Source organism: Podarcis melisellensis, assembly GCF_964234715.1.
Source record: "Podarcis melisellensis genome assembly, chromosome: 2".
NCBI classification, from domain to species: domain Eukaryota; kingdom Metazoa; phylum Chordata; class Lepidosauria; order Squamata; family Lacertidae; genus Podarcis; species Podarcis melisellensis.
This window is the reverse complement of record NC_138529.1, coordinates 118951130-119221814: the sequence shown is the minus strand read 5'-3', so window position 1 is coordinate 119221814 and position 270685 is coordinate 118951130. Positions and strand designations below refer to the sequence as shown.

General features: G+C 46.0%; 10 protein-coding genes and 4 long non-coding RNA genes across 38 annotated transcripts; 10 read left to right on the top strand and 4 right to left on the bottom strand.

Moving 5' to 3' along the window:
• The first annotated feature begins 2650 nt into the window (after window positions 1-2650).
• LOC309364409 (uncharacterized protein) lies at window positions 2651-13234 on the top strand. 3 transcript variants are annotated; one of them, XM_081901629.1, is made up of 5 exons: window positions 2651-2757; window positions 4972-5481; window positions 5683-5809; window positions 5966-6048; window positions 9419-13234. In XM_081901629.1, the coding sequence occupies exons 2-5, from the start codon at window positions 5065-5067 to the stop codon at window positions 11447-11449; spliced, it is 2658 nt and encodes an 885-aa protein (XP_081757755.1). In that variant the 5' UTR covers window positions 2651-2757; window positions 4972-5064; the 3' UTR covers window positions 11450-13234. The 3 variants fall into 3 exon arrangements, with proteins under 3 accessions (XP_081757755.1, XP_081757757.1, XP_081757756.1); XM_081901631.1 differs by having other exon boundaries at window positions 2661-2817; XM_081901630.1 differs by lacking the exon at window positions 2651-2757 and adding an exon at window positions 3065-3086.
• A 2860-nt stretch (window positions 13235-16094) lies between these two features.
• On the top strand, window positions 16095-27715 carry LOC309364942 (uncharacterized protein). 3 transcript variants are annotated; one of them, XM_081902980.1, is made up of 3 exons: window positions 16095-16245; window positions 18216-18342; window positions 25345-27715. In XM_081902980.1, exons 1-3 carry the CDS (start codon window positions 16243-16245, stop codon window positions 26400-26402), a joined length of 1188 nt encoding a protein of 395 aa, XP_081759106.1. In that variant the 5' UTR covers window positions 16095-16242; the 3' UTR covers window positions 26403-27715. The 3 variants fall into 3 exon arrangements, with proteins under 3 accessions (XP_081759106.1, XP_081759105.1, XP_081759107.1); XM_081902979.1 differs by lacking the exon at window positions 16095-16245 and adding an exon at window positions 17270-17453; XM_081902981.1 differs by lacking the exon at window positions 16095-16245 and adding an exon at window positions 17275-17403.
• Window positions 27716-32698: 4983 nt separating this feature from the next.
• LOC309364410 (uncharacterized protein) lies at window positions 32699-58158 on the top strand. 3 transcript variants are annotated; one of them, XM_081901632.1, is made up of 7 exons: window positions 32699-32873; window positions 33426-33552; window positions 34075-34200; window positions 47578-48093; window positions 51514-51596; window positions 53103-53229; window positions 54556-58158. In XM_081901632.1, the coding sequence occupies exons 1-7, from the start codon at window positions 32832-32834 to the stop codon at window positions 56163-56165; spliced, it is 2631 nt and encodes an 876-aa protein (XP_081757758.1). In that variant the 5' UTR covers window positions 32699-32831; the 3' UTR covers window positions 56166-58158. The 3 variants fall into 3 exon arrangements, with proteins under 3 accessions (XP_081757758.1, XP_081757760.1, XP_081757759.1); XM_081901633.1 differs by lacking the exons at window positions 32699-32873; window positions 33426-33552; window positions 34075-34200 and adding exons at window positions 40810-41042; window positions 44314-44431; window positions 45388-45549; XM_081901634.1 differs by lacking the exons at window positions 32699-32873; window positions 33426-33552 and adding an exon at window positions 33574-33814.
• A 2445-nt stretch (window positions 58159-60603) lies between these two features.
• Window positions 60604-78482, top strand: LOC309364909 (uncharacterized protein). 3 transcript variants are annotated; one of them, XM_081902914.1, is made up of 4 exons: window positions 60604-61640; window positions 62227-62309; window positions 65309-65435; window positions 75020-78470. In XM_081902914.1, exons 2-4 carry the CDS (start codon window positions 62235-62237, stop codon window positions 76105-76107), a joined length of 1290 nt encoding a protein of 429 aa, XP_081759040.1. In that variant the 5' UTR covers window positions 60604-61640; window positions 62227-62234; the 3' UTR covers window positions 76108-78470. The 3 variants fall into 3 exon arrangements, with proteins under 3 accessions (XP_081759040.1, XP_081759041.1, XP_081759039.1); XM_081902915.1 differs by lacking the exons at window positions 60604-61640; window positions 62227-62309; window positions 65309-65435 and adding exons at window positions 71740-71878; window positions 73345-73426; window positions 74676-74802 and having other exon boundaries at window positions 75020-78482; XM_081902913.1 differs by lacking the exons at window positions 60604-61640; window positions 62227-62309; window positions 65309-65435 and adding exons at window positions 71903-73426; window positions 74676-74802 and having other exon boundaries at window positions 75020-78482.
• Window positions 78483-82164: 3682 nt separating this feature from the next.
• LOC309364744 (uncharacterized protein) lies at window positions 82165-90619 on the bottom strand. 11 transcript variants are annotated; one of them, XM_081902581.1, is made up of 4 exons: window positions 90449-90508; window positions 87638-87715; window positions 85050-85166; window positions 82165-84489 (listed from the first exon to the last, which is right to left on the bottom strand). In XM_081902581.1, the coding sequence occupies exons 3-4, from the start codon at window positions 85078-85080 to the stop codon at window positions 83012-83014; spliced, it is 1509 nt and encodes a 502-aa protein (XP_081758707.1). In that variant the 5' UTR covers window positions 85081-85166; window positions 87638-87715; window positions 90449-90508; the 3' UTR covers window positions 82165-83011. The 11 variants fall into 11 exon arrangements, with proteins under 11 accessions (XP_081758707.1, XP_081758702.1, XP_081758705.1 ...); XM_081902576.1 differs by having other exon boundaries at window positions 85054-85166; XM_081902579.1 differs by having other exon boundaries at window positions 85050-85163; window positions 90449-90507.
• Window positions 90620-93661: 3042 nt separating this feature from the next.
• Window positions 93662-102899, bottom strand: LOC309365276. The gene is made up of 4 exons (XR_014165944.1): window positions 102742-102899; window positions 102175-102262; window positions 95482-95598; window positions 93662-93801 (listed from the first exon to the last, which is right to left on the bottom strand). It is a non-coding gene; the product is annotated as an uncharacterized lncRNA (long non-coding RNA).
• An 8930-nt stretch (window positions 102900-111829) lies between these two features.
• Window positions 111830-129327, top strand: LOC309364954 (major histocompatibility complex class I-related gene protein-like). The gene is made up of 7 exons (XM_081903002.1): window positions 111830-112004; window positions 115827-116102; window positions 123060-123335; window positions 125297-125584; window positions 127080-127160; window positions 127873-127911; window positions 128595-129327. The coding sequence occupies exons 1-7, from the start codon at window positions 111926-111928 to the stop codon at window positions 128744-128746; spliced, it is 1191 nt and encodes a 396-aa protein (XP_081759128.1). The 5' UTR covers window positions 111830-111925; the 3' UTR covers window positions 128747-129327.
• Window positions 129328-129344: 17 nt separating this feature from the next.
• Window positions 129345-218477, bottom strand: LOC309365273. The gene is made up of 5 exons (XR_014165941.1): window positions 217747-218477; window positions 216253-216314; window positions 172362-172423; window positions 170017-170577; window positions 129345-130623 (listed from the first exon to the last, which is right to left on the bottom strand). It is a non-coding gene; the product is annotated as an uncharacterized lncRNA (long non-coding RNA).
• Window positions 140773-168963, top strand: LOC309364993 (major histocompatibility complex class I-related gene protein-like). Of its 2 annotated transcripts, none has more exons than XR_014165908.1 (8): window positions 140773-140933; window positions 144241-144516; window positions 145947-146222; window positions 146970-147257; window positions 166175-166261; window positions 167521-167608; window positions 168150-168182; window positions 168689-168963. XR_014165908.1 is itself a non-coding variant. In XM_081903067.1 (8 exons), the coding sequence occupies exons 1-8, from the start codon at window positions 140855-140857 to the stop codon at window positions 168709-168711; spliced, it is 1089 nt and encodes a 362-aa protein (XP_081759193.1). In that variant the 5' UTR covers window positions 140773-140854; the 3' UTR covers window positions 168712-168963. The 2 variants fall into 2 exon arrangements, 1 of the variants encoding a protein (XP_081759193.1); XM_081903067.1 differs by having other exon boundaries at window positions 167521-167547.
• Window positions 174498-265564, top strand: LOC309364986 (major histocompatibility complex class I-related gene protein-like). Of its 4 annotated transcripts, none has more exons than XR_014165907.1 (8): window positions 174498-174659; window positions 177672-177947; window positions 193365-193643; window positions 202061-202348; window positions 203642-203725; window positions 204630-204717; window positions 205311-205343; window positions 205872-207447. XR_014165907.1 is itself a non-coding variant. In XM_081903057.1 (8 exons), exons 1-8 carry the CDS (start codon window positions 174578-174580, stop codon window positions 205892-205894), a joined length of 1092 nt encoding a protein of 363 aa, XP_081759183.1. In that variant the 5' UTR covers window positions 174498-174577; the 3' UTR covers window positions 205895-207447. The 4 variants fall into 4 exon arrangements, 3 of the variants coding, with proteins under 3 accessions (XP_081759183.1, XP_081759184.1, XP_081759182.1); XM_081903057.1 differs by having other exon boundaries at window positions 204630-204656; XM_081903058.1 differs by lacking the exons at window positions 203642-203725; window positions 204630-204717; window positions 205311-205343; window positions 205872-207447 and adding an exon at window positions 265432-265564 and having other exon boundaries at window positions 202061-202382.
• On the top strand, window positions 194095-197742 carry LOC309365431. Its single transcript, XR_014166140.1, has 3 exons — window positions 194095-194109; window positions 194437-195078; window positions 197644-197742. It is a non-coding gene; the product is annotated as an uncharacterized lncRNA (long non-coding RNA).
• On the top strand, window positions 224716-236319 carry LOC309364963 (major histocompatibility complex class I-related gene protein-like). The gene is made up of 8 exons (XM_081903017.1): window positions 224716-224790; window positions 225894-226169; window positions 228030-228305; window positions 230249-230533; window positions 231202-231315; window positions 232442-232480; window positions 234001-234042; window positions 234577-236319. Exons 1-8 carry the CDS (start codon window positions 224727-224729, stop codon window positions 234657-234659), a joined length of 1179 nt encoding a protein of 392 aa, XP_081759143.1. The 5' UTR covers window positions 224716-224726; the 3' UTR covers window positions 234660-236319.
• On the bottom strand, window positions 235320-238127 carry LOC309365502. Its single transcript, XR_014166209.1, has 2 exons — window positions 237648-238127; window positions 235320-236466 (listed from the first exon to the last, which is right to left on the bottom strand). It is a non-coding gene; the product is annotated as an uncharacterized lncRNA (long non-coding RNA).
• On the top strand, window positions 236469-269836 carry LOC309364897 (major histocompatibility complex class I-related gene protein-like). 3 transcript variants are annotated; one of them, XM_081902890.1, is made up of 9 exons: window positions 236469-236504; window positions 241337-241631; window positions 255292-255567; window positions 262946-263221; window positions 265126-265413; window positions 266742-266828; window positions 267545-267583; window positions 268209-268241; window positions 268788-269836. In XM_081902890.1, exons 1-9 carry the CDS (start codon window positions 236484-236486, stop codon window positions 268808-268810), a joined length of 1338 nt encoding a protein of 445 aa, XP_081759016.1. In that variant the 5' UTR covers window positions 236469-236483; the 3' UTR covers window positions 268811-269836. The 3 variants fall into 3 exon arrangements, with proteins under 3 accessions (XP_081759016.1, XP_081759014.1, XP_081759015.1); XM_081902888.1 differs by lacking the exon at window positions 236469-236504 and adding an exon at window positions 238985-239050; XM_081902889.1 differs by lacking the exon at window positions 236469-236504 and adding an exon at window positions 238985-239050 and having other exon boundaries at window positions 268209-268245; window positions 268804-269836.
• The last annotated feature ends 849 nt before the right edge of the window (window positions 269837-270685 follow it).

Genomic DNA, 270685 nt, shown 5'->3' with positions numbered 1-270685 from the left:
CCCCTAAATCAAGTAAATAAATAAAAATGCTAACTAGAAGTAGAAATTGTGGAAATATTTTGAGAGTTTTTTTTCTGAGCACTTGCGGGTCACAAGAAAATAATTTAAAACAACTGATGGCCATCTGTCAGGGATGCTTTAATTGAGATTCCTGCATTGCGGGGGGTTGGACTAGATGACCCTGGGGTCCCTTACAACTCCACAATTCTATGAACTGTGGTTAAGACATTTCTGAGAGCCAGTGTGGTGTAGTGGTTAAGAGCGGTAGTCTCGTAATCTGGGGAACCGGGTTCGCGTCTCTGCTCCTCCACATGCAGCTGCTGGGTGACCTTGGGCCAGTCACACTTCTCTGAAGTCTCTCAGCCCCACTCACCTCACAGAGTGTTTGTTGTGGGGGAGGAAGGGAAAGGAGAAAGTTAGCCGCTTTTAGACTCCTTCGGGTAGTGATAAAGCGGGATATCAAATCCAAACTCTTCTCTTCTTCTTTTCTTCTTTCTGAATCTGCTAGACCTAGGAAGATTAACAGGTGGGCTTCCTGCTCTCACCCCCAACATAAATCCTGGCTACGCCCACGTTAGTTTGCACCATTTATAAATGGTGGTTTCAAAGATCACCAGTGTTGAAGCAATGATTCTTCAACATCAACTTTGTTGGACTGATCATGATGTGTAGATCCTGATTATCATCTTCCAAAGCAACTACTGTATTCTGAACTTAAAAATTGAAAGCGTAATGCTGGTGGTCAACGAGAGGTTTAAAGACTGTCTCAAGGCAAATCTTAAAAAAATGTAGTTATAAACACTGACAACAGGGAAACACTGGCCTGCAAGCTTCTTCCAGTACACTGATAGTAGTTCACCTGTCCTCCCAAGTGATGTGTAAGGTTTTTCAGAGACACTGCTGATGGAATCTTTCGAGAAGTTGGAGATGGTGTTTGTAAGTGGTCCATGGTTCACAAGCATACAGTAAGGTTGGTAGTACAATGGCTTTGTAAACAAGCATTTTGGTTTCCCTGCGAATGTCCCGGTCCTCAAACGCTCTGCACTTCATTTGGGAGAAAACCGCACATTTATGTAAACACATTTATGAAACAGGCAAACCTGTTTAGGGAAGTTTTTAATGTCTGATGTTCTGTTGTGCTGTTGGGAGCTGCCCAGGGTGGCTGGGGAAACCTGGCCAGATGGGCAGGGTATAAGCAGTAAAGTAGTAGTAGTAGTAGTAGCAGTAGTAGTAGTAGTATCTGAGACAGACTAATACCTGAGACCTCCAGGTATAGGGCAGTATATACTGTAAATTCAATAAATAATATTGACAGACTGACTCTTGCGGCGGACAGCAGCCTAAGCCAACATACCTGCTGCTCTTAAGTGAAAAAATCTGGAGGGGGGGAAACTGCCTCCGGCACATGGCATCCCAGGATCCTACTCAGTGGATTTGTAACTGCCTGACTGACCGAACCCAAAGGGTGCTCATCAATGGTTCCTCTTCATCCTGGAGAAGAGTGACTAGTGGGGTGCCACAGGGTTCTGTCTTGGGCCCGGTCTTATTCAACATCTTTATCAACGACTTGGATGATGGACTCAAGGGCATCCTGATCAAATTTGCAGATGACACCAAACTGGGAGGGGTGGCTAACACCCCAGAGGACAGGATCACACTTCAAAACGACCTTGACAGATTAGAGAACTGGGCCAAAACAAACAAGATGAATTTTAACAGGGAGAATGTAAAGTATTGCACTTGGGCAAAAAAAAATGAGAGGCACAAATACAATATGGGTGACACCTGGCTTGAGAGCAGTACATGTGAAAAGGATCTAGGAGTCTTGGTTGACCACAAACTTGACATGAGCCAACAGTGTGATGCGGCAGCTAAAAAAGCCAATGCAATTCTGGGCTGCTTCAATAGGAGTATAGCATCTAGATCAAGGGAAGTAATAGTGCCACTGTATTCTGCTCTGGTCAGACCTCACCTGGAGTACTGTGTCCAGTTCTGGGCACCACAGTTCAAGAAGGACACTGACAAACTGGAACATGTCCAGAGGAGGGCAACCAGAATGGTCAAAGGCCTGGAAACGATGCCCTATGAGGAAGGGCTAAGGGAGCTGGGCATGTTTAGCCTGAAGAAGAGGAGCTTAAGGGGTGATATGATAGCCATGTTCAAATATATAAAAGGATGTCACATAGAGGAGGGAGAAAGGTTGTTTTCTGCTGCTCCAGAGAAGCGGACACGGAGCAATGGATCCAAACTACAAGCAAGAAGATTCGACCTAAACATTAGGAAGAACTTCCTGACAGTAAGAGCTGTTGGACAGTGGAATTTGCTGCCAAGGAGTGTGGTGGAGTCTCCTTCTTTGGAGGTCTTGAAGCAGAGGCTTGACAACCATATGTCAGGAGTGCTCTGATGGTGTTTCCTGCTTGGCAGGGGGTTGGACTCGATGGCCCTTGTGGTCTCTTCCAACTCTAGGATTCTATGATCCTATTCTGCAGCATTAAGCCTTTGCATAGTGTTTTGGACGCACCATTCTCACAGAGAGCAGGCTCCCTGTCTAATAGAAATTCCTTGGAGGAGGGTGCCTGGCAGGGAGATTCCTAGAGAGGACGCGAGGAGGAAGAAGGCGGGGTTCGAGTGTCTCCAGAGCAGCTTGCGAAGCCTCGCAGCCGCTTCCTGCCCCGCCTTCTCGAGCGGGGGGGGGGTGGGCTCTGGCAGGGGCTGCCCTGGGTGTTTTCCTCCTGGTCGGGTCGGGAGAGCTTTGGGGTGATTCCTGGCAAAGGGAGGGAGAGATCCGGCCAGCAACTGGAAGAAAGGAGGGTTTGGGTGTGCTTGGGAAGGTGGAAAGCCTCTCGCCTGTCCTCTGGGGCATTTCTGCACATTTCTGCATTTTAACCTGTATTTTAAATACCCCCATTATGTTTTTACTGTAATTTTACTGTTGTTAGAAGCCCTGAGCCCGGCTCTGCCCGGGGTATAAAAATTATTATTATTATTATTATTATTATTATTATTATTATTATTATTATTATTATTACTATTATTACTGAGCCCTGTCCAGAGGGAAGAGATTCCCGAGGATCGTCTGGTCCAAGGTAGGAATATGCAGCTGTCCCAAAGGGAGATCGAACATGCAGCCTTGGCATTACGTCTTAGCACCATGCTCTAACCGACGGAGCTGTCCAGGCTGACTTCTTAGAGAGTCGGTGCGAAACTTTGAATCGTAGCGTGGGGGGTGCAGGGGGGCCCGGCAGCACCGAGCGCAACATCTGGGGGTTTAGGGTTAGGGGGTGCAAATTCACGGGTTAGGGGGTGCAAATTACTTGCCTTGCCCCTGGTGCTGACAAGCCACGCTACGCCACTGCTTTGAATGGGATGAGGTGGGAGAAGAAAGCAGGAGGGGGGAAATATATCTCTGCCCAGAGGAGTGGAGCCTCCATGTGTTGAGAATATATACCAGATAGCAGGCACTGCAGAGAAATGTTCTGTCTTTGCATGGAACATATATAACAACAACAACAATTAATTTTATTGTTAATATCTCAACCATCTGGCTGGGTTTCCCCAGCCACTCTGGGCGGCTTACAGTATATATAAAAACATAATAAAAACATCAAGCGTTAAAAACTTCCCTTTTACTGTTGTTAGCCACTCTGAGCCCGGCTTCGGCTGGGGAGAGCGGGACATAAATAAATTATTATTATTATTATTATTATTATTATTATTATTATTATATTATATTATATTATATTATATTATATTATATTATATTATATTATTATTATATAATATAATATAATTATTATTATATTATATTATTATTATTATAATACAGGATTGCCCCCAGATGTCTTCTAAAAGTTGTATAATTCTAGAAATGTACATTTATTGCACAAGTGAGATTGAAAGTTAATCAGCTGCCATTTCATTAGTTAAGTGGCTGCTTTTCTTTTTTAAATATTTTTTAAAAGATTTCTTAATTTACAAAAAAAAGATGTATTGTCTCTTTTTTCAAGTTGTGTTTTCTACAGATCAGTTTCATTTGCTGTGAGGCATTAGTGTTGTGTACAATGTTAGGGTAGGAAGAAAGGGGGAAGAGGGGGAGGGGCATGGTGAGTGGGTTGGGTGATCGGGTGACAATGCTTCAGTTCTTGTGTGGGGTTTTGTGTCGGCGTCGTGGCTGCTTTTCTTTAAACTAAGCTTCATGACAGTTGACGGTTGACGGTTGACAGTTGACCAAGGTTGCCAGTTTGATCCCTGTACAGGATAGCTGCATATTCCTGCATTGCAGGGGGTTGGACGAGATAATCCTCAGAGTCCCTTCCAACTCTGCAATTCTATGATTGTAGAAAGCTGTATCACCTCCAGCGCCAGGGGCTGGATGCCTCTGCATACCGGTTGCTTTTGTGCTCATGTGCTTCTTGCAGGCTTCCCATTGGAGAGAGGCAGTGTGGTGTAGTGGTTAAGAGCGATAGACTTGTAATCTGGGGAACTGGGTTCGCTCCTCCGCTCCTCCACCTGCAGCTGCTGGGTGACCTTGGGCTAGTCACACTTCTCTGAAGTCTCTCAGCCCCACTCACCTCACAGAGTGTTTGTTGTGGGGGAGGAAGGGAAAGGAGAATGTTAGCCACTTTGAGACTCCTTCGGGTAGTGACAAAGCGGGATATCAAATCCAAACTCTTCATCTTCACTGTAAGAACAAGAGGCTGCACAAAATGGAACTTTGTCTTGACCCAGCAGCCAGGCTCTTCTTAGCTGTAGAGGACAGACCACTGGGAGGGATCTTCTGAGTCTCAACCAGAACAAATACTTCAAGGAAACTCGCCAACAAGTCTCATTTTTCTCTGGGTCTTAGCATTTAACTGCTTTTACTTCTGGGGGATGTCCTGGTTGATAGTCAGACTCATCTACATTTCCAGGGGAAATCTTCCTCTCCAGGAAGGTATAATTCACTCACCAAACCATTTGTTCATTTTGCAGGACTTGGTAGAACCTCCATTTTGGACAGCCTCTAACAGAACAAGGATAGGTCTTTCGGCTTAGTCAGAGACTTCCTTAGAGTAGAGATCAAGGATGGAAAAGGAAGATTCAGCTGCCCACGAAGCAGGAAGAAGTCCTTGTACAAACCAGGCTGGCAGCCCCAGGGAATTCTGGGAAAGAACAGTGCAGAAGGTCCTGGGGAAGGAGGACACGCTCGGCTCAGATGTGCAGCGCCAGCGTTTCAGACAGTTCTGCCACCAAGAGGCCAAAGGACCCCGAGAGGTTTGTAGCCAACTCCACCATCTCTGCTGTCAGTGGCTGAAACCAGAGCGACACACAAAGAATCAGATCCTGGACCTGGTGATTCTGGAGCAGTTCCTGACCATCCTCCCAGAAGAAATTGAGAGCTGGGTCAGGGAATGTGGAGCAGAGACCTGTTGCCAGGCAGTGGCCCTGGCCGAAGGTTTCCTCCTGAGCCAGGCCGACAACAAGAAGCAGGCAGAGCATCAGGTAAAATATAGTTTTGTCCTGGTACTTCCAAGGGGCTCAGGATCTGAGGGACAGTGGGCTAACACTCTCTGTAATTGTCAAACCTTTTCTGGGATTCATCCACGTAGGAATGTCCCAACTACCAAGACCTTTTATTTCTAGTGTGCCTTTACTAATCCTTCTCCCCGTTTTCTGTCTTTGATCCCTTTATTGTTATTTCAGGTAAAGGGTCCATTTGCAGAAGTGTCTGAAGATTTCTCTGCACCGGAGAAGGTTCTGTCAGAGACCAAACGCAATCTCTTGCAAAGGGATAATGTTCAGGAGATAGACAGACATGCCACCTCACTGGGTAAAGACTAACTTCATCTCCTTCTATTGATTATGCTATGTAGTCTTGGGATGTGTTTTTGTTCCTTGGAAACTTGGTTCAAAAGTGAATTGGCATCCAATATTTGAGAACTTAAACCAGTGCTACTGGCTTCACACTTATGGTTGTCATTCACAGGTGATGAAATGAGGCTGGCAAGACCTCCTTGGGCTTCTACTTTTTGCGATGGTCAGGAAGCAGCTGCTGTGGAACCGGATCAGGTAGGTGGATCGATCATTGTTGAAAGAGGCTTAGAACCACCTAGGGACCTTATTCTTCTGCTCACCCCTAAACAGATTTCTCTCCTCTTTTCTTCTTTCAAAGCAGCCTGCCTAGGAGGCTGTGAATACCATTAAAGAATGTTTAAGTTCCTCAGGATAATAATAATATTTCTTTGGAGAATGTTATGGGTTTTGGTAGTCCTTTAAGGGAACAAAAGAGAAGGCAGGTTGCACAAGAGTACTGGCCCTGGCACGGGGGCAAGAAGTGAAGGACGCTGAGTGGGGTGTTCGTAAACAATGACAGAGGTTTGAGTAAAGCAGTGATGGAGTACTACTGTGAGGAAAATTGTGGTTTTTAACAATAGTAGAGGTTTGAGTACAGAACTCTGGGATATTTGAAGTCTCCACATCATTTATCTCTTGTCTCTCACACGAGGCAGCTGAAGAATGGGAGAGGGAGAAGTTTGAGTACAGCAAAAGGGAAGAGACACTGAAAGGGGCGGGGAAAACAAGGACAGATGTTTGAGTAAAGCTGGGGGTGGAGGGACAGAGAGGAGAATGATGGTTTTAAACAACAGAGCTTTCAGTAAAGTGGAAGTGGAGGACACGTGGGAAAATGGCAGTTTTAAACAGCAGAGTGAGAAGAAAGTAACACTGAGGGCAGTGGAAGTGGCACTTTAAAGAATAATTCAAATACAGAGAGAAGGAAGTTGGGAACAGCTTTTTTGGTGTCAGCATCTGTGTTGTCCCCATCATTGATATTTTTCCTTCTTAAAACTGGTCTGCTTTTTTTTTTAAAGGACCAATTGCTCTTTGTCTTTCCATCAGTGCTTTACTCAAACCTCTGTCTGTTTAAACCCTCCCCCCCTTTTTTTGTCTGTCCCTCGACACCCACTTTACTCAAACTTCTACTGTTGTTTTGAGTACGGTGAGCAGGGGGAGACCCTGAATGAAAAAAGCTGGCTGATTCTACAGCTGCCTCATGTGAAAGAGATAAAAGATGTGAAGCCCTCAAATATTCCATAGTACCTTCAAACAATGTATTTCACTCCTGGTACCATGCATTCCGTGGGATGTGGGTGGTGCTGTGGGTTAAACCACAGAGCCTAGGGCTTGCCAATCAAAAGGTCGGCGGTTCGAATCCCCATGACAGGGTGAGCTCCCGTTGTTCAGTCCCTGCTCCTGCCAACCTAGCAGTTCGGAAGCACGTCAAAGTGCAAGTAAATAAATAGGGGGAAGGTAAACGGCGTTTCCGTGCGCTGCTCTGGTTCGCCAGAAGCGGCTTAGTCATGCTGGCCACATGACCCGGAAGCTGTACGCCGGCTCCCTTGGCCTATAGAGCGAGATGAGCACTGCAACCCCAGAGTCGGTCACGACTGAACCTAATGGTCAGGGGTCTCTTTACTTTTACCATTACCATGCATTCCAGATTCAGTGTAGCTATTTAGAAGAATTTTTTTTTTAAAAAAAGCCACCCATATATGTTCAACATCCGTCAACTTAACTAAACTTTTCTAACTGAACAAGCTAACTGACTGGCTTGCTCTTAAGATTCTATCCATCTTAAAGATGCAGTAACACATTTTAGCATGGGGGGTGTGCGCAAAGGGGGCTGCACAATAGAAGAGGGGATAAGGCATGGACATGGGAGTGTGTAAGAGAGAGTTGAGAAACATAGGAAGGAGGGTGGAGGGGGGGAAAGTGAAGTTGAAGACAGGGGTGCAAAGGGAGTTGCAATAAATGAGGGAGTGGAAAGGGAATTGATGGTGAAATAAAGGGCATGAAAGGATCTGAAGAACAGGAAGTGATGGTGGCTTCATAATTGGGCAGAAGCTGGAAAGGGTGCTTAACAGTTGCAAGATGTGGGATGAGGAAGGTACAGGAGATTACCATGAGGGTGTTTTTTGTCTTCTTTTGGGAATAAGAGCAGTGAGTCTGTAAGTGATTGTGGAGGCCAATTCTGGATCCACAATTCCTTCCACAGTGGGGACATAGGTTTCTGGGCGGGAGTTGATCACAGTGAGAGTTTGCCAAGCGTGCCTTCCTCTTAGCATTCCCCCCCCCCTTTTGTTCTGAGTTTGAATGTCTTCAAAGTCCATGACACCTTTGGTAAAGGCTGTTCTCCAACTGGAACTCTCACAGGCCAATGTTTCCCAGTTGTCGTCATTTATACTACATTTCTTAAGATTTGCCTTGAGAGAGTCTTTAAACCTCTTTTGTTGACCTCCAGCATTGCGCTTTCCATTTTTAAGTTCGGAATAGAGTAGTTGCTTTGGAAGACGATCTTCAGGTGGTTTTTGTGCAACAGTAGTTGCACACTATAGCTAGCTTAGTAGTTGCTTGGGGTTAGAAGGAGAAGCTCTAGGGATTTAGTGGGGCGAATGGGAAAGGAATTCATGACTGGAATGAGCATGGACACTGCTCCTAGCCATAATAATAATAATAATAATTTTTATTTATACCCCACCCTCTCCAGCCAAGGCCGGGCTCAGGGTGGCTAACAAGCAATAATAAAAACAAATTGAATGAATACAACTTAAAAACAAGATTAAAATACAACATTAAATTTTTGAAACATTAAAATATTAAAATGCGGCCTCATCACAGGAGGAGAAGGAAAAAGAAAGAGGGAGAGGGAATCAAATTGGCTCCAAGCCAAAGGCCAGGCGGAACAACTCTGTCTTACAGGCCCTGCAGAAAGAAATCAGATCCCGCAGAGCCCTGGTCTCATGAGACAGAGCATTCCACCAGGCCGGAGCCAGTGTTGAAAGGCCCTGGCTCTGGTTGAAGCTAATCTAACTTCTTTAGGGCCTGGGCCCTCTAAGGTGTTGCTATTTATGGACCTTAAGGTCCTCCGTGGGGCATACCGGGAGAGGCGGTCCTGTAGGTACGAGGGTCCTAGGCCATGAAGGGCTTTAAAGGTCAAAACCAGCACCTTAAATCTGACCCTGTACTCCACTGGGAGCCAGTGCAGCTTGAAAAGCACTGGGTGAATATGCTCCCATGGCAGAGACCCCGTGAGGAGCCTCACTGCAGCATTCTGCACCCGTTGGGAGTTTCTGGGACAGCTTCAAGGGCAGCCCCAAGTAGAGCGAATTACAGTAGTCAAGCCTGGAGGTGACCATCGCATGGATCACTGTGGCCAGGTCAGGGCGGGAAAGGTAAGGGACCAACTGCTTGATGCGGTGAAGGTGGAAAAATGTCGCCTTGGCTGTTGCTGTAACATGCGCCTCCATGTTTGGGTGTCAAGGATTACACCCAAACTCTTAACGGAAGGTAATAGCACTAATTGGGCCCCCGCAAGAGAAGGGAGTTGGTCCCTCATCCCCATAGTTATCTATAAAGTAGCAACTATTTTCCTTTCTTTCAGGGTCTAGGGTTGTTTGAGGAGTTTTCTGTGTATTTTACCGAGGAGGAGTGGGATCTGCTGAATCCTGACCAGAAAGCTCTGTATAAAGAAGTCATGGAGGAGAACTGTTACAGAACCCATTATAAAATCCACACAGGAAAGAAACCATACAAATGTTTAGAGTGTGGAAAGAGCTTTTGTCAAAGTTTGGACCTCATTACCCATAAAAGGATACATGTAGGGGTGAAACCATTTAAATGCTTGAGATGTGGAAAGGGCTTCTGTCAGAAGACACTTCTCGCTACCCATCAAAGAGTTCACACGCAGGAGAAACCGCATAAATGCTTGGATTGTGGAAAGGACTTTCGTTACAGTTCTGCCCTTATTACTCATCAAAGGATCCACACAGGCAAAAAACCGTATAAGTGCTTGGAATGCGGAAAGAGCTTCTGTCAGAAGATAAGTCTCATTTCTCATCAAAGAATTCACACAAGGGAAAAACCACATAAATGCTTGAAATGTGGAAAGTGCTTTCGTCACAGTTCGGCCCTAACTACCCATCAAAGGATCCATACAGGGGAGAAACCATATAAATGCTTGGAATGTGGAAAGACCTTTCGACACAGTTCTGCCCTAACTACCCATCAAAGGACACACACAGGGAAGAAACCATATAAATGCTTGGAATGTGGAAAGGACTTTTGTCAGAAGATAAATCTCACTAGTCATCAAAGAATTCACACAGGAGAAAAGCCATTTAAATGTTTGGAGTGTGGAAAGAGCTTCGGTCAGAGGGCTTACCTTACTTTCCATCAGAGAATCCACAAGGGGGAGAAACCACATAAATGCTTGGAGTGCGGAAAAAGCTTCATGCAGAAGAGAAGGCTCACTTCCCATCAGAGAATTCATACGGGGGAGAAACCACATAAATGCCCAGAATGTGGAAAGAGCTTCTGTCAGAAAGCAGATCTCACTATTCACCAAAGAATTCACACGGGGGAGAAACTACACAAATGCCTGGAATGTGGAAAGAGCTTCTTACGAAAGACACATCTCACTACTCATCAGAGAATTCACACTGGGGAAAAACCGCACACATGCTTGGAGTGTGGAAAGGGCTTCAGTCAGAAGGCGCATCTCACTACTCACCGAAGAAGTCACACGGGGGAGAAGCCACACAAATGCTTGGAGTGTGGAAAGTGCTTCACAGAGAAAAGAGCTCTTACTTCTCATCAAAAAATCCACACGGGGGAAAAGCCACATAAAACTTTCAAGCACGGAAAGGTCTTTCCTCACAGTTGCGACCCTAGGCCTACCCAAGGCAGAACGGCTGGCAGTAGCAACAGCTGCAGCAACACAGTCCAGACTGATTTGCCCCCAGTCTTATTAGTCCATCTTCCTCCTAGTACTGCTTGTGGTGGGCAACATCAGCCACCTCTCCCGATTCCTAACTTTCCTGTATCTTCTGGTTGTGGGGACAAGCCTTCTCCTACTGCCGGGGTGTTGTTTGAGGAGGCAGGAGGCCCTGGCAGCAGCAGTCTTGCAGAGTCATCCACTTTAGTGAGCGAAGGGAGAGAGCTCAGCCCACTGGTGGACATCAGCTTATCTGAGGAAGTGTCTGTATTAGATGCCCTCAGCTTGATTGAAGGTGAAGATCTCTTCCACTCCTCTTCCCTAGACAGAAGTGCTTTGTGGAGCTCTGTGGAGCAGGAGCAGCAGGAACACACCCCACCAGTGCCGCGAGGGGGTACCTCCCACGGTTCCCCCACTGCTCCTGGGGTGGCGCTGACCCCCCAGACCGAAGGCAGCCCGCCTGATTCACCACAGAAGCGGCAGAGCATCGTGTGGGACCACTTTGAGGTGGGAGTGGATCCCAGCACCGCCGTCTGCAGCCATTGCAGGCGGGTCATGAGCAGGGGCAGAGACGCAGCACATTATAGTACCAGCAGCCTGCGCTTGCACCTGCAGAGGCAGCACCCATCCATCGTGCTAGGAGCACAGGAAGCCAAGTCCCAGCCGTTGGGGAGCAAGGGCAAATGGGTCGCAACCTAATGCCAGGAGTAAGGGCAAAGTCCTTTGCCAAATCTCTGTCTCCCCTCGAGCCAAGAAGCTTAGGCCGGCAACAGTGGGGAGGAGGTGGAACAAGGGAGGTGGGCCACGAGGTGGAGGTTTTGAATACCAGACCCAATCGCAAAATGCATGGAAGACGGTTGTGATGAAATGGATTGGCATCAGAACTAAAACCATATGCACATAACCAAGTGTTTGGTAAGAGCGATTTAAAGTAGTTCATAGGTAACAATAAATAATAAACATGGAATTAATAAATAAACCTAATAAAACAATTTAGCCAAATATATGCAACGTATCAAAACGCTACTTGGCGTCAAATGCTTTTTGACCTTTAGGTCTTCAGTGGTCTTCATTACATATCTGTATGTACAGCCACTTTTTGGCTTGAATATCTGATGCTGGGAAACAGTTTACAAATAATGGCAAATATATGTATCTAATAGCGTTTATTATATCGAATAATATTGATTCTATCTTTGCAGGTGTTGCACTGCATGGGTGTTGTTTGTTAAAATTATTTGCTACGTTAAATTATTCTTATCAGATAATTGGTTATGTGTATATGATTTTAGGTGTTATCCCTAACTGTTGTTTCAGAACAACCTGATGGCTCTTGTGGTCTTATTTTATGCACTATTGTGTCACACTACCTTAAGTGGGAGAATGGTGCCCTCGCAGTGCTGGCATACAGAGAGAAAGTGTGTTCCCTTGTAGGCAGGGTTGCCTTTCTCATATAAGCCCATGGGACTGCTTCGGTCTTCAGAATGGGCGCTGTTACCAGTGCCACATAATCCTCAGTTGTGAAAAATCAATATTTCAGTGCAGCAGCATCTACACATTGGAACTCCCTGCCTATTGACACCAGACAGATGCCTTTGCTGTACTCTGTTTCGCTCCTGCTTAAAACAATTTTATTTAGGCAAGCCTATCCAGACACGTAGATGTTGATGTCGTTGAATCCTTTTCACTCTAAATTTCAGTGATCTGTTAATGTTTTCCGTTGTTTTGAACCGTTTTCATTGATACTATTGATATTTCTTGAAACCGACCAAGAGGTTTTACTACAGTTATACGATTTTTGTTAAATAAAATAAAAACCAGCCGGGGACCACATGCCACATGGCCGGAGACGAAAGTGATGTGAGTTTTGTATTCCAGTCACAAAACAAGCCAGAGAATTCTACTCCCACTTGCGTCCATCTTGGCATACAAGGGGCACCAACACAATTTAGTGACCTATTCCAGCCAGGCAAAAGCACTTGAGGGGTATGTGTGTGGGAATGTTGTGCATAGTAGGAGAGGATCTATTGATTATATATTATTCTTCCACACTCACGCTAGTGGGTTACATATAGCAGAGCTCATTCCCCATTTACACAGCAAGAAGCTAGTTTGTAGATTCATATGAATCTCTAAGCTATCCAATTTGGCATGCCCAGATTGGAGTATATTCCTGGTAAGACCCCTTTGATTCCCGCCTAAAAGAATAAAGACACAAGAGTCTTCCTTATAAGTAATGAATAGTTTACTTACATTCAGTTCACAGTATGCTCTCTGAAGACATGCTTTAGCTTGTAGTTACAAAAGAAGACGTGGATTTATCCCATATGGGGATTTATCCCATGTGCTGCTAGCCGAGATCCCATTTTAATTTTTGGGCTGTGTGTCCGAGACAGTCAACCCTTGGGCTTGAAGCTTTGGGGGGCTTTGGATCATAAACACAATGTTAATAGATAATAATAATAATAAACAACTTGAATCAGATCCTGTTTTTGTAGCATGCATGCACAAACACATATATAATTATATATATATATATGAATGTGTATATAATTTTATTGTTTAATATTCTTGCTTATTCCCAGGTGGGGTGCCTACTTCCCCATTTTCATTTTCCAGTTTTTCCTACACATCTTTGTTCTTCCGCATCCGTCCCATAGGATATGAAATTCATCTCTCCGGTCTTTCCAGAAGCTACAAAACACAGAAACGTTCCCTATGGTTGCTATGCTGCAGATTGTTTTCCTGAGGAGAGTTAGATTTACAAATGCATAGTTTATTTCCTTTGGCACATAAAACATTCCTTGCAATTAGCATTCCGTATTTTGCACTTACGCATCAGTGTAATAATTTTAAGGGGTTTTCCCTAAGGAAACTGGAGATTTTAAGGGCCTAAGCTGATTTTATTTGAATTTTATCGTTCCTACGCTGTTCATTGTAGATATTAGTCAAACCAAACCCTGTGGAAAACCCTCCCACCAAATGTCAAGGAGATAAAGAACTACACAACTTTTAGAAGACATCTCAATAAATAATAATAATAAATAATAAACCATTAAAAAGCTCCTGTGTCAGGAGGTTTTTAATGTTTGATGTTTTATTATGATTTTATATGTGTTGCAATTTAAAATAATGCATCCGATAGAAAAAGTGGTCAGAAAAGTGTTTCTGTCCCCCAGTCATTAACTCCAGAACTTGAGGAGATAAGATATTGCTTCTTCATACAGAACATGAACTACAGAATCTGCTCCCACAGGAAACATGGTGGCTTTAAAAGAGGGTGAGGTCCATTCACAGAGTATGAGGCTGGTCCTAGACCTCCTGCCCTAGAGAAGCCATATTGGCTGCCAGCAGGTGAAGACCTCCATATGCTCCCACAAGCTTCTGGGAACTGGCTGTTTTTGAGGAAAGGACTGGTGTTGCTGTCGATTTATTACAGTGGTGCCTCGCAAGACGAAATTAATTCGTTCCGCGAGTTTTGTCGTCTTGCGATTTTTTTCGTCTTGCGAAGCACGGTGTCGGGAAAGTTTTGGAAAAGCTTCAAAAATCACCAAAGTCTTTAAAAACCTCAAAAAAGGCTACCACACCGTGTTCTATGAGTTGCTCCTCGAAGTCAAGTCGCAACTGTATTAACGGTGTTAAGAAAAAGGAAACAAACTTGCAAGACGTTTCCGTCTTGCGAAGCAAGCCCATAGGGAAAATCGTCTTGCGAAGCAGCTCAAAAAACAAAAACCCCTTTCGTCTAGCGAGTTTTTTGTCTTGCGAGGCATTCGTCTTGTGAGGTACCACTGTACTGTTGATATCAATACTTTTAATAATTCTTTATATCCATATATATATTAACTCTCTTGGAGTTTAATCACTTCTTTTTCTATTTTATCGGTAAGCTGCATTGACTTCCAGTCCTGGAAAAAACACAGGCCATAAACATAATATTAATATAAATGGTGTGGCAGCCATATCCTGTTGAGCAGTCAGACACATAGGCAGCAAACCCATGGTTACCAGATTTTTTTCAATGAATCCGGGGACACTTTTTTGTTGTAAGCTGAGTAGCAACAGGGAGTCAGCAGTGGGGATGGTGAGGCAAAAGACCCTGGGCCCAAGCACACATGCATATTGTATAAAGGTGCAAAGCCCTTCTTTCGCACCCTGTGAAACATCAATGCGCAGAGTTTTTTTAAAAAACTGGGCAACGGCCAACCACCCGCAACTCCTGAGCCTCCCCTATCAGTCAAAACATAGGGGGAAGGGGACAGGAGATCTGTACTGCTGGACATCCCTGGTTCCCCTTCGGCAGTGGCAGCAGCAGCGGCAGTCAGCAGCCCAGAGTCAGCCTGGAAGCGCAGTTGGCTGCCATGGCGCCCACCATTTTTCCTCGCTGTATGTTCCAGCAAGGAAAAATGGCGGGCGCCATGGCAGCGGACAGTGAGCAGCTCCCGAAGCCAGCCAGAGCCAACTGCGCTACCAGGCTGGCTCCCGGCTGCTGAGCCTGCCGCTGCCACGTTTCCCGAGGACAGATTTGCACATCTGGGGACATTCTGGGGACGGAATTTGTCCAGGGACAGATTTGCAAATCTGGGCTAAGCAAACCCACCTCATTGCTTAAGCTTACATTGCAATACAGTGGTACCTCGCAAGACGAATGCCTCGCAAGACAGAAAACTCGCAAGACGAAAGGGTTTTTAGTTTTTTGAGTTGCTTCGCAAGACGATTTTCCCTATGGGCTTGCTTCGCAAGACGGAAACGTCTTGCAAGTTTGTTTCCTTTTTCTTAAAACCGTTAATACAGTTGCGACTTGACTTTGAGGAGCAACTCATAGCACGCGGTGTGGTAGCCTTTTTTGAGGTTTTTGAAGACTTTGGTGATTTTTGAAGCTTTTCCAAAACTTTTCCGAAACCGTGCTTCGCAAGACGAAAAAATCGCAAGACGAAAAAACTCGCGGAACGAATTAATTTCGTCTTGCGAGGCACCACTGTATCCCCGAAACGCTGAAAGCAAGAAAAGGAGAAGAAGCCTTGTATGAAAATTGCAGAGTGCCTAACAGTTTCTGTGCAATGCTGAGCTCTTTGCAATAACAGGAAGTAAGCTTAAACAAAATTAAAAAAAATTCCTTCCAGTAGCACCTTAGAGACCAACTAAGTTTGTTATTAGTTGGTCTCTACGGTGCTACTGGAAGGAAATTGTTTTTATTTTGTTTCAACTACGGCAGACCAACACAACTACCTAACTGTAACAGGAAGTAAGCTTATAAGGAATAAAGGAAGGGTGCTGTCCCAAATGATTGGTTAAATTTTGCTGCAGTATATGAATATTCAATGCTAGATGCAGAAAGGCCAAAGGGTATAAAAGCCCCTGGAACCTGTTGCTCGAGGCTGAGACTTTCGAACTCAATATTCTGAACCACTTTGCTGCCGGTTACAAATAAAGGAACTCTTTATTTTCTCTATTGCTGCATGTGAGTTTTCAATCAGCCGAGCAGTTTTGCAACAATGGTAAGGAGAATGTCCATGGGTTCTGGCCAAGCTGGCTCTGCTTCAAATGTGTCCTTTTTTGGGGAGGGTTCTAGATGTCACTTGCTGGAAATCAACCGTCTTAAAGTCCAGAGTGCATCTCTGACTCCGCTCAGCATGAACCCCAGGAGGACAGGGTCACTTTCTACCGGGAAATGGTCACTTCCTCACAAAGATCCCAGTACAGTGGTACCTCGGGTTAAGTACTTAATTCGTTCCGGAGGTCTATTCTTAACCTGAAACTGTCCTTAACCTGAAGCACCACTTTAGCTAATGGGGCCTCCTGCTGCTGCCTCGCCGCCGGAGCACAATTTCTGTTCGCATCCTGAAGCAAAGTTCTTAACCCGAGGTACTATTTCTGGGTTAGCGGAGTGTGTAATCTGAAGCGTCTGTAACCTGAAGCGTATGTAACCTGAGGTACCACTGTACTTGAGTTGTTTTTTTTGGGGATGAGTTATTGGGTAGTTTTTGTTTTGATAGTGTATCTTCTGTTTTCATATTGTGACTTTATTTTATGAACTGCCCTGAGACCTGCGGGTATAGGGCAGTATACAAATTTAATAATAATAATTCAGTATCTCTCTGTAGGTTTGGACCAGGTCCAAGAGAGATGACGCCCTTGTTACTTCTTTCTATGATTATTAGCTATTTTTAATAGTTTTTTCTATGTATATATCTTTATTAGAGTAGAATTACCTTTTAAGGATTATGTTAGTTTTCCTGTTTTATCTGAAAGCCACCTTGACTCCCAGTCCTGGGGAAAAGGAGGCATATGCTATGGCTCTCAATGGTCACTGCATCCTGCATGGGGCGCCTGCTGGAGGAGAGGATCCTGTACTCGGGGCCTGATCCTGCAGGGCTTCTACTCCTCTCCTCGCTATTCGCCCGGAGCAGCCAAGAGGTTCCTCCCGCTCGGCTCCAAAAGGGTTAATCCGAAACTACAGAGCCAAGATTCCTAGAGCGGAAGGGGGGGTTCCTGCGCGAGAGGAGGAGGTTCCGCTTCCTGTTCCTCTCCTTCCTTCCTTCCTGTGGGACGCAGCTGCCTGACGTGGAGGGGCCTCTCGCTTCCTCTTCTTCCTTGCGGAGGAGCTTCTCCCATTCTTTGTCCTCCGGGGAGGCCGCCTCTCCTGCCGCCTCCAAGTAAGATGCGGGGAAGGAGAGACGGAGGAAATAGGAGGAGGAGGAGGAATGTATGTATGATGTTTTGGGGGCTGGTCTTGGCCAAGGGGGGGTGTGCAATTTCAAAAGTCCTTATAGGGGCTTCGGGGTTCTCCTCCCTCCTGCGTGTGGTGAGCCGAGACCATGTTGCAACACTTTATTTCCTTTAATTGTTGGGTTGAAATAAACGACAGACGAATGACAAGTGCCATATGGGAGGCATCTCTCGAGCATGTCTCGGGGAGTCCCTTTTATTGAATATTACAGCATTGCCACATATGTGCTTGTTGCTGATTGGTTAACACAAATACAATGCAAAGGTTGCATATAAGCATTAATCATCAATAGATTAAAGGTTGGGAAAGGGAACACAGAATTGGACAGGCATGAAAACCTCCTTATTAAACTATTACTAGTGATTGATATAGCAAGACTTAAAAGAACATAACTATCTCATTCCGTAGATGTGGTCAACCATGCATTAAGAACAGGTCAGGGTACGATGTTTCATGAACTCCATGTGAACTAAACATTCTAGGGTGGGTGAGGAAGGAACGCTTCAGCTTAGAGCGGTTTGCCAGAGTCATGTGCAGAAGCAAAACTTCCCATCATCAAGATCAGGCTTACCAGCCGCTTTACTATCAATATATTCTGCTTGGGCTCTGCTTCCTCTCCGACCGTATAAGAGATCTCTTATACGGGCTCTAGATACCCCAGAAGGGTATTAGAAGTATTATATGACAACGCCTTGCCTAGGAGTGCTTACAAAGAAGGGAGTGGTTTTCTTCTTCCAGGGCTTGGTGAGCTTCGATGAGGTGTCTGTGCATTTCACCAACGAGGAATGGGCCTTGCTGGATCCGGGCCAGAGAGCTCTGTACGAGGAAGTCATGGAGGAGATTCGTGAGATGATGACATCTGTGGGTACGGATCCTTTTCTCCTTAATCCATATCTAGCGAAGGTGTGAATTATTGTTGCTGTACCATCAATGAGATCACTAGAAAGCACTTTGTAATTTCTCCTAGACAAAGGAACATTCGAAGACCCCTGTTGGTTCAAAGCAAAGGCCCACGTAGTCCAGGATTCTGTTCTCACGCTTGCCAACCAGATGCCCATAGGAAGCCATCAAAGAATGGACCCATTGGCTATGAGTTACCTGCCTTGATTTCCCTTTTTTCTGGCCAGGGAGGTCTCCTGTTGGGTTGGGTGAGGGGTGAACAACTGCTTGTCATGGAAACAGAAGGCTGAAGAGGTGTGCTGTGTGCTGGTTGAGATTTATTGCATTGGGGGAGAGTCCTAGTCTGCTTAAATGCATTGCTTGCAAAGCAGTGTACAGGACAGAATGGATAGAGTGGCATGGATCTGAACCTCTTCTCTGTCCCCAACGACTCACAGGGAGAATCGGAGGACCCAGCTGATTTGGGAACTGAGCTTACACAGGAGGGTTGTGCACGAGAGGGGGAGGTCCTCAGGCCTGTTGGGGAAATGACACCCAACACCCAGCTTACTGTTCTGGCTCCCAAACATGTTCTAAGGCCCTTGCCCAGTAAATGTTCACCTGTTATCCTGCAGCACAATTATTTCTGGATTCTGCTTGTGGAAGGGAGAGGAAAGAGTTGTGATGGGTATCTTATTCTGCCACCTGAGTAGAATGCTCACAAGGACCTTTTTCCCCCCATAAGACAGGTGTAGGGATGCCTGGCTCCCTCCCAGAAGTTGCTGAATCCGAACATCCTTTCTGTTGACTGTCCATGTTTGCTGGAGCTGATGGGACTTTTTTCAGCAGCATTTGGAGAGCCAAAGGTTCCCAATTCCTCCCTTAAGGACTTTCAACTTTAAAAAAACCAACACTCTTTATCCTGTTTCTCTACATCAGTGTTTCCCAACAGGGGCCCCAGGATTTTCCAACGGGATCCCAGGTGAAAATTATATAAATTGGGGGGCTGTACAGCATGAGGCTAGGGAGCAACAGAGGGAAGTGAGAAGAAAATAGAAAAAACCATTAATCATTCTGTTTTGGTTTCAAAATCCTGATTGGCTGGCTATCCTCTCAGCCAATCACAAGCAGGTAAGGGGGTGGCCCACCAGGGCAGCGTAGCACTGCTGCTTCTGTTTTCCTTTGTGCATTTTCTTAGAGCAGTCCTGTTTTGTTTCATGCTGGAGATGGCCATCTCTGAGGCTCTTGTTTTGACCACTGCTTGTAGCTGCCTCCAGTGCTGGGCCAGGTGGCGGCCTGGGCCTGATTCTGAAAGACGCGGGGTGCAATCGACACCAGCGCCTAGGAGATCGGGGCACAGGGCCTGTCGGCAGTGTCGGCCTAGCCGAGTGGATTCGTCTGGTGCTGCTGACTTGCATCTAGAAAATTGCTAAGTGTCTACTTTGAACGAAGCAGTACTGAGTTCAGTGGGCCTTATCCCCAGGTAAGGGTGTGTGGGGCTATAGTGGTTTTTCTAGGCAGCCAGGGCTCCTCTGGATGACTAGATCTTTTGCACCAGGTCAGTGAGGACCACTTGCTTTTAAAATTCTCCCAGATATACAGAACTCCCTGTGCTCTTTTTGCAGACTCTCCAAGTGTCCCTATTTTCCAAGGACAGTCCTGGATTTACAGAAGCCATCCCAGTTTCTCATTTGATTCCGGAATGTCCTGCTTTTCCTTAGGATGTCCGTATTTTCGCCAGAGAAATGTTGGAGGGTATGGAGTTATCCGACCTCTGAGCCATCTGAAGGCAGCCCTGTGTAGAGAAGGTTTTTAAAATGTCTTATTAAGTTTCTATATATGTTGGAAGCTGCCCAGAATGGCTGGGGCAACCTGTCAGATGGGCAGGGTATTAATAGTAAAATGATTATTATGGAATAGGACGTACCTATTTTCATCGGAGATAATTTGGAATGTATGCTTTTGGACTGTTGTTTGTAGGTTTCCCCCTCTGTGTCAAATAAAGGTAGAGAAAAGGTAAAGTACACCTTGACGGTTAAGTCCAGTCAAAGGCTACTTTGGGGTTGCAGCGCTCATCTCGCTTTCAGGCCGAGGGAGCCAGGGTTTGTCCACAGACAGCTTTCTGGGTCATGTGGCCAGAAGGACTAAACCGCTTACAATCATTTTCCCCCCTTTAAAAATCCTGATTGACTGAATATCTGCTCAGTGACACACAGGCAAGTCAGGGGGCAGCCTAGCACTACTTTTATTTATTTTTCCCTTTTTGAATTTCTTGGAGCAGTCCTGGTTTGTTTTCAGCTGGAGAGGGCAATCCTTGAGGTTCCTGTTTTGACCACTGCTTGTTGCTCTGCCAGTGCCAGGCCAAGTGGCAGCTGGGTCTGACTCCGCAAGAGGTCAGTGCCTAGCAGATCAGGCTGCAGGGTCCGTCGGCAGTGTTGGTCTGGTTCTGCAAGACGCGGCACGAAATCCACCACAGCGCCTTGCCAAGTGAATTCGACTGGTGCTGCTGACTTGCATCTAGTAAATAACTTGGTGTCTACTCAGAACGAAGCAGCACAGTGTTAAGTGGGCCTTACTCCCAGGTAAGGGTGTGGGGCTGTGGTGTTTTTTCTAGGCAGCCACTGCTCCTCCAGATGACTAGATCTTTTTGCACTAGGTCAGTGAGGACCACTTGCTTTTTAAAATTCTCCCATATATACAGAACTCCCTGTAGTCACAATCACAATAGATTTTATTGCATTAGCCGTGTGGCCATAGCATAATATACATAGAAATAACAACATAAAATGGGGGTGGGGAAGTAAAAGTAGATATCGTCCTGGGCGAATACTAAAAAAATAAAAATAAAATAAAAATAATGGGGATAACAAAAGTAACAAGGGATTTAAAACATCGAGTGACAGAGAGTACAAAAACAAAAAGACAAAAAACTGCTGAGCCTGGAGGAGGATCGTTAAGGGGTCCTTCATCTCCTCAGATTTGTCTTAGCTCCTTGTCCTTGTACAATAAGGCTACTTGGAACTTCGTTCGATTGTGCGGCGTATCGACTACAGCTGTGGTATTAAAGAAGAAGTTGGTGCCGCTTTCCTCTTCATCACACTAAGCAGGAAGTTAGCTGTCATCTCGGTAATCCAACAATCAGAATCCTGCAGAAGAAGGGACACTATCCAAGGCTGGATTGGGAGATGAAGCTTGTTCACGAGAGGAGTTAGAAACCGAGATCTTTCATCTGTCCAGTTGGGACAGAAGAGCATTACATGTTCCATAGTCTCCAGAGCCGTGTCATTACAGGTGCATGTTCTATTTGCGATGGGAACTCTGGAATAACGACCCGACAGAACTGCTGTAGGAAAACAGTTGAGACGGGCACAGGTAAAGGCCCTTCACTTAGCCTCCGAAGAAATTGTGAGGCAGTATAGAGGGATCCCTTCAGGGGGTGGAATAGCTAGGGCTAGGCCTGAGCACGGCCCTCTTGCATGGGAAGCTGTGTTAGAGAAGTCAAGTTGCTGTAGCTTCTTTTTAATTGGAGGTAGGGCCGCCGGGCTAATACACTCTAAGTTAAGAACAGTTTTACAGTTCAGATTGAGAAGAGAGCGGAATTTGAGGTTAATTGTAGTTTTCCAGGGAGAATTATGAATATCTCTTAGGATCAGATTGGAGAAACCACCTCTAATTTGAGCATCCGATGCTAATAGGTGGGAGCTATAGGAAATGGCTCGACTCCATGCTCGTTTTACAATTGAGGGCTGGGCGAACTCAAGTCGTAGGGCTGCACCTGAGACACATCTCGGGACGCCGGAAAGAGATCTCAGAAACGTGAAGTGGGCGATCCAAGTTACCTGATATTGCTGTAGTCCATACTTCACAGCCATATAATAATTTAGGGACAACTTTGGCATTAAATATTTGAATTGCTGCTGGAAGGTGTTTGCCGCCCTTCTGGTGGTAAAATCGGACAATGGCATTAGAGGTCGTGGTTGCAGCGAGGAAGGCATATTGTAGATGGGTGGTCCAGGAGAGATTAAAAGTGAATATTAAGCCTAGATATTTAAAGGCTTTTACCTTTTCTAAGTAGCCACCTGTGATCTTGAGCGGCTCCAGCTTGAATTTGCGGGAACGAGTGAAGTGGAGGACTTTCGATTTTTTATAATTAATATTAAGAGCTTCCGCCTTGCAATAGGCGATAAATGCATTAACTGCATTTGCTAGGTCCGCAGCTGTTCTGGATAAGATGACGGCTTCATCTGCATAGAAAAGGGAAGCAACGGGGTGGCCTGCTAAGTGAGGAGGATACTTAGTTGCTAGCTTCAGAGGGGAAATTGCATCATGAAGATAGAGATTAAACAGTAAAGGGGCCAAGAGACAACCTTGTCGGACGCCCTTGGCCGTTGGGAATGGAGTGGTAAGGGAGCCGTTGGGACCACTTCGGACGTGAGCTGTGGTGTTTGAATAAAGGGAAATAATTAGGGAGAGGAGGTGCGGATCAATTCCCAGATGGGCAAGTTTGGACCATAATCTCTGCCTAGGAATGGAATCAAAGGCGGCCTCCAGGTCCATGAAAGCGGCAAATAGGTGGCCTTGCCTTGGTGCAGTGTATTTACTGGCAAGGTGATAGAGAGTTAGACAGTGGTCCATGGTTGATGCTGACTTTCGGAAGCCAATCTGTTCTAGCGGTAGAATGTTCCTCTCATGGACCCTGTACTCCTTTCTGCAGACTCTCCAAGTGTTCCTATTTTCCAGAAACAGTCCTAGATTTACAGAAGTCATCCCAGGTTCTGATTTGATCCTGGAATGTCCTGCTTTTCCTTAGGACGTCCCAGAGAAATGTTGGAGGGTATGGAGTTATGCAACCTCCAAGCCATCTGAAGGCAGCCCTCTATAGGGAAGAGTTTAAGTTTAATGTTTTATTATGTCTTTATATATGTTGGAAGCCGCCAAGTGGCTGGGGCAATCCAATCTGATGGGCGGGGTGTTGTTGTTGTTGTTGTATAGTTGTGTCCGACTCTTTGTGACCCCATGGACCAGAGCACGCCAGGCGCTCATGTCTTCCACTGCCTCCCTCAGTTTGGACACACTCAGGTTCGTAGCTTCGAGAACACTGTCCAACAAGCTCGCCCTCTGTCGTCCCCTTCTCCTTGTGCCCTCCATCGTTCCCAACATCAGGGTCTTTTCCAGGGAGTCTTCTCTTCTCGTAAGGTGGCCCAAAGTATTGGAGCCTCAGCTTCACGATCTGTCCTTCCAGTGAGCACTCAGGGCTGATTTCCCTAAGAATGGATAGGTTTGATCTTCTTGCAGTCCATGGGACTCTCAAGAGTCTCCTCCAGCACCATAATTCAAAAGCATTCATTCTTCGGCGAGCAGCCTTCTTTATGGTCCAGCTCTCACTTCCATACATCACTACTGGGAAAACCATAGCTTTAACGATACGGACCTTTGTCGGCAAAGTAATGTCTCTGTTTTTTAAGATGCTGTCTAGGTTTGTCATTGCTTTTCTCCCAAGAAGCAGGCATCATTTAATTTTGCGACTGTTGTCACCATCTGCAGTGATCATGGAGCCCAAGAAGGTAAAATCTCTTACTGTCTCCATTTCTTCCCCTTCTATTTGCCAGGAGGTGATGGACCCAGTGACCATGATTTTAGTTTTTTAGATGTTGAGCTTCAGACCATATTTTGCGCTCTCCTCTTTCACTCTCATGAATAGTTTCTTTAATTCCTCCTCACTTTCTGCCATCAAGGTTGTGTCATCTGCATATCAGAGGTTGTTGATATTTCTTCCGGCAATCTTAATTCTCGCTTGGGATTCAGCCAGCCCAGCCTTTCCCATGATGCATATAAGTTAAATAAGCAAGGGGACAATATACAGCCTTGAGGTACGCCTTTCCCAATTTTGAACTAACTGTAGCTTCTTGTCCCACATGGGTGGGGTATTAATAGTAAAATTATTATTATTATTCTGGAATAGAACGTATCTATTTTCATCGGAGAAATGTTGAACGGTATGTTTTTGGACTGTTATCTGTAGGTTTCCTGCTCTGTGTCAAATAACTGGGATCAAATAAGTGTTGTTTACTTTTTATAATACAGTACAAGGAAGATCTCCCTCTGGAGCTTCTGGACTCTCCTTCCCTGGAGGTTTCTAAGCAGAGGTTGGATGGGCATCTGTCATGGATGCTTGAGCTGAGATTCCTACGTTTGTATGGGTTGCACTAGAAAGATGACTCTTGGGGACCCTTCCAGCTCTATGATTCTTATGTTTATCTGCTTCAACAACATTTCATTATGCTCCTATTATTTTATGTAGCTGTATTTTGTATAAATCATAAAAATAGTATAATAAATAAATTATAAAAAAGGTTCTGTTTACAAACAAAACATTTCAATAGCTACCTTTCTACCGGTAGGAAGGGGTTGGGGGCCACAGGAAGGAAATGAGGTTGGAAATAGGCCACGGTTGGGAAAAGATGGGGGAACTCTGCTCTGCATCATGTTTCTAAATTTAAGAAAGGGAAGGCTGCCATTTAGATGAGGAGGATTTTCTGTGGATGACGCAAAATGCAAAATAGAGATGCAAGCAGCCTCAAATCAGCATTAAAAGTCCTGTGTGAATGAGGCCTTAAACCAGGGGTCGGCAAACTTACTGAGCCTGGGCCGGTTCACTCCTGTGGAGATCTCAGCATGGGCCAGATTGGGCGAGCGCACACCCACAAACACTATTTCTGGTGTGGAGAAGGCGTCTGCAGCTTCCTATTGGTTGCAGGAGTTTCCTGCATCCAATAGGAAGCCCCGCCAGCACTGCAGAAGTGAGTCGCTGCGAAGCGCTGGATTAGCGCAGTGTGCGGAGACTTGCAGCGTGGGCAGCAGGGTTCAGGGTGGCTCGGGGGCCGGTTAAACGACCCCCTTGGCCAGATGTGGCCCAGGAGCTGTAGATTGCCGGCCCCTACCTTATACAGACACATCATTTTACCACTTTTCCTTTTTAATCCATTAGGAGATGTTTCGGAGTTCCTGACTGAAGGAGAACAATCAGAACTGTCACGTGAAGGAGCTGAGGAGCAGAAGGAGCAACGGAAACTGTGGATTCAAGTTGGAACCTACAGAAATGAGGGGACCCAAATGCAGAAGGTGGGGAGGGAATCCACTGCTTCTCAGGTTAATGAAAATCAGATTTGCAGAGAGAAGCATGAATGTACTGTGTGTGGAAAAATATTTCCTTATCGCTCAACGCTTACTTCACATCAAAGAGTGCACTCGGGTGAAAAACCATATAAATGCTGGGAGTGTGGAAAGAGTTTTAGGCAGAGTAGTAACCTTACTTCACATCAAAGAACTCATACAGGGGGAAAACCTCACAAATGCTGGGAGTGTGGAAAGAGTTTTAGTAATAGTGGCTCCCTTACTTCGCATCAAATGACTCATACAGGAGAGAAACCTCATAAATGCTTTGAGTGTGGAAAGAGCTTCAGTCAGAGTAGCTCCCTTAGTAGGCATCACACAATCCACACAGGGGACAAACCGTATGAATGCTTGAAGTGTGGAAAGTGTTTCCGTCAGAGGAGCAGCCTCACTAGACATGGAAGAACTTATACAGGGGACAAATTGTGTGAATGCTTGATGTATGGAAAGAGCTTCCATCACCGGAGCATTCTCACTAGACATAAAAGAACTCAGGCAGGTGAAAAACCTCACAAATGTTTGGACTGTGGGGAGAGTTTCAGGCACAAAGGCACCCTCACAAAGCATCAAAGAATTCATACAGGGGACAAACCTTATGAGTGCTTGGAATGTGGAAAGAGCTTCACTCGCAAAGACTCCCTTACTTTGCATCAGAGAAGTCACACAGGAGAAAAGCCTTATAAATGCTGGGAGTGTGACAAGAGCTTCCGTGAGAGTGGCGCCCTTACTCGGCATCAAAGAACTCACACAGGGGAAAAGCCTTATACCTGTTTTGAATGTGGAAAGAGCTTCAGTCAGAGTTGTCACCTTATTGATCATCAAAGAACTCATACGAGGAGAAACCTCATTAATGCTTTGGAAGAGCTTCAGTAACAGTAGCTCCCTTAATATGCATCATACAACCCACACAGGGGACAAGCCATATTACAAATGTTTGGACTGTGGGGAGAGCTTCCGATATAGTGACTCCCTCATGAAGCATCAAAGAATTCATACAGGGGACTCTATGCAGTGTTGAAAGAGTTTCAGTTGCAAAGACTCCCTTAGGTAAAGATAAAGGGACCCCTTACTGTTAAGTCCAGTTGCGAACGTCTCTGGGGTTGCAGCGCTCATCTTGCTTTACAGGCCGAGGGAGCTGGCGTTTGTCCACAGACAGCTTTCTGGGTCATGTGACCAGCATGACTAAACTGCTCCTGGCGCACAGGACCGTGACGAGTGCCAGAGCGCATGGAAACGCCGTTTTCCTTCCCGCTGGAGTGGTACCTATTTATCTACTTGCGCTGACGTGCTTTCAAACTGTTAGGTTGGCAGGAGCTGGGACCGAGCAACGGGAGCCCACCCCGTTGCAGGGATTTGAACCGCCAACCTTCAGATCAGCAAGTCCAAGAGGCTCAGTGGTTTAGACCACAGCGCTACCTGCGTCCCTCAAAAAGACACCCTTACTTTGCATCAAATAACTCACACAGGAGAAAAACCTCATAAATGTTTGGAATGTGGAAAGAGATTCATTCAGAGTTGTCACCTCACTAGCCATAAGATAATTCATACAATGGATAGCCCTTACAAATGTTTGTAGTGTGACAAGAGCTTCACTTGGCAGCGGGAGGCCCCATTAGCGAAAGCGCACCTCAGGTTAAGAACGGTTTCAAGTTAAGAACGGACCTCCGGAACGAATTAAGTTTGTAACCTGAGGTGTCACTGTAATTACTCCCTTCCCACACCTCCCTGTTCTTCACACCACTCTCTTGCCTGCTGTGAAAAGTGCTGGGGAGATTTTGTGGCTGGAATCCACCACCCTGAGATTTAAGAGTTCCATTCTTTGCTGACTGAGCTGTCCATGAGATCCATTCAGTGGATGTGTATTTAGATTAGCTGGGTATATCGGTAAGCTATATGAGAGAGCTGGTGGAGCCAGTGTGGAATTCAGCAACAGTTAAGTTGGATATGATTTTGACTTGCCCTATTCTTTTTTCTGAGTAGACAAACATAAGTTTAAAAGTTAAGCTTTATATTAATATTTTGTGTTTCCACATGCATCATTTGCATATTCTGTTGCTTATTTTTCCACATTTAGTGTGTAATGTGCTGCTGATTTCTGCTTGATACCCTTTCACTCATATCTTTCATAGGTTAAAAGGCATTTCCTGGCCTTCTGTTGATTTATTTAAAATAAATCTCTCCAAACATGTTTTAGCCTCTCAGGTCCTGTTTGTTCACCACACTATTGCCCACTTCTTTTTCAATGTTTTCATGAATTCTTGACCACCATGCATCCAGGTAAGGTAGGGGAAAGGTAATCAGAGAGAGATGTTGGGGACCTCTGGAATTGGTCCTTCCTAGTAACAGAGGGACCTGAATCTGCAGCCTCTGAGGAAGGGGGTTTTGCTCATGAAACCTTGAACATGACCTAAGAAGAGCCTAGTTGGTGGATCAGGCCCTTAACCCACCTAGTCCAGCACACTATTCTCCCAGTGACCAAGCAGATGCCTCTGGGAACTTTGCAACCAGGACCGAGTACAACATGCCTCTTTAGGTGATTCCCAGGAACTGGCAATGAGGAATATATTGCCCAAAACAAGTGGAGGCAGCGCACAGTCATCATGGCCGGTAGTCTGTTGTAAAAGCACGTGAACGTAATAGGCCACATGGTAACAAATGCAAGTTATTTACTAGAAACTACTTATCAAAAATTAGATGCCTCTTCTCATAATGTCAAAATCAACACTGTGACATAATATAATAAAACGTAACTTTTCAGTTGACCACCAAAGTCCAGTACGTACAAAATACAAGTCCTATATTGTCAGTGCCGTAGTGCATTCTTTTTTAATTTCTTCATCTCTCATATTTTTCTGTCTGACGTATTCCTTAGAAGAGTGGCATGAAATAGTCTTCTAAGTGTCCAATAAAGATGATTGGGTTGGCAGACAAAAGAAACTGGCACTGATGGCTATGAATTTGCCTAATTCTCTTAATTGGTGGCTATTACTGCATTTTGCATTAGTGAATTGCAGAGTTTAACAGTGAAGAAGTGCTTCCTTTTGTTTGTCCTTAATCTGTGCACAATTAGCTTCATTGGATGGCCTGGAAAGGCAGTATTCTAGAGGGAGAACCACCTCCCTCTTATTTCTAAACACCATGCATACCTTTTTACATCTCTATCATATTTCCCCATAAGCCCCTTTGTTTCAGATGAGTAATTCCTCATATTTTTCCAACCCATTAATTATTTTGTTCGTTCTTTTCTCAACGTTTTCTGAATCTGCAATATTATTTTTGAGGTCATGCAACTGGATCCGTACAGTTTTATAAGGGCAGCTGCACCACAGATTTGTATATCAGCACTATGATATTGGCAGCTTAGTTTTGAATCTTTCCCTAAAACGGCATTGACCCATTTCACTACTTTCACACCCTGTGCCAATATATTTACTGAGCTATCAGCTATGATCCCAAATGTCACTTTCCTTCTCAGTCATCACCAATTCAGATCTCATTTGCAGATGTGCTATGTTAGGATTTTTTTTTTGCTTGAAGGTGCACTATATAAATTTGCTTACATACATTTGGTTATGTCATTGTCTTTAATAATGTTTTCCACCAGTTTCCCCAAAAGAAACATGAAACTAACTAATGTGCAGTTTCCTGGAAACTAAATCCCTTACATTGGCTTCCCTGTTGGAGGAAAAGAAACTGGGCAGTCTCACAGACAAGTTACCATACATATTTTTTTATGTTAGAATACTTGACTTAGAATTCTTTAATGGGTAAATTCCATTGGCTTTGGGTGATTTCTGAACACTTAAGATCTCCAGTTTCCCATTGCAGAGGAGAGGTTTCCATACCTTACTCTGGATGAACTACGGTTAAGGGAATTGCTTTCGTTTTCCAGGGATCAATGAACTTTGAATGGGTGTCCTTGCATTTCACCGATGACGAATGCTCCCTGCTGGATTCAGGTCAGAGAGTGCTGTACAAGGAAGTCATGATGGATATTTATGAAATGGTGGCTTCTGTGGATACGGATCCTTTCCCCCTTGATCAATAGCTAGCGAAGGTGTGAACCCCTGTTGGTGTAATATCAATTTGAGAGGGTGTTCTTAATTTCCCCATGACAAAGAATGTATGAAGAGCTCTGTTGGGTGGAAACAAAATCCTATGTAGTCCAGCATTCAGATGCACACAGACACACGTGTGAAATGTGATTTTACAGACACAGTCAAAGATTAGACACATTGGTTAAGAGTGACTTATCTTGATTCTCATTTTTCTGGCCAATGAGGTTTCTGGTTCTGATTGGGTGGGGGGTGAACTTGCTTTTTGGATAGGATTGTTCTTACAACTGCAAGGCGTGGAAACAAAGGCTGAAGGGGTCTCACTTGTGCTGGTTGCAATTTACTGCTTTTAGGTTAGTCATAGACTGCTTAATCACATAGTTTGCCTAGCAGTATACATGACAGAATGATGGCGTGGCAGATATTATGAAGAAGAAGAGTTTGGATTTGGTATCCCGCCTTTCACTCCCCTTCAGGAGTCTCAAAGCGGCTAACATTCTCCTTTCCCTTCTTCCCCCACAACAAACACTCTGTGAGGTGAGTGGGGCTGAGAGACTTCAAAGAAGTGTGACTAGCCGAAGGTCACCCAGCAGCTGCATGTGGAGAAGCGGAGACACGAACCCGGTTCCCCAGATTACGAGACTACCGCTCTTAACCACTACACCACACATTTAGTTGCTTTTTCAAGGAAGGTCATCTCAAGGCAAGTTACTGTAGGTTGCAAAGATTAAGGCCACAATAATTCTTTAAATTCAAAAGCCTGGCTTAAAAGAAATGGGAAAAGTGTATTTCTGAGGTTTGATGGCTCATAATACCACTTTCTCTAGGAGTAATACCATAAAATTATATATTAATGGAGGTTTCAAGTTTTATCCTTCTGAAATGTCCAGACTAGGGGAGGGTTCTTGGTGGGATATATTTGTGCTGCCTGTGGTTCACCCACCTCCTTTGCCCTAACCTCCAGCCCAAGGAATCTTCAGAAGGGAGTTGCTGCCCAGGACATTGTTTGCTTTTTAATGAACTGAATAGAATGAAAGAACCTGAAGCACAAATATAAGATGAGGGACACCTGGCTTACTAGCAGTGCATGTGAAAAGGATCCAGGAGCCTTAGTAGAACACCAGCCTAATATGAGTCAACCATGTGATGCAGCAGGAGCAAAAAAAGAAAATTATATTCTGGGCTGCATCAACCGAATTAGTGTCAAGGGAAGTAATAGTAGCACTCTATTCTGCCTTGGTCAGACCACACCTGAAATACTGTGTCCAATTCTGGGCACCACAATTTAAGGATTTTGACAAGCTCGAAAGCCTTAGGAAGAGCACTTGAAGGAGCTGGGCATGTTTAGCCTTAGGAGGAGACTGAGAGGAGATATGATAGCCATCTTCAAATATTTTAAAAGGCTATCACATGGAAGAGGATACAAGCTTGTTTTCTCCTGCTCAGAAGGGTAGGACTTTAACCAATGGCTTCAAGTTACAAGAAAGGGGATACCGACTAAATGTGAGGAAGAACTTTCTGACAGTAAGAGCTGTTGGACGTTGGAACGGTCTCCTTTAACGGAGATTCCTGCATTGCAGGGGGTTGGACTAGATGATACTCTGGGTCTGCTCCAACTCTGCAGTTCTATAATTCTGATTCTAATATTCATTCCTTTCTACTTGCTTGTTTTATTATATATTTTAAGTAAGGATGTTTTAAGGATGTTGAGATCAAATTTTTATTGTGCATTTTAACGTATATGTGTGCATTTTATATAGGTGCAAGCCTCTTAAACACGACGCTATTGATTTACTTTGAGACATTGTAACTTGCTCATCAGCAAAATAGGCTCCCAGAATGAGGGAAAAGCCAAGTTACCTGTTCAAAACTGGTTCTTCTTACAGTGACAAGCTGTCACAGATCAGTGGAGGGAGGTGAAGACCTGGTTACATCTTTTATGATTACAGTATTTGGTTTATTTTAAAATAGTTATTCATATACATATATTTTCACCATATGAGAGTTTAATGCCTCTTTAATCTGTTCACTGGTAAAGATTATCTTTTCTACGATCTCCTACTCTCAATTTGGAGAAAAGGTGGGGCATTAATGATGATGATGATATGAAGGCTGCCCATTATTAATACAATAATAATCATAGAATCATAGAATCATAGAGAGTTGGAAGAGACCACAAGGGCCATCGAGTCCAACCCCCTGCCAAGCAGGAAACACCATCAGAGCACTCCTGACATATGGTTGTCAAGCCTCTGCTTAAAGACCTCCAAAGAAGGAGACTCCACTGCACTCCTTGGCAGCAAATTCCACTGTCGAACAGCTCTTACTGTCAGGAAGTTCTTCCTAATGTGGAATCTTTTTTCTTGTAGTTTGGAACCATTGCTCCATGTCTGCTTCTCTGGAGCAGCAGAAAACAACCTTTCTCCCTCCTCTATGGGACATCCTTTTATATATTTGAACATGGCTATCATATCACCCCTTAGCCTCCTCTTCTCCAGGCTAAACATGCCCAGCTCCCTTAGCCGTTCCTCATAAGGCATCGTTTCCAGGCCTTTGACCATTTTGGTTGCCCTCCTCTGGACACGTTCCAGTTTGTCAGTGTCCTTCTTGAACTGTGGTGCCCAGAACTGGACACAGTACTCCAGGTGAGGTCTGAGCAGAGCAGAATACAGTGGCACTATGACTTCCCTTGATCTAGATGCTATACTCCTATTGATGCAGCCCAGAATTGCATTGGCTTTTTTAGCTGCCGCGTCACACTGTTGGCTCATGTCAAGTTTGTGGTCAACCAAGACTCCTAGATCCTTTTCACATGTACTGCTCTCAAGCCAGGTGTCACCCATCTTAATAATAATAATGATACTCCGGCTCTCAGTGGTCACTGGATCCTGCATGGGGCACCTGCTGGAGGAGAGGATACTGCCCTCGGGGCCTGATCCTGCAGGGCTTTCTAGAAAAAATCGGGACTCCTCTGCTCGCTCTCCGCCAGGAGCAGCCAAGAGGTTCCTGCCGCTCGGCTCTGCAAGGGTTAAGACGAAGCCACAGAGCCAAGATTCCTAGAGCGGAAGGGGAGTCATTCGCAAGAGGAGGAGGAGGGGCTTCCGCTTCCTGTTCCGGGCCAGTCCTTCCTGTGGCACGCAGCTGCTTTGCCTGGAGGCGCCTCTTTCCTCCTCTTCTTTCTTGCGGAGGAGCTTCTCCCATTCTTTGTCCTCCGGGGAGGCCGCCTCTCCTGCCGCCTCCGGGTCAGATGCGGGGAAGGAGAGACGGAGGAAGGAGGAGGAGGAGGAATGTATGTTATGATGTTTTGGGGGCTGGTCTTGGGCAAGGGGGGGCGATTTCATAAGTCTTTATAGGGGCTTCGGGGTTCTCTTCCTTCCTGCGTGTGGTGAGCGGAGACCATGTTGCAACACTTTATTTCCCTTAATAAAGATCGGGCTTTCCAGCCGCTTTACTATCAATATACAGTGGTACCTCGGGTTAAGAACTGAATTCGTTCTGGAGGTCCGTTCTTAACCTGAAACTGTTCTTAAACTGAAGCACCACTTTAGCTAATGGGGCCTCCCGCTGCCGCCGCCACACGATTTCTGTTCTCATCCTGAAGCAAAGTTCTTAACCTGAGGTACTATTTCTGGGTTAGCAGAGTCTGTAACCTGAAGCATATGTAACCCAAGGTACCACTGTACTCTGCTTGGGCTCTGCTTCCTCTGACCGATAGAGATGGCCTGAGAGAGATCTCTTGTACGGCCTCTAGATACCCCAGAAGGGTATTAGAAGTATTATACTTAAGACAACGCCTTGCCTTGGAGTGCTTACAAAGAAGGGAATGGTTTTCTTCTTCCAGGGCTTGGTGAGCTTCGATGAGGTGTCTGTGCATTTCACCAACGAGGAATGGGCCTTGCTGGATCCGGGCCAGAGAGCTCTGTACGAGGAAGTCATGGAGGAGATTCGTGAGATGATGACATCTGTGGGTACGGATCCTTTTCTCCTTAATCCATAGCTAGCGAAGGTGAGAATTATTGTTGGTGTACCATCAATGAGATCACTAGAAAGCACTTTGTAATTTCCCCTGGACAAAGGAACATTCGAAGACCCCTATTGGTTCAAAGCAAAGGCCCACGTAGTCCAGGATTCTGTTCTTACAGTTGCCAATGTGGGGAAGAGGACTAACGTGTTTCTGAGTGTCAGAAGAGGAAGAATATGCACAGCAGTCCTTTGCAGAGTTACTCCTAAGTAAGCTCCACTGAGTTCAATGGGTTGTACCTTCTGGTCAATAATGTGTGAACCATGCCAGCCTTAAGAAAGGATAGAGGAAGCAGACAGAACAGAAAAACATGTTTAAAAACTGTTGGGGAGTGTTGCAGAGGGGATGTCCCATTTGAGCTTCTCCAGGGGCAGGAAACTATCTAGGGCAGAGGAATCTCTGGAGGCTCCCTTTCCTTTTTTTCCCATCCCAGGAAAATGCTGCTTGTTTTGCCTTCAGAGCTCCTCAGGAAGGATGAAAGTGTCTGATCCTGCAAACCTAGCGAGGATGGAAGGAGGAAGATGGACAGTTGACCTGGTCAGGCTGTCTCCCACCACCTTTGAATGTTCCCACCCAGGACCTCCAGAGGGATCTGGTGAGTTGCAGAGAATGGAGAGGGGGATCTGGGGAGATGTTTGGAGTGAGGAAACTCCCCTGGCAAGAAAACGAGGAAGGCTGCAGGGCAAGACTACTGGGCTGTGAGAGATAAAAGGTAGAAAAGGAAAGGAATGTTTTTCAGTGGTGGCATGGGTGCGGGATTTTTGGTGGGTGGGCAGGACTTTTGTTAGGGAGGCAGAACCGGCGTGATTGGTCAGTTAGTTATGTGTTTCTAATGTTTTACTTGATCTGGGGGGCTGCCCCCCACCCCTCCTTGGCTATGCCCATGAATGGTGGTGTGAAGAAAATTCTTTTTCAGAGTATAATATTGTGTTGGGTCCTGAATCTTCTGACACTTGCTGGTAGCTACAGCAATTGCCAGATCAGGGACTGAATGGGCTGAGTATTCAGACAGATTTTGTTGGTTTGCAGCAGCCAAGCTGCCAGGTCAGCAGTGAGAGACTTGTGGGTCATGGTGGCAGTCCCTCTCTAGCCCACGAAGCCATTTTCCTGAAACTGTGTCCTGCTGCCCTACATATGTGGCTTCAGGGTTGGGACGTGCAGGGACCAGGATGTGACTGCAAAGGATATGTATCAGGAGCCTGAAAATGCACCGTTGATTGTTCCTTGGCACCTGAGACAAGATAAGGACCACTTGCTTTTTAAAATACTCCCATATATACAGAACTCCTGGTGTGCCTTTTGCAGACTCTCCCAAGTGTCCTTATTTTCCAGGGACAGTCCCAGATTTACAAAAGTCATCCCAGTTTTCAGATTCGATCCTGGAATGTCCCACTTTTTCTTAAAAGGTAAAGGTACCCCTGACCGTTAGGTCCTGTCACAGAGAACTCTGGGGTTGCGCGCTCATCTTGCTCTATAGGCCAAGGGAGACGGCGTTTGTCCGCAGATAGCTTCTGGGCCATGTGGCCAGCATGACTAAGCCGCTTCTTGTGAAACCAGAGCAGTGCACAGAAATGCCGTTCTATTTACAATCAAAACATTTGAATAGCTACCTTTCTACCGTAGGATTGGATGGGAGGCCACAGGAACGAAACAAGGGCAGAAGGGGGCCAAGGCCAGGAAAAGGTTGCGTTTCTGAATCTAAGAGAGGTTAGGGCAAGCTGCCAGTTAGATTAGGAGGATTTTCTGGGGATGATGCAAAATGAAAAATAGAGATGCATCAGCTTAAATTCAGCATTAAAAGTCCTCTGTGGATGAGGCCTGATAGAGACACAGCATTTACCAGTTTTCATTTTTAATCCATTAGGACATGTTTGGGGGATCCTGACTGAAAGAGAAACATCCGAAGTGCCTCGTGAAAGAGCGGAGGAGCATAATGCGCAACGGAAACTGCGGGTACAAGTTGGAACCTACAGAAATGAGGGGACCCAAGTGCAGAAGGTGGGGAGGGAATCCACCGCTTCTCAGGTTAATGAAAATCAGATTTGCAGAGAGAAGCATGAATGTACTGTGTGTGGAAAGAGATTTCCTTATCATTCAACGCTTACTTCACATCAAAGAGTGCACGCGGGTGAAAAACCATATAAATGCTGGGAGTGTGGAAAGAGTTTTAGTCAGAGTGGTAACCTTACTTCGCATCAAAGGACTCATACAGGGGAGAAACCTCATCAGTGCTTTGAGTGCGGAAAGAGCTTCAGTAACAGCGGCTCCCTTAATAGGCATCATACAACCCACACAGGGTACAAACCAAATTACAAATGTTTGGACTGCGGGGAGAACTTCAGGCACAGTGACTCCCTCAAGAAGCATCAAAGAATTCATGCAGGTGAAAAACCATACAAATGTTTGGACTGTGGGCAGGGCTTCAGGTCCCGTGACTCCATTACGAAGCATCAAAGAATTCATGCAGGTGAAAAACCATATAAATGTTTGGACTGTGGGCAGGGCTTCAGGTCCCGTGACTCCATTACGAAGCATCAAAGAATTCATGCAGGTGAAAAACCATACAAATGTTTGGACTGTGGAGAGGGCTTCAGGCACAGTGACTCCCTCACGAAGCATCAAAGAATTCATACAGGGGACAAACCTTATGAGTGTTTGGAGTGTGGAAAGAGCTTCAGTCGCAAAGACTCCCTTACTTTGCATGAAAGAAGTCACACAGGAGAAAAACCTTATAAATGTTTGGAATGTGGCAAGAGCTTCATTCGTAGTAGCCACCTCTCAAGACATAAAAGAACTCATACAGGGGATAAACCTTATAAATGCTGGGAGTGTGGAAAGAGTTTTAGTCAGAGTGGTGGTCTTACTTTGCATCAAAGAACTCATACAGGTGAGAAACCTCATCAGTGCTTTCAGTGCGGAAAGAGCTTCAGTCAGAGTAGCTCCCTTAATAAGCATCATACAACCCACACAGGGCACAAACCATATTACAAATGTTTGTACTGTGGGCAGGGCTTCAGGCACAGTGACTCCCTCACGAAGCACCACAGAATTCATACAGGGGAGAAACCTTATGAGTGTTCGGAGTGTGGAAAGAGCTTCAGTCGCAAAGGCTCCCTCACGAAGCATTACAGAACTCACACAGGAGAAAAACCTTATAAATGTTTGGAATGTGACAAGAGCTTCGTTAGTAGTAGCCACCTCTCAGGACATAAAAGAACTCATACAGGGGATAAACCTTATAGATGCTGCGAGTGCGGAAAGAGCTTTAGTGACAGTATCCGCCTCACAAGACATAAAAAACCTTCCAAATGTTTAGAATGCGGAAAGAGCTTTGGTTGCCGCAGCCACCTTACTAAACATCAAAGAATTCATACAGGGGATGAATCTTACGACTGTTTGCAGTGTGGGAAGAGCTTTTCTTACAGTAGCTCCCTTACTCGGCATCAAAGAACTCATAGGAAAACATCTTAGAAGGTTTTGGAGTGGGGAAAGATCTTCAGTCACATCAAGATCTCCTACGGGAAGCAAACAAAGGATTGTGCTCGGTGTTAGAAATTGCTTCTTTATCTTTGTTTGGTTTTAATCTTGCTTACCTCCCTCTGTTTATTCATAGGCTTTTGCTTGTTCTGAGGCCTTTTGAGCCTAGTCTGCCTCCTAATGTCCCCAGTTGAGTAGCAGGGTTTTGTATTAGATTTTCTTGGTTTATTGGCTTCTCCTTGCATCATGGCAGTTTGAACTTGGCAAGGCTTGCATTAGACAAGGAAAAAGATACTGTGTAGATGAGGCAAAATAAAATATAGAGACACAAGCAGTTTCAAGTCTACCTTAAAGTCCAGTATGGATGAGGTCTTTACACAGTCTTTTACCAGCTTTTTTAATTCACCACCACAGCAATGATTTGTACCCCGCCCATCTAACAGGGTTGCCCCAGCCACTCTGGGCAGCTCCCAACATATATAAAAACATCTCCCATTAAAAGGTTTCCTTCTATAGGGCTGCCTTCAGATGTCTTCAAGGTTACTCATCTTTTTGACATCTGATGGGAGGCCCTCTGCCTGGTTCCCTATAGCTTCTCACATTGAGGGAACTATCAGAAGGCCCTTGGTGCTGGACCTGTGGTCCTGCTGTGGCTCCAAAACTTGTTGATGTAACGGAGTGCTTTCCTAATAAAGAACAAAACTACCAATTGCTTCCAGTAGCACCTTAGAGAACAACTAAGTTTGTTATTGGTATGAGCTTTCATGGACATGCTCACTTCTTCAGATACAAAGTGTGCATGCACACGAAAGCTCATACCAATAACAAACTTAGTTGGTCTCTAAGGTGCTATTGGAAGGATTTTTTTTATTTCGTTTCGGCTACGGCAGACCAAACACGGCTACCTACCTGCAGCTACACATTGCTTGTCCTGTTTGGGCTGTGTGTCCGAGACAGTCAACCCCTTGGGCTTGAAGCTTTGGGGGGGCTTTGGATCATAAACACAATGTTAATAAATAATAATAATAAACAACTTGAATCAGATCCTGCTTTTGTAGCATGCTTGCACAAACACATATAATATTTACATATTTATATATGTAAGTGTATATAATTTTATTGTTTAATATTCTTGCTTATTCCCAGGTGGGGTGCCTACTTCCCCATTTTCATTTTCCAGTTTTTCCTACACATCTTTGTTCTTCTGCATCCTTCCCATAGGATCTGACATTCATCTCTCAGGTCTATCCAGAAGCTGCAAAACACAGAAACGTTCCTTATGGTTGCTATGCTGCAGATTGATTTCCGGAGGAGAGTTACATTTACAAATACAGAGTATTTCCTTTGGCACATAAAACATTCCTTGTTTTTAACGTTCCGTATTTTGCACTTACGCATCTTTATAAGGGATTCATCCTAAGGAAACTGGAGATTTTAAGGGCCTAAGCTGATTTTAGTTGTATTTTATCGTTCCTACACTGGTCATGTAGGTGTTGGTCAAAACAAACCCTGTGGAACTCCCTCCCATCAGTTGTCATTGAGATAAATTGCTACACAACATTTAGAAGACATTTTAAGGCAGCCCTGGGTCGGGAAGTTTTTAATGTTTGATGTTTCATGATGCTTTTATATGTGTTAAAATTTTAAATAATGCATGGGTTAGAAAAAGCGGTTAGAAAAGCATTTCTGTCCATTAGCTGTTAACTCCAGAACCTGAGGAGTTAAGATTCTTCCTACAGCACATGAACTACAGAATCTCTTCCCCCAGGAAGCATAGTGGCTTGGAATGAGGATGAGGCCCATTCATGGAGGATTAGGCTAGTCCCAGACTTTGCAACTCCTGCCCTAGAGAAGTCAGATGGGCTGCCGGCAGGTGAAGACCTTATGCCAAATAAGCTTCTGGGAACTGGCTGGTTTTGAGGAAAGGGCTGGTGTTGCTGTCCTTTTATTATTGTTAATATCAATACTTTAAATAGTCCTTTATAGCCATATATATTTTAACTCTCTTGAAGTTTAATCACTTCTTTTCCAATTTAACGGTAACCTGCCTTGACTTCCCGTCCTGGAAAAAGACAGGCCAAAAACATAACATTAATACAAATGGTAATGATGATGTCCATGGGTTCTGACCAAGCTGGCTCTGCTTTAAACATGTGTCCTTTTTCTTGGGGGGAGGGCGTGTTCCTAGATGTTGCTTTCTGGATATCAGCCTTCTTAAAGTCCAGAGTGCGTCACTGACTCCACTCAGCTTTCCCTTGCCTTTGCCTCATGAAACCCAGGAAGACAGGAGACCCTATCTGCCTGCAGACTGTCTCGCCAGAGTGGTACATGCTCTGGTTATCTCCCGCTTGGACTACTGCAATGCGCTCTACGTGGGGCTACCTTTGAAGGTGACCCGGAAACTACAACTAATCCAGAATGCGGCAGCTAGACTGGTGACTGGGAGCGGCTGCCGAGACCATATAACACCGGTCTTGAAAGACCTACATTGGCTCCCAGTACGTTTCCGAGCACAATTCAAAGTGTTGGTGCTGACCTTTAAAGCCCTAAATGGCCTCGGTCCAGTATATCTGAAGGAGCGTCTCCTCCCCCATCGTTCTGCCCGGACACTGAGGTCCAGCTCCGAGGGCCTCCTGGCAGTTCCCTCACTGCGAGAGGCCAAGTTACAGGGAACCAGGCAGAGGGCCTTCTCGGTAGTGGCGCCCGCCCTGTGGAATGCCCTCCCATCAGATGTCAAAGCGATAAACAACTACCTGACATTCAGAAGACATCTGAAGGCAGCCCTGTTTAGGGAAGTTTTTAATATGTGACATTTTAGTGTATTGTTCATCTCTGTTGGAAGCCGCCCAGAGTGGCTGGGGAAACCCAGCCAGATGGGCGGGGTACAAATAATAAATTATTATTATTATTATTATTATTATTATTACTAGGAAATGGTCACTTCCTCACAAAGATCCCAGTAGTTGGGGTTTTTTTTGGGGGGGGGAGTTATTGGGATGTTTTTGTTTATGTATTTTGTTTTTATATTCTGATTTTATATTGTGAGCTGCCTTGAGATCTGCACATATAGGGTGGTATGAAAATGTAATAAATATATTAATAATAATAATAATAATAATAATAATAATAATAATAACAACAACAACAACAACAACAACAACTTCGTGGGTCAGTTCCTCCCTATAGGTGAGGACCAGGTCCAAGAGAGATGACCCCCTTGTTGCTTCTTTTTATGTTTATTAGCTATATCTTCAATAGCTGTATCTATCTATCCTTATTAGAGTAGAATTCCTTTTTAAGGATTATATACTGTATGTCTTCCTGCTTTATCTGAAAGCCACCTTGACTCCCAGACTTGGGGAAAAGGAGGCATATACTGTACATTTAATAAAAAATAATAATGAGACTATGGCTCTCAGGGGTCACTGGATCCTGCATGGGGAACCAGCTGGGGGAGAGGATCCTGCTGCCCTCGGGGCCTGATCCTGCAGGGCTTTCCAGACGGAATCCGGGCGCCTCTCCTCGCTCTCCGCCCCAGCAGCCAAAAGGTTCCTGTCACTCGGCTCCGTAAGGGTTAACAGGAGCCACAGGGCCGAGATTCCTAGAGGGGAAGGGGAGTCCGTAGCCGGAGGAGGAAGAGCTTCCGCTTCCTGTCCTGGGCCAATCACAAGCAGGGCAGGGGGCGTGGCCTATCGCTCCTCCCCTTGTGCATTTTCTCGGAGCAGTCCCGGTTTGTTTCCACTTGGGGAGGGCGATCCCTGAGGCTCCGGTTTTGATTACTGCTTGTAACTGCCCCGGTGCATCAGTCTGGCTCTGCAAGGCACGGAGTGGGGGGGGGGGATCCACCCCAGCGCCTAGCCGAGTGGATCCGTCTGGTGCTGCTGCTGCCTTGCATCTAGTAAGTAGCTAAGTGTCTACTCAGAAGAAAACACCACTGAGTTCAGTGGGCCTTACTCCCAGGTAAGGGGGGGGCTATAGTGTTTTATCTATTGTCCTGCTGTGAGTCCTGAAGGCCATTCCCTGTGTGATAGGAATTTTATGGTTTTAAATATATGGCCATGTTCATAAGTGTGCCAACCAAGCACATACATAGATCAGCACAGGAAGGCCAACCTGGAACCATTTTGATTCCCAAACTGACCAGATGTTTTCTCTGCAAGGAAAATGGAAAAGCCTCCCCATTGTCTTTTCCTTCACAAATCCTGTCTTAAGGGTATGCCTGTGTTTGAATAGGGTGTGAGCCTGTGATCTGGCCCAGGAACTAAGTATTTATCATTACAAAAGACTGGCCAGGCTCCCCAGGGTTTCCAATCAAGTAAATAAAACGAAAACAGGAGAAAAAACAATATTAAAATTTATGTTTTAGACCGCCTTTTCTGTGATGTAGGTGTGATGTATCTGAGGGGTGGTCTTAGGTTACACCCCTTCTGTGATGTATGTATGATGTTTCTGTGATGTATGTATGATGTTTCTGGGGGTGGTCTTGATCTACAGGGTGGCAATTTCAAAAGTCTTTATAAGGCCTTGCACACCATTTTTCTGGGTCCTTCCTCTCTCCTGCAGGTGAGGGGAGCACCCTGTTGGAACAGATCAATAAAGGCCAAGCCTACAGGCTGCTGTTTTGCTCCAAGTAATCCTGGTTGGTGTCTTTGTTTTTTGTCCAAGGGAGCCCTCAGATTTTTCCGTTAACACCTGCAGGGCCTTTTCCCACCTCACCTTGGGAGCAGGGACCATAAGCGACTCCTGGGAGGCTGGAGGCCATTGCCCTGCTATGAGTCCTGATGAACCCAGACTCATTGGAACAAACTCTGGAGTTTTTTAATAGTTTTTAATCTGTGGAGTTTTACGTTTATTTTATTTTATTTTGTTTTTGCTCTCTTGGGTGTAGGATAAACATTTAGTTAGCGCTGGGGACTAGTTTAATTTCAGAATAATTGTGAATAGTTGTTTTTAGTTAGTTTCTCCTGTTTTATTGATTTATTGTATAGTTTGTGTTCTGTTTTGAAGGGGAGAGAGTCAGGGCTTCCTGGCAGTGGACCCCAGCCAACAGAATGGCTAGGGCACGTTGGGGGGGGTGCACTGGCACACCTGATATCTGTGAGGAGGAGATACACTAAGACCAGACCATCTGATGACCGAGGAGGCAGGTTTAGTCGTTGTTTAAAGACTATCCCTGCCTCCGGGTCTGGTCTTGACTGGGAGGATACTGGAATCGGCAAGGGAGACCAACATGACCTAAAGGTGCTGCTGTGCAATGCCAGGTCAATGATTCACAACACCGCTGTCACCCACGACTTGATCATGGATGGAGGACTTGAGCTGGCATGTGTAACAGAGACTTGGTTGCATGAAGCAGATGAACCTGTTCTTGCCGCTGCTTGTCCACCAGGTTTCTCTTACGCACAGCAGCCCAGGTTATATGGGTGGAGAGGGGGGTTGCAGTGATTTTTAGGACATCATTAGCTTACACCAGGCGTCTTACTGGGAAGACCCAGTTTTCTGAGTGCATGTTCTGGAAGTTGGGCAATAGGGACAGTACAGGATTCCTTTTGGTGCACCAACCTCTCTGCTGCACCAAGGATTCCCTGTCCGAGCTGCTTCAGGTAATGGTGGATGTTCTCCAGGAGACACCTAGTTTGGTTGTCCTAGGGGATTTTAACATCCATGCCGACACGACCTTACAAGGGGCTGCTCTGGACTTCGTGGAAAGCATGGCTTCCGTGGGGCTGTCCCTGAATAGGTTTGGCCCAACTCATAGTCGTGGACATGCCTTAGACCTGGTGTTCACCTCTATGGATGTGGGTGATCTGACACTAAGTAAAAGCGAAACAAAAGAAGTGCCATGGTTGGATCACTTCATGGTGCAACTGGACTTCTCTGCGACCCATCCCCTCTGCAGGGAGGTGGGACCGATTCGAATGGTCCTCCCCTGCCACTTAATGGATCCAAATGGTTTCCAGAGAGAGTGGTAGGGGATGTTTTATCCCATGTTGATGGCCTTTCAGCTGATTCCCTGTAGCCTGCTGGAATGCGGAGTTAACTAGGACTATTGACTGTCTGGCTCTAAAGGTAAAGGTAAAGGTACCCCTGCCCGTACGGGCCAGTCTTGACAGACTCTGGGGTTGTGCGCCCATCTCACTTAAGAGGCCAGGGGCCAGCGCTGTCCGGAGACACTTCCAGGTCACGTGGCCAGCGTGACATCGCTGCTCTGGCGAGCCAGAGCCGCACACGGAAACGCCGTTTACCTTCCCGCTAGTAAGCGGTCCCTATTTATCTACTTGCACCCGGAGGTGCTTTCGAACTGCTAGGTTGGCAGGCGCTGGGACCGAGCAGCGGGAGCGCACCCCGCCGCAGGGATTCGAGCCGCCGACCTTTCGATCGACAAGTCCTAGGCGCTGAGGCTTTAACCCACAGCGCCACCTGCGTCCTCTCCAATTGCATGGAGCCCTGACAGCCCCATGGTTTTCCCCAGAGCTGAGAGTCATGAAATGTTCTCTGAGACAGCTAGAGCACCAGCGGTGGAAAACTCATTCTGAATTGGACCGGACACAGGTTAGAGCTCAACGTTGAGCCTACCAAGTGGCGATAGCAATGGCGAAGAGGACTTTCTTCACCTCCTCTATTGCATCTGCAGTAAACAGTAGCAGGAGACCCTTTCAGGTAGTTTGCAATCTAACAGAACAACCTTCACCATTAGGGCCTGGTAAAGAACCCAAGATCTCCTGCAAAGTATTTTACAAATAAAGTGGATCGGATTCGGAAAGACGTAGACTCTACCATGGGAACAGGGCCTGGGTGGGAACGTGCTAGAGTCCTGTCTAGTCAAGTTGCATCAGTTGCAATGTTACCTCTGAGGATGTGGACAAGCTGCTTGGACAAGTGAACCAACCACCAGTTTCCTTGATCCTTGCCCATCCTGGCTTATAAAAGCGAGCTGGGAAGGGCTGGGTGATGAGCTCTGCGGTATGGTGAATGGTTTCTGCTGTGAGGGAGCCTTCCCAGACCCATTGAAAGAGGTGATTATTAAACCGCTTTTTAAAAATATATATTTGGACCCGGCCAATAAGGCCAACTATTGCCCAGTCTCAAATCTTCCATTCTTGGGCAAGGTGATTGGGCAGGTGGTTGAAGAAGAAGAAGAAGAAGAAGAAGAAGAAGAAGAAGAAGAAGAAGAAGAAGAAGAAGAAGAGGAGTTTATTTATACCCCATCCATCTGGCTGGACAACTCCAGGCATGCCTGGAGGATGCAGACCATTTGGATCTCTTCTAATCGGGATTCAGGCCTCATCATAAGGCTGAAACTAACTTGGTCGCTCTGGTCGATGATCTCCAGCGGGCTAGGGATAAAGGTGAAAGTTGTTTCCTAGTTCTGCTGGATTTCTCAGTGGCCTTTGATACCATCAACCAAGACATGCTTCTGAACTGTCTTAAAGGATTTGGGAGCACTGTTATACAGTGGTTCTGCTCCTTCCTCCTGGGCCGTGTCCAGAAAGTGGTGGTGGGGGATGAGTGTTCAGACCCCTGGGCTCTCACTTGTGGGGTGCCTCAGGGTTCTGTCCTCTCCCCCATGCTTTTAAACATCTACATGAAGCCGCTGGGAGAGATCATAAGGGGGTTTGGGCTGGGTGTTCATCAGTATGTAGTTGAGCTCTACCTCTCTTTTAAATCAGAAGCAGAGGGATGGAGAGTGGAAACAAGGAAACGGTGGCAAGAAAAATCCCTTCAGGCTCCATTTACTTCTGCCTTCTGCATTTACTTCTGCCTTCCCAGGAACCTGCAGCTTGTTTAAACTTCTGAGTTCTGTAAAATAGTTTCAAAGATCTGTGATCCTAGAAATAACCTGAGCTGGGGCTCCCCACCTCCAGTACCCGTTAAGGCTGGGATAGGTCAGCTGAGTTCCAGGGGGTTTGGGGGGGAGGGAATGAGAAGAAATGGATGGACCCTCCTCCAAGTGAGCAGAAAAGACGGGGGCGGGGAGGCAAGAAGGTCTTGACTGGAGGAAGGGAGGTGAAGAGGACTGATGTGTTTTTGGGTGTCAGAAGAGGAAGAATATGCACAGCAGTCCTTTGCAGATTTACTCCTATGTAAGCTCCACTGAGTTCAATAATGTGTGAACCATGCCAGCCTTAAGAAAGGATAGAGGAAGCAGACAGATTAATTTGGAATCACAAAAACATGTTTAAAAACTGTTGGGGACCGTTGCTGAGGGGATGCCCCATTTGAGCTCCAGGGGCAGGAGAATAGCTAGGGCAGAGGAATCCCTGCAGCTTCTCTGAGGCTCCCTTTGCTTCTTTTTCCATCCCAGGAAAATGCTGCTTGTTTTGCCTTCTGAGCTCCTCAAGAGGGATGAAAGTGTCTGATCCTGCAGACCTAGCGAGGTTGGAAGGGGGAAGATGGACGGTTGACCTGGTGAGGCTGTCTCCCACCACCTTTGAATGTTCCCTCCCAGGACCTCCAGAGGGATGTGGTGAGTTGCAGGGAATGGAGATGGGGACCTGGGGAGATGTTGGGTGTGAGGAAGCCCCCCTGGCAATAAAACGAGGAAGGCTGCAGGGCCAGAGCTCTGGGTTGGCAGAGATAAAAGGTAGACAGAAAAGGAAAGGTTTTTTATGGTGGGGTGAAAAAATTCATTTTCAGGCAGCACTCCTCCTTTCTTCTCTGGTGGGGGTCAGGAGGAAGACACCCCACTTTTACCATGGAAACTGTGACTGGGAGCTCCACGCATAATGAGGCTTCCACAGCCTCCTTAGGACCTGCTTTCAGGTCACTACCATGCCTACCATTCCCTGAGGGCTGGAAGGGAGACCTGCTCCCTGCTGCAAGGCCCATTTCCACCTGGCCTAGGCGGCGGAGCCCAGACTCACCTTGAAAAGCCTAAAGAGGCTCCTGGGAGGCCACCGGGACATTGCTGGAACAATTCTTGGGCTGGGGGCAAATGGCAAAAAATGTTTTATAATGTTTTAAACAGTTCTAGTTTTGGTTCCCATATTTTGTTTTTGTCGAGTTGGTGTTAGTTAAATGTTTAGGGACGCTGTGGTCTAAACCACTGAGCCTCTTTGGCTCGCCAATCAGAATGTTGGCGGTTTGAATCCCTGTGACGGGGTGAGGTCCCGTTGCTCTGTCCCAGCTCCTGCCAACCTAGCAGTTCAAAAGCACGCCAGTGCAAGTAGATAAATAGGTACCACTGCGGCAGGAAGGTAAATGACATTTCTGTGTGCAATGTTTTCCATCACAGTGTCCCGTTGCTGTTTAGTCATGCTGGCCACATGACCCAGAAAGCTGTCTGTGGACAAACGCTGGCTCCCTCAGCCTGAAAGTGAGATGAGTGCCACTACCCCATAGTCGCCTTTGACTGGACTCAACCATCCAGGGGTCCTTTACCTTTACTTTAAATGTTTAGTTGGGGTTGGTGGTTATTTTAGTTTGGGTGTAACTGTAAAAACTGTTCCCTCCCAGGACCCCCAGAGGGATCTGGTGAGTTACAGAGAATGGAGAAGGGGAGATGTTGGGAGTGAGGAAACTCCCCTGGCAAGAAAACCGGGAAGGTTGCAGGGCAAGAGTTCTGGGCTGTGAGAGATAAAAAGTAGAAAAGGAAAGGAATGTTTTTGTGTTTTTTTTAAATCCTTTTTATTGAGTTATAACAGACAAAAACAACATACATTCCAACAGACATACAAAATACACAACCAAGGAAAAAAAAGAGAAAAGAAAAAGAAAACATAAAAATACATAAAACATAAACAAGTCAACTTACATTAACTCACATAACACTAATTGACTTCCCTTCATCTCGATTTCGGAAAGTATTATATTATTTTTCTATCTGCAGTTTCTTTTCCTTAAAAAACTTTTTGCGTCACAAGCGTTGTCTCGTACCTACTGTGATTTTTACATATTTTTTATTATTGTTGTTATTATTGTTGTTTTTCCTTTGTCTCTGTTTCCATGTATACCCTGAATTTATCCCAATCATTATTAAATTTTATGCTATTTTGGTTTCTTATTTTCTGTGTCATTTTCGCCAATTCTAGATAATCAAATAATTTAGATTGTCACTCATAAATGAGGAAAGGAATGTTTTTCAATGGTGGCATGGGTGCGGGATTTTTGGTGGGTGGGCAGGACTTTTGTTAGGGAGGCAGAACCAGCGTGATTGGTCAGTTAGTTATGTATTTCTAATGTTTTACTTGATCTGGGGAGCTGCCCCCCCCACCCCTCCTTGGCTACGCCCATGAATGGTGGTGTGAAGAAAATTCTTTTTCAATCAGTTCCATAGCATAATGTTAGGTTGCGTCCTGAATCTTCTGACACTCGCTGGTAGCTGCAGCAATTGCCAGATGAGGGACTGAATGGACCTATTATGTTTTATTGTAATTTTACTGGTGTTAGCTGCCCTGAGCCCAGCTCTGGCCAGGGAGGGTGGGGAATAATAATCATCATCATCATCATCCTCCCAGACACCACATTTTACCAGTGTTCCTTTTTAATAATTTAGGAAATATTTGGGGGATCCTGACTGAAGGAGAACCATCAGAAGTGGCATCTGAAAGACCTGAGGAACAGAAGAAACAATGGAAACTGCGGCTTCATGTTGGAACCTACAGAAAGGAGGGGACCCAAATGCAGAGGGTGGGGAGGGAATCCACCTCTTCTCAGGTTAATGAAAATCAAATTCATATAGAGAAGTATGAATGTACTGTGTGTGGAAAGAGATTTCCTTCTCACTCAACTTTTATTTCACATCGAAGAGTGCACTCGGGTGAAAAACCATATAAATGCTGGGAGTGTGGAAAAATCTTCCGTCGGCGTGACTACCTTAATCAGCATCAAAGAACACATACTGGAGAAAAGCCTTATAAATGCTGGGAGTGTGGAAAAAGCTTCCGTCAGAGTAGTCACCTTACTTCGCATGAAGGAATTCATACAGGGGACAAACCTCATAAATGCTGGGAGTGTGGAAAGAGCTTCCGTCACAGTGGTGGTCTTACTTTGCATCAAAGAACTCATACAGGTGAGAAACCTCATAAATGCTTTGAGTGCGGAAAGAGCTTCAGAAATAGTAGCTCCCTTAATATGCATCATACAACCCATACAGGGGACAAACCGTATGAATGCTTGAAGCATGGAAAGAGCTTCCCTCAGAGGAGCATTCTCACTAAACATAAAATGACGCATGCAGGTGAAAAAACATACAAATGTTTGGACTGTGGGGAGGGCTTCAGGTACAGTGACTCCCTCACGAAGCATCAAAGAATTCATACAGGGGAGAAACCTTATGAGTGTTTGGAGTGTGGAAAGAGCTTCAGTCGCAAAGACTCCCTTACTTTGCATGAAAGAAGTCACACAGGAGAAAAACCTTATAAATGTTTGGAATGTGACAAGAGCTTCATTCGTAGTAGCCACCTCTCAAGACATAAAAGAACTCATACAGGGGACAAACCTTATAGATGCTGGGAGTGTGGAAAGAGCTTTAGTGACAATGGCACCCTTACTAAACATCACAGAACTCACACAGGGGAAAAACCTTATAAGTGTTTGGAATGCGGAAAGAGCTTCTATCAGTGTCGGCAGCTCACTAGCCATCAAAGAACCCATTCAGGGGATAAACCTTATAGATGCTGGGAGTGCGGAAAGAGCTTTAATGAAAGTGGCCACCTCACAAGACATAAAAGAACTCATACAGGAGATAAACCTTATAGATGCTTTGAGTGTGGAATGAGCTTTAGTCACAGTGAAACCCTTACTAAACATCACAGAACTCACACGGGAAAAACCTTATAAGTGTTTAGAATGTGGAAAGAGCTTCTATTGCAGCAGCCACCTTACTAAACACCAAATAATTCATACAGGGGACGAATCTTACGAATGTTTGCAGTGTGGGAAGAGCTTTTCTTACAGTAGCTCCCTTACTCGGCATCAAAGAACTCATAGGAAAACATCTTAGAAGGTTTTTGAGTGGGGAAAGATCTTCAGTCACATCAAGATCTCCTACAGGAAGCAAACCAAAGATTGTGCTCAGTGTTAGAATTTCTTTCTTTAGCTTTTTTTTTATTTTAATCTTGCCTACCTCCCTCTATTTAATCATAGGCTTTTTCTTGCTCTGAGGCCTTTTGAGTCCAGACTGCCTCCTAATGTCCACAGTTGCGTAGCAGCGATTTATGTTAGATTTTCTTGGTTTATTGGCTTCTGCTTTCATCATGGCAGTTTGAAAATAGGAAGGCGAAGAGTGGGCTTGCATTAGACAAGGAAAGGGATATTGTGTAGAAGAGGCAAAATAAAATATAGAGACACAAGCAGTTTCAAGTCCACCTTAAAGTCCAATATGCACATCAATCTCTGACTTTTGTCTTCTGGGTTTCTGGGGGTTTTTCTGTTGTTGTTCTGCCTCTCACAGCTACAATAAACCTACAGTTAAAATTATGGACTGGTCATTTCTTCATTAGAGGGCAAACGGGCAAATTTAGCAGGGGATCAAATACTCCCCCCCTCACTGTATATAAAAACATCTCCCATTAAAAGGTTTCCTTCTATAGGGCTGCCTTCAGATGTCTTCCAAAGGTTATCAAGGTTACTCATCTCTTTGACATCTGATGATCGGGCATTCTACAGCGTGGGAGGGCCCTCTGCCTGGTTCCCTGTAGCTTCTCACATTGCGGGGACCACCCTTGGTTGTGGACCTCAGTGTCTGGGTTGAATAATGGGAATGGAGATGTTCCTTCAGGTCTACAGACCATGGCCATTTAGGGCTTTAAAAGGTCAGTATTGACAAGTTTGAATTTTGCTTGGAAACTTACTAGGTCTTTCAGGAGATATTTGGAGGAAAGAAGCGTGGAGCAGGAGGAGTAACATTAATAAGAAGTGTGCACGCACACGAAAGCTCATACCTAGAACTAACTTAGTTGGTCTTTAAGGTGCTACTGGAAGGAATTTTTTGTTTTGACTATGGCAGACCAACACGGCTACCTATCTGTAATTAATAAGGGGTTCACAATGTAGCCAACAGACAGGAGGGGAGAGAAACATAAAGCGGGGAATGAATGGTGCTTTTCTGTTTGAAGAAAATGAAATTCGCAGAGAGGATACAAAGTATGACTGTTGAAGGTGTGGAAAGAGATTTCCATATCATTCAATGCTTATTTCACATCAGAGTGCACTTGGGTTAAAAACCATATAAATGCAGGGTGTGTTATATATATATATGATACACCGGCTCTCAATGGTCACTGGATCCTGCATGGGGCACCTCAGAGGAGAGCATCCTATACTCGGGGCCTGATCCTGCAAAGCTTTCCAGGCAAAATCGGCTTGCCACTGCTCCCTCTCTGCCCGTAGCAGCCTCTCGGCTACGCAAGGGTTAACTAGAGCCATAGAGCCCAAATTCCTAGAGCGGAAGGGAAGTCCAGAGGAGGAGCTTCCGTTTCCTGTCCCGACCAGCCTTTCTTTTTTTTCCTTCCTTCTTGTCGGGGGCGCTGGGTTTATCTCTGCCCTCCTCGTCCTCCCGGGGGATCTTCTCCGGTTGTTTCTCCGCCGGGAAGGCTGCCTCTCCTCCTGCCGCCTCCGGGTCAGATGTGGGAAGGGAAGGAAAGGGGGAGGGAAGAGCTGGGACTCCCCTAGGGCAGAAGAGGAGCCTCCTCGGAGGACGAAGGCCAGGCGGACCCCGCGCAGCTGGACCCCTGAGGGAGAGGGAGGGAGAGGGGTTTTTTAGTAGAAAACGAAGGCCCTGCTCCCCTGCACTGAAAATATTTCATTTTAAAATAAATTGCTGGTCCTTAATAATGTGTCCTGGACAGTAGCAGCTGTAGTTATTAAATGTTTTCAAGATATCTAAGCTCTTCCTCAGAAAAGGGTCCCTCTGCACTGAAAATATTTCCTAGAAAAATGTCGGTTCCCTCAGAATGTATCTTGTAATTATTTTAACTCATATTCAGAATATCTAAACCCTTTATCAGAAAAGTATGCAAGTGGCACACAGATGAAAATAAAGACAGAACACAGCTAAAATTCACAGAACCATGCAGAAACTAATATACATAAAGGCATCGGTTTAAAATAATAAATACTGTCTGTCTCTCCCTTCACTCCTCTCTCTTGCCTGCTGTGAAAGGTGCTGGGCAGGTTTGCACATTACTTTGTGGCTCGAATCCACAACCTGAGATTAAGAGTTTAATGCTCTACTGACTGAGTTATCTCAGCTGTCCATGAGATCCATTCCGTCCTTGCCTGTTGTTTTTCTGTGTAGACAAACACGATTAAAAGTTAATTTTTATATTACTATTTTATATTACTATTTCCATATGCATCATTTGCATATTCACATTACCTCAGCGTGTAATGTGCTGCTGATTTCTGTTTTATAATCTTCCGCTTGGGCAAATCAGGAACTTCATTTTCAATGTTTTCATGAATTCTTTGGCGACCTTCCCTTTCGTAGACACTGCAATGGCATCAGACCAACATTGTGGATTCTCCCTACATTACTCTGGAGAAGAAGTGGCCACCATGCATCCAGCTAAGGTAGGGGAAAGATAATCAGGGAGAGATGGGTCTGTACTTGTTACAGAGAGGGTTCTTGCAGGGGCCCGAATCTTGCACCTGTGCTTCTGAGGCTTCTGCCTCTGAGGAAGTGGGTTACTCGACTGAGTTTTGCTCATGAAACCTTGAACATGACCTGAGAAGAGCCTAGCTGGTGGATCAGGCCATTAACCCACCTAGTCCAGTACCCTATTCCCCCGTGACCAAGCAGATGCCTCTGGGAAATTTGTAACCAGGAGCTGAGTACAACAGCACTCTTCAGGTGATTCCCAGGAACTGGCAATGAAGAATATACTGCCCAAGAAAAGTGGAGGCAGCGCACAGTCATCATGGCTGACAGTCAGTTGTAACCTTATCTGCTATGAATTTGCCTAATTCTCTCTTAATTGGTGGCTATTACTGCATTTTGCATTAGTGAATTGCAGAGTTTAACAGTGAAGAAGTGCTTCCTTTAGTTTCTGTCTGACGTATTCCTTAGAAGAGTGGCATGAAATAGTCTTCTAAGTGTCCAATAAAGATGATTGGGTTGGCAGACAAAAGAAACTGGCACTGATGGCTATGAATTTGCCTCTCTCTTAATTGGTGGCTATTACTGCATTTTGCATTAGTGAATTGCAGAGTTTAACAGTGAAGAAGTGCTTCATTTTGTTTGTCCTTAATCTGTGCACAATTAGCTTCATTGGACAGCCTTGGACTGCAGTATCATCCTAGAGGAAGAAACATCTCCCTCTCTCCTATTTCTAAACACCATGAATACCTTTTTACATCTCTATCATATTTCCCCATAAGCCCCTTTGTTTCAGATTAGTAATTCCTCATATTTTTCCAACCCATTAATTATTTTGTTTGTTCTTTTCCCAACGTTTTCTGAATCTGCAATATTATTTTTGAGGACATGCAACCGGATCCATACAGTTTTATAAGGGCAGCTGCACCACAGATTTGTATATCAGCACTATGATATTGGCAGCTTAGTTTTGAATCTTTACCAGTGTTCCCTAATACGGCATCAACCCATTTCACTACTTTCACACCCTGTGCCAATATCTTTACTGAGCTATCAGCTATGACCCCAAATGTCACTTTCCTTCTCAGACATCACCAATTCAGATCCCATATGCAGATGTGTTGTCAGGATTTGTTTTGCTTAAAGGTGCACTATATAAATTTGCTTACATACATTTGGTTATGTCATTGTCTTTAATAATGTTTTCCACCAGTTTCCCCAAAACAAACATGAAACTAACTAACTTGCAGTTTCCTGGAAACTAAATCCCTGTTGGAGGAAAGGAAACTGGGCAATCTCACAGACTCGTTACATGTTTTTGTTAGAATACTTGACTTAGAATTCTTAAACTAATGGGTAAATTCCATCGGCTTTGGGTGATTTCTAAACACTTAAGATATCCACTTGCCCATTGCAGGGGAGAGGTTTCCATACCTTACTCTGGATGAACTACAAATAAGGGAATTGCTTTTGTTTTCCAGGGATCAATGAGCTTTGAGGGGGTGTCCTTGCATTTCACTGATGAGGAATGGTTCCTGCTGGATCCAGGCCAAAGAGCGCTGTACAAGGAAGTCATGATGGAGATTTATGAGATGGTGGCTTCTGTGGGTAAGGATCCTTTCCCCCTGGATCAATAGCTAGTGAAGGTGTGAACTCCTGTTGGTCACTAAAGGGAACGTTCTTCATTTCCCCTGTAGAAAAGAACATATGAAGAACCCTGTTGGGTCAAAGCAAAATTCTACATAGTCCAGCATTCAGATGCACACAGTCACACTCCTGGTATATGATTTTATAGACATCAAAGAAAAGACATATCGGTTAAGAGTTACTTGCCTTGATTCTCTTTTATTCTGGCCATTGAGGTCTCTAGTTCTGATTTGGTGGGGTGTGAACTTGCTTTTTGGATAGGATTGTGCTTACAACTGCATGGCATGGAAACAAAGGCAGAAGGGGTCTTGTGCGTGCTGGTTGCAACTTACTGCTTTTGGGTCCGTCATAGACTGCTTAATCACATAGCTTGCTTAGCAGTATACACGACAGAATGATGGTGTGGCAGATATTATGCATTATTATTCATTGCATTTAGTTGCTTTTTCATGAAAGGTCAATTCAAAAGCAAGTTACCATAGGATGCAAAAATTAAGGCCACTATAATTCTTTAAGGTAAAGGCCCAAAGCCTGGCTGAAAAGAAATATTAATGCCTCCCTCCTAAAAGTAGCCAGTGATTGGCTCCTGGGGAGCCTCCCTGGGCAGAGCATTGCCTAGGCGGAAGCCACCACTCCAAGCCCCATGCTTGTGTTGGCACACTTGGCACCTTGCTAGAAGAAGGGCACAGTGAGAAGGACCTCAGATGATGAAGGTAGGGTGTGGGCTGATTCCTGAAGGAAAAGGGAACCGAAGATGAAAACTGACTGGTACTCAGTGTAATCCCTGTGGGAGTAGCAAGAAGCTTCAGCCTTCCTTATACCACTGAGCCACAACTTAGCTGTTGCCCATGTTGGCTGGGGCTGATAGGAGCTGTAGTTCGGCAGCATCTGGAGGGACAAAGATTCCCTGTTCCTCTCATAAGAACTGGGTACTTTTAAAAACCTTTTTAAAAATTATTATTATAGAAAACCCTCTTTATCCACCCAAACTTGAGAAAGGGAAAGGTGAGGTATCTGTTGGATAATAATAATAATAATAATAATAATTTATTATTTGTACCCCGCCCATCTGGCTGGGTTTCCCCAGCCACTCTGGGCGGCTTCCATAAAAACCAAAAATACACTAAAATATCACAGATTAAAAATTTCCCTGAACAGGGCTGCCTTAAGATGTTATGTGGATGATGTAAAATAAAAATAAGTACAGACACAAGCAGATTCAAGGCCACATTAAAGGCGGGTGTGCATTTTGCAGCATCTTACCAGCTTTTCTTTTTAAACCACCAGGAGATGTTTGGAGGATCCTGGCTGAGGGGGACCCATCTGAAGGGCCACCTGAAAGAGCTGAGGAGCAACAGAAGTTACAGATTCAAGATGGAACCAACAGACAAGAGGGCAGACGAACGCAGAAGGCGGGGAGGGAACCCACTGCTTCTCAGGTTAACGCAAATCAGATACCACACACAGGGGACAAACCTAAAGAATGTTTGGAGGGTGGAAAGAACTTCAGTGACAGAGCCTACCTTATTTTTCATAAAAGAGGTCATACAGCAGAAAAACCATATAAATGCTGGGAGTGTGGAAAAAGCTTCAGTCGGAAAGAACACCTTACTCTGCATCAAAGAATTCATACAGGCGAGAAACCTCATAAATGCAGGGAGTGTGGAAAGAGCTTCAGGCACAGAGACTCCCTCACTAGGCATCAAAGAATTCATACTGGGGAGAAACCTTATAAATGTTTGGAATGTGGAAAGAGCTTTATTCAGTGTAGCGTGCTCACAAGACATAAAAGAACTCATACAGGGGATAAACCTTATAGATGCTGGGAGTGTGGAAAGAGCTTTAGTGACAATGGCACCCTTACTCGCCATCAAAGAACTCACGCAGGGGACAAACCTTATAGATGTTTGGAGTGCGGAAAGAACTTCAGTTGCATAAAGTCCCTTACTTTTCATAAAAGAAGGCATGCAGGGAGAAAACCATATGAATGCTCGGAATGTGGAAAGAGCTTTAGTGTACGTAGCCAGCTCAAAAGACACATGAGAATTCATACAGGGGAGAAGCCTTATAAATGTTTGGAGTGTGGAAAGAGTTTCAGCCGGAGTGGCCACCTTTTGCAACATCAAGGAACTCATACAGGGGAAAAACCTTATAAATGCTTGGCGTGTGACAAGTGTTTTAGTCAGAGTGTTCACCTTACTCAGCATCTAAAAACTCATACAGGAGAAAAACCTTATAAGTGTTCAGAGTGTGAAAAGAGTTTCAGTCAGAATAGTCACCTCACCATACATAAAAGAACACATACAGGGGAGAAACCTTATAGATGTTTGGAGTGCGGGAAGAGCTTCACAGTCAGTTCGTCCCTTTCTAAACATCAAAGAATTCATACAGGGTACAAACCTTATGAATGTTTGGTGTGTGGAAAGAACTTCAGTCGCCTAGATTCCCTTACTTTTCACAAAAAAAGGCATTCAGGGGAGAAACCTTATAAATGCTGGGAGTGTGGAAAGAACTTCAGTGGCTCCCTTACTCAACATCTAAGAACTCATACAGGGGAAAAACCTTATAAATGTTCAGAGTGTGACAAGAGTTTTAGTCAGAGTGGTCACCTTACCCAACACCTAAGAACTCATACTGGGGAGAAACCTTATAAGTGCTCGGTGTGTGAAAAGAGCTTCAGTGGCTCCCTTACTCAGCATCTAAGAACTCATACAGGGGAAAAACCTTATAAATGTTTGAAGTGTGAGAAGAGTTTTAGTCAGAATGGTCACCTTACTCAACATCTGAGAACTCATACCGGTGAGAAACCTTACAATTGCTTGGAGTGTGGCAAGAACTTCACCTACAGATATTCCCTTAACTCACATCAAATAATCCATAGAAGTGAAATATCTTAAGCTTGGAAGGTAGAAAAATATACAGTGATCTCAAGAGCTCCTAAGAGAGCAAACCAAAGATTCTGCTCAGTTTTGGAATCCTCTTCCTTATCTCCAGTTTTTACAATAAACTACAGTAGACCTTTGGAGCCCAGTATGCCTTCCATTTTAGAGGAGAAAAGGCTTTTGCTTTCAACCTGTTTTTTCAGTATGGAAGCAGTTTGTGGGCATTCTTCTGTAAGCCAGCGTGAGGAACGGGCAGGAGTTTGAGTGGTGGGTAGGATGGGTAGTGGAAGATTTATAGTGAGGTTCAGTGCCACCCATGAGGCAAGAGGTGGTCGTAGAGGAAGAAGAAGAGTTTGGATATCCCGCTTTATCACTACCCTAAGGAGTCTTAATCTCCTTTCCCTTCCTCCCCCACAACAAACACTCTGTGAGGTGAGTGAGGCTGAGAGATTTCAGAGAAGTGTGACTAGCCCAAGGTCACCCAGCAGCTGCACATGGAGGACTGGGGAAGTGAACCCTGTCCACCAGATTACAAGTCCACCACTCTTAATCACACTGGCTGAAGGCAGGGAAGGGGTTGCAGTCTCTGAAGTGGAAGAGGTCCCAGAAAGAGTCCTGCCATTGGACTCTCCTCCATCCCCTCACCAACTGTCTCCACTTACAATGAGGGGCATTAAGCAATAGCAACAAGGACCGTCTCTTTCCATATGAAGATACCTGGACACTGAGGTCATCTTCTGAGACCCTTCTTAAAGTGCTGCCTCCATTGAGAGACCTGGAGTGTGGCAACATGAGAACGGGCCTTTTCTGCAGTGGCTCCCTGTCTCTGGCATATTTTCCTCAGGGAGGTTCACCTGGCGCCTAGGCACTAGGCAAAAGCCTTTCTCCTTAACCAGGTTTCTGGCTGATTGACATCTAATGCCCTTTTAGAATGTGGGGTGTGTTTTTTTTGGGAGGAGGTGTTTTTGTTATGATTATATATTTCACATTTTTAGGTTGTGATTTTATCCTGAGTTCCTCCCATGGCTGGAAAGGGGTTCATTTAACCTTCCATTTGCTAGTAAAACTGAATTACTTTGTCGCGAAATGACACATGTCTAGAAATCGTTTCACCAACATGAAAAGTTTGGAAAACTCTGTGTTAGTAGAAGAACATGAAGTCTCTTGTGAGCCTGTGCATTGGTATATGGTGGACCCTGTTAGTCCACCATATTTTTTCTTTTAACATTAGCAGAAGTGTTAATTTATCCCTTGCTGATGTAACCTAGTTCTTTGCCAATAGAGAATTGAATTTCCTATTGTTTGTCCACATTGGGCTGGGGCTCTGGGTTATGAACAAAAATTTAGTTAATTAATTAACACCTTGGAAGAGACCTTGCTTTTGAATCTTGTATGTATAAAATTTTATTGTTCCATATTTTTGCTTAGTTCCAGGTGGGGTTGCCTACTTCCCCATTTCAGTTTCCCAGCCTTTTTTATCTGCATCTTACCTATAGGCTCTGATATTTATCTCTCATCTCTTCTGAAATTACAAAATAATAATAAAATAGATTGATTCCTTGTAGCGGCTATGCTGCAGATTGTTCTTCTGAGTAAAATTTACATATCCATGTTCTAATTTATTTTGTGCACGTAATCATTTGTTACATATACTGTTCCGTATTTCACCCTTCCCCAAGATTTATTCATGTGCTGTGAATTTCCCTTTGACGGCACCAGGCTGATATGCTTCATAGATGGAAATGCTTTACCTGGTAATCTGCTGACATACATTATATCTTTCCAAAGAGCGTAGCCTCTCAGATCACCCTCTTCATGGACGAAAGGTCTCCCTCAGCCCCTGTCAAGAAGGCCAGAAATATTCTGGATATTTGATAGCTCCTCTAATTGTTTCATTGCCAAAGACATTGCTATTTGTTTCTGTTTCCAGTTGTCGTGAAGTCTGGGTTGATTCTGTTTTTACTGCGTTTAACCCCTTACGAATAAATGCTCATTAAAAACTGCCGTACCTTGGTTCTTGAATGGAATCCATTCCAGAAGTCTATTCGACTTCCAAAAATGTTCAAAAAGCAATATATGGCTTCCAATTGGCTGCAGGAGCTTCCTGCACTCAATAAGAAGCTGTGTCAGACGTTCAGGTTCCAAAGAACGTTCGCAAACTGGAACACTCACTTCTGGGTTTGGGAGCCAAAGCTTTCGATAACTAAGCTGTTCAAAAACCAAGCTACGAGTGTATAATAAACCTCAGGACTTTGTCAAGAAACCACAACAGGGTAGAAGGTTCATTAATTTTCCAGACTTTTTTACATGTTAGTTAATGGGACACAGTTTCAGACTGCATGCTTCTTCAGCTTCATGAGGGTTTCAAGTTTTATGCTTCTGAAATGTTCAGACTAGGGGAGGGTTCTTGGTGGGATATATTTGTGCTGCCTGTGGTTCACCCACCTCCTTTGCCCTAATCTCCAGCCCAAGGAATCTTCAGAAGGGAGTTGCTGCTGAGGACATTGTGTGCTTTTTAATGAACTGAATAGAATGAAAGAACCTGAAGCACAAATATAAGATAGGGGACATCTGACTTTCTAGTAGTGCATGTGAAAAGGATTAAGGAGCCTTAGTAGAACATAAGCTTAACAGGAGTCAACCCTGTGATGCAGCAGGAGCAAAACAGAAATTCATGCTATTCTAGGCTGCATCCACAGAATTAGTGTCAAGGGAAGTAATAGTACTACTCTATTCTGCCTTGGTCAGACCACACCTGGAATACTGTGTCCAATTCTAGGCACCACAATTTAAGAATTTTGACAAGCTGGAAAGCCTTAGGAGGAGAACTTGGAGCTGGGTATGTTTAGCCTGAAGAGGAGACTGAGAGGAGATATGATCTTCAAATATTTTAAAAGGTTATCACATGGAAGAGAGAGCAATCCTGTTTTCTCCTGCTCTGAAGGGTAGGACTTGAACCAAAGGAGATACCAACTAAACACGAAGGACTTTATGACAGTAAGAGCTGTTGGACAGTGGAACGGTCTCCTGGTCTCCTTTGAGAAGTTGTGGACTCTCCTTCCTTGGCGTATTTTAATTAGTGTTTGGCTGGCCACCTGTCATGGATGCTTTACTGAGATTCCTGCATTGCAGGGGGTTGGACTAGATGACCCCTGGGTCCAATCCAACCCTGAAGTTGTATTATCCTGATTCTAATGCTCATTCCTTTCAATTTGCTTGTTTTATTATATATTTTAAGTAAGGATGTTGAGATCAAATTATTGCGCATTTTAACATACAGTAGTACTTTGGGTTAAGTACTTAATTTGTTCTGGAGGTCCGTTCTTAACCTGAAACCGTTCTTAACCTGAAGCACCACTTTAGCTAATGGGACCTCCTGCTGCCGCCGCCGGAGCATGATTTCTGTTCTTATCCTGAAGGAAAGTTCTTAACCCAAGATACTATTTCTGGGTTAGCGGAGTCTGTAACCTGAAGCATATGTAACTTGAAGCATATGTAACCCGAGGTACCACTGTATATATATGTATTTTATATAGGTGTAAGCCTCCCAAACGTGACACTATTTGAGACATTGTAACTTGCTCATCAGCAAAATAGGCTCCCACAGTGAGGGGAAAGGGGAAAGGGGAAAACCAAGGTACCTGTTAAGAACTGGTTCTCCTTACTGGTAAAGTTCAGGGAAAGGAGGTGAAGACCTGGTTACATTTTTTAGGATTATTTGCTGTATTTTAAAATAGTTATTCATATCCATATATTTTCACCATATGGAAGTTTAATGCCTCTTTAATCTCTTTAATGGTAAAGATTATCTTTTCTACGATCTCAAATTCTTAATAATAATAATAATAATTGTATGGTACTAAGGCTGCCCATGGTCACTGGATCCTACATGGGGCACCTGCTGAAGGAGAGGATCGTGCACTCGGGGCCTGATCCTGCAGGGCTTTCCAGACAAAATCGCGGCGCCTCTCCTCGCTCTCCGCCCGGAGCAGCCAACAGGTTACTGCTGATCGGCTCCGCGAGGGTTAAAGGGAGGCGCAGCGCTGAGATTCCTAGAGCGGAAGGGGAGTCCTGCGCGAGAGGTGAAGGAGCTTCCGCTTCCTGTTCCGGGTCTGTCCTTCCTGTGGGAGGTGGCAGAGGGAGGTGGCTGCTTTCCCTGGAGGGGCTTCTGTCCGGATCCCGGAGGATCTTCTCCCGTCCTTTCTCCGCAGGGAAGGCGGCCTCTCCTCCCGCCTCCGGGTCAGATGCGAAGAAGGAGAGACCGAGGAGGAGGAGGGAAGAGCTGGGACTCCCAGAGGGCAGGAGAGGAGCCTCCTCGGAGGAGGAGAAGGGAGGCAAGGCGGACCCCGCGCAGCTCAACCCGAGAAAGGTTTTAAAATAGAGAATCAGACGTGTTCCTCTGCACTGAGAATATTTCATAGAAAAATGTCGGTCCCTCAGAATGTATCTACTAATTATTTCATTATTTTATTTTCAAAATATCTAAACCCTTTATCAGAAGAGTATGCAAGCGGCACACAGGTCAAAATAAAGATAGAGCACAGCTAAAATTCACAAACCCATCCAGAAACTATTATGCACAAAGGCCTCATTCTTAATAACAAAGAAAGCTAAATAAGAAGTCCTGTTATCCTTACAGTTAGTTCGTCGCTTCTTACCTACCTTTCTGCGTCCCTTTTGCCTGCTGTGAAAGGTGCTGGGCAAGTTTGCTCTTGACACACAAAATTTGGGGTTGCAGGGAGAGATCGTGGGGAAGGATTTCCAAAAATCCATTAGGTGTGGGTAGTTTCTTTAAATTACAGTTTTCTCTGTGCGTCTCCTTTCCCCCAGTATTAAATTTAGTCACCCAGACATTGACATGAAAAGAAAGGACCTCTTGCAAATTTGCCGGCATTTTAGTGCAGATTTCTACTAATGAGCACATAGTTTCCCTAATATTTATATTTGCCCTTATATAATGCATTTCTGTATATAATTTTTCCTAAAATAATGCTTTTCTATGTGCTCTTTCCCTTTATAACCTGGCAGGGCAAATCCATATCTTTCTCCCTCTTTCCCTGCCACACTGTCTACTACAAGACCTTGTGTTTCCTTGTACCCTAACAGATCGGGGTGGTGGTGTCAAGGCACACCCTAAAACAATGGAAAATGCAGCTGTTCCTCATGTAACGGGAGAATTTTACGTGGCTTGATGATATGTTTGGAATTTTCAGGATCCTATATCCTAGATACAAGATTTATCTCTAATACCACTTATCTAAGGCCTGCAATTTCACTCTGGATTGGTAGCTGAGTTTTTTTCGTCCGTTCAGTGGCTGTGTATTTTGGTGGAGTTCAGGCAGGCCTATGGAGAATTCAGCAACGGTTAAATTGTAGATAATTTTAACCTTGCCTATTCTTTTTCTTCGGGACATGGGTGGTGCTGGGGTTAAACCACAGAGCCTAGGACTTGTCGATCAGAAGGTTGGCGGTTCGAGTCCCCGTGATGGGGTGAGCTCCCGTTGCTCGGTCCCTGCTCCTGCCAACCTAGCAGTTCGAAAGCACGTCAAAGTGCAAGTAGAGAAATAGGTACCGCTCCGGCGGGAAGGTAAACAGTGTTCCTGTGTTTGCCAGAAGTGGCTTAGTCATGCTGGCCACATGACCCGGAAGCTGTACACCGGCTCCCTCGGCCAATTAAGTGAGATGAGCGCTGCAACCCCAGAGTCGGGCACGACTGGACCTAATGGTCAGGGGTCCCTTTACCTTTTTATTCTTTTTCTGAGTAGACATAAGTTTTAAAGTTAAGTTGTATATTTATAAATTTACAACTCCAGAACCATCATTTGCATATGCTGTTGCTTATTTCTCCCTCCTTTATACGTTTCCTCATTGTGTGATGTGCTGCTGATTTCTGTTTGGTAATCTTTTGCTCATACCTTTCATAAGTTCAAAGGCTTTTACTGGTCTTCTTTTGAGGTATTTAAAATAAATCTCCCCAAAAACTCTAGCTTCTCAGGTCCTATTTGATTGCCACTCTCTTGTGCATTGGGGCAAATTTGGAATGTCATCTTCAGTGACCACCAGTTCCCTTTCACAGGCTGTGCAATGGCATTGGAGCAACACTGTGGATCCTCCCTGCTTTACCCTGGAGAGGAAGTCACCACCATGCATCCAGTTGAGGTAGGAGAAAGGTCATCAGGTAGAGATGTTGGGGATAGCTGGAGTGTGCCCTTCCTTGTAACAGAAGGCCTGACTCTTATCCCTGTGTTTCTGAGGGTGCTGCCTGAGGAAGTGGGTTGGCTTGACTGAGATAGATAATTTATTATGGTCAGAGACCAGCTTATAAAACACACTTGGGGATATGATCCCGGAAGGAAAACAAACATTTAAAACAATGTACAACAATAAATTTAAAATTTATAAATGCAACAAGCAATAAATTTATAAATGCAATAAGTGTATAGACACTTAAAACTTTAAGATAAGCTGCCACAGAGAGATGACCCAGAATCACCCATGGAAGCGAGTTTGGGGATTTTCTTAATGAACTAGTTTGAGTTGGGGGATGGTCTGCGCCTACAGATCTGTACACAGAATCTGGCAACCATCTGGGTTGTCTTGCCTAACAGGAAAAGTTCAAATTTTTGCTTTTCTGGGAGGTCAGTGAGCCTCGCCAGCAGGGGATCAATGGTCTCACTACGTGCCTCTTCGTAAAAGGGACATCTAAAGAACAAGTGCTCTGGGCTTCCTATATCCCCCAATGAACAGGCGCAAAGTCTCTGAGCATATGGGACATTTTTAAAGGCTCCTTCCAGGACCGGTGAGAGCAGAGCCGAGCTTCTGGCGAGTATAAAAGCCCTTCTTGCATTTTTGGATACGAGAAAGAAGAGATATGCTGCCAGTGTGGCTATATATCTCTCAATTTCTCCAATTTTATAGTCGGAGCACCTTGAGCAGTCCTGTTGTGTCTCTGTGTCTAAGATTCTTGGCCTGACCGTAGCTTTTGCCTGGCCCAACCCCAGGCTTAGAAGGGCTTGAGGGGCAAAACCCACTGGTTGCAGAGGATCAATGGGGCTATTCCTTGGGGGAGCAGATTCAGGGCTTGACTGAGTTTTGCTCATGAAACCTTGAGCATGACCTAAGAAGAACCTAGCTGGTGGATCAGGTCATTAACCCACCTAGTCCAGCATCCTGTTCCCCCAGTGACCAAACAGATGACTCTGGGAAATTTGCAACCAGGAGCTCAGTACAACAGCACTCTTCAAGTGATTCCCAGTAACTGGCAGTGAGGAGTATACTGCTCATAGCAAGTGCAGGTAGCACACAGTCATCACAGCTGGTAGTCAATCATAACCTTATCTGCTATGAATTTGCCTAATTCTCTTTTAATTTGGTGGCTATTACTGCATGATGCATTAGTGAATTGCAGAGTTTAACATTGTGAAGAAGTGCTTCCTTTAGTTTGCCCTTAATCTGTGCACAATTAGCTTTATTGGATGGCCTGGGACTACAGTATCATCCTAGAAGGAGAAACACCTCCCTCTCTCCCATTTTCCCATCCTTTGCATACCTCTGTACATCTCTTATCCTGTTCCTTCTTAAGCACTTTTTGTTCCAAATTAGAAACTCCTCATATATCTCCAACCCCTTGCTTATTTTTTTTGTCCCCCCCCCCCCACATTTTCTGGCTCTACAAATTATTTTTGAGGTCAGGAAACCGAAACCATATTCAAATTTCTAAGGACATCCGCACCATCTGCATGATGTATATCTGCATGATGATATTGGCAGCTTCATTTCAAATCACATTACCAATGGTCTCTAAATCAGAATTGATCCATTTCACAACTTCCACACACTGGGCCAATTTCTTTACTGAGCTATCTGTCTCTCCTGCTCATTCATCACCAACTCAGATCCTGTGAGTATAGTTAAAGTAGAATTATTTCTATTGAATGTGCATTACTTAAACTTGCTTACAAGTTTGAATTACAGTTGTACCTTGGTTGCTGAACGCCTGGGAACTCATATGTTTCGACTACCGAACGATTGAAAATTGGGAGTGTTCCGGTTTTTGAACACTTTTTGGAAACTGAATGCCTGGTGCTGCTTCCACAGCTTCTAACTGAGTGCAGGAAGCTCCTGCAGCCCTTTGGAAGCCGCGCCTTGGTTTTTGAATGGTTATGGGAGTTGAACGGACTCCTAGAATGGATTCTGTTCGAGAACCAAGGTACAACTCTACTTGCTTAAACACCTTGAATTATGTTTCCTGTTCAGTGTTCAGTTTAATTTGAAGACATCCTGTTGGAGCTCTCTGCAATACTCTGTTGTGAACAGCTAGGTTGGCTACCTGGCTGCTCAGCACTGACTCCAGGTCACATATAAGCTATTTAAAAAGCACTTATCCCAATACTGATCCTTAGGGGCCTTCACTTCTAGCATTCCTTCCTTTGAGAGTTTGCCATTTCTTCCCATTCTCTTCTTTCTGTTCTTTAAGCCGTTGCTGATCCATAAGGCAGGCTCTCTTCTTATTCCATGACTCACCAATATGTTGGTGAGAGACTGTACTAAAAGAATTTGGGTGCACTTTCAGTTGCATACCGTCTAGACACACTAAAAAAATTCAAATGGCTCGTGAGTCACTCTTGCAGAAGCCATGCTGATTCGGCTTTAGCAAGGCTTGTTCTGCTATACATTTGGTTATCCTGTCGACTTTAATAATGTTCCCCATCAGTTTTCCTGAAAGAGACCTTAAACTAACTAAGCTGGTTTCTGTAAACCTTTTTTTTTTAATGTCGCTACCTTTGCTTCCCTCTTGAAAGACAGGAAGATGGGAAATTTCACATGCAAGTTACACGTTCTTGTTAGAAGATTTGACTTCTTTAAGAACTAATGTGGTGTTTCTCAAATTTGGGTCTTCACCTGTTGTTGGACTACAATTCCCATCATGCCCAGCTAGTATTACCAGTGCTCAGGGATGATAGGATCTGTAGTCCAACAAAAGCTGCAGACCCAAAATTGAAAAACACTGAGCTAATGGGTAGATGAAATCTGCATTTCCTGATCTCTGACCACTAAAGGTAGAATCCATCTCCCATTGCAGTGGGAGTGGAGGAGAGATGCTGCCCACACCTTGCCTTGAAGTATCTCCAAGGAAGGGGATTTTTTTCTTCTTCCAGGAATCAGTGAGCTTCGAGGAGCTGTTCTTTACTTTCACCAACGAGGAATGGGCCTTGCTGGATCCAGACCAGAGAGCTCTGTATGAGGAGGTCATGCTGGAGATTCACGAGATGGTGGCCTCTCTAGGTAAATATCCCTTTCCCCCTTGAATCAATAACTATGGAAGGTATAAATTCCTGTTGGTGGTACTATCAATTAGCTCACTAGAAAGAGTGTTGGGATTTTCCTCTGGGCAAAAGAACATTTGAAGAACCATGCTGGATCAAAGCAAAGGCCTATGTAGTCCACAATTCTGTTCTCACAGTAGCCCAACCAGATGCCCAGAGCAAGCCCAAAAGCAGGACATGCATCTGATATAGGCATCAGAGAATGGACACATTGGCTATGAGTTACTTACCTTTCTCGCCCTGATCTAGCCACAGTGATCCATGCGACGGTCACCTCCAGGCTTGATTATTGTAACTCTCTCTACGCGGGGCTGCCCTTGAAGCTGATTCAGAAACTCCAGCGGGTGCAGAATGCCGTGGCGAGGCTCCTTACAGGGTCCTTGCCGCGAGATCACATTCACCCAGTGCTTTACCAACTGCACTGGCTCCCAGTGGAGTACAGGGACAGGTTTAAGGTGCTGGTTTTGACCTTTAAAGCCCTATGCGGTCTAGGACCCTTGTACCTACGGGACCGTCTCTCCTGGTATGCCCCACGGAGGACCTTAAGGTCCACAAATGACAACACCTTGGAGGTCCCAAGTAGCAAGGTGGTTAGATTGGTCTCAACTAGGGCCAGGGCCTTTTCAGTGCTGGCCCCAACTTGGTGGAACACTCTGTCCCAAGAGACTAGGGCACGGCGAGACTTGACATCTTTCCGCAGGGCCTGCAAGACAGAGCTGTTCCGCCTGGCCTTTGGTTTGGTCTCAGTCTGACACTTATGTTTCCCTCCCTTTATGGTTTTGATCTGTGGGCTACTATTAAAATGAGGCTACATTTTAAATTATATTTTAACCTGTATTTTAAATTGGTTTGTGTTTTTTTAATTGTAATTTTACTGGTGTTAGCCGCCCTGAGCCCGGCTCTGGCCGGGTATAAATAAAAGATGATGAAGTTGATGATGATGCAAACCCCTGCAAATCTTATTTTGCCCCTGAGCAGGGTTGCTGCCAAGGGCCTCCTTGTGCCCATAAGACAGGTGTGCAGACCCCCTTCTCCCCCGCCAATACAATGCTGAATCACTGTTCTGAATCACCCTGTCTGTCCCTGGACTTGCTTGCTGAGGCTGAAGGGCGCTGCAGTTTAACAGCATCCTGAGGCATGCAAAGGTTCTTCACTCCTGCCACAGGGAGCAGACAATTTGTGTGCATGTTTTTTGAAGTCTCTAGCCCCTGTGGCAAGAGCAGGAAAGACTGGCAGCTTAAAAAACCACTCTATTTTGTTTCTCCACACTATGTTTCTGAATTTAAGAGAAGGAAGGATGGGCTACTGCTTGGATGAGGAGGATGTTCTGGGGATAATGTAAAATAAAATAAAAATACAGACACAAGCCGATCATAATAATAATTTATTATTTATAGCTCACCCATCTGGCTGGGCTTCCCCAGCCACTCTGGGCAGCTTCCAACAGAACACTAAAATACAATAACCTATTAAACATTAAAAGCTTTCCTAAACAGGGCTGCCTTCAGGTGTCTTCTAAAAGTTTGGTAGTTATTTTTCTCTTTGACATCTGGTGGGAGGGCGTTCCACAGGGCGGGTGCCACGACCGAGAAGGCCCTCGATTCAAGGCCACATTAAAGTCCAGTATGGGCAGATGTGCATTTTACCAAGTTTTCTTTTTAATCCATCAGGAGATGTTTGGGGGATCTGGATTGAGGGAGAACCGTCAGAAGTGGCATGTGAAATTGCTGAGGAGCAGGAGGAGCAACAGAAGCTGTGGGTTCAAGATGTTACCAACAGACAAGAGGGGACAGAAATGCAGAATGCTGGGAGGGAATCCACTGATTTTGAGATTAATGAAAATCAGATAATTCACACAGGGGAGGAACCTTATGAATGTTTGGAGCTTGGAAGGAACATCAGTTGCATAGACTACCTTACGTTTCAGGAAATATGTCATACCGCCGAGAAACCATATAATTGCTTGTTGTGTGGAAAGAGCTTCCGTCAGAGTGGTCACCTTAGTTTGCATCAAAGAACTCATACGGGCGAGAGACCTTATCACTGCAGGGAGTGTGGAGAGAGCTTTAGGCACAGTGACTCCCTCATAAAGCATCAAAGAATTCATACAGGGGACAAACCTTATAAATGTCTGGAGTGTGGAAAGAGCTTCAGGCAGAATATCCACCTCACTAGACACAGAAGAATTCATACAGGGGAGAAACCTTATAAATGTTTGGAATGCGGAAAGAGCTTTATTCAGTGTAGCGTGCTCACACGACATAAAAGAACTCATACTGGGGAGAAACCTTATAGATGCTGGGAGTGTGGAAAGACCTTCAGTGCTAATTGGTCCCTTTCTAAACATAGAAGGACTCACACAGGGGAGAAACCTTATAAATGTTTGGAGTGTGACAAGAGCTTCAGTTGGAATGGTCACCTTATACAGCATCTAAGAACTCATACAGGGGGGAAACCTTATAAATGTTTGGAGTGTGGCTCGAGTTTTAGTCAGAGTGGTCAGCTTACTCAACATCTGAGAACTCATACAGGGGAGAAACCTTATGATTGCTTGGAGGGTGGAGACAGCTTCAGTCATGGAGATTCCCTTAACTTACATCTAACGAGTCATAAAAGGGAAACCTGTTACACTTGGAAGGTGGAAGGAGATTCAGTGATCTCAAGAGTTCCTGCAGAGAGCAAATGAAAGATTCTTCTCAATCTTAGAATTCCCTTATCTCCAGCTCTTACATTAGACTTGTTCTGAGGCCTTTGGAGCCCAGTATACCTTCCATTTTAGAGGAGAAAGGGTTTTTGCTTTCAAGCTGCTTTTTCAGTAGGAAACAGTTTGTGGCCTTTTTTTCTGGAAGGAGTTCAAGTGGTGGGTTGGATGGATAGCGGAAGGTCTCCTCCATCCCCTCACCCACTGTCTCCACTGACAACGAGGGGCATAAAGCAACATCAACAAGGGCCGCCTCTTTCCATAAGCACTTACCTGGACCCTGAGGTCATCTTCTGAGGCCCTTCATGTGCCTCTTCCGTGAGAGGCCTAGAGTGTGGCAACATGAGAACGGGCCTTTTCTACGGTGGCTCCTCGTTTGTGGAATACTTCCCTCACGGAGGTTCAAACACTAGGTAAAAGCTCTTTAACTAGGCCTCAGGCTGATTGACATCCAATCCCCTTTTTAAAAAAATGGGGGCGGGGTTTTTGGTTAGATTACTGTATTTTTTGCTCTATAAGACTCACTTTTCCCCTCCTAAAAAGTAAGGGGAAAGTTCATCTTATGGATTCATACAGGGGGAAAGCCCTATCAGTGCTTGGAGTGTGGAAAGAGCTTCCACAGAAGCACAGATTTCCGCCACCATCAAAGAATTCACAGCGGGGAGAAACCCTACCAGTGCTTGGAATGTGGGTAGAGCTTCAGCTGGAAGGAAAGTCTCACTTCCCATCAGAGAATCCATACAGGGGAGAAACAATATCAATGCTTGTAAATGGGGAAAGAATTTTATTAAATGTACCGTATTTTTTGCTCTATAAGACTCACTTTTTCCCTCCTAAAAAGTAAGGGGAAATGTGTGTGCGTCTTATGGAGCGAATGCAGGCTGTGCAGCTATCCCAGAAGCCAGAACAGCAAGAGGGATTGCTGCTTTCACTGCACAGCGATCCCTCTTGCTGTTCTGGCTTCTGAGATTCAGAATATTTTTTTTCTTGTTTTCCTCCTCCAAAAACTAGGTGCGTCTTGTGGTCTGGTGCGTCTTATAGAGCGAAAAATACGGTATATATTTTGTGTTTATATATTGTGATTTTATCCTGTGAACTGCCCTGAGACCTGCATGTATAGGGCTGTATACAAATTTAATAAAATGATGAGTGTAATAATAAATAATAATAGCTGGAGCTGTCGTACAAGAGAAATTGCCGGGTGTCTGCCTGCACAAATGCGCACACTAGATCAGGTGTGTTTGTGTAATTTTATAAATGAGTGCTGCTGTTTCCCCCACGTCCGGATGTTGAGAGATAGAGTGCCAGGCACACTGCGTAACCTTGCAACAGTCAAAGGCCGGGTGTCTGCCTGCTGACTCATCCATCCTTTATCTCAGGAATGTGTGTACGTGCAGAGACATGTATAAAAGTCATTGCTGCATTGCATTCAGGTGGGGAGAAGCTATGAGGGTCTGTGAGCGGCTGTATCAAAGTAAAATCCAAAAAATCATGTATACATAGAAAGCACACCTGAGCCCCTTAAAGAGGACAAGGATATCTAAAATTCTGCAAGTTAAATGCCAAAAGCATTGTTGAAAATAAATATTGTTGCCTCCTCAAAGTAGCCTCCTGGGGTGATGGGAGCCACCACTAAACGTCCCGTGCTTGCCACCTCTGCACCTCACTTGGAGGAATGCAGAGTGGAAAGGCCTCAGATGATGAAAGCAGGTTGTGGGCTGGTTCCTGAAGGAAGGTTTTATATGCTCAGAGCATCATGCAGCAGTTGGGAATCTGGCCGCCACTTTCTGAGTCTTCTTCACAAAGAGCCTCTCATATAATGTATTGCAGAAATCTAGTCAAGAGGTAGGTAGAATAACCTGAGGTATATCGGCACACCTATTAGCACACCTTTCTTTATTTTTTAACACTAGCAGAAGTGTTCCATATATCCCTTGCTGATGTAACCGAATGCTTTGCCAATAAAGAGCTGAACTTCCTATTGTTTGTGCACATTGGCCTGGGCTCTGGATTATGAACACAACATTATTTAATTAATAAAACTTTTAAGAGATTTATTAAGCTGGAATGTTTGCAGAGGAAGGCAACTGGGATGATGAAGGGTCTGGGAAACAAGCCTTATGAGGAGCGCTTGAAGGAGTTGGGTATGTTTAGCTGGGAAAAGAGAATGATATAAGATAGCCATCTTTAAATATTGCAATGCCTGCCACATAGAACAGGGAAGAAGCTTGTTTTCTCCTGCTCTGAAGGGTAGGACTCGAACCAATAGCTTCAAGTTACAAGAAGGGATATCAACTAAATGGTATCAACTAACAGAATGGGGAAAATTTATTGATTATTTGAGAACACATTGTAAACAAAACATCAGTGGGATTGATAAAAACACGTGCAGTAAGAGATAATTAAGGGGAGGATAAGGGGGAAATTATAAATTTATTTGAACTGGATTTGCAGTAACAAAAAGATACGAAATAAATAACTGCAGAAGGGAGGGGAAGGAAGTCAAAAGTTAAAAATAAAATTTATTTTTTAAAAAAAGAGTCCAGAAATTGGGCAGGGGCACAGGGTGAAAATGCAGGGGAACGGGCCATCAATTGGTGGTCTCTGCCACCCTTGAGGCAGGAGATGGGTGGTGGTGGTGGGGGAGAAGTCTGGGGAATCAGAGGTGGAGAGGAATTTCAAGGAGGCTCAGAGGCGGAAGACAAAAGTCCCAGATAGAGTCCAGTCCCCTCCATCCCCTCCCACGTTGTCTCCACGGTCAAGGAGCGGCTTAAAGCAAGAGGAACAGCTGGAGTTGTCGTGCAGGAGAAGCCGCTGGTCCATGGGGTCACGAAGAGTCGGACACCACTAAACAACCACCAGACCTAAAAATTCTTATCACAGTATTTTATTGTTCTACACCGGTCGTGCAGCTATTTCAACAAATGGTAGTTTAATTATAGTCCCACAGGCAACAGTATCACTTAACCTCCAGATTCTAGCATCGTCTTATATTGGTATTCCATCTTTGTTATGAAAATGTCGCAGGACCTGCATTTTTCACTAGTACCACCCACTGCGGAAAGGATGTATAGATTTGTCACAAAAAAACAATTTTAAAGGGGGAAAAAATAAAAGCATCCCCCTGAAAGTCTGACATTTCGTTTTAGAAGGGGAATTTTTTATTTGGGGAATTTTTTTTTATCTGATTCAATAGCCCTGCCTTTCAACTTGCTTTCCTTTTTGTATATTTGAACCAAGGAAGTCTTAATGTTGAGATGAGATGGTTATTGTGTATTTTTAACATGGAAGGTATGTATTTTATATAGTTGTAAACCACCTAAACGACATATTCTTTATTAACTTTGAGCCTTTGCAACCGGCTCCTCAGCCAAAAAGGCTCCCAGAGTGAAAAAAGAAAAGAATGGAGGAGGGGAGAGGAGGTTCCTGCTGCTCGGCTCCGCAAGGGTTAAGAGGAGCCACGGAGCTGAGCTTCCTAGAGCGGGAGTCGGCGCCAGAGGAGGAGCTTCCGCTTCCTGTCTCTGGTATTACTTCCGGTGTTAGGCGCTGGGTTGGCGGAGGATCTTATAGACTCCTCCCAGAAGATCTTCTCTCCTCCTTTCTCCGCAGGGAAGGACCGAGGAGGAAAGACAGAGGAAGGAGGAGGAAAGAGCTGGGATTCCCATAGGGCAGAAGAGGAGCTCAATCAGAGAGAAAAAAGGTTTTGCAATAGAGAACAAAAGTGCTCCTCTGCACTGAAAATATTTCATTTTAAAATAAATGGCTGGTCCTTAAGAACGTATCCTGGACAGCTGCAGCTGTAGTTATTTTATATTATTTTCAATATTTCTAAACCGATTTTTTTAAAATAAAAAAAAATCTCACAAGTGGAACGCAGATAAAATTAAAAGAGAGGAACTGGTCTGTGACCATAATAATAAATTCATTCATTAAAAGAGAGAACGCAGCTAAAATTCACAGGCCCATGTGGAAACCAATATGCCTAAAGTCATCATTTCAAAAAACAAAAATAGCTAAGTAATAAATACATTTGCTCCCACTGTTCTTTGCTTCTTTCCTCCCTCTCAGTTTCTCTTTTTGGCTGGGAGAAAGTATGTGAAAGGGTTTTAAAAAAATCCTATAGGCATGGACAAACCTTTCAATTTTAGTTTTATCTCTATGTTTCATTTCCCCCAGTTAAATTTAAGTTGCTTTTAGTTGCCCACGTTTTGACATATGAAACAAAAGGACCTCTTGAAAATTTAGTTAGCATTTTAGTTCCAATTTTCCTCTTATATTTGCCCTAATGTAATGCATTTCTGTATATAATTTCCCCTAAAATCATGCATTGCTGTGCGCTCTTTGCCTTTGAACAGGTGTAGAAAATATTTTATCACCCAGCAGGGCAGATCCAGATCTTCTTTTCTCCCCACTCAACTGTAGATCAACTTTGGTGGGTGGGTGACCTTCATGGGGTCAAAGAATGCAGCCTAAGAATGGAAACCTTAACTTACAATATTTTTCTTCTGGCCTGTTTTTCTGTTTGAAATTTTCTGGATCCTATATCCAGGATCCAGGTATATCCAGGATACCAGATTAGAGTCTAGTACCACTTATCTAAGGCCAGCAGTTTCACTCTGGACTGGTAGCTGTGTTTTTCATGTCAGTTAAGTGGCCGTGACTTTAGGTCAGCTGGTGGAGTTAGGACAGGCCAGCACTGATTAAGTTGTAGAAAATCATGACCTTGTATATTCTTTTACTGAGTAGACATAAGTTGTATATTCATATTTTGAATTTCCAGAACCATTGTTTGCATATGCTGTTGGTTATTTTCCCCTCATTTCTCCACATTTTCTAGTGTATAATGTGCCATTGGTTTCTCTTTCGTAATATTGCAGTTGGAAATTTGTAATGCATTTACTGGTCTTGACATATTCAAAATAAATCTCTTCAAACACATGTTACGCCAGGCATAGGCAAACTCCAGCTCTCCAGATGTTTGGGACTACAGTTCCCATCATCCCTGGCTAACAGGACCAGGGAGGATGGGAATTGTAGTCCCAAACATCTGGAAGGCCGGAGTTTGCCTATGCCTGTGTTACGCTTTCAGGGCCTGTTTGCTAATTTGGGCAAATTAGGAAATTTTATCCTCAATGTTTTCATTCAGCCACCGCTTCCCTTTCACAAGCTGTACAATTGCATCTGAGCTACAGTGTGGATCCTCCCTACTTTACCCTGGAGAGGAAGTGACCACCATGTGCCCTGCTCAGGTAGGGGAAAGATCATTGGGGGGAGGTGTTGGGGATAGCTGGAGTGCGTCCTTCCTTATTACAGAGGGACTCATTGCAGGGGCCTCTTACACCTGGGCTTCTGAGGAAGTGGGTGGCAGCTTTGTTTTTCTGTATTTCTTATTGCCAGCAGGGAAACCTATAGTTTTATCAATGTTTTTTAATGGTCTTCTCGGTGGTGGCGCCCTCCCTGTGGAATGCCTGCCCATCAGATGTCAAGGAAATAAACAACTACTTGACTTTTAGAAGACATCTGAAGGCAGCCCCGTTTATGGAAGTCTTTTATGCTTGCTGTTTTATTGTGTTTTTAATATTCTGTTGGGAGCCACCCACATTTAGTCTCTTTGGGTGGCCCTGGATTACAATATTATCACAGAGGATTGATAATATCTCTCCCTTTTCTTTGCACTGTGCATAACTCTGTACGTCTAAATTAGAAGATCTTTTTATTTCTTTTCCCAGCGTTTTCTGGGTCAACAAATCTGTTTTTGAGGTCGGGCAACCAGAACCATACAGTATTGTATTGCAAAGGCAGATGCACCATAATCTGTATACAGTGGTGCCTCGCAAGACGAAAAGAATCCGCTCCGCGAGTCTCTTCGTCTTGCGGTTTTTTCGTCTTGCGAAGCAAGCCCATTAGTGGCTTAGTGGATTAGCGCTATTAGCAGCTTAGCGGATCAGCTGATAAGCGGCTTAACGGATCAGCTGATAAGCAGTTTAGTGGCTTAGCGGATCAGCTGTTTAGCGGCTTAGCGGATCAGCTGTAAGCGGCTTAGCGGATCAGCTGTTAAGCGAACTAGTGGATCAGCTGATAAGCGGCTTAGCGGCTTCGGAAAAAGGGGGGGGGAGGAAAAAACCCCCGCAGGAACTCGCAATACATTTTCGTCTTGCGAAGCAAGCCCATAGGAAATTCGTTTTGCGAAGCACCTCCAAAACGGAAAACCCTTTCGTCTAGCGGGTTTTCCGTCTTGCGAGGCATTCGTCTTGCGGGGCACCACTGTACCTGCACAACAATATTGGCAGCTTTGCTTTGAATCCTGTCCCTAACACGGAATGGACACATTTCACAGTTTCCACAAATTGTGTCTTTGCTGAGCTATCTGCAGTGGTGATTTCTGAGCGCTGCAGCTAAAATCCCCACTTGCCCCATTGGAGTGTGAGTGGAGGGTGGATGCTTTCCACACCTTGCCTTGGAGTGTCTACAAGGAAGGGAATTGTTTTCTTCTTCCAGGGATTGGTGAGCTTCAAGGAGGTTGCCGTGAATTTCACTGACGAAGAATGGGCCCTGCTTGATCCAGGTCAGAGAGCTCTGTATGATGAGGTCATGCTAGAGATCCATGAGATGGTGGCCTCTCTGGGTAAGGATCCTTTTTTCCTTAATCAGTAGCTATGGAAGGTATGGATTCCTCTTGGTGGCACTATCAACTAGCTCACTAGGAGTGTTGTTAATTTCTCCTGGAGGAAAGAACATTTGGTTCAGAGCAAAGTCTTACTTAATCCAGGATTCAGTTCTCACAGTGGCCAGCCAAATGCCCATAGGAAGCATTTTACCAGTTTTTCCTTTTAATCCACCAGGAGACGTTTGGGGGATCCTGGCTGAGGGGGACCCATCAGAAGTGCTGCCTGAAACAGCTGAGGAGCAAAAGAAGCTGGGGGTTCAAGATGGAACCAACACACAAGAGGGGAGACAAATGCAGAAGGCAGGGAGTGAATCTGCTGCCTCTCAGGTTAACGGAAATCAAATCACCAGAGAGGAGAGGAAGTATGAATGTAAAATGTGTGGAAAGATGTTTGCATCTCGCTCAAGGCTTACTTCACCTCAGAGACTGCGCTTAGGTGAAAAACCACACGAATGCTGGGAGTGTAGGAAAAGCTTCAGTCAGAGTAGCTCCCTTGAGCTCCATCAAAGAACTCATACAGGCGAGAAACCTTATAACTGTTTGGAGTGCGGAAAGAGCTTCGGTGACCGTAGCAGCCTCACTAAACATAAAAGAATGCACACAGGGGAAAAGCCTTACGAATGTTTGGAGTGTGGAAAGAGCTTCAGGGAAGGTTACTCCCTTACTCAGCATCAAAGAACTCATACAGGGGAGAAACCCTATAAATGCTTGGAGTGTGGCAAGAACTTTGGTCGCCTAGGCTCCCTTACGTTGCATCAAAGAAGCCATACAGGAGTGGAAACTTATGTATGTTTGGAATGTGGAAAGAGCTTCTATCAGAGTAGGCACCTCGCAAGACATAAGAGAACCCACACAGGGGAGAAACCTTTTGGATGCTGGGAGTGTGGGAAGAGCTTCAGTGATAGTGGCTCCCTCACTAGACATAAAAGAACTCACACAGGGGACAAGCCGCACGAATGTTTGGAGTGTGGGAAGAATTTCAGTCGCAGCTGCAACCTTACTTTGCATCAAAGAAGTCACACAGGGGAAAAGCCTTATGAATGTTTGGAATGTGGAAAGAGCTTCGTTCGGAGTAGTCACCTCACTAGACATAAAAGAACTCATACAGGAGACAAATGTTCGTATGAGTGTCTGGAGTGTGGAAAGAGCTTTAGTCGCAGTAGCTATCTTACTCACATCTTAGGCTTGGAGTGTGAAAAGACCATGATTACTCCTACCAAGAGCTCTTACGAAGACCAGGGCAAATACTGTGCTCAGTGTTAGAATTCACTACTGTATCTTTGGTTAATTTTGTACTGTATTTGCTTAACTCTAGTTTTTTTACAATAGACATTTGCTTGGTCTGAGCCCCATTTGCCTTCTATTGTGGGGGAGAGAAGGGTTTTTGCTCTGAACCTTCCTGTTCAGCCAGTGTCCGTAAGGGGCAGGAGTCCGAGCAGTGGGCAGGGAGGCAGGTATTGATAGAGGCGAGCGAAGAGGGAGAATAATTATATAAAAAAGAACAATGATAACAACAGATGAAAAAGGTGAAAAACAAAAGCATACAATAGGCATGTAGAATGAGTAGTGGCACACGTGTTAAAATAGCAAAGACCAAGTAAAGACTATCACTTTTATCAGATCATCATGTACACTTCCAGCTTTGCCAGGCATGTGATGAGGGTTTCCTTGAAAATGAAATGCTAAATCATATTTTTAAATGTCTGGACGTTCAAAATTATGAGGAACTTTCTCCATTTTAGCTATATTCCAGAGTGAGTTGAGTGCAAGCTTTTGTGTTGTTTTCCCTTGTGTTTTAATTACTTTGTGCTGCCCAGATCCTATATGAGGCCAATTATTTTGACATTGGTATCATCAAAAATATTCTGTAACGTTTTGGACAACGAACAATAGCTTCTCCATTAATAGTTATCATTTCTGTCAAAATTGAATTCCAAAAATCTTGCACTAACTGACATTCCCACTATAAGTGATAATACGTACCAAGTTTATTTCAAACCCTCCAAACAATTTCGTTACGCAGAATAAAACATTTTTGACATTTGCAAATAAGTCCTGTACCATCTGTGTAAAAATAAGGCATTTCCCCTAAGAAAACTGGAAACCAGTTTTAAGGGTCCAATCTGATTTTACAAGTATTTTATCATTCCCACACTGATCATGTAGATACGTTAACTAATGATATTTTTAATCAAAGTTGAACACACGTCCAAGTATCACCTAACCTCCAAATTGCAGCCTAGTCTTATTCTGGTATTCCATTTTTCAGTTATGAAAATGGAAGTGTCATAGTGGCAGAAAGGATGTGAGGGGAGACAGTCTTTGTGCTGACTACCTCCATCGCAAGGAACATCATGTGCAGGTGTATTTTGATGCTTTAAATAGAATGAAAGTTTATGAGTCATAGAGGAGGGGAGAGCACATGTACAAATTCAACACTTTGTTCTGTTGAATTTTGGTTAATGTTGTTAATACTGTTTTACAGATATGGATGCTGTCGTACTCTGTGAATCCTATAATATGATTCTTGGTGTAACTGTGATGTTTAGCTTATTTTTTAGTTGTTTTGTTAATAGTGTTATATAGATGGTAATTGTTTTATTTAAGATTTGTGATTGTTTTACTGATGATTTGTAAAGTATTCTATACGATTTATGCTGTGATGTTCCATTATGTTATTTTTATCTTTCGTTTATAAACCGCTTTGGGATTTATTTGAATAAAAAGCGGCATAAAAATAGAATAAGTCAATCAATTTGTAGGACATTATCCTGATCTTCTGACTTTTTGTTATACGTGGGATTTTTTTCTTGTTATGTTCAGCTTGTTTTATTGGCCATGCCTTTCAGCTTCCTTGTTTTATTTAGGGTTGCCATATGACTATCTTCCTGTCTCCCACAGAGGCCATCCTCTAGAATGGGTGCTCCCAGATGACAGCTGAGGCAGAGCTTACATTTTAGCATGTAAGGGGGATATGAATGGTGCTGATGATCTAATTTAACATTATGAGAGCGCTCCAATTGGAGAACAAGCTTTGCCAAAGGTGTCATGGACTTTGAAGACGCTGGAACTTGGGACGAAAGGGAGAAACATGCTAAGAGGGAGGCACGTTTGGTAAACCCTCACCGTGATCAACTCCCGCCCGGAAACCTAGGTCCCCACTGTGGAAGGATGTGTGGATCCAGAATTGGCCTCCACATTCACTTATGGACCCACTGTTAAGATCGTATTCATGGAAGACAATCTTACCTAGCTGCGTATGATTGTCAGAGAAGAAACATCATCATCATCAAAATTGGTCTATTGCCCTTCATTTGTAGATCTCAGGGCGGTTCACAAGATAAAACCACAATGTTGGTTGCTGGAAATCAGCGTTCTTAAAGTCCAGATTGCATGTCTGACTCCACTTGGGTTTCCCTTGGCTTTGCATCATGAAACCCAGGAGAACAGGATCACTTTCTCCCAAGGGTCCCAGTGCTTCCACTTTGTGACTCAGTTCCTCCATCGGTGAGGACCAGGTCCAAGTGGAAGGATCCCCTTGTTGCTTATTCTAATGATGATTCATGGGCATAGCCGGGGGGGCAGTTGCCCCCCAAATCCATAAAAATCCATAAAAATAGTTAACTAATTGAGTTCCTGTCCCCCCTAAAATAAAACCTGTCCCCCTCAACAAGAATCCTGGCTAAGCCCATGTGAGCATTAGCTATATTTTAAAAGAGTTCTTTATATATTTTCACTCTATTGGGATTTAAGGGCTTTGTAATCATCATGTTTTATACGATCTCAGCTTTTTCAGTAAGCCGCCTTGACTCCCAATATGGGGGGAAAGGCGGGGCACGCATAAATAAATAAAAAAAATAAAATAAAATGTTAATAATATAGATGTTGATTCTGTGATACGAAGGCTGCCCACGGTCACTGGGACAACCAGTCCTTGGGGGCTAGGGTTTTGCAACAGAAATACAATCGTACCTTGGTTTTCGAATGGAATCCATTCGGGAAGCCCGTTCGACTTCCGAAAACATTCGCAAACTAAGGGGCAGCTTCCGATTGGCTGCAGGAGCTTTCTGCGCTCACTCGGAAGCTACAGAAGCCCCTTCGGACATTTGGGTTCCAAAGAATGTTTGCAAACCGGAACACTCACTTCCGGGGTTGCAGCATTTGGGAGCCAAAAAGTTTGAGTCACAAGGCATTCAACAACCAAGATACGACTGTATAATAAATAAAAAACCAACTTATAGACACATACACAGTGGTACCTCGGGTTAAGTACTTAATTCGTTCCGGAGGTCCGTTCTTAACCAGAAATTGTTCTTAACCTGAAGCACCACTTTAGCTAATGGGGCCTCCCACTGCCGCTGTGCCGCTATGCAATTTCTGTTCTCATCCTGAAGCAAAGTTCTTAACCTCAGGTACTATTTCTGGGTTAGCGGAGTCTGTAACCTGAAGCGTCTGTAACCTGAAGCGTATGTAATCCGAGGTACCACTGTATCTCAAATGTTCTTGTTTAATATTTTTGCTTATTCCCAGGCGGGGTTTCTACTTCCCCATTTTAATTGTTCAGTCTTTCCCCATCACCTCTGTTCTTTTACATCCTACCCATAGGATCTAACATTCATGGAGACACCTTGAGGTGCTTGGATTCTCTTAGAAATAAATGCTGCTTAAAAAAATGTGTAATAAACCTCAGGACTTAATCAAGAAGGTAACTGCAACAGGGCAGAAGGTGCATCAATTTTCGAGACGGTTTCCATTTTTGTGTGTTGATGGGCCCCTGGTTCACTGTAGGTTTCGTCATCTTGATCCTCGCACAACGGCTTTCAATTTTTGTGATTCCGAAATGTCCAGACCAGGGATTGGTGCTTGTGGGATATATTGGTGCTATGTGAGGTTCCCCCAAACCTTCCCTCTATTGTTATTTCATATGTAACCTGAGGTACCACTGTACATAACATTATCTATCTATCTATCTATCTATCTATCTATCTATCTATCTATCTACACATGAGAAGCACTCGGAGCCCACAGGACATAAACAGACACCAACAAATGTTGTAATAGACAAATATTGCCATTTAGCACTACCTGGTAAATGGGATCTGAACCACAAATATAGGAACTATACAAATTATCCATCTGTGATCTACCAGTGATCTAATGTATCAATCCCACAGTCTACGCATTTTGTCCACAAAAGTGTTGCCTCTTTTTAAAATCTAGGTTACCTCTTTTAGGTAACTTAGCATGAGCATATGGATCAATTTGTAACTAACAAGACAATACAGATAACTGAAATTGGCACAGGATCGTTCTTTTTTCTTTTTTCACATACCTAGACTCATCCAAAAAGGGGTGTTAAGTACGACACCTCTGTGTCTAGTGTGCTGGGATACTCGGGGAGAAAGAACCAATTGTTTGTGTGTTCTGGTAAATATGCCTCACTGGTACAGACTGATGTCTTAGCCTGGAGAAGAGGAGGTTAAGGGGTGATATGATAGCCATGTTCAAATATATAAAAGGATGTCACATAGAGGAGGGAGGACTCTGCTGCTCCAGAGAAGTGGACACGGAGCAATGGATCCAAACTACAAGAAAGAAGATTCCACCTAAACATTAGGAAGAACTTCCTGATAGTAAGAGCTGTTTGACAGTGGAATTTGCTGCCAAGGAGTGTGGTGGAGTCTCCTTCTTTGGAGGTCTTTAAGCAGAGGCTTGACAACCATATGTCAGGAGTGCTCTGATGGTGTTTCCTGTTTGGCAGGGGGTTGGACTCGATGGCCCTTGTGGTCTCTTCCAACTCTATGATTCTATGATTCTATGTCTTGAAAAATTGAATACTCCTTCCAGTATAGGCGACAACATTTTTTTTAAGTGTTAAAGAATGTGGAGAAGTACCCCAAATAAAAGTCTGAAATAATGCATTGATCCTTTTAAAATATGCTTGGGGAATGTTTGGAAACGAACACGCCACCATGGGCTCCTGTTTAATAAATATTGTGTGCCGGATTCAGCTAAGTAGTTGCACTAGGAGGATCCAGCAAAAGTCCTGCTAGTACAAAGGGCCTTCCCCCTTTCATTCCCACCCCTTTAAAAAAAAATGGCTCTGGGGAGATCAGGGGAAACCCCAGAACAGTGTGCAAGGGAAGGGGGGTGTCATTTCACATGAGAAGCAGAAATGTTGTGTTTCAGAACACAACACTGAATTCCATCCATTATTTGGGGTGGGGGGTATTTGGGGAGGGATGGTGCCTCTGGTGGGGGACATGTCTCACTCCTTATGGGGTAGTTTGTCCACCTTTGGTCCCCAAACTTCACCCAGCTCTCACCTGTGGCTCCTACAAGCTGTCAGCATGCGACAGCAGCCACCCCTGGGGAAATGGCTTCACCTGGCCAGCTAAACCAGGTGAGAGGAGCCGATGGGTCTCAAATTCTTGGTGAGTTAGGGGCTTCCCCTGCATTTGAAGACAGGCTCTGGAAGATGGAGCGTTGAGACCAAGAGGGGAGCCAACAGTCAAGGTTTCTGCACATGTTGCAGGGGGAAGTGAGAGAAGAAGAGGAGTTTGGATTTGATATCCCGCTTTATCACTACCTGAAGGAGTCTCAAAGCGGCTAACATTCTCCTTTCCCTTCCTCCCCCACAACAAACACTCTGTGAGGCGAGTGGGGCTGAGAGACTTCAGAGAAGAGTGACTAGCCCAAGGTCACCCAGCAGCTGCATGTGGAGGAGTGGAGACGCGAACCCAGTTCCCCAGATTACGAGTCCACCGCTCTTAACCACTACACAACACAGGTGGGGCTTGTCCATCTGGGAAGGGAGACCATTGAGGAGAAGGAAAACACTCATCCCAAACCTCCGCTGCCTTGTGGGATACCTTCAGGAGAAGAAAAGGTATTGGGAGCAAACCCTACATGAGTCCAGAGTGGAGTCCCGAAGACGGTTGCATGGCGCCTTGTACTCCTTCGGGCAACGTCTTACTCTGCTTTCCTTTGGACCCCATCAGCGAGACCAAGACGGGGGTCTTGTCATCTGGGCAGCTCAGGACCTCCAGACACACTGCCCAGGCTAGTGCAGCAGTTTGACTTCACCACAGAGATGCACTCCACTGTCTCTTGAGACAGCTCGTGTTTTTCTATTCCGCCACCAGAATTAACTAACTGAGCAAATCTAGGATGCTTGTGTTATGACTTGGGTACAGTCACTATTTTCCCTTGAAGCTTCACTTAATTGTCACAGGATTTTCTGCATTTCCTTTCCAACGAACCTCAATATTTCGATTTTTCTTTGTAGACCCACATGTGTATACAGGCAACTCCCCATTTGATACAATACGATAATCTTTACTGTCATTGTCCCATACAGAACAACAAAATTGAAAAAAAATCTACATAAGACATTCAAAACCAACAAGCCTGCTATCCCAGCTATCCCAACCTGGTTAGCCCCCTAAAAACTCTTGATACCCCATTTGTAAAATACAATATACTCCCATAGAGACTCCTTACACTGCATTTAAAACCAAAATCGCATTTGGATAGAAACTGTTTCTCAGGCGGCTAGTCCTAGTCTTTATAACCCTGTACCTCCTTCCAGAAGGCAGAAGCTGAAAGAGATCATTTCCGGTGTGTACACTATCCTGCGCTATCTCTGCAGCTTTCTTATAGCACCTGGAAGCGTAGATTTGTTCCAAGGTGGGAAGAGTGCACCCAATTATTCTCTCTGCAGTCTTTACAACCCTGGACAGCGTTGTTTTTCCCCTGACCGTGCAGCTCCCAAACCACGTGTTCAAAGCAGGTGTATACCATTTTTGGCCCTGGAAGTGGGTGCAACAGGGTGTGGCGGGCTTACCTGTGCACTGTTAACATGCCCGATGACCTGGAATGAAACCCCCACAAAAATTGAGGGGTGTATGTGCACAAATTGGGGGAGTGCCTCCTGACTGAGATAAAACCATGTCACTGATGATGTGAACTTTAGGCCATAAAAGCTTATGCCTCAATAAATTGGTTTCAGTCTTTCAGGTGCCAGAAAAGTCTTGCCCCTCACGGCTACCCTAATTCTTGAAACTAACAAATGCACATCAATACAGACATTTATACCAGATACAGCTAACCATCTTCACTGATCCACTGATACGAGGTAAGGCTGCCACTCGCACCAAAGCTTTTCTCACATTCCACACGTGTGGGTTGTCTGATGTGTATTGAGATTCCCTCGACGACTGAAGCTTTTCCCACATTCCGGGCATTCGAAAGGTTTCTCCCCTGTGTGGGTCGTCTGATGTCTGTGAAGGCTTCCACCCGTGCTGAAACTTTTCCCGCACTCCGCACATTTGTAGGGCTTCTCGCCCGTGTGCGTTCTTTCATGTTTCGTAAGGTGTGTCCTCTGGCTGAAATTCTTCCTGCACTCAGCACATTGAAAGGGCTTCTCCCCTGTGTGAGTCGTTTGGTGTCTGTTAAGGCTTCCGCTCGTGCTGAAGGTCTTCCCGCACTCCGCGCATTTATAGGGCTTCTCTCCTGTGTGAGTTCTTTGATGTAAAGTAAGCTGCTGGCTCTCAATGAAGCTCTTTCCACACTCCATGCACTTATAGGGCTTCTCTCCTGTGTGGGTTCTCTGATGGGAAAGAAGGCTCCCACTACGACTGAAGCTTTTCCCACACGCCATGCATTTGTAAGGTTTCGCCCCGGTGTGAGTTTTCTGATGTGACGTAAGATTATAGCTTTGGCGGAAGCTTTTCCCGCACTCCAGGCACTTATATGGCTTCCCCCCCATGTGAGTTATTTCATGCGCAGTCAGACTTTTGCCGTCAATGAAGCTTTTCCCACACACAACACACTCGTATGGTTTCTCCCCTGCGTGGATTCTTTGCAGAGAATTAAGGCTTCCGCTACTGATGAACCTCTTTCTACACGCCATACATTTATGAGGTTTCTCCTCTGTGTGGGTTTTGGGATGTGTGTTAAAGTGGCTGCCGGAAGCAAAACACTTCCCACAGTCCACACATGCGTACATTTTCTCCCTTGTGTGGATTCTCTGATGCGCATGAAGGCTTCCACTGTGGATGAAGTTCTTTCCACATTCCAGGCACTTATACGGTTTTTCGCCCGTGTGAGTCCTTCTATGTGTATGAAGACTTCCGCTGTTGCTGAAGCTCTTTCCGCAGTCTGTACACTTGTATGGTTTCTCCCCTGTATGAATTCTTTCATGGGTAGTGAGGCTTCCGCTATCGCTGAAGGCTTTTCCGCACTGTGTGCATTTATAGGGTTTCTCCCCAGTGTGAGTTCTCTGATGAACGGTAAGATGGTGACTGTGACCAAAGCTCTTTCCACATTCCAGGCACTCGTATGGTTTCTCCCCTGTGTGGGTTCTACAATGCCTGTTCAGGTTTGATTTATCTTTGAATGTTTTCCCACATGCTGGGCATTTTTCTTTTCTATTTCCTTTCTGATCTTCCTGTGGGATTAGGAGTTTGTGGACACTGGAACCCTGAGAAGCTGAGAATCTCTTCCTCCCTGCCTTTGGTTGGTTTCCCATGTGCTTTTTCCATCCCCTTTGAATGCCAAGCTCCTTCCCCACTGAATGCTTGGCCGTTTCTGATGACACCTCAGATGGCTCTGCAGAATTCTCATTGTCCTTCTGTCTGAGGCCTGCGTGCAGAAAAGAAAAACTTCATGTTAGGAGTTCAAGGCAGAAATCTCATCAGGGGACTGAGTCAAATTAGCCATTTCTCTAATGACAACAGTTTCAACATTTTCCCCATTCTTCTCTGTGCACGCTACTGAAATCTAGCTTACAACAGGCACTCAGCTGTATTCCTCTCAGCTCTAAAGATTGCTGACTGCAACATTTTGCATGATTATTTCCAAAAGCTTTATTCCAAAGTTCACTACAATGCCCAAGCCCTGGTGCTTACCAGGTGCACTATTCGAAAGCAAAATAATAATAACAAAAGAATAAAACCCGTTTATTTATTGGTAAAAATATTTTATAGAATCATGGAAGGGATCCCAAGGGTCATCTAGCCCAGCCCCTGCGATGCATTAATACTGTTCATAGCCATCCCTCCCAGGACTCGAACCACCAACCTTCTGGTTAACAGCCAGATGCACTGACTATGTTCCATGCTGGGACCCCTCCATTGTGGTGGCAAATACTCAGAACAGGAGTTCCCCCTTCTCCAACCTCAATCAGCCAAAGAGATCTTTACCCACAGAGTCCAGATCCCCACAACTCTCCATCGTGGCTTCCTTGTACAAAGCTCTGTGGCCTGGATCCGGGAGATTTTACTCCCCCTTGGCGAAATATGCAGTCACCTTCTTCTCTGCTGAAAGAAAGGAGGATTCTTCATTTGAAGGTAGTTTCCCCCACGTGTACCACTCTTTGAACACTGTATTTTAATACTTTGTTGGAAGCCGCCCAGGGTGGCTGGGGAGACCCAGCCAGATGGGCGGGGTATAAATAATAAATTATTATTATATTATTATTATTTGAAGAGTGGCCAATGAATAAGCTAGACAGACACATAAGCCAAGCAGGGGGAAACTCACAAAGCTGCTGAGAGAGTACTGTATTGTATTGTATTGTATTGTATTGTATTTTTACCAATAGTGTGGAGGCTTATGAAAAATGCAGCAATGGGATTCTTACAACCAGATTCAACTAAATAGTTGTGCTGGCAAGAGCCAGTGCTGTGAGTCCTGTTACTGTAAAGGTACCCCTGATTATTAGGTCCAGTCGCGGACGGCTCTGGGGTTGTGCGCTCATCTTGCTCTATAGGCCGAGGGAGCCGGCGTTTGTCCGCAAACAGCTTCTGGGTCATGTGGCCAGCATAACTAAGCCGCTTCTGGCAAACCAGAGCAGCGCACGGAAATGCCGTTTACCTTCCCACTGGAGCGGTACCTATTTATCTACTTGCACTTTGACATGCTTTCAAACTGCTAGACGGGCAGAAGCTGGGATCGAGCAACGGGAGCTCACCCTGTCGTGGGGATTCGAACTGCTGACCTTCTGATCGGCAAGCCCTAGGCTCTGTGGTTTAGACTACAGCGCCACCCGCGTCCCTTGTTACTGCAAAAGTGCTTTCTTTTTATGTATGCATATAATTTTTATTAAATTTTCTGTTTTACAATTTAGAATACTCATTTAAACAACCTTAAAATATCCATGGCTTTCTTTCTTCTCTTTCCATGGTTCATTTTGCATATCAAAAATCCCTGCATATTTTAGGTAAACTAAACCATACAGGTATGGGACGCGGGTGGCGCTGTGGGTAAAAGCCTCGGCGCCTAGGGCTTGCCGATCGAAAGGTCGGCGGTTCGAATCCCCGCGGTGGGGTGCGCTCCCGTTGCTCGGTCCCAGCACCTGCCAACCCAGCAGTTCGAAAGCACCTCCGGGTGCAAGTAGATAAATGGGGACCGCTTACTGGCGGGAAGGTAAACGGCGTTCCGTGTGCTGCGCTGGCTCGCCAGACGCAGCTTTGTCACGCTGGCCACGTGACCCTGAAGTGTCTCCGGACAGCACTGGCCCCCGGCCTCTTAAGTGAGATGAGCGCACAACCCTAGAGTCTGTCAAGACTGGCCCGTATGGGCAGGGGTACCTTTACCTTTTTAAACCATACAGTATTCCATTATTACATCCATCAAAGCTTATTTACACTGTTGAATTTATCTTAATGCTGCCAACGTTTTCAAGTGTACACAATTCCCCCCCCCCCATATATTCAACAAACATTTCCAGTCTTCTCAGTGCAACAGTGCTTTCCCCCTCCTCCCACCTCTGTGCCCCCCCCCAAAAAAAATCAGATGGGGGGGCAGTAGAACCACTGCTGGCAGCACTGTTCATGGGGGGAGGCAAGAGAAGGGTGTTTCATTTTTAACTCTTTTTGTTTAACAAACTTTTTATAAAAGAATTGAAATTGTCTATTGAACATTTTACAAATAAATTGTAAACAGATAAGAACATTGGCAGGATTACTGTAATAACCTTCAGTTTCATAAGAGTATATATTTAAAGAAGATGAATAAATGAGCAAATTAAGTTAATTTGGATATGCAGAAGATATTAAAAATAAATTTAAGGAACCGCAGAAAGGGGGGGAGGAAGCCAAGGTTTGAAATGTCAAAACGATTGTAAAATCAGTGAAATGTATAAACCTGAAAAGTATTTTAAAATATATATGAAATTGACAGCAGCTATTAGAGGACATTCAAAACAAAGTTTGATAAAGAACTGGGAATGTGTGATGGAATATACAATGAAACGTTGTTCCGGTACAGAAATCATGATATGTACATGACAAAGTTTGTAAAGGGGAAAAGGAATAAAATAAATAAAAATAAAAAATATCTACAAAACAAAACACAACAACACAGCAATAAAGATAAGAGTGTAAAATAAGGTCAAGCATCAATGGAAGGAACTCATATTTTAGTTTAAAATTTGTTATAAGTATAAGTCAAGGAGGTGGGTGGGAAAGGGGGGGAATGTTTGGTTTGGTCGGTGATTATTTTTAAATATTTCTGTATGTCTATTTCTTTCTTTTTTTACTTTTTGATTCTTCTGATTTTTTTTTTGTATTGTTTTGGTTTTTGGAAAATTAATTTTAAAAAAATTAAAAAATGAAATGGTCAAGGCTGATCCTGCAGATGGGAATAACATCTTGCAGCGCCAAATGTGAACAGAAAGAGGAATATTCTGTCAGTTCCTGAACCCCTCCCTGCATACAAACACATCGTGACCCAGAAGGAAGGCCCCCAGCTGCCTCCTCCATCTCTCCCCACGAGTCCCTTCCCTTACCTGAGGCGTCTGCTGGATTTTGCGCTCCAGCCCAAAGAAGAGACGATCTAGGTGGGGCCTCCGATGGCATCGCAGTGGCTGTGGGGGAGACGGAGGAAGCATGAATCCTATGCCAGTTTCCCTGCCAGGTGTGGCTGGGCTACAGCTCCCACCGCCTTTCACCATTTGTGATGATGGCTGGGGCTGATGGGAGTTGTAGTCCAGCCACAATCTGGAGAGCACCAGTTTGGTGAAGGCAAGGGGGCACTCCCAGCTGCAACGAAAAGCAAGCCACAGGCATAAAAGCTGAGCAGGTTTACTCCTGCTCTGGAGGGCAGGATTTAAGTTACACGATTACCAATGGATTTAAGTTACAGATAGGTAGCCGTGTTGGTCTGCCATAGTCAAAACAAAATAAAAAAATTCCTTCCAGTAGCACCTTAAAGACCAACTAAGTCAGTTCTTGGTATGAGCTTTCGTGTGCATGCACACTTCTTCAGATACACTGAAACAGAAGTCACCAGACCCTTCTATATAGTGAGAAGGTGGGGAGGGGTATTACTCAGAAGGGTGGTGGGAATGGGTGACTGGCAGATAGCTGTGATGAGCCTGTTGACGACTCTTAACGACTGCAATAGGTCTTACAGGAAAAAGCAAGGGGTGAGAAGGTGAAAAATGGCTTTGTCATGTATAATGAGATAAGAATCCAAAGGCTCATCACAGCTATCAAAGGCTCTCACCCAAACAAAGGCTCATCACAGCTATCTGCCAATCACCCATCTCCCAGCCCCCTTCTGAGTAATACCCCTCCCCACCTTCTCACTATATAGAAGGGTCTGGTGACTTCTATTTCAGTGTATCTGAAGAAGTGTGCATGCACACAAAAGCTCATACCTAGAACTAACTTAGTTGGTCTTTAAGGTGCTACTGGAAGGAATTTTTTTATTTTGTTTTGACAATGGATTTAAGTTACACGAAAGGAGATTCTGACTCAACATCAGGAAGAACTTTCTGACATTAAGAGCTGTTTGGCAGTGGAACGGTCTCCCTCAGGAACTGGTGGACTCTCCTTCCTTGGAGGTTTTTAAGCAGAGGTTCATAGAATGGTAGAATTGGAAGGGACCCGAGGGTCATCTAGTCCAACCCCCTGCAATGCAGGAATATTTCACCCAATGTGGGGCTCAAACCCACAACCCTGAGATTAAGAGTCCCATGCACTACCGACTGAGCTAGCCCAGCTCATTTGTCACGGATGCTTCAGCTGAGATTCCTGCATTGCAGGGGGTTGGACTAGATGACCCCTGGGGTTGCCTTCCAACTCTACCATCTCTACCTGGTCTGCCCCGCAGAGGACCTTAAGGTCCATGAATAATAATAGTTTAGAGGTTCCGGGCCCTAAGGAAGTCAGATTATCCTCCATCAGGGCCAGGGCCTTCTCAGTGATGGCTCCGACCTGGTGGAATGCTCTGTCCCATGAGACCAGGGCCCTGCAGGATTTAACTTCCTTCCACAGGGCCTGTAAGACAGAACTATTCCGCCTGGCTTTCAATCTGAACCTGGTCTGATCTTTTATTCCCCTTCCTTCCCTCCACCTTCCCTTTTTATGAAGATTACCCGCTCTGGGATCCCACAGCTAATTCTCCCCTGGTCTCCTCGCTGGCCCAAATAGGGCTAATTTAGCCAGCTAGCCCTGGTGATCATCTAATGTTTATTGGATGGATTTCCCCCCTAAATTGATTTTTGAATTCTGAATTGTTATTCACGTTTTATACTGTATTTTATGCTGGTTTTTTTGTTGCATCAATTAAGTGTTTTAAATTTGTTGTTAGCCACCCTGAGCCCAGTTTTCTGAACCAGAAAGGGCGGGATATAAATAAATTTATTATTATTATTATTATTATTATTATTATTATTATTATTATTATTACCATTCTATGATTCTAGGTGCAAAGCGCACCAGATCCGAACTCTCTTTCCTAGCGGGTCTGAGCCACCCTATCCCTGGGAGAGGGAAAGCAAGTATTTCATCAAGTTTCCGGCAGGGATTCTTGCATTGCAGCAGGGTTGGACTAGATGCCCTTCGGGGGTCCCTTCCAACTCTACAAATGGCATGATTCTGCAGTCCTCCCATCTTCTGGCCCGGGGTTAGTGGAGGGAGATCTGAATGCGAAGGGAGGGCAGGAAGACAATGCAATGCAAAGCGAGAGTTGGGGCTTGGGGGGCAGACCCCCTTCGCAGCTGGAGGAGCTCGGAGTCTTTTTTTTGGGGGGGGAGTCTTTTTCACCTCCCTCTCTCCCCCCACCCCGCAAGCAGGGCTGATTCCCAGGCATCATCTTCTTTTCCCCAACCCACACATTCCCCATGCGAATGAATGATGGGATGGGCGGGGAGGCGGGGCTGCTGCTTCAAAAGGGATCGTGCAATGGGAACGTGGCAGATATTTGGATCCCTTTTCGGATTTCATAGATCACGACCCCCCCTCCCGCCACCTGCGAGTCTAAGAGAGGAGTTAGACTTTCCATTTTTCTCCCAAAAGGGAAAATTCTCCCCGTTCCCACCTGTCGCCTCTCCCAATCCATCACACCAGTGTCGCCCAGTCCTTCCAATTTATTCATATTTTTTTGGGGGGGGGTCTTGTCTTTTTCTGCACAAACACATCCCTCCCTCCCTCCCTCCCTCCCTCCCTCCCTCCTTCCTTCCTTCCTTCCTTCCTTCCTTCCTTCCTTCCTTCCTTCCTTCCTTCCTTCCTTCCTTCCTCCCTCCCTCCCTCCCTCCCTCCCTCCCTCCCTCCCTCCCTCCCTCCCTCCCTCTCTCCCTCCTGCTGAATCTCACCTGGCCTGTCTTCCTTTCCCTGGGATGCGAAGGGAGGCGAAGGTACCATTGTCTTGCAATTCCACCCTCACTCCCACACATGGGGAAAACTTCCTGCCTCTCTAGGAACCACAGCTCAGTTCCTAGCTTCTTTGGAGGACTGAGTTGGCAGGAGCTGCCTTTAAGACACCCCCCCCCAAAGAAATCACAGCTGCTTCAATTATTCTTTCTATGTGTGTCTCTTTTTCTCTCTCACACACACAAGCAGAGCAGACCCTCCAAGTGTCCCTGTTTTCCAGGGACAGCCCCAGATTTCCAGGTTTCTTAGGATGTCCCTATTTTTGTCGGAGAAGTGTTGGAGGGTATGGAGTTATACCACCTGCAAGCCAAGGAGATAAATAATTAGAAGACATCTGAAAGCAGGCCTTTATGGGGAAGTGCTTTTTTTAATGTTTAATGTTATCTTGAGGGGATGGAGTGGTTTGATACTGAATCCAATGATTTATAGGGACATTGGGCTTCCCCTCCTTGGAGGTCTTAAAGCACAGACCAGAGAGCTGTAGAACCATAGAACCGTTGTTATAAGAATTTTAAGGTTTTATACACACACACACAGTGGTACCTCTGGATGCGAGCAGGATCTGTTCCGGAGCCCCGTTCGCATCCTGAAGCGAACACAACCCACGTCTGCGCGTGCACGGGTCGCAATTTGATGCTTCCGCGCATGCGCGTGACATCATTTTTGAGCGTCTGCGCATGCGTGAGTGGCAAAGCCCGGAAGTAACGCACTCCGTTACTTCCGGGTTGCTGCGGAGCGCAACCTGAAAACGCTCAACCCGAAGCTACTTCAACCCGAGGTATGACTGTTTATGATAAATGTTCATAACTGTATATATAAACCACATGTCTGAAACCCCACAGAAAAAGTCCTGAAACCATTTTGTGCCTCCCAAACTGACCTCAAATATTTCTCTGCAAGGTCGAAGGAAAATGGAAAAACGTCCCCATTGTCTCTGTCCTCACAAATCCTGCCTTAAGGGTATGTCTGTGTATGAACAGGGTGAGCCTGTGACCTGGCTCAGGAACTAAGTATTTATCATTACAAAAGACTGGCCAGGCTCCCCAGGTAATCCAGTCAAGTGACCATTAACAGGTAACCTGCCAGGCAGGAGATAATCAAGGCACTCAGATTTCTGTTGTAGACCGCCTTTTCTCTGATGTAGGTATGATGTATCTGGGGGGTGGTCTTGGGCTACACCCCTTCTGTGATGTGGGTATGATGTTTCTGGGGGTGGTCTTGGACTCCAGGGCGGGCAATTTAAAATGTCTATATAAGGGCAGGCACACTTAGGTTCTGGGTCCTCCTGCTTGTGAGGGGAGGACTCTGTTGCAACAACTTTAATAAAGATCAGGCTTACTAGCTGCTTTGCTTCTCAATATTCTCTGGTTGGCCTCTGTTATTTTCTCCTACCAATAGGGAACCCACATAAGGACTCTATACTGGATACCCCATAAGGGAAAAAGGGCAGATTTTGTTTACAACACCATAGAGCTGGAAAGGGACCCCAGGGTCATCTAGTCCAACCCCCTGCATTGCAGGAATCTCAACTGAAGCATCTGTGACAGATGGCCACCCAACCTCTGCTTAAAAATCCCCAAGGAAGGAGAGCCCACCACTTCCTGAGGGAGACCGTTCGAAGAGCTCTTACTGTCAGAACGTTTTTTTCTGATGTTTAGTCGTAATCTTATTTCTTGTAGCTTGAAGCCATGGGTTCGAGTCCTACCCTCCGGAGCGCGAGTGAACAAGCGTGCTTTGTATGTCCTGCATCGAGCAGGGGGCTGGAAGAGATGCCTTCTGGGAGACCTTCAATGCTGTGTCTCCGAATTGTAGCTGAAAATCTTCCCAGAGCTTCAGAAGAGAACTTTTAGAAGACATCTGAAGGCAGCCCTGTATTGGGAAGCTTTTAATGTTTGACATTTTATGATGTTTTTATATGTGCTGGAAGCTGCCCAGAGTGGCTGGGGAAACCTAGCCAGATGGGTGGGGAATAATAATAATAATAAGTGCTGGACTTCCGTCTCCTGGCCTCATCAAATGCCTCTTTCTCCCCCTTCCCTATTATTTTACCAGCTGGCTTGAGATGAAGCTTCTTATCTGAGTTTGCTTTCGTGTCACATCTGCCTTTGAGCTCTCCCCACCCAGCACCAATCTGATCTTATGCTGCAGCTTTAAAAACAGCCACCACAACCCTGTGTTTGGGTTGGAGCTCAGACAGCCCTGTGCTGCAGCTTTTTTTTTTAGAAAGCGGTTTAACTACTCCAAATGTTGTAAGAATTTATTTTCTGTAAAACTGGCTAGCTATTTGGGGAGTCCCTTGTGGCTGGAAGCAGGCCCTGCAATGCTGCCAGCAATTAAACAAAGTTATTGGCTGCTGGTTCAGGAGGCAGCTGGCCGGCCTTTTCAGGGATTTCCCTTCCGAGGATAACGCTCTCTGCCTTTTCTGGGAAATCAGGTGAGAGCGAAGAAGTTGCCCTTTCCCTTTTGGACAGCAGAGGGCACTGCTGCACCATCAAAAGCCTCTTTTGCAAAGAGGCGGCAGGGCTGCTGAATGTTGACAGTGAATAAAATCCATGCAAAGGAATCAGGACTGGCCCAAGGCATTTTGGTACTTGAGCTGAACCACAAAATTGTGCCTCCTTAAAGATGCTACCGTGTTTGAGAGTCTCTCTTCCTTTGACAGCTGGAAGTAGGAACCCCGTTGCAGCAAAAGACCAAATAAACGAACAGATTCAGCAGCTTTGCTTTTACCTAACCCTAGCTGAAGTCTCCCATTTTTTGCGCTGAGCATACATAACTCTTCTGTCTGTGGGAGACAAACATCTTCAGCCTTAACTGGACTCCTTCCTTGCCTCTGTAATGTCACCAGCAGAGAAGAAACCAAACTTTAAGTGTGGTTTATATGCAGTTTATTTATTGCGCTATAATCAAAGCAGTCATATAAATGGGCTCTTCGGTTGTGGGACTAAGGTCAGCCAGGAAGCCCCCCCCCCCAATGCAAGAAGGCTGGTGTGACAAATTTTGAAATGAATCAAGGGACACGTATCGTCATCGGGGAAAAAGACATGGGGGCTGTTCAGATCATTAAATCCCGAGCCTGGTATTGCCCAAGTGTGTCACTGGATTGCGACTGATTGGTTGCATAAGCAAAATAAGCGAGCCACACAGAATACATCCAACCGAATGATTGATTGATTTGTGCTTAGATTTCTTGCGCAAAGACACACCCGGGGCAACTTGGCAGCAGGAAACAGCGCAACGTGACGAGGAGCAACTCGCTCGGGTTCAGCTTGGTTCTTTCATGCTCATGCATTATCTGCAAAGAAACAAGGAGAGATCAAGTCCTGGTTTTAGAAGAGGAAGCTGGTTTTAGGAGAGGAAGTCCCCACGGAACTTCTTCAGGACCCACAAATCCATGGGAACAAACTTTTTCTCAGAATAAAGGAGGGGACTGGGGAAATGAAAATGGGCACGGATGGAGTCCTTGCTATTGTTTTCCTGGGTAGTAAAGGTAGAAGGTAAAGGACCCCTGGATGGTTAAGTCCAGTCTCCTTTGACTATGGGGTTGTGGCGCTCATCATCATTTTCAGGTCAAGGGAGCCGGTTTTTGCCCACAGACAGCTTTCCGGGTCACGTGGCCAGCAGGACTAAACCACTTCTGGCACAGCAGAACACTGAGATGGAAGCCAGAGTGCACAAAAATGTCATTTACCTTCCCACCACAGTGGTACCTATTTATCTACTTGCACCGGCATGCTTTCGAACTGCTAGGTTGACAGGAGCAGGGACACAGCAACGAGAGCTCACCCCGTCACGGGGATTCGAACCACTGACCTTCTGATCCCACGTCCCTCTAAAAGGTAAAAGACCCCTGGACAGTTAAAGAAAAAAAGGGATGTTGTGGTGACATAAACTCACAGGAGCTTGCTGGGTCAGGACAATGGCCCATCAAGTCCAGGTTCCTGTTCTCCAAGTGGCCAACCAGGTGCCTCTTCTGGGAAACCAGTGAGCAGGAACTGGGCACAAGAGCATTCTCCCCTCCTGTGGTTTTTCAGGAACTGGTTTCACCTGTCACCAGGGTCTCTTGCCCTCTAGCTTACATAAACTATACCAAATTTTAGCTGGTTTTAATTTGCACTGATAGCTGGAGCTTTCAGCAGAGTCTTTTCTCACCTGCAGCAGCAGCCTAACTTTGATAACCTAGGAAGCAAAGCTGGGTGGTATTCTAGAATATTATTATTATTATTATTATTATTATTATTATTATTATTATTATTACCGGTAGTAATAATAATAATATTATTACCCGTCCCTCCCCAGCCAAGGCCAGGCTTAGGGCGGCTAACAAGCAATAATAAAAACAAGTTGAATTAATACAACTTAAAAACAAGATTAAAATACAACATTAAAATATTAAAATGCAGCCTCATCACAGGAGGAGAAAGGAAAAAGAAAGAGGGGGAGGAAATCAAATTGGCTCCAAGCCAAAGGCCAGGCGGAACAACTCTGTCTTACAGGCCCTGCGGAAAGAAATCAGATCCTGCAGGGTCCTGGTCTCATGAGGCAGAGCGTTCCACCAGGCCGGAGCCAGTGTTGAGAAGGCCCTGGCTCTGGTTGAAGCCAATCTAACTTCCTTAGGGACCACTAGGGTGTTGCTATTTATGGACGTTAAGGTCCTCTGTGGGGCATACTGGGAGAAGGTAAAGCCCTGTCCTTCTCACCCAGTGTCAGCTCTGGCATGTGTAAACGAGACCAAGTCTTTTCCCCGGCACGACACGCATGCACCAATCACTGTGTTGTCAGTTGCCCCTTGCGTCTGGGGTTGCAGAGTCCGGGGCTCAGGCCTAAAAGTGCCACTGTTAACTTTGGTGTCAAGAGGCAGGATGAAAACGTACGCAGAAGTCACTTTTGCCAGGCCTGTCCCATCCCTAAAAAACACCACCGACAGGATCTTTGTGATAGACTGGGCTGATGAAAACATGGGTGCTTGGCTTACTGCGTTTATTGATGACCCTTTCAGCGACACAGGCAATAGTGATCATCACAACGGCACCGCACACATACGGAACAACAGCTACCGGTACTGCGACGCTGAGGCCCTTTACTGCAGCACCTGCAAGGAGAAAGCGCAGGTCACTCAGCACTGCAACTAAATATACCCCTGACCCATCAGGCCCATTAACAAGCTGAAGGTGTGGCGACTGAGGGGCATGTGAGATAACTCCCCTGAAGCTGATGGCATCCAGTAGGTTTCTGTGGTCTCAAAAAGCAGACGGTACTTTCAGAGACAGGGATACTGCTAGGTGTTTGTCCTAGCATACAAAGCCCTAAACGGTTTAGAAACCAAGTACTAAAAGCAGAAGGGCCTAGGGCTTGCCAATCAGAAGGTCGGCGGTTCGAATCCCCGCGACGGGGTCCCTGCTCCTGCCAACCTAGCAGTTCGAAAGCACGTCAAAGTGCAAGTAGATAAATAGGTACTATTCCAGCGGGCAGGTAAACAGCGTTTCCGTGCGCTGCTCTGGTTCACCAGAAGTGGCTCAGTCATGCTGGCCACATGACCCGGAAGCTGTCTGCAAACGCTGGCTCCCTTGGCCAGTAAAGCAAAATGAGCGCTGCAACCCAGTTGTCCGCAACTGGACTTAATACTTAAAGGTTAGGGGTCCCTTTACCTTTTACTAAAAGCAGGCTTCCCCACACCTTGGGGTTTTCTCTGGGGTGGTAGGACTGGAACTCATAGCTTCGAGTTACAAGAAAGGAGATTCCAGCTAGCCATATGGAAAAGCTTTCTGACAGTAATAGCTGTTTGACAGCAGAATGGTCTCCCTTGGGAGGCTGTGGTATTTAAGCAGAGATCGGGAGGCCATCTGTCATGGATGATTTAGTTGAGATTCCTTTCCTTCCTATTGGATCCTTTGCTTTTGCTAATGATTTTTACCCCCACGGAAATTCCCTGCAAGTGGATTAGTCTTTTCACACTCCTAGCCATTATGAGGCTTTGGGCTTCCTAAACTCTTATGCCCCTCAAGACTGTCACCTCGCAAGGAAATGAGTCTACAGTGGTGCCTCGCAAGACGAAATTAATTCGTTCTGCAAGTTTTTTCTTCTTGCGAGTTTTTCGTCTTGCGAAGCACGGTTTCCCATAGGAATGCATTGAAAATCAATCAATGCGTTCCTATGGAAACCGCCTTCAGACCAGGTCCGGGGACAGTCTGTCCCCCGACCTCTTCTGAAGGCTGGGGGGGGGGGACAAGGGCTTTTTCCCCCACTGCCAGCCTTCAGAAAGCTGTTCTGAAGGCTGGCGGTGGGAAGAGAAGCCCTTCTCCCCACCTCCCGCCCCGCAAGCTCCGGGGACAGGAGGGCTTTGCTACCGACCGCCAGCATTTTTAAAAGCCCCCGGGACAGCGGATTTTAAAATGCTGGCGGGCGGCAGCGAAGCCTCCGCTGTCCCGGGGTGTCCCGCCAGCATTTTAAGATCGCCCGGGACAGCGGAGAAGTCTCCGCTGTCATGGGAAGGCAGGCGGGGGGGAGCAAAGACTTTCGCCCCCCACCGGCCTTCAGAAGAGGTCCAGGACCTCTTCTGAAGGCTGGCGGTGGGCGAAAGTCTTTGCTCCTGACGGCCAGCATTTTAAAAGCGGTCCGGGATAGCGGGAAAGCGCAGCGCAATTCCCTGCTATCCCGGACCGCTTTTAAAATGCTGGCGGTGGGGAGCAAAGCCTTTCGGCCCCCGCCGGCTTTCCTGGACCTCTTCTGAAGTCCGGAGGGGGGCGAAAGGCTTTGCTCCCCACCGCCAGCATTTAAAAGAGGTCCCCGGAGATTTCCCTATGGGCTTTCTTCTTGCGAAGCAAGCCCATAGGGAAATTCGTCTTGCGGAACGACTCAAAAACGGAAAACTCTTTCGTCTTGCGAGTTTTTCGTTTTGCGAGGCGTTCGTCTTGCGGGGCACCACAGTATTTGTGGATTCCCTAAGATTACAACCCTAAGTCACAACCCAGGAAGTGTATATAACTTAATTAGTTCTTACACCTGCATAGGCATTGGGTGCCCTTTTAAATGTGTTGGGCGGGGGGAGTTATTGGATTGTCTTTGTTCTTTTTATTGCGTGTTTTGTGGTGCTTTTTTAATATATTGTGAACCGCCCTGAGATCTACTGGTATAGGGTAGGTGTTATGTACTGAGTTGAATAGGATCCAAACTGCAGCAGTCTGATTGGTCCTAGAACAATAGGCTCAAAAAGGCAGCAGTCTGATTGGTCCTAGAACAATAGGATTCAGAATGCAGCAGTCTGATTGGTCCTAGAACAATGCAGCAGTATGATTGGTTAGCAGGAACCACCCAATCATGCTCCAGATAGCAGTGAATCCACAACCTGATTGGCTTACAGTAGAATTCCAAAATTAGCCAATCATGTGCAGCCTATTGTGTAAATAATGTATATAAAGCAGATACTTTGAGGGGACTTTCATTTATTCCTCCTCACCACTATGAGCTGAATAAAGAGCATGAAATCACTTTGCGTACACTGGGTCCTGGGCCTCGAAGGTCCGGGGGTTCCTGCCTTCCCCCACCCCTACCTCATCCTGAGCTCCATCCTGAGCGGTCCAATCTGATTGCAAGGCGCCGACCCATTAGTAGTTCAGCGGGGCTCCAGTCAGTCGTTGAGCTGGGGGTGCTGTGCTGTGCTAGAAGGAATGTGGCAAGGCGGTGCTCCCAATCCCCTTGCGTCATGCGGCGAAGGGTGTCCTTGGTGGTCCGCACCATGCGTTCTGCTTGGCCATTGGTGGCCGGGTGGAATGGCGCCGAACGGATGTGGCGGATGGCGTTCTGCGCTGTGAAGGTTTGAAATTCTCCTGACGTAAATGCAGTCCCGTTGTCTGAGACGAGAGTGTCAGGGAGCCCGTGGGTTGCAAACAGCCTGCGTAGTACCCGGATGGCTGCGGACGTAGAAGTGGACGGTACCAGTGCGACTTCCAGCCATTTGGTGTAGGAGTCCACCACTATGAAGAATGTTTTCCCCTGAAAAGGGCCAGCGAAGTCCACATGCAGGCGTGACCATGGTGCTCGGGCGGACTCCCAGGACCGGACTGGGGCCCTTGGGGGATCTGGGCGGGATTCTTGGCAGGCCTGGCAGTGTTTGACCCAGGCCTCTATCTCTCCGTCGATCCCCGGCCACCACACATAACTCCTGGCAAGGGCCTTCATTCTTACTACCCCTGGGTGTGTCTCGTGTAGGGCTGTGAGGACCCTTTTGTGGAGGGGCTGGGGAACAACGACCCTGCTTCCCCATAACAGGCACCCCTTGTGGGCTGACAGTTCATGTTTGTGGGTTGTGTAGCCAGCGAATTCTGGCCCGGGGCTGCTGCTGGGCCATCCCCTCCACACCCAGTCCAGGACCCGGGAGATGACCCTATCTTTCTTGGAATGGTGTGCAACTTCTTGTGCCTGAATGGGGCGGTCAGGAAGCAGCTCCAGGCTCATAACCTCTTGTGCAGGTGCTGGGTCGGGGCCTGTTTCCAGTAGTGGTAGCCTGCTGAGGGCGTCCGCATGGCCCATCGCCTTTCCAGGGCAGTGAATCAGTGCATACTGGTAGCTGGCAAGGAAAATTGACCACCTGAGGACGCGAGGAGACAGCACTTGGGGGGTCTGCTTTTCGGGGGCAAACAAGCCAAGCAACGGCTTGTGGTCAGTCACCACGGTGAAGGGCCGTTCATACAAGAAATCATGGAATTTTTTTACTCCCTTCACGATTGCCAGACCCTCCTTGTCGATTCGCAAGTAGTTCCGCTCGGTTGCGTTGAGTGTCTGGGAAAAATATGCCACCGGTACCTCTCTTCCATCCGGGAGTTGGTGTCCCAGGACAGCGCCGATGCCATAGGGCGAGGCGTCGCATGCTAGCACCACCGGCAGCGTCTCGTCGAAGTGTGCCAAGACCGAGTTTGAGACAAGCAAGTCCTTGACTGCCTGGAATGCGGCCTCCTGGCGCTGGCCCCACACCCAAGGAGCCCGCTTGTCCAGGAGTCTGTGTAGGGGCTCCGCTACCGCCGCCTTGTGGGGAAGGAAGGAATGGTAAAAGTTCAATAGTCCCAAGAAGGCCTGAAGTTCAGTCTTGTTCTTGGGCGCTGGGGCATCACAAATGGCCCGTACCTTGTCCCCAGTCGGGTGGACCCCTTCTGCGTCCACCATAAATCCCAGAAAGTCCACCTGAGGCACTCCTAGGAGACATTTTTCCCGCTTCACCTTGAGACCCGCCATCTGGAAACGGTGCAGAACGGTGCGGAGGCAGTCCTCCTCTCATGACTTTCTCCACAGCTTGCGCAGTTCCCTCCTTCTTGTCGAGGCAGCTGTGGTATGTGGGCTGCTTGAGTGTGCTGCTGTACTCGGTGCACCTCCTCCCTGTTGGATCCTGAGTCGTCGGTGAGGTCTTCGTGGTGGACCCTCGGTTGGGACGGTTGGCTCGGCCGTGCCTCTTGCGTCGACCTCTCGGCAGCTTCCGTTGCCAGGGCCTCCTCCAGAGCGACCTGGAACGTTAGGTTCTTCTTAGCGTAGAGGCGTCGTTGCAGCTTCTCATCCTTCAGGCCACCGACGAGGCGGTCCCGAAGCATGTTCTCCAGCTCTGAGAAGTTGCAGAACCGGGCAGCTTGGCGGAGAGAGGTCACAAACCCAGTTATGGTTTCCCCAGGGGCTTGCCGCTTTGCGTAGAAGGCATTTCGACAAGCCACCACTGAGGGCTGTGGCGAAAAGTGCCCCTTCAGCTGTTCCATTATTGTTTTGTATGGAACAGTAGCGACGTCTTCAGGTGCAAGGAGAGCCCGGGCGATTTCAAACGTCTCCTCTCCGCAGAGGCTGAAGAATATTGCCCTCTTCTTAGCGTCTTCTTCATCGGTGATCCCTTTGGCTTCTAGGAGGAAGGTGAAACGGGAGGCGTATGCTTCCCAGTCTCCAGATGCTGGGTTGAACGGCGAGAAGCTGCTGTCGGTTGCCATTCTGAGTTCCTTGGGTCCCGGAGCTGAAGCCTGGATACACGGTGCGAGGCAGCGGTGCGGCAGGTGGCGGTGCTGCGGTGCTGTGTGTGGCAGTCAGCTCAGCGGGATCCCACCTTCGTCGCCAGTGAAATATACTCAGAGTCGCAAAGTGATTTCATGCTCTTTATTCAGCTCATAGTGGTGAGGAGGAATGAATGAATGTCAACTCAAAGTATCTGCTTTATATACATTATTTACACAATGGGCTGCACGTGATTGGCTAATTTTGGAATTCTACTGTAAGCCAATCAGTTTGTGGATTCACTTCTATCTGGAGCATGATTGGGTGGTTCCTGCCAACCAATCATATTGCTGCATTGTGCTAGGACCAATCAGACTGCTGCATTCTGAATCCTATTGTTCTAGGACCAATCAGACTGCTGCCTTTTGGATCCTATTGTTCTAGGACCAATCAGACTGTTGCAGTTTGGATCCTATTCCATTCAGTACATAACACTAATGTAGGGGCCCTTGACCACAAGCAAGTCCAGTTGCCGCGTCCGCCCTCTGTATTGCACCCTGAAGGTCCCCACCCCCATTGTGGGGACCTTACGTTTCTGGAAGTCCCGGAGGGTGAATGGAGCCGGCCTGAGTTTGGGACCCCCAGTAGGACAGTTTCCTTAAGGTCCTTGCCGAGATTATGGATAGAGTTGAACCCGTGTCAAGCTCCATTCGGCATGGGGCCCCCTCTATCTGTACCTCTACATAAATTTTCTCTACGTTGGGGTGGGGCAACTGGTATACCTGGAAGTCCGTGAGCTCCGTCGAGTTGCCTTGGTGCGTTGGGCCCTGGGACCTGGGGCTCTTTGATTGGTCATCTGATGCCTGGCGTCGGGTGGGCCGAGCCCGACACACCCGGGCGATGTGTCCCAATTTTCTGCACTGCCTGCACTCTGCGTTGCGGAAACGGCAGGTCCTCCTCTCGTGACTTTCTCCACAGCTTGCGCAGTTCCCTCCTTCTCGTTGAGGCAGCTGTGGTATGTGGGCTGCTTGAGTGCGCTGCTGTACTCGGTGCACCTCCTCCCTGTTGGATCCTGAGTCGTCGGTGAGGTCTTCGTGGTGGACCCTCGGTTGGGACGGTTGGCTCGGCCGTGCCTCTTGCGTCGACCTCTCGGCAGCTTCCGTTGCCAGGGCCTCCTCCAGAGCGACCTGGAACGTTAGGTTCTTCTTAGCGTAGAGGCATCATTGCAGCTTCTCATCCTTCAGGCCACCGACGAGGCGGTTACGAAGCATGTTCTCCAGCACTGAGAAGTTGCAGAACCGGACAGCTTGGCGGAGAGAGGTCACTGTAAGCCAATCAGTTTGTGGATTCACTGCTATCTGGAGCATGATTGGGTGGTTCCTGCTAACCAATCATACTGCTGCATTGTTCTAGGACCAATCAGACTGCTGCATTCTGAATCCTATTGTTCTAGGACCAATCAGACTGCTGCCTTTTTGAGCCTATTGTTCTAGGACCAATCAGACTGCTGCAGTTTGGATCCTATTCAACTCAGTACATAACAGTAGTATACAAATTTAAATAAATAATACAATACCTATTTCCTTTCCCCTGACACACAGGTTTTAATTAAACACATCAAACCCATTACAATAGAAATGTTTTGAAGATAACAAAATAAAACAGAAGCTGCCTGAATTGTCCACGCAGCATCTTCTGAGGGACTCACCTAAAAAGGAAAGGGAATGTAACGCAATTTCCACTTTGTCAGCCATTTCATCAGCCACTGAAAAATTTAGTAACCTCCTCGCTGCTCCCTGGAGAGAACATTGCAGGTTAGTGCATGACAAATGGAGCATGCAGAGTGGTACCTTGGTACTCAAATGCCAAAAACCCGGAAGTAAGTGTTCGGTTTTTGAACGTTTTTCAGAGGCCAAACGTCCGATGCAGCTGTCGGCTATTGTTTGCGGGGCACCTGCACCAATCATCTACAATACTGTCTTATTTATTTTTTACCTTTCCATCTTTCCCTGTTTTTGTCCTATAATTTATCTTGATATAATCTAACTTTACTTTCCCTCCTTTCACCAATTAACAGTCTATTTTTACTTAATCCTTTATAACATTTCTGCTAAAACCACATAGCTTCATCCCAACATCCTTCTAACATTCATTAATTTTACAATGTTTCTGTAAATAATCTTTAAATTTCTTCCAATCTTCTTCCACTGACTCTTCTCCCTGGTCTTGTATTCTGCCAGCCACCCTCCAGTTTTCAAAGCTGTTCAATTCTTACCTTATCTAAGCACTGCAGAATAAGGGTGAGCTTGCTAAGAAAGCAGCTACCTGCAGCGGCTTCGCTCTCCTTTCTCTGTTGATTTTTCTATTGCTGGGTTTTGGAGCACGAGAGGGAGGAGACGGGAACAGAGATAACATTCTTCCCACCCCTTTTTTTTTAAAAGCTAATTCCAGGAAATCATGCAAGAACAAATAAACGATTCATGAGCCTCTCCCCTTTGAACACCAGGGGGCGTTCTACGTCCCCCCCCCCCAAACTATACCGTATGTTTAACATACATATTATTACAGATTTATTGGTTTGCAAAAGTATGTGCTGTTGAATAGTGGGTAGACATAGCAGACGACACAGCGATTTCTCCAAAGCAGCTCTTTATTTGTAAGCTGGACAGAACTGAACCGCAAGCAGCTCAGCCGGCCTGCTTTTATAGGCAGCTGGCTGTCAACATTGTAGCAACAACAACCCAGGGTTTCCCCGCCTAAAATAACTGAAGCAGACCTGAGTGAAAACTACATACACAATACTGCTGGTGGCCAGGGTGAGAACTTCAATACATAACATGTGCAATGTCTCTTTTTTCAAGTTACATTTTCTACAGATCAGTTTTGACAAATGCATTACGACACAAGCATTCGTGGACTGGTGACCCCTTAAGTGATCACGGGTCATGGAGCAAGATCTCTTACCGAAGAATCTGGTTAGCAGCTGCCGCAGCAGCAACACACTCCAGCCTTTGCCAACCTTGTGCCCTCCGTAAGAAGTCTTGGACCCCAACTCCTCATCCGTCCCAGCGAATGTGGGCTAGGCCAGGGGGTGGGGAAACCTGTGGATGTCCTCCAGGTGTTGATGGCTGAAACATCTGGAGAGGCTAGGTGGCCCAAACACCATGTAAAGCTGTGTCCTATGGAAATCGGGAATCAGTTGCCTCCACCTCTCAGCGAAGTCTGCCTTACAGGGCCGCTGTGTGGCTAAACATGGGGGTTCCTTTGGCACTTCCACAATGGGTGCCTCTGCCAACCCCCCAGTTACAAGCTGACAACCACAGGGTATTTTATTCTGGGAGGAGCAGAGCTGCTCTGTTCCCCCAAGAGGGCGAGGACCCCACAGAGGACTTCGTATACATTGGAACTGCCTCCCAGATTGCTTGTGTGTGAGATCCCATTTTTCCCCCTTCAGATCGTCCACCAAAATTCGCCTTTCCCTCCAGAAAGGTCTTGTAAGAAGCCCCTCGCCTCTTCACGTTCTGCTGCTTTAATCAAATCAAATCAAATTTATTGTGTGGTGGAAATAACTGGCACCTCCCAGATCTCCCCTGACCAGGCTGAAGTTGCTTCCTGGTTTCTTTGTTTTGAAATGCAATACCAAGCTTGCTCCAGAACAAGGAGCTGATGTTCACACGCCCACAGGTGTCTCCAATTCAACCCTTACTTAGAATAAGGAAACTGATATTTATACACACATCTGCAGCTCAGCAGTTTCGTCAAATATGAAACCGGGCGCTCGATAAATTCCCCAGACGGTTATTGATTGACAACTGTTATACAAGAGAGGGCTTTCTCCTTCAACCTTAAAACCAGGGGGTGGTGGCAGCATGCCATTCTGAGGGGGTTTTGTGTGTGTGTGGAGGTCTAGGCATAGAAGCTGTAGAGGAGCTTCTGACAGCTTCACTGATCCCACCACACCCCATAAAATAATCTGGGGAGTGTGGGGCACTGTTGAAAAGATGGAGCCAGACTGCTCAACCTGTCTGTGGATTTTCCTCAGGGCTACAGGAAAGGAGGAAAGTGTTAAATTTTTCTCTCCACGCTTGCTGTAGTCCTGGTAAATCCAGAATGGTTTAACAATGAATCCCTCTTCCTAGGGAACTTTGGGAATTGTAACGCTGTATAACGCAGCTTCCTATCGATGACTCCAACCTCACCGGCTTTTAAGCAGATCCTGAAAAATTTTGTTTGCACCTCAAGCAACTTTTTAACATCTGGTTCTCTGTATTGCCAAAGTTGTGACGTTTACATACGTTCTGTGTTTTTAGCGTGCGGTTTTATGGGAAATTGATGTGTTGTTTATTTTATTTATATATTTAGAAATATGTGTAAATCACGTATTCAAAAAGTGTGCATTATAAGATATAGATAACAAAAAACAATTACCACACAGATAAAAGCAATAAAACCTCTTAAAATGAATGTGTGAAACTCAGTTCTAAAGTCTGCTTGTAATTTGTGTTGCAGTGAGACAGTTTTTGCATGCTGAAAATCAGTGTACAGATCTGCTGACATAGGCTGCCACCTTTTAATTTTCCTGACGAGGTTGCTATGAGATATTCAACAGGTGTAGTTCCCCGCTACAGTGCCTGATCCAGATTTAGGAAAAGCTGAAGCACCCGCCTACCGGCCAGGGGCCTGAACTGGCAGCTCTGTTGTTGTTATGGAAACCTCTGAGCAACAGCTGAAGGGCTCTTAATCATCTCTGACTGACTGGCATTTTCAGGGCAGGACCAGGGAGTCAGCTGGCGGGTCTCAGCCTTTTCTGGGAAATCAGCTGAGAATGAAGAAGTGTTGACTTCTCTGCCCACCAGAGGGCACTGCTACATCATGAAAGAAAAATCTGCCCAGAAGGAAAAAAGAAACGACTAGCAGAATTCAGTGGGTGAAAAATCAAGATAGAAAAAGGAAGGTCAAATGGAATTTAAAGTACTGGTAGTTCTGGTCACTCTTGATTTAGATGAATCAGAGAATTGTAGAGTTGGAAAGGGACCACACGGTTCATCTAGTCCGACCCCCGGCAATGCAGGAATCTTTTGCCCAATGTGGGGTGGCTCGAACTCACAACCCTAAGTTTATCCCTCATGAGTGTGCATTGCTATTGATTTTGTATTTATTCTGATCCTCACTCCCTTTACTACTGATTTACTTTCTGGACAGCTCGTGACTCGTCTTTAGATAGAGCAAGTCCTTGAGAGTGAGAGGAGAGTTATTAGGATAGAGTCTGTGCTTCCTAGGTAAGAATTATTTTATCAGTGACAGAGTTACAGAAGAGTTATAGCATTAGAGGAGTCATTTTATTAGCTGGAGGGCTCACCCACACTTTCGTTTGTGCCCTAATTTGTGGGCAAAAGTCTGTGCTTTTCAGGTACGTATCTGAGCAGTTTTTCTCCTTTTTTTGTCCTGCCACTTTTCCTGGGAAACCCCACTGTTGACAGCTGAATTCAATGAGTTTTCCTGAGGAAAGTGGTGGGGCAAAGAACCCCAAACCTGTTCAGACTTGTTTCTGGAAATCATGTACCTGGCAGGGCCTTGCAGAGCCAGGCAGAGGTCCAGGCCAGTTAGATAATGTGCCCCCCTCCCTTTTTTTTACCCTGGGATAACTGAAGTCTTATAAATAAGTAAGTATATAAATAATTTTCACAAAAGTTATGCTGACAAATCATTTTATTTCAAGGCTTGAACCGTATCTGCATATAAAGACAAAATGGAATATATAGATATACAATAGTGCTTTTTAAATATACACAGGGAAAAGGATTATTTTAAGTATTTACATTTAAAAATGCTTTCCTAGCTTTCTTTCCTGCAAATTCTTGACTTATGCAGGAAAAATCAAGCAACTTCACCTTATCGTGGTTTATGTTGATCATTGCTAAACCATTTAGGCGTTCTTGAGCCGTTGATCGAAAGAAAGACTTAATTTGTTTTAATATATTGAAACTTCTCTCATTGGAGGCCACTGTAGCTGGTAATGATAAGAAAATGCATGATGCAATTAGAAGATTTGGACAAATGTTTTCCAAATTCAAGTTAGTATTTGGTCGGCAATTTCTTTCGGTGACGGAGAATTAAGCTTTTCTCGCGCGCTGCCAGCCATGGTCCCAGGGAATGCGCCCACCGCCACCTTTGCGCCTCCAATGCATCCCCTGCGATTGTGAATATGCTGACTGGGCCCCCTTTGGAATTGGAGGCCCGGGCCAAGTGGCCCATATGGCTGCCCCTCTGTCTGGGCCTGTGGAGGGGGTGGCGCTGGCAGTGAACAGAGGACTCAGCACCAGGCTGGATGGATGAATCTGATTTAGGAGGAGGCAGGGATTATTCAGGGTGGCCCACATACTAACTTAGGGTTGCCGTGTCTTGAAGAACAAAAGAGGGCAGCCCTAGCTGGATGTAGGGCAACCCTGGCTAACTCCTTCCTTAGCCCACGACACCACCCAAAAGACGTCCAGAGGCCCCATAAGGAGAGATGTCCCCGTGGGCTTTTGGTTTCTCTCACCTGGTGCCACGGAAAAGGCACCAGCTTCTGCTTGTCTCACGCTTGGCTTGTGATTCAGGCAGGGGTGTTCCTGCTTGTGGGATCTGGGCCAAAACCTCTGCTGGACTTTGTTCTGGACAAAGTGAGAGTCGGAGCTTGCTGACGCTGCAGACTGCCTCTCCACCACCTCAAACAAAGGTTTTGCAGGTTTAGGGGACCCCCAATATTGCTGTCGGGGGCCCAGATGGGGCTATTCCACTAGTCCGTTTTGCCCCCTCAGGTGTAATAAATTACTCCACACAACAACAAAAAATTATTAGGGAATTGGTGGCAGTGGGAAAAGTCACACTGTAGATCTCTGAGTTATTGTGGCAGGGAGTTCCATAGACCTCAACATATAAAAATTAAAAGATGCACAGAACTATCCCCCCCCCCTTGTATTTTATCCTGTGAACTGCCCTGAGATCTTGTGATGAAGGATGATATAGAAATCAAATGAAAGAATGAATGAATGAAATGAAAAAGCCAGAAGTATGGGCAAATATATAAACTTTGTACTTCTCTCATATCCCGAGATCTGTGGAACTCCCTGCCATGGGATGCCCCCATTACCTCCCTCAGGTATCAAGTGAAGGAGACCAAATGAGCTTTGCATTCTGCAGGTCTTTTTTTAGAGAGTTGTTATTATTATTATTATTATTATTATTATTATTATTATTATTACTGTATTATTATTATTCCACCATCCATATACATTGCACTTTACTAAGTATGTCCATTGCAGATCCTGCCCCAGGTTATCTGATAATGCCTGATCTGATTGCCTTTTCTGGTAGTCTGGCCATTCCATTGAGATGCTGATTACCCAATTCCTGAGACAATGGGAAGGTTCCCTCACCCCCTCCCTCCTTGCCGAGAAAACATTTCATCAGCTTGGGAGTCAAAATGGCTTCATGGCTGTTTTCCTGTGCTGCTTCAGACATGTGGTTTATATATTTATGTATGTATTTGCTTGATATATTTATGAACATTTATTTTATATATATATATATATATATATATAATAAATGTTCATAAATATATCAAGCAAATACATACATAAATATATATATATATATATAACACCTTTTTTGTTATTATTACAGAAGGAAGCGGGGAGGCTGAGGCAGCTCCACCCAGCCTGCTTGTCGGGGACGGAAGCCATTTTGTGGAGGGCTGGCAGTGAAGCAGAAAGGGGGGGGGGAAATGGCTGCTTCCTCCTTCCCGAAGGGGCTGCCTCAAGCAGCTGCTTTCGTTACAGTGGTGCCCCGCAAGACGAACGCCTCGCAAGACGGAAAACCCGCTAGACGAAAGGGTTTTCCGTTTTGGAGGCGCTTCGCAAGACGAATTTCCCTATGGGCTTGCTTCGCAAGACGAAAATGTCTTGCGAGTCCCTGCGGGTTTCCCCCCCCCTTTCCCCCTTTTCTTAGCCGCTAAGCCGCTTATCAGCTGATCCGCTAAGCTGATAAGCCGCTAAAAGCCGCTAAACCGCTAATAGCGCTAATCCGCTAAGCTGTCAATGGGCTTGCTTCGCAAGACGAAAAAACCGCTATACGAAGAGAATCGTGGAACGGATTAATTTCGTCTTGCGAGGCACCACTGTATTTGTTTATCTTCATGCTGAAGGAAGGTGAGGACAGGTGACCCCACCTAGGCCCGAAGTCACCCCCCACCAAAGCAGGCTCAAAGCTTCTCAGAGCTTTTCAAAATCATTTTTCTCAGCAGATCAAAGGCATTAGCTAAGCATCAGAAACATTCCGCTTGCTGTAACTAAAAAAAGATTGCAACAAAGGTAGGGAACACAGTCCATTGTTTCCCAGGCCTTTCTGATGCCTTCTGGCCTTGCTAAAGAACCAGATTGCAACTTACTTTCTGTCCGGGAACCAGGCCAGAACAAGAGATTGAAACATATCTGAACACTCTGAAACCCCTTTCCTGGGAAGGGCGCCAAGAGTCCCAAGACAGCTTTCTGTTCATGCTCAGAGGACTCCTGAGGGAGGAGAAAGGAGGAGGGAACTGGAAAGGGGTATATATGCTTGTGCACATGACTGTGAATTTCGTGCATGCTTTTTGTGACTTATCACACTTGCTCCTTCTACCAGTTCATGGATGGTAGAAATAAAAGCCTTTTCTCCAAAACTATTCCTTGAGTGTCTGTTCACTCCCACTTCCCTTTCCCAGGTGCAATATTTTTCCCACCCGAGGGCAAAGCCTCATAAGGCTACAATGCCACTATCTCCCTAAATTGTTTCAAGGGTGGTTTAAAACCACATAAACAAAGCTATCCAGCAATGTCTAAAGTTCTGAAAAATTCTTTAAAGGCTGTGAAGAACAAAATATTTTCCTCCTGGCTTTTAGTTGTTGTCGCCCACTCCACCTCCAGGAAGAAGGGAAAGGAGAGGGAGAAAAGTCTCCACAGAGGAGACCAGGGGAGACCAGGGGAGGAGAAGGAGCCTCAAGCCGCCAAGGACTTTCTAAAACAAGACCTTTAAATTGAATTCAGAACCAGACAAACAGGCAGAGGGTCTTTTGGCCCTGGTGAGATTTGGTCAAATGAGCTGTGGCAGTGAAAATCCTGTCAGGTTTATCTTGTAGCAGCTGAAGCATCCCTACTGTATTGGGTGGGTGTGGGGGACAAAACATGTTACAATAATCCTGTCAGGAGGTGAGCAGAATATGGATCTTTGTGGGCAGACTATCCCTGTCCAGGAAAAACTAGATGGAGCAGGTGAAAAGTGAAGCATAAGACGTCTCTGAGGTGACTGAGCCCATTGAGTCCCCAAAGTGGGTCCTGGAGAGCCCCCCCCTCAAAACAGCCAGCCTCCTTCTTCACAGGGGCTCATCTTGCAACCACAAATTGTTGCTGTGAATAATGGCCAAGAAGAGAACGGACTCTGAAAGAGTCACTTTTACAGGGGAAACAAGAAGAAGAGCCTGGGTGCTGGATCCGGCCAAAGGCCCCTCGAGTCCAGCCTCCCATCCTCACAATGGCCGACTGGATGATGCCTCCTCTTCTGGGGGGCCCCCAAACAGGCCCTGAGCGCCAGAGCCACACTCTGCCCTCCTCCTGGGGCTTCCAGAAACAGGGATCCAGAAGCATGGCTGCCTCCAAAGGGGGAGCAAGAGCGGAGCCATCTTGGCTGGGGGGCATCCATAGCCCTCTCCTCCTCCTCCATGAATTAGACTCAACCTCTTTTAAAGCCATCCAAGAGATATTCTGCAGTAACAAAACGAAATGTGAACTGTCACGTTTGTCAATGTTTAGGACGGGGTGAATGGCATCTCCCTGAGCAGCATTTGCGCCTTGTTTGGGGAGGGAGGTTCAGTTTCTTGACCCTCATCCAGCCCATCGCGGACTCTAGATGCTGGTCCACCTGTCCTTCTGTCTCCCCCTTTCTGCAAATGATTATGGGGGCCGTTTTCTTCATAGATGCTTTGAATATACTGTCACACAACACACCAGTCTCCGAGAGGGGCAAGATTCCAGGGGATCCAGGCATTTAGAGAGTTTGATTTCTTTAGAAGGAGGGACAGAAGAGACAGTGATGTCTTTAGGGTGTGGGGTTTAATACCATCTATAGACCACCTGAGCCTTCGATGGAGGGGCTCACAGCATTAAATCAAAAGCTTCCTTGTAGCTGGGCAAGGAGCGGCCACTACTTGTCTCTCTCCTGATTTCTTGGAAAAGGCAGCAATTTCTGCGTGTGTCCCATGCTTAGCTCAGGTTTCAAGCGTTCAGGCTTCTGGCAGTGGGATGTGGGCCAAGCACTCTCTGGGCCAAGCACCCAGCCTTGGCTCAGGGCCTTCCAGAAGAGGCTGGGCAGCCCCTGGGTCTTGCTGGCTGTGCAAAGGGGGCCTCCCTGACCCCCAACTCCCCTGGCCCTGCAGACTTAAGAGGGTCCCAGGCAGGGGGAGAGAAACCCATGTTGGGCCCAGTATGACGAGAGAAGGAAGCAGAGATATGTGGAGATATAAAATGCCCTTTTAAAAAGCACATGGAGAAAGGAAATTGTGGCAAACTGGTGGGCTCTCGCCTGACCCTGTGCTGATAGCAAACCTGTTTTCAGTCTCCCCGCACCTGCTGTGCTTCTCTGTGCGGTCATACTCTCTCTCTCTCTCTCTCTCTTGACATCAATCCTGAGGTTCAGTCCTGGTTGCAACACTGAGCATTTATTACAAGGCACACAGTTAACCGCTGGAACCCCCTGCCACTAGATAGAGGGACACAGAAGAGCCGAGCTGCTGGATCACCCCAAAGGGGCCCATCAAGTCCAGCATGTCGGTCTCCCAGTGGCCACCCAGATGTCCCAGGAAGGAAGCATGCAAGGAGGACGGGAGGAACACGCAGCGAGTGGGATGCGAATGTATTTACTGCCTCTGGCAGCGGAAGAAGAAGGGAGCCATCTTTGAAGCCATGCAAGGGCTTTTTAGAAAGAGGAGCCAGGAGGCTGCCTTGCACGGACTTGGGCCACGAGTCCACCTCGCTCCGGATCCCACAGCCCCTCCCCCCAGTTTCAGAGAGGGGGGCATTCCCAGGCCCCCCTGGAGATGCGGGGACTGAACCTGGGTCCTCCCCTGCCCCCCCCGCCCCCCGCCCTCCCTGCAGGGCAGGACAGGAAGAGCTGCCGGGGGGCAGGGAGGGAGGGAGGGGGGAGGCGGCGATTCCTAGCGAGGAGCTGCAATCACTTTCTCTTTCGCTTTCCAGCCTCGCTCCCAAACATGCGCCTCGAGTTCTGCCCGGCGACCGATGTCGCCATCTGTGCGAAGATTTCCGATTGGCGAAATATTTTCCCCTCGCCCAATCCCGGCTCGGGCGGGGCGGAGAGCGGGTTTCGGAGTCGGAGGGACAAGGACGTCGCTGGAGTAAGAGGAGGAAAAGGGAGCCTCGTTTTGGGGGCAGATGGGGGTCCTCCTCCTCCGCTGGCCCCCCCTGATCCTGGGGGCGGCTGCCCCCTTGCTGCTGCTCCTGGACTGCGCAGGTGAGGACTGGGCTCTGGGGCGGGCGGAGAAAATAATCCCTTCCCACACATCTGTTTCCCAGACTTGGCTTGTTTTGTATGCTGCCCGGGGCAGGGGCCGCTTCACTCCTGGGCTCGTGGCTCAAGCAAAGAACAAAACAAAGCTTGAAGGGGTTGGCAGGATTCATGGGGGGGAAAGGGACTCGCCTGTCCCGCCCCCCGCAGCTTCGGGTTGACTCTGGTTTGTGTGTTTATGAGTGTGTGAGAGAGACAGACAGACAGACAGACAGACAGGCAGACAGAGTACAGGTCTTCCCTCTTCTATTTTTTACCTTCCCTTTTCTAACCCTCAGCCGCTCTGAAAACTCAGCTAAAAACTCTGGAGACCAGCCTGGGGGTGGGAGCTGGACGCGTGTAGAGCTGACTTCATTGTGGGGTCTGAATAAGAGGTCTCCACCCGCAATTCCCAATGTTGTTTGTTCAGGACTTCCCTTTCACAGGCACATTCATAATCAGGTTCTCCTGCTTTACAGTTCTGACTCCCCCCCCCCCAAAAAAAACCCCTTTCTGTTGCCTGTCAAAAATGTAGATTTTGTAAATTATGCAGGGGGCTCCTCTGTTCCGTTTCTGTACAGCCCCTTTCACTACATTTTGTACACTGTGTATCTGAAGAAGTGTGCATGCACACGAAAGCTTATACCCAGAACAAACTTAGTTGGTGTCTAAGGCGCTACTGGACAGTTTTTTAATTTTTTTATTTCGACTGCGTCAGAACAACACAGCTACCTAGTTGAATCTTTATTGTAAATCGTTTTTGTGGTTCTCTAATGGAAAATGGTATGTATATAATACTATATTTAGTTTAAAAGTTGCTTTTTGCATAAAAATTCTCAAAGTAACTTAAAAGCTGTAAGAACTAAAGAGTAAGACCTGTTATTTCTCTCTTGAACCCTCTCCATATGGGGGGCTGCCCCCTCACTGTGTCTGCTACAGGGCTGGGCAAAGGGTGGTAGAAATCACTGGTTCCTTCAGATTCCTCCTCACTTTGGGGTCTCACGTGTGACTCATTTTGTGGCTCTGTGTCTCCCGACCACGGAGCAGAACTGCCTGTGCTGTTTAGCCAGATGCCACAACCAGAGGCAGCCTTGCTCTGAGCTCTTGTGGTTTGAACTGGGGGGAGCCCCTGCCCTGGGAGGGGAGGGTCTTAGAAGTGGGTCCCATCTGATATGGCCTGAAAGGAAACCAAACCAGAGGTGGTAGCAGAGTCCACACACCATCAAGGCGTATGTAATTCAGGCAAACTCATCTTACAGGTTTACGCTTCCTTGAACTTTGTTTTCCACAGTGGATTTCTCTCAGCAGGTGGAAGATTCTACTTCCTTGGAGATTTGTTAGCAGAGGTTGTATGGCCATCTGCCATGGATGCTGCAGTCGAGATGCCAGCATCGCAGGGGGTTAGCTGGACCCTCAGAGTCCTGTCTATGGTTTTTATTTTAGTTTCCTAGTTGTTTTGAGATGAGTCACTGGCCAAAATAAAGCGGGCTTCTTCCTCCTTGAGGGTAAAGTTGACCAAAGTGCCTTCAACACAATTCTCACAGGGTATGATGGGTCCTCAAGGACCACCTCTTTCTATATGAACCTACCTGGACCCTGAGATCATCTTCTGAGGCCATTCCTCTGCCTCCTCTCTAGAGCAATGCGAGAACAAGGCCTTCTCTGCAGTGGCTCCCTGTCTGGAAGGTTCTCCCCTGGGAAGTTTGCCTGGCACATTCATTATACACCTTTTGACTAAGTCAGGCACAGGCGTTTGGTTGATTTGACTGACATCCTTTTAAAAGTGTGGGGTTTGGGGGAGGGGGCGTGTTGGCTTTTTTATTATTGAATATTTTGTGGTTTTGTATTTTGATTTTGTTCTGTGAACCGCCCTGAGATCTCCGGATATAGGGCAGTATATAAATTAAATATATAATAATAATTATACGTCCCATTTCTGCTACCTGAGGCAAAACCGGAATAGCCTGCTCTCCCCCTTTTAGCTCTCTGCCCCTCTACCTTTCCCCACAGTAATGCCCCATCTCTCGCTGAACTTGACTCACCTTTTCCGTCAGAAGGGGGTGTTCAGGTGGAGGCAGAAGCCCCAGGTATGATGCTGAAAGCCTATGATCAGCTCCCTCCCTCCCCAAGTCTTTGTGAGCTGTTTCTGTGGGTCTCGGATAATCTCTAGGCAGAAAATGGGACAGGTGTTGGAAGGAAGGCCTCATCCTTATGCCCAAATCTGTGAGGCTTTTCTTGGTACTGATAGAGTCATCTTTTAAAATTGAGTTTATATCCCCACCTTCCTCCCAAAGGAGCCCAGGGTGGGAATTAAGGGGCTGCAGCTTTCTTGGGGGGCCCTCTCTGTGGGGCTCATCCTGTACCCTAGAGAAGATTACGAGGACCATGGAGCCTTGGCTCTTTCCTCCTGCGCAAAGGAGGCACAAAGCCCCCTTGGTACACATTCAGTGTGACTTGGGAAGAGGGTGAAGGAGTGTGGGGAGTGAGCAGAAACAGCAAAATCTGCTGATGGACATCCACAAAATTGCTTCTGATGGGGATCTGCTGTGGAGACTCATTAGGCCCCCTGGTGGCCAGAGCTCTGCCCCCCTTCCTGTGTTCGATCTTGTGAAGGGGCAAGTGTGGGGAAAGGGGATGTGGGGCCACATGTTGAGACCTGACCCCAAAGTTGCATTTGCCCTCCTGCCCCTGCTATCCCTGTGGGGCCTTCTTTCTCAAGTGGGGAACCCACTCTGTGGGTGGCAGCTCAGACCACTGAAAGATTGCAACATTGAACCATTTAAGTACCGATTCTCAAAAGGGGATCCAGGAAGGATCTTGGAAATTGCAGGCCAATTAACTTTACATCTCCCTGGAAAACTGGTGGAAAGTGCAGGAAACCAGCAACTGGGATGCATTTAACTTGAAGGATTTCAGCTGTATGCTGGAACCATACCAATTATATATGCAGAAGGCAGAGAGCTCTTTTTGTGCAAGGTTGTCTCAGTACCGAAAGAGCCTTGAAGCTCTCTGCCTTGCATAAGAGACTCTGGCAGGTTCTCACAGGATCTTGTGGGGCTCTCCTGAATTCCCAGGAGATCTTTTCAAAGCCTCCCAGAGCCCAGGAAGCAAGACCCAGGTCAGACCTGTTCAGTGCATGGCTCCAGAAGGTCAGATGGTGGGGCGGCTCCAAGGGAGTGGCTGAACTAGGCCCGTTTCTGCAGATATGAGCCATCCCAGTCAGGGCAGACAACTCTGAGCTACCTGGACCAGTGGTCTGACCCAGGAGGAGGCAGCTTCCTGTTCTCCCAGTATATGGATTTTGCCTCGTCTGGTCTCCCCTCCATCCACTTCCCAGACCTGAGCCTGCTTAGCTTCCATTCGGTGCCTACATCCTGAGCCTTCAGACCATGTTGTGGGAGCTCTCATCAGCTTGGCGCTTGCAAGTGGGGGGCAATTCCTGCCCCCTTGGCAAAAAGGAAGGGGCTGGCCTCTCTCTCCCTCACGCAGAGTCTCAGCAGAGACATGCAGAGATTTACTGCTGCCTGGTAGAGCTTTTTCTCGCCCTCTGCTCCATGGGCTACTGTTGTTGTTACTTGTATTTATATCCTCTCCCCTTTTCAACTCTCTGATTCTTAGGCTCCCTCTGCTCTGCCTCCTCTATGTTTAAGGGCAGGTTTACAAACCCCCCCAAACCCTGCTGAACTTTGGATCTCCTTTAGGGCTGCTGCCTGCGATACAGCAGGATTAGGCTGCTGCCTTCATCTGCAGGACCCCTAACTCTCTGCCCCCTTTTCTCTTCCTTTCCAGGCTCCACTTCTCATTCCCTGCGCTACTTCGTCACAGCCGTGTCTGAGCCTGGCCAGGGGCTGCCCCAGTTCATTGATGTGGGGTACGTGGATGACCAGCAAATTATTCAGTATGACAGTGACACTGAGGAGTGTCTGCCTCGCGTCCCCTGGATAAGGAAGGTGGAAAAGGAGGATCCTCAGTACTGGAACAGGAACACTCAGACACTTCAGGGCACTGAGCTGGTGTTCAGGGGGAACCTGGAAATTGCTAGGAATCGCTACAACCAGAGCGGAGGTGAGTGGAAGGCAGGAGAGGTACAGAGTAACACCTCTCCCCCCCCCAATCCAAGGGCCAGAATTGCAGGGAGGGGGCTGCTGGGAGGAAAGGAAATGGAGGGTGGGGGTCTCCACCAGGGCAGAGGCATCTCCCCTTCCCTTAATGAAGGTCTTAATGGGGGCTGGGATGGTGTGGGGTGGGGGGGGGACAGAGAATGAGACTTGAAGAGCACAGACCCCCCCCCCCCCCAGTGTGACCCTCTCTGGACCTGCACATCCTACCCAGGAAATGTCTCCATTGCCTGCGCTTCCTTCCATGCTAGGCTTGGCTTAGGCCTTGTTAGGTGGAAATCTGTCTAGTTCATTTTCCTCAGGGAGGGGAAGAGAAGGGTGGGGATCCTGAGGCTGAGTGGCAAATACATGGTTAAAACCATAAGCACAGTGGGCAACTGAAGGGGGGCAGACAAGAGCCCCCAAGGTCTTCCTGCAGCCTGAGGCAGGGAGTCCCCAGAAGATCAACACTGGCAATTATTAGCCTTGGGCTGCCATGTTTTACTGTCCTGTGTCCAAAAGGAGCATTAGGCCAGTTCATTTTCCTCTGGGAGGGGAAGAGAAGGGTGGGGATCCTGAGGCTGAGACAAGCAAGCCTTGAGTTCTGGTCCTGCTTGTTGGGTTGAAATAAACGACAGACGAATGACAAGTGCCATATGGGAGGCATCTCTCGAGCATGTCTCGGGGAGTCCCTTTTATTGAATATTACAGCATTGCCACATATGTGCTTGTTGCTGATTGGTTAACACAAATACAATGCAAGGGTTGCATATAGGCATTAATCATCAATAGATTAAAGGTTGGGAAAGGGAACACAGAATTAGACAGGTATGAAAAGCTCATTATTAAACTATTACTAATGATTGATATAACAAGACTTAAAAGAACATGACTATCGCATTCCGTAGATGTGGTTAACCATGCATTGAGAACAGGTCAGGGCACGATGTTTCATGAACTCCATGTGAACTAAACATTCTAGGGTGGGTGAGGAAGGAATGCTTCAGCTTAGAGCGGTTTGCCAGAGTCATGTGCAGAAGCAAAACTTCCCATCATCTCCCCCTTTCCTTTTTTTTTTTTTTTGTAATTTCAGGGTGAATGGGACAAAAATACTTCGGGATACGTGGTTTGCCAGCGCATGCCCGAAGTAAGTCTGCCCACACCTCCCCTATTATTTACTGTTGGTGCTGCCACTTCGCAAAGTAGGCAGCAATGATTTTATTAGCTGGCTGAGGAGGAGAAAAAAACTGAGACCAAAGAGGCATGAGACCAGGAATGCATTGGATGAAGCAGCATAGCAAAATTAATATGCATATTATGACAATAACATATTGAAAAAGATTACGAAGCCAATTCAGATTTGGCAACCAGCCAGTGAGCCACTGGGCAAACGAAACCCAGAGGCCAGAAAATCCAACGTCCTGTTTAATGTGGTGTTTAAGATTTTGCAAATGAGAGATTTGCTTTTGAATAGCTTTGGAATTATCAGTAATATTGAAACAACACATGTCATTCACTTGTTCACAGCCATAATAATGAAGCATGAGCAAATAGTCAATGGCAGCACAATTTTGTAGAAGTCCATGATGAAGTTCACTTTGTTCTTTATTCAAAAGGTGAAGAGCTTGTGAAGTAAAATTCAGAGCTTTTGCTGCGGAGCAAGCTAAAGAGTTAACATCTATACTGTTCCGTACAGACAATCCAGGGACTCCTAAGAGAAACAGCTAAGGAGATATATTCAGATCTACTGGGAAGAGAGACAAAATTGTCACAATCATTAGTCAATTCTACAGAGCGGCGATATCGAGAGCGGGACAAATGATGCTTTTTGGGTAAAATGATGGACAAACGGCTTAAGCAGCAGGGTGTGCCATGGCTGATGTTTGCTGGAATATAATTGAATGTATAGCCTGGGCACGACCAGAACCAGCCTTCAGGCAGCTCTGTATATTTATATACATAGGAAATATTTACATAATTAGAGCAGTTAAAATTATCCTTGCCCATTTTCATACAGTTGGTTTTTGTGCAATTGACCATACGGGCGCAAGTGACATTAAAGGAAGCCGCGTATGGGGTCAACAAATCAATGGTCAGAGGTGGGCATTGGCGCACCTGGGTACCCCAGTTATGGTAACCGGAATAACCAAGGGTGCGGAGAGAATTATTTTGGGGTAGGGATGAGTAAAACCAGGTATCATTTTGCATATCAAAAGGGTCATGGCAAACAGGGATAAGGCAAGAGCCAAGGATTTCACCTATTGATACCTGCTGGGTTAGGCAAAAGGAAGAAACATTGAGGGGTTTTGCAAAAGATTCCCACACATTTGGTGTGGAACCACCGCTATTAGGAGCGGAAGCAGAGTGTCAGGGAAGAGTTAGAAGTTTTCAGTTTATCAGGGAGAAAGCATTTCCCAAGGGGGGAAGGAGAGCAGTGAATCTAATAGAAGGGAGCAAGAGGAACAACAGGGAGGGACCGGCTTTTCACAGGAAAGGCAAGGGTTCAGTTCTAGCTCAGATTCGGAGGAGGGGAGATACAAGCCAGCTCTAGCCAGGAGGTTAGAAAAAGCGGGAAAGGGAAGGGAAGGGCGCGTTCGACATTTTAGAGTGGCTGGTCACAGAGAAGCAGAGCTCGGAAGGTATCTGAAATAAGTGACTCTGAGGAATAATAGTTAAGAACTGTTTATAAGATTATTTTGTTAATACACAATAAAAAGTTATAAAAGAACAAGAAGCGTTTGTGTGGTGATCTGAAGAGGACAACGACCAGGCCTGACACAGAGAGGGGCAAAAACAAAACGCTGAAAATGAGCACTATCATGGAATTTATATTAAGGTAGGAAATGAGACACAGAAGCAAATTATCAGGGGTTGCTTCTAACTGCTTTTCCTTTCTAAGTTGTTCAGCTTGAAATGAGAGTGATTTTATTTGGCCCCACATCACTGGTCCATTACGATGTCCCCGCTTGCAAGTCCTGGGGGGGCTGGGCGCCGCATCCTGGGCGATCTGGAGTTGACAGTTGAAGTACGGTATCGGATTTGGCAGGGCCTGTTGCCATGCCATGGTAGAGGCGGACGCAGCGTGCGGGAACCCAGCGAGCACCCTGTGGAGTAGAAACTGCAGCATAACCCTTTCCCCAGGTAATCAGTTTTACTGGTTCGCTCCATTCGTTGGAGGGTAATATTTTATAACGGACCAGTGGGGCTGGAAGTATCTCTTTTTGCTGGAAATGTTTTTGGAGGCGAGTATAGGGTTGATGATCCTGTATGGAGACATTCAAATGATTGAGAGTAAAGAGAACACTAGCCAACCAGCCTTCCTTTTCTGAAAGTGAGGCTGGGACTCCGGCCTTTTTCCCCTGTCGAATTAAGGCAGTTTTTAGGGTGCAGTTGGCACGTTCAACAATAGCTTGGCCTTGAGAATTGTAAGAGATGCCAAATAAATGGTGAATATTCCAAGTTTCACAAAACTGAGCAAAGGTTTTTGTACAATACACTGGGGCATTGTCAGTTTTTAAGGAATGAGGTTTGCCCATGACTGACATGGTAGGAACAAGATGATTACAAACATGTTTAACCTGTTCTCCCCTTTGAGGGGTGGACCAAATAAAGCCAGAAAACATATCAATGCAGACATGTATGAACTTCCAAGGTGAGAAAGGGGAGAAGTGAGTCACATCCATTTGCCACAACTGGTTGGCCTCCAGCCCACGGGGATTGACACCAGGGCTGGGGTGGCCAATCTGATTAGAACATTGAGGGCATTGTTAATTGCACGAGCCGCTTCCAACGGAATTTGGAATTGGCGGCAAAGAGCTTTTGCATTCTGATGATGGAAAGCATGACTTTCAATGGGGGAGACAGGCAAAGCCCTAAGCAAAGAGTCTGCTTTTGCATTACCATCAGTGAGAAAACCTGGGAAGGGTTGGTGAGAGCGAATGTGCACCACAAATAGTGGGTGGGAGCGATTGGAGAGAAGCAATTGTAAGGACAGGAAAAGGCTGAATAGATTATCATCCAATAAGGGACTTACATAGCTGCCCTGTAAACGAGTTATAACATTGGCAAAATAAAGGCTGTCCACTACCAAATTAATTGGCTGTGAAGAGAAATGATGCAGAGCTTTAACGGCAGCTGCCAACTCAGAACGCTGAGCTGATTTTTGTGGGAGAGTATAGAGGCTGTGCCATTCCTCATTTTGTTGCAATACAACCACCCCCTGGAGGGGGCTCCATCAGTAAAAACAGTAGGGGCATCCAAAGGGACAGGAGACAATATGGAAGAGAAAGATAGGGAAAATTGTCTACCCATTTGCAAGCGAGGGTCGGCGGGGACATGGCAGTCCACCAAGCCGACAAAATCGGCTAAAGCGCACTGCAAATCCATGCTAGTGGAAAGAACAGTCTCCCATTGCTCCAGGGGCATGGGCACAATAATTTGGCGGCAATTGATACCAAAGAGACTTTTGCATTGACGGCGACCCTTGCTGATGAGCTGAGCAAGGAGATCCACTAAAGGAGTCACCGTGTTTTTTGGTGTATGATGTAAATACAACCATTCAATAATATGAACTTTTGATGGGCCTGACTGAATAAGGGCTGCAAAAGGTTGGACAGAATCTGTCATTATGACATCTGGCAAAACATTAAGAATTGCTCGGTCAACGCAGTGGAGATGCATAATTTCCTTTAACTGGGCAACGGTTCTTTGTTGAGAGGAGGTCAGGGCCTGCAAGACAGAGCTGTTCCACCAGGCCTTTGGTCAGGGCGCAGCCTGACTCCCTCCTCTGGCAATCTGTACAGAATTTTTGTTTAATGGTTGCCATCTATTTGATTTTAATTAATTCTTATAATGAAATGTTTTTAGAATGTTGGATTATTTGATTGTTGTTAGCTGCCCTGAGCCTGGCTTTGGCTGGGGAGGGCGGGATATAAATAAAATTTATTATATTATTATTATTCTACAACTGAATTTTCTTCAGGTGAAAAAGGACACGATTTATGGTAACTAATACCACGCTTTTTCAACCATATCTGGAGGGCTTCAGACATGAGCTCGCCTTCACGGTCACTCTGAAATTGGGTAACTTTGTAGGGAAACTGCCCTTCTATATAGTTGACCCAATTTTTAATCAGTTGACCAGTATCACTTTTGTGTTTTAACAAGTATACCCAAGTATACCGGCTATATTCATCCACAAGAACCAGAAAAAAACTTTGCTCCTCCTTCAGATTCTGCAAGTGGCCCACAAAGGTCTGAGTGTACTAAAGCAAATGGCTTCTTGCTAATTCTATTACTTTCAGGATAAGATCCCCGCTTACTTTTAGACTCATTGCAGGTATTGCAGTCCAGAAAAACGGAACATTTTTTCATTTTAATTCCCTTACTTAATTCTGGCATTTTTGCAATACTGCGGAAATTGGCATGCCCCAAAAGACGATGCCACAGATGCTGGCACTCATCATGCAAGGCTGCATTACAGGCTTTAACACATGCCCCAGACTCACTTATTAGCTGGTCTTTTAAAACAAACCATTTTTTAGTGATGCTGTAACCACTTTCCCAGCTTTCTCTACTTTACAGCCTGAAGCAGAGAAGGTGACCTTAAACCCCTGCTTAACAAGACTTGTAACTGAAGAGCGGTAGTCACGTAATCTGGTGAACCGGGTTTGCGTCTCTGCTCCTCCACATGCAGCTGCTGGGTGACCTTGGGCCAGTCACACTTCTCTGAAGTCTCTCAGCCTCACTCACCTCACAGAGTTTTTGTTGTGGGGGAGGAAGGGAAAGGAGAATGTGAGCCGCTTTGAGACTCCTTAGGGTAGTGATAAAGCGGGATATCAAATCCAAACTCTTCTTCTTTTTCTCCAGTTGCGTATTTTTGGGATATGAACGCGGCAAACCCGGAAGTATACTTCCAGGTTTTCGCTGCTTGAGCATGCGTAGAAACGCTCCGCGCACCGCATGTGTGCGTAGAAGCGCTCTTATTTCGTCGCATGCGTGAGCAGAAGCAGCGCCTCTGCTTGCAGATGGACCCCCGGAACAAATTAAGTTCATATCTGGAGGGTCCACTGTAATATGTAACGGGAGAATCAAAATGATCTGTCCAATTTAAGAATTATGGTACTTCAAAATGATTGTTTAAATGTTGTTGTTTTGAAGATTTGGCGGTAGCCCCCTGGGGTGGGCAGGAGGATGCAGAGTCCCGCCATCTTTGACAAGGGCAGCCTGGCTTCTGCTGAGAAGGGGGGGCCATTTTGAAGTGGGGCAAACCCCCCTTGCGGCTTCCCTTTCCCTCCCAGGCTATGAGGAAACTTCTTTTTCCAAAGCCCCTTCCATGACTTCCCTCCTTTTAGGGAAAAGGTCCTTGATACTGAGAAGCTGGGGGGAGAGAGATGGAGGGGAAGAGGAGACCCTCTCTCTTGAAAGGGCCCCCCATGTGTGGGTGTCCCCCTTCTATGTTGCCCCTTTCCTCTTTCTAGGGAGGGATGGGGGACAGCTGATGCGTCTCTCCAAAAGGGGCAAGATCCGGAGGAGCAGAGCTGGGGGGAAAGACGGACAGACTGTGACTTCCGACCTGCAAGGGATGCTCCTCTTGGGCAGGAAGGGAAACCCCACCCCTCCCCCGCCTCCAGGGAGTTTATGAGAATCCACTAGGAATGGGGGGAGAAAGTGTGAGGCGATGAGAGAGAGGGGGGCAATTAAAGGGGGCCTTCATAGGCTCAGGATTGTAGTGTTTCCCTCAGTGAACGTGTTATGCGGATGAGCCTTCAGAAAGATACAATGCTGGTTGATTCTTCTCCCCCCTGACTGACACCTCTTCCCTGAGTCTCAGGCAAATAAATCCTTTTTCCTGGGCTCTTTTGCTGATGGGGGAGGGGCTTTTCTGACCCCCCTTGACCTCCTGGGCCTCTTCTGGTCCTTCCAGGGATCCACACCTATCAGCTGATGTACGGCTGTGAGCTGAGGTCAGACGGGCGCAAAGGAGGATATGTTCAATACAGCTACGACGGGAGGGACTTCATCGCCTTCGACAAGGAGACCCTCACCTGGACAGCAGCCGAGATGGAGGCCCAAGCGACCAAGAGGAAGTGGGATGCTTACTTGGCCGGGAACCAGCACAAGAAGCACTACCTGGAGGAGGAATGCATTGCGTGGCTGCAGAGATACCTGGACTATGGGAATGAAACTCTGCTGAGGACAGGTGAGGAGGGGCAGTGGGGAGGGGAGGGGGGCTCAGTGGGGCAGTTTCCCTACATGCTCCCCTCTCCCCCCTTAATAGTCTTGCTTTTTGGACCAAACAGCAAACACTTTTCTTGGTGGGGGAGGCAGAAAGAAGTTTGGGACTCTGGGAGGAGAAAGGGGGTCATTCTAGACTATGATAGGGGGAGGAGATGCTTAAAAACAGCCCCCCATGCCCCTTTGGCTAGAATAAGGGATGGTAAAAGACAAACAGGAGGGGAGGGGGGAAACAGCAGGGAAGTAAAGCAAAATGCATTTTAAATTAAGTAAGTAAAAAAAGAAAGATTGAACTGGACAGATTTGAGGGGGGGGGATACTTTTTCCCTTATGGAAAAAATCTTTAAAACTACAGTACAGAAATTATTATTTTTAAATAGAATAGAAAATGTGTTAGGAGTCCATAAAATATTTCTTAGAGGGAAGGGTGCAGCCCCCTCCCTAAGTCTGTAGGTTAGCCACTCGTGGCCCAGAAGCAGAAAACCTGCACATAGTGATAGCATATGGGAATTCCCTCTTCTACCTTCTTTCATTATTTTATTTGTGAGGAATTTTACTTTTTTCCATGGGGAACATTCAGAAGTGTCCTCTTCCCCAACCCCGTGCCTTGAAATGGTACAGTCCACTCTTCTGCCTTCAGGAATCTGGTACAGGGGCCAATCAAATGATCAAGGGTTTAGACTGGCTTTCTTCATGTCTCTCTTTATTAGCTTTGCTAATATGAACATTAATTAAAAATGAAATAATTCTAGCACCCTCCCTTTTTGAGGAATGACACATACATATTAGCTGTGCTTAGAGAGATCAGAGCAAATTCATCTATGGGGGCCTGGTCAAAATTCACCCCAAAGGCACTGAGCATATTTGTTGAGGTTGAGGATTTCACCCCAAAAGTCACATTGAAGCATTTTCAAGGGTGACAATGTGCAAAGGAGGCTGGGAATCATCCTCTTTGGGATGGAGGTTCGGCTGAGGACAGGTGTGAGGTGTGAGGTCTTGTTTTGGGTTTCTGCGGGGGAAGGGCTTGACCTTCCTTCCTTCCTGCTCCCCCCAGCAGAGTCACATCCCCTCCCAGACCTGAGTTAACCAGTCCAGGCACTGCAAAGCGGGTAGGATCCTGGAACAGCCCCTTCAGACAACAGCTACCCAGGGAGCCAGTTTTTGAACAAGGGTTACATTCTGCAAATCATGCCTAAAGACAAAATGGTGTATAGTCAAAACACATTGGATTCAAGGGCGATTGTGTTGCCAAAGTCCTTCTTCCTTGGACACCCACCTCCTCTTTTTGTTTTTTAGAATATTTTTGCCAAGTGCGTACAGCTGTATGTGCACAAGTTAAATGTGCGCAAGTTGCTGGCTTACTGGGCCTCCTGGTCTGCCCTTTCCACTCCAGGGGGGGCTGCCGTGGAGAAGGGAGATGGGCCCTTTCCAACCTCAAGGGACCCTTTCAGGGCAGGCGGGAGAACCAGAAAGGAGCTCTGTCTTTCCCAGGGCTCTTGGCTTTGTTCACTAACTGGAGCTGAAAAGTCCTGGAGAACAAGAGAGCAGCGAGTTCAGCATTTCTTCCCCCTCAAGAGAGGAGCCAGGATCAGCTCCCTGGGTCAATCTTGGAACCACAAGTAGTGTTAGAGCTTTTCAAGATAATAAATTAATTTGTGCCTAGTCCTCCCTCCCAAAGGAGTGTGCTTTGGCAAACAGAGGATAAAACATCTGAAAACAGTTCCGGCATAGACACTGACTGGGGAAGATGCCAAGGCAGGTTGAGGAATCCCATTTATTCGCAGTTATTTTTAATTTCTGGAGATGTGAGATTCTGACTAGGTTGCCCCTTGGGTCCCTGCTCTTCTGCTCTTTAAAAATACAGGATTCCTCCAGGCTCCCGTTGTGGATGTCTCTCTGTAAACCCCAATGCGGCCCTTTTTGCAGAGGCTCCGGTGGTGAAGGTGACGAGGAAGGCAGACTATGACGGCCTGGAGACCCTCGTTTGCCAAGTCCACGGCTTCTACCCCAAGGAGATTGAGGCCAACTGGGTGAAGGACGGGGAGGTCTGGCAGGAGGACACCCTCCGAGGATTGGTCGCCCCCAACTCGGACGGGACCTACTATCTCTTGCTCAGTGTCCAGATCGACCCCGAGGAGAGGGAGCGCTTCCGGTGCTGCGTGGAGCATGACAGCCTGGAGAAGCCTCTGGACGTGGCCTGGGAGAAGGAGCCTGGTGAGAGACAGACAGACAGACAGACAGACAGACAGACAGACAGGAGTGGAAGGGGCGGGCTCTGGGAGGGGGATTTTCACCCAACTCCTCCCTTCAGCAGCAGCACAGCTCAGATGGGGAACCCCAGTTGGATCCTGTCTGTGTCTCTGGAGCAGTGGTTCTCAACCTGTGGGTCCCCAGATGTTGTTGGACTATAACTCCCATCATCCCTGAGCTCTGGCCTTGGTAGTTAGGGGTGATGGGAGTTGTAGTTCAACAACATCTGGAAACCCACAGGTTGAGAAAGGCTGCTCTGGAGGGGAACAACAGAATCAGAATCTGTAGATTTCTGCAGAGATGCAGCCTTTTCTGGCAAGAGTCTCATAGGCCTGGAACTCAAATTGGATGTCGTAGGTAAAAACTGGCAAAAAAAACTTTTTGCCTTTAAGCCCAAGCAGTTGTGATATCACAGAATGTGGGCAGATGTGTTATTTCTTCAAAATCATGCGACCTCCTCCACATGGCTGACTTACTCGCACTCCCTGCAACTGAAAAAGGGGCAGTGAACTTAAAAGAGGGAGCCCCAGACTGACTGTATTTCATAGTGAAAAAGATTCTCACTCGCTCCTCCTCACACTCAGGCCCAGCTAGAAAAACTGATACTCATCTCCACTCCATCCAACACACCGCTGGGAAGAGCAAGAAGGGTTTTTTAATAACAACGCTCGTCTCTCACACACCGCCAGGGAAGCTGCGCCTGCAGGAACCAAAGGAGAATGTCTAAGAGCAAGACCAAAGCAGAATGTCTAAGAGCAAGACTCCCTTTTCCCCAGCAGGAGCCCATGAACGCACATCCCCACCCCCACCCCAGACTCTCCTTCTCACAGGCAGGCAAGCGAGAATTATGGAAGCCGCCCTTGAGCCAAAGACTCACCCAGGGAGGGGAGAGGGGACCAGGGCTCACTCACTAGCGCTACCGAATTCAGAGATTCCACCCAAACAAAAAAACCTGGACATTTTGCCTCATTTAAAATATTGGTCTGGACAGACATTTTAAGTCTGAAAAAGAAGACGTGTCCAGGAAAAACCGGACGTATGGCAACCCTACACAAGATGCTTCTTCCTAAGTGTTTGTGCCTTCCCTGAAGGCCTGTAATGCTGGGCTCTCAGAGGGGGGTCTCAGGGGGGAGGGAATCCCTTCCTCTCAGGGTCAGGACAGAGAAGGCTGAAGCGCCTGAGCAGGAGGAGAGCTGCTTTTAAGTCTTGAGTCTGTGATGAAACAGATATGCCTGTCAACTGTCTTCCTTAAATGCTTTACTCTGGTGGGAAAAAACTCCCTTGTATCGGGGCCACTACAGAGAGGACCTTGGCCTGTCAGGAGAGAGAGAGAGCCTGCTTTGCACACGTAAAATCCTCCCGGGCTCATAGCTCAGCACCTCCACTCAGATCTCCTGCTTGAGGCCTTGGGGAGCTGCTGCCCCCAGTCTGAATAAAAATGTCTCTTGTCTCCTTTTAGGTAACCTGGGGCTCATTGTGGGTGTTGTGGCTGCTATCCTGTTGGTCTCTGGGATCTTTGGGATCATCTTCTTCATCCACAGTAAGTAAACCCTGGATGTCTTTGCTGCCTCTCCTGTGTCCTTCTGTCTCTGCCTCCGACTGGGAATGTACTGGTGGAGCCTTCCTGGCAATTGTTGCTGACATCCTTACAGAGACCCCTCCCCACAAAACACTCTCGAACATGAACCCAAAGTCCTGTTGGTCATTGCTTTGCGCTCACTCTGTGCTCAAGAAATTCACTTTCCACCTGACATTTTAATCAATCCTAAGCCTTCAATCCTGTGAGTTAGCAGGGAGCCTTCCTTATATATCTTTAGGCACCAGGCAAAAATGTTTCTCTTGAACCAGGGCTTGAGCTTTTTAAATGTGAGTTACTGGTTTGCTTTTGCTTTATTATGTATTTTGTGCTCTCATTTTGTATTTTTATTTGGAGAATCACCAAAATAATAATCCAAAAATGAATGAGTGAAGGGACTGGATAATGTTTCCTTCCACCCTCTTGGAATTTGTCCACTGCCTGGTTTCCTCATGTTGACTTTTTAATTTAATTTCCTCAATTTTTTCTACTTCTTTGTAAAATGAGTTCCTTGAAAAGATCCGCTTCAGGGCTCACCTTCCTTGGAGGTGTTTGGAAGAGACAAGAGGAGCCTCTGATGGGAAGGTTTCAGCATCTGAGAACCAAATGGTTGAAATGGGATGGGTGGCCTTTGGAGGTCCCTTCCAGCTCTGACCTTCTGCTTTTGTCTTCACAGGGAAACGGAGCAAGATATTAGCCTACAAAGCAGCCTCAAGTGAGTGACTCCCCTCTCTCTGTCTGACATATTTCCCCCCAATATGGAGCAGGAACACGTTACAAACAGACAAAACCAAACCTGGTGGTGGCCTAGTCCTTAAGCCCAAGACCTTGATGGAAAGCTTAAGCCTGTCTGCTCAGCCTGTCTGTGGACAGCAAGGGGCCCCTCAGGGCCAGAAAAAGGCTGCAGAGAGACCGTCGGCTGAGGGAGGGGCTCCAAGAAGGAGCAGGAGGAAGAGACGAGGGTGGGGGGAGAGAGGGGTCTCTGGCGGTTTAATCTACTAGAACCTGGTTGGTTGGGTGGCTCAAGTCTGTGGATGTCAAGAACCCTCCCCTCCGGATTTGGTACCACTGCTCCCTTTCTCTCTCCCCCCACCACCCTTCTGCCTTTCTGTCCCCTTCCTGCCCAGATTGCACCCACCCTCGCTCTAGTCCCCCGCTGCCTCCATGCCAGGCTGTGCCCATCTCTCTTTGCCTTCCAGCACCTGCTTCTCCCCCCACTGCTGTCATTGAGCCCCCTTGCCTCTGGGCTGCCTGTCCTTGAACTCTTCTTACGCCCCACCCCAGATTGAGAATGATTTGTGATGGGGTCAGAAGGAGGGAGGAGAAGGGCTGAGGGGGGCGGGGGGGTTGGATGTCCCTCCCCAGGATCCTGACTCCTGTGTTTCCTCCCTTTTGCAGCAAGCGACCAGGTGTCTGTCAGCTCCTCCAGGGGTAAGTGGGGGTGCAGGTGGGGGCAAAGTGGGGCTCTTGCAGAAGACTCTGTGCGGAACATCCCCAAATGGGAAAAGCCTTCCCCTGTTACCCCCTTGGGGTTTCCAAGAGTGACATAATCTGCAGTGTCCGTTGAGCTGAAAATCGCTCTTGTGGCTCATTCTGTCTCTTCATCTGAGCTCCTCTACCTGACAAATGGGTTCTACGCAGGATCTGAATGAGAGATCTTGGAAGGGGTTCTGGAAGGGATTTTTCCTTCTGGTAGGACTGCTTTGTGTCCTTCCGGTATTCCCCCAAAGTGTGCAGCTTGGCTCACTTGCTTGAGCTGCCCTCTGCAGGCATTTGCTTTGCAGGCCCATTTTGGTGATGCTCCTAGCATATCTCATGTCTGATCTGACATGATGAGGGATGGTGGCTTTCCTTGGGAGGCTGGACTAGATGTCCTTTGGGTTCCCGCTGGCTCTGTAATGCTGATGCCCCCACACCATGATGTTGGCTTAACTTTGAAACACTCCTGTTCTTTATTTCTGCAGTTTCATACCAGCCTGGTGTGTGAGATGAGACCAGAAGGAGCCTGCCCAAGTTTGCCTGTGAATTGCAGAGGCTCAGAGCTCCTGCTGTCCTTTAATGCTGATTCTGATGTTCCTTAATCCTGGCTCTCACCCATCCATTCTGACTCCAGGTGTAACTTGAATTTGAGGGTAATCGTGCTTCTCTGATGGATTTTGGCCAATTTTGCTTTGCAGAAATGTGCTTGTATTAATGAGAAATCTTCCAGATATATGCAACTAAAAGCTTTTAAAATTAATGAGGAGACTAATGTCTCACAACAAATGAAACTGATCTGTACATAACACAACGTGAAATAAGAGACATTGCACATATTTTTGTAAACTAAGAAATCTTTAACAGAAATACATTTTAAAAATCATAATATAAAAAAGGGATGAGGAGATTGACAACCACTTGCAGTGATTTTGATGGTATCTCTTGGTTCTTTGTTGCTGTGGTTCCCTCCACAAGCCCTTCCCCAATCTTATGTCACTCACTTTCCATCCAAATGGAAGGAAAGGCAACATCTTTAGGTGTAATCCGTGAAATAGGATAAATTGTTACGGCTGACCTGCTTCTTGGGCAGCCCAGCCTTTGGCTACACGAATGTAATGTCATGGAATGTATAAAGGCAGTCTAACTGCTCTGGCTGAGTGTTTTCAACCCACCTTCTGCATGAGGAAGTAAAAAAACTGACAGGGAGGGATGGTGGGCAGGGAGGAGGGATACTTAGATGCTCAGGAGTTGAAGCTGAAAGAGAGAAGGAACAGAGTGGCAGAAGACTAGAGAGGCTGTCAGAATTGGATCCGATTCTAATCTGGAACCTTGCAAGTTTGCTTCAAAAGATGAAGGCATTGGCCATTGATCCCGTAGAAGCCAAGGAGGGCATCATCTTTAGTTACAACATCTGGATATGGAGGGGTTTTGTCTGTGTTGACCAAGAGCTGTGTTCCGGTTACCCTGCAGATGGGAGGGACGTCCACCACCAGCCCTCTTGGGTCACCTTCTACATCCACAGAACCTCACTGTCATGTCTGACTAGATCCGGAGTGGTCCAGAGGTGACCTCTGCTGGAGTTGAGGCCTCTTCTCAAACATCCTCAGGCTGGGCAGAGAATGAGGAGCTCCAGCAGGCATTCAGACCCTCCATGTAGCAATGGCAGTTGCTGGGGCAGTCTCCTCCAGACCCTCTTTCTGTCCCGATACCTTCAAGGCTCCAGTTCTCCAGCCTGGTTCATGGAGCTCCACGTCCAGGACAACCAGCTGCTGAGCTCTGGGGCTCCACCCTGGGCCTCCCATGATGCCCTGGGGCAGTGAGTTGAGAAACAGGCTGGAGGGGGAGGAAGAAGCAGCTGAAGGGGGAAATGGAATAGTAGGGAACTGAGAGGAGGTAGGGAGGCTAAGGGGATGGGATGTAGTGACTCTCCTACAGGAGATGAGAGGGACTGATCCTGCTGACAAGCCAAGGAGGAAGCCAGCAAGGAGACCTCCAGGGCCCCCAGGACTCTTCTCACCTAACCCAATGGATTTGCTACACCTTGCTTTGAAGACACTGGATGTATTTTTTTTTTTTTTTTTTTACTTTTGCAATATATGTTTGACTTAAATAAATAAGGGTGCGTCCCCTTTGTCTTTAGTGGTTCTTTTCTTCTTATCACAGGAGTTCCAGAGATTTTGAAGTTCCTGAGAATATTCACAGACTCTGGCAGGGAGGTGCCGATAATTGTTCTTCCAGTGAAAAGTGACTGAAGAACTAGTATACAAAGCGAGATGGGATCATAATCTGTGGTTTTGCAGGGGTGGGATTAAGTTATATGAGACCAAGAGGGTGTGAAGTCTGGGCAGTGCCTGGGTGAGGAACCACCTGGATGCTGCCTTTGGTTCCAGGACGAAAGAAAGGATGGTTGGGAATATAATAAAAGAAATCGTAAGATATCTGATCCGGGGCAAAGTGTGGATGGGGGTGTCCAGGGTAGTGTTGCCCTGAAAGTCCACAAACCCAGGAGGAAGTTCTCCCACTGAGAAGATGCCCAAAATATTTAATTTTTAAATTTTTACCCCACTCTTCCTCCCAAAGGAGCTCAGGGCAGCAAACCTCAAAATGTTAAAACAATACTATTTAAAAGATTTAAAATTTAAATAAAGTATTTTTTATCCCTCCACCCTGGATATAAATCTTCCCTTGCTGCTTCTTCCCTGGTGGTGAGTAGGATGCCATTTGGGGGCCGGCCTCATGTGTTAAAATGTATTGGGCAGGCCTTGGTGTGTGAGTTATGCTACGTCCAATGGGTCTTGGCAGAAAACAAAGTAATATTGGAGCACTGCAAGTCATTTGTGTGTGTGCATCTGCAGATAATACATCTAGGCAACACATGGAGAACTGCACCGAGGGTTGCAAAGCAGCCCCTAATTATTCCTGTATCATTATCATATTATTGTATAATCTTAGAAGATTGCAGACTGACATGTATGTTAAAGTTTGAGCAGCTCCACCAGCTCCTCCATTGGTGAGTGAGGAATGGTTGGGGGTGGGTGCCCACCTTGAAAACAGGCCTCTTTGGGTTGGGTGCAGTTGGAGGAAAATCAGAGTAATTACACCATGGCGTTGAAAGTATTGAGTTGGAATGTGAATGGACTGAACTCCCCGGAAAAAGGCGGAGAGTCTTCCATTTATTGAAAAAAGAACATTTGGACTTTATTTGTCTACAAGAAACACATGTGGTAAGGCTACACAGGAAGATACTGAGCAATAAAAGATTGGGCCATGAATTTATCTCATCGGATAAAGTTAAAAAAAGAGGAGTAGTACTTTATGCAAAGGAGAGCCTATCACCGAAATTTATATTTAAAGATGATCAAGGAAGATTTGTTGCAATTGAAATTCAATCACAAGGAGAGAAATTCTTGATAGTAGGCATCTATGCACCAAATGAAGGAAAATCGGAATTTTTTAAGAAGTTACATGAGACTCTAATGGACTATATGGATTGCAATATGATTTTGATGGGAGATATGAATGAAGTGGTGTCTACAAATATGGATAAGGCACACAGACAGGTAGTCACCAAAGATGGTAGCCTAGCAAAAACCTTCTTTGACATGACTGAAAATATGGATTTAGTTGATATTTGGAGAATGAAGAATCCTTTGGGAAGAGAGGGAACTTTCTTCTCTGAGGCTAAAATGACATGGACAAGAATTGACCAAATTTCGATAACTAAAGGTCTGGTTCCGAAGACTAGCAAGGTGGAGATATGCCCCAAAACTTGTTCTGATCATAATGCTGTGAAGATGGAAATGAAATTGATGCCAATTGGTTCCTTTAGATGGAGGATGAATGATACTTTGTTTAGGAATGAAGAAGTGACCAAGAAGGCCCAAAAAACCTTGAGAGACTACTTTGAGATAAATATGAATACTACAGTGGAAAAAAGAGTAATCTGGGACGCAAGTAAAGCGGTTATGAGAGGATTCCTGATACAACAGAATGCAATTAAGAAGAGAATTCAAAATGAAAAAAAGGATAAAATCCTGGAGAAAATAAAGGAAGGAGAGAAGAAACTGAGAGCAAAACCAAAATCACAGGAGATCCTGAGAGAGATAAAGTTATATCAAGTACAATATATGAAATTGATGAATCAGAAAATAGAATGGAAGATCAAACAGATGAGACAAAAGACATTTGAATCGGCAAATAAGTGCGGGAAATTGCTGGCTTGGCAAATGAAAAAAAGACAAAAACTTAACACTATAACGAATTTGGAAGTGGAAGGAAAGAATATACAGAATCCAGTGGAGATTAGGAAGTGCTTCCAGAGGTATTTTAAACAACTTTATACACAGGAGAAGCAGAAAGAAATGGACATTGATTGATTTTTGAAAATAAATGGACTACAGAAAATCTTTCAGGAAAATAAGTTAATGTTGAATTATAAAATAACTGATCAGGAAGTGGAAGGGGCCATACAGAACATGCAATTGGGTAAATCTCCGGGACCGGATGGTTTGACTTCAAGATATTATAGATCTTTGAAAGAATGGCTAATACAACCATTGAAGGAAGTCTGTAATGAAATATTGGAAGGGAAAAGGGCACCAGAGTCGTGGAAGGAAGCCTATATCACACTTATACCAAAAACAGAGACTGAAAAGACACAGCTTAAGAATTACTGTCCCATATCGCTGCTTAATGTGGATTATAAAATTTTTGCAGATATTTTGGCTAAAAGATTAAAAAAGGTGCTAGTAGGAGAAATCCATAAAGATCAAGCTGGCTTTCTCCCGGGCAGACATTTGTCTGACAATATGAGGAACATAATTAACATTTTAGAAAAACTACAAGTGAATATTAATACTAAGGCAGTTCTGATATTTGTGGACGCGGAGAAAGCTTTCGATAATATTTCTTGGAGTTTTATGAAGAAGAATTTACAGGGAATGGGGGTAAGTCAAGGTTTCGAAAATGGTACAGGTGCAATTTACTCAGAACAAAAGGCAAAATTAATTGTGAACAATGTAGTTACAGAAGAGTTTAAGATTGACAAGACTAAGGTACTCTCAAGAATGTACAACTTGCTGTTAAAATGGAACACACAGGATGAAACGGTTAAATCAGCTATGATAAAATGGGCACAGGACATTGGATACAATATCATGTTTGATGACTGGGAAAGGTTATGGACCACCGGTATGAAGTTTACGGCATGTAATGCCTTGAAAGAAAATATTATGAAAATGATATATAGGTGGTACATGACCCCAGTCAAGCTTGCAAAAATATATCACCTGTCTGATAATAAGTGTTGGAAATGTAAGGAAACTGAAGGAACGTTCTTTCACCTCTGGTGGACTTGCCCCAGGGTTAAGGCTTTCTGGGAAATGATATATAATGAGCTGAAAAAGGTATTTAAGTATACCTTTCCTAAGAAACCAGAGGCCTTTCTTTTGGGCATTGTTGGCCAGAGGGTGTTAAAGAAGGACCGAACATTTTTTATGTATGCAACAACAGCAGCAAGGATACTTGTCGCCAAATATTGGAAAACCCAAGATTTGCCCACGCTGGAAGAATGGCAGATGCAACTGATGGACTATATGGAATTAGCAGAAATGACCGGCAGAATCCGAGACCTGGGAGAAGAAGCAGTGGAAGAGGATTGGAAGAAATTTAAGGACTATTTACAAAAATATTGTAAATTATATGAGTGTTAAGAAGGATGCGAGATTGAAAATAACAGGGCACCATTAAGCTAGTTGAAAAGAATATGAGAATAAGTGAATTTTTAGGAGAAAGATAAATTTTGAATAAGATATATTTAAATTAGGTATTTAAGACTTAGATAAAAGTATTCAAAGTTAGGGACATAAGATTGGAAACCTATAGAACAAGATTGGAAACAAGGTGATAAATTGCTGGTTAATGTTGTATAAATTTGGAACGCAGAAGCAAGAGATGTGAGGAAGTCCAAAAAGCGAAGAAAGTACGCTTATTGTTGTTGTTGTTTAGTCGTGTCCAACTCTTCGTGACCCCATGGACCAGAGAACACCAGGCACCTCTGTCCTCCACTGCCTCCCGCAGTTTGGTCAAACTCATGCTGGTAACCTCGAAAATACTATCCAACCATCTCGTCCTCTGTCGCCCCCTTCTCCTTGTGCCCTCCATCTTTCCCAACATCAGGGTCTTTTCCAGGGAGTCTTCTCTTCTCATGAGGTGGCCAAAGTACTGGAGCCTCAGCTTCAGGATCTGTCCTTCCAGTGAGCACTCAGGGTTGATTTCCTTCAGTATGGAGAGGTTTGATCTTCTTGCAGTCCATGGGACTCTCAAGAGTCTCCTCCAGCACCATAATTCAAAAGCATCAATTCTTCGGCGATCAGCCTTCTTTATGGTCCAGCTCTCACTTCCAAGTATGGTTATTATAAGATGTTAATTTTATTTCTGCATCTTTTCTTGTTATGTTTTCTGTTTTTTCTCTTTTTTTTACTGTACTTATAAAATCTTTAATAAATTTTTTAAAAAAAAAAAAGATTGAGAAAGGAACGCGACAAGGTTGCCCAATCTCTCCATTGCTTTTTATATCGGTCCTGGAGGTTTTGCTAAATATGATCAGAAAGGACCAATTGGTTAAAGGTATTCAAGTGGGAGCTAAACAGTATAAACTGAAAGCATTTGCTGATGACTTAGTATTGACTTTACAGGAGCCAGAATCTAGTACCAAAAGGGTACTGGAACTGATTCAAGAATTTGGACAGGTAGCAGGTTTCAAGTTGAACAAAATGAAAACTAAGGTCTTAGAGAAAAAATTAACTGTGAATGAGAGAGAGAAGTTCCAGGAGGAGACAGGATTAACATTGGTTAAGAAAGTGAGATATTTAGGGGTTATCATTTACAGATAGGTAGCCGTGTTGGTCTGCCATAGTCAAAACAAAAAAAAATCCTTCCAGTAGCACCTTAAAGACCAACTAAGTTAGTTCTTGGTATGTGTATCTGAAGAAGTGTGCATGCACACGAAAGCTCATACCAAGAACTAACTTAGTTGGTCTTTAAGGTGCTACTGGAAGGATTTTTTTTTTGTTTTGACTAGGGGTTATCATGACTGCTAAGAATGTGAACTTGTTTAAGGATAACTATGAAAAATGTTGGATTGAAGTGAAAAAGGACTTAGAAATATGGTCAAATTTGAAGTTATCATTGCTAGGTCAAATTGGTGCGATAAAAATGAATGTATTGCCAAGGATGTTGTTCTTGTTTCAAACTTTGCAAATTTTGGACAAGATGGATTGTTTCAAGAAGTGGCAGAGAGATATTTCTAGATTTGTCTGGCAGGGCAAGAAGCCTCGAATAAAATTTAAGATATTAACTGATGCTAAAGAAAGAGGTGGATTTGCCCTGCCAGACCTTAAACTTTACTATGAATCCTGCTGCTTTTTGCTGGCTGAGAGAATGGCTGCTTCTTGAAAACACTGATGTGCTGGACTTAGAAGGTTTCAACAATGTATTTGGTTGGCATGCAAATTTGTGGTATGATAAGGTAAAAGCACATAAAGCGTTTAAAAATCATATTGTTAGAAAAGCACTGTTTAATGTTTGGATAAGATATAAGGACTTGTTAGAAAATAAAACCCCAAGATGGTTGTCACCATTGGAAGCGAAGGCACAGAAAAACTCAATATGGAGGCCAAATGGCCGAAATATTGGGAAATTTTGGAACAAGATGGAGACAGAGTAAAACTGCAGAGCTTTGAAAAATTAAAAAACAAAGTGTGAGATTGGTTCCATTATTATCAAATAATGGAGGCATATAACTTGGACAAAAAAGTTGGCTTTCAGGTGGAAAAATCAAAATTGGAAACAGAATTGTTAGATCCCAAAATTAAGAATTTGTCAAGAATGTATAACTTGCTGTTGAAATGGAACACTCAGGATGAAACGGTGAAATCTGCTATGATTAAATGGGCACAAGAAGTTGGACATAATATTATGATGGCTGACTGGGAACAGTTACGGACCACAGGTATGAAATTTACGGCATGTAATGCTCTAAGAGAGAATTTAATGAAAATGATTTATAGGTGGTACATGACACCAGCCAAGCTTGCAAAAATTTACCATTTGCCCGAAAACAAATGTTGGAAATGTAATGAGACTGAAGGTACATTCTGTCACCTTTGGTGGACATGCCCAAGGATTAAGACATTCTGGGAGATGATTTATAATGAAATGAAAAAGGTATTTAAATATACCTTTCTGAAGAAACCAGAGGCCTTTCTCCTGGGCATGGTCGGCCAATTGGTGTTAAAGAAGGACAGAACTTTCTTTATGTATGCAACAACAGCAGCAAGAATACTCATCGCGAAGTATTGGAAGACACAAGATTTACCCACCCGGGAAGAATGGCAGATTAAGTTGATGGACTATATGGAATTGGCGGAAATGACTGGCAGAATCCGAGACCAGGGAGAAGAGTCGGTGGAAGAAGACTGGAAAAAAATTAAAGATTATTTACAGAAATATTGTAAAATTAATGAGTGTTAGAAAAATGTTGGAATGAAGTTATATGGCTTTAGCAGAAATGTTATAAGGAACTAAGTACAAATAGATTGAGGGGGGGGAAAGGTTAGAATATGTTAAGATAAATTACAGGACAGAAAATAGAGGAAGATGGAAAGGATTTGCTGAAACAGTTAATTGAAGTGGAATACAAAAAGGGAGGCATGAGGAAGTCGATGAAACAAGTGAATGAAAGATAAGATTGAAAATATTGGATGTGTTTTTAATTGTTCTTGTTTTGTTTTGTTAATTCAATGTTTTATGTAGTGTTTTTGTATTTGTATTTTATTATATTGTTTTGTTATATTTTTTTTGTTTCTTTTTGTAATTTTTAAACTTTTAATAAATATTATTTAAAAAGAAAAAAGAAAACAGGCCTCTTTGGGGAGGGGATCATTAAAAAAAAATTAATTACATTTTCAAAAACAGGAACTGAGAGCATATTTAACCCCTCTATCCTCCTCTCGTCCCACTTACAACTTCATACCAAATACAACATGTATACATAAACCATATGACTTTCCTTCCACACTTTTCCTGGTTCCTTTGCTTTTCTACTACTCTACATAATCCACATCTTTTTAATCATCCAGTTTGTTATCTATTAAATACTCTCATCTATTTCAACTGCTGGATTTACATGAGACCTGCTAAGCCATGTCTTTCTCTAGACTGGTTCTTGAAATATTCAGTAAATATCCATTCCTCCTTATATTCCTTATATCTGTTTTCTCTTATCCTGTTCGTCAGACCAGCCAGTTCAGTACTGTACATTCAAACATTTTACACTGCCATTCTTCCTGAGTGGGTTCTATCCTTGTTCTCCACCTTTGTGCCAATAAGGTTCTAACTGTGGCAGTGGCGCATAGTAATAAACTTTTGTTTTTGGGGGACCTCCATTTTTACCATCCCCAAAAGGAAACTCTCAGGTGTTTCTTTTAAAATTCATTTTATATCGTTTCCCAATATTCCTTATTTATTTTACACGACCAACACATGTGAATAAAAGATCCCTCAATTTCATTACACTTCCAACATATTCCTTTTTCTTCTTTAGACATTTTCGCCAATCTGGTGGGTGTTAAATACCATATGTGGGCCATTTTCATCATATAATTTTTTATCACATAACTTGCCATAAAATTCATATTTATTTTCCACAACTTTCCCCATAATTCATGATCGATATTGTGACCCACATCCTGTGCCCACTTAATCCTGCTAAATTTCACAAATTCCTCTTTTGTTTCCCACTCCAGCAGCAGTACATATACATGTACATATTTGATAATACTTTTATATTTGTATCTAATAGGTCTTTGGTAAACTGAGACTTGTTCTGCAAAGCCATTTTTCCTATATATCTTAAACAATTCATTAATGTAATGTACCAGAGTCGGACACGACTAAACGACTAAACAACAACAAAACCTGTAGCTAATTGGTAACCAGATTTCTTAATTCATCGAGATTTCTCAGTTTGGGTTTCACTGTCATTAACCACTGCTTATCCATATTAGTTCTTTTCCTGGTTGTAGCTTCCACTGGGGATATCCACAGTGGTGTTTTTCTTTCTGATAAGTTTTTATACTTTCCCCATACTCTAAATAGGTTTTTTCTGATTATGTGATTTGTAAAAGTTTTATATATTTCTGCTTTTCCATACCATAGGTAGGCATACACCCACTTGCACCGATTCCAAAGCTGTGACATTTGTGGGAACCTTGACCTTTTTTTTGCAACCCGTGACTTGCTTCAACTGGTCCCTTGAAGGATTTCCTAGAAATCACCTGATTTCCACTTCAGCCGGGAAGAAAGCAGCCGGCAGGGGGCAGCGGAGGATCGCAAAAAGGGGAAAGCGAGAAAAGACAACTAGGGAGTGTGGAGAAATGGGGGAGGGTGTCTTGTGGCAGAGAGAGGGAGGACAGGAAACAAACACACACAAACACCAGTGTTAATGAAGGACGAGGACTTTCTCAGCAAAATCTGCCTCCGTTCTTCAATTCCTGTGAGAAATGTCAGTCAAGCAGCCTGAGATGCAGTCCCTTGAGATTCCTTTGCTAGCTTGGCATGAAAACGAAATATAGAATATTGGAACTCGCCAAAGACTGTTTCCTGCACCCTCAGCCATTCATCTTAGAAGTAAAAATGAAAACAAACATTAAAAATAAAAAGGCCTTCATCTGGGACCTGCCCTGGGAATTTCCAACCTGACTCAGAGGTTGCTGGGGGAGGCAGAAGGGGACAAAGTCCCCTGGGAAACAATCCAGCTTGGAACGGAGAAACACACCTTTTCAGATAATACAGAGCATGGTGAAATCACAATAAATAAAACCTCCCCTTCAGTAGTTTCAAGCGCTACTACAGGTTCCACATATTATCTGTAGTGTATTGTTTACTGTGACGGCACCTGCATGCCTATTGCAACACAGCACCTGCCTTTGCTAGACTCATTTTGGGCACCTGCTGAAAGCATTCTTCTTTAGGCAAGCATACCTAGATGCTTAGGAAGTTGAAGTAATTTTAATCTTAATATTTTAGCTTGTATGTTTTTAAGTAGTGGAACGCCCTCCCATCAGATGTCAAGGAAATAAGCAGCTACCCTATCTTTAAAAGACATCTGAAGGCAGCCCTGCTCAGGGAAGTTTTTAATATTTAATGCTGTATTGTTTTTAACACTCGATTGGGAGCCGCCCAGAGTGGCTGGGGAAATTCCGCCAGATGGGTGGGGTATAAATAACAAATTATTATAAAGTAGGGTTGTTAATTTTTCTCGATTTTACTGCTGTGGTGTTTTGTTTTGTGTGTTGTTGTTTTTTTGGGAAAACCACTTTGCAGGTTTAAAAAAAAATAATTTTTAATAATTTTATTAAATAAAGAATAAATATAAATAACACAAGCCAAAACACAATTCATCCTTAGATTGAAGTATCTGTCCATAGTCGCCTACTTGTTATCAGAGGCAGAGAGTCCACATTCCTTTGTAAGAAAATATGAAATAACGTAAAACCATTTTTGCAGGCTTTTTTTTTTTTTTTAATTCAATGTCGGAAAGGGGTGACATGAAATTTTCCTCACTGGGTACCATCTGAGTTTCCTCCGCCTTTGCATCCGAGCAGTTACCAGTCCACACTCCCAGCAGCAACCCACCAACAGACCACCTGCCACATAGAGGCAGCTTAGTCCTCTGGGAATGTTGGACTTGACTGACAGCTTGACAGACTCAGCCCTGGAGTGCATCTCCCTGGGGATCTCGCAGCCCCTCCCCCCAGTTTCAGAGGGGGGGGATTCCCAGACCCCCCTGGAGATGCGGGGACTGAACCTGGGGTCCTCCCCTGCCCCCCCTCCGCCCTCCCTGCAGGTAAAGACAGGAAGAGTTGAGAGGGAGGGAGGGAGGAGGGAGGCGGCGATTCCCAGCGAGGAGCTGCAAGAACTTCCTCGTTCCCTCTCCAGCCTCGCTCGCCACTTGTGCCTTGAATTCTGCCCGGCGACCGGTGCCGCCATTTGCGCGAAGATTTCCGATTGGCGGAATATTTTCCCCTCGCCCAATCCCTGGTTCCGCAGGCGGGGCAGAGAGCGGGTCTCAGGGCGGCGGAGGGAGGAGGAAAAGGGAGCTTCGTTTTGGGGGGGAGATGGGGGTCCTCCCTCTCCGCTGGCCCCCCCTGATCCTGGGAGCGGCTGCCCACCTGCTGCTGCTCCTGGACTGCGCAGGTGAGGACTCTGCTCTGGGCGGGGGGGGGGGGGGAGAAAATAATCCCTTCCCAAACATCTGTTTCCCAGACTTGGCTTGTTTTGTATGCCGCCCGGGGCAGGGGCCGCTTCACTCCTGGGCTGGTGGCTCAAGCAAGATAACATTTGTTTTGCACTTGGGTCCTCTTTATTGAAGAATATGATTATGTAGTGTTGGTTGGTTGGTTTTTTTCTTATATTTGTGATTCCTCCCCCCCCCAAAAAAATATTGTTTGCTTTTATAGTAAATAGTTTTTGTGCTTCTCTAATGGAAAATGTTATGAATATAATACTAGCATTAGTTTAATAGTTGCTTGTTGCATTAGAATTCTCAAAGTAACTTAAAAGTTTTAAGAACTAAAGAGTAAGACCTGTTATTTCTCTCTTGAACCCTCTCGATTTGGGGGGCTGCCCCCTCACTGTGTCTGCTACAGGGCTGGGCAAAGGGTGGTGGAGACCACTGGTTTCTTCAGATTCCTCCTCATTTTGGGGTCTCGCGTGTGACTCATTTTGTGGCTCTTTGTCTCCCGACCACTGAGCAGAACTGCCTGTGTTGTTTAGCCAGATGCCACAATCAGAGGCAGCTTTGCTCTGAGCTCTTGTGGTTTCAAGTGGGGGGAGCCCTCGTCCTAGGAGGGGGGGTCTGGGAAGTGGATCCCATTTGATCTTGCCTGAAAGGAAACTGAGCGGAGGGAAGTAGCAGAGTTGAGACACTATCAAGGCAAGGGCAGAGCTACAGTACCTGCCCTGGCACCTGGAGCAGTGTGGGGCTGGGGCTAGCAGGGCGGGCGGGTGCTGAGTCCCTTCTTTGTGTGCTGTGCCTCCAACCTCGAGAGGTCTGGAGGGTAGCAATGCGAGAACAGGGCCTTCTCTGCACTGGCTCCCTGTCTGGGGGATGCTCTCCCCAGGAAAGTTCACCTGGCGCCTTCATTATACACCTTTAGGCGTCAGGCAGAAATGTTCCTTTTTAACCAGGGGGTTTTTTGGGGGGGTGTTATTGGGTTGTTGTTTTTATTTTGATTGAATATTTTGTGGTTTTAGATTGTGATTTTGTTCTGTGAACCACCCTGAGATCTCTGGGTATATGGTGATATATAAATTCAAGTAATAATAAGGCCCATTTTGCTACCTGAAACAAAACAGGAATTGCTCTACCCCGTTTAGCACTGTGCCCCCCCCCACCTTCCACCAAAGAAATGCCCGTCTCTCCGTCCAGGGGTGTGTGTGTGTGTTGTTCTCCTAGGCAGTCCAGCTCTGGATATGATGCTGAAGCCTCTGCTCAGCTCCCTCCCTTTGTTGGTTAGTTGTTAGTTGTTCCTGTGGAGACTCATTAGGCCCCCTGGTGGCCAGAGCTGGTACAGCCTGTGGGAAAGTGAGCCCTTTGGGGGATAAGGTTCTTCCTTTGCCATGCTCCCTCCCCCTTCCTGTGTTCGATCTCGTGAAGGGTGATACGGAGGAAGGGGGGGGCACCTTCCCTGACCTCCTTCTCCTCCACGGGGGATCGAGGCGATGACCTCGATGGCGCACAGCCCCAGAACCCCTACACTGTTGCACAAGCACCACACTATACCCCTTGACCTTATAAATATTCCTTATTTCCCTATACGGGCGGAATAAGCCCCTCTTTCCTATGCCTTTCCTATGCCTTCCTTTCGCCCTATTCTTAATACGAGTTGACCGTATCAAACTAAACCCTCCATTGACTATAATGGCCGCGCCTCAGCCAATCAGGAGCGTGCATTCCCCTGCAAGAGCTAGCTCAGGGAGCTCTTGCACGCCTCATTTAACCTCCTGACAAGGTGCTGACGGCTCCCTGCTGCGAGAACAATGGAACCGAAACCAGCGACCTTGTAAAACTGTCAAACCCTTGTTACAATGTATCCATTGATTTCCGTTTTCAATATGCAATATCAACTTGACCGGCAAGGGGACCGAAAGCTTTGGAAATTGATATAAAATCAACCAAAGCTCCGATTTTCTTCATTTTGACGCCGTTCTGCTCTGTTTCCTCTTCACTCCATGTTGCTGGCCCCACTTCCATAATCCCCTGAGCGACAAGTCACGTACTCAGGAAGACCCAGGTCACGTACTCAGGAAGACCCTAATCCGGTCGGATCGTTCTGCCAAACCCTTCCTCTGGGCAATGCCAGGTGGCAGACGATGTATATCTGCTCCATTGTCTCGCCATCACCGGTACTCAGGAAATGCTTATCTATGTATATCCCTTACTCTGCATATCTCCCCCCTCCCTTCCTGAAATGTCAATGTGTGTAACCCCGCCTGTTTGTAATGTATTCATGACGTCTTTCATGTAACCCAACCTTCCCATAATGTATTCGTGACGTTTTCCTGCACTGTATTCTGGGACTTGGAGGGAACTTTTAAAAGTTTATGTCGCCCCACTCTCGGGGTTCAATCTCATCTTGAACCTGTTGGCCAATAAACTCGGATCTCCGCATCTTGCTCCGTCTCCGGCTGAACTCATTTCTTCCGCTAGGACCCGCGGACCTAGTCCGACGAGCTGGGTGGCAGGGCAACTCCGCACCCGGAATTTTACCGTAACAAGGGGCAAGTGTGGGGAAAGGGGGTGTGAGGCCACATGTTGAGACCTGACCCCAAAGTGGCATTTGCCCTCCTGCCTCTGCTATCCCTGTGGGGCCTTCTTTCTCAAGTGGGGAGCCCGCTCTGTGAGTGGCAGCTCAGACCATTGAAAGATTGCAACATTGAACCATTTAAACACCGATTCTCAAAAGGGGATGCAGGAAGGATCTCGGAAATTACAGGACAATTAACTTTATATCTTCCTGGAAAACTGGTGGAAAGTGCAGGAAACTGGAATGCATTTAACTTGAAGGATTTCAACTGTATGCTGGAACCATACCAATTATATATGCAGAAGGCAGAGAGCTCTTTTTGTGCAAGGTTTTCCCATTACCAAAAGAGCCTTGAAGCTCTCTGCCTTGCATAAGAGACTCTGGCAGGTTCTCACAGGATCTTGTGGGGCTCTCCTGAATTCCCAGGAGATCTTTCCAAAGCCTCCCAGAGCCCAGAAAGGAAGACCCAGGTCAGACATTGTGTTTATATCTTTTCCTCTTCCAACTCTTAAGATTCTTAGGCTGCCTCTGCTCTGCCTCCTCTGTGTTTAAAGGCAGGTCTACAAACTCCCCCAAACCCTGCTGAACTTTGGATCTCCTGATTCAGGGCTGCTGCCTGTAATACAGCAGGATTAGGCTGCTGCCTTCATCTGCAGGACCCCTAACTCTCTGCCCCCTTTTCTCTTCCTTTCCAGGCTCCACTTCTCACTCCCTGCGCTACTTCTACACAGCCGTGTCTGTGCCTGGCCAGGGGCTGCCCCAGTTCATTTCTGTGGGGTACATGGATGACCAGCCATTTGTTCAGTACGACAGTGACACCCAGGAGTATCTGTCCCTAGTTCCCTGGATGAAGAAGGCGGAGATGGAGGATCCTCAGTACCAGGAAAGGAACAACCGGAACTTTCAGGGCTCTGAGCTGTTGTTCAGGGTGAGTCTGCAGAATCTGCAGAATCGCTACAACCAGAGTGGAGGTGAGTGGAAGTCAGGAGAGGTACAGAATCACATCCCCCCCCCCAATATCCTTCCCTCCAGGGGCCAGAATTGCATGGAAGGGGCTACTTGAAGGAAAGGAAATGGAGGGTGGGGGTCTCTACCCAGGGCAGAAGCTTTTCCCCCTTCCCTTCTGATCAGTTCATAACTGAAGGCGTGGAGGAGGGCAGAGGCTTTGCTCCAGGGGGAAGATCCCATTCAAGGTCCTAATGGGGGCAGGGATGAGGTGGGGTGGGGGACACAGAGAACAAGACTTGGAGGGGAGAGACCCCCCAGTATGACACTGTCTGCATCTGCACATCCTACCAAGGAAATGTCTCCATTGCCTGCCCTTCTTTCCATGCTAGGCTTGAAGGAAGTCTGGGGCTGCCCTGACCCTCCTGACCCTCACAGATACAGAAATGTATGTACAGTTGTACCGCTGGTTGCGTATTTTCGGGATATGAACACTGTTCCAGGATTTCACCGCTCGCGTATGCACAGAAACGCTCTTATTGCGCCACATGCGTGCGCAGAAGTGGCGCCACTGCTTGCAGACTTTTTGGGTTGTGGACGGACCCCCGGAACGAATTAAGAGTGTATCTGGAGGGTCCACTGTAATATGTAATGGGAGAATCAAAATGATCTGTCAAATTTAAGGATTATGGGACTTAAAAATGTTGTTTTAATGTTGTTGTTGTTGTTGTTTTTAAGATTTGGTGGTAGCCCCGTGGGGTGGGTAGGAAGGTGCTGGGACCCGCCATCTTTGACAAGGGCAGTCTGGCTTCTGCTGGGAATGGGGGCCATTTTGAATTGGGGCAAACCCCCCTTGTGGCTTCCCTTTCCCTCCCAGGCCATGAGGAAACTTCTTTTTCTGAAGGCCCTTCCATGACTTCCCTCCTTTTAGGGAAAAGGTCCTTGATATTGAGAAGCTAGAGGGGGAGAGATGAAGGGGAAGAGAAAACCTTCTCTCTTGAAAGGGCCCCCAATGTGTGGGCGTCCACCTTCCATGTTGCCCCTTTCTGGGACTGGGACTGGGGACAGCTGAGGCGTCTCTCCAAAAGGGGCAAGATCCAGAGGAGCAGAGCTGGGGGGAAAGACAGACAGACTGTGACCCTGCAAGGGATGCTCCGGTTGGGCAGGAAAGGAAACCCCAGCCCTCCCCCGCTTCCAGGGAGTTAGGAGAATCCACTAGGAATCGGGGGGGGGGGGGACTTTATAGGCTCAGGATTGTAGTGTTTCCCTCAGTGAACGTATTACAAGGATGAGCCTTCAGAAAGATACAATGCTGGTTGATTCCTCTCCCCCCTGACTGCTGCCTCTTCCCTGAGTCTGAGGCAAATAAATCCTTTTTCCTGGGCACTTTTGCTGATGGGGGGAAGGGGCTGCTCTGACCCCCCTTGACCTCCTGGGCCTCTTCTGGTTCTTCCAGGGATCCGCACCTTTCAGTGGATGTATGGCTGTGAGCTGAGGTCAGACGGGCACAAAGGAGGGTATTACCAGTACGGCTACGACGGGAGGGACTTCATCGCCTTCGACAAGGAGACCCTCACTTCGACAGCAGCTGATACAGAGGCCCAAGCGAGCAAGAGGAAGTGGGATGCTAACATGGCCGGGAACCAGTACCGGAAAGCCTACCTGGAGGAGGAATGCATTGAGTGGCTGCAGAAATACCTGGACTATGGGAAGGAGACTCTGCTGAGGACAGGTGAGGGGGGGCAGTGGGGAGGGGGACTCAGTGGGGCAGTATCCCTTCAAGCTCCCCTCTGCCACTTAACAGTCTTCCTTTCTGGACCAAACAGCAAACACTCTTCTTGCTGGGGGCGGCAGAAAAAAGTTTGGGACTCTGTGAGGAGAAAAGGGGTCACTTCAGAGTATGATGGGGGGGGGGAGATGCTTGGGGAGAGGGAGCACAAAGAAACATCAGGGAAGTGACCAAGAAAGCAAAATGTGTTTTAAATAAATTAAAACAAAAACAAAATTAAAATAGACAGATTGGAGGGGAAAACAGAAAACCTTTTGGCTTTACACTGGGGTTTGTTCACTAACTATGGAGATGGAAAGTCCAAGAGAGCAGTGAGTCCAGCATTTCTTCCCCCTCAAGAGAGGAACCAGGATCAGCCTGAGCTGCCCTCAGTTCATGACTTGCAACTTGGAAGGATCTGGAAGAGTTAGAGCTTTGCAAGATGACAAATTAATTTAATTTTTACCCAGCCCTCCATCCCAAAGGAGTCTGCTTTGGCAAGCAAAGGATAAAACATCTACAAACAGTTCCAGCATAGACACTGACTGGGGAAGATGCCAAAGGAGGTTGAGGAATCCCATTTATACTCAGTTCTTTTTAATTTCTGCAGATGTGAGATTCTGACTAGGTTGCCCCTTGGGTCCCTGTTCCTCCAGGCTCCCGTTGTGGATGTCTATCATTAACCCCAATTAATGATTGCCCTTTTTGCAGAGGCTCCGGTGGTGAAGGTGACCAGGAAGGCAGACTATGACGGCCTGGAGACCCTTGTTTGCCAAGTCCACGGCTTCTACCCCAAGGAGATTGAGGCCAACTGGGTGAAGGACGGGGAGGTCTGGCAGGAGGGCACCCTCCGAGGATTGGTCGCCCCCAACTCGGACGGGACCTACTATCTCTTGCTCAGTGTCCAGATCGACCCCGAGGAGAGGGAGCGCTTCCGGTGCCGCGTGGAGCATGACAGCCTGGAGAAGCCTCTGGACGTGGCCTGGGAGAAGGAGCCTGGTGAGAGACAGACAGACAGACAGGAGGGGAAGGGGTGGGCTCTGGGAGGGGGATTTCCACCCAACTCCTCAGATGGGGAACCCCAGTTGTGTCTCTGGAGGGAAGCAGCTGAATCAGAATCGGTAGATTTCGACAGAGATGCAGCCTTTTCTTGCAAGTGTCTCATAGGCCTGGAACTCAAATTGGATGTCGTAGGTAAAAACTGGCTGTCACCTTTTTGCCTCTAAGCCCATGTAGTTGTGATGTCACAGAATGTGGGCAGATGTGTTATTTCTTCAAAATCAAATGCCCTCCTCCACATGGCTGACTTACTCACACACACTCCCTGCAACTGAAAAAGGGGCAGTGAACTTAAAAGAGGGAGCCCCGGACTGACTGTACTTCACAGTGAAAAAGATTCTCACTCGCTCCTCCTCACACTCGTTCCCAGCTAGAAAAACTGATACTCATCTCCACTCAGCCCAAACACCCTCACACCGCTGGGAAGAGCAAGCAGGAATTTTAATAACAACGCTCGTCTCTCACACACCGCCAGGAAAGCTGTGCCTGCAGGAACCAAAGCAGAATGTCTAAGAGCAAGACTCCCTTTTCCCCAGCAGGAGCCCATGAACGCACATCCCCACCCACACCCCAGACTCCCCTTCTCACAGGCAGGCAAGCGAGCATTATGGAAGCGGCCCTTGAGCCAAAGACTCACCCAGGCAGGGCAGAGGGGACCAGGGCTCACTCACTAGCGCTACGGACGTCAGAGATTCTACACAAACAAAAAAACCTGGAGATTTTGCCTCATTAAAAAAATTGGTTTGGACAGACATTTTAAGTTTGAAAAAGAAGACATGTCCAGGAAAAACCTGACAAATGGCAACCCTACACAAGATGCTTTTTCCTAAGGGTTTACCGTATTTTTCGCACCATAGGGCACACCTAGTTTTTAGAGGAGGAAAATACGGGAAAAAATATTCTGAATCAAATGTTGCACTAAACTATTTAAAGCAGCAAAGCGGGCGGCTCCTGTCCACTTTGCTGCTTTAAATCGAGCCTCAGAGGGGGGTAGGAAGGGGAACCATGGCTTATCTAAGTCCAGTTAATAACGCTGAGCCTGACTTATGGCCATCGAGATTAGCCTGGCCGTGTCAGTGGAAATCTGGGGAGGCTGAGGTGGACTTTCCAGTGGTCAAAGTGTGGTTGTGTCTTCCTGCCCGGCATCTATTTCCTGCCCTCTTTCCCCCCTGCACCCCTGCACCCTGCTTCGAGGGAAGGAAGCGGAGCCATGGATCCTCTGCTCGCAACTGCAGTGGATTCCCTCTACTTTGAAGCAGGAAAGTGGGAGAGGAGCTGCTTACACGAGTGTACGCTGCTCCCCTCCCACTTTCCTGCTTCAAAGCAATCATGGAGGAGGGAATCCGCTGCAGCCTCGAGCAGCGGAGGATCCATGGTCCCCTTCCTTCCCTCCTCCGTAGTTGCTTTGAAGCAGGAAAGTGGGAGAGGAGCTGCTTACACGAGGGAATCCGCTCGCCTTAATGTCACAGGGAAAATCCTTCGCCTGAACTGGGTGCGCGCTCCACCGGAAGTCCATCTGGCAATGAAGTTTAGTTTGCCTAGCACACTTCTGTACAGTGTAGTGTCAGAAAATGCTTCTTCAGTGTCATCTACCTGATAACCTGTTGTCATCGGTGTGTCTACAGGGTTAGCATCCATCAGGTTTCGTTTGCTTAACACATCAGCAATTTTCCGTGACTGGTGTACTAGAATGTTACCATCTTGGTCCCTCTCTATTTCCAGAGATAGGTTGTTGTTTACCTCACCAAGATCTTTCATGTCAAAGTGCTCTTTCAGTTGAGCTAGGGCGTTATTGTACATTGTGACATATTTCCAAAAGAACAAAATAATATCATCAACATAAAACAAGCAATACAGCTTTTTTTGCCCCTCCTCTTTGACAAATACACATGGATCAGCTTTCCCTTGCTGAATTAATTGCTTTAAGGCTGGACTTTGAACTTTTATTTTTTATTTTTTTTTATTTTTAATATAATTTTTATTAGGTTTATAATATTCAAAATTCAAATTGCAAATACATGTTTCCATAAATCTAATGGACTCCCCCCATCTTCCGATCACTGCATTCTCTGTATATCCAAAACCTCAGCAATTTGTTGACTTATCTTAAACATAATAATATATCTTCCATTTTATCGTGATATCTGGTCTCTGAACATTTCAATCCAAATCCATTAATTTTTAGTTTCAACACAATAAAATTATTTCATTACACCACTTCTGTCTTGTTGTGCCTTATTTACCAATTCAAAAATTTACCGATACTAAAGCTGTACTTTCCTAGAGAGGAGCATTTTTTAACATTCATACAACTTATGATACTTTTTCAAATAGTCCTTAAATTTTTCCCAAACTTCCTCCGTTTCTTCTTCTCCCGAGTCTCGAATTCTGCCAGTCATTTCAGCCAGTTCCATATAGTCCATCAGCTGCGTCTGCCATTCTTCCAATGTGGGTAGATTTTGTGTCTTCCAGTGCTTTGCCATCAAGATCCTTGCTGCTGTAGTAGCGTACATAAAGAAAGTTCTATCTTTCTTGGCCACCCTCTGGTCTACCATGCCCAGGAGGAAGGCCTCCGGTTTCTTGGGTACGGTAAATCTAAGCACCTTTTTTAGTTCATTATGTATCATCTCCCAGAAGGCCTTCACCTTCGGGCAGGTCCACCAGAGGTGTAGAAATGTCCCTTCCTCTTCTTTACATTTCCAACATTTATTATCAGACAGGTGATATATCTTTGCAAGCTTGACTGGGGTCATGTACCACCGGTATGTCATTTTCATAATATTTTCCTTCAAGGCACTACATGCCGTGAATTTCATTCCGGTGTTCCATAACCTTTCCCAGTCTTCAAACATAATGTTATGCCCCAAGTCCTGCGCCCACTTTATCATGGAGGATTTAACAATCTCATCCTGTGTATTCCATTTAAGCAGCAAGTTGTACATTCTCGAAATTAGCTTAGATTTTGGCTCAAGCAACTCTGTCTCTAGTTTCGATTTTTCCTCCTGGAAACCCACTTTTTTGTCCGCTTTAAAAACTTCCTGAATTTGAGCATAATGCAACCAATCTCGCACCTTGTTTTTTAACTTTTCCATACTCTGCAACCTCCATTTATCTCCAATTTTTTCAATTATTTCCCAATATTTAGGCCAGTGGGCCTCCATATTGAGTCTTTTACGTGCTTTGGCCTCCATCGGTGAGAGCCACCTCGGAGTTTTACTCTCCAATAAGTCTTTATATTTTGACCAGACCATAAAAATTGCCCTTCTGACAATATGGTTTTTGAACAATTTATGAACTTTAACCTTGTCATACCACAAATATGCATGCCACCCAAAAGCATTATCAAATCCCTCCAGGTCGAGGACATCGGTGTTCTCCAACAAAATCCAATCCTTCAACCAGCAGAGGGCTGAAGATTCATAATATAACTTCAAGTCCGGCAGGGCAAACCCCCCTCTTTCTTTCGCATCTGTTAGTATTTTAAACTTTATTCGGGGCTTTTTGCCCTGCCAGACAAATTTAGACATATCCCTCTGCCATTTTCCAAAACATTCCACCTTATCCACGATCTGGAGGGCCTGAAACAAAAATAGCATTTTCGGCAATACATTCATCTTTATAGCAGCTATTCTGCCCAACAAGGAAAGTTTCAGTCTTGACCATGTTTCCAAGTCTCTTTTGATCTCTGACCAACATTTCTCATAATTGTCCTTAAACAAATTCAAATTTTTGGAGGTCAGGTACACCCCTAAGTACTTTACTTTTTTAACCACATTTAGTTCTGTTTCTTTTCTGAACTCCTCTATTTCAGTAGTTGTCAAGTTTTTTGCTAAAACTTTAGTTTTTTGTTTATTCAGCTTGAATCCCGCCACCCGACCAAAGTCAGAAATTAATTCTAACGCTCTTTTAGTACTAGAGGCTGGCTCCTGTAATGTTAATACCAAGTCATCTGCAAATGCTTTCAGTTTATATTGTTTCTCTCCGACCACAATTCCCTGTGCCAACCGGTCATTTCTAATCATGTTCAATAGCACCTCCAGGACTGAAATAAACAGCAGAGGAGATAGAGGGCACCCCTGTCGTGTCCCTTTTTCAATTTTGAACTCCTCTGTCACCACGTTGTTTACTATCAATTTAGCTTTTTGTTCTGAATAAATTGCTTCTATTCCATTTTCAAACCCCCGCCCTACTCCCATCCTTTCCAAATTTTTCTTCATAAACATCCAAGAAATGTTGTCAAAGGCTTTCTCCGCATCAATAAAGATCAACACCGCTCTTGTATTTGAGTTAGTCTGTAAAAATTCCAAAATGTCAATGATGTTTCTTGTGTTGTCAAATAAATGTCTGCCTGGGAGAAAGCCTGCTTGGTCCTTATGAATCACTTCATTTAATACTTTCTTAAACCTGCTTGCCAAAATGTCTGCAAAGATTTTGTAATCCACATTTAGGAGTGAGATAGGACGGTAGTTTTTAAGTTGAGTTTTTTCAGTTTCTGATTTTGGTATCAACGTGATGAAAGCTTCTTTCCACGTTTCCGGTGCCTTCCTCCCCTCCATAATCTGGTTACAAACTTCCAACAATGGTTGTATCAATGAATCCTTCAATGCCTTGTAATATTTGGAAGTAAGTCCATCAGGTCCCGGAGACTTGCCCAGTTGGAGGTTCTGAATGGCGCATTCAATTTCTTGGATTGTAATATTACAGTTCAGGGTTGCTCTCATTTCCTGGGGTATTTTATGTAATCCATTAGTTGTGACAAATTGGTCCACCTCCGAGCCTTTTTGTGGCCTTTGTGAATAAAGTTCTTTGAAATATCTCTGGAAACACTTTCTAATTTCCTCGGGTTTCTGAACCATTCTCCCTTCAATCTCTAGATTTGTAACTGTGTTAAGCTTTTGTCTCTTTTTCAACTGCCAAGCCAACAACTTCCCGCACTTATTAGCAGATTCAAAGGATCTTTGTTTCATTTGTTTAATTTTCCATTCCACCTCTTGATTTATCAGTTTCGAATATTGTGCCTGGAAAAACTTCACTTCTCTCAATACTTCCTTTGATTTAGGCCTGGATCTCAGTTTTTTCTCTCCTTCTCTTATTTTCTCCAAAATCTTCTCCTTCTTTTCATTCCAGAGCCTTTTTTTAATCGTGTTCTGCTGTATTAGAAACCCTCTCATAACTGCTTTACTTGCATCCCAGATTGTTCTTTTTTCCACATTTGTCTTTAAGTTTATTTCAAAATAATCCTTTAAAACTTTTTGGGCCTTCTTAACAATCTCCTGATCTCTTAACAAAGCGTCGTTCATTCTCCATCTGAAAGATCCGGTTGTATTTAATCTCAATTCCATTCTCAAAGCATTGTGGTCGGAGCAGGTTTTTGGGCAGATTTCCACTTTTCTGGTCTTAGGTGCCAGCCCTCTAGTTATCCATATTTGGTCGATTCGCGTCCATGTCATGTGGGCCTCAGAAAAGAAAGTTCCTTCTTTCCCTAGAGGGTTCTTGATCCTCCATATATCAATCAAATCCAAATTGTCAGTCATTTCGAAAAAGGTTTTTGGTAGTGTCAGGGAACTGACATCTAAAGCGCCGCAGGTGCAAAGGCTCCCTGAGGTTGAGAGAGCAGTAGCAGCGGAAGAGGGAACCAGTAGAGGGCGAGCAAGAACTCCAAGGGAAAGTGAGTCGGAGGGATGGCTCAGAGACGCTTCAAGCGAAACCAGTGGGGAGGTCTCAGGACCTCCTATAGGGACACCCACACCTCGACGGAAACTGTCACGCCGAGAGGCCAGACGACGTGTTTCCGTTAAGGAGCTTTTATGTTGGAAACGTTTCCGAAAGCAGCCACTTTCGGATTCTACTAGTGATTGACGCAGCCATGCTGGAGGGGCTCCGTCACAGGCAGAGGTTTGAAAACCTGATCAAACTCTGAGGGACTTGCATTTTACGCACAAGCAGCTCATCGTCCCATCACAGCAATCCGAAAGTCACCGAAAGCCAGCTTGTGCAGAGAGAAGCATCATGAGCAACCCAGCCGGAACCGGGGGTGCAGGAGCAGCTGGAGGGGGTCCAAGCCTGGAAGAAAGGTACAGAGCGTTGGAGATCCAGTTGGCGCTGCAAACGGCGAGGCTTGAGGAGAGGAGGGCTCAGGATGCAGAAAAGGGAAAGGAGAAAACCACCCCGCTCGCCAGAAAGGTACCAGGATTGGTGCAGAAATTCGGGGGGGATCCCAGGAACTATCATGCCTTTAGAACAGAGATGCAATACGCTCTAAACTTGCAGTTTGATGACTTCCCCGACGAGGAATCGCGAGTGGCGTATGTGATTGGCCATCTCGAATCCGGGGCGAAAGATTGGGTTAGACCCCTGATGGCAGCGAATAATGAGATCTTAAAGGACACGAGGAAGTTTTTTCGTGCCATGGACCTGATGTTTTCCAGCGATATTGAGCAGGGGGTGGTGCGAAGGCAGTTAATGGCTTGCCAGCAAGGAAGCAGATCTGTCCGTGAGTACTGGACTGAATTTACTATGCTGATTCATAAATTGGGGTGGGACCTATCGGCGGAGCCCATCCAAATGCTTTTCGAAGAGGGGCTTTCTTCAACCGTCAAAGATGAGCTTTCCCGGGGGCCCAGGGCGGAGTCTATGGACCAATTAACCAAATCTGCGCTGGCCATAGGAGCGCGCCAGGAGGCGAGGGCTTTGGAAAGGCGGGAAGGGAAAGGAGACCGTTGGAGGGAGTTCCGCATTCCAGACATTCCAGAGCCATCTTTCCCGCCGGCAGAGCCGATGGAAGTTGGAACAGCGCGGGCGCGCGCAGTTTCAAATCCCAGTGAAGGGCGGAAGAAGGAGGGAAAGAGCGCCAAGAGATGTTATCTCTGCCAACAGCCAGGGCACTTTGCCAGAGTCTGCCCACAAAGAAAGGAATGGCAAGGGATGGCAGGAGCTGTTGGGGGAAAGGAAGAGGAAAGCAAGGAGCAAGTAAAAGCCAACGCCTGGCTGCCACCGTCGGGGCACAGCAGCCAGGCCAAAGAGCAATGAAAGTGCCCATGCCAGAACCTCCCAGACCTGCTTTAGTGATAGAGGTGTTACTAGAACTGCCAAACGGACACCCACTAAAGGTCAAGGCGCTTTTGGATTCAGGCAGCTCCTGTAATTTCATGAGTAAGGAGTTTGCAGCTGAGCACCAGATACAGACCATCCCTTTAAGTAACCCCTTGCAGGTGACTACGATTGACGGCAGAGAGCTGTTGGGGGGAGAAGTTAGCCAACAGACTGTCCCGATGATAATGAGAGTGGCAAGGCACACCGAACAGATAGCGTTTAATGTGGCCATCCTGGGAGGAGCGCCCATCATTTTGGGGATGAGCTGGCTGGCGCTACACGATCCGCTAGTGGGCTGGCATCAGAGGGTGGTCTCCTTTGGGTCAGCGCATTGCCTAGAACACTGCAAGGAGGGGAAGGTCTCGGGAGGAGACAGAGTCACCCTAGCGGGGATGGAAGTGATGGGCAAAGGGAAGGTGCCCCCGCAATACGCAGATCTGAGCAACGTATTCAGCGAAAGGGAAGCAGACAAACTGCCACCGCATAGACCCTTTGACTGTCAAATCAACCTACTCCCAGGGGCCCAACTCCCAGTAGGCAAGCTGTACGCCATGTCAGACAGGGAGATGCAGGAGCTGAGGGAGTTCATTGACAAAAACTTGAAGCGAGGTTTCATCAGAGAGTCCCGAGCGGTGGGGGGCAGTCCAGTGTTCTTTGTGGACAAAAAGAACACAGACAAACCGAGACTGGTGTGTGACTTCAGGGCCCTCAATGCAGTGTCGGAGCCGCTGGCTTTCCCTATGCCCCGAATTGATGACATTTTGACCAGAGTAAGGAAGGGAAAGATTTTTACAAAACTGGACCTGCGGGGGGCGTACAATCTGATACGCATAAGGAAGGGAGATGAATGGAAGACCACCATGTTTACCCCTTTGGGAGCCTTTGAATACCTCGTTATGCCCTTCGGTCTACAAGGGGGCTCCGCCTGTTTTCAAGCTTTTATAAACCACGTTCTGGGACCTTTGCTCTACAAGAACTGTGTGGCCTTTTTAGACGACGTGTTGGTGTATTCGGAAGATGAGGAACAGCATGTGAGGGACGTTCGAGAAGTGTTGGGCAGGCTGCAAGCCAACCAGCTGTGGGTGAAACTGGAGAAGTGCCAGTTTCATACCAAGGAGGTGGAATTCCTGGGGTACCGCTTGTCAGACAAGGGATTGGCCATGGATCCAGGCAAGGTTCAAGCGGTACTGGAATGGAAGACACCGAAGACCAAGAAGGACGTGCAAAGATTCTTGGGGTTTGGGAACTTTTATCGGAAGTTCATCAAGAACTTTGCCCACTTGACGGCGCCCATCACCGACTGCCTCAGCAGCAAGAAGAGATTTGTTTGGACGGTGGAGGCGGATCGAGCCTTTGAAGAACTGAAAAGGGCTTTCGCCTCGGAAGAACAACTTCTGCATGTGGATTTACAAAAACCCATGAGAGTGGAAACAGATGCATCCGACCGGGCTATAGGGGCGGTCCTTCTTCAACCGGGGAGGAGTGCGTCGGAGTGGAGACCGTGTGCATTCTTCTCGCGGAAACTGAATAAGTCCGAGAGGAATTACACGGTGTATGACAGGGAACTACTTGCCATTCACGAAGCATTCCGGAGGTGGAGACATTTATTAATTGGGGCACAACACAAGGTGCAAGTGTGCACCGACCACAAAAATTTAGAGTATTGGAGAACAGCTCGAGTGCTCAACCAACGACAAGTGAGATGGGCACAGGAATTCTCCAAATTTAACTTTGAGATTTGTTATGTGCCAGGCCCAGAAAACGTCAGGGCGGATGCGCTCTCACGCAAACCAGAATATTGGGAAGGGGAGGAGGTGATCGAAGAGAGACATGTCATCCCGGAGGACCGCTGGGTGTGTGGGGCGGCGCTGGTGGGGCAACGGGAACTGGTGGAGGAAACGGAAAATGATGAATATGCCCAGGATAAGCTCAGAGGTCTCAGGGGGGAGGGCGAGAGCCCCGGAGGTTTTGAGGAAAGAAATGGGGCATTGTATTACAAAGGGGCACTGTATATACCCGAAGGTGAATTGAGGGGGAGAGTACTCAAGCAGTTGCATGATAGCCCCACGGCGGGACATTTTGGGCAACACAAAACCATGTGGTTGGTTACCAGGGAATTTTGGTGGCCTAAGGTGAGGGAAGATGTAAGGGAGTATGTAAGAGGGTGTGACCAATGTCAGCGAGCCAAAGGGGAAAGAAGGGCGCCGGCAGGGTTATTAGAACCTTTACCCACACCAGAACGGCCTTGGGAAGCGATATCAATAGATTTTATGACGGATCTGCCAAGGTCCAAGGGGAAAACAGCCATCATGGTAGTAGTAGACCTGTTAACTAAGATGTGCCATTTTGTAGCATGCTCACATGCAGTCACAGCGGAAGAAACGGCGAAGTTGTTTGTGGAACATATCTTTAGGTTGCACGGGGCTCCCTCGAGGGTGATCTCAGATCGAGGCAAACAATTTACTTCCAGGTTCTGGAGGAAGCTCATGAGCTTGCTACACGTGGAAGTTAATTTTTCAACTGCCCGGCACCCTGAAACCAACGGGCAGGCGGAAAGGGCAAATGGCATTCTTCAACAATATCTTAGGTGTTATGTCAATGACAGAGAGAACGATTGGGTCGAAAAGTTGGCGTTGGCAGAATTTGCCTACAATAATGCGGAGAATGTGTCCACAGGGATGAGTCCCTTTTTGGCTAATTACGGGTGTCACCCCAGGGCATTTCCAGGGGAAGGAGGGGAGAGATGGAGCGTTCCAGCGGCTGAACATTTTGTAGAAGAGATGGAAGCCATCCATCAGCAGCTCCAGCTCAACTTAGAAAGGGCCAAGGCACAATATAAGAAGCAGGCAGACAAGAACAGAAGGGAAGGTGAAACCATAAGGGTGGGGGATCAAGTGTGGTTGTCAACCCAAGGGTTGCCGTTCAAAGGGGGTTGTAAGAAACTGAGGCCCAGAAGATTGGGACCCTTTGAGGTGGTTCAGCAGGTCAACCCGGTAGCTTTCAAACTCCGATTACCCAACCACATGAAATTGCACCCAGTGTTCCACAGGTCGTTACTGTCACCATACAGGGGGGGACGTGAAGGGGAGCACGTCAGGGGACCAGCCTTGGAAGAGAGGGAACGCCGCAACCATGTAGCGGAAATCCTCGATTCCAGGTGGAAGGGTAATCAGGTGGAGTATTTGGTGGCGTGGGAAGGGGAACCGGAGTCAGAAAACACCTGGGTAAGTGCAGAGGAAGTCAATGACGAGGTTTTAACAGAAACGTTCCACCAAAGGTTCCCGAGGAAACCTCAGCCTATAGCAAGGTTTAGGAGGGAGTATTTCGGCACCACCGATGAGGAAGAGGAAATGGAAGGGTTCGCGGAGTCGGAGTTGGAAGATGGAGTGGACTCTGATGACGAAGAGTACCTAGAGAGTAGGAACAGCAACAAGTGGAAGGAAGTGTTCGCGACGTCGGAAGATGAGGGAGGTTCTTTCAGGGGTTTTACCTCCTCACCGCCAGTAGGAGAGGAGACGGGAGGGGGTGAAGGGGGCCCTGGAGGGGAGGTGGATGTCAGGGAACTGACATCTAAAGCGCCGCAGGTGCAAAGGCTCCCTGAGGTTGAGAGAGCAGTAGCAGCGGAAGAGGGAACCAGTAGAGGGCGAGCAAGAACTCCAAGGGAAAGTGAGTCGGAGGGATGGCTCAGAGACGCTTCAAGCGAAACCAGTGGGGAGGTCTCAGGACCTCCTATAGGGACACCCACACCTCGACGGAAACTGTCACGCCGAGAGGCCAGACGACGTGTTTCCGTTAAGGAGCTTTTATGTTGGAAACGTTTCCGAAAGCAGCCACTTTCGGATTCTACTAGTGATTGACGCAGCCATGCTGGAGGGGCTCCGTCACAGGCAGAGGTTTGAAAACCTGATCAAACTCTGAGGGACTTGCATTTTACGCACAAGCAGCTCATCGTCCCATCACAGGTAGTCTGCCGTCTTTCGTTATATTAGCACTTTGCGACTTATCCATATTCACTGAGGCGACACCGTTCATATCTCCCAACATGATAATGTTGTTGTAATCCAAATAGTCCAGCATAGTCTCATGCAGCTTCTTGAAAAATTCCGATTTTCCATCATTTGGGGCGTATATTCCTAGAATTAAAAACTTTTCTCCTTGTGTCTGAATTTCAATTGCCAAAATTCTACCCTGTTCATCTTTGAATATGAATTTTGGTGACAAGTTCTCCTTTGCATATATCACCACTCCTCTTTTCTTAACTTTGTCCGATGAGATAAATTCTTGGCCTAGCCTTTTGTTAATTAACACTTTTCTATGGAGTCTTGTCACATGTGTTTCTTGCAGGCAAATAATGTCCAATTGTTCTTTTTTCAAAATATGAAATACTTTTCTCCGTTTTTCTGGAGAGTTCCCGCCATTTATGTTCCAGCTGAGAAGCTGTAGAGACATCCTGGTCTACTTCTTAGATATCACAGTTGGGTATCTAATTTGTCCTCCGTTCCCGAAGGCTGTGGTGCCGGTCCGCCTCCAGATGGTACGGGTCTTGGTGGTGATCCCGGTGGTGGAGGCCAAGAATCTGCAGCTCTCTTTTGGAGGTCCTCCTCGTTGTCGTGTAGGAACTTCTGGTGGTCCTCTGGTGTTTTAATTCTTACCTTCTTTCCTTTATAGGTGAATGATAGACCTTGAGGAAATTCCCACCTGTAAGGGATTGCGTTGTACCTTAACAATTTGGCCAAGTCTGTATATGAGGCTCTAAGGTCCAACAGATATTTAGGAATGTCTCTATAAATTTCTGCCCTTTTGCCTTCAACTTCCAGAGATTTTTTAAAATGTTGGCCTAGTATCTTGTCTCTTTCCTCTCTTGTTCTCAAACAAACCAAACAGTCTCTGGACTTGTCTTTCTTAACCGATCTTCCCAATCTGAAGGCCGTCACAATTTTAAAGTCTTTATCTTCCTCAACCCCCCAAAATTTAGAAAACAACTGCGTCAAAAATTCCTCTAGGTTGCCCTGCTCCAGCTCTGGGACGGCCCTCAGCCTAAGATTACATTCCTTACTTTTCAGTTCCACCATTGACAGGTAGGCTTGCTGTTCTCCTACCTGTCTTTTCAGAGGTCTTACTTCCCCTTTGATCTCCTCCACCTTTTTGCACGCTTGCTCAGCTTTTTGATTGGCTTCCGCAGCTAATTTGTAGTTCTCCGCCGTAGCTCCTTGCAGTTTCTCAATAGCCTGAGTATGCTGGGAAACCTGATCTGTTAACTTACTGATAGTAGATGTAGCTCTGTCAATTTTAGATGACTGATCGTCCACCTTCTTATTCAAAAGTGCCAGTTGTTCCAAAATTTGTTTCAAGACTGGATCAGTTCCTCCAGTTGCCATATCTTCTGTTGCAAGCGTTTCAACTTCTTCCTCCTGCGCCGTCAGCACAGTTGGTACCGAGGATCTGCGTTGATGAATCAACGTTGTTTGAACAAGCTGCCCAGCTCTCTTATCTTTTTTCTTTTCTTTAGCTTCCTCAGCTAAAGCTTCCTTAGCTTTAGATGCTCTTGTTTTCCCTGAGCCACTCATTCCCCAGCTGCCTCTGTTCAAGGTCAAATAGTCTTTCAATCCATGAGAAAGGCAAGTCCAGAATGTAAACAATTAAACCACAAAAAATCCCAATAAGGTACGGTTCCCAGACCTCAATGCCTCCGCAAATCCACTAGGGGGGGTTTTCATAAGAAAGAAAGTTTCTTTTCCACCATCAAAGTTCCTATTTCAACTTTTATAGTCCCCAAGTTCAAAAAGGAGGCTTTCAGATAGTTCTGTTTCAAAATAGTGCCACAAGGTAACGGAAAGGTTCCAATATCAGTATTAAAGCGATAGTGTATCCATCAATGCAACAATTTGTACTTAAGAAAAAGTTTCAGCAGCCTGACAGTACTCCTTTGCAACACTGGCAGTCCGATAGCTCGGTTATCCCCTTCAATTCCACGTCTCTTCACAATAGGGGGAAGATTCCTTAGCGCAATGAACCAACAGATTTAATCCTTCAATCTTTTTAATTTCTAGAAGAACACAGTCTGTTAATGCCCCTTCATACTAATTTCAAAGTCTCTTTTGAGCGCTTCAGCCCCCATCTGGCTCTTTGCTTTGCTCTGATTAGCAGGACCGGAAGGCGGACTTCCTGTTACTCGCCTCCCGTTTTCAGCCGAATTAAACGAATTTAAATCAATCTTTAGTCAATCTTTAGTACCCCTTACTCACGGGTAAATTACAGCCAATTCCGATGATTTTCAAGAAGAAAGGTCGACGCTCATCAGCAACAGCAGCGCGGCTTCACTTCCGCGAAAAGAGCGATGAACTCACAGCGCCGCTCCCCCGTTCACGTTCCGGAGCCTCTTACGAGGTCCCTTCCTCGTTTCTGGGGGGGCTTCTGGCACCCGCCGAGTCCCACGGCCGCAGGCTCGCTCTGCCTACGGTTTGTCTTAATGGGTCTCCGCTTTGCCGCAGCGGACGACCCTTTTTCGCGGAGCCCCTCTTCACACAGTAAAGAGGACCGCCATTGCCGTTTTGCGCCGCCTCCGGAAGTCCTGGACTTTGAACTTTTAAAGCCGTTTGCCGCGGCACAGGCTCACAGGCTAGGAGGCTTGAAAAGCGAAAGTACTTTTTACAAGTGCTTTTGGATGCAGCTGCTGTACACAGACGCAGCCTGCTAGAAAGCAGCTTGATTAATGACGCAGAAGGCTAATGCCAGAGTCATGGCGGCCCTTCAGGATGCTTTTGGGATTCCAAAGCTCAATAAGAAGAATTACGCGAACTGGGTGCTGTACGCAGAGGCTCTTCTGTGAAAAGAAGGTCTGTTTACAGTTATTACAGACAACCCCAATAACAGATGAATGGGCAGCTAAGGATTCCAAAGCAAGGGGAACTCTTACATTGATAGTATCATCAGAAGAACTCTGTCTGTTGCGTGATAAGACCTCAGCCAGAGAAATTTGGGACACTTTGAGAGATGCTCATTTGAGAACAGAAGCTGGTGCTTCTTTGTTCTACTATGCCAAGCTGCATGATATGGCACTTGCTGAAGGTGCAGATGTGCGAACACATCTGATGGAGATGCAGAATCTGAGACATGAGCTGCAACAGAGAGGACTCACCTTTCCAGAGGCTGTGTATTCCTTCATGATACTACATTCTTTGGGTTCAAGTTGGCAGTCCGTTGCCACTCAGATTGCTGTTCAGGCAACTGCTCAGCTCACAGTAGCCCATGTTACTGCCGTGATTCTGAATGAAGTAGACCGCCGAGGTGCTAGCTGCGTGGGTAAGGGGGAGTCTTCACAGACGTCATTCCAGAATGCAGTGGAACCACCAGATGGCGCCAAAGCTTTGAAGGCAGTGAAATGCTACTCGTGTGGACGTCTAGGCCATATGAAGAGGGAATGCAGATTTCCCAGGGCAAAGACAGAGCAGCGCAGCGAAAGCTCATCGCGTGGAAAAGGCAAAGGCAAAGGTCCGGTGTCCAGGACAACGCAGCACAAGGCGATGGTCTCACGCTTCACTCCAAAGGTTGCAAAGGTCCAGAAGACGTCTAGATCTTTCTTCGTAATTGATTCAGGAGCCACGAGACATTTATGCAACGACAAGCGACTGTTTGTGTCTTTTACACCGCAGGAAGGTGCTATTCACCAGGCGGATGACCACACGATCTCCATTCAAGGCTACGGAACTGTTGTTCTTCACAGTTTGGACTTGTCAATACACAATGTGCTCTATGTTCCAGATGCTGCACACAATCTACTCAGCATTGCGCAGCTAAATGAACGGAACATTGACGTTTCCTTCAAGAACAAGAGGTGCACCATCACAAAGAAAAACGACTATGTATTGCATGCTGAATATGTTGATCGTTTGTTTGTTTTATATTTTGATGATGATGTGCAGGATGAAACTTGTTGCATTGCAGGTTCTAACAAAAGTTTGCATGCAGGATGTATTCATGATTTTCACAGGAAATTTGGTCATTTGCATTTTGAGGCAGTATCTAGAATGCCTGCCTTGGTTGAAGGTATGACTATTAAGCCCTGCAGGTACCACATGAAGTGTAAGGCATGCGCAGCAAACAAGGTGAAAATGGCTGCGAAAGGTAAGGTGTCTAGTAGGCAAGTTACAGAACCATACCAGGTTGTTCATGCTGATTTGGTTGGTCCACTATCGCCCTCTTTGGGTGAAAACAGGTACTTCATGGTTCTAATTGATGCATTTTCCAGGTATATTTATGTGTACAATCTCGAGCAGAAATCAGAGGCTTTTCCAAGGTTCAAGGAATTCTGTGCTTGGTTAGAAAATGTGCATGGTAAGAAGATAAAGGCTTTTTTCACTGATCGCGGGGGGGGGGGAATTCACTTCTCAGCAGTTTGAAGCTTTTCTGACTGAGAAAGGAATTCAACACGATTTGTCTAGTCCTCGCTCGCCACGGCAGAATGGACTTTGCGAGAGAGCAAATCAGACATTGCTTCAAGGTATGAAAACCTTGCTGCATGACGCAAATCTTCCAGAGAGTTATTGGGCCGAATCTCTCTCCTGTTTTGTTTACAGTTATAATCTCAGGTTATCTTCAGCGATTGGTTGTACCCCCTATGAGAAGATGTTTGGCAAGAAGCCATAAATCAAACACATGAGAATTTTTGGTTCTGACATGTGGGTTCACACACCACAAGGCTCCAAGTTAGGCAAGCGTGGATTGCATGGTATCTTTCTAGGTTATCAGAAAGGTTCTTACAGAATAATGATGACTGTCTCTAAGACAATTAGGCTCACAAGAAGTGTTGAGTACAATGCCAAGGTGGGGGGAGAATGTGGGAATTTTCCAATGTTATCCTGATGATAGTGATGAGACTGAGGATAGGCAACAGCAAAAGCAGCAGCAACAGCCACAACTGCCGCAACCATCGAAGGTCCTGATTCTGAGTCTGGGACTGAATTGGGTGATTCAGAGGATTTCAAGAGTGCGAAAGCCTCTATGCCAGTGTTTCCCAACCTTGTGCCTCCAGCTGTTTTTGGACTACAATTCCCATCATCCCTTGCCACTGGTCTTGCTAGTCAGGGATGATGGGAGTTGTAGTTCAAAAACAGCTGGAGGCACAAGGTTGGGAAACACTGCTCTATGCGACCCTCTGAAAATTCTGATCGAGAAGAATTGGAGGAACCATTGTTCACAATAGGTCACTTTTCTCCTAAGAAGAGGAGAGTGTTGAAGACTTAAGGCTAATTCGCAGGTCACAAAGAGCCACAAAAGGCAGACCTCCAAAGAGATTTGCTGATGAATTTGCTAAGACAGCAGTAGCAGCTGTTAAAAGCTCCAAGAAGGTATTTGAACCTTCAAGTTTCCAAGAAATCCAGGATTTGAATTCAAAGGATGCTGAGCCATGGTTAAATGCCATGAAGGCTGAGCTTGATTCCTTAGAGAGGAACAAAACATGGGAGCTAGTTCCAGTAGTTCCAGGAATGAAACTGCTTGGAAGCAAATGGGTCTTCAAAGCAAAGACTGATCAAAATGGCAAGATAGTCAGACACAAAGCCAGATTGGTAGCCAGAGGTTTTTCACAGGTACCAGGTGAAGACTATCACGAGAGACCTACTCACCCACTGTGAGGTATGAGAGCATTAGGCTTATGCTCAAGCTTGCTGCAGAGGAGAATCTACACGTTAGTCACCACGATGTGAATACAGCATTTTTGAACGGATCTCTAGGTGAATCTCTTTATATGCTTCCACCTGATGGCGTACATGTAAAACAGGGATTTGTTTGTGCTCTGAAGAAGTCTCTTTATGGTCTCAAACAAAGTGCACGGTGTTGGCACACAAAACTCACTGAAGTATTGTTATCTCTAGGTTTTCAGCAAGGGAAAGCTGATCCATGTGTATTTGTCAAAGAGGAGGAGCAAAAAAAGCTGTATTGCTTGTTTTATGTTGATGATATTATTTTGTTCTTTTGGAAATATGTCACAATGTACAATAACGCCCTAGCTCAACTGAAAGAGCACTTTGACATGAAAGATCTTGGTGAGGTAAACAACTACCTATCTCTGGAAATAGAGAGAGACCAAGATGGTAACATTCTAGTACACCAGTCACGGAAAATTGCTGATGTGTTAAGCAAACGAAACCTGATGGATGCTAACCCTGTAGACACACCGATGACAACAGGTTATCAGGTAGAAGACACTGAAGAAGCATTTTCTGACACTACACTGTACAGAAGTGTGCTAGGCAAGCTAAACTTCATTGCCAGATGTTCAAGACCTGACATTGCTTTTAGCTGTAATTTGCTAAGCAGACAAGTCAGCAATCCTAATGTTAAGGATTGGAAAGCTCTGAAACGCATAGCACGCTATTTGAAAGGCACTATGCATTACAGACTGAGATTTAACAATCAGAAGTCTGGTGGTCTTGAGATATTTGCATATGCAAGTTTTGGAAGTGACACTACAGACAGGAAAAGTACGTCTGGAGTTTGCTACATGTACAATCAGGGTCTATTTGATTGGTCATGCAAGAAGCAAACAACAGTTAGCTTAAATACTTGTGAAGCTGAACTGAATGCACTGTCTTATTCACTTAAAGATTGTGAATGGTTGTTACAATTGTGCAAAGACATGAAAATTCCTGTCAAATGTCCAATCCAGGTTTACCAGGACAACAAAGCATGTTTGGCTTTGCTGAATTCTGAAGGTTGTAAGCAAAGCACAAAGCATTTGCAATTGAAACTGCAACATGCTAGGGAATGTAACGGTGTCCTATATGCCAGGTAATGAAATTCCTGCTGATGTATTGTCCAAGATTGTATCAAGGGATCAACACTGTACCTATGTGCAGAAGTTGGGTTTGTACTGATGTTGTACGAACACGCTGCCCAGTGATGTTCACAGAAAGGGGGAGGATGTTGGTTTCTATTTCCCTCACTGAGCAGCAACTGCAGTCACAAGACATTGTTTTGCACAGTCAGAGTTACTGTTGGATTCTCATGGGAATGGGAGACTGGGTACACTGGTTTCCTGTTTTTCACTGTTCTCTCGGTGTTCTTTGTTTCCGAGAGGGGTTGCTTCTCTGCTCTCGCAGAGGCAAGATGCACGTTTGTATTCTCTCAGCATAGAAGTGTAAATAAAGTTAATAATGTGGCACATACTGCTTATCCTTCCGCTGTGTATGACGACGCTCTGCTTGGGCTCAAGATAAGACGAGCCTGTATCAGCTTCAGCTTCAGATGGGCCAAAGCTGGTCAAAATCTCACACTGCATTCGTTCCATAGGACGCACACACATTTCCCCTTGCTTTTTAGGAGGGAAAAAGTGCGTTCTATGGTGCGAAAAATATGGTATGTCTTCCTTGAAGGCCTGTAATGCTGGGCTCTGGGGGGTCTCAGAGGGGAGGGAATCCCTTCCTCTCAGGGTCAGGACGGAGAAGGCTGAAGCACCTGAGCAGGAGGAGAGCTGCTTTTAAGTCTTGAGTCTGTGATGAAACAGGTGTGCCTGTCAACTGTTTTCCTTAAATATATTGGGGTTTTTAAAGACCTCTAATGCTGGACTGTGGTGGGAAACAAACTCCCTTGTATCGGGGCCACTACAGAGAATCCTTGGCCTGTTAGGAGAGAGAAAGAGGGCCTGCTTTTCACACGTAAAATCCTCCCGGGCTCGTAGCTCAGCACCTCCACTCAAATCTCCTACTTGAGGCCTTGGGGAGCTGCTGCCCCCAGTCTGAATAAAAATGTCTCTTGTCCCCTTTCAGTCAACCTGGGGCTCATTCTGGGAACCATTTTGGGTGTCATGGCGGCCATCCTGCTGGTCTCTGGGATCATCATCTTCTTCATCCGCAGTAAGTAAACCCTGGATGCGTTTGCTGCCTCTCCTGTGTCCTTCTGTCTTGGCCTCCGACTGGGAATGTGCTGGTGGAGCCTTCCTGGCAATTGTGGCTGACATCCCTACAGAGACCCCTCCCCACAAAACACCCTTTGAACATGAACCCAAAGTGCTGTTGGTCATTGCTTTGCGCTCGCTCTGTGCTCAGGAAGTTCACTTCCCACCTGACGTTTTAATCCATCCTAAACCTTCAGTCCTGTGCACACTTAGCAGGGAGCCTTCCTTACAAATCTTTAGGTGCCAGGCAAAAACATTTCTCTCTAACCAGGCCTTTGGCCTTTTAAATGTGTTTGTGGGAGGGAAGTTACTGGTTTGTTTTTGCTTTATTATGTATTTTGTGCTCTCATTTTGTATTTTTATGTTGCAAACTGCCCTGCCATCTTAATTAAATGAATAAATAAATATTGATCTGGGAGGATGCTGTATTGAACTGAATAGGACTTTCCTCTGAGTAGACGTGCCTAGAATTGCACTGTTAAAGTTCATTATCTCTTCCGCCCCACCTCTCTGGGCAAATTTGAGGATTGGGGGTCTGCTAGGAATGACGCGGGTGGCGCTGTGGGTTAAACCACAGAGCCTAGGACTTGCTGATCAGAAGGTCGGTGGTTCGAATCCCCGTGACGGGGTGAGCTCCCGTTGCTTGGTCCCTGCTCCTGCCAACCTAGCAGTTCGAAAGCATGCCCAAGTGCAAGTAGATAAATAGGTACCGCTCCGGCGGGAAGGTAAACGGCATTTCCGTGCGCTGCTCTGGTTCACCAGAAGCGGCTTAGTCATGCTGGCCACATGACCCGGAAGCTGTACACCAGCTCCCTCGGCCCATAGAGCAAGATGAGCGCTGCAACCCTAGAGTCGGTCACGACTGCACCTAATGGTCAGGGGTACCTTTATCTTTACCTTTAGGAGTGAAATAATAATCTGAAAAGGAATAAGTGAAGGGATTGGATAATGTTTCCTTCTACCCTTTGGAATTTGTCCACTGCCTGGTTCCCATGTTGATTTTTAAATTTTAATTTCCTCATTTTTTTCTACTTCTTTGTAAAATGAGTTCCTTGAAAATATCCCCTTCTGGGCTCCCCTTCATTGGAGGTGTTTGGAAGAGACAAGAGGAGCATCTGCTGGGAAGGTTTCAGTATCTGAGAGCCAAATGGTTGAAATAGGTCTGGGTGGCCTCTGGAGGTCCCTTCCAGCTCTGACCTTCTGCTTTTGTCTTCACAGGGAAATCAGCCTACGAAGAAACCCCAAGTGAGTGACTCCTCCCCTCTCTCTGTCTGACGTATTTCCCCCCAATATGAAGCAGGAACACGTTACAAACAGACCAAACCAAACCTGGTGGTGGCCTAGTCCTGAAGCCCAAGACCCTGATGGGAAGCTTAAGCCTGTCTGCTCAGCCTGTCTGGACAGCAAGGGGTCCCTCAGGGCCAGGAAAAGGCTGCAGAGAGACTGTCGGCTGAGGGAGGGGCTCCAAGAAGGAGCAGGAGGAAGAGCCGAGGGTGGGGGGAGAGAGGGGTCTCTGGTGGTTTAATTTACAGGAACCTGAAGCTGGCACCTCTGCTCCCCCCCCCCTTGTTTCTGCCTTTCTGCCCCCTTCCTTCCCAAATCACACCCACCCCCGCTCTAGTCCCCCGCTGCCTCCATGCCAGGCTGTGCCCATCTCTCTTTGCCCTCCAGCGTCTGCTTCTCCCCCCACTGCTGTCCTTGAGCCCCCTTGTCTCTGGGCTGCCTCTCCCTGAATATCCCCATATTGAGACTGATTTGGGATGGGGTCGGAAGGAGGGAGGAGAAGGGCTGGGGGATGGGATCTTGCTCCCTGGGATCCTGACTCCTGTGTCTCCTCCCTTTTGCAGCAAGTGACCAGGGGCCCAACAGCTCCGTCAGGGGTAAGTGGAGGTGCAGGTGGGGGCAAAGTGGGGCTCTTGCAGAAGACTCTGTGGGGAACATCCTCAAATGGGAAAAAGCTGTTACCCCCCCGGGTTTCCCAAGAGTGACATAATCTGCAGTGTCCATTGAGCTTAAAATCGCTCTTGTGGCTCATTCTGTCTCTTCATCTGAGCTCCTCTACCTGACAAATGGGTTCTACGCAGGATCCAAATGAGAGATCTTGGAAGGGGTTCTGGAAGGGAGTTTTCCTTCTGGTAGGACTGCTTTGTGTCCTTCTGGTATTCCCCCAAAGAGTGCAGCTTGGCTCACTTGCTCGAGCTGCCCTCTGCAGGCCCATTTTGGTGGTGCTCCTGGCATATCTCATGTCTGATTTGACATGATGAGGGAAGGTGGCTTTCCTTGGGAGGCTGGAGTAGACGGCCTTTGGGTTCCCACTAGCTCTGTAATGCTGATGTCCCCACACCATGATGTTGGCTTAACTTTGAACTGTTCTTTATTTCTGCAGTTTCATACCAGCCTGGTGTGTGAGATGAGACCAGAAGGAGCCTGCCCAAGTTTTGCTGTGAATTGCAGAGACTCAGAGCTCCTGCTGTCCTTTAATGCTGATTCTGATGTTCCTTAATCCTGGCTCTCACCCATTCATTCTGACTCCAGGTGTAACTTGAATTTGAGGGTAATCATGCTTTTCTGATGGATTATGGCCAATTTTGCTTTGCAGAAATGTGCTTGTATTAATGAGAAATCCTCCAGAAATATGCAACTAAAAGCGTTTAAAATTAATGAGGAGACTAATGTCTCACAACAAATGGAACTGATCTGTACAAAACACAACTTGAAATAAGAGACATTGCACATATTTTTGTAAACTAAGAAATCTTTAATAGAAATACATTTTAAAAATTATAATATTAAAAAGGGATGAGGAGATTGACAACCACTTGCAGTGATTTTGATGGTATCTCTTGGTTCTTTGTTGCTGTGGTTTCCTCCACAAGCCCTTCCCCAATCTTATGTCACTCACTTTCCACCCAAATTGAAGGAAAGGCAACATCTTTAGGTGTATTATGCATGAAATAGGCTAAATTGTTACTGCCTACCTGCCTCTTGGGCAGCCCAGCCTTTGGCTACCTGGATGTAATGTCATGGAATGTATAAAGGCAGTGTTTTCCACCCACTTTCTGTGTGAGGAAGTGAAGAAACTGGCAGGAAGGGATGTTGGTCAGGGATACTTAGATGCTCAGGAGTTGAAGCTGAAAGAGAGAAGGAACAGAGTGGCTGAAGACTAGAGAGGCTGTCAGAATTGGATCCAATTCTGATCTGGAACCTTGCAAGTTTGCCTCAGAAGATGAAGGACAGACATTGGCCATTGATCCCGTAGAAGCCAAGGAGGGCATCATCTCCGGTTACAACATCTGGATGTGGACGGGTTTTGTCTGTTGACCAAGAGCCGTGCTCCAGTTCCTCTGCAGATGGGAGGGACGTCCACCACCAGCCCTCTTGGGTCACCTTCTACATCCCCAGAACCTCACTGGCATTCAGACCCTCCCTGTAGCAATGGCAGCTGCTGAGGCAGTTTCCTCCAGACCCTCTTTCTGTCCCGATACCTTCAAGGCTCCAGTTCTCCAGCCTGGTTCATGGAGCTCCACGTCCAGGACAACCAGCTGCTGTTCTCTGGGGGTCCACCCTGGGCCTCCCATGATGCCCTGGGGCAGTGAGTTGAGAAACAGGATGGAGGGGGAGGAAGAAGCAGCTGAAGGGGGAAATGGAGAAAGTGGGGAACTGAGAGGTTGAGGGGATGGGGTGTAGTGACTCTCCTACAGGAGATGAGAGGGCCTGATCCTGCTGACAGCCAAGGAGGAAGCCAGGAAGGAGACCTCCAGGGGCCGCAGGACTCTTCTCGTCTAACCCAATGGATTTGCTGCACCTTGCTTTGAAGACACTGGATGTAATTTGTTTTTTTCTTTTGTAATATATGTTTGACTTAAATAAATAAGGGTGCATCCCCTTTGTCTTTAGTAGTTCTTTTCTTATCACAGGAGTTCCAGAGATTTTGAAGTTCCTGAGAATATTCACAGACTCTGGATGGGAGGTGCCGATAATTGTTCTTCCAGTGAAAAGTGACTGAAGAACTAGTACACAAAGGGAGATGGGGTCATAATCTGTGGTTTTGCAGGGGTGGGATTAAGTTATATGAGACCAAGAGGGTGTGAAGTCTGGTCAGTTCCTGGGTGAGGAACCACCTGGATGCTGCCTTTGGTTCCAGGACGAAAGAAAGGATGGTTGGGAATCTAATAAAAGAAATTGTTAGATCTCTGATCTGGGGCAAAGTGTGGATGGGGGTGTCCAAGGCAGGGTTGCCCCGAAAGTCCGCAAACCCAGGAGGAAGTTCTCCCACTAAGAAGATGCCCAAAATATTTAATATTTAAATTTATACCCCACTCTTCCTCCCAAAGGAGCTCAGGGCAGCAAACCTCAAAATGTTAAAACAATACCATTTAAAAGATTTAAAATTTAAATAAAGTATTTTTTATCCCTCCACCCTGGATATAAATCTTCCCTCGCTGCTTCTTCCCTGGTGGTGAGTAGGATGCCATTTGGGGGCCGGCCTCAGGTGTTAAAATGTGTTGGGCAGGCCTTGGTGTGGGAGTTATGCTACGTCCAATGGGTCTTGGCAGAAAACAAAGTAATATTGGAGCACTGCAAGTCATTTGTGGGTGTGCATGTGCAGATAATAATACATCTAGGCAACACATGGAGAACTGCACCGAGGGTTGCAAAGCAGCCCCTAATTATTCCTGTATCATTATCATATTATTGTATAATCTTAGAAGATTGCAGACTGACATGTATGTTAAAGTTTGAGCAGCTCCACCAGCTCCTCCATTGGTGAGTGAGGAATGGTTGGGGGTGGGTGCCCACCTTGAAAACAGGGCTCTTTGGGGAGGGGATCATAAAAAAAAAGGGAGGCGTGAGGAAGTCAATGAAACAAGTGAATGAAAGATACGATTGAAAAGATTGGATGTGTTTTTAATTGTTCTTGTTTTTGGTAATTCAATGTTTTATGTAGTTTTTTTGTTTTTGTATTGTATTATATTGTTTTGTTTAATTCTCTTTCTTTCTTTTTGTAATTTTTAAACTTTTAATAAATATTATTTAAAAAAAGAAAAAGAAAAAAGGCCTCTTTGGGGAGGGGATCATTAAAAAAAATTAATTACATTTTCAAAAACAGGAACTGAGAGCATATTTAACCCCTCCCTCCTTCCCTCGTCCCACTTACAACTTCATACCAAATACAACATGTATACATAAACCATATGACTTTCCTTCCACACTTTTCCTGGTTCCTTTGCTTTTCTACTACTCTACATAATCCACATCTTTTTAATCATCCAGTTTCTTATCTATTAAATACTCTTTATCTATTTCAACTCTGCTGGATTTACATGAGACCTGCTAAGCTATGTCTTTCTCTATACTGGTTCTTGAAATATTCAGTAAATATCCATTCCTCCTTATATTCCTTATATCTGTTTTCTCTTATCCTGTTCGTTAACCAGCCAGTTCAGAATATTTTACACTGCCATTCTTCCTGAGTGGGTACTATCCTTGTTCTCCACCTTTGTGCCAATAAGGTTCTATCTGCAGCAGTGGCATATAGTAATAAACTCTCTTGTTTTTGGGGACCTCCATTGTTACTCTCAGGTGTTGTGGGGAAAGTTTTTTTAGGTATCTTTTAAATTTCATTTTATATCATTTCCCAATATTCCTTAATTATTTTACACGACGAACACATGTGAATAAAAGATCCCTCAATTTCATTACACTTCCAACATATTCCTTTTTCTTCTTTAGACATTTTCGCCAATCTGATGGGTGTTAAATACCATCTGTGGGCCATTTTCATCATATAATTTTTTATCGCATAACTTGCCAAAAAATTCATATTTATTTTCCACAACTTTCCCCATAATTCATGATCGATATTGTGTCCCACATCCTGTGCCCACTTAATCTTGCTAAATTTCACAAATTCCTTTTTTGTTTCCCACTCCAGCAGCAGTTTGTACATATTTGATAATACTTTTATATTTGTATCTAAAAGGTCTTTGGTAAACTGAGACTTGTTCTGCAAAGCCATTTTTCCTATCTATCTTAAACAATTCATTAATGTAATGTACCTGTAGCTAATTGGTAACCAGATTTCTTAATTCATCGAGATTTCTCAGTTTTGGTTCCTGTCCTGTAAGAGATAAAATTTCACTGTAAGTTAACCACTGCTTATCCATATTTATTCTTTTCCTGGTTGTAGCTTCCACTGGGGATATCCACAGTGGTGTTTTTCTTTCTAATAAGTTTTTATACTTTCCTCATACTCTAAATAGGTTTTTTTCTGATTATGTGCTTTGTAAAAGTTTTATATATTTCCGCTTTTCCATACCATAGGTAGGCATACACCCACTCGCAAAAAGGGGAAAGCGAGGAAATACAACTAGGGACTGTGGAGAAATGGGGGGGGGGTCTTGTGGCAGAGAGAAAGAGGGAGGGCAGGAAACAAACACACACAAACACACTCCAGTGTTAATGAAGGACGACTCATTTCTCAGCAAAATCTGCTTCCGTTCTTCAGTTGTTGTGAGAAATGTCAGTCAAGCAGCCTGAGAGGCAGTCACTTGAGATTCCTTTGCTAGCTTGGCATTTTAGATTATTGTAACTTGCCAAAGACTTTACTGCACCCTCGGCTATTCATCTTATATGTAAAATGAAAACAAACATTAAAAATAAAAAGGCCTTGTTCTGGGAACTGCCCTGGGACTTTCCAACCTGACTCAGAGGTTGCTGAGGGAGGCAGAAGGGGACAAAGTCCCCTGGGAAACAATCCAGGTTGGAACGGAGAAACACACCTTTTGTTGATAATACAGAGCATGGTGAAATCACAATAAATAAAACCTCCCCTTCAGTAGTTTCAAGCACTACTACAGGTCCCTCATAATATCTGTACTGCATTGTTTACTGTGACGGCACCTGCACTTTGGAACTCCACGCCTATTGCAACACAGCACCTGCCTTTGCTAGACTCTTTTGGGTCACCTGCTGAAAGCATTCTTCTTTAGGCAAGCATACCTAGATGCTTAGGAAGTTGAAGTAATTTTAATCTTAATATTTTAGCTTCTGTACGTTTTAAAGTAGTCGAACACCCTCCCTTCAGATGTGAAGGAAATAAGCAGCTATCCTAACTTTAAAAGACACCTGAAGGCAGTCCTGTTTAGGGAGGTTTTTTAATATTTAATGCTGTATTGTTTTTAACACTCGATTGGGAGCCGCCCAGAGTGACCGGGGAAACTCAGCCAGATGGGCGGGGTATAAATAATAAATTATTATTATTATTATTATTATTATTGTAAAGTAGGGTTGTTAATTTTTCTTGATTTTACTGCTGTGGTGTTTTGTTTTGTGTGTTTTTTTTGGGTAAACCACTTTGCAGGTTTAAAAAAATATTTTTTATTAACTAAATAAACCATAGATATAAATAAAAGAACACAAGCCAAAACACAATTCATCCTTAGATTGAAGTATCAGTCCATAGTCGCCTACTTGTTATCAGAGGCCCAGAATCCACATTCCTTTGTAAGAAAATATGAAATCACGTAAAACCATTTTTGCAGGCAAAATTTTTTTAAAAAAAATATTCAATGTTGGGGGAGGGGTGACACGAACTTTTCCTCACTGGGTACCACCTGAGTTTCCTGCCTCTCTGCATTCCAGAAGTTACCAGTTACCACTCCCAGCAGCAACCCACCAACAGACCACCTGCCACATAGAGGCAGCTAGTCCTCTGGGAATGTTGGGCTTGACTGACAGCTTGACAGACTCCGCCCACGAGTCCATCTCCCTGGGGATCTCACAGCCCCCCTCCCCCCAGTTCCAGAAAGGGGGGGGATTCCCAGACCCCCCCCCCTCGGAGATGCGGGGGCTGAACCTGGCGTCTCCCAAGCAGCTTCCCTTCCACTGAGCCAAAGCTTCACCTTCTTGCGCCTCTCCAGGGAAGAGGTTCTCTTGGACCCCCCTCCCCCCTCCCCTGGGAAACTCCCTCCGCCCTCCCTGCAGGTAAAGACAGGCAGAGCTGGGAGGGAGGGAGGGAGGGAGGGGAGGAGGCGGCGATTCCCAGCGAGGAGCTGCAAGAACTTCCTCGTTCCCTGTCCAGCCTCGCTCGCCACTTGTGCCTCGAAGTCTGCCTGGCGACCGGTGCCGCCATCTGCGCGAAGATGTCCGATTGGTGGAATATTTTCCCCTCGCCCAATCCCGGCTCGCTCTGCTGCTGGTTCCGCGGGCGGGGCAGAGAGCGGGTCTCAGGGCGGCGGAGGGAGGAGGAAAAGGAGCTTCGTTTTGGAGGGAGATGGGGGTCCTCCTCCTCCTCCGCTGGCCCCCCCTGATCCTGGGGGCGGCTGCCCACCTGCTGCTGCTCCTGGACTGCGCAGGTGAGGACTGGGCTCTGGGGCGGGCGGAGAAAATGATCCCTCCCCAGACATCTGTTTCCCCGACTTGGGGCTTGTTTTGTATGCCGTCCGGGGCAGGGGCCGCTTCCCTCCTTGGCTCGGGGCTCAAGCAAAGACCAAAGCAAAGCTTGAAGGTGTTGGCAGGATTCATGGGGGGGGGGGAGTGACTCGCCTGTCCCGCCCCCTGCAGCTTCGTGTTGACTCTGGTTTGTGTGTTTCTGAGTGTGTGTGTGTGTGAGAGAGATACGGATACAGTACAGTCTTCCCTCTTCTCTTTTTACCTTCCCTCTTCTAACCCTCAGCCGCTCTAAAAACTCAGCTAAAAACCCTGGAGCCCAGCCTGGGGGTGGGAGCTGGACTCGTGTAGAGCTGACTTCATTGCGGGGGAAACGTCTGAATAAGGGATCCCCACCCGCAATTCTCAATCTTGTGTTGGTCAGGAGTTCCCTTTCACAGCCACATGCATAATCAGGTTCTTCTACTTTACAGTTGTAACTCCCCCAGTCTCCCCCACTAAGAAAACCCCTTTCCTGTTGCCTGTCAAAAATGTAGGTTTCTTAAATTATTCAGGGGACTTCTCTCTGCCGTTTCTGTGCACTACAGGCACAAACAACTCCTGAGAAACAAAAGGGGGGCCCCCACCCTACAGCCCGGTTCCCCTTGAATACCCCTCCTTTATATTCTCCCTCCCCCTCCCCCAATTCTCCTTTTGGGGAGAATTCTCATTTTGGGGTTGCCACTCATGTTCTCTGTTTAACTGAAAAAATGTATATCCTGCTCGATTGTGGTATGAACTTATTGATTTACAGGAGATAGTAAAATAATAAAAAACAGTTTAAAACATTAAAAAATAACTAAAATTAGCATTGAGAGGTCAAAACATGTCAACATTTGCCTGTCTGGATAGGGTTGCCCAAAGAAAAATATTTTAAACTTTTGTGAGACAAGCGTATTCTTCATGGGAGAAAGATCTGGAGATAGCACCAGGGCATTTTTGTGAGTGGGAGGGGGGAATAGGGTGTTGAGATTATTTTTGAATTCTCCTTGACCCCTGCTGCTTATGAGATGAGGGAGATAAGATTTGTTTTGCATTCGGATCCTATCTATAGAAGAATATGATTATCTAGTTTGGGTTGGTTGGTTATTTTCTTATGTTTGTGATTCCTCCCCCCACAAAAAAATATTGTTTGCTTTTATAGTAAATAGTTTTTGTGCTTCTCTAATGGAAAATGGTATGAATATAATACTGGCATTAGTTTAATAGTTGCTTGTACATATAAATTCTCCTGGCAAATAGAAGGGCAAGAACTGGAGGCAGTGAGAGATTTTACTTTCTTGGGCTCCATGATCACTGCAGATGGTGACAGCAGCCATGAAATTAAAAGACACCTGCTTCTTGGGAGAAAAGCAATGACAAACCTAGACATCATCCTAAAAAACAGAGACATCATCTTGCCAACAAAGGTCCATATAGTTAAAGCTAGGGTTTTCCCAGTAGAATCATAGAATCATAGAGTTGGAAGAGACCACCCATCGAGCCATCGAGTCCAACCCCCTGCCAAGCAGGAAACACCATCAGAGCACTCCTGACATATGGTTGTCAAGCCTCTGCTTAAAGACCTCCAAAGAAGGAGACTCCACCACACTCCTTGGCAGCAAATTCCACTGTTGAACAGCTCTTACTGTCAGGAAGTTCTTCCTAATGTTTAGGTGGAATCTTCTTTCTTGTAGTTTGGAACCATTGCTCCGTGTCCGCTTCTCTGGAGCAGCAGAAAACAACCTTTCTCCCTCCTCTATGTGACATCCTTTTATATATTTGAACATGGCTATCATATCACCCCTTAACCTCCTCTTCTCCAGGCTAAACATGCCCAGCTCCCTTAGCCGTTCCTCATAAGGCATCGTTTCCAGGCCTTTGACCATTTTGGTTGCCCTCCTCTGGACACGTTCCAGTTTGTCAGTGTCCTTCTTGAACTGTGGTGCCCAGAACTGGACACAGTACTCCAGGTGAGGTCTGACCAGAGCAGAATACAGTGGCACTATTACTTCCCTTGATCTAGATGCTATACTCCTATTGATGCAGCCCAGAATTGAATTGGCTTTTTTAGCTGCCGCATCACACTGTTGGCTCAGTGATTTATGGAAGTGAGAGCTGGACCATAAAGAAGGCTGATCGCCGAAGAATTGATGCTTTTGAATTATGGTGCTGGAGGAGACTCTTGAGAGTCCCATGGACTGCAAGAAGATTAAACCTCTCCATCTTGAAGGAAATCAGCCGTCAGTGCTCACTGGAAGGACAGATCCTGAAGCTGAGACTCCAATACTTTGGCCACCTCATGAGAAGAGAAGACTCCCTGGAAAAGAACCTGATGCTGGGAAAGATGGACGGCACAAGGAGAAGGGGACAACAGTGGGCAAGATGGTTGGACAGTATTCTCGAAGCTACCAGCATGAGTTTGACCAAACTGCGGGAGGCAGTGGAAGACAGGAGTGCCTGGCGTGCTCTGGTCCATGGGGTCACAAAGAGTCGGACACGACTAAATGACTAAACAACAACAACAACAAATTCTCACAGTAACTTTAAGCTTCCACTCAGTGCCTGCATCCTGAGCCTTCAGACCATGTTGTGGGAGCTCTCATCAGCCTGGCGCTTGCAAGTGGGGGGCAATTCCTGCCCACTTGGCAAAAAGGGAGGGGCTGGCCTCTCTCTCCCTCACACGGAGCCTCAGCAGAGACATGCAGGGATTTAGTGCTGCCTGCCAGAGCTTTTTCTCGCCCTCTGCTCCATGGGCTATTATTACTTGTATTTATATCCTATCTTTTCCTCTTCCAACTCTCTGATTCTTAGGCTCCCTCTGCTCTGCTTCCTCTATGTTTAAGGGCAGGTCTACAAACCTCCCCAAACCCTGCTGAACTTTGTATCTCCTGATTTAGGGCTGCTCCCTTCATCTGCAGGACCCCTAACTCTCTTCCCCCTTTTCTCTTCCTTTCCAGACTCCACTTCTCACTCCCTGCGCTACTTCTACACAGCCATGTCTGAGCCTGGCCAGGGGCTGCCCCAGTTCATTGCTGTGGGATACGTGGATGCCCAGCCATTTGTTCAGTACGACAGTGAAACCAAGGAGTATCTGCCTCGTGTCCCCTGGATAAGGAAGGTGGAAAAGGAGGATCCTCAGTACTGGCACAGGAACACTCAGAACTTCCAGGGCTCTGAGCTGGCATTCAGGGTGAATCTGCAGACTCTGCAGAATCGCTACAACCAGAGCGGAGGTGAGTGGAAGGCAGGAGAGGTACAGAGTCACACCTACCCCCCCCCCAATATACTTCCCTCCAAGGGCCAGAATTGCGGGGAGGGGGCTGCTTGGAGGAAAGGAAATGGAGGGTGGGGGTCTCCACCAGGGCAGGGGCATCTCCCCTTCCCTTAATGAAGGTCTTAATGGGGGCTGGGAAGGTATGGGGTGGGGGGGGACATAGAATGAGACTTGGAGGGCAAAGACACCCCCCCCAGTATGACCCTCTCTGGACCTGCACATCCTACCCAGGAAATGTCTCCCTTGCCTGCGCTTCCTTCCACGCTGGGCTTGGCTTAGGCCTTCTGAGGTGGAAATCTGTCTAGTTCATTTTCTTCTGGGAGGGGAAGAGAAGGGTGGGATCCTGAGGCTGAGACAAGCAAGCCTTGAGTTCTGGTCCTGCTTAAGGAGAAGCCAGCTGCCCAGACAGAGGTGCTGATTGGCTGACCCTTCTGACCATCACCAAGCCCCTCCCTCTCCCTGGCACAGTGTGGAAAGAGAAGCCTTTTGAAGGAACACAAATGGACTGGGTTTTGGGGGTCAGAGTGGCAAATACATGGTTAAAACCATAAGCACTGGGGCTGCCATGTTTTACTGTCCTGTATGCAAAAGGAGCATTAGGCCAGAACTGGATCAGGGCCCATTAATATCAGAAATAATCTGTTTTCTAAGCAATTTGCTTTGTGTTATTTCGGGAGTTTCACTCTATCTGATTTTAGTTGGAAAACGTATGGCCAGTTACCTGGGAGGGAAGGAGCCCCAGTGAACTCCATGGGACTTGCTTCTGAGTAAACCTGCATAAGATCCCACATCTCCAGCATTTATTATACATCTGTACTTTCTTTATTGTCTAGCAGTCTACACTTAGGGACCCTTTAGAAAGGTCTTTCACCCCCTTTGTCCAGTTATGGCGATTTCTGCCACACTCCTCCCCCACCCCCTGCCCCATCCAGTCTTGGAACTCTTACGACAGGCATCACTTAAAGTCTTAAACTCAGTAAAAGCTAGTAGACCTCTGGCCAAAGCCTCTTGGCACACATTTTTGTTTTTTAAACTTCCTTCTGAAATGAGTCAGAAGATGTTAGTCCTTTTGAGACATTAGATGTGTGAAAGGAACCAGCATTCTGGAAGGGTGGGGGGAGGCATTAGTGTCTAGTTCCAAAGTTGAGTGACTCCCCCCTCTAATTGCAATTTTGGAGCAGAACTTCAGAAGTGGGAGCCTCTGCTGGGTCTGGAGGTGTAGCACCCTGCTTGTGGTTAACGCTTAGCTGGAATGAAATATTCAACGCAGCAATAGAGAAATTAAAATAATAATTTATTTGTCAGACAAATAAATGATAGGCACAGTGGTATATTGTTACCAAAGCTCTGCCCACTCCAGCCCTGATGGCCAGCACTTATATTTCCTCAGCCCAGCCCCCTTGCTCCTCCTTTGGCTGCCTCTGTCCAATCAGCCTGGTTGAAATTCCTATTGGCTGTTTGCTAGAACCAATCATAAAAGATACACCCATTTCCTATTACCTTTTATAGGAGACAAAGAGCTATATTTCCTTCTATCCATAAATGGCAGACAAGTAGCCATATATCTTACATTTGCCTCGACAAGGCACCTTAATTACCAGATCACATTTTGCCCCTGTTTCCCTGCATTCCAAAACAAATGGCTCATGGTATTAAATTTTGTCTAAACAGAGATCTTGGGTTCACATTCTCACACACCATCAATGAAATAAGAATCTAACATAAGAATCTAACATTTCTTACTTTCTAAATCCTTTGCATAATTACATTAAGCCATTAAATCTCATACATAACATAGATAGCTTTTTAGAAGACAAGGCCTTTGCAAAGTAAAAAGAAACTAAATAAAAACAGCTTCAAAAGCAGCCTCTTCAGTTTATACCCCCCTTTCCCAGCCAGCTGCTTTTCCCATTAGCTCTTTTTTTTAATGATATTTATTAAGTTTTCAAAGGAAAAAAATACATAAATTAAAAAAAAATAGAAGAAAGACAAAAATAGAAAAAAGAAAGGAAAAAAATACAAAGTCCCAAAAAAAGATAAAAAAAATTTGAAAAGAAAACACATCAATCTTTCCATATCATATATTCATAACCTTGCTTCCCTGACCTCCTCACACCTCCCTTTTTTGTATTCTAATTCAGTTAGTTAATTCAGCAATTTCTTTCCCTCTTTATTTTTATCTTAATCTTTTAACTTAATATAATATAACTTTGAGTTCTCACCTGTTAATAATCCATTTTTCATACACCTTTATAACATTGCTGCTTAAACCACTTAACTTCATTCTGACATCATTCTAACATTCATTAATTTTGTAATATTTCTGTAAATAGACTTTAAATTTATTCCAATCATCTTCCACTGACTCTTTCCCCTGGTCTTGGATTCTGCCAGTCATTTCCGCCAATTCCATGTAGTCCATCACCTTCATTTGCCATTCTTCCAGGGTGGGTAAATCTTGCGTCTTCCAATACTTTGCAATAACTATTCTTGCTGCTGTTGTAGCATACATAAAGAAAGTTCTATCCTTCTTTGGCACCATTTGGCCGACCATGCCCAGGAGAAAGGCCTCTGGTTTCTTCGAAAAAGTATATTTAATTGCCCTTTTCAGTTCATTATAAATCATCTCCCAGAAAGCCTTAATCCTTGGGCACGTCCACCAAAGGTGAAAGAAAGTACCTTCAGTTTCCTTACATTTCCAAATTTATTATCGGGCAGGTGATAGATTTTTGCAAGCTTGACTGGTGTCATGTACCACCTGTATATCATTTTCATAATATTTCATAATATTTTCTCTTAAGGCATATGGTCCAGAACTGTTCCCAGTCAGCCATCATTATGTTATATCCAACATCTTGTGCCCATTTAATCATAGCAGATTTCACTGTTTCATCCTGTGTATTCCATTTCAACAGCAAGTTATACATCTTTGACAAAATCTTAGTTTTGGGTTCTAACAGTTCTGTTTCTAATTTTGATTTTTCCACCTGGAAGCCAATTTTCTTGTCCAAATTATATGCCTCCATTATCTGATAATAATGAAGCCAGTCTCGCACTTTGTTCTTTAATTTCTCAAAACTCTGCAATTTCAATCTATCTCCCTCTTGTTCCAAAATTCCCCAATATTTCGGTCATCTAACCTCCATATTAAGCTTTTTATGAGCTTTCGCTTCCATCGGTGACAGCCACCTTGGGGTTTTGTTTTCCAATAAGTCCTTATATCTTATCCAAACATTAAACAATGCTTTCCTGACAATATGGTTTTTAAATGCTTTACGTGCTTTGACCTTATCATACCACAAATATGCATGCCATCCAAATACATTATTAAAACCTTCTAAATCCAAAATATCTGTGTTTTCAAGAAGCAGCCATTCTTTCAACCAGCAAAAAGCTGCTGATTCATAGTAAAGTTTAAGGTCTGGCAGGGCAAATCCACCTCTTTCCTTTGCATCTGTTAGTATTTTAAATTTTATTCTAGGCTTCTTGCCCTGCCAGACAAATCTAGAGATATCTCTCTGCCACTTCTTGAAACAGTCCATTTTATCCAAAATTTGCAAAGTTTGAAACAAGAACAACATTCTAGGCAATACATTCATTTTTATCGCAGCAATACGGCCTAGCAGTGAAAGCTTCAAATTTGACCAAATTTCTAAATCTTTTTTCACTTCAGCCCAACATTTTTCGTAATTGTCTTTGAATAGGTTCCCATTTTTTGCTGTCATGTTTATCCCCAGGTATTTCACTTTCTTAACCACTGTTAAACCTGTCTCATTCTGAAGCCTCTCTCTCTCCATCGGTGTTAGATTTTTCTCTAAAACCTTAGTTTTTAACTTATTCAGTTTAAATCCTGCAACCTGACCAAATTCTTGAATCAGTTCCAAAACCCTTTTGGTACTAGATTCTGGCTCCTGTAACGTCAATACTAAGTCATCTGCAAATGCTCTCAACTTGTACTGTTTAGCTCCGACTTGTACACCTTTAACCAACTGGTCCCTTCTAATCATATTCAGCAGGCCCGATATAAAAAGCAATGGGGAGATTGGGCAACCTTGTCGTGTCCCTTTTTCTATCTTAAATTCTTCCACCACCACGTTATTTACAATTAATTTAGTCTTTTGTTCTGAATAAATTGCACTTATACCGTTTTCAAAGCCTTGACCAGCCCCCAGCCCCTGTAAGGTCTTCTTCATAAAACTCCAATAAATATTGTCAAAGGCTTTCTCCGCGTCCACAAATATCAAAACTGCCTTAGTATTTATGTTCACTTGTAACTTTTCTAAAATGTCGATTCTATTTCTCACATTATCAGATAAATGTCTTCCCGGGAGAAAGCCTGCTTGGTCTTTATGGATCTCTTCCATTAACACTTTTTTAAATCTTTTAGCCAAAATGTCTGCAAAGATTTTGTAATCCACATTGAGCAATGATATGGGGCGGTAGTTCTTAAGCTGCGTCTTTTCAGTCTCTGTTTTCGGTACAAGTGTAATATACGCTTCTTTCCATGACTCTAGTACTCTTTTCCCACCCATTATTTCGTTACATACTTCCTTCAAAGGTTGTACTAACCATTCTTTTAAGGATCTGTAATATTTAGAAGTCAGTCCGTCCGGTCCTGGAGATTTACCTAGTTGCATATTCTGAATGGCACCTTCTATCTCCTGTTCAGTTATTTTATAGTTCAGCATTAATTTATTTTACTGGGAGATTTTTTGTAATCCATTTGTTTTCAAAAATCGATCTAAATCAATTTCTTTCTGCGGTCCTTGTGTATATAATTGTTTAAAGTACCTCTGGAAACAGTTTCTTATCTCAGCTGGGTTCTGTATGTTCCTTCCTTCCACTTCTAAATTTGTAACCGTATTTAATTTTTGTTTTTTTTTTCATTTGCCAAGACAACAATTTCCCACATTTATTAGCCGACTCAAATGTCTTTTGTCTCATTTGTTTAATTTTCCATTCTATCTCCTGATTCATCATTTTCATATATTGTACTTGGTGTAACTTTATTTCTCTCAAAATCTCTTGCTACTTTGGTTTTGCTCTCAATTTCTTTTCACTTTCTTTTATTTTCTCCAATATCTTATCCTTCTTCTCATTTTGAATTCTCTTCTTTAATACGTTCTGTTGTATCAGGAACCCTCTCATAACAGCTTTGCTTGCGTCCCAGATTACTCTTTTTTCCACATTGGTATTCATATTTATCTCAAAATAGTCTCTCAAGGTTTTTTGGGCCTTCTTAATCACTTCTTCATCTCTGACTAAGGTGTCATTCATCCTCCATCTGAGGGAGCCAGTTGGTGTTAGTTTCATCTCCATCTTCACAGCATTGTAGTCGGAGCAAGTTTTGGGGCAAATTTCCACTTTTCTTATCTTTGGAGCCATTCCTCTAGTTACCCATATTTGGTCAATTCTTAAAACAAAAAAAAAATTCCTTCCAGTAGCACCTTAAAGACCAACTAAGTCAGTTCTTGGTATGAGCTTTCGTGTGCATGCACACTTCTTCAGATACACTGGGATACATTGCATGCACACGAAAGCTCATACCAAGAACTGACTTAGTTGGTCTTTAAGGTGCTACTGGAAGGAATTTTTTTTTTTGTTTTGACTATGGCAGACCAACACGGCTACCTATCTGTAACTGGTCAATTCTTGTCCACATCAATTTGGCTTCAGAGAAGAAGGTTCCCTCTCTAGCCAAGGGATTCTTTGTTCTCCAGATATCAACTAAGTCCAAGTTGTCTGTCATCTCAAAAAAGGTTTTCGGTAGTCTGCCATCTTTTGTGCCTTGTCCATATGTGTAGATACCACTCCGTTCATGTCTCCCATCAAAATCACATTATAATCCAAATAGTCCATCAAGGTCTCATGCAACTTTTTAAAAAATTCAGATTTCCCCTCATTTGGTGCATAAACTCCTACTATCAAAAATTTCTCTCCTTGTGTTTGAATTTCAATTGCCACAAATCTTCCTTGGTCATCTTTGAAGATAAATTTCGGTAATAATCTCTCCTTTGCATAAATCACTACCCCTCTTTTTTTAACCTTGTCCAAAGAAATAAACTCCTGGCCCAGTCTTTTGTTGATCAATACTTTCCTGTGTAGCCTTGTTACATGTGTTTCCTGTAAACAAATCAAGTCCAATTGTTCCTTTTTTAATAAATGAAAGACTGTTTTCCTTTTCTGAGGGGAGTTCAAACCATTACAATTCCAGCTTAATAGTTGCAGAGCCATGATGTAGTTACTTTATTTCTCCTCCAACTGCACCAAGTGCCTGTTCCTGTTCTGTCAGTGGTATCACCTTCTCCAGGCGGTCTTTTAAATCAGGAGGTAGTCTTGGTATGTCTAAAATTCCTCCTCTTTCTAGTGCTCTTAACTCTTCTCCAGCTTCTTTCTGCAAGTCTTCTCCGTGGTCTCTCAAAAATCTTTCTTTGTCGTCCTCTGATCTTATTTTTATCTTTCTCCCTTTGTAGCTAAAGGATAGGCCTTGGGGGAATTCCCACCTAAAGATAATTCCGTTGCTTCTCAACAGGGTGACCAAATCTCGATAATTGGACCTAAGGTCCAGAAGATATTTCGGAATGTCCTTAAATATCTCCACTTTTGACTGATGTATTTCCAAAGTCTTCTGGAAGTGCAGACCCAAGATTTTATCTCTCTCCTCTTTTGTTCAGAGGGTGATCAAACAGTCTCTCACCCTGTTCTTCTTCCCTCCTCTTCCAAGCCTAAAAGCACTCACTATCTTAAAGTTTTCCTTCTCCAAATCTGGGTTCCAAAAGTCTGCAAATTTCTGCGTAAGAAAGTCAGTCAGATTGTCTTTCTCAAGTTCGGGTACGGCCCTGATCCTCAGATTCATTTGCTTCTCCTTCAATTCAATCATAGACAGTATTGACCTGTGGTCTTCAAGTTGTTTATGTATCGGTGGTATCTTCTCTTCTAGAGCAGTTGCTATTTCCTTTGCTTCTTCAGCTGTCTTTCTGGTCGAGGTAGATTCCTGTAGTAATTTCTCAATAGTTTCTGTGTTGGTATTTACCTTCTGTCCCAAATTGTTAATACTTGTATTTTGATCAATTTTACCTGATGCTTCAGCTACTTGTTTACTTATTCTTTCCAAAGATTCATTAATTTTACCTAGTGCCTGAGCCAAAACATCTTTGGCTGCCATTCCTTTGGGTTTAGATTGAACCAATGCAGCTCCTGTTGGTAATCCAGGAGGACCAGATGTTGATGCTCTTCGCTGCGGCCCAACGTCTGGGCGAAATGATCTACCAGACCTCATTGTTTTTTCCTGAAGCAAATCTATTTTCTCTTTTCCATCTGCCATAACACTCTAGATAAGGCCCAAGGTCAATCCCACGATCAGAATTTATTTTGAAGTGGAAAATTCCCCTGGACCAGCTGTTATTGTAGCAATTTCAAACTTCCTCTAGGGGACACAGTAACAGTCAGAAGTTGTTGCCTTAAAATAATTAACCTTTTTTTCCTTTTAATCCCCCATTTCACAAAAAAGATGACAGTTTCAATTTCAGTTGTTTTCCAGTTACTTTAAGACCAGGAGAAGCCAACCAGAAATATTGTATCTCACTTGTATCTCACTTGCAGAGGTAGCTGTCAAAGGATACTTTCACTAACAGCGCATTCACCGTACGGCATTCTTATTGTTCACTGGCAACCCGTTCCCAGGTTTTAAGCAGTGGATTTTAACTTCCTTTTCTCTCTTTTTGCAGGGAAATACAGTTCAGACCTTTCCCCCCTCCTCTCCTGCAATTAAGGGGGGAAATTGCTTGTTTGATATTAGAATTATAGTCCTTTTCAAACGTCTTTCAAGGTTTTCACTTACAAGTTCATTGCTTTACTCTATTTACAAACAACGGAAGGCAGACTTCCTGTTTATGCCTCTCCGCTTCGGTATCAAATTACTTCTTTGATCTTTTCTTTCGCAAAATAGCCTACTCACGGATAGTTGTTTTGTAGCCAAATTGTCACAGGAAAAAGGCAGCGCTCTCCGGTAACGGCTGTGCGGCTTCGCTCCACGGAAGAAGCAATTGACTCTCAGCACCGCGCCGCTTCCCCGCTCCGCTCCGGAACCTGTAATCGGGCTCCTTTGCAAGTTGGGGGGGGGCACAAAAGGTGCCCGCCAAGTCCCACGGTCACAGGCTTCACCCGCCTGTGATTTTTTCCAGGGTCCCCGCTTCGCCGCAGCGGAACAGACCCGATTCCCGCAGAGCTGGTCCCTCCGGATCAGAGGGAGTCGGCCATTACCGATGGCGCCACCTCTGGAAGTCCCATTAGGTCTTCCCCTTTAACCTTAGGAAAATATGACTAGAGTCTGATGGGAGGCACATAGTATTATTTTCTGTTAAACAATAAATATTACTATTTACCAACTCTTAATTAGTGTTTTTGCAGCTTGATTGTATTCTGTAATATGTAGGGTCAGTATAACCTTTGCTCCCAGCCTGTAATTCCCTTTTACAACTTTGAGAAATTTGTCTCCTGTTAATGCTATAAATCAGGGGGGCCCTGTTCAGGAAGATAAACAACTGCCAAAGTACTTAGCCAGCTGCTTTTCTGCCTGGCATGAAACATACAAACATTTGCAAATATATTTTAAAGCTCATTTTAAAATACAGGCCTTGATCAGATGCCTCAGAGGGAGATCTCTCTATGATTTTGCACCTTTACCTTCCAGGCTTCTCCACTTCCTCACTGCCTAAGCAGGCTCCCTGATTCAGGACCTTCCCCTGCCCCTAACGGCACCACAGATGTCCCAGCACTTCAAACAATAACTGCAGTGGAGGGGTAGAAAGGTGGGTGAGATTGACAGGTGGGCTATGCTATGATGTCAGCTTCACCCTCCTGCCCCTTTTGGCCCAGGGGGACAACCCTGATCAGGATCTGGCCCTGAAGCCAAAGAGATTCCCCACCTGTGAGACAGAATAATGGAGGTGGAAGGAGCCTTGCCAAAGGGGTCAGCCTGAGTGTGTCCAGAGCCCTCTGGGGCCTTCGTTGGCCTTGTCAGGCTTGCAAGGAAGAAACCCAGGGGGTCAGCTGAGACCAAGCCAGCGCTGCAAGGGGCAGCTCTGCTTTTCTTGCAGTGGGATCAGGCCTGGCCTGGCCTTGCAGGCTTCCTCTTGGGCACCTGCGAATTCTGCTTCTCCCCCTTTTATAAATGGGGATTGGGTCCCTCCTGAGCCCCTGCAGGTATCCATGGGAAATGCCCCATAAATGTCACCAAGGGGCGCCTCTCAATTCCTGATGCAGATCATTTCTTGCAATTGCTTACCTCAGAAAATCCCAAAAAAATGAGGTGGCCACTTCAAAGGTGCCACGGACAGCCCTGGAAATGTCATCTAATTCTATTTAAAAACAAGGTTGAAGGTATAGGTGTATCGGGATTGATCCCGCTTAACATCTTGAGGAAACGGGAGGGGAGTGAGCTTCATTCATAAAATGAGGGAGAAAGCAATTTATGCTGAAGAAGCAAAGAAACAGAGCAACTTCCCTCCAAGCAAAAGCTCCATATCCAGACCAGCTGGTGGGGTTTGTGGTTTGTTGTTTGCATAGGCCAACCACAAATAATAATAATAATAATAATAATAATAATAATAATAATAATAATTTATTATTTGTACCCCGCCCATCTGGCTGGGTTTTCCCAGCCACTCTGGGCGGCTTCCAACAGAGATGAAAAATACACTAAAATGTCACATATTAAAAACTTCCCTGAACAGGGCTGCCTTCAGATGTCTTCTGAATGTCAGGTAGTTGTTTATCGCTTTGACATCTGATGGGAGGGCATTCCACAGGGCGGGCGCCACTACCAAGAAGGCCCTCTGCCTGGTTCCCTGTAACTTGGCCTCTCGCAGTGAGGGAACCGCCAGAAGGCCCTCGGAGCTGGACCTCAGTGTCCGGGCAGAACGATGGGGGAGGAGACGCTCCTTCAGATATACTGGACCGAGGCCATTTAGGGCTTTAAAGGTCAGCACCAACACTTTGAATTGTGCTCGGAAACGTACTGGGAGCCAATGTAGGCCATTGTTTGAGTGCATAAAAAGAACCATATCACCTTGGGACATGATCTTGTAGAAGATACTATTTATTTTTTATTATTATTATTATTATTATTATTATTATTATTATTATTATTATTATTAAATATGTTGAGGAGTTCTAGAGGGAGGACTCCAAAGTAGCTCTGTTACAATCATTCTACTTGCCAGAGGGAGCAATTTCGCTTCCCCTCCCCCTGCTGACCTTTCTGGGGCTTCTCCTGACCCCCCCCCCACCTGATTTGTGGGGAAGGAGATGGGGAGAAAGCCCCAGTTGTGCGAGTGGGACTTGTTCCTTCTGGCTCCCGCTAGACTAACTGTGTTAGCTGAATCCAGCCCAGAAAAGCAGGATTTCCTTCCAGAGAAACTGCTCTCATCCAAGGCTTTATATTCCCCAACTCAATTCAGCTGTAAGCCAAAGGCTCCTGAGGTGAAAGAGGAGGACAGCCTCTCCTCCATTGCTGAACTCCCTCAGGCTACCCAGAAGCACAACGAGCTGTTAGGAAAACATTCTTTAAGAAACAGGTAAAGGTTCCTGGAAGCCTTAAAGAGGGTTCCAGAATTTTCTTTAGCGTGTATGAGTGGCACTCTAGGCTTGACTGGTGTCAGCTGGAGGTGCAAATAAAGGGAGGAAGTTGCAGGCTGGAATTTCCGCACGAGGAAAACACACACACTGTCAGCACACACACTGACAACAAGGTTGGAAGTAAGACAATGTGTGCTGCTGATAGTGTGAGTTTTGCTGTGTCAGGATTGGTAATTACTGGAATGAGAATACCATGCTGGAGAGCTAAAAAAGGATTGTCAATAGCTTGTATATAATAGTACAGTGGTACCCCGCAAGACGAACGCCTCGCGAGACGAAAAACTCGCAAAACGAAAGGTTTTTTCGTTTTCGAGTTGCCTCGCAAGACGAATTTCCCTATGGGCTTGCTTCGCAAAACGAAGCTTGCCCCGGGGACAGCGGGTCTTCTCTTTTGAAGCAAGGGGCAGCGGGGAGATCGCTTCTCCCCACCGCCCCTTGCTTCAAAAGAGGTCCGGGGGCAGCTCTTCCCGCTGCCCCCGGACCTCTTTTGAAGCAAGCGGCTGCGGGGAGATCGCGTCTCTCCGCAGCCGCTTGCTTCAAAAGAGATCCCGGACCTCTTTTGAAGCAAGCGGCTGCGGGGAGATCGCGTCTCTCCGCAGCCGCTTGCTTCAAAAGAGATCCCGGACACCTGCCCCAGCCGCTGGGCTTCGTAGCGCTGCTGCGAAGCCGGGCGGGGGGGCGGGAACACCTGCCCCAGCCACCCCGCTTCGGAACGCTGCTCCGAAGCGGGGTGGGGGGCGGGAACACCTGCCCCAGCCGCCGGGCTTCGTAGCGCTGCTGCGAAGCCGGGCGGGGGGGCGGGAACACCTGCCCCAGCCACCCCGCTTCGGAACGCTGCTCCGAAGCGGGGTGGGGGGGCGGGAACACCTGCCCCAGCCGCCGGGCTTCGTAGCGCTGCTGCGAAGCCGGGCGGGGGGCGGGAACACCTGCCCCAGCCACCCCGCTTCGGAACGCTGCTCCGAAGCAGGGTGGGGGGGCGGGAACACCTGCCCCAGCCGCCGGGCTTCGTAGCGCTGCTGCGAAGCCGGGCGGGGGGCGGGAACACCTTCTGAAGGCGGGCGGGGGGCGAAAGTCTTTGTCCCCCCTGCCTGCCTTCCCAGGGGCTTTTAAATCGCCCCGGACAGCGGAGAAGTCCTCCGCTGTCCCAGGTTTTTTAAAATGCTGGGGGTGGGAAGAAAAGCCCTTGTCCCCGCCCCCCAGCCTTCAGAAGAGGTCCGGGGACAGACTGTCCCCGGACCTGGTCTGAAGGCGGTTTCCCTAGGAACGCATTAATTGATTTTCAATGCATTCCTATGGGAAACCGTGCATCGCAAGACGAAAAAACCGCAAGACGAAGAGACTTGCGGAACGAATTAATTTCGTCTTGCGAGGCACCACTGTAACAGAAGGGATGCGGGTGGCGCTGTGGGTTAAACCACAGAGCCTAGGACTTGCCAATCAGAAGGTCGGCAGTTCGAATCCCCGCAACGGGGTGAGCTCCCGTTGCTCGGTCCCTGCTCCTGCCCACCTAGCAGTTTGAAAGCGCGTAAAACTGCAAATAGGTACCGCTCCGGCGGGAAGGTAAACTGTGTTTCCATGCACTGCTCTGGTTCACCAGAAGCGGCTTAGTCATGCTGGCCACATGACCCGGAAGCTGTACGCCGGCTCCCTCAGCCAGTAAAGCGAGATGAGCGCCTCAACCCCAGAGTCGGTCACGACTGGACCTAATGGTCAGGGGTCCCTTTACCTTTTAGTAGTAACAGAAATGCTTGTGCGACCAGTCAAGCAATAAAGAAGCTCTTGACTGTGAGTTTGAGTATGACTCCTGTTCTTGTCCTCTGCCTCCGGGGAAAACTCTGCTACAGTCAGAAGTGGTTTAACCAAGGTGCCACCACAGAAGCAGAAAAGCGCAGCGGAAGTGTGTGCGGAAGCCTCCCTGGGTTTTCGGTGTTTGAGAACCAAGGCACCACCGTACAAAAGTACTTGTATTGGGGGGCAGGGGGGACACAATAATGGAAAATTATATGAAAAAAGACTCTGCAGTGGCAGGCACAGATGTCTTCCCTTCACCCCCCCATGCCTGTTATTTGTGGCACAAAACAAGGAGGCCAGTTGACGCTTTGCTCTCTTCCTGGCACCGTTGGCACTGGCTTTGTGGCAAAGGAGTAATAGGGAGGGATCCTGGAAGAGAGCAAAGAGCTGGGAATCCAGCTGGGAATCCAGCCCTGGTGCTGCTGATATTGAAATTAAAGGGGGGGGGTACCTGAAACTTGGATAACTCTGTGCTCATGTGCCTTACTACTGGTCCCAGGCAGCAAGTTGATTGTAGTTACATTATTGAGGTGCCAATATGCCCCCCCCAGTCTGCTGCAGTTATGACCCCAGAATAGGCACAGCCAGGAGTTCTCTCCCTTCTATGAAACTTCTTCCCTCTGCCTCCTCGTCCTCCCCACTGCCCAGGTGAACTGGGGGCGGGGGGCGGCCGGGTTCTGCAGTGCTGGAGACGACAGGAAGGATGGTGTCCCTATTCCATATTCCTTAGGGAGATGAGAGTTCCCACAGGGATGCTGGCTGTCAGCCCCCCTCTCTCCTTGGAGCCTTTCAGAATCCATCAGGTTGTCTGGACTGCTCGCTCCACCTGCTGGGGGGCTGATAGAGAACGGGGCCCCACATCTGGTAGTTGCTCTTCTTTAAAACCTGCCTCACCCCATGGAACTGACTGCTAGGAAAGAGTCCCTCAACAAGAGAGTTCAGAAATGGGCTAGTCCCGGTGTGTGGGCAGCCAGGATCACAAACAGATTTTATTTTATTTTATTTCACAATTGTAACTACCCGATCCTCTGCATGTTTACTTGGAAATAAGTCCAACCCCACTCAGTGTGACTTAGCTTCAAGCAAATATGCAAAAAGAAATGTATGCACAATTGTACCTCCGGTTGTGTATTTTCGGGATACGAATGTGGCAAACCTGGAAGTATACTTCTGTGTTTTTGCCGCTCGCACATGCGCAGAAACGCTCTTATCGCACTGCATGCGTGTTCAGAAGCGGTGCCTCTGCTTGCGGACTTTTTGGGTTGCGGACGGACCCCTGGAATGAATTAAGTTTGTATCAGGAGGGTCCACTGTAATAGGTAATGGGAGAATCAAAATGATCTGTCAATTTAAGCATTGTGGGACTTCAAAATGATTGTTTTAATGTTGCTGTTGTTGTTTTGAAGATTTGGTGGTAGCCCCCTGGGGTGGGCAGGAGGATGCAGGGACTCACCATCTTTGACAAGGGCAGCCTGGCTTCTGCTGAGAAGGGGGGCCATTTTGAAGTGGGGCAAACCCCCCTTGCGGCTTCCCTTTCCCTCCCAGGCTATGAGGAAACTTCTTTTTCCAAAGGCCCTTCGATGACTTTTCTCCTTTTAGGGAAAAGGTCCTTGATACGGAGAAGCTGGGGGGAGAGAGATGGAGGGGAAGAGGAGACCTTCTCTCTTGAAAGGGCCCCCAATGTGTGGGTGCCCCCCTTCCATGTTGCCCCTTTCCTCTTTTTTGGGGGGGGACGGGGGGCAGCTGAGGCGTCTCCCCAAAAGGGACAAGATCCAGAGGAGCAGAGCTGGGGGGAAAGACGGACAGACTGTGACCTCTGACCCCGCAAGGGAGGCTCCTGTTGGGCAGGAAGGGAAACCCCACCCCTCCCCCGCCTCCAGGGAGTTGGGAGAATCCACTAGGAATTGGGGGGGGGGAGAAAGTGTGAGGCGATGAGAGAGAGGGGGGCAATTTAAGGGGGGGCTTCGTAGGCTCAGGATTGTAGTGTTTCCCTCAGTGAATGTGTTCTGCGGATGAGCCTTCAGAAAGATACAATGCTGGCTGATTTTTCTCCCCTCTGACTGCTGCCTCTTCCCTGAGTCTCAGGCACCGGTACAGTCGCCTGGTCAGTGTTATCAGTGAGCCAGCTGTCTCTCGCACATGGACAGCCTTGAGTGCATTCCATGCCTCACTTGCCGTCACCTTATCAGCTACGTAGACTAGCTGGCTGTCGTCCACTCCAAGGATGATCGTAGCCAAAGCTTTCTCATCCTTTTCTAGCTGGGCCTCTGCTAGTGCCAGCTTTTCGTCGTCGTCCTCATCTTCCTCAGGGGGCTGCGGTGGAGTTTCCACCACCTTCCACAGTCCCTCACGCTTGAGGAAGTGTTGCATGCGGACCGACCAGATGCTGTAGTTAGTGGCCGTCAGCTTCTCCAGCAACACGCCAGTTCTGGGCTGCTCCATCCCTGCAGCTCACCTCCAGCACCCACGGCTAGATAACTGCCACCTGTACTCTTGCGCAGCGGAAGCGTGCTGGGCCCATAACCCTGTCGCGTATTCCACGCGCCGCTTTCAGCAGAGACGCTAAGAGTTCCAGGTTTTTCCAGTGCAGTCTTTTTAATGTGAGTTATATACAGGCATTTACAAAAGAAACAGTCCATACAGAGTACTTACGAACGAATACTCTCCACCACAGCACCACCACACTACAGCACAACCACCACGCCAACCACACCCACTGTTAAACAGGCTTTCCTTTTAAAACAGGTGATAGCCAATCACACTAATCACACTCCTGCTGAGTCACTCTGACCCAGCAGAGTATTGCATCATCCTGTTGAAGCCTGCAGACTTATCCAGTATCCCGCGAATCCCAACAAATAAATCCTTTTTCCTGGGCTCTTTTGCTGATGGGGGAGGGGCTGCTCTGACCCCCCTTGACCTCCTGGGCCTCTTCTGGTCCTTCCAGGGATCCACACCCTTCAGAGGATGATTGGCTGTGAGCTGAGGTCAGACGGGCGCAAAGGAGGAGGGTATTGGCAGTTTAGCTACGACGGGAGAGACTTCATTGCCTTTGACAAGGAGACCCTCACCTGGACGGCAGCCCAGACGGAGGCCGAAGTGAGCAAGAGGAAGTTGGATGCTGAACTGGCCGGGATCCAATACAATAAGCGCTACCTGGAGGAGGAATGCATTGAGTGGCTGCAGAGATACCTGGACTACGGGAAGGAGACTCTGCTGAGGACAGGTGAGGAGGGGCAGTGGGGAGGGGAGGGGGGCTCAGTGGGGCAGTTTCCCTACTCGCCTTAACAGTCTTCCTTTCTGGACCAAACAGCAAACACTTTTCTTGGTGGGGGAGGCAGAAAGAAGTTTGAGACTCTGTGAGAAGAAAAGGGGTCACTTCAGAGTATGAGGGCGGGGGGGGGAGATGCTTAAAACACCCCCATGCCCCTTTGGCTAGAATAAGGGATGGCAAAAGACAAATGGGGGGAGGGGCAGAAAGAAACAGCAGGGAAGGGGCCAGGAAAGCAAAATGCATGTTAAGTTAAATAATAATAAATAATAATAATAAAAAGAAAATTGAAATGGACAGATTTGAGGGGAGAAAACCTCTTGCCTTTAAAGTCTTTAAAGTCTTTAAAACTAGATAAATTAACCTTCTTAAAAAAACAGAAAATGTGTGGGGAGCCCATAAAATATGTCTTAGAGCAGGGGTGTCAAACTCAAATTCATCGGGGGCCGCATCAGCAGTATGGTCACCCTCAAAGGGCCGGTTGTATCTGTAGGACTATGTAAAGGACATGTAAAGTGGAGGTTTCCTGTGTAGAACGGCCGGCGCCGCTAGAGGGCAGACGTTCTCTGGCTTGTAGGCTGCCGTGCATGTGCTGAAGAGGTGGCTTTCTTGTGTCAAAAACAAAAAAACAAAAGCGAGAATAAAAGGTGAAGGCTGGCGGCCCCCGGCGGCTACACGGGCCACATGACGAGGTCTGGCGGGCCGGATTCAGCCTGCGGACCTTGTGTTTGACACCCGTGTCTTAGAGGATGCAGCCCCCTCACTAAGACTGTAGGTTAGCAGAAAACCTGCACATGGTGAGAGAGTATGGGAGTTCCAACTTCTACCTTATTATATCTTCTATTTGTGAGGAATTTTCTTTTTTTCCATGGGGAACATTCAGAAGTGTCATCTTCCCCAACCCCTTGCCTTGAAATGGTCCAGTCCACTCTTCTGCCTTCAGGAATCTGGCTCAGGGGCCAGTCACATGATCCAGTGTTTGGACTGGCTTTCTTCCTGTCTCTCTTTATTAGCTTTGCTGATACTAACATTAATTGAAAATGAAATAATTCTAGCACCCTCCCTTTTTGCGGACTGACACATACGTATTAGCTGTGCTTAGAGAGATCTGAGCAAATTCATCTATGGGGGCCTGGTGATAATTCACCCCAAAGTCACTGAGCATATTTCTTGAGGTTGAGGATTTTGCTCCAAAAGCCACATTGAAGCGTTTTCAAGGGTGACAACGTGCAAAGGAGGCTGGGAATCATCCTCTTTGGGACAGAGGTTCTGCTGAGGACAGGTGGGGTGGGGAGGGGAGGTCTTGTTTTGGGTTTTTGTGGGGAAAGGGCTTGACCTTCTTTCCTTCCTTCTCCCCCCAGCAGAGTCACATCCCCTCCTAGACCTAGGGGTTGGTTGTCCTAGGGGATTTTAACATCCATGCCGACACGACCTTACAAGGGGCTGCTCGGGACTTCGTGGAAAACATGGCCTCCACGGGGCTGTCCCTGAATAAGTCTGGCCCAACCCATAGCCGCGGACATGCCTTGGACCTGGTGTTTACCTCTACGGATGTTGGTGATCTGACACTAAGTAAAAGTGAAACGAAAGAAGTGCCATGGTCAGACCACTTCCTGGTGCAACTGGACTTCTCTGCGACCCATCCCCTCTGCAGGGAGGTGGGACCGATTCGGATGGTCCGCTCCCGCCACTTAATGGATCCAAATGGTTTCCAGAGAATGGTAGGGGATGCTTTATCCCATGTTGATGGCCTTTCAGCCGATTCCCTGGTGGCCCGCTGGAATGCGGAGTTAACCAGGGCTATTGACTGTTTGGCTCCGAAGCGCCCTCTCCAATTGCATGGAGCCCGGAGAGCCCCGTGGTTTTCCACGGATCTGAGGGCAATGAAACAATCGTTGAGACGGCTAGAGCGCCGGTGGCGGATAACTCATTCTGAATCTGACCGGACACAGGTTAGAGCTCAACGTCGAGCCTACCAAGTGGCGATAGCGACGGCGAAGAAGACTTTCTTCAGCGCCTCTATTGCATCTACAGAAAACAGCAGCAGGAGACTCTTTCAGGTGGTTCACAATTTAGCGGAACCACCTGTAACATCGGGGCCCAGTACGGGCCACATGTTCTCCTGCAATGATTTTGCAAATTTTTTTGCAGATAAAATCGCTCAGATTCGGGAAGAAGTAGACTCCACCATGGGAGCAGGGCCGGGGCGGGAGAGTGCTAGAGTCCTGTCTGGTCAAGTTGTGTGGGATCAATTTCAATCTGTTACCTCCGAGGATGTGGACAGGCTGCTTGGACGAGTGAAGCCAACCACCTGTCTCCTGGATCCTTGCCCATCCTGGCTTATAAAAGCTAGCCGGGAAGGACTGGGCGATGGGCTTCGTGGGGTGGTGAATGCTTCCCTCCGTGAGGGAGCCTTCCCAGACCCGCTGAAAGAGGCGGTTATTAAACCGCTTCTTAAAAAACCATCTTTAGATGCGGCCACGATGGCCAATTATCGCCCAGTCTCAAACCTTCCATTCTTGGGCAAGGTGATTGAGCGAGTGGTTGCTGAACAACTCCAGGCACGCCTGGAAGAAGCGGACCATTTGGATCCCTTCCAGTCCGGATTCAGGCCTCATCATGGGACTGAAACTGCCTTGGTCGCACTGGTTGATGATCTCCGGCGGGCTAGGGACAAAGGTGAGAGCTGTTTCCTAGTTCTGCTGGATCTCTCAGCGGCGTTTGATACCATCGACCATAACATCCTTCTGGACCGTCTTGAGGGGCTGGGAGCTGGGGGCACTGTCATACAGTGGTTCCGCTCCTTCCTCCTGGGCCGTGTTCAGAAAGTGGTGGTGGGGGATGAGTGTTCAGACCCCTGGGCTCTCACTTGTGGGGTGCCTCAGGGTTCTGTCCTCTCCCCCATGCTTTTCAATATCTACATGCAGCCGCTGGGAGGGATCATCAGGAGGTTTGGGCTGGGTGTTCATCAGTATGCGGATGATACCCAGCTCTACCTCTCTTTTAAATCAGAACCAGTGAAGGCGGTGAAGGTCCTGTGTGAGTGTCTGGAAGCGGTTGGAGGATGGATGGCGGCTAACAGATTGAGGTTGAATCCTGACAAGACAGAAGTACTGTTTTTGGGGGACAGGAGGCGGGCAGGTGTGGAGGATTCCCTGGTCCTGAATGGGGTAACTGTGCCCCTGAAGGACCAGGTGCGCAGCCTGGGAGTCATTTTGGACTCACAGCTGTCCATGGAGGCACAGGTCAAATCTGTATCCAGGGCAGCTGTTTACCAGCTCCATCTGGTACGTAGGCTGAGACCCTATCTGCCTGCAGACTGTCTCGCCAGAGTGGTACATGCTCTGGTTATCTCCCGCTTGGACTACTGCAATGCGCTCTACGTGGGGCTAGCTTTGAAGGTGACCCGGAAACTACAACTAATCCAGAATGCGGCAGCTAGACTGGTGACTGGGAGCGGCCGCCGAGACCATATAACACCGGTCCTGAAAGACCTACATTGGCTCCCAGTACGTTTCCGAGCACAATTCAAAGTGTTGGTGCTGACCTTTAAAGCCCTAAATGGCCTCGGTCCAGTATATCTGAAGGAGCGTCTCCTCCCCCATCGTTCTGCCCGGACACTGAGGTCCAGCTCCGAGGGCCTTCTGGCGGTTCCCTCACTGCGAGAGGCCAAGTTACAGGGAACCAGGCAGAGGGCCTTCTTGGTAGTGGCGCCCGCCCTGTGGAATGCCCTCCCATCAGATGTCAAAGCGATAAACAACTACCTGACATTCAGAAGACATCTGAAGGCAGCCCTGTTCAGGGAAGTTTTTAATATGTGACATTTTAGTGTATTTTTCATCTCTGTTGGAAGCCGCCCAGAGTGGCTGGGAAAACCCAGCCAGATGGGCGGGGTACAAATAATAAATAATAATAATAATAATTATTATTATTATTATTATTATTATAGACCGAGTTTCCAGTCCAGGCACTGCAAAGTGGGTGGGATCCTGGAACAGCCCCTTCAGACAACAGCTACCCAGGGAGCCAGTTTTTAAACAAGGGTTACATTCTGCAAAACACATTGGATTCAAGGGCGATTGGGTTTGCCAAAGTCCTTCTTCCCCAGACGCCTGCCTCCTCCTTTTGGTTTTTAGAATATTTTTGGCAAGTGGTTAAAGCTGTATGTGCACAAGTTCAATGTGCGCAAGTTGCTGGCTTACTGGGCCTCCTGGTCTGCCCTTTCCACTCCAGGGGAGGCTGCCGTGGAGAAGGGAGATGGGCCCTTTCCAACCTCCAGGGACCCTTTCAGGGCTGGCAGGAGAACCAGAAAGGAGCTCTATGACTCATGGAGAATTAAACACCCTAATGGGAAAGATATTACACACTTCTCGGAAGCTAAAAAATCGGGGGGGGGGGGAGGTTAGATGCTATTTGGATTGCTGACCCTCTTCTTAGAAAAAGCAGAAATTCTGGGAAAGACTATATCAGACCATAATCCAGTAACAATACATATGGAAATTAAAAAGCAAATAAAGGGAAGGTGGAGGATGAACGATGAGATATGGAGAGACGACCAATGGGTGACGCAAGCAAAAATCAAGTTAGTGGAATTTTTTTAGATAAATGGGAAACAAAATACAGATATAAATGTAGTTTGGGACGCAAGTAAAGCGTACATGAGGGGTCTTGGAATACAACAAATGGCTAGGCTGAAGAAGATAAAAGACAATAATATCCAAGAGCTAACTAAACAGATATAAATTAATGAAAAAGAGTTGATCAAAAATCCAAAAAGTCATGAAATATTACAAAAAAATAAAGATATTGCAATCCCATATCTCTAGTATATTAAATAAGGAAGTAGAAAATAAAATTAAATGGGCAAAACAAAGGTATTTTGAGTCCACCAATAAGCCCGGTAAGTTGTTAGCATGGATGATAAAGGAAAAATAAACAAAAAAAGTTATAAATAAAATTTTGGGCCAAAGGGAGGAAATAACAGACCCAGTAAAAATAAAAATAAAATTCTTAAACTTTTATAAAGATTTGTATAAACAAGAACAATTAGAGGTTAATAAAATGGAACAGCATTTACAACACTATAAATTACCAAGAATTGAAAAAGAAAAAGTTGAGGCCCTAAACTCCAATATAGAAATAGATGAAATAGCACAAGTAATAAAAAAAATGAAGAGTGGCAAATCGCCAGGTCTTGACGGAATCAGATTAATGTACTATAAGAACCTGGAAGAAGTAATCCTCCCTATATTACAAAGAATAATTAATAACATACTGGGTGGGAAAGATATACCACAATCATGGAAAGAAGCACTGATCCCTCTAATCCCGAAACAGGGAGTGGAGTTGATGGACATGAAAAATTATAGACCAATCTCCCTGTTGAATACAGACTATAAAATCTATGATGGGGTGATGGCTAATAGATTTAAAAAGACTCTAAAAATAATCAGCAGAGACCAGGCGGGCTTCTTACCAGATAGACATATAAAAGACAATACAAGGATAATAATTGACCTGTTGGAGTATGTGGAAATGAAACCAAGTAAAAAGATGGCCATGTTATTGGTTGATGGAGAAAAAGCTTTTGATAGAGTATCATGGAATTTCCTATTGGAAACTTTCAAAGGTCTGGACATAGGGGAGAAAATAATTAATGGAATTAGGGCGATATATGATAACCAAAAAGCAAAATTGCTAATAAATAACGAGATCACCGAAGAGTTCAGCATCGAAAGGGGGACAAGACAGGGGTGCCCTCTCTCCCCACTTCTTTTTATTGCCACCTTGGAACCACTTTTAATAGCAATAAGAAAGGATAAAAATATAAGAGGAATTAACCTAGGAACTCGATACTACAAAATTAAAGCCTTTGCCGATGATGTAATCGTAACCACTGAAAACCCAGTGGAAAGTATCCAAAAAACGCTTGCACAATTGGAAGAATTTGGGAAAGTCTCTGGGTTCAAACTGAATAAAGGAAAATCCAAATTATTAACGAAAAATTTACGTAAGTTGGAACAAGAGGAACTGGAAAATACAACAGGTTTAAAGGTAGCCAATAAGGTAAATTATTTGGAGGTTTGGATCACCAATAAGAATATAAACTTATATAAGGACAATTATGAGAAGTGGAAGGAAATAAAAAAAGAACTAGAGACTTGGGGAAAATTGAATTTGTCCCTGTGGGGGAGAATATCCACAGTTAAAATGATGGTATTGCCAAAGATGATTTTTATGTTCCAAACAATACCTATAATTAGAGGCGTAAAGTGTTTTAAGGAATGGCAGAAAGACCTTGCCAAGTTTATTTGGCAAGGGAAAAAACCACGCATAAAATTTAAGCTACTAACAGAGTTGAAGGAAAAAGGAGGCTTCGCGGTCCCTGACCTTAAACTGTACATTGAGGCAGCATGTTGGACATGGATTAAGGACTGGATATTAATTAAAAACACGGAAGTCCTAGATCTGGAGGGATGGGATATTGTGTACGGGTGGCATGGCTACATAGGCTAAATCCCACAAAGGATTTTTAAATAATATTGTGAGAAGGGCATTATATGAAGTATGGGAGAGGAGTAAAAAATCAGTAGTAACCAAAACACCATGATGGCTGTCACAAATGGAATCTGTGTCGGTTCACAGGATAAATATGAACAGTGATTGGCTAACATATAAGGATTTAGTAGAGGAAACAAGCAGTGATCCGAAAATAAAGGATTTGACAAAAAAAAATCCTATCTGGAGAAGGATATTTTATATAATAATCAAAAGACACTTTCTAAAATGTACAAACTACTTTTGAATTGGCAAAGAAAGGAGGAAGATATCAAAGAAATTATAGTAAAATGGGAGAGGGACCTGGGACATACGATCAAACCCAATATTTGGAATGAATTATGGACTAAAAATATAAAATTCACGCCTTGTTTCCTTATAAGGGAAAATCTTATGAAAATGTACTATAGGTGGTACCTGTAAAACTTGCAAAAATAAATAAATCAAACAATAACAAGTGCTGGCGATGTAAGGAACAGATAGGAACATACTACCATATGTGGTGGTCCTGTCTAGAGATATAAAGATTTTGGAACATGATTTATGAAGAGATAAGGAGATTGATAAAAACTACATTTAGCAAGAAACCGGAAGAATTTTTATTAGGAATGGTTTCAGATAATATTCCCAAAAACAAAACTAGGCTATTTATGTATGCAACGTCAGCAGCAAGGGTTATAGTGGCAAAACACTGGAAAGATAAAAATACACCCACTAAAGAGGAATGGGTAGTCAAACAGTGCGAGTACTTGGAGCTCGCAAAGCTGACAGATGCAATAAGAGATAAACCTAAAAAATTGGTGAAAGAAGAATGGGAATGTTTAAATAATTATTTAGGGGACAAGGGCTCAGCAACAAAGATCTGGCTATGTTTAGAATGATGCTGCATAGAGAAATGTTCCCTCATACCAAGATGAGGGATTCCTTTGGAATGCAGATAGAGATAATTGATAAGAATAACGATCTGTTGTGAGCTTGACGGAAGTGTACAATAGATGAGCTTTCCTGCTTTGGCTCATCTTCCTCTTTCTTTTTCTTTTTTTCTATTTTTCTTTTTTCTTTTCTTTTATCTTTCCTATAGTTGCTTATGTTCTGTGTCATGTACTTCGATATTTTTTGTAGTATTTTGTAGTTTTTTTAAATTACTATTAAGGAATTTTCCTTTGTAATTTTGGTTGTCTATATTTATATATACCTTTTTAAAGCAAAATAAAAGTTGAAAAGAAAAAAAAGAAGAAAAAGAAAGGAGCTCTGTCTTTCCCAGGGCTGTTGGCTTTGTTCACTATTGGGCTGAAAAGTCCCAGAGCACAGAGAGCAGCCAGTCCAGCATTTCTTCCCCCTCAAGAGAGGAACCAGGATCAGCCTGAGCTGCCCTCAGTTCGTGACTTGCAACTTGGAAGGATCTGAATGAATCCCGCCATTGAGGACCGGGTGAAATTTGCCCCCTCAGCCTAGAGGCAGCTCCCTGGGACAATCTTGGAAACACAAGTTGTCATTGTTGAGTAGTGTTAGAGCTTTATCAAGATGATAAATTAATTTAATTTGTACCAATCCTCCCTCCCAAAGGAGTCTGCTTTGGCAAACAAAGGATAAAACATCTGAAAACTGTTCCATCATAGACACTGACTGGGGAAGATGCCAAGGCAGGTTGAGGAATCGCATTTATTCACAGTTATTTTTAATTTTTGCAGATGTGAGATTGCGACTAGGTTGCCCCTTGGGTCCCTGCTCCTCTGCTCTTTAAAAATACAGGATTCCTCCAGGCTCCCGTTGTGGATGTCTCTCTGTTAACCCCAATGTGGCCCTTTTTGCAGAGGCTCCGGTGGTGAAGGTGACCAGGAAGGCAGACTATGATGGCCTGGAGACCCTCGTTTGCCAAGTCCACGGCTTCTACCCCAAGGAGATTGATGCCAACTGGGTGAAGGACGGGGAGGTCTGGCAGGAGGGCACCCTCCGAGGATTGGTCGCCCCCAACTCGGACGGGACCTACTATCTCTTGCTCAGTGTCCAGATCGACCCCGAGGAGAGGGAGCACGTCCGGTGCCGCGTGGAGCATGACAGCCTGGAGAAGCCTCTGGACGTGGCCTGGGAGGAGGAGCCTGGTGAGAGACAGACAGACAGACAGGAGGGGAAGGGGTGGGCTCTGGGAGGGGGATTTCCACCCAACTCCTCAGATGGGGAACCCCAGTTGGATCCTGTCTATGTCTATGGAGGGAAGCAGCTGAATTGGAATCGGAAGATTTCGACAGAGATGCAGGCTTTTCTGGCAAGGGTCTCATAGGCCTTGAACTCAAATTGGATGTCGTAGGTAAAAACTGGCTGTCACCTTTTTGCCTTTAAGCCCAAGTAGTTGTGATGTCAAAGAATGTGGGCACATATTTTCCTTCTTCAAAATCAAACTTTCTCACAGTCACTGCGACTGAAAAAAGGCAACGAACTGGACTTCACAGTGAAAAAGATTCTCACTTGCTCCTCCTCACACTTGTGCCCAGCTAGAAAAACTGATACTCATCTCCACTCAGCCCAAACACCCGCACACCGCTGGGAAGAGCAAGAAGGGGTTTTTTTTTTTTTTATAAATATTTTTTATTAAGGGTTTTGTAATAACAATGCTCGTCTCTCACACAGCGCCAGGAAAGCAGGAAGCCAAGCAGAATGTCTAAGAGCCAAACTCTCTCTTCCCCCGCAGGAGCTCATGCAGGCACACACCTCCCCACCAACACACCCACCTCTCCTCACAGGCAGGCAAGCGAGAATTATGGAAGTGGCCCTTGAGCCAAAGACTCACCCAGGTAGGGGAGAGGGGACCAGGGCTCACTCACTAGCGCTATGGACTTCAGAGATTCTACACAAACAAAAAAACCAGGACATTTTGCCTCATTTAAAAAATTTGTCTGGACAGACATTTTAAGTCTGAAAAAGAGGACGTGTCCAGGAAAAACCGGACGTATGGCAACCCTACACAAGATGCCTCTTCCTAAGAGTTTGTGCCTTCCCTGAAGGCCTGTAATGCTGGGCTCTGGGGGGTTTCAGAGGGGAGGGAATCCCTTCCTCTCAGGGTCAGGACAGAGAAGGCTGAAGCGCCTGAGCAGGAGGAGATCTGCTTTTAAGTCTGGAGTCTGTGATGAAACAGGTGTGCCTGTCAACTGTATTCCTTAAATAAATCGGTTATTTTGAAGAGCTCTGATGCTGGACTCTGGTGGGGAAAAACTCCCTTGTGTCGGGGCCACTACAGAGAAGACCTTGGCCTGTCAGGAGAGAGAAAGAGTCCCTGCTTTGCACATGTAAAATCCTCTCGGGCTCATAGCTCAGCACCTCCACTCAGATCTCCTGCTTGAGGCCTTGGGGAGCTGCTGCTGCCAGTCTCAATAAAAATGTCTCTTGCCTCCTTTTAGGTAACCTGGGGCTCATTGTGGGTGTTGTGGCTGCTATCCTGCTGGTCTCTGGGATCTTTGGGACCATCATCTTCTTCATCCGCAGTAAGTAAACCCTGGACGAGTTTTCTGCCTCTCCTGTGTCCTTCTGTCTTGGTCTCCGACTGGGAATGTGCTAGTGGAGCCTTCCTGGCAACTGGCCCTTGTATCCCTACAGAGACCCCTCCCCATAAAACACTCTTTGAACATGAACCAAAAGTCCTGTTGGTCATTGCTTTGCGCTCACTCTGTGCTCAAGAAATTCACTTCCCACCTGATGTTTTAATCCATCCTAAACCTTCAATCATGTACACACTTAGCAGGGAGCCTTCCTTACAATTTTTTAGGTGCCAGATAAAAACCTTTCTCTCTAACCAGGCCTTTGGCCTTTTAAATGTGTTTGTGGGAGCAGAGTTACTGGTTTGTTTTTGCTTTGTTGTGTATTTTGTGCTCTCATTTTGTATTTTTATGTTGTGAACCACCCTGCCATCTTCAATAAATGAATAAATAAATATTGATCTGGGAGGACGCTGTATTGAACTGAATAGGACTTTCTTCTGAGCAGACTTGCCTAGAATTGCAGTGTTCATTATCCCTTCCTCCCCCCGCCCCCTGGGCAAATTTAAGGATTAAGAGTCTGCTGGGAGTGAAGTAATAATCTGAAAAGGAATAAGTACTGGTAAGTGAAGGGACTGGATAATGTTTCCTTCTACCCTCTTGGAATTTGTCCACTGCCTGGTTCCCATGTTGATTTTTAAAATTTAATTTCCTCATTTTTTTCTACTTCTTTGTAAAATGAGTTCCTTGAAAAGATCCCCTTCTAGGCTCCCCTTCCTTGGAGGTCTTTGGAAGAGACAAGAGGAGCATCTGCTGGGAAGGTTTCAGCATCTGAGAGCCAAATGGTTGAAATAGGTCTGGGTGGCCTCTGGAGGTCCCTTCCAGCTCTGACCTTCTGCTTTTGTCTTCACAGGGAAATCAGCCTACGAAGAAACCCCAAGTGAGTGACTCCTCCCCTCTCTCTGTCTGCCATATTTCCCCCCAATATGGAGCAGGAACAGGTTTCAAAGAGACAAAACTAAACCTGGTGGTGGCCTAGTCCTGAAGCCCAAGACCTTGATGGAAAGCTTAAGCCTGTCTGCTCAGCCTGTCTCTGGACAGCAAGGGGCCCCTCAGGGCCAGGAAAAGGCTGCAGAGAGACTGTCGGCTGAGGGAGGGGCTCCAAGAAGGAGCAGGAGGAAGAGCCGAGGGGGGGAGAGAGAGGGGTCTCTGGGGGTTTAATTTTCTGGAACCTGAAGCTAAAGATTTGGTTGGGTGGCTCAAGTCTGTGGGTGTCAGGAACCCACCATTGCTCTCCCCCACCCCTTCTGCCTTTCTGCCCCCTTCCTGCCCAGATTGCACCCACCCCCGATCTAGTCCCCCGATGCCTCCATGCCAGGCTGTGCCCATCTCTCTTTGCCCCACAGGACCTGCTTCTCCCTCCAGTGCTGCCCTTGAGCCCTCTTGCCTCTTGCTGCATGTCCCTGAACTCTTCTTAGGCCCCTCCCCATATTGAGACCTATTTGGGATGGGGTCGGAAGGAGGGAGGAGAAGGGCTGGGGGATGGGATCTCCCTCCCCGGGATCCTGACTCTTGTGTTTCCTCCCTTTTGCAGCAAGTGACCAGGGGCCTGACAGCTCCACCAGGGGTAAGTGGGGGGGCAGGTGGGGGCAAAGAGGGGCTCTTGCAGAAGACTCCGTGGGGAACATCCTCAAATGGGGAAAAGCTGTTACCCCCCTTGGGGTTTCCAAGAGTGACATAATCTGCAGTGTCCGTTGAGCTGAAAATCGCTCTTGTGGCTCATTCTGTCTCTTCATCTGAGCTCCTCTACCTGACAAATGGGTTCTACGCAGGATCCAAATGAGAGATCTTGGAAGGGGTTCTGGAAGGGAGTTTTCCTTCTGGTAGGACTGCTTTGTGTCCTTCTGGTATTCCCCCAAAGTGTGCAGCTTGGCTCACTTGCTTGAGCTGCCCTCTGCAGGCATTTGCTTTGCAGGCCCATTTTGGTGATGCTCCTAGCATATCTCATGTCTGATCTGACATGATGAGGGATGGTGGCTTTCCTTGGGAGGCTGGACTAGATATCCTTTGGGTTCCCACTGGCTCTGTAATGCTGATGCCCCCACACCATGATGTTGGCTTAACTTTGAAACACTCCTGTTCTTTATTTCTGCAGTTTCATACCAGCCTGGTGTGTGAGATGAGACCAGAAGGAGCCTGCCCAAGTTTTGCTGTGAATTGCAGAGACTCAGAGCTCCTGCTGTCCTTTAATGCTGATTCTGATGTTCCTTAATCCTGGCTCTCACCCATTCATTCTGACTCCAGGTGTAACTTGAATTTGAGGGTAATCGTGCTTCTCTGATGGATTTTGGCCAATTTTGCTTTGCAGAAATGTGCTTGTATTAATGAGAAATCCTCCAGAAATATGCAACTAAAAGCTTTTAAAATTAATGAGGAGACTAATGTCTCACAACAAATGGAACTAATCTGTACAAAACACAACTTGAAATAAGAGACATTGCACATATTTTTGTAAACTAAGAAATCTTTAATAGAAATACATTTTAAAAATTATAATATTAAAAAGGGATGAGGAGATTGACAACCACTTGCAGTGATTTTGATGGTATCTCTTGGTTCTTTGTTGCTGTGGTTCCCTCCACAAGCCCTTCCCCAATCTTATGTCACTCACTTTCCATCCAAATGGAAGGAAAGGCAACATCTGAGAACTGCTTTGGGTGTATCATGCATGAAATAGGCTAAATTGTTACTGCCAACTTGATTCTTGGGCAGCCCAGCCTTTGGCTGAACGGATGTAATGTCATGGAATGTATAAAAGCCAGCCTAACTGCTCTGGCTGAAGTGTTTTCCACCCACCTTCTGTGTGAAGGAACTGAGTGGCTGAAGACTAGAGAGGCTGTCAGAATTGGATCCGATTCTGATCTGGAAGTTTGCAAATCTGCCTCAGAAGATGAAGAACAGATGTTGGCCATTGATCCCGTAGAAGCCAAGGAGGACATCATCTCCGGTTACATCTGGATATGGAGGGGTTTTGTCTGTTGACCAAGAGCCGTGCTCCAGTTCCTCTGCAGATGGGAGGGACGTCCACCACCAGCCCTCCTGGGTCACCTTCTACATCCCCAGAACCTCACTGTCCTGTCTGACTAGATCCAGAGTGGGCCAGAGGTGACCTCTGCTGGAGTTGATGACTCTTCTCAAACATCCTCAGGCTGGGCAGAGAATGAGGAGCTCCAGGGGGCGTTTAGACCCTCCCCGTGGCAATGGCAGCTGCTGAGGCAGTTTCCTCCAGACCCTCCTTCTGTCCCGATACCTTCAAGGCTCCAGTTCTCCAGCCTGGTTCATGGAGCTCCACGTCCAGGACAACCAGCTGCTGTTCTCTGGGGCTCCACCATGGACCTCCCATGATGCCCTGGGGCAGTGAGTTGAGAAACAGGCTGGAGAGGGAGGAAGAAGCAGCTGAAGGGGGAAATGGAGAAGCAGGGAACTGAGAGGAGGTAGAGAGGCTGAGGGGATGGGGTGTAGTGACTCTCCTGCAGGAGTTGAGAGGGACTCATCCTGCTGACAGCCAAGGAGGAAGCCAGCAAGGAGACCTCCAGGGCCGCAGGACTCTTCTCGCCTAACCCAGTGGATTTGCTGCACTTTGCTTTGAAGACACTGGATGTAATTATTTTTTTTACTTGTGTAATATATGTTTGACTTAAATAAATAAGGGTGCAGCCCCTTTGTCTTTAGTGGTTCTTGCCTTCTTATCACAGGAGTTCCAGAGATTTTGAAGTTCCTGAGAATATTCACATACACAGACAGGTATATTTTCTCCCTCTGCCCTGAATAGAAATCTGCCCTCACCCCTTCTTCCCTGGTGGGGAGTGGGAGGCCATTTGGGGGCCGGCCTCAGGTGTCAAAATGTATTGGGCTGGCCTTGGTGGGTGAGTTATGCTACGTACAATAGGACTTCACAGAAAACACGACTTAAGGCGACATTGGAGCACTGCACAATCATTTGCACATGTTGTTGTTGTTTAGTCGTGTCCGACTCTTCATGACCCCATGGACCAGAGCACGCCAGGCACTCTTGTCTTCCACTGCCTCCCGCAATTTGGTCAGACTCATGTTTGTAGCTTCGAGAATATTGTCCAACCATCTTGTCCTCTGTCGTCCCCTTCTCCTTGTGCCCTCCATCTTTCTCAACATCAGGGTCTTTTCCAGGGAGTCTTCTCTTCTCATGAGGTGGCCAAAGTATTGGAGCCTCAGCTTCATGATCTTTCCTTCCAGTGATTACTCAGGGCTAATTTCCTTAAGAATGGATGCGTTTGATCTTCTTGCAATTCATGGGACTCTCAAGAGTCTCCTCCAGCACCTTAATTCAAAAGCATCAATTCTTCGGCGATAGCTTTCTTTATGGTCCAGCTCTCACTTCCTTTTTTTTTTATAAATTTTTTTATTGATTTTTCCAACACATAATAAAAGACAAACACATTACAAAACAAAAACATACACCACATTAAACATATACCGACTTCCCCATACCTCCCTTTCGCTGCATCCTTATTCCAAAGTTCTTTAGCAACCCTTTGATCAGTTTATCTATTGATTCCCTTTCATTAAATTTCTTTAGACTTAATAATAACAGCTGTATTTCTCTACTTCTTACCCCTTGACATCTCAACACTCCTTAATTTTACAACAGTTTTTAAGATATAATTTAAACTTCTTCCAGTCCTCTTCCACTGTCTCTTTCCCCTGATCTCGGATTCTGCCGGTCATCTCTGCTAGTCCCATGAAGTCTGTCACCTTCGTCTGCCATTCTTCCAGAGTAGGTAGTTCTTGCATCTTCCAATACTTTGCCAGAAGAATTCTTGCTGCTGTGGTAGCATACATAAAAAAGGTTCTGTCCTTCTTTGACACCAATTGGCCAACCATGCCCAGGAGAAAAGCCTCAGGTTTCTTAGGAAAAGTCCATTTAAGGACCTTCTTAATTTCATTATAGATCATTTCCCAGAAGGCTTTAATCTTTGGGCAGGTCCACCAAAGGTGGTAGAAGGTACCTTCAGTCTCATTACATTTCCAACATTTGTTATTGGGCAAATGGTATATTTTTGCTAGCTTGACTGGGGTCTTGTACCACCTGTAAATCATTTTCATTATGTTCTCTTTTAAGGCATTACATGCCGTGAATTTGACACCGGTGGTCCATAACTGTTCCCAGTCAGCAAACATAATGTCATGACCGATATCCTGTGCCCATTTAATCATAGCTGATTTCACTGTTTCATCCTGTGTATTCCATTTCAACAGCAAATTATACATTCTAGACAAGTTCTTAGTATTGGGTTCTAACAGTTCTGTTTCTAACTTTGACCTCTCCTTCTGAAATCCTATTTTCCTGTCCTGCTTAAATGTCTCATTTATCTGACGGTAATGTAACCAATCTCGAACTTTGAACTTTAGTCTCTCATAACTCTGAAGTTTAAACTTCTCACCATCTTGTTCTAGGATTTCACAGTATTTTGGCCATTTAGGATCCATATTAAGTTTTTTCACCGCCTTAGCTTCCATTGGTGACAACCACCTGGGGGTTTTACTTTCCAACAAGTCTTTATATCGAATCCAAACGTTATATAGTGCTTTCCTAACAATATGGTTTTTGAAACTTTTATACACCTTTGCCTTGTCATACCATAAATATGCATGCCAACCGAAGTTATTCTCATACCCTTCCAAATCCAAAATGTCTGTATCTTCAAGAAGCAGCCAATGTTTCAACCAGCAAAAAGCTGCTGATTCATAATAGAGTCTTAAGTCCGGCAGGGCAAAGCCCCCTCTATCTTTTGCATCAGTTAAAATCTTAAATTTTATTCTGGGCTTTTTGCCCTGCCAGACAAATTTGGATATGTCTTTCTGCCACTTCTTGAAGCAGTCCATCTTGTCTAAAATCTGTAACGTCTGAAACAAAAATAACATTCTAGGCAATACATTCATCTTGATAACAGCAATTCGGCCTAACAAGGAAAGTCTCAGTCTAGACCATATTTCTAAATCTTTCTTTACTTCTGTCCAACACTTTTCGTAATTGTCTTTAAATAAGTTCACATTCTTAGATGTTAAGTTCACCCCCAGGTATTTCACTTTTTTTGTTATTTCCAACCCTGTTTCACTCTGAAATCTCTCTCTTTCTTCCATTGTTAAATTTTTTTCCAACACTTTCGTTTTCTGTTTATTCAGTTTAAATCCTGCTACTTGACCAAATATCTCAATTAATTCTAGTACTCTTTTGGTACTAGTGTCTGGCTGTTGCAAAGTTAACACTAAGTCATCTGCGAATGCCCTTAACTTGTAATTTTTGACTCCGACCTGAATACCTTTAACCAACTGGTCCCTTCTAATCATATTTAACAGAACCTCCAGGACTGATATAAAGAGCAAAGGGGATATTGGGCATCCCTGTCGTGTCCCTTTTTCTATTGGTATTTCCTCCGTTACCACATTGTTTACAATTAACTTCGCTTTTTGTTTAGAGTATATTGCACCTATACCGTTTTCAAAACCTTGGCCTACCCCCATCCCTTGGAGATTCTTCTTCATAAAACTCCAGCAAATGTTGTCAAAGGCTTTCTCCGCGTCCACAAAAATCAAAACAGCTTTCCTGTTAATGTCCACCTCTAATAACTCCAAAATGTCTATAATGTTCCTCACATTTTCTGACATTTGTCTCCCAGGGAGAAAGCCTGTCTGGTCCTTGTGAATCTCCCCTAACAGCACTCTTTTAAGTCTTTTTGCCAAAATGTCTGCAAAAATTTTGTAATCCACATTCAGTAAAGATATAGGGCGGTAGTTCCTAACCTGATTCTTTTCAGTCTCTGTTTTCGGTATAAGTGAGATAAATGCCTCTTCCCACGATTCGGGAGCCTTTTTCCCCTCCAGAATTTCATTGCATACTTCCTTCAATGGTTGTATTAACCATTCCTTCAACGCCTTATAGTATCTTGCAGTCAAACCATCTGGTCCTGGAGATTTCCCCAATTGCATGTTCTGAATGGCACCCTCTATTTCTTGTGCTGTTATTTTCTCATTCAGAATCATTTTGCTTTGTTCTGAAATTTTTGGTAGTCCATATTTTTTAATAAATTCATTTATTTCTTGTTCATTTACTGGCCCTTGTGCATACAATTTCTTAAAAAAGCTTTGAAAACAATTACTTATCTCATTCGGCTTATGGATGATTTTCCCATCCACTTCAAGGCATGTCACAGTGTTCAATTTTTGCCTCTTTTTCAATTGCCATGACAGAAGTTTCCCACATTTGTCTGCTGATTCAAAGGTCTTTTGTCTCATTTGCTTTATTTTCCATTCTATTTCTTGAGTCATCAGTTCCATATATTGCGTCTGATAATATTTTATTTCTCTCAAGATCTCTTGAGACTTTGGTTTAGATCTCAATTTCTTTTCTCCTTCTTTCATTTTTTCCAAAATTTTTGCTTTCTTCTCATTTTGCTTATTCCTCTTTATGGAGTTCTGTTGGATTAGGAAACCACGCATCACGGCCTTACTAGCGTCCCAGATTGTTCTTTTCTCCACATCTGTTCTCAAGTTTATCTCAAAGTAATCTTTCAATGTTTTTTGGGCCTTCTTAAAAATCTCTTCATCTCTAAATAGGGTGTCATTCATTCTCCATCTAAAGGATCCAGTTGTTGTTAGTTTCATCTCCATCTTTACTGCGTTATGGTCGGAGCAGGTTTTTGGGCAGATTTCTGTTTTTTTAACTCTTGGCGCCAGGCTACTAGTTACCCAAATTTGGTCAATTCTTGTCCATGTCATTTTTGCTTCAGAGAAAAAAGTTCCCTCTCTCTCAAGAGGGTTCCTTGTTCTCCAAATGTCAATAAGGTCCATAGTTTCAGTCATTTCAAAAAAGGTCTTTGGTAATCTCCCTTCTTTAGAGATCACATGTCTCTGCGCTTTGTCCATGTTTGTGGAGACAACTCCATTCATATCTCCCATCATTACGATTTTGTAGTCAAGGAAATCCATTAGAGTCTCATGCAACTTCTTAAAAAATTCAGCCTTCCCTTCATTTGGTTCATAAACTCCTACTATCAAAACTTTTTCTCCTTGAATTTGAATTTCAATTGCCAGGTATCTTCCTTGTTCATCTTTGAATATCATTTTTGGGGCCAATTTTTCTTTTGCATAAATCACCACACCTCTTTTTTTTGACTTTGTCTGATGAGATAAATTCCTGTCCCAGTCTCTTATTTATCAAAAGTTTCCTGTGTATCCTGGCAATGTGAGTTTCTTGCAGGCATATTATGTCTAATTGTTCTTTCTTTAAAATGTTAAAAACTTGGCGTCTTTTTCGGGGAAGGTTCAAACCGTTGCAGTTCCAACTCAAAAGTTGCAGAGACATTTTGTTATTAAGTGCCTTTTCCTCCGACTGCTCCAAGTTTTTGTTCTTCCTCCGTTGGTATTGAGGGAAGTCCAAATGATAGATTTACAATGTCAGTTATTTCTTCCTCTCCTACCGTTCCTTTCTGCAGATCCTCTGAGTTTTTCTCCAAAAACTGTTCTTTGTCTTGAATTGTTCTTATTTTAATCTTCTTACCTTTGAAGTTGAAGGACAATCCTTGTGGAAACTCCCACCTGAATGGGATGGAATTTTTCTTCAGCAGGTCTACCAGATCTTTGTAGAGGGTTCTCACCTCCAAAATGTATTTAGGGATGTCCTTGAAGATCTGTGCCTGAGAGTTCTGGATCACCAGTGCCTTTTGATAGTGCAAATTCAATATTCTATCTCTTTCTTCCTTTGATCTCAATGTAATTAGGCAATCCCTTGGCTTCTTGCCTTGTCTCCTGCCCAGCCGAAAGGCTGTGGTTATTACAATCTCCTCATCTACCTCCAATTCATCTTGCCAAAATTCCACAAAGTTCTCTGTAAGGAATCCCACGAGGTTGTCCCCCTCACTTTCAGGAATTGATCTTAATTTCAGATTCTTCTCCTTCCTCTGCAGTTCCATTAAAGCCAGAGTTGCGTCATGTTCATTCACTTTTTTTGCAATCGGGATAAATTTTTGCCTTGTCTCCTCTGCAGTGCTTTTAGCACTTTCAGCAATTTTTCTTGTTTCTGTGCTTTCCTGTATTAATCTATTTATAGAGTCTGTATTAGATGTCACAGTTGCAGTATTCAGGTCCAATCTTGCTGTCAATTCTGTCAGTTTTTTAGAATTTTCTGCAGACTGCTTTGTCAATATTTCCAAAGACTGATTTATTTTAAGCAATGCCTGTGTCACAGGATCCATTGATGCTGTAGTTGCCTTCTCCTGTGCAGCTGGTGTTGCTCCTGATATTGAGCCCCTTTTTCTTTGTGCAAGCTTTGCCTTGGATCTAGTTGATATCTCATCCGCTGGGGCGCTCATGTCCTCAAGGTCGTTCTCACAGGAAAAGTTTACAAGTGGAAAATCCCACTATTTCTTCTTCAATGAAACTGTTTCCCTTTAAACCCTCTAGAGGGAGCATTCGATTGTATCCAAATGGAAATAAGAGACAAAGAAACAAGGAAACATAGAGCGATGAAAAAGTTCAAGAGTCAAACTGTAAATCCTTACTTTGTTACAACAGAAGTTCAGCAAAATAGTTCCTCTAAAGTCCCGTAATTTTGTTTCAGGTAAAGTCCACTTTGTATCCAAAATTGTTTTGACAGTTCGCTTTCCCGGTGCCTTATTCAGGCAGCCCGATTCCGGGGGGTTTGGCAGTGAAAAACTTTTTTCCTTCCGCTTATTTTAATGCAGGTTAGCAGTGTCCAATTATCTTCCCCCCTTCTCCTGCCTGATGGGGGGAGGTTTAAGTTCAATGTCAGGTTTGACAGATAAAAAAAAAGAAAGAATTTTCCTTTTAAATGCAGCTTATTCTTTCGTTGCTCTGTTTAACATGCAGTTCGGGGAGGCAGACTTCCTTCATTTAAGCCGTTCCCGTTTTCAGCCAAATGTTAAAATTTGATGTCCCGTTAAATCTCTCAGTCTTACTCACGGGTGTTACCGTCAATCCGTAGTTTCAGGAAGGAATCGGCGCTCTCCGTTGATGGCGACGCGGCTTCACTCCACGGGCTGGGTAGTGACTCTCAGCACCGCGCTCACTCCCGATGCCGCTCCGGAGCCTTTAAAAAGGCTCTTTCACAGTACCGGGGGGCGCAAAGGTGCCCACCGCGTCTCCTTGTCCACAGGCTTCAGCGCCTGTGATTTTAGGGGTCCCCCGCTCGCCGTAGCGGGTCAGACCCGAACTCGTGGAGCAGTCCTGCTTCGGAGCTCGAAGCAAGGACCGCCATTAACGCTGGCGCCGACCGGAAGTCCTCGGTCCAGCTCTCACTTCCATACATCACTACCGGGAAAACCATGGCTTTAACTATACGGACCTTTGTTGGCAAGGTTTTGCACATGTACACATGCAGATAATAGTACATGGAGGCAACACATGGAGAACTGAACTGATGGTTGCAAAGCATCCCAAATTATTATTCCTGTATCATTATAATTTTATTGTATAATCTTAGAAGGATGTAGACTGCGTTGTATGTTAAAGTTTGGGCAGCTCCACCAGCTCCTTCATTGCTAAATGGGAGAATGGGTAGGGGTGCATGCCCACCTTGAAAACAAGCCTCCGTGGGGTGGGGATGAATTAAAAAAAAAAAGAATTATTTACTTGAAGGAGCGTCTCCACCCCCATCGCTCATCACTGAGGTCCAGCTCCGAGGGCCTTCTGGTGGTTCCCTCATTGTGAGAAGTGAGGTTACAGGGAACCAGGCACAGGGCCTTTTCGATAGTGGCGCCCGCCCTGTGGAACGCCCTCCCATCGGATGTCAAGGAAATAAACAACTATTTGACTTTTAGAAGACATCTGAAGGCAGCCCTGTTTAGTGAAGTTTTTAATGTTTGATGCTGTATTGTGTATTAATGTTTGGTTGGGAGCCACCCAGAGTGGTTGGGGAAACCCAGCCATATGGGCGGGGTAATAATAATAATAATAATAAATTATGCTTCTTCCCCACCTTTGTGCCAGTAAACTGTGGCGGTGGCATCTAGTAGTAAACTCTTTTGCTTTTGAGGGGGCCTCCATTGTTACCATCTCCAAGAGGAAAAACTCAGGTGTTTTGGGGAAAGATTTTTAAGTATCTTTTTTATTTCATTCAATTCCCAATATTCCTTAATTATTTTACAGGACCACATGTGAATAAAAGATCCCTCAATTTTATTACACTTCCAACATAGACCTTTTTCTTTTTTTAGACATTCTCACCAATCTGGTGGGTGTTAAATGCCATCTGTGGGCTATTTCATCATATTTTCTTTTATCTCGCAAAACATGCATGCACACGAAAGCTCATACCAAGAATTAACTTAGTTGGTCTTTAAGGTGCTACTGGAAGGAATTTTTTTTTGTAAAATTCATATTTACTTTTCCACAACTTTCCCCATAATTCATGATCAATATTGTGATCCACATCTTGTGCCCACTTAATCGTGCTCGATTTCACCAATTCCTCTTAATTACCCAAGAGCAGTTTGTACATTTTTGATAATACTTTTATATTTGTATCTAATAAGTCTTTGGTAAACTGAGACTTTTGCTCAGCAAAGCCGTTTTCCCTATCTGTCTTAAACAATTCATCAATCTGATGTAGCTTGTTATACAATAGAGACGGGGCGGGGGGGGGAGAGACTTCTGTCTTCCCCGCCACACGTACCATGAGCTCAAGAAGACCTCGTCCTTTCACTAAGTTGCATCAAACAGCACATAAATTCCCTCAATAAAGTCTTGTCTTTCCTTTCTGTTATCCTATGTTGGTATACCGTATGACTGAACTGTGTATTTGCATGCTGATGCACCATAACCAATCAGAAGTGTTGGAATTTAACAGCTAGCCAATTGAGTTTAAGCTACGCTCCAGCTGTTTGCTCCCTCATTAAGCAGCTGAGTGGAGCCCTGCTGCCAGAACAATGGACTGAGTGTATCGAAACCTCATTGCCTTGTTAACTCTCTCTAAATCTGCTACAATGTTGCAAGCAAAACCAAAGTATTTCCGCCAGACTATCAGCTTTAGGAAAAGCCTCAAAACTTTAGAAATTCATATAAAATCACTAGTTCCACCAATTTCCTTCACTGCAACGCCATTTGCGCTCATCACCGGACTCGCCTAGGTGTACAGACACGTGAGAAAAGGCAATTGTTCTTTGGTTTTTGGGTACTTGAGATATGTTTGCCTGTGCAAATCCTATCTTTGGGTGTTACCTTGACTCAGTGTCCTTATGTTAATCCCACGTTACCCTCCCTTTTTCTTGACGTTTTGGTGATGTAGTGATGATGCTGTACCAACTGTATTCTGGGATGTGGTGGGAAGTTTTAAAAGTCAATGTCGCCCCTTTCTCAGGGCTCATTCCATTGTTTGAACCTGTTTCGCAATAAACTTTGATCTAAGTCTACTGACGACTGTTTTGCTCCGGTTTGTGGCTGGGACTGTCGAGTAGCCTCTCTCCCAGAATTTCCCTAACAACATGTAGCCAATCCGTAACCAGATTTCTTGATTCCTCGAGATTTCTCAGTTTTGGCTCCTGTCCTGTAAGATATAAAATTTCACTGTAAGTTAACCACTGCTTATCCATATTTGTTCTTTTCCTGGTAGCTTCCACTGGGGATATCCAAAGTGGTGTTTTTCTTTCTAATAAGTTGTTATACTTCCCTCATACTCTAGTTTTTTTTCTAATTACGTGATTTGTAAAAGTTTTATATATTTCCGCTTTTCCACACCATAGGTATGAATACACCCACTGGCACCGATTCCAAAGCTGTGACGTAAGTGGGAACCTTGACCATTTTTTTGCAACCCCAGACTTGCTTCAACTGGTTCCTTTAAGGATTTCCTAGAAATCACCTGATTTCCACTTCAGCTGGGGAAGAAAGCAGCCGGCAGGGGGCAGCGGAGGATCGCAAAAAGGGGAAAGCGAGGAAATACAACTAGGGACTGTGGAGAAATGGGGGAGAGTGTCTTGTGGCAGAGAGAGAGAGAGAGGGCAGGAAACAAACACACACAAACACCAGTGTTAATGAATCTGTGAGAAATGTGAGAAATGTCAGTCAAGCAGCCTGAGATGCAGTCACTTGAGATTCCTCTGCTAGCTTGGCATGCAAACAAAATTTAGATTATTGGAACTCGCCAAAGACTGTTTACTGCACCCTCAGCTATTCTTCTTATAAGTAAAAATGAAAACAAACATTAAAAATAAAAAGGCCTTCTTCTGGGAACTGCCCTGGGACTTTCCAACCTGACTCAGAGGTTGCTGAGGGAGGCAGAAGGGGACAAAGTCCCCTGGGAAACAATCCAGTTTGGAACGGAGAAACACACCAAGGACACTTTTATGCCATCATTTATTTGTTAGACTCCATATTCTGTTTCTACACAATACCAAGAAGGGGACAAAAATAAGGTCAGGAGAGATGTCCCTGCAGGCCTAGTCTTGAGAGGTGGAGAAGCCTACAAGGATCCAGTCTGGGGCTGTGGTTTGACTGGGACATGGGAGCCTGGGAGTCCTGGGTTCAAATCCCCCCGCAGCCATGAAGCTCCCTCAGGGACCTTGGGCCTGTCAGGGCCGTTATGAGAACATGAATGCCACCTGGATAGAAATACTTTTTTGAAGGCAGAGTCAGCTAGAGAGGAAGATGCCTTTTGCCTGCCAGAAACGGGACCCAGGAGTCCTGGCTCCTGCCGAGTCTCCTGCCAAAGGGGACCCAGGAGTCCTGGCTCCTGCCGAGTCTCCTGCCAAAGGGGACCCAGGAGTCCTGGCCTTGAGGAAGAGAGCTGTGGAGGCTCAGGCTTTTGTCCTGCATGCTGAGGGAGACGGGTCTTTCCAAGGCTGGAGGGGGCCCAGGCCAGGCCAAGAGGGAGAAATGCCAAAGGTCTCCCCATCTGGGCGCTGAGGGACATTGTGGGGAGAAAGAAAACATCTTCCCCTGAGCGACATTTCTGCCTGCCGATCTCCCAGTCAGGCAACCTGATCTGTGGGCTGCTGTGGCTTTCGGTTTCTGCCTTGCATGGCTGCTCTCCCTTGCACCAAAGGTCTCCTCTGCAGGGAGGGAAGCGGGAGGCTGAGGCAGCCCCACCCGGCCTGCTTGTCGGGGACGGAAGCCATTTTGTGGAGGGCTGGCAGTGAAGCAGAAAGGGAGGGGAAATGGCTGCCTCCTCCTTCCTGGAAGGGCTGCCTCAAACAGCTGCTTTGTTATTTGTTCATCTTCATGCCACCATCTCCCTAACTTGATTCAAGAGTGGTTTAAAACCACATAACAAAGCTTTCCAGCAGGAAAACAGAGCTACAGGCAATGTCTAAAGTCCTGAAAACATTTTAGAAAGTCTGTGAAGAAAAAAACTGTTAGTTGTTGTTGTCGCCCACTCCACCTCCAGGAAGAAGGGAAAGGAGAGAGAGAAAAGTCTCCACAGAGGAGGCCAGGGGAGGAGAAGGAGCCTCAAGCCACCGGGGACTTTCTAAAACAATACTAGCACTTTGAATTAAACTCAGAACCAGACAAACAGGCAGAGGGTCTTTTGGCCCTGGTGAGGTCTAAATGAGCTGTGGCAATGAAAATCCTGTCAGCTTTATCTTGTAGCAACTGAAGCATCCCTACTGTATTGGGGAAAACACCACATGTTACAATAATCCTGTCAGGAGGTGAGCAGAACATGGATGCTTGTGGGCAGACTATCCCTGTCGAGGAAAAACTAGATGGAGCAGGTGAAAAGTGAAGCTTAAGACGTCCCTGAGGTGACTGAAACAAAAGGTGCATATAGTGTTCTGCTAGAATGGGAAACAAAAGATGAAGAGGTGAAATCAGTTATGATTAAATGGGCACAAGATATAGGTCAAACTATGTTGGAAGACTGGGAAAGGTTGTGGAAAACTGATTTAAAATTTACAGATTGTTCTTTGCTGCAAGAAAATTACATGAAAATGATGTATAGATGGTACATAACACCAGTGCAGATAGGAAGGATGTCTAAAACTGCTTCAAATATCTGCTGGAAATGCAAGGAAAAAGAAGGGACTTTTTACCATATGTGGTGGGACGGTAGTAAGATTTAAAAAATTTGGGAAATGATATACAATGAGCTAAAGAAAATGTTCCAATTAACATTTGTAAAAAAAACCTGAAGCATTTTTGTTAGGCATTGTAGGAAAAGACCTGCCAAGGAAATTCAGAAATATATTTATGTATGCGACAACGGCGGCAAGAGTTTTACAAAGTACTTAAAGAAACAACAAAATGAACTGGACTCCTTGGCAGGTTTTGAATAAACATACCCAATTTTTTTAGTGGTAACATACTGATAGATTAATTAAGGATCTTTACAATTTTATAATATGCAGAGAAGAATATGTGCTGAGAAACACATATGGGGGAGGGGAGGGAAAAATGGGGGGGAATGAGGATTATCTATTTTTGATAAATTGTTATGTTGGAATTCCTAATTTTTAAAAAAGTGTTGGTGTTGACGTTTAAAGCTCTAAACGGACTCGGCCCAGTATACCTGAAGGAGCGTCTCCACCCCCATCTTTCCACCAGGACACTGAGGTCCAGCTCCGAGGGCCTTCTGGCGGTTTCCTCATTGTGAGAAGTGAGGTTACAGGGAACCAGGCAAACACCCTCCCATCAGATGTCAAAGAGATAAACAACTACCTGACATTTAGAAGACATCTGAAGGCAGCCCTGTTCAGGGATGTTTTTAACGTGTGACATTTTTATGTATTTTTAATCTTTGCTGGAAGCCGCCCAGAGTGGCTGGGGAAACCCAGCCAGATGGGCGGGGTACAAATAAATTCTTCTTATTATTACAGTGGTGCCCCGGAAGACGAATGCCTCGCAAGACGAAAAACTCGCTAGACGAAAGGGTTTTCCGTTTTTTGAGCTGCTTCGCAAGACGAATTTCCCTGTGGGCTTGCTTCGCAAGACGAAAACGTCTTGCAAGTTTGTTTCCTTTTTCTTAACACCATTAATACAGTTGCGACTTGACTTTGAGGAGCAACTCATAGAATGCAGTGTACATAGTAGCCTTTTTTGAGGTTTTTAAAGACTTTGGTGATTTTTGAAGCTTTTCCAAAACTTCTTTTGCAGCCATTTAGTAAGTTAAGCTTTTAAAACTTTTTGGGGGGGGTTGGATTTTGGCTTGGGGTGTTTGGAATTCAAGGACTTGGTGTTGGGGAGGGGTTTGCAAGAATCTGGAAGCTTGTGTGTTTTTTTCTGCATTTTTATGATTTTCTGTGACCATTGGGCCACTCTGCTGTTTTTTTACCAAAAATTCTGGATTTGAATTTCTGTGTGCTGGGTGGCTGGGGGAACAGTTGGGGAGGGGTTTGCAAGAATCTGGAAGCTTGTGGGTTTTTTCTGCATTTTTATGATTTTCTGTGACCATTGGGCCACTCTGCTGTTTTTTTTAAAAAAATTCTGGGTTTGAATTTTGAAATGCTCTTTACAGTATGTGTGACTTTAAAGAGCACTTAATAAACTCTTGTTGTACCAAATTTGGCTTTGTTTGGACTTTTTTTGACCATAGGAACGCATTAATTGATTTTCAATGCATTCCTATGGGATTTTGTGCTTCGCAAGACGAAAAATTCGCTAGACGAAAAAATTCGTGGAACGAATTAATTTCGTCTTGCGAGGCACCACTGTATTCTTAATATTTGCTGCACCTTGCTTTGAAGACACTGGATATAATTATTATTATTCCTTTTGCAATACTTGTTGGACTGAAATAAACAAGGGTGCTCCACCTCCTTCTTTAGTGGTTCTTTCCTTCTTATCACAGAAGTTCCAGAGATTTTGAAGTTCCTGGCAATATTCACAGACTCTGGCAGGGAGGTGCCAATAATTGGTCTTCCTTTGTAAAGTGACTGAGGAACTAGTGTCTAAAGCCAGATGGGGACAAAATCTGCAGTTTCACAGGTGTGGGCTTAAGTTACATGAGGCTGTCATGTTGCTGAAGCCCAGAGGGTCTGAATTCTGGCAGTGGCGTAGCGTGGGTTGTCAGCACCCGAGGCAAGGCAAGTAATTTGCGCCCCCTAACCCGTGGATTTGCACCCCCTAACCCGTGGATTTGCGCCCCCTAACCCCCAGATGTTGCGCCCGGTGCGGCTGGCCCCCCCTGCACCCCCCACGCTACGCCACTGAATTCTGCTCAGTGCCTGGATTGGGGACCACCTGGATGCTGCCTTTGGTTCCAGGACGAAAGAAAGGAGGGTTGGGAATATAATAAAATAAATGTGTAGATATCTGATCTGGGGCAGAATGTGGTTGGGAGTGACCAAGGCAGGATTGCCCCAAAAGTCCAGAATCCCAGGAGGATGTTCTCCCACTGAAATGAACAGAAGATGCCCAAAATATTTAATTTATTTTAAATTTTGATCCCACTCTTCCTCCCAAAGGAGCTCATGAAAATGTTTTAAAAATACTATTTTAAAGATTTAATTTAAAATAAGCTACCTAAAATCCCTTTGAAACGGTTGGAATACCCTCACATTTAAGAACATGAGAGGAGGTTCCTGGGTGGATCAGGCCATCATCCAGTTACATGAGGTCCCATCTGGGCCAGCCTCCTCACCGTGCACAAACAAGTCACTGGGACTCTGCCCAGGAGAGATTCCCAGCACCGTGTGTTCAGAAGCATGGCTGCCTCTGTAATTCATTTTAGAATCATAGAATCATAGAGTTGGAAGAGACCCCAAGGGCCATCGAGTCCAACCCCCTGCCAAGCAGGAAACCCCATCAGAGCACTCCTGACATATGGTTGTCAAGCCTCTGCTTAAAGACCTCCAAAGAAGGAGACTCCACCACACTCCTGGGCAGCAAATTCCACTGTCAAACAGCTCTTACTGTCAGGAAGTTCTTCCTAAAGAACTTTTGGGGTTGCCATGGACAGAATTAGGGCTGGGCTGTATCTGCCATGGACAGAGCCCCCCCCCCAAGTGAAGCGGGGGAGGGGAGCAATGGGACGGAGACTCAGATGAGGAAGGCTTCAGCAACCCCTCTCCTCCTCTTTGGGAGAAGGGAACGTAAATTCTCATGAAGGTCAGAGCTCGCTCGCTAGAGGCCAAGCTACTGATAAGCCACTCTTAACAATACCACAGGGTAGTAACTCTTCATTACAGAAAGAGGTGGGAAGTGAGTCCGAAAGTCCTCACGCTCCTCGGCTGATGAGTCAGAGAGAGGCGTCAATTACGGAAGCACAACCCACGTTTCCTCTCCAGTGCTCAGCCACACCCTGTCGTTTCCTCTTCTGCAAAAGATGCTTCCTGTTTTGTGAAAAACAAGCGCCTTCCCCTTGGCACTGACAACTCTCTAGCATCCCCAAAATCCTTTGGAACTCCCTGCCAATTGACATTAGGCAGGCGCTTTTGCCATATTCTTTTCAGCATCTTCTAAAACATACATGTCCAGGCAACCCTATCGAAATGTGCGGAACACGAACAAGCGTTTCAATCTGGGTTTTGTTTGTTTAGCTTATTGTTGATTTTAATTATTTTTCAATGCTAAATAGTTGTTTTCAACTTTTTAAATTGTTTCTTTCTTCTTGTTAACTGCTTTGAGGTTTTATTACAAATAAATGGTATATAAATCTTGTGAGATAAATGTGAGATAAATTTGAGAGCCTATGCCCTTTTAAAATGTAGGGTTTTTTTGGGGGGGGTTATTGGGCTGTTGTTTTTATTTGGATTATGTATTTTTTTAAAAACCATTTATACTTTTCAGATATATACATTTCACTGATTTTTACAATCATTTTGACATTTTAAAACTTGACTTTCTTCCCCCTCTTTATGCAGTTCCTTAAATTTATTGTTAGTATCTTCTGCCTATCCAAATTAACTTAATTTATTTATCTTCTTTAAATATATACTCTTATGTAGCTGCAGGTTATTACAATAATCCTGCCAGTGTTCTTGTCTGTTTACAATTTATCTGTATATATTCCATAAACTATTTCCATTCTTTTATAAAAAAAAACCTTGTTATCTTGATTTCTTATTCTTCCAGTAGAGTTTTGCCATTTCTGCATCTTCCATAAGGAAGAATGGATTATGGATTGTGTGGTTTTATATGACTTTATTCTGTAAACTGACCTGAGACCTGAGGGTATACGGCGGAATATAAATTCAATAAATAAAATGAATAATAAATAATAAAGAATGAAGAGGAAACAGGAGTTTGATCTCAGCCACACTTTGTGGGGCCCTCTGGCTCACCTTGCTGTGCAGGTACTTGTGCTCATAATCTCGGATCGGGACCCCGTCCAGCAGGATCTCCCCAGCCTGGGGCTCATAGAAGCGCTCCAGCAGTGCCACGCAGGTGCTCTTCCCACTGCCGTTGAGACCCACCAGCGCCACCACCTCCCTGGGACAGAGCTCAAAGGAGACATTCTGTGCAGAAGGAGCGAGGAAAGGAGAAAAAACCAGGGCTGTGATTCCCCTCCTCCAGAGCCAGGAGGGAAACACAAGTTACAGAGCCTCTTTGCAGACGAGCCTAGGGCTTGCCGATCAGAAGGTCGGTGGTTTGAATCCGCGCAACATGGTGAGCTCCCGTTGCTCGGTCCCACCTCCTGCCCACCTAGCAGTTCGAAAGCACGTCAAAGTGCAAGTAGATAAATAGGTACCGCTCTGGCGGGAAGGTAAACGGCGTTTCCGTGCGCTGCTCTGGTTCGCCAGAAGCAGCTTAGTCCTGCTGGCCACATGACCCGGAAGCTGTATGCAGGCGCCCTCGGCCAATAATGCGAGATGAGCATCGCAACCCCAGAGTCGGCCACGACTGGACCTAATGGTCAGGGGTCCCTTTAGTGGGACCTTTATGTTGGTCTTTGCTCTCCTGAACCCCCTGCCCAAGCCCTGCTGTGCGTCCCTGGCCCCCAAAATAAAAACTTACCTTCACTGCCGCGGAAAACTCCATTTCGTAGAGGACAAACGTAATAAGTTTTCCGCTGCTGACGCTTCCCAAAGTGACCAGGCGCCCTCCGTAGTAGAGAATCCCCACCTTGAGAGCCAGGCCAGAGAGCTGGAAGGGGAAAACGGGGCTTGAGGGATGCTTGAAGCTGAGCAATCCAGAGTCAAACCGGTCGCCTGTCCAGCTCAGTATGGCCTACACTGACCGGCAGCGACTCCCCAGAGTTTCAAGCAGGGGTCTCGCCCAGCCCTACCTAGAGGGGACGTGAGATTCACATATTGCTTGCAAAGGAGATGTCCTGCCACTTGGCCGCATTGCCTTCCCTTAAAGGCAAAATAATACGCCGGACCTCATGGTTCTAGAAAGCTGTTTAAACTGGAAGAAGGGAAGCTGTCTTACACAGAGTCAGATCCTTTGTCCATCTAGCTAAGTGTGTGTTTTCTAAAGCGAGATGAGCGCCGCAACCCCAGACGTTCCCGACTGGACTTAACTGTCAGGGGTCCTTTACCTTTATTGATTTCTTTTTGGGGGGCTGCCCCTCCCTCGCTCCCCCTCTTGGCTATGGAGAGAGAGGCGACAAATATAGTGTGTGCTGACATATAGGGCGAAGCTTCGCTTTTTCAATTAATGTATTTGTTTTGTTTATTTATAGACTGTCCTTCCATCCCATGATCTCAGAGAGGTTCACAGGGTACAATACGGGGGGAGGGGAGGAACCCCATGAAAGGAAGAAGAAAGAAACAAGCGCTGCAGAGAAGCGGCCTGAGGCAAAACCCGGAGTCCCCTCTGCCCGCCTCTCCGTCCAAAATAAGGGCACATCTCTCCCCCCCCCCCGCCGTGGACTCCCCTCCTTGCCTGACTTCGCCCTCCCCTCCCCCGCAAACGCGTCACCCGGCGGAGAACTTTCAGTTTCACTTTCCCACCGCAGCTCCGGGTCTCCTTTCCCATTGGGCGGATATCCATCTCGGCCCCGCCCATCTCGCCTCTTGCTCCGGATTGGGGGGGCTTCCTCCTCTGGGCAGGAGGGACTTGGCGAGGGGGGAGGCCGATGGGGCGGCGGCTGCTCCTCCCTCGGTGGGGACCGCTCTTGCTCCTGTTGGGGGGCTGCTTCGGTGAGTACCCCCGAGTACCCCCGAGTGCCACAAGTCGGGGTGGGCAGAATGTGGGTGGGCAATAGAAAGAGAGCTGAGGGGTTGCCCACCGCCTAATCCGGATCCAGTCCGCTTTCTAGTCTCTCCTTCCTCCTCCTGATATTCTCATCTGCAGGAGATAGTACCCTCCCTGTTGTTCAAGAGACCCGCTCTGCCCCCCAAAAGCCAGTCTGGGATTCAGTGGGGAGATCCAGCCAGAGCGGACTCATCATAGTCCAGAATTGGGGTCTCCCAGTGCCTCCCCCCCCGGAGATACCCCAGGGGGAACCCCCAGAGCAGGACCTGACAGCCACAGCTCCCCTCTCCCCACTTAAGAATCCCGGCCGTTTTTTTAAAAAAATAAAAATCATTGTAAATAAATAAATAAATATTTTTATAAGGAAGCTTTGGGTTGGTGTTACTAAAGACACTGAACTCAGCAGAGGACAAACCCTCCCCCTGGGCTCATTAGCTTTTTTGCTTAGCCTATAAAAGATGCCTCAGGGACAAGCGATGGGGAGATGGTGGTCCTTTACTGACCGAGTGCAGCCCATATAATCATTGCTTACAATGGAATAAAATCTGATCCCCGCCTCTCGCTGATTAGCTGACTCAATATTGGGACGTTAGCCTGCACTGTTGTAAACTGGCTAATATGATCCCTGCTGGAGAGGGTAGACAAAATTGTGATCATTTTGTTGAAACCTTGGCTTTTTAAAAATCGTGTGCTGGCGGAACAAGTTGCAAGAAAATATAAATGCCTCAGGCTTCGTTGGGAATACTTTGAGATCTCTATTGATGAACTCGCTGAAGCTTTTAGAATATTGGTTATTAGGTATTAGTTATTACAAACCAGGGTGGATAAATGTTAATGATTTTTTTAAAATCAGATTTTAAAAAAATTAAGTTGGATTTCTTTTATTTTAATTGGATTTTAAAAATAAAATGCTTTACCAAGAAAAATATTTCTAAATATAGTTTTCTACTTAAGTTACATTATAGTCCAAAGGCTATTCATAAGGAAATAAGGATTTGGCAAATAAATATATGAAGCTCTGCCCCCGCTCTCTCTGTGTCCTTCCTAGGCTGCTCCAGTCACTCCTTGCGCTACTTATGCACGGGGGTGTCAGGGCCCAGTCAGGGGCTGCCCCCGTTCATTGCTGGGGGGTACGTGGACCACCAGCCCATTGTTAAGTATGACAGCGAAACCGAGAAGGCTGTGCCTCAAGTTTCCTGGATGCTGAAAGCAGAGAGGGACAATGCTCAGTACTGGGAAAAGATCACCCAGGAATTCCTCAAGCTGGATATGAAATTTAGCCAGTACCTGCTGGACCTACAGGATGAATACAACCAGAGCAAAGGTGAGTGGAGGGCCGGAAGGGAGCTCAGTCTCTCTCTCTGCCAGGTTTGTCCCTTCCAGGAGCAGGAGATGGTGACTTGAAAGGGAGAATAGTGATTCCTAATCAGGGATAAGCTGCTTTCTCCCTGCCAGTCAGGCTCCTTCTGGGGTAGTTTGCCCACCTTTGTTCCCCAACCTGCACTCGGCTCTCACCTGTGGCTCCCGGAGGCTTTCAGCCTGTGACAGCAGCCACAGTCCTGGGAATCAGGTGAGGGGAGCCGATGGGTCTCAAAACCTCGGTGAGTTAGGGACGTCCCCTGCATGCGAAGACAGGCTCTGGTGGGTTGAGCAGATGAGACCAAGAGTGGATCCAACGGTCAAAAAGGGGTTTTTTGCACATGCCATAGAGCCACCTTTTCCAGCCGTGGGCCGGTCCACCGCCCCTCAGACCATGTGGGGGGCCGGCTATATTTTGAAAAAAAGAAAGAATTCCTATGCCCCACAAATAACCCAGAGATGCATTTTAAATAAAAGGACACATGCTACTCATGTGAAAACACCAGGCAGGCCCCACAAATAACCCAGAAATGCATTTTAAATAAAAGAACACATTCTACTCATGTTAAAACACCAGGCAGGCCCCACAAATAACCCAGAGATGCATTTTAAATAAAAGGACGCATTCTACTCATGTGAAAACACACTGATTCCCAGACCACCCGCAGGCTGGATTTAGCAGGCAATTGGGCCACATCTGGCCCCCGGGCCTTAGGTTGCCTACCCCTGCAATAGAGGGAAGTGAGGGGCAGATGGGGCTCATCCACCTGGGAAGGGAGCCCATCTAGGAGAAGGAGAATCTTGATCCTAAACCCCCAATGCCTTGTGGGATAGCTGCAGGAGGAGAAAAGGCGACGGAGTAAACCATACACACATCCAGAGCATAGTCCCTAAAGCGGTTGGATGGCACCTTGCATGACTCCTACAGGCAGCCTAGCTGGTGCCAAACATCCTGCTCTGCTTTCCTTTGGACCACATCAGTAAGGCTGAGGGGGATGTGTGCCTTGTTTAGTATTGTTGTTGTTGTTGTTAAGGGATGCAGGTGGCGCTGTGGTGAGCTCTTGTTGCTCTGTCCCAGCTCCTGCCAACCTAGCACTTCGAAAGCATGCCAGTGCGAGTAGATAAATAAGTACTGCTGCATTGGGAAGGTAAACGGTGTTTCCGTGAACTCTGGTTTCCGTCATTCTGACCACAAGACCTGGAAAGCTGTCAGTGAACAAATGCCAGGTCCCTCAGCCTGAAAGTGGAGATGAGCGCCACAACCTCATAGTCACCTTTGACTGGACTTAACCTTCCAGGGGTCCTTTGTTGTTGTTTAGTCGTTTAGTCGTGTCTGACTCTTCGTGACCCAATGGACCAGAGCACGCCAGGCACTCCTGTCTTCCACTGCCTATAGCAGTTTGGTCAAACATGCTGGTAGCTTCGAGAACACTGTCCAACCATCTCGTCCTCTGTCGTCCCCTTCTCCTTGCGCCCTCCATCTTTCCCAACATCAGGGTCTTTTCCAGGGAGTCTTCTCTTCTCGTGAGGTGGCCAAAGTCTTGGAGCCTCAGCTTCAGGATCTGTCCTTCCAGTGAGCACTCAGGGCTGATTTCCTTCAGAATGGAGAGGTTTGATCTCCTTGCAGTCCATGGGACTCTCAAGAGTCTCCTCCAGCACCAGAATTCAAAAGCATCAATTCTTCGGCCATCAGCCTTCCTTATGGCCACGGGTCCTTTACCTTTACCTTACTGTTGTTGTTATTGTGGGGCTTGACATGGGATAGAAATCTTGCTCTGATGCTGTTGCCCCCCCCCCCAATTGACCTCTCGGGGGTCTCTTTCAGGCTTCCACACTCTGCAGCTCATGTACGGCTGTGAACTGAGCCCAGACGGGCGCAAAGAAGGGTATTACCGGTACGGCTACGACGGGAGGGACTTCCTCACTTTTGAGAAGGAGACCCTCACCTGGACGGCGGCTGACAGAGAGGCCCAAGTGATGAAGAGGAAGTGGGAGGCAGAGTTGGCCAAGAAGCAGTACCGGAAGGCCTACCTGGAGGAGGAATGCATTGAGTGGCTGCAGAGATACCTGGACTACGGGAATGAAACTCTGCTGAGGACAGGTGAGATGGGTGGGTGGGGAATGGGAGTGGGGAGGAGGGCTAATGCATCGAATGGTAGAATTATGGAGTTGTAGAGTTGGAAAGGACCCCCAGGGTCATCTAGTCTAACCCCCTGCAATGCAGGGATCTCAGCTAAAGCATCCAGGACAGAGGGCCAGCCAACGTCTGCTTGGAATCCTCCAAGGAAGGAGAGTCCACCACCTCCTGAGGGAGACTGTTCCACTGTTGAACAGCTCTTGCTGTTGGAAGGGTGTTCCTTTTTAAAAAATATTCGGTCATACCTTGGTTGCTGAACGCCTTGGAACTCATACGTTTTGGCACCTGAATGATCAAAAACCAGAGTTGAGTGTTCCAGTTTTTGAACAATTTTGGGAAGCCAAAATGTCTGGTGCAGCTTCCGCGGCTTCCGATTGGCTGTAGGAAGCTCCGGCAGCCAATCGGAAGCCGCAGCTTGATTTATGAACAGAACAGAAAGCATTCTGTTCGAGAACCAAGGTACTACTGTATATATATAATTTTTATTAATTTTTTTCTGTTTTACATTTTAGAATATTCATTTAAACAACCTTAAAATATCAATGACTTCCCTCCTTCTCTTTCCATGGTTCATTTTGCATACCGTAAATCCCTGCATATTTTACATGAACTAAGTCTTTCAGTATTCCAATATAACATCCATCAAAACTTATTTACACTGTTGAATTTATCTTTATGAAAGTTATTCCTGATGTTGAGTCTGAATCGCCTTTCTTGTTGGAGGGTGGAGTCGTGATTTCGCTACTTATTTCTCCACCCACCCACATCATATTTCAGACCAAAACTCTGTTTTGTGCAGGAAGGAAGTCTGGGAGTGGGTCACTTCAGGCTACAGTGTGTGGATGTTGATTTTTTGAAAAAAATCAAAAAGAAGCCCAAATCTGCCTAGAAGGGGGTGGCTGATAATTTTGGGTCAGGGGGACAGATTGACCCATGAGCAACTCCGGGAGCTGAAGCGGTCTTTGGACTGTGTGTCAAAACTATAAAAACGTGGGTGTGGTTGGTAAAAATAAATGAGACATTTGAGAGGTTTCGGGTGTTTGGGTGTCATGGGCTGGTTGGATGCAGAGGACTGGTGGGAGGAACCAGCCGAGGAACCCTCAAGAGAAGAAGGCTCAGAGCTCAGGGAGTGGTGGTAGGACAATGATGAACGGTCAAAGGGAGAAGAGGGAGAAGACTGGGAAGTGTCAGAATGTGAAGAGGTAACAGGGCTTAGTGAGCTGAGAGAGTCTGTGGCAGAGAGCAGTCCAGAATCAGAGGCAGAAGTGGAGGCTGGAGAGGAGGGAGGCCGGGAGACAGAAGCGAGGCAGGCGGCTGAGGAATCCAGGGAGTCTCACCCTCCTGCTGTGACCAGCTCCCCTCCTCCCTGGTCTCAAAGAACCAGGAGAGGCATGAGGAGGGCAGAGGAGAGGTTAGCTTCATGCAGGCACAGTCTCAGATTGCTTCAGGGAAACACTGAGGGGGGGCTTAGACAACTGTGGGGAAGTGGGGACCTTCAGTCTCCCCAGCTGCCACACAGGGGCTTCAGATTGCTTTGGGTATCACAGGCCCATAGCAGGGAGACCCATGGGGTTTGTCTGAATAATTTCTTTTAAAAATGGACAAAGGTTTCACAGTGGAACATCTATGGGAACAGGTATGGGGACATAATCCGTCTGAGCCATGGGTCAATTCATCTATTGATGATATTCACTGCAAAGACCTTAAGCATATTTGTGGAGGACAGGGAGTTGTAAGTCTGACGAAATACAAGAGAAGTCGATAATTTCTCTTTTCTGACCTTGTCATCTCTTGGGGATGTTGAAGGCATCAGTAATCGAATTTCAGGTCAGGATGGCACTGGATGACCACGTGAATTGCACCATCCATCCTGCCAGCTACTGGAGAGGTTCCTTTGTTTTTGGCAGAGCTCCCAGTGGGGAAGGTGACGCGTCAGGCCCTTCCAGACAGCCAGGAGTCCCTCATCTGCCAGGCCTATGGCTTCTACCCCAGAGAGATTGACACCACCTGGAGGATGGACGGGAAGGTCATGGAGCATGCCACTTTCCGCAGGGACGTCGCTCCCAATTCCAACGGGACCTACCACGCCTGGCTCAGCATTGATGTGGACCCCCAGGACAGGAACCGCTATTATTGCCACATAGAGCATGTCAGCCTAACACAGCCTCTGGTCTTGGCCTGGGAGGAGCCTGGTGAGAAACGACAGGAGAGGGGCAGGAGGAGGAATCAGAGAATCACAATAGAGTTGTTGGAAAGGACCCCAAGGGTCATTGAATCCACCCCCCTGCAATGCAGGAATCTCAGCTAAAGCATCCATGATAGATGACCACCCAACCTCTTGGATGGCCTTCTTTGCTGGATTCTAGGAGGAGAACGTCCTCCCAGAGTCGAACGAGGGACTCCAGCGCTATTATAGGCTAATACTCCATGTGACATTGTCCATACTTTGGGGGTGCAAAGGAGGAGATGTGATTTAGGTTCAGGGATGTAGGGAGGGCGTGGTGTTCAAAGAGTTGAGTTTGAAGAGCAATCATTGGAAGGAGAGGGACCCTCTCTGGGAGGTGAGAAATCTTACCGGTTTTATTGATATAATTATGGGGTGTTCCATGAGGTTGCTGAATGCCACTCCTAATCATAGGTTCTTCTGGTCTTCTCTGAAGCAATCTAATGGTGAGCAATGGGTTGCCTTAGAGGGGAGGGCATTCTAGAGAGCATTGCCAAAGCACATTGTTTTGCGCATGGGAGGTCTCAGATTTGGTACGCAGCATCTCGCCTCAAAAAAAAGATTGTGGTATGTCTGGATGAGGCTTTGGGAGCTGCCACCAGTGTCTGAACAGAAATATCTTTTGTTTGCTTTTAGCCAAGGGAGGCCATTCTTCCACCACTCTGGAAAACATTATGTGGGGCGTTGTGGCAGTGGCAGTGGCTGTGGTGGGAGTGGCTGTGGTTGCTGCTGTGATCTTCTTTGTCCGCAGTAAGTAAACACTGGCTGGTTTTGCTGGGTTTTGTCTGTCCTGACTGAGAATGTGCTGATGGCAAAGCCTTCCTGGCAGCTCCCTCACAAGTTTCCCCCACCCCATAAATGACCTGTGGAACACCAACCAGAAAGTAGCCTAACTGTTCTTCCCCACTGCCTCCTGGGCCCTATTCTGATATGTTTGGGAAGCAGGATTCATGTGGGTTACATAATGTAATAATGGCTCCAAAATGCCAAGGGGCTGGCAAGTCCCTGTCATCTAGACCAACGATGGAGAATTTGTGGCCCTCCAGACTCCGATACGGACCACAATTCTCGTCAACCCTGACAGTTAGCCTTGCTGGCTGCTGGGAACCAGAGTCCAGCAACATTGGCAGAGACACAAATATCCCTGACCTCTAGCCCAAATTTGCACAGGGATACTAAGCTGGAATCTGTTGTTTAGTCGTTTAGTTGTGTCTGACTCTTCGTGACCCCATGGACCAGAGAACACCAGGCACTCTGTCTTCCACTGCCTCCCGCAGTTTGGTCAGACTCGTGCTGGTAGCTTCACGCTGGAATCTACACACATATAAAAAAACTGCTGTGAAAATGCTTTTTAAAAACCATTTTGAAAAAGGCATTGAATTTAGGATAGCTCACTGTCGCCATCTGGTGTCACATTTATATATTGCACTTTACAACACATTTAAAATGTTTCATTTGCAGCTGCATAACTGAGCCTACAGTACGTTTGTTGGCGACTGAGTCGCCGTGTGTCCTGTAGATCTTTAATGGTGGCGATCTACAGCTGTGGTTTCCAACCCTTCTTGAACAGTGGGGACATTTCAAATGTCATGTTTGTTTGTTTGTTTGTTTGCTTGCTTGCTTTCTGCTTGTAGGCCTTGAGTACCATCAAAGCCTTGCTTGCAATCTCTTGTTGGGGCAAGTGATTCGGGGGGAGGGAATAGGAAAAGTAGACTCCACTGGTTGCTTAGCCAATTTCTGCCCACCAGCCGCATGTAACTAGCAACAGTGGAGTGTCAAATTTCAGCAGCGCCCTGTGCAATGCCAAAATTTGGAACTCCCTGCCTCTCACGCTCCATCCTCTCCCTGATCTGATCTTCTTATTCTGTTTCTGTAGAGAAAGTACGAATGGGAGCAGCCTATGAAAGAACCTCAAGTGAGTGACTCCTTTTTCCTTTGAAAAGTGTTTGTTTTTGTTGTTGCAAGATTTATAGCAGCAAATAAGTGCTAACCGCCAGTGATATAGTGGTCACAGTAGGGTTGGCATGTTGTTAAGCTTCTATTTGCACGGTAGCCCAAAAGATTGTTGACCTCGCCCCCCCCAAAAAAACAGAGGCAGAGTTGAGAGACAGAGCCCAGGTCGCCCATATGCACACAGGTTTTTTTAAAAAACCCCAGCCATTAGCTTAAAAGTGTAGAAATCCCCCCAGATGGGCATGTAGACCCCCCAAAAGAGGACATGTCTGGGATTTCCAATACGTATGGCAACCCTAGGTCAGAGGTCACAGGCGGTCAAAGACCCATCACTATTTCTGGAGCAGGGTCTCTGTCTCCAGCATCCTATAACCACCCAATGAGCATGAAAGGAGAGCGTGTGTTTTTAGCCACAGTCCGTTCCAAAGCTAAACATTTAGGAACAGTGAAAAACACAAGGCACTTCCGTTTCAGGAGAATGGTGTATGACAGGGCCAGCCCACCCAGGAGGCAAGGGGAGGCGACTGCCTCAGGCGGCAGGATTCAGCAGGGCACCAGATCCCCATGTCAATCTTTCTCCCTATGCCCTGGGTATAAATCTCCCCTCGCCCCTTCTTCCCTGGTGGGGAGTGGGAGGCCATTTTGGGGCCGGCCTCAGGTGTCAAAACGTATTGGGCTGGCCTTGGTGTGTGAGTTATGCTACGTACAATGGGACTTCACAGAAAACACAACTTAAGGCGACATTGGAGCACTGCACAATCATTTGCACATGTACACTCACAGATAATAGTGTTGGAAATTCAAGCCCTTCTCATGAGAAGCTGGCAGCAGTCCAGGCACCCGGCTTGATTCCTTTTTGACCTCCCTGGCTGCATTCCCCAGCAGACGCAGGCAAGGTCTCGATCGGCAATTCTTCTCAAACGTGAGAAGAACACACCCCTCTTTCCTGCCTCCCCCAGGCAGGGGAAAGAGATAGACAGAAACGTTTTTACATGTCTTTGCAGCATTACAAAAAACAGGACTGCTCTCTCCATACTCCAGCAGTGTTGTAACAAACACTCCCTGTACATCCTGTACAGCTCATATTACACTGTGAGGTAATTCCGGTGCTGCACACTGTGAAATGACTGCCCCTCTGTTCCCACAGCAGTCCCAACATTCCCATCATGTTTACACTTCAAGCTAGGACTTTGCAGCTGCATTGCTTCATTATCGTAACAAATAGTACATCTAAGCAACACATGGAGAACTGCATTGATGGTTGCAAAGCATCCTGAATTATTATTCCTGTATGATTATAATTTTACTGCATAATCTTAGGAGGTTGTAGACTGAGTCGTATGTTAACATTTGGACTTAACGGGGAATGGAGGGGTATGTGTGTGTGTGGAAGCAAAGAGGAAAGGTGCAAGTGGAAATGAGAGCTCCCTCCCTAAAACACAGGCAGTGATACGCACTCTCTTTATTTTCTCCTTTTTGCAGCAAGCAGCCAGGAGCCCGCCAGCTCCACCAGCTCCTCCGTCGGTAAGTGGGGAATGGATGCGGATGGCTGCCCTCCTTGAAAACAGGCCTCCGTGGGGAAGGGATCATTCTTTTGGTGCTTCTACTTTCTGGGAATGATCAAACCATCTGGAGTCAGCCGCAAGTGAGACTAACTTTTGCACACACGTGCGCAAAGAAAGGCCGTCTCTGCTGCCGCCTGATTTTGTGGAGGATCTTGTTCCTCTGTTACTTTGCATTTATTATTTATTATTCAATGTATATCTCCTCCTTCCTTCCAAGAAGCCCAGGGGTTCTACCCAGGGTCTGAAGAACAAGAAGGGCTTTATATTCCGGATCGGGCTGCTTAGCGTCCCTGTGTATTTCCCACCTTCCCTAAAGGGAGAGGCTTGGCTGAGTTGCTGGTGCCTCCTCTGGAAACCTTAAGTCTTTGCTCTGAGTATGTTTATTTTTAGCACAGCTTGATGGGTCAAGGGATTGGAGCAGGTGGCCTCTGTGCCATCGAATGCCCCAATACTGACAGCTTCATCATGCTTCTTCCTCTTGTTCCTCCTGCAGGGGACATTCAAGGCAGCACAGAAATAGAAATGAGGAATTTTCAACGAGGAGGGAGGCCACCTTCAGATGACTTCCCTTTATGAAATGTCTGCCTCCAAACCTGACCATCCCAGTGGGGAGAGGCTGACCGGCTCCTCAGGGCTGCTTTGAGATGGGAACGTGGTTGGCATCCAGAACTATCTCCCCCTCTGCAGTGAAAACAACAGACTACACAAAAAGAACAAAGGGACAGGAATTTGACCTCCGAGGAGTCAAAAACCATTTCAGCCTCTCAAGACACTCCGTTAAGTGACCTTAAACTGGCCATCCTGCCACCAAAGGAACAGCAAAAGGAGACTGCGAGGAAAAGGGCCAAATTACTGTGGCCCAAGAGGTTTGGTGCTATCAGCTGTGGACTGAATTGGGCAAAAGGGTTTTTTGTTGCCCCATGACAGGCATTGTTATTGTTCATTTATTAAATTTGTATGTTGCCCTATACCCGCAGACCTCAGGGCGGTTCACAGGATAAAATCACAACCCAATGACACCCCCAAACACATTTAAAAGGTGTGCTACTGACAGGGGCTCCAGACGCAGGGAAGAAGCCATCCGGCCTCCTTGCCAACTCTGTTCCGAGGTGCCCTGGCCAGGCGGGACGTTGGTGCTGAACCCAGAGGAGGAGAGTGGGAGCTCCTAGGGCAAATGGACGTGCCTCCAGTCCGCAGGCCGGAGAAGAGGCCCCTGCAGTGCAGACCTTGTTGGTCGGTCCTCCTCTTGAATTTCATACTGCTGAAGGCATTATCCAGTCGATGTGGGTGATGTATTCTTGGGTGGGGATTGGAAGTGTGTTTCTTCTGCCCAGAGAGAGAGTCACAGGAGGAAGTCAGGAAGTTGCCTTACACTGAGTCAGAGAGCCATTGGTTCATCTAGCTCTAGACTGCCTGCACTGACTGGCAGTGGCTGTCCAGGATTTCATAAAAGGTTCCCTCCTGGTCCTACCTGGAGGTGCTGTGGATTGAACCTAGAGTCGCCTGCATGCAAGGTTCCAGCCCTGAGCTATGACCCTGAATGGTTCTCCTCCACTCATTGTATTCTCCACAACAACCCTGTGAGGTAGATTAGGCTGAGAGGCAATGACTGGCCCAACGTCACCCAGTGAGCTTCATGGGTGAGGGGGGATTTGAACCCTGGTCTTCCAGCTCCTAGTCTAGCACACTGACCGTTACATGACACACACCTGCTCCCAAATCCTTCTGTTTTCATGTCTCTTAAGGTGCCCCCTTCCTCCTCCTTCCCACTCCCCTGAAAAAAAGTTCTGCCACACCAAAATCAGATTGTCCCGACTGCAATTCAGTGTGGATCTTGGTGCTGCCTCAGACGCTTGGGGTGCCAGTGGCCCAGGTAAGAGTGTTATCTGTGGCAGCTCCTAAATGGTGGCATCTGTGTGCAGAGGTGGGTCTGACACCTTCACTTTACAGCTTCTATTGTTTGCTAAAAACAAACAAACGAAAACCTCTTTGCCCTGCCCTTTGGCACCTCAGATGTGTCCTTTTGAGATCCACACTACCACTGTGACTGGGATTTTTAAAAACAGATTTTATTGTTGAATTTTAGGGCCTGCTGGTGAAATGCAGGTAATGCTTGAGTTTTCCTTGCATGTTGCATTTATGTTGCTTATTTACAATTCCTGAAAAGTGTGTTTTTTTATAAAAAAAAGAATGAATGAATGGTTTTCAATGTCAATAAATTCAGCGTTGGAATATCTCTTCCTCCTCCCCTTTGATTGAAATGTGTGAGTTGAGAAGGCATCAGGCGGCACATACATTTTGTGAAATCAATCAATCATAACAGCATTTGATTTCTTGTGGAAAGTGCTCAGGCTCGGACTATGGCCAGACCCCAGTGGATTCCCTGCAAGAAATGGTGAAATGGTGATTTATATTTCCCGGGTGAGTCAGGGGGACCATGGCATTGTAGCAGAATGTGGTTGAAGCTTCCTGGGGCTGTTGGAGTGTGAAGGCCTTCTAGGGCCCCTGGGGAGAGTGCTATTTTTCTAGAAAAAGGGGTGCTGGAACTCGCCATGAAGGCTGCCCTTATTCTCTTAGGATGGCAAAGGTGCCCACCTAGAGGTGAAGGAACTGAGTTCTGGCTGAAAAAAGCCCTGGTCCGAGCCATGTTCTGTTTGCCCTGCTGCTTCCTCCCAGAAAATCCACTCTTTACTGCTAAATCGGAGCAAACGTCAATCTGCAGAAGACCTGGTTGACGTTTGCTCCGATTCAGCCGTGAACAGCCGGTTTCTACAGCGGAAAGAGGGGGGAGAAGTGGAAGAGTGGATGAGACCTATTAAGTTGTGGGTTGACAAAGCAGACGACACAAAGATTCCTCCAAGTGGTTCTTTATAAGTAAGCTGGAACTGAACTGAACAGCAAACAGCTCAGCCGGCCTGCTTTTATAGGCAGCCGGCTGTCACACTGTAACAACAACAACCCAGGGTTTCCCGCCTAAATTAACTGACGTGGACCTGAGTGAAAACTATATACACAATACCCTGAACGTCAATACATAACAAGCCCCAGTCACTGCTTGTGAGGGGGGACAAAACCATCACCCGACAAACAGCCAAATCTATATATTACTTCCTCTCAAACAGGCTGTGTTATGGTGGGAGCTGCTGTGGCTTTCCCTCCCTCCCTTGGCCAGCCTCACCCTGAACAAGCCTCTCCCCTGAAGGGAGGAAAGTGGTCAGGGCAAGGCAGGTCCCCACCCTCCTGCCTGCCTGCCAAGAACGGAAGCCATTTTGTGAAGGCCAGGCTGCAGAGGAGAAGAGGAAACAAAATGGTGCTGTTTCGCTGGTGCGTCTCTTTCCTGGCTCAATGACAACAACATCATGTCATGCAGCCTGAAGATTATTAAAAGTCTCAGGCTGGATTTTTGCAAACTGACTAGTGGCCACCTCTAGCAGTCCAAAAAGTAGCTTGGGTCTGCCTTAAACAGTTGAAGCCCCACTGAGAAATGCCCCCTTTCCCCCTCAAGTGACAAATGAAAAGCGACAACAGCCCTCCAGGATTGCAGCCTGGCGGGGAGATCGGTACCCAGAAACGTCTTTCAGAAGGACAGTGTTTGGTCTTTCCTGACTTTGGCACATGGTGATCAAGCACGGAAACCACCTCAGGCATTTTGGCCTCCCTCCAAGGAAGAAGTGGCTGGCTTGGCCTGAGCACACATCCTCTTGGGGCTCTGGTGAGGGTCTGCTCACAAGGCCTTCTGGTTGTGTGCAAGTATATTGCGTGCATGTGGGGAGTTGCCTGTACCATTTTGCCACGGCTCTTACTGTCTTGCACACATTTTCAACGATTGCAAATCAGTGACATATGTGGGAACCTTGACCGTTTTTTTGCAACCCGTGACTTGCTTCAACTGGTCCCTTGAAGGATTTCCTAGAAATCACCTGATTTCCACTTCAGCCGGGGAAGAAAGCAGCCGGCAGGGGGCAGCGGAGGATCGCAAAAAGGGGAAAGCGAGGAAAGACAACTAGGGACTGGAGAAATGGGTGAGGGTGTCTTGTGGCAGAGAGAGAGAGGGCAGGAAACACACACACACAAACACCAGTGTCAAGGAAGGATGAGGACTTTCTCAGCAAAATCTGCCTCCGTTTTTCAATCCCTGTGAGAAATGTCAGTCAAGCAGCTTGAGATGCAGTCACTTGAGATTCCTTTGCTAGCTTGGCAAGCAAACGAAATTTAGATTATTGTAACTCGCCAAAAACTGTTTACTGCACCCTCAGCTGTTCTTCTCAGAAGTAAAAAGGAAAACAAAACATAAAAAAGGGAGTCCGAACCATTCTGGCCTTGTTCTGGGACCTGCCCTGGGACTTTCCAACCTGACTCAGAGGTTGCTGAGGGAGGCAGAAGGGGGCAAAGTCCCCTGGGAAACAATCCAGGTTGGAACGGAGAAACACACCAAGGACGTTTTGATGTTTTTATGCCATAATCTATTTGTTAGCCTTTAAGGGGCAAGAAGACTCATTGCTGTTTCCACACAATATCAAGAACAGGGGAAAAATAATGTCGAAACAGGGGAAAAATAATGTTTTTAAAAGTCTTTGAAGAACAAACATTTTCCTCCTGGCCGTTAGTTGTTGTTGTCGCCCACTCCACCTCCTCAAAGAAGGGAAAGGAGAGGGAGAAAAGTCTCCACAGAGGAGAGCAGGGGAGCAGAAGGCGCCTTAAACCACCAAGGAATTTCTAAAACAATACTAGTTCTTTGAATTGAACTCAGAACCAGACAAACAGGCAGAGGGTCTTTTGGCCCTGGTGAGATTTGGTTTAAATGAGCTGTGGCAGTGAAAATCCTGTCAGGTTTATCTTGCAGGAACTGAAGCCTCCCTACTGTATTGGGAAAAACAACATATATTGCAATAATCCTGTCAGGAGGTGAGCAGAACATGGATCCTTGTGGGCAGACTATCCCTGTCCAGAAAAACTGGATGGAGAAGGTAGAAAGTGAAGCTTAAGACGTCCCTGAGGTGACTGAGCCCATTGAGTCCCAAAAGTGGGTCCTGGAGAGCCCCCCTCAAAACAGCCAGCCTCCTTCTTCACAGGGGCTCATCTTGCAACCACAAATCGTTGCTGTGAATAATGGCCAAGAAGAGAACGGACTCTGAGAGAGTCACTTTAATAGGGGAAACAAGAAGAAGAGCCTGGGTGCTGGATCCAGCCAAACGCCCGAGTCCAGCCTTCGTTCCTCACAATGGCTGACTGGATGATGCCTCCTCTTCTGGGAAGCCCCAAAACAGGCCCTGAGCGCCAGAGCCCCACTCTGCCCTCCTCCTGGGACTTCCAGAAAGGGGGATCTGGAAGCATGGCTGCCTCCAAATGGGGAGCAAGAGCGGAGCCATCTTGGCTGGGGGGCATCCATAGCCCTCTCCTCCTCCTCCTCCATGAATTAGACTCAACCTCTTTTAAAGCCATCCAAGAGATATTCTGCAGCAACAGAACAAAATGTGAACTATTTGACAGCGAATGGCATCTCCCTGAGCAGCATTTGCGCCTTGTTTGGGGAGGGAGGCTCAGTTTGTTGACCCTCATCCAGCCCATCTCTGACTCTAGACACTGGTCCATCTGTCCCCCAGTCTCCCCCTTTCTGCAAATGATTATGGGGCTATTTTCTTCATATATGCTTTGAATATACTGTCACACAGCACCCCAGTCTCTAAGAGGGCCAAAATTCCTTTTTTAAAAAATTCGTCTTTATTGATTTAAAATATCATCTTCCATACAGTGGTACCTCGGGTTACATACGCTTCAGGTTACATACACTTCAGGTTACAGACTCCGCTAACCCAGAAATAGTACCTCAGGTTAAGAACTTTGCTTCAGGATGAGAACAGAAATCGGGCTCCGGCGGCGCAGTAGCAGCAGGAGGCCCCATTAGCTAAAGTGGTTCTTCAGGTTAAGAACAGTTTCAGGTTAAGTACGGACCTCTGGAACGAATTAAGTACTTAACCCGAGGTACCACTGTATATGTTACAAATAGTTACAACAAAATCAAACACAAAATTATAAGAGAAAAAAGATAAAGAAAATTTAAAAAAAGGAAAAGAGAGTTAACAATAAGAAATGAATATTGGTTGTAACATTCTGTCTTATCTAATAAAGTATTCTGAATGAAACTTCCAATCATTCTCATTGTACTTTTTCTAATGTCTTAATTTTGTTGCACAGTTTGTTTTCTAACTTTTCCTGTATATTCTTCTATTCCATTTTTTTATTATATACAAGTATCATTCAGTTCTGCTAGGATAATGTCTCTTTTTCTTTTTTCTTTTGCATCAGACAAGGGGAAATAGGGATGATAGAGATCACGCAGCTTGGGAAAAAGAGAGCTCCCCAATAATTATCTACCTTCCGACTTCACAGCCCCCCCCCCTTAAATCCAAATCTTCCTTGTAGCTGGGCAAGGAGCGGCCACTACTTGTCTCTTTCCTGATTCCTTGGAGAAGGCAGCAGCTTCTCTGTCTGTCCCATGCTTAGCTCAGGTTTCAAGCGTTCAGGCTTCTGGCAGTGGGATGTGGGCCAAGCACTCTCTGGGCCAAGCACCCAGCCTTGGCTCAGGGCCTTCCAGAAGAGGCTGGGCAGCCCCTGGGTCTTTGCTGCCTGTGCAAAGGGGCCTCTCTCTCTCTCAGTGTCTCTCTGTGTGTGTTGACCTCAACCCTGAGGTTCAGCCCTAGTTGCAACACTGAGCATTTCTTTACAAGTCACACAGTTAACTGCTGGAACCCCCTGCCACTAGACAGAGGGACATAGGAGAAGAGCTGGGCTGCTGGATCACCCAAAGGGGCCCATCGAGTCCAGCATGGCGGTCTCCCAGTGGCCACCCAGATGTCCCAGTAAGGAATCATGCAAGGAGGACGGGAGGGACATCCAGCGAGTGGGATGCGAACGCATTTACTGCCTCTGACACTGGAGGAAGAAGGGAGCCATCTTTGAAGGCATCCGAGGGCTTCTTAAAAACAGGACCCAGGAGGCTGTTCTGCACTGACTTGGGCCACGAGTCCACCTCGCTCCGGATCTCACAGCCCCTCCCCCCCAGTTTCAAAGAGGGGGGCATTCCCAGACCCCCTGGAGATGCGGGGACTGAACCTGGGGTCCCCCCCCTGGCAACCCCCCTCCGCCCTCCCTGCAGGGCAGGACAGAAAGAGCTGCAAGGGGGGGGGAGGGAGGGAGGGGGAGGCGGCGATTCCCAGCGAGGAGCTGCAATCACTTTCTCTTTCCCTCTCCAGCCTCGCTCCCAAACTTGCGCTTCGAGTTCTGCCTGGCGACCGGTGCCGCCATCTGCGCGCAGATTTCTGATTGGCGGAATATTTTTCCCTCGGCCAATCCCGGCTCGCTCCGCTGCTGGTTCCGCGGGCGGGGCGGAGAGCGGGTCTCGGAGTCGGAGGGAGAAGGACGTCGCTGGAGTAAGAGGAGGAAAAGGAGCTTCGTTTTGGGGGGAGATGGGGGTCCTCCCTCTCCGCTGGCCCCCCCTAATCCTGGGGGCGGCTGCCCACCTGCTGCTGCTGCTCCTGGACTGCGCAGGTAAGGACCCTGCTCTGGGGCGGGGGGAGAAAATCATTTGCACCAAATCCTTTGGGGGGGCACGACTCTTTGTGAATTGCATTTCGTGGGCATTGAAAGGGCGATCGGGGGGGGGGGTTCTTTTGCGAAGCGGAGGCGGATCCCTTCCCAGACATCTCTTTCCCAGACTTGGCTTGTTTTGTATGCTGCCCGGGGCAGGGGCCGCTTCACTCCTGGGCTCGAGGCTCAAGCAAAGAACAAGACAAAGCTTGAAGGTGTTGGCAGGATTCATGGGGGGGGGGGAGGGACTCGCCTGTCCCGCCCCCCGCAGCTTCGGGTTGACTTTGGTCTTTCTGTGTGTGAGTGTGAGAGACAGACAGACAGAGTACAAGTCTTTCCTTTTCTGTTTTTTACCTTCCCTCTTCTAACCCTCAGCCGCTCTTAAAAACTCAGCTAAAAACTCTGGAGACCAGCCTGGGGGTGGGAGCTGGACGCGTGTAGAGCTGACTTCATGGGGGGGGGGGAATGTCTGAATAAGGGGTCCCCACTCGCAATTCCCAATGTTGTTTTGTTCAGGAGTTTCACAGCCACATTCATAATCAGGTTCTCCTGCTTTACAATTGTAACTCCCCCGCCCCCCCAAAAAACTACCCCTTTCTGTTGCCTGTCAAAAATGTAGATTTTGTAAATCATGCAGGGGGCTCCTCTGTGCCGTTTCTGTACAGCCCCTTTCATTACGTTTTGTACACTGTGTATCTGAAGAAGTGTGCATGCACACGAAAGCTTATACAGTACCCAGAACAAACTTAGTTGGTCTCTAAGGTGCTACTGGACAATTTTTTTATTTCAACTGCATCAGACCAACATGGCTACCTACTTGGATCTTTATTGTAAATAGCTATTGTGGTTCTCTAATGGAAAATGGTATGAATATAATACTATCTTTAGTTTAAACCTTGCTTCTTGCATACAAATTCTCAAAGTAACTTAAAAGTTTTAAGAACTAAAGAGTAAGACCTGTTATTTCTCTCTTGAACCCTCTCCATATGGGGGGCTGCCCCCTCACTGTGCTACAGGGCTGGGCAAAGGGTGGTGGGGACCCCTGGTTCCTTCAGATTCCTCCTCACTTTGGGGTCTCACGTGTGACTCATTTTGTGGCTCTTTGTCTCCCGACCACTGAGCAGAACTGCCTGTGCTGTTTAGCCAGATGCCACAACCAGAGGCAGCCTTGCTCTGAGCTCTTGTGGTCTGAACTGGGGGGGGGGGGTGCTGCCCTGGGAGGGGAGGGTCTTAGAAGTGGGTCCCATTTGATCTGGCCTGAAAGGAAACCAAGCCGAGGGATGTAGCAGAGTCGACATGCCATCACGGCGTATGTAATTCAAGCAAACTCATCTTGCAGGTTTACGCTTCCTTGAACTTTGTTTTCCACAGTGGATTTCCCTCAGCAGGTGGTATATTCTACTTCCTTGGAGATTTGTTAGCAGGGGTTGTTTGGCCATCTGCCATGGATGCTGCAGTCGAGATGCCAGCATCGCAGGGGGGTTGGACCCTCAGAGTCCTGTCTATGATTTTTATTTTAGTTTCCTAGTTGTTTTGAGATGAGTCACTGGCCAAAGTCAAGCGGGCTTCTTCCTCCTTGAGGGTGAAGTTGTCCAAAGTGCATTCAAGACAATTTTCACAGGGTCCTCAAGGACCACCTCTTTCTATATGACCTACTTGGACCCTGAGATCATCTTCTGAGCCCTCCTTCCTGTGCCTCCTCCTTTATATCCTCTCCCCTTTTCAACTCTCTGATTCTTAGGCTCCCTCTGCTCTGCCTCCTCTGTGTTTAAGGGCAAGTCTACAAACTCCCCCAAAGCCTGATAAACTTTGGATCTCCTAATTTATTTATTTATTTCCCAAAAAAATTACTTTTACCATAAAAATCTTGACATTTTATCCCTTACAAGTAATACTATTTTAAAAGACACTATGTTCTACATTTAACCCTACAGCCTATATCCACTTCCAAAACTATACTAAGATTTAAATATTAGCATATTTTTTCAAATATTCTTTCAAATATTCTTTAAACTTCTTCCAATCTTCTTCCACCGTCTCTTCTCTCTGGTCTCGGAGTCTCCCAGTCAGTTCGGCAAGTTCCATCCAGGTCTGTTTGTGTGTGTGTGTGTGTGTGTGTGTGTGTGTTCTCGGGGTTGCCTCCTGGGCAGGCCAACTCTGGATATGATGCTGAAAGCCTCTGCTCAGCTCCCCTCCATCCTCTCCCCAAGTCTTTGTTAGTTGTTACTGTGGACAACTATTGTTAGTTAACTATTGTTAGTTGTTACTGTGGACGCGGGTGGCGCTATGGGTCAGCAGTTCGAATCCCCGCGGCGGGGTGCGCTCCCGTCTTTCGGTCCCAGCGCCTGCCAACCTACCAGTTCGAAAGCACCTCCGGGTGCAAGTAGATAAATAGGGACCGCTTACCAGTGGGAAGGTAAACGGCGTTTCTGTGTGCTGTGCTGGCTCGCCAGATGCAGCTTGTCACGCTGGCCACGTGACCCGGACGTGTCTGCGGACAGCGCTGGCTCCCGGCCTCTAGAGTGAGATGAGCACACAACCCCAGAGTCTGTCAAGACTGGCCCGTACGGGCAGGGGTACCTTTACTTTTACCTTTTACTGTGGAGACTGATTAGGCCCCCTGGTGGCCAGAGCTGGTACAGCCTGTGGGAAAGTGAGCCTTTTTGGGGATAAGGTTCTTCCTTTGCCATGCTCTGCCCCCTTCCTGTGTTCGATCTCGTGAAGGTGCAAGTGTGGGGAAAGGGGATGTGGGGCCACGTGTTGAGACCTGACCCCAAAGTTGCATTTGTCCTCCTGCCCCTGCTATCCCTGTGGGGCCTTCTTTCTCAAGTGGGGAACCCGCTCTGTGGGTGGCAGCTCAGACCATTGAAAGATTGCAACATTGAACCATTTAAGCACCAATTATCAAAAGGGGATCCAGGAAGGATCTTGGAAATCACTGGCCAATTAACTTTACATCTTCCTGGAAAACTGGTGGAAAGTGCAGGAAACCAGCAACTGGAATTCATTTAACTTTAAGGATTTCAGCTTATGCTGTTGACAGCTGGCCTGCTGGAATCACACAAATTATATATGCAGAAGGCAGAGAGCTCTTTTTGTGCGAGGTTTTCCTGAAAGAGCCTTGAAGCTCTCTGCCTTACATAAGAGACTCTGGCAGGTTCTCACAGGATCTTGTGGGGCTCTCCTGAGTTCCCAGGAGATCCTTCCAAAGCCTCCCAGAGCCCAGGAAGCAAGACCCAGGTCAGAGCTGTTCAGTGCATGGCTCCAGAAGGTCAGATGGTGGGACGGCTCCAAGGGAGTGGCTGAACTAGGCCCGTTTCTGCATATATTAGCCACTCGCAGAAAAGAAGAAGAGCCTGCTTCAGGCCAGGGGCCAGCCTGGTCCAGCACCCATTTCTCACAGTGGCCTCCCAGATGAATGGGATGCTGAACTAGATGGGCCATTGGTCAGATCCTGCAAGCTCTTCTTTGTGTACATTACAGTATGTGAGATAATATTTTTTCATATTTAATATTCCACTTCTCTTCCTCCATATACGGTAATTCAAGGCAGCACATGAGAGGGAGGGACATCGGGGCAGCACTTGACATCTCGGGGAGGGGCTGGGAAAGAGACCCCTTCCTGAGTCCCTGGGGAGCCACCCCCAGTCAGGGCAGACAACTCTGAGCTACCTGGACCAGTGTTCTGACCCAGGATGAGGCAGCTTTCTGTTCTCCCAATATATGGATTTTGCTTCGTCTGGTCTCCCCCCCATCCACTTCCCAGACCTGAGCCTGCTTAGCTTCCGTTTGGTGTCTGCATCCTGAGCCTTCAGACCATGTTGTGGGAGCTCTCATCTGCTTGGTGCTTGCAAGTGGGGGGCAATTCCTGCCCCCTTGGCAGAAGGGGAGGGGCTGGCCTCTCTCTCCCTCACACGGAGCCTCAGCAGAGACATGCAGAGATTTAGAGATTTTTTGTAATCCGTTTATTCTCAAAAATCGGTCAATATCTATTTCTTTCTGGGTCTCCTGTGTATATAACTGTTTAAAATACTTCTGAAAACACTTCCTAATCTCCGCAGGGTTCTGTATGCTCTTTCCATCCACCACCAAGTTCGTGATAGTGTTGAGTTTTTGTCTTTTTTTCATTTGCCATGCCAGCAGTTTCCCACACTTATTCGCTGATTCAAATGTCTTTTGTCTCATCTGTTTAATCTTCCATTCTATTTCCTGATTCATCAATTTCATGTATTGTACTTGATACAGTGGTGCCTCGCAAGACGAAATTAATCCGTTCCATGAGGCTCTTCGTATAGCGGTTTTTTCGTCTTGCGAAGCAAGCCCATTGACAGCTTAGCGGATTAGCGCTATTAGCGGTTTAGCGGCTTTTAGCGGATCAGCTGATTAGCGGCTTAGGGAAAGGGGGGAAACCCCGCAGGAACTCGCAAGACATTTCGTCTTGCGAAGCAAGCCCATAGGGAAATTCATTTTGCAAAGCACCTCCAAAACGGAAAACCCTTTCGTCTAGCGGGTTTTTCGTCTTGCGAGGCACCACTGTATAACTTTATCTCTTTCAGGATCTCCTGTGATTTCGGTTTCACCCTCAGTCTCTTTTCTCCATCCTTTATTTTCTCCAATTCCCCCCCCCCCCTTTTTTCATTTTGGGCTCTTTTCTTGATTGCACTTTGTTGTATCAAAAACCCTCTCATAACTGCTTTGCTTGCGTCCCAAATCACTCTTTTTTCGGTAGTGGTGTTCATATTTATCTCAAAATAGTCTCTCAAGTTTTTCTGGGCCTTTTTGGTAGTTTCCTCATTCCTAAACAAGGAGTCATTCATCCTCTATCTAAAGGCACCAATTGGTGTTAATGTCATTTCCATCTTCACTGCATTGTGGTCGGAGCAAGTTTTAGAGCAAATTTCCACTTTTTTTGTCTTTGGAGCCAGTCTCCTAGTTACCCAGATTTGGTCAATTCTGGTCCATGTCATTTTGGCTTCAGAGAAGAAAGTTCATTCTCTTCCCAGGGGGTTCTTAGTTCTCCAGATATCAACAAGATCCATATTGTCAGTCATTTCAAAGAATGTCTTTGGTAATCTACCATCTTTCGTCACCGTTTGTCTTTGGGCTTTGTCCATATTTGTAGACACCACTCCATTCATATCTCCCATCAAAATCATGTTGTAATCTAAATAGTCCAATAGAGTTTCATGCAATTTCTTAAAGAATTCCGATTTCCCCTCATTCGGTGTATAAATACCTACTATCAAAAACTTCTCTCCTTGTAAAATAAAAAAATTCCTTCCAGTAGCAGCACCTTAAAGACCAACTAAGTTAGTTCTAGGTATGAGCTTTCGTGTGCATGCACACTTCTTCAGATACACAGAAGTGTGCATGCACACGAAAGCTCATACCTAGAACTAACTTAGTTGGTCTTTAAGGTGCTACTGGAAGGATTTTTTTTATTTTGTTTTAACTATGGCAGACCAACACGGCTACCTATCTGTAACTTCTCTCCTTGTAGTTGAATTTCAATTGCAACAAATCTTCCTTGCTCATCTTTAAATAAGAATTTTGGTGACAGGCTTTCCTTTGCATAAAGTACAACTCCTCTTTTTTAACTTTATCTGATGAAATAAATTCTTCTCCTAATCTTTTATTAGTCAAAATTTTCTGATGTAGCCTTTGTCACATGCGTTTCTTGTAGGCAAATCAAATCCAAATGTTCTTTTTTTAATATGTGAAATACTCTCCCCCTCTTTTCCTGGGAGTTCAGTCCATTAACATTCCAACTTAATACTTGCAGTGTCATGATGTATTTACTCTCCTTCTCCTCCAACGGCGCCCAGTAGTTTGTCTATATCAGTCGATGGCGTTGGTTTCCCTTTTTTTTGGTGAACTCTTGTCCAGTACAGCTGGCTCTTTTCCAAGTCCTTTCTGCAGATCTTCTCCGTGTGTTCTCAAAAACTTATATTTTTCCTCCAGTGATCTTATTTTTATCTTTCTTCCTTTGAAACCGAAAGATAGGCCTTGGGGGAATTCCCACCTGAAAATGATGTTGTTTTTTCTCAATAGGGCAACCAAATCTCCAAAGTCGTATCTTAAATCCAAAAGATGTTTCGGTATATCTTTAAAGATTTCCACTCTTGATTGCAGGATTGTCAAGGGGTTCTGAAAACGCAAACCCAAAATTTTATCCCTTTCTTCTTTGGTTCAGAGGGTAATCAGACAGTCCCTTATTTTAATCTTTTTTCCTCCTTTTCCTAACCTGAAAGCCCTCACGATCTTAAAATCTTCTTGTTTCAATTCCGATTTCCAAAACTCTGCAAATTCTTGAGTCAAAAAATCTATCAGAGTGCCCTTCTCCAGTTCAGGAACAGCTCTGATCCTTAAATTTGTCTGTTTTTCTTTCAATTCAATCATAGACAACGTCAGCTTGTGATCTGCAATTTCTTTCTGTAGGCCTGGAACCTTCTCTGTTTCCAATTGCACTACTTTGACTTCCACAGCAGCAGTTTTTTCCTGAGTCAATTTCGATTCCTGCAGTAATTTCTGAATAGATTCTGTGTTACTGTTCACCTTTTCCTCCAAATTTTCTAGTGTATCTGTATTTAAATCATTTTTTTTATTTGCAGCATCAACTTTCTTATTGGTCTCTTCGACCTTTTTATTAGTCTCTTCAACCCTCGTACTAAGTTGTAACAGAGTTTCATTAAGCTTAACCAGTGAATTCGCAACAGCTTCTTCTGACATTCCACTAGACTTAGGTTGTGCTGATGCCGGCCCAGATGCAATAGGGAGGTCAGCAGTAGATTGCCTTCGCTGCCCCCAAGCTTTCCCAGACCTCAGAACTGACATGTCTACTTTCTCTTTCCCATCTGCCATACCAATAGAGCAGCAGAAAGACCAAGGTCAATCTCAGATAAGCTGTTCCTGTTTGCCAGTGGAAAATTCCCCTTGTTGCTATTTCTAAGGGTCCCTCTAGGTGGACACAGTTGCAATAGTCCAAAAAGGTAACTTTTTCTCCAGCCGAGAAATAGAAACAGTTCCAATTTAGTTACCTTCCAGTTGCTTTTTTAAAATTTTTTCCTTCTTAGCAAATAAGGAACTAAAGCTGGCCATGATGTATCCAACTTACTGTCAAAATCCTTCTTTTAACATCTGACACACAGACTAAAAAGCAACAGTCTTACTTCAAAGGCAGACCGTTCCCAGGTCCGAGCGGTGGATTTTAAGCACTTCTCCTCTCTTCATGCAGGTTTAAACAGTCCGATACAGCCCCCTTCCTTCCCTGCTTCTAGGAGGGGGGTTCAAAAGCGTTCTCGAGTTGGAAAGCAACCCTTTTCAAACTTTTTCCAGCGCTTTAGCTCAAAGGTCTCTATGCTTTGATCTATTTACAAAGCGGAAGGCAGACTTCCTGTTTAGACCTCCCGCCGCGGTAGCCAATTAAGTCTTTTTTTTCTCTCCTTCTTTGCCAATAAGTCCAATTCCCCCTACTCACGGGTACTTTCTTTAAAGTCCAATTCTTCCAGGAAAGAAGTCTGCGCTCTCCAGCAACGGCCATGCGGCTTCGCTCCGCGAAAGAAGCAATCAACTCACAGCACCGTGCCACCCCCGTTCCGCTCCGAAGCCCTGAAAAAGGCTTCCTCGCAAGCTGGGGGGGCGCAAAAGGTGCCCGTCGAGTCACCACGTTCTCAGGCTTCACTGCCTGCGATTTGTAGGGGTCCCCACTTCGCCGCAGCGGAAAGGACCCAATTTCCGCGGAGCCGATCCCATCCCGATCAAAGGGAATCCGCCATTAGCTGATGGCGCTGACCCGGAAAAGATTAATGCTAAACTACGAAAGGTCAAAGCACATAAAGCGTTTAAAAACCATATTGTCAGGAAAGCTTTGTTAAATGTCTGGATGAGATATAAGGATTTGCTTGAAAGTAAAACACCAAGGTGGTTGTCACCAATGGAAGCTAAGGCTCTGAAAAAACTTAATATGGAGACAAATTGGCCAAAATACTGGGAAATTTTGGAACAGGACGGAGATAGATTAAAACTGCAGAGCTTTGACAGTTTAAAAACTAAAGTATGAGACTGGCTTCACTACTATCAAATAAGGGAGGTTTATAATTTGGATAAGAAAATTGGTTTTCAGGTGGAAAATCAAAATTGGAAACAGAATTGTTAGAACCTAAAACTAAGAATTTTTAAAGAATGTATAACTTGCTGTTGAAATGGAATACACAAGATGAAACGGTTAAAACTGTTATGATTAAATGGGCACAAGACTTTGGACATAACATTATGATGGCTGACTGGGAAAAGTTATGGACCACAGGTATTAAGTTTACGGCTTGTAATGCCTTAAGAGAGAATTTAATGAATCATCCAAATGTCATAGACCAAATGGAGCAAACAGCACGCAGACCTAGTGGTGGGAGGAAAAATCCTTAAATAAGAGACACGGGGGAATCATTAATGGACTTCAGTGTCTGTACACTAATGCGCAAAGCATGGGTAATAAACAAGATGAGCTTGAGCTCTTGGTACAGCAAACTAAATATGACATAATAGGCATCACTGAAACCTGGTGGGATAAGTCCCACAACTGGAATGTAATAATGGAGGAATACAATCTATTTCAGAGAAACAGACCAGACAAGAAAGGAGGAGGAGTGGCGTTATATGTCAGGGATGTGTATACCTGTGAAGAGATCCAAGATTTAGAACCTCAAAGCCAAAGTGAGAGCATTTGGGTCAAAATTAAGAGAGAGAGGAATAACAGGGACCTTATTGTGGGAGTTTACTATAGATCCCCAAGCCAAACGGAGGACATAGATGATGCCTTCCTGGAACAGATGGCCAAGCATGCAAAAGGAAGGGAGATAGTAGTAATGGGGGACTTCAATTACCCGGATATTTGCTGGATGTCAAACTCAGCCAAGAGCATAAGGTCAAACAGATTCCTCACTGGCCTTGCAGACAACTTTGTTGTCCAGAAAGTGGGAGAAGCAACAAGAGGAACAGCCATTTTAGATCTGGTCCTAACCAATGTTGATGACCTGGTTAGTGGGGTAGAAGTGGAAGGATCATTAGGCGCGAGTGATCAAGCTCTTCTGAAGTTTACTATACAACGAAAAGCAGCAGCCAAGCATACTAAGATTCAATTTCTTGACTTTAAGAAAGCTGACTTGATAAAACTTAGGGAAGTGCTGGGTGAGATCCCATGGACAGTAATATTAATAGGAAAGGGAGTTCATGATGGCTGGGAGTTTGTTAAGAGGGAGATAGTAAAAGCACAACTTCAGGCAATACCAATGAGACGGAAACATGGAAGGTGCCTAAAGAAGCCAGGGTGGCTATCTAAAGAACTTTTAACTGAGTTAAGATTAAAAAAGGATGTGTACAAAAAATGGAAAAGGGGGGAAACCACCAAAGAGGAATTCAAACAAATAGCCAGCACGTGTAGACACAAAGTCAGAAAAGCTAAAGCACAGAATGAACTCAGGCTTGCTAGAGAGGTTAAAAGCACCAAAAAAGGCTTTTATGGATATGTTCGTAGCAAAAGGAAGAACAAAGAAACAGTGGGGTCACTCAGAGGAGAAGATGGTGAAATGCAAACAGGGGACACAGAAAGGGCTGAACTCCTCAATGCCTTCTTTGCCTCAGTCTTCTCCGATAAAGAAAACAATTCCCGACCTGAAGAATTTGGAGCAAATGATTCAGCAGAGGAAACACGGTCCAGAATAACTAAGGAGATAGTACAAGAATACTTGGCTAGTTTAGATGTATTCAAGTCTCCAGGGCCAGATGAACTGCATCCAAGAGTATTAAAAGAACTGGCAGATGTGATCTCAGAACCACTGGCAGTCATCTTTGAGAATTCCTGGAGAACAGGCGAAGTCCCGGCAGACTGGAGGAGGGCAAATGTTGTCCCTATTTTCAAAAAGGGGGAAAGAGAGGACCCAAATAATTACTGCCCAGTCAGTCTGACATCAATACCAGGGAAGATTCTGGAGCAGATCATTAAGCAAACATGCTGTGATCACCAATAGTCAGCATGGATTTCTGAAAAATAAGTCATGTCAGACGAACCTGATCTCGTTTTTTGACAGAATTACAAGCCTGGTAGATGAAGGGAACACAGTGGATGTAGCCTACCTTGATTTCAGGAAGGCATTTCACAAGGTGCCCCATGATATTCTTGTAAAGAAGCTGGTAAAATGCGGTCTTGACTATGCTACCACTCAGTGGATTTGTAACAGGCTGACTGACCGAACCCAAAGGGTGCTCATCAATGGTTCCTCTTCATCCTGGAGAAGAGTGACTAGTGGGGTGCCACAGGGTTCTGTCTTGGGCCCGGTCTTATTCAACATCTTTATCAACAACTTGGATGATGGACTCAAGGGCATCCTGATCAAATTTGCAGATGACACCAAACTGGGAGGGGTGGCTAACACCCCAGAGGACAGGATCACACTTCAAAACGACCTTGACAGATTAGAGAACTGGGCCAAAACAAACAAGATGAATTTTAACAGGGAGAAATGCAAAGTATTGCACTTGGGCAAAAAAAATGAGAGGCACAAATACAAGATGGGTGACACCTGGCTTGAGAGCAGTACATGTGAAAAGGATCTAGGAGTCTTAGTTGACAACAAACTTGACATGAGCCAACAGTGTGACGCGGCAGCTAAAAAAGCCAATGCAATTCTGGGCTGCATCCATAGGAGTATAGCATCTAGATCAAAGGAAGTAATAGTGCCACTGTATTCTGCTCTGGTCAGACCTCACCTGGAGTACTGTGTCCAGTTCTGGGCACCACAGTTCAAGAAGGACACTGACAAACTGGAACGTGTCCAGAGGAGGGCAACCAAAATGGTCAAAGGCCTGGAAACGATGCCTTATGAGGAACAGCTAAGGGAGCTGGGCATGTTTAGCCTGGAGAAGAGGAGGTTAAGGAGTGATATGATAGCCATGTTCAAATATATAAAAGGATGTCACATAGAGGAGGGAGAAAGGTTGTTTTCTGCTGCTCCAGAGAAGCGGACACGGAGCAATGGATCCAAACTACAAGAAAGAATATTCCACCTACACATTAGGAAGAACTTCCTGACAGTAAGAGCTGTTCGACAGTGGAATTTGCTGCCAAGGAGTGTGGTGAAGTCTCCTTCTTTGGAGGTCTTTAAGCAGAGGCTTGACAACCATATGTCAGGAGTGCTCTGATGGTGTTTCCTGCTTGGCAGGGGGTTGGACTCGATGGCCCTTGTGGTCTCTTCCAACTCTTATGATTCTATGATTCTAAGAACTAAAGAGTAAGACCTGTTATTTCTCTCTTGAACCCTCTCCATATGGGGGGATGCCCCCTCACGGTGCTACAGGGCTGGGCAAAGGGTGGTGGAGACTACTGCTTCCTTCAGATTCCTCCTCATTTTGGGGTCTCACGTGTGACTCATTTTGTGGATCCTTGTCTCCCTACCACTGAGCAGAACTGCCTGTGTTGTTTATCCAGATGCCACAACCAGAGGCAGCCTTGCTCTGAGCTCTTGTGGTTTGAAGTGGGGGAAGCCCCTGCCCTGGGAGGGGAGGGTCTTAGAAGTGGGTCCCATCTGATCTTGCCTGAAAGGAAACCGAGCCGGAGGGAGGTAGCAGAGTCGACACACCGTCAAGGCGTATGTAATTCAAGCAAACTCATCTTGCAGGTTTTTGCTTCCTTGAACTTTGTTTTCCACCGTGGATTTCCCTCAGAAGGTGGTAGATTCTCCTTCCTTGGAGATTTGTTAGCAGAGGTTGTATGGCCATCTGCCATGGATACTGCAGTTGAGATGCCAGCATCGCAGGGGGGTCCTGTCTATGATTTTTATTTTAGTTTTCTAGTTGTTTTGAGATGAGTCACCGGCCAAAGTCAAGCGGGCTTCTTCCTCCTTGAGGGTGAAGTTGTCCAAAGTGCATTCAACACAATTTTCACAGGGTATGATGGGTCCTCAAGGACCACCTCTTTCTACATGAACCTACCCGGACCCTGGGATCATCTTCTGAGGCCCTCCTTCCTGTGCCACCTCCTCTAGAGGTCTGGAGGGTGGAGGGTGGCAGCAATGCGAGGACAGGGCCTTCTCTGCAGTGGCTCCATGTCTTGAAGGCTCTCCCCTGGGAAGTTTGCCTGGCACCTTCATTATACACCTTTTGACTAAGTCCGGCAAAAACATTCCCTTTTAACCAGGCCTTTGGTTAATTTGATTGACATCCTTTTAAAAGTGGGGTTTTTTTTGGGGGGGGTATTGGCTTTTTTATTATTGAATATTTTGTGGTTTTATATTTTGATTTTCTTCTGTCAGCCGCCCTGAGACCTCCGGGTATAGGGCGGTATTTTCTTTAATGTCTTCATCAGCATTCATTTTGGTGACCTTTAGAAGTAGATAGGGAATATAAAAATTCAATAAATAATAATAATTATACGTCCCATTTCTGCTACCTGAGGCAAAACAGGAATAGCCTCCTCTTCCCCTTTTAGCACTGTGCCCCTCTACCTTCCGCCAGGGAAATGCCCCATCTCTCGCTGAACTCGACTCAGCTTTTCCCTCAGAGGGGGTGTCCTGGTGGGGGCAGAAGCCCCAGGTATGATGCTGAAAGCCTATGATCAGCTCCCTCCCTCCCTCCCCAAGTCTTTGTGAGCTGTTTCTGTGGGTCTCGGATAATCTCTAGGCAGAGAATGGGACAGGTGTTGGAAGGAAGGCCTCATCCTTATGCCCAAATCTGTGAGGCCTTTTCTTGGTACTGACAGAGTCATCTTTTAAAATTGAGTTTATATCCCCATCTTCCTCCCAGAGGAGCCCAGGGTGGGAATTAAGGGGCTGCAGCTGTCTTGGGGGGGGCATCTCATCCTGTACCCTGTACAGCGGTGGCCCTAGAGAGGTACCATGGAGCCTTGGTTCTCACAGAATCTTGTGGGGCTCTCCTGAGGTCCCAGGAGATCTTTCCAAAGCCTCCCAGAGCCCAGGAAGCAAGACCCAGGTCAGACCTGTTCAGTGCATGGCTCCAGAAGGTCAGACTGTGGGGCGGCTCTAAGGGAGTGGCTTCACTAGGCCCGTATCTGAGTCATCCCAGTCATGGCAGACAACTCAGCCACCTGGACCAGTGTTCTGACCCAGGATGAGGCAGCTTCCTGTTCTCCCAATATATGGATTTTGCCTCGTCTGGTCTCCCCTCCATCCACTTCCAGTCCTGAGCCTGCTTAGCTTCCATTCGGTGCCTGCATCCTGAGCCTTCAGACCATGTTGTGGGAGCTCTCATCAGCCTGGCGCTTGCAAGTGGGGGGCAATTCCTGCCCCCTTGGCAAAAGGGAGGGGCTGGCCTCTCTCTCCCTCACACGGAGCCTCAGCAGAGACATGCAGAGATTTAGTGCTGCCTGGCAGAGCTTTTTCTCATAATATCTCCGTGGGATATTGTTACTTTTATTTATGTCCTATCTTTTCCTTTTCCAAGTCTGATTCTTAGGCTGCCTGTACTCTGCCTCCTCTGTGTTTAAGGGCAGGTCTAACAAACTCTCCCAAAGCCTGCTGAACTTTGGATCTCCTAATTTAGGGCAGCAGGATTAGGCTGCTGCCTTCATCTGCAGGACCCCTAACTCTCTGCCCCCTTTTCTCTTCCTTTCCAGGCTCCACTTCTCACTCCCTGCGCTACTTTGAAACAGCCATGTCTGAGCCTGGCCAGGGGCTGCCCCAGTTCATCATTGTTGGGTACGTGGATGACCAGCCATTTGTTCAGTACGACAGTGACACCAAGGAGGTGCAGCCTCGCATCCCCTGGATAAGGAAAGTGGAAAATGAGGATCCTCCGTACTGGCAGAGGAACACTCAGAATTCTCAGGGGCATGAGCTGGCATTCAGGTTGAGTCTGCAGAATCTGTTGAATCGCTACAACCAGAGCGGAGGTGAGTGGAAGGCAGGAGAGGGACTGAGTAACACCTCTCCCCCCCCATCCAAGGGCCAGAATTGCAGGGAGGGGGCTGCTGGGAGGAAAGGAAATGGAGGGTGGGGGTCTCCACCAGGGCAGAGGCATCTCCCCTTCCCTTAATGAAGGTCTTAATGGGGGCTGGGATGGTGTGGGGGGGGGGGAGACAGAGAATGAGACTTGGAGGGGAGAGACCCCCCAGTATGACACTCTCTGGACCTGCACATCCTACCAAGGAAATGTCTCCATTGCCTGCGCTTCCTTCCATGCTGGGCTTGGCTTAGGCCTTCTGAGGTGGGAATCTGTCTAGTTCATTTTCCTCTGAGAGGTGAAGAGAAGGGTGGGGATCCTGAGGCTGAGACAAGCAAGCCTTGAGTTCTGGTCCTGCTGTGGATCTGCATCTGCCTGTTTTTCTGGTAGGCAAAGAAGCTTTCAAAGAGAACTCTTAAAAACCTGCTGTTCCTGCTTAAGGAGAAGCCAGCTGCCCAGACCGAGGTGCCGATTGGCTGACCCTTCTGACCATCACCAAGCCCCTCCCACTCCGTGGCACAGTGTTGAAAGAGAAGCCTTTTTATGGAACACAAATGGACTGGGTTTTGGGGGTCAGAGTAGGAACTACATGGATAAACCATAAGCCAGGTGGGCAACTGAAGTGGAGGGGTAGACACGAGCCCCCAAGGTCTTCCTGCAGCCTGAGGCAAGGAGTCCCCAGAAGATCGACACTGGCAGTTATTAGCCATTGACTAAGAAACGCGCAGTTATGCCTTGACAAGCAAAACACCTTACTGACAATAAATTATCTACTGACGGGCAGTTCGCTATCGTAATGTTTAAAGAGTCAAGTTTAACAGTACCCCTGCCAAGCGACTGCAAGACTTGTGAATTGGCTAAATGTACATTGCCAATTTCCTCTTCAAAAGAAATAAACAAGCTCCGATCATTGCAAATATGCTGTGATGCTCCAGAGTCCACAATAAAAGAATTCCACTTGGCACCTTTAATTCTTTTCCGATCTGTTGTCCGAGCCTGAAAAGCTCGCGGCTCTTTTCTGTCTTTAGAATACGATGTCGGCTGCTGGGCTAACGATCGTGATTGACGAACAGAAATAGACTTGGGAGTGCTTTGCTTTCTTTTGGATCTGCAGTCCTTTGCAAAATGTCCTTGTTTATTGCAGAACCAACAACGCTTGGCAGCTTTAAATGCAGTCGTATCACCAAAAGTTTGCATATGGTGTTCCTCATTATTTCTGGAAATAGGAGTGCTTATGGCGGAAGCCTCCCTTCTATCCAACTCACCCATTAATCTTGCTGTTACCCCTTCCACAATTAATTGTTCTGGTGGAACGGCAGATATCTGGCTAGCTACACCATCAAAGTCCTCATTATGGGAACAATGAATGATAAATACATACTGAATATCAGGTATCTCCATGTCCCTTCAAATCAATTCGCTGCATATTGCCTCCAGGCGTCTCCAGTGTGCTGCCAAATCACCACCAGGCTGCAACTTCGTCTGGTACAGCTGCTTGAAAAACATCAGTGCAGACGCTGACTCTTTTCTAATATGTACTGCTCCAAGGCTGTCCCACATTTCTTTGGCAGTTTTCTTATTCCTTATATACGGTGGTACCTTGGGTTACATATGCTTCAGGTTACAGACTCCACTAACCCTGAAATAGTACCTCGGGTTAAGAACTTTGCTTCAGGATGAGAACAGAAATTGTGCTCTGGCGGCACGGCAGCGGGAGGTCCCATTAGCTAAAGTGGTGCTTCAGATTAAGAACAGTTTCAGGTTAAGAACGGACCTCCGGAACAAATTAAGTACGTAACGAGAGGTACCACTGTATACTACTTGCTGGTCGCTGACAGCCAAATTAATTATCGCCCTAGCTTTCGCATCTCCTTTTGACCAAGCATTAGTCACAGGATCAGGAGGGTCATCAGTTACATAGGTCCACACTTCCCGAGAGGTCAAAGGTGCCTCCACCCGAAATGACCATAAACTATAGTTCTCATCTGTCAGCTGTGGGAAGGTCAGAGCTTTCTCGGCTTCTGGAACCCTGTCGACCATTCTGGAACTCTTCCAGACCCACAGAACCACACCAACAGGAGGAGTTTCCAGACCTTTCTCAAAGTTCAAAAATGTGCAGTCATCCACTCAGCAGCTGGGCCCATAACCATGTTGGCTATTTGCAGATTAGTTGTACTACAGAAAGCTTGCTGGGGAGACCACATATTCAAGAAACGCAAAAATAACTTTTGCTAGGTTTTAATAACAAAAACAAAAACTCCTTTTACACTAAAAATATCAATAAGCGTGACCCATCCACTAGGGTACTGCAAGAGCTACATGCTGCTCTTTATATACCATACCCAACAGCTTAATTACCACAACTTAACAGCACCTGCTATACTGCTTCACAGCTGTAAAACTAGGTCACGTTATTTGCTCTGGCCTTTAAAGAAATATACATCTTGTGAAACAATGATGAACGTTCAAATTTAAAAAGACCATTCAACAGCCCCAATGAACTTCATGGGACTTGCTTCTGAGAAACCTGCATAAGATCCCACATATCCAGCATTTATTATACATCTGTACTTACTTTATTCTCTAACGGTCTACACTTAGGGACCCTTTAGGAAGGTCTTTCACTCCCTTTGTCCAGTTATGGTGATTTCTGCCACACTCCTCCCCCACCCTCTGCCCCACCCAGCCTTGGAACTGTTACAACAGGAATCACTAAACTCAGTAAAAGCTGGCAGACCTCTGGCCAAAGCCACTTGGCACACATTTTTATTTTAAAAAATTCCTTCTGAAATGAGTCAGAAGATGTTGGTCCTTTTGAGACGTTAGTTGTGTGAAAGGAGCAAGCATGCTGAAAGGGTGGGACGAGGCATTTGTGGATACGACACAATACGATAAGCTTTATTGTCATTGTCCCGTACAGAACAACGAAATTGAAAAAATCTGTACAGCGGTGGCCCTTGAGAAGTACCATGGAGCCTTGGCTCTTTCTTCATGCGCAAAGGAGGCACAAAGCCCCCTTGGTACACATTCAGTGTGACTTGGGAAGAGGGTGAAGGAGTGTGGGGAGTGAGCAGAAACAGCAAAATCTGCTGATGGACGTCAACAAAAGTTAATTGCTTCTGATGAGGATCTGCTGTGGAGACTCATTAGGCCCCCTGGTGGCCAGAGCTCTGTCCCCGTTCCTGTGTTCGATCTCGTGAAGGGGCAAGTGTGGGGAAAGGGGATGTGGGGCCACATGTTGAGACCTGACCCCAAAGTTGCATTTGCCCTCTTGCCCCTGCTATCCCTGGGGGGCCTTCTTTCTCAGGTGGGGAACCCGCTCTGTGGGTGGCAGCTCAGACCATTGAAAGATTGCAACATTGAACCATTTTAAGTACCAGTTCTCAAAAGGGGATCCAGGAAGGATCTCGGAAATTGCAGGCCAATTAACTTTACATCTCCCTGTAAAACTGGTGGAAAGTGCAGGAAACTAGCAACTGGAATGCATTTAACTTGAAGGATTTCAACTGTATGCTGGAATCACACAAATTATGATACAATAATCTTTATTGTCATTGTCCCATACAGAACAACGAAATTGAAAAATCTACATCAGACATTCAAAAACCAACAAGCCTACTATCCCAGCCTGGTTAACCCCTTAAAACTCTAATACCCCATAATTAAACACAATATACTCCATAGACACTAGCTTACACTGCGTTTAAAACCAAAATCGCATTTGGATAAAAACTATTTCTCAGATGGCTAGTCCTTGTCTTTATAACCCTGTACCTTCCAGAAGGCAGAAGCTGAAATAGATCATTTCCAGGGTGTGCACTATCCTGCACTATCTCTGCAGCTTTCTTGTGGCACCTGGAAGTGTAGATTTGATTCAAGGTGGAAAGAGTCCACCCAGTTATTCTCTCCGCAGTCTTTACAACCCTGGACAGCATTGTTCTTTCCCTGACTGTGCAGCTCCCAAACCACACACACAGACCCTAAGTTAATACACTCTCCACAGTACAATGGTAAAATGCCATCAACAGGTCCTTTGAGAGATTAATTTTCCGGAGAATTCTCAGAAAATATAACCTCTGCTGTGCTTTCTTCATCAGGTCTTTGCTGTTTTCTCCCCAGGTTAGGTCATCTCTCAACTCCATTTTGCCGCAAAGTTGAGTGACTCCCCCCTCTAATTGCAATTTTGGAGCAGAAGTTCAGAATGGGAGCCTCTGCTGGGTCTGGAGGGAGATATCTATATGCTTTTGCACCTTTAACTTCCAGGCTTCTGTACTTCCTCACTACCTAAGCAGGCTCCCTGCTTCAGGACTTTAGCCCTGCCCCTAACAGCACCACAGGTGTCCCAGCACTTAAAACAATAACTGAAGTGGAGGGGTAGAAAGGTGGGTGAGATTGACAGGTGGGCTATGCTATGATGTCAGCCTCAGCCTCCTGCCCCTTTTGGCCCAGGGGGACAATCCTGATCAGGATCTGGGCCCTGAAGCCAAAGAGATTCCCCACCTGTGACACAGAATAATGGAGGTGGAAGGAGCCTTGCCAAAGGGGTCAGCCTGAGTGTGTCCAGAGCCCTCTGGGGCCTTCGTTGGCCTTGTCAGGCTTGCAAGGAAGAAACCCAGGGGGTCAGCTGAGACCAAGCCAGCGCTGCAATGGGCAGGTCTGCTTTTCTTGCAGTGGGATCAGGCCTGGCCTGGCCTTGCAGGCTTCCTCTTGGGCTCCTGCGAATTCTGCTTCTCCCCCTTTTAAAAATGGGGATTGGGCCACTCCTGAGCCCCTGCACCTGTCCATGGAAAATGCCCCATAAATGTCACCAAGGGGCGCCTCTCGTTTCCTGATCATTTCTTGCAATTGCTTAGCTCAGAAAATCCCAAACTAATCAGGTGGCCACTTCAAAGGTGCCCCGGACAGCCCTGGAAATGTTATCTTATTCTATTTAGAAACAATGTTGAAGGTATAGGTGTATCGGGATTGATCCCACTTAACATCTTGAGGAAACGGGAGGGGAGTGAGCTTCATTTATAAAATGAGGGAGAAAGCAATTTATGCTGAAGAAGCAATGAGACAGAGCAACTTCCCTCCAAGCAAAAGCTCCATATCCAGACCAGCTGGTGGGGTTTGTGGTTTGGCTTGTTGTTTGCATAGGTCAACCACAAACCATTGTTTGAGTGCATAAAAAGAACTATATCACCTTGGGACATGGTCTTGGAAAAGATTCTTCTCCTCCTCCTCCTCCTCCTCCTCCTCCTCCTCCTCCTCCTTCTCCTTCTCCTTCTTCTTCAATATGTTGAGTAGTTCTAGAGGCAGGACTCCAAAGTAGCTCTGTTACAATCATTCTACTTGCCAGAGGGAGCAATTTCCCTTCTCCTCCCCCTGCACACCTTTCTGGGGCTTCTCCCACCCCCCAGCTGATTTGTGGGGAAGGAGATGGGGAGAAAGCCCCAGTTGTGTAAGTAAGACTTGGTTTTTAGACTAGCTGTGTTAGCTGAATCCAGCCCAGAAAAGCAGGATTTCTGTTGAGAGAGGCTTCTGTAATGCAAGACATTCTATACCCAAACTCAATTCAGCTGTAAGCCAAGGGCTCCTGAGATGAAAGGGGAAGCCTAAATCAGAAGTGAGAGCAACCTGGTGTCTTCTGGGACAGCCTCTCCTCCATTGCTGAGCTCCCTCAGGCTACACAAAGAGCAACAGAACTCTGTGCATGGCCAGGAGCAACCATTGCCATTTCCCATCCTGTCTTGGGGTGCCTGACGTAGCTTCTCTCCATGGTTTTGTGGTGGGAAATCAAAATGGCTGTCTGCTGACCCTGCTGGCTGGCCTAGAGGAGACAGGGCTGGGTTCCTCAGCACCCGTGGCCCCTGCCAGGGGTCTGGGGTCTCAGCGGGTGCCGGGCGATGCCACCTGCCAAGTGAAAACACCAGATCAGTGCTTCAGATACTGGAATTGAAGAGCAGATTTAAAAGTCACGAGCATTAGCATATATAAGAACATCTCACAGTTATGTGGTCTGGATGAGAGCAGAATAATCTATATTTCCATTTCAACCAGTTGTGACTGAAGTAACAGAGGTCAAAAATTATCCATGGCACCTCTTTCCACAGCAATAAATGGGATGTATTGAATCTTTGAGCTGCCTTCCAATAAAGTCAGTTGATTCCACTCCCATTTGACTCCCGGAACCGTTCGAAAACCAAGGCACTCAATCAGAAGTTTGGCTTCCAAAGAACGTTTGCAAATCGGAACACTTACTTCTGGGTTTGCGGTGTTCGGGAGCCAAGCCGATTGACATCCAAGGAACCACTGTATAAGGATCATGTGTTCACTGATGAAGGATTTATTTGGTGGGCATTTACTGGCTAATGAAAACCAGCTCTTCTTTTATTATCGTTCGACTGAAGGTTTTATAAAAGTATTTATAATATGTAGTTTCCATAAAAGTGTAACAAGATAGTATGCAACCTAGAAAGTTAAAATAAAATCAGGAAAAATCCATAAAATGTACATAAAACATCAGCAAACACTATTTATTTATTTATTTATTTATTTATTTATTTATTTATTTAAATGTTATTGTTGTTGTTTTGAAGATTTGGTGGTAGCCCCCTGGGGTGGGCAGGAGGGTGCAGGGACCCGCCATCTTTGACAAGGGCAGCCTGGCTTCTGCTGAGAAGGGGGGGCCATTTTGAATTGGGGCAAACCCCCCTTGCGGCTTCCCTTTCCCTCCCAGGCTATGAGGAAACTTCTTTTTCCAAAGGCCCTTCCATGACTTCCCTCCTTTTAGGGAAAAGGTCCTTGATATGGAGAAGCTGGAGGGAGAGAGATGGGGGGGAAGAGGAGGCCTCCTCTCTTGAAAGGGCCCCCAATGTGTGGGTGTCCCCCTTTCTAGGGGGGGGTGGGGGGCAGCTGAGGCATCTCTCCAAAAGGGGCAAGATCCAGAGGAGCAGAGCTGGGGGGAAAGACGAACAGACTGTGACCTCTGACCTGCAAGGGAGGCTCCTCTTGGGCAGGAAGGGAAACCCCACCCCTCCCCCGCCTCCAGGGAGTTGGGAGAATCCACTAGGAATTGGGGGGGGGGGAGAAAGTGTGAGGCGCTGAGAGAGAGGGGGGCAATTAAAGGGGGGCTTTAGAGGCTCAGGATTGTAGCGTTTCCCTCAATGAACGTGTTATGCAGATGAGCCTTCGAAAAGATACAATGCTGGTTGATTTTCTCCCCTCTCACTGCTGCCTCTTCCCTGAGTGAGGGAAATAAATCCTTTTTCCTGGTCTCTTTTGCTGGTGGGGGAGGGGCTGCTCTGACCCCCCTTGACCTCCTGGGCCTCTTCTGGTCCTTCCAGGGATCCACACCTTTCAGTGGATGTACGGCTGTGAGCTGAGGTCAGACGGGCGCAAAGGAGGGTATGATCAATACAGCTATGATGGGAGAGACTTCATCGCCTTCGACAAGGAGACCCTCACCTGGACGGCAGCTGATACAGGGGCCCAAGCGACCAAGAGGAAGTGGGATTCTATCATGGCCCTGAACCAGGGCAGTAAGCACTACCTGGAGGAGATTTGCATTGAGTGGCTGCAGAGATACCTGGACTACGGGAAGGAGACTCTGCTGAGGACAGGTGAGGAGGGGCAGTGGGGAGGGGAGGGGCCTCAGTGGGGCAGTTTTCCTACAAATCCCCCTCCCCCCCAACAGTTTTCCTTTCTGGACCAAACAGCAAACACTCTTCTTGGTGGGGGAGGCAGAAATAAGTTTGGGACTCTGGGAGGAGAAAAGGGGTCACTTCAGACTATGACGTGTGTGTGGGGGGGGAGATGCTTAAAAACAGCCCCCCATGCCCCTTTGGCTAGAATAAGGGATGGCAAAAGACAAATGGGGGGAGGGGCATAAAGAAACAGCAGGGAAGGGGCCAGGAAAGCAAAATGCATTTTAAATTCAGTAAAAAATTGAAATGGACAGATTTGAGGCGGGATACAGAAAAACCTTTTGCCTTTACTCTTGGGTAGGGGAAAGTGGGGCAGATTGATGCAGAAAAATTCAATCTCATATTTTATGTACCAAAATGAGTCAAATGATAAAAAATTGCTTTATGCATGGCATAACTAATCAGTAGTATAATACCAATCAAAAGAACCATTAAAGTTAGAAGATAATGAGAATATAATGACTTGAGTAAAAAATGGGTTTTGTTTCATTCTGCTCCACCTACGGGGCACTTCAATACAAAGTGTAAATTGTATGAGAATGGTAATTATTTACAAAAATTTAATGGAAAAAAAACAATTTTTATTGTGAGAGATCATAATCAGCCCTACAATTTGTTACTTAAAAATCTAAATGACATCAAAACTAAGTGTTTCACACATATCATAGACTTTATGGCAGGTTTTCTTAACAAAACTTCAAAACTTATACTACCGTAATCTTTCCTCAAACACATATCCATTAAAAAAAAAACTTTGGAAGAACTTTAAAAAGAATAAGAACTCACATTAGGTAGTCCAAAAATAGAAATTTAAACAAAATGTTTATAAAAAATAAGATATTTCCTTAACATTTAGCTTCTATTGCACATTATATCCACGGAAGTCAAAAGAAAAAGTATAGAGATGATGTTCAAGATGTGCCCTTTGAGAAATTTGGTTTTGGCAAAACAACATCCTTGAACTCAATGCTTGCCTTATCTTCTACCATGGGAAAGACAAACATACAAAATCCTGGATAATTCCTGAAATATGTCATTTGATAATCTGTCATTTTATATTTAGAAATGACTTTGGCCACATAGTCAACAATAGTTTTTTCTTTTCAAATTTCATGAGTAGGAAATCAGTTCCAAAGCTTTATGTGCACAAGTTAAACGTGCGCAAGTTGCTGGCTTACTGGGCCTCCTGGTCTGCCCTTTCCACTCCAGGGGGGGCAGCCATGGAGAAGGGAGATGGCCCCTTTCCAACCTCAAGGGACCCTTTCAGGGCAGGCGGGAGAACCAGAAAGGAGCTCTGTCTTTCCCAGGGCTCTTGGCTTTGCTCACTAACTGGAGCTGAAAAGTCCCGCAGAACAGAGAGCAGCAAGTCCAGCATTTATTCCCCCTCAAGAGAGAAATCAGGATCAGCCTGAGCTGCCCTCAGTTCATGACTTGCAACTTGGAAGGATCCCATTGGGGACCTGGTGGAATTTGCCCCTCAGCCTAGAGGCAGCTCCCTGGGACTATCTTGGAACCACAAGAGCTTTTCAAGATGATAAATTAATTTGTACCCAGTCCTCCCTCCCAAAGGAGTCTGCTTTGGCAAACAAAGGATAAAACATCTAAAAATAATTCCACCATAGACACTGACTAGGGAAGATGCCAAGGGAGCTTGAGGAATCCCATTTATTCACAGTTCTTTTTAATTTCTGGAGATGTGAGGAGATTCTGACTAGGTTGCCCCTTGGGTCCCTGCTCCTCTGCTCTTAAAAAATACAGGATTCCTTCAGGCTCCCGTTGTGGATGTCTCTCTGTTAACCCCAATGCGGCCCTTTTTGCAGAGGCTCCAGTGGTGAAGGTGACCAGGAAGGCAGACTATGACGGCCTGGAGACCCTCGTTTGCCAAGTCCACGGCTTCTACCCCAAGGAGATTGAGGCCAACTGGGTGAAGGACGGGAAGATCTGGCAGGAGGGCACCCTCCGAGGATTGGTCGCCCCCAACTCGGACGGGACCTACTATCTCTTGCTCAGTGCCCAGATCGACCCCGAGGAGAGGGAGCGCTTCCGGTGCCGCGTGGAGCATGACAGCCTGGAGAAGCCTCTGGACGTGGCCTGGGAGGAGGAGCCTGGTGAGAGACAGACAGGAGGGGAAGGGGTGGGCTCTGGGAGGGGGATTTCCACCCAACTCCTCCCTTCAGCAGCAGCACAGCTCAGATGGGGAACCCCAGTTGCATCCTGTCTATGTCTCTGGAGGGAAGCAACTGAATCGGAATGGGTAGATTTCTGCAGAGATGCAGCCTATTCCGGCAAGTGTCTCATAGGCCTTGAACTCAAATTGGATGTCGTAGGTAAAAACTGGGTGTCACCTTTTTGCCTTTAAGTCCAAGCAGTTGTGATGTCACAGAATGTGGGCAGATGTGTTATTTCTTCAAAATCATGCGACCTCCTCCACATGGCTGACTTACTCACACTCCCTGTGACTGAAAAAGGGGCAGTGAACTTAAAAGAGGGAGTCCCAGACTGACTGTACTTCACAGTGAAAAAGATTCTCACTCACTCTTCCTCTCAAGCGCGCCCAGCTACAAAAACTGATATTCATCTCCACTCAGCCCAAACACCCGCACACCGCTGGGAAGAGCAAGAAGGGTTTTTTAATAACAAAGCTCATCCCACAGACACACCGGCATGAAAGCTGCGCCTGCAGGAAGCCAAGCAGAATGTCTAACAGCCAAACTCTCTCTTCCCCTGCAGGAGCGCATGCACACACATCCCCACCAACACACCCGCCTCTCCTTCTCACAGGCAGGCAAGCGAGGATTATGGAAGTGGCCCTTGAGCCAAAGACTCACACAGGCAGGGCAGAGGGGACCAGGGCTCACTCACTAGCGCTGCGGACTTCAGAGATTCCACCAGACAAAAAAACCTGGACATTTTGCCTCATTTAAAAAATTTGTCTGGACAGACATTTTAAGTCTGAAAAAGAGGACGTGTCCAGGAAAAACCAGACATACGGCAACCCTACACAAGATGCTTTTTCCTCAGGGTTTGTGTCTTCCCTGAAGGCCTGTAATGCTGGGCTCTGGGGGGTCTCAGAGGGGAGGGAATCCCTTCCTCTCAGGGTCCTGACAGAGAAGGCTGAAGCACCTGAGCAGGAGGAGATCTGCTTTTAAGTCTGGAGTCTGTGATGAATCAGGTGTGCCTGTCAACTGTCTTCTTTAAATGAATTGGTTATTTTGAATACCTCCAATGCTGAACTCTGGTGGAAAAAATAAACTCCCTTGTGTCGGGGCCACTACAGAGAAGACCTTGGCCTGTCAGGAGAGAGAGAAAGGGCCTGCTTTGCACACGTAAAATCCTCCCGGGCTCATAGCTCAGCACCTCCACTCCAACCTCCTGCTTGAGGCCTTGGGGAGCTGCTGCCCCCAGTCTGAATAAAAATGTCTCTTGTCCCTTTTAGTCAACCTGGGGCTCATTGTGGGAGCCATTTTGGGTGTCATGGCTGCCATCCTGCTGGTCTCTGGGATCATCTTCTTCATCATCCGCAGTAAGTAAATCCTGGATGTGTTTGCTGCCTCTCCTGTGTCCTTCTGTCTTGGCCTCCAACTGGGAATGTGCTGCTGGAGCCTTCCTGGCAATTGTGGCTGGCATCCCTACAGAGACCCCTGCCCACAAAACACTCTTTGAATATGAATCAAAACTCCTGTTGGTCATTGTTTTGCGCTCACTCTGTGTTCAAGAAATTCACTTTCCACCTGACGTTTTAATCAGTCCTAAGCCTTCAATCCTGTACACAGTTAGCAGGGAGCCTTCCTTACATATCTTTAGGCGCCAAACAAAAATGTTTCTCTCGAACCAGGCTTTGAGCTTTTTAAATGTGAGTTACTGGTTTGTTTTTGTTTTATTATGTATTTTGTGCTCTCATTTTGTATTTTTATTTGGAGAATCACCAAATAATAATCCGAAAATGAATGAAGGGACTGGATAATGTTTCCTTCCAGCCTCTTGGAATCTGTCCACAGCCTGGTTTCCCAGGTTGATTTTTAAAATTTAATTTTCTCAATTTTTTCTACATCTTTGTAAAATGAGTTCCTTGAAAAGATCCGCTTCAGGGCTCCCCTTCCTTGGAGGTGTTTGGAAGAGACAGGAGAAAGAAGCATCTGCTGGGAAGGTTTCAGCATCTGAGAGCCAGATTGTCGAAATGGGATTGTGTGGCCTCTGGAGGTCCCTTCCAGCTCTGACCTTCTGCTTTTCTCTCCACAGGGAAACAGAGTGAGAAATTAGCCTACAAAGCAGCCTCAAGTGAGTGACTCCTCCCCTCTCTCTGTCTATTTCCCCCCAGTATGAAGCAGGAACAGGTTACAAACAGACAAAACTGAATATGGTGGTGGCCTAGTCCTTAAGCCCAATACCCTGATGGGAAGCTGAAGCCTGTCTGCTCAGATTGTCTGTGGACAGCAAGGGGCCCCTCAGGGCCAGGAAAAGGCTGCAGAGAGACTGTCGGCTGAGGGAGGGGCTCCAGGAAGGAGCAGGAGGAAGAGCCCGAGGGTGGGGGGAGAGCGGGATCTCTGGGGTTTAATTTACTGGAACCTGAAGCTAAAGATTTGGTTGGGTGGCTCAAGTCTGTGGGTGTCAGGAACCCACTGCACTCCCTCCTTCTGCCTTCCTGCCCACCCCCGCTCTAGTCCCCCACTGCCTCCATGCCAGGCTGTGCCCATCTCTCTTTGCCCCACAGGACCTGCTTCTCCCTCCAGTGCTGTCCTTGAGCCCCCTTGCCTCTGGGCTGCCTGTCCCTGAACTCTTCTTAGGCCCCTCCCCAGATTGAGACTGATTTGGGATGGGGTCGGAAGGAGGGAGGAGAAGGGCTGGGGGGGGGTTGGATGTCCGTCCCCGGGATTCTGACTCCTGTGTTTCCTCCCTTTTGCAGCAAGCGACCAGGGGTCCGACAGCTCCACCAAGGGTAAGTGGCAATGCAGGTGGGGGCAAAGGGGGGCTCTTGCAGAAGACTTCGTGGGGAACATCCCCAAATGGTGGAAAGCTGCTCCTGTTACCCACCTTGGGGTTTCCAAGAGTGACATAATCTGGGCTGTCCATTGAGCTGAAAATCGCTCTTGTGACTCATTCTGTCTGTCCATCTGAGCTCCACAGAGGATTCCCTCCATCTGACAAATGGGTTCTCCCCAGGATCTGAATAAGAGGTAGTCACATTTTGGGTTATGGAAGAGATTTTTCCTTCTGGTAGGACTGCTTTGTGTCCTTCCGGTATTCCCCCAAAGAGTGCAGCTTGGCTCACTTGCTCGAGCTGCCTTCTGCAGGCATTTGCTCTACAGGTCCATTTTGGTGATGCTCCTGGCATATCTCATGTCTGATCTGACATGATGAGGGATGGTGGCTTTCCTTGGGAGGCTGGACTAGATGGCCTTTGGGTTCCCACTAGCTCTGTAATGCTGATGTCCCCACACCATAATGCTGGCTTTTGAAACACTCCTGTTCTTTATTTCTGCAGTTTCATACCAGCCCAGTGTGTGAGATGAGACCAGAAGAAGCCTGCCCAAGTTTTGCTGTGAATTGCAGAGACTTAGAGCTCCTGCTGTCCTTTAATGCTGTTTAGGATGTTCCTTAATCCTGGCTCTCAGTCATCTACTCTGACTTCAGCTGTAACTTCTATTTGAGGATAATCATGTTTTTTGGATGGATTTTGGCCAATTTTTGCTTTGCAGCTGATTTTCAGAAATGTGCTTGTATTAATCAGAAATTTGCCAGATATACGCAACTAAAAGCTTTTAAAAGGGATGGGGAGATTGAGCATGACTTGCATTGATTTTGATGTTTTCTCTTGGTTCTTTGTTGCTGTGTTTTCCTTTACAATCCCTTCCCCAACCTTGCGTCCCTCGCTTGCCATCCAAATTGAAGGAAAGGCAACATCTGAGAGCTGCTTTGGGGGTATTATGCAGGAAATAGGCTAAGCTGTTACTGCCTCTTGGGCCGCCCAGTCTTTGGCTAAGCGGATGTAATGTCTGAACTTGCTGACAACCAAGGAGGAAGCCAGCAAGGAGGAGAGGCAGATCAGGAGCTTCATGGCCAGAGTTTGATCTGAAATAAGGAGCCCCATCTTTTTGACTGCAGGCTTTCAGTTCATGAGACTTCTAGCCTGGTCCCCACAGCCTTCTAGGAGGGGTGACCCACTGGGAGTCAGACCACACAAACTCTTTCAAATGAACTAGTTTTGTTGCCTTCAATTTGCCTAATTTTTATCTCACACATTCTTGCTTTTTCACCTGTGGTCGGTTGAGGAACATACTCCGCCCATCTGTGGTTCCCTCCATATGATTCCTGCCATCTTCCTTCCCTTCTCATAGATTGGCATTCCTTCAGGAAACTCTTTCATAGAAATAAGAATGCAATAACTCTTTTAGACCTCCAGGGGCCGCAGGACTATTCTTGCCTAACCCAATGGATTTGCTGCATCTTGCTTTGAAGACACTGGATGTAATTATTATTATTACTCCTTTTGTAATATCTGTTTGACTGAAATAAATAAGAGTGCACCCCCTTCTTCTTTAGTAGTTCTTTCCCTCTTATCACAGGAGTTCCAGAGATTTTGAGGTTCCTGAGAATATTCAGAGTTTGTAGCCTTTGGCAAAGAGGTGCCAATAATTGGTCTTACATTGCAAAATGGCTGAAGAACGAGTATCCAAAGTGAGATGGGGATCTAATCTGTGGTTTTGCAGGGGTGCGCTTAAGTTACATGAGGCCGCTGTGTTGCTGAAGCCAAGAGGGTGTGAAGTCTGCTCGGGGCCTGGCTGGGGAACCACTTGGGTGCTGCCTTTGGATCCAGGACGGAAGAAAGGAAGGTTGGGAATATAATAAAAGGAATGTGTAGATATCTGACCTGGGGCAGGGTGTGGTGGGAGGTGACCAAGGCAGGGTTCCCCCAAAAGTCCGCAAACCCAGGAGGAAGTTCTCCCACTGAGATGAAAAGATGCCCAAAGTATTTATTTTAAATTTTTATCCCACTCTTCCTCCCAAAGGAGCTCAGGGCAGCAAACATCAAAATGTTAAAAGCAATACCATTTAAATTTAAAATTAAATTTAAATTTAAAGGATTTGAATTACGAAAATTTAAAATAAGATAATTTAAAACAAATTAAAGCACCCTAAAATGACTTTAAACAGTTGGAATACCCTTCCTGTGAAGAATCTAAGAGGAGCTTGCTGGATGAATCAGACCAATGGCCCATGTGGTCCAGGCGCCTCAGATGCCTCAATGGGCAGACCACAAACAGGTCAAGAGCAGAACATTGGGACTCTGCCCAGGAGAGATTAGCAGCACCTTGTGTTCAGCATGCTGCCTCCATTACTCCTTTTGGGGTTTCCATGGACTGCATTAGGGCTGGGGAATAT

Bases quoted from the DNA above. Each gene is read 5' to 3' on its own strand.
- LOC309364409 (XM_081901629.1), top strand. From the start codon at position 5,065: ATGGAAAAGGAAGATTCAGCTGCCCACGAAGCAGGAAGAAGTCCTTGT. The intron at 5,482-5,682 runs GTAAAATATAGT...TTGTTATTTCAG, and splicing joins AGAAGCAGGCAGAGCATCAG to GTAAAGGGTCCATTTGCAGA. The intron at 6,049-9,418 runs GTAGGTGGATCG...CCTTTCTTTCAG, and splicing joins CTGCTGTGGAACCGGATCAG to GGTCTAGGGTTGTTTGAGGA.
- LOC309364942 (XM_081902979.1), top strand. From the start codon at position 17,409: ATGCGGGGAAGGAGAGACGGAGGAAATAGGAGGAGGAGGAGGAAT. The intron at 17,454-18,215 runs GTATGTATGATG...TTCTTCTTCCAG, and splicing joins ATAGGAGGAGGAGGAGGAAT to GGCTTGGTGAGCTTCGATGA. The intron at 18,343-25,344 runs GTACGGATCCTT...TTAATCCATTAG, and splicing joins TGAGATGATGACATCTGTGG to GAGATGTTTCGGAGTTCCTG.
- LOC309364410 (XM_081901632.1), top strand. From the start codon at position 32,832: ATGCGGGGAAGGAGAGACGGAGGAAGGAGGAGGAGGAGGAAT. The intron at 32,874-33,425 runs GTATGTTATGAT...TTCTTCTTCCAG, and splicing joins GAAGGAGGAGGAGGAGGAAT to GGCTTGGTGAGCTTCGATGA. The intron at 53,230-54,555 runs GTAAGGATCCTT...TTAAACCACCAG, and splicing joins TGAGATGGTGGCTTCTGTGG to GAGATGTTTGGAGGATCCTG.
- LOC309364909 (XM_081902913.1), top strand. From the start codon at position 73,310: ATGTTTTCATTCAGCCACCGCTTCCCTTTCACAAGCTGTACAATTGCA. The intron at 73,427-74,675 runs GTAGGGGAAAGA...TTCTTCTTCCAG, and splicing joins CCACCATGTGCCCTGCTCAG to GGATTGGTGAGCTTCAAGGA. The intron at 74,803-75,019 runs GTAAGGATCCTT...TTAATCCACCAG, and splicing joins TGAGATGGTGGCCTCTCTGG to GAGACGTTTGGGGGATCCTG.
- LOC309364744 (XM_081902574.1), bottom strand. From the start codon at position 90,497: ATGGTACCTTCGCCTCCCTTCGCATCCCAGGGAAAGGAAGACAGGCCA. The intron at 87,716-90,448 runs GTGAGATTCAGC...TCTCCCCCACAG, and splicing joins GGGAAAGGAAGACAGGCCAG to CCACTGCGATGCCATCGGAG. The intron at 84,490-87,637 runs GTAAGGGAAGGG...TTCTGCACGCAG, and splicing joins AAATCCAGCAGACGCCTCAG to GCCTCAGACAGAAGGACAAT.
- LOC309364954 (XM_081903002.1), top strand. From the start codon at position 111,926: ATGGGGGTCCTCCTCCTCCGCTGGCCCCCCCTGATCCTGGGGGCGGCT. The intron at 112,005-115,826 runs GTGAGGACTGGG...CTTCCTTTCCAG, and splicing joins GCTGCTCCTGGACTGCGCAG to GCTCCACTTCTCATTCCCTG. The intron at 125,585-127,079 runs GTGAGAGACAGA...GTCTCCTTTTAG, and splicing joins GGCCTGGGAGAAGGAGCCTG to GTAACCTGGGGCTCATTGTG.
- LOC309364993 (XM_081903067.1), top strand. From the start codon at position 140,855: ATGGGGGTCCTCCCTCTCCGCTGGCCCCCCCTGATCCTGGGAGCGGCT. The intron at 167,548-168,149 runs GTGAGTGACTCC...TCCCTTTTGCAG, and splicing joins AGCCTACGAAGAAACCCCAA to CAAGTGACCAGGGGCCCAAC. The intron at 168,183-168,688 runs GTAAGTGGAGGT...TTATTTCTGCAG, and splicing joins GCCCAACAGCTCCGTCAGGG to TTTCATACCAGCCTGGTGTG.
- LOC309364986 (XM_081903056.1), top strand. From the start codon at position 174,578: ATGGGGGTCCTCCTCCTCCTCCGCTGGCCCCCCCTGATCCTGGGGGCG. The intron at 174,660-177,671 runs GTGAGGACTGGG...CTTCCTTTCCAG, and splicing joins GCTGCTCCTGGACTGCGCAG to ACTCCACTTCTCACTCCCTG. The intron at 193,644-202,060 runs GTGAGGAGGGGC...CCCTTTTTGCAG, and splicing joins GGAGACTCTGCTGAGGACAG to AGGCTCCGGTGGTGAAGGTG.
- LOC309364963 (XM_081903017.1), top strand. From the start codon at position 224,727: ATGGGGCGGCGGCTGCTCCTCCCTCGGTGGGGACCGCTCTTGCTCCTG. The intron at 231,316-232,441 runs GTAAGTAAACAC...CTGTTTCTGTAG, and splicing joins TGTGATCTTCTTTGTCCGCA to AGAAAGTACGAATGGGAGCA. The intron at 232,481-234,000 runs GTGAGTGACTCC...TCCTTTTTGCAG, and splicing joins AGCCTATGAAAGAACCTCAA to CAAGCAGCCAGGAGCCCGCC.
- LOC309364897 (XM_081902888.1), top strand. From the start codon at position 239,000: ATGGATCCTTGTGGGCAGACTATCCCTGTCCAGAAAAACTGGATGGAG. The intron at 241,632-255,291 runs GTAAGGACCCTG...CTTCCTTTCCAG, and splicing joins GCTGCTCCTGGACTGCGCAG to GCTCCACTTCTCACTCCCTG. The intron at 266,829-267,544 runs GTAAGTAAATCC...TTCTCTCCACAG, and splicing joins CATCTTCTTCATCATCCGCA to GGAAACAGAGTGAGAAATTA.